The sequence below is a fragment of the Oenanthe melanoleuca genome, chromosome 12 (assembly GCF_029582105.1).
Source record: "Oenanthe melanoleuca isolate GR-GAL-2019-014 chromosome 12, OMel1.0, whole genome shotgun sequence".
Classification (NCBI taxonomy): domain Eukaryota; kingdom Metazoa; phylum Chordata; class Aves; order Passeriformes; family Muscicapidae; genus Oenanthe; species Oenanthe melanoleuca.
In genome coordinates, this window is record NC_079346.1 from 16,525,286 (window position 1) to 16,737,365 (window position 212,080).

The window sequence follows — 212,080 nt, forward strand, 5'->3', positions numbered from 1 at the left end:
TGCTTCCTAATAGTAAAGTATTCCAAGAAACAGCGACTGTGCCATAAAGCAGTTACAGCACTCTGAGGAAAAGAGATTTCAGGCCTGTGGTGCTCTCCTGACTCCTTCATGTGACATCAAAAAAAGAACTGCTGAGGGGATGAAGTGGGGGCTGGACAGCTGAAGGTACTATTACATTATGCATTCCTGCTGCAGTTTTAAACTCAGTTATTTACATACTGAAATACCACAGGATACCTGGCCATCTGCTGAGATCCCCAGGTGGGTTTTGCAGGTCACTGAGCTCTGTGCTTGCAGACCTCAAGGCAGCTAATTAAAACCCATCCAGGTATGTCCACACCAGCTGTACTTACACCACCTGACAGGGGAATTCCAGTTAAGCAATACCTGAATATCATTAATAGCACCAAAGCTTCTGATACTTCAGTCCAAGCACGTTGTAGATAACACCTGAAATGACTCATAAGACCTGATAACACTGGGAGAAATAACATATGTTAAACAGGCTTTTGTCCCTCCAGGTTTAAGTTTCACCAGTGTATTTTCACAGCACCACCTCGAATTGCCCAAGTGGTAGTTCTGTACCTTGGAATGCTGAGGAAAAGGTGGAGAGGGAAGTGCTCTGCTAGAGAGAAGGAGTGTGTTAAAACTTGGTGTCCTCAGTGTTCACCCGTGCACTCAAACCTCCACTTTATTTTTAACTCTGTAAGTGTGCATTTTTCAGATTTGAGACAATTAGTTTTGCCATTGCAAGACAATGCATTGCTATTATTTCCATTATTTCTTGGTGTAAGCCCAATAAGTCTTCAAATACTCTTTCTCTGAAGTAGTTATTTTTTAATGAATGTATCATAAATACCACAATCTTACAGTCCTGTGAGAAACTTCTTTATAATGCTCTCAAAAGTCAGAATGGTATGGTTAATTCTTGTATTTTAGATAAGCATTTTTTAGTAACACAACATAAAGAAATTTTGCAAACACAGATGACAGAAACCTGCTTTAAAGAAATTTTTATTTTCATCTTTATCAAATGGATAAAGGAGCAAGAATTCCTTTTTCATGTAGGCATGTATAGTATGCTAAAAAAGGAAAAGTGATTATCAGTATTTTAGCACATATTTTGTTTAGCCCTCATTTTTTTAAGTTTAATGAAATTGGATGACGTGTTTAAGTTATACCACACACATTAAAAAAATCAATGACTCATTGCAGATTTATGCAAGTTTTATTTTCAGCCTTCTAGGTGCATCTTCTCTCTGTAAAAAGGCACAGTTTACTTTGCTTTGACTCTCTTTTGAAAAGCTGCAACAGAGAGTCAAGTTTGGGTCCCATCCAAATTATACAAATGTTCATTATACAGAGGAAAGCTTCTGAGTGTTAATTACCTCCTTTTGTGTCAGCCTGGCCCCTGTCATGAAGAGCCTTGTGAGGAAGCAGGAAAGAAAAGGGGAAATTTCAGAGAGCCCTTAGGGATTGTTTTAAATGATCACTGAAGGGTAAGTTTCACTGCTTGTGGTCAAAACTCATAAAAATTACTGGATTAAGGTTTCTAGAATTTAATCCTGTGTTTGTGATAGCAAATTTGGATATTTAGATTGTTTTCTATTTGTTGTAAGTCATATATATGTATATTCATATTTGGGAAAAAAGCTTAATGTTTAATTTTTAGAGAATGTTACGCAGATGTTCATCTTTCTGCTTGTAACACTGGATATTTGAATGACCTGGTGTATTGGAGCACAAGGCTAATTAAACAGACACTTGACTGCAAGAGAAAACCATCTGTAAAATTCAGAGAGTAGCTGGGAACTGTAGCTGAAAAGACTTTGGGAGTGTCCAGGTGGATGGCGGAGTCACTGGTGTAACTGGAGGTGTTTAAGGAAAGACTGGATGTGGCATTTAGTGTTGGGTTTACAAGGTGGTGACCGGTTGTAAGCTGGACTTAATGGTCTTGGAGGTCTTTCCCAGCCTAATTGATTCTGTGACTCTGAAATTTAATCCCAAAGGGTAAAGACATCCCCTATTTTGGGTGTTGGACCATGCGCAGAGCCTCTGCTCCAAGCTCATCTTCCACACACTATGTTATATGGGCACTTCACAACATAGAACACACTAAGCTGGAGGGGACCCACCGGGACCAGAGTCCGATTCTGGACACCCCAAAAATCCCACCCTGTCCCGGAGGGCATTGTCCAAACTCTCTGGGCTCTGTCAGCCTTGGGCTGTGACCGAGAGGAGCCGGTTCAGTGCCCGATCCCACTCTGGGTGGATTCCTGACAAAGATGAGGACTCCCTCCAGTCTCCCTTTCTCCAGGCTGAACAAACCAAGTGCCCTCAGCTGCTCCTCATAAGCCTTTTCCTGCCGGTCTTTCTGCATCCTTATGGCCTCATTTGGATGCCAATAGCTTAATCCTTTTCTTTATAGTGTAGTGCCCAAAACTGCATACAAGACACGAGGTGAGGCGGTCGCAGAGCAGAGCGGGACCATCCCCTCCTGTGAGCGGCCGCTCCCAGAGGCAGGAGCTGCTTTAGTCCCGCCGGTCCCGCCCGGGCGCCGCCTGAGGGGCCCCGCTGCCCGGCCCCGCCATGGCGGCGGCGGCGGCGCCGCCCGGCTCCAAGATGGCGCCCGCGGCGGGCGGGACTTCCCGCGGCTGAAGGCGGGCGGCGCAGCCGCGATGGTGGCGGCGTGAGGCGGCGGGGCCGGCGGCTGCTCCTGCCCTCCGCGCGGCCCGGGCCGGGCATGGAAGTGGAGAAGATGGATGAGAATGAATGGAAGTACCACGGGGAAGGCAACCAGAGCCTGGTCGTCTCACACTGCCAGGTACGGGGGAGCCCCAGCCCGGGCCCGCGTGAGGGGGGCAGCCCGGCGGGAGCGGCCGCTCGGCCCCGCCGCCCGCCCTCGCTGCTTTCTTCCCCGGAGGAGTTTTCTATGCCGGGGAATCGGGCCCGTCCCGTGGGGGAGATGAGTGGGCATTTCCCCGGATCCTCCGTCATGGCCAGCAAGGATGGTAGGGAGAGCAGCCGATAGCCGGGAAGCTGGCGCCTGGAGATGGGAGCTGTGGGGAAAAGTGTTAAAATTCACCTTTTCCGTCATCATTCCCGGGTGCGGGTGATGTGACAGGAGAAAGCGAGCTGGTGAAGGCGTGTTTTTCCCTTTGTCACCGATCTGGCTCTGTGAGGAGTTTGAGCACTCGCTGCAGTGCTGGGCCGGGCTCCCAACTCTAATTGAGGTTTTTGGCTTTGCCTCAGAGCTGGTGTGATGTGACCCCGGCGGTCACTTCATTCCGATTCTCCCATCTACCTGTTGGTCTGGTTTTTTGTTTTGTTGATTCTTTTTTTTTTTCCTTTTTGTCTGGGGTATTTTGGGGTGAGGGGGGCGCACGGCGATAGAAGTGTATTTTATTAAAAAATTCCGGTAGAATAGCTTCAGCACTTGAAGCAGTAATGATTAAATGAAGCTGAATCAAAACAGGCAAACTCTAACAAGCTGACAGTGTATTCATGCCCCCCTTGCATATACATTATTTGCTTAATACATTGGGATACGTGTTCCTTGAAGGAGTGTATTCCTTTTCTAAAAAGTGCCTGTGGCGTTTTTTGTGCTTTACAGACGGATTTCTTTTTAGTTTAAAAGCTTGTATGCATTTGCCACAGAATGTTCTTGATGATTCATAGATCAAAACTCAGCAAAGCCAGAAGGATGAAATGTAGGATTTTTGTAGAAAATTATCTATAATAGAAGTTGATTCTTGATAACAGTTTTTAAAAATTATGTCTAAATGAATGACTGAAATTATTGGATTCTTTTATTGTGTTTTTTCTGTATTATAAGTATGAATTAGATGTAAAATATTAACAAATACCAAGCCTAAGAAAAGGCTAGAAATCTTGTGTTGCTCTCCAGACTTTAGGAGGGGCACTTCTTTGGCTCTGGCTTTTCCCCCTTCCTTTTCTTTATATCAAGTATTATTTAAAAGCAATTTTTGGTGCAAGAAGAACGTGTACGATTTTGTTTCCTGTCACATTTTAGCTTTGAAAAGGCATTGTAGAAACTACTCAGTCACTGGATGATGGGAATCAGGATAAATAATGGATTATTTGTGATGTAATTGTGATTATCTTTAAAGATGCGGAAAGTGAGGAAGTCAGCCAGTGACTCAGAATAGCTGCTGAGTGTGCCAGTTCTCTTTTTAACAAGATGCTAAAACATTTGAGATAAATTGTATCTACTTCACTTTCACTCTTTCCTTTATAGACAACTTTGAAACAGTAAAGCTTACATTTTGGATCTTTGTGTCTACTGATGACAAAGTCTGTCAAACGTGAAGCCTATAAATGCTTTTTAGACATTCATTGTAACTTTGTACCTCTTACAACAGGACATACTTGCACCATTAATCATCATCCTCGTGATCTGGTGTTAAGTTATTCTCAGGTTTGTGTGAACGGGTCAGTAGCACAGCTAAGATATTTTGACTGTCCTCGCTTCATTCTGTAGCTTTCTAGTTCATGTTTTTTGTGTATCAGTGCCAGAGGAAGGGATAGGGATTTGGTGGTGGTGGGAGAGACATGAATGGATGCTCAGAAACAAGTGAGAGGCCAGATTGGATCAGTGCATATGCTTCTTGTTTCCATGTTCTGATGTGTAGTGGGGTTTTGAAAAGGAGAGAAAGCTGGTCCCTACCTCTCTAAGTCTAAGCCTCTCTTCCTTGCTTTTGGAAAATTTGAGAAGTTTTGGTTTTTGAACTTCAACAAAAAAGTGAATTCCTATCCTTTTGGAGAAGTCGCCATGAGCTGCTTTGCCTCTCACAAAATGAGGTCTGGGGTGTTGTGTTTGAACTCCTGCTCTCTGCACAGCTAGGAGTGCTGATAACAGCCCTGTGCAAGGTCAGGGTGTGTGGGCTGGGGTGGGCAGCCTGGCTGGATGCTCCAGTTCCTGCCTGGAGGGCTGTGGCTGTGTTGGGGATGGACAGGAAGGGCTGTAAGGCCCAGGTCATCGCAGGGTGCTCTCCTGTGTTTAAGGCTCTGCTTATTCCCTGGAGTTGCTCCATTCCCTGTAGGTTGCCCTTTAAGACACGAATGTAATGCGTTGTTACTCCAGTACAGTACCAAATTAAAAAGTTGGTCATGGAAAAGTCACATGCCCAACAAACAGCTCTGCTGGCAGTGAGCTGATAAGCCCTGGACGCAGGCGACACGCAGCCACTTTTCCAGTGCGTCCACACAAAGCTTTGTCTGGCACTGGGATGCTGGCATCCTATGGAACGTGCTCTGTTGTTTCCATGAAAGTGCTGTCAGTGCTTGCTATGCTTTTTCCACTTGCTGGTTATTAATCCTGCAGGATGTAACAGTGACAGGAGTCTTGCTGTGTGCTGAAATCACTGCAAGTGCATCTCTGTTCCTTTTCCCTCCAGCGCAGGATAAGGATCCTGAGGCACGGCATGGGCTGCTCAACACGTCTCTTCTTACAGTGGTAGTCTTACAGAGTAACTTTAATTAGTTTGGCAGCAGTTACACAGTGATCCGGTGAATAAAGATGGAATGCCTGCTGAGCATTTCCAGTTCTCATTGTTATCACTGGAGCTCTGTACTTGCTTGATGAGCTCTCAAACTTCTGCTTTCATGAATTTTTAAAGTTTCAGTTCTGGAGAATCTAAAGTTCCAGAAGATTAACAGAGCTATGGTACAAATTTCTCTGGTGATCAAGCTTTTCCTTTTGTTTTTTATTGAAGCTGTGAATGAATTAATACAAATTGAAACTGAGTTGTGGTTGAAAGGCCTTTGTGTTGTCTTGCAGTCTGCTGAAGTGTTAGAATGATCAGTCAACTTTCCTACCTGATGGTTCTGGTGTGAAATACAGCTGGTAACTCTGAGGTGTTGGTGAGACACTTGTGCTGCAGGACAGACACAGATACGGCTCCACAAACCCCCAGTCAAGCACCATCACAGCCAACCAGGTGGTTTAGAAAGGAGGCTTATTTTTCCCAGAGTTTTTAGTAGGGAGTCACTCCTTCTGCTTTAAATTTGGCTTTAGATTTAAAAAGAGAGCTAAGCAGAGCTTTCCCTCCTTCTCCCTACTCATGAGCAGTAGAGAAGGTTCAGAGGAACTGCTGCAGAACAGTTATCTTCTGTCAGCTATTATGTCTTTCTGCAGTGCAGATACTTAATTTTTCTGAAGTGAGCTGCAAATCTTCCTTTGGAGTTTTGCATTTAATCTGTTGTTTGCTCTTGTGGGACACTTAACACTTCATTTCAAAAGGCTTCAGTAGATGTTTGTAGAAAGTAGTGTAAGCAGTTCTAGGAATAATAACTTGGATATCCTCCTGCTGTTGAAATATGTGCTTGTAGTCTGCAGTAGTTCCTTTATGACGTGAAGTATGTAGGTTCCTCCTGGCCTCTGTTTTACTTCTTATGTGTTGGGATATTGTGGTAACCAAGAGTGTAATTTTGAAATACATTTGAACATTAAACTTGTGTTTCAGGGTGAGTATGGGGAAGTCAGAAATAGGAGTTTTTTCCCCCGCTTGGTTTTTATTCAGTGAGATGGTCTAGAACAACCTTGGCATGTGCTTGCAAAAGGTTTTGGTTTATGGCTTTGGATTCCTGAATTATTAGTATTCATCTACTTCATGTCTTGGAATGTTTGCAGCTCCACCTAATATCTTTGGGTTTTGGTACAGGACTTAATTAGTAAATGCATAAAGCATCTCCAGAGCAAGCATCTGTGAGCTTACAAGTAGGAAAAGGGAAAGGAGGGGAGAAGGAGAAGGTAAATGAAGTGTAGCTAAGGAGTCTGGATGAGGGAGTCAAGCCGGGAAATCAAGCTTGCAGAAGGTTCTCAAAATTGGTGCCTACAAATAATGTCTCTTCTCTGTGATATTTATTTTCCCTTCAAGCTTTAGGAGCTTCCTTACCAATCCTTGTGCTGACTGCACAGGGGACTGTGAGCAGAGGTGCAGGGAGAGAAGGGCAGTCTTGTGTTTTAGCAGCAGTCTCTGTTTTCACTGTGTCTGTAGCTGCTTCCTGCATTGTGGTGGCTGCAAAGCATGTGCAGGAGATCACTTGCTGCATAAAGGAGAGAGGGATTTGGTTTGGGACTTTGAAATAACTCTATGAGAAGGAGCTTTGTGTCAAATCAGGGTAGATAATTGTTCCTCATAGAGCCTTTGCATTATGAAATAGTTTCCCTGTGGCTGGTTGGTTGTTTGTTTATGAGAATAATGACAAGTTCAGTTCTGTTGCAATAAACTTACTTGAGGAGAGGATGGGATTGTATGTTTAGACAGAAGGTGTTGCTGAAAGAGTAGAAAGCTTCTGGTTGCAAGGATTTAGTTATCTGCAGCTTTTCTCTGGTCTTGTTTGGCAGAAAGGGTTGATGCTGATCATTAATTGCTGTCTCGTTGAGAGAATCTTCTTCAGGTGCTTTTTCTGATGATGTCATTTTGTACAAGTCCCAAAACTTGTGGGGCCTGTTTCTTCTGTTGTTTTTCTGTGTGGATTTGCCTGAATCTGTTTTGTGCTATTGAAGTTTGTGTAAGTACTTTCTCCTCCAAAACTTCTAAGTTGTTCCTGAGAAATTCCAGATCCCTAACTATAAAGGAAATTTTTTTTCAGTTGTGTTCTGTTTTCTGTTCAGTTGTGTTCTGATTGGGTTTTTTTCCCATTAATATCTATGAATGTCTTGATTTCATGGAAATATAGAATAGACTGTTGATTCCTGTATTAAAGAATCTTCAATTTGGGAAATTTTGCTGTTCTTGTGGTTATAAATACAATAGTTTATTAATAAAGGCCTTCTCTGAATATTGCCCTGATTTAAAATATGGCCACATTCTGGTCTCTTGGTTCTTTTACAGACAGATATTACCAGAAAAAGATAAAATGCAACTTGTATTTGTTGAATTTTAACTTGACCAATGGGAAAGGCACAGTTTTGGTAAGAGTTGAACTTGAACTTAAACATCTCTCCTTGATGAGGTTCTTGTATTTACATTCCAAACCTGTGCTAATTCCTGCTTCTGATGGTTTTGTCAATCATGTAATGTAGGGAGGAGTTTTGCATCTGATTCTGTATTTTCTGCCTCTTGTGTTTTTGTATGTGTGTGTGTGTCTGGATTTTTTACTCTTATTTTTTTTTTAATTTCATAGGGCATTTCTTAGACCTGGCTTCACCAGCATTGTTTTTTTGAGTGTGTGCATATCTCAGCAGTGTCTAACTCTAAACATTGTTTAACAAAACCCCCACACCTGCACACCTTTAGCCTACTTAGATAAAAGGACAGGAATACAGCTTGATGATAAAGGTAATAGTCCTTCTTTCTTAGTTGTCATTGCTTTTCATTTTTAGAAGTTTTATTTACTTACTGTAAACAAGTAGAGGAGCTTCTGCCCAAATTGACTGAAGCAGCTATGAAAACCAATTGAAAAAGCCAAGTATGTGACCAGGGTGTGTCATCAGTGAAACAGAAAGGAAGAGATGCCTGTCTTGCTGTGAACAATTAACTTTTTAGGAACAGAAAGCAATCACCAGTTTGAGTTAGAATTTGGGAACCTTTGTGACACCTGTATTAAACTAGGATTCCTTGCATTGACCTTGGCTAGTTGATATTTAGATACACCTCTGTGGTCAGTGGATGGAAAAAAAAGACAGTTTTATATTTGTTTATATTTAGTGCTTTGGCTAAACAGGTACAAGTGTCACTGCTGATGCCATAACTAATTGAACTAACTCTACTTGAGTACAATCTACAAAGGTTTTACTATAAACAAAGAATTAAAAGTTGGAAGTACTTCCAGTCCTGTGAATTAGCTGTGAAGCTTTTTATTGACACACACTTCTCTGAAGTTGTTAGGTTGAGTCAACATCAAGGAATTTTAGTTCTGTATTGGGATTTCAATTCCACTTTGTACCAGTAGTTAAATTTAAAATTTTCTTGTGTTTACAGTGTTTCTGCACTGAAGGGATGCTCTGAATGCAGAGCAGTGTGTGTTCCATGGAGTGAAAGGGAAGGTGGTATTCAGCAGGGCTGAATGTAGAGAGGAGAGAGAGCAGAAAGACAGCAATGAATACTTTTCTTATATGAGTGCCTTAAGTTTTGTAGATGCAGTTGGGAAAACACAGCATGTATGTGGATGGACATGGGAGACAGCAGCTCTGTGCTCTCACACTAATCCCATATGACAGCGATCATTTACCTCCAGCAGCAGCAAAGCCTCTCTCCTCCCTGCAGAGCACTTCTTTCAGAGGCGCTGTCTTTTACTAGTCATGAGTGTTGGAGCAGACTTGTCTTTTGGTGACCTTCTTTGGAAATTCAAACTCTGCTTTGGGTCTACTTTTATTTTTTACCTGACTTTTGAGAATGCTGAAGGCTATATCCCGTGAAAATGTAAAATAAATCCCAGTTTTGCAGTGAAGCTCAGGAAGTCAGTAGCCTTGATTAAAAATGATCCTTTTTTTTTTTTTTTTTTTTTTTTTTTTTAATCTGGTTAGGTTCAGTGTTAACTCAAGCTTAAATGTTTTCCTTTTGCAGTTGAGATCAAATTGTTGTCTTTAAAAGATTTCTCGTGTGTGTTACATGTACTTGTAGTGCAGTGATGGAGTTTCTGTGCTTTGTCTGTGCTGCTCCTGTTTCTGCCCTCAGCTGACAGGGGGTGTGGGTTGGTTGTTTTGGATAAAGCAGCCTGGATGACCCAAAGCTGTGTAGGAGTGCTCGTTCTAAGAGCCTACTTTATTCACTCTTTTAGTTCTTCCTCCCTCCCAGCTTTTCAGTGGCTCTTCCTTTTGCCTCAGTGGATTTCTCTGTGACACAAAATAAAGTGTCAAGGAGGTGTTCTGACCTCCTTGAACTGTCCTCCCTGACCTGCTTTTACTTGGGAAGAACCAGAGTCACTGGATTCTACATGAGCACAAGGCTTGCTTAGGTGCCTTCTGGCTGAGTTGTTCTGGATGCTGAGAATTATTCTCTTGTTCTAACTATTCATTTAATTATTTAATTTCATTCTAATCCCTTGTACTGTTTTGACTCTTTATTTCCTCCCCCCATTAATAATTTCCTGGAATGCCTGGTTTCTCCAACACAACATCAGATGACTTGGCAGCTTAATGCTGGGAAGTGTGTGCTGCTGCTGATGGAGGGGGCTTTAGGGCAGCTTAAAGGGAGGAAGCTTAGGACATGTTTTTATGTTCTGATTGGTACAACTCACCTGACAGATGCACGAGGTATTTGATGTGCTTTTAAATGTTAAGGATCATTTTTTCCTTGTGTTTCACAGCAAGGATGCCAGGGCCTGTGCTGTACTAACCAGACAGTGCTAATGCATACTGAGGGCCAGGCATCAATGGGTTTATTCATCCTGTTCTCTCTCTGGTATGTGTTTCCACCTCGTTCCAGTGGGTGTATCGCTTGATATCATTTCAGGTACTCTGATTAGCTGCTTTGGCTGAAGGGCAGACATTTCTTTCTCACTCTTGCAGAGTGCAATCATTAAATTCTCTTGGAATTGGTACCGTCTGTGTATTGTGAAGTTATAGAAGCTTAGCTATAAAGTGAAACCTGATGTAGGGCTTAACTCTCACGGGAATCAAGATCATAACCAAGCAGAAAAAAAGTAAATTGGAACGAGTACCTGAAGTCTGATGCATGCTATAAGCTCTGTGCTAAAGAAAACAAGTATAAGGGGGGGTTTACTTTCAAATAATAGTTTGCCATATTGAATGGTGTCAAGCCAGATGCCATGCCAGAAATCCTTTATTCATGTTAAGAAATAAAACCATTGTTCTTCAAGGCCTCCTGTGCTAAATAAAAGAGTATTGTTCCGATTTCTGAATGCTTCTTTGCAGTATGTGTGTGTATGTATTGCTAAACTTCCTCCATACTGGCAGGAAATGTAGCTTTCCTCACTTTGTTTTGTGTGATCTTATCCACCTTATGGAGAAGAAAACTGAGTTAGAAAACAATTGTGTATGATATTATCAGTGTATTTCATTCAAAAGCTGAAAAATTTTCTAGCACTTAGTTTGTTTCCATCTTTCATAACCCTTCACATTTCAGAGCACACTGACCCTGGATGAGACCACCTTTTAAAATGTCTTGTGTTGAGTATCATGAAGGTAAGCTTTGGCTGAGGTGTCTGTACAGTGTGGTGGGCATGTTTTCACAGAGTTCTGTCATTTTTCAGAAGGAAGAACTCTCCGTCACTATCTTTTCTGAGATGTGAAGATAACACTTCTTTGTCCATTTTTCTCCTTCTCAGAAACTGCACTTTCTGAATAGAAAACCATTGTTTTCTGTTCAAATCCCTCAAACTAGAATTGGAATTGAAGGGGTTGTGGGATGTAGATTTGGAATAAAAAAAGTCAGAATAATTATTTTAGTTGACAAATACTGCATGCAGCTGCAGCATGCTACTGCAGGAATAGCTTGATATCAGCTAAACAATTCCATAGTTCATATTGAGTACCCTTGGAACTGTCAGTAATCAGTGTCTGCATATCACTGTGTTCAGTTTGTCTCCCTCTCTTGGACTGAAAATTAGGATGTACTCTCTGTAGGTGTCGTTGCTGTAGGTTGTTGTAAACCCACAATGATTAGATAGCATGAATAACCACAGTGGTAGCTCTGGCATCCTTAGGGCTGTATTTGATAAGTTCTTGGTAGCTCTTCAGGGTCAGCAAAACAGTGAGTTATATAACCAGTTGTAAAGAAGTTCAGAGCCTTCACAGACACTATTTTCTCTAAAAGTATTTGACTTTGTATCTTCATCTCCTTTGGCAGTGGTTGGTGGTGGTGTGTGAAATTGGTTGCAAAAAAATAGCAGAGTAAGAATTGTAGAGATTTGTTACCAGTCTTTGAAAGTGTTTCACCCCATGTTTATAATTTGAAACTTGTGTCTTTTGTATGCACATCTTTAAAAGAAAGATGGGTTTTCTTTCTCTGTTTCTGTATTGTGTGCCTTTTAAAGCAATAACGTAGGTAACTTTGTCATGTAAAATTGCAGTTAGTGCCTGCAAAAATACTGGTGAGTTTTTAGAATTTGAGGTGGCGTGGAGTGAGGGAGATGATGGGTGTAGGAAGGGGGTGGAGTTCCTTTTGGGACTTAAAAAGTTGCTTCCCAAAGTCTTGTTCTCGCATGGATCTTGCTGCGTATGTGAGCACAGGTTGGGAATCCACGAGATGAGAATCTTTTCCAGTTGCTGAAGGGGATGGCAGAGCAGTGCTTTGCCTCCAGACAAAAGCAGTTAATGTGGCTGCTTAGAATAATAATAGAGTAATAACAAATGACGTGAACCTGCTTATATGGAAAAGGACAAGCTGATGTTTCCCAGGCTTTGTGTTTGGACAGGCTAATTCTTTGTATTTTTATACAGAAACTTATTTTAAACCCACCTGAGCAGAGGTGGTTAGGAGCAGAGGGAAAATACACATATTTCTGTACATGTAAGCAATTTTACCAGCAGTTGAGCTAATTTTAATTTTTCCTATTTCTTTCAGTGCCACTAATTATTATCTGTTTTTTTGTTACTGATGTAGCAAGAGACCTGAAAAAAATCTCCATGATGCAAACGAGGTTGCTCCCTGAAGGGGAATATCAAGATTATAGATTTGCCCCAGTTGTGTTTAACTTCTAAAAGCTCTCCAGTTCAGGAGCCCTACAATTTATGACAGTGAGGTCATAGAATAAGGTCAATATCAAACACCAAGCTATAAAGAAGCAAATGTAAGCTTTTATCCTGGTTTCATAATGCTACTGCCTAATCCAAAATACCTGGATTGATGCCAGTCATATTTTGGCTGAGCTACCAAGGATTACTTTAGTTTTTGGATTTTATTGAGTAAGATTAATGTAATAGCTGTAGTAACAGCTCTGGTGAATAAAAATTTTTGCAGGTAAGCTTTTGGGGACCAAGCCAAGGACGCTGTTTTTTCCCAGGACACACGAGGACAAGAGCTGTGGGTGTGCACATCCTGCTGGTTCTCTGATGTCACCGATTTTGAATATTTTCACAGCTCTTCCCACAGCTCCTTCTCTATTGGCAATCCTTAACTTTGTTCTGCTCTAACCCAAACAATTGTTTGGTGATGGGGTGCTAAAGAAGTGTTTGCTTTTCTCGGTGGGGCTGTAAGCTGCAGACTCCAAACTCTGGCTTGGGACCGAGCTCCTCGGAGCACTGCTGGTTACATCACCCCAGCGCTCACGGATGTGTTTTCAGAGACGCCAGTTTTGCTATCCTTGTTACTAGTGTTTGTTTTCAGTTTTCCATAACAATTGGAAGTGGTTGTTGTTGTAGCCCTAGTATGGTCCTGGAGGCACTAAACGTTATCTGCCATCAAGCTGCTCTGCTCCCTGTGAGAGTTGTCCTTAAATTCCTTATTTGAGAGTAAGAGCAGTGTGTGTGATGTTCTGATGGGTTGGTTATTTTTAGTCTTTTGTCACTAAATGGAGACCAAACATATGCAGGGATTAAAAAAAAGTGTAGAGAATTCTTTGAATTAATTATTTTTCTAACTTATCTTACATCAAAAGTTGTGAAGCCTTTTAATGTTTTATGTGTTACGTTTGCCTACATCCATGCACTGTTTCTTTTTTTTCCCTTCTGCTTGCAGCCTCCTTTTTTAATCTTTTTATCTCTCTGGGACTGTTACTCAGCTAACTAAATACTCTGATGGTGACAGAGCCTGATGGAAGTGTTGCTAGTCACCTCTGTAAGCCCTTCCACTGGTGGCGGAGAAGGAAATTTAGGGAGCATTAGGATCTAGTTGATCTGATTCTCAAAGTGCTAAGGAGTAGTGACAGCCTCTTCAGAGATCTGTTCCCTTTGGGACTTGGGCCATTCTCGTGCATGCAGATAAGTATGGCACGTATTTGGTGTTCAGTCTGTAAATATAAAAAAAAATGAAGGCATTTTAAGATAACTGACAAAAAAACCTCGTGGCAACAGCCACCCACAGTATTTCCAAGTAAAGAATCAGCCGAGTGAATCAGAAATGAAATAGCATGAGAAATGTGGGCCAATATTTTTGGTGGTGATACTTATGCAGCAGTTGGCATTGTGACATCTGATGGATTAACCTTGGTGCTGTGGAACTGGTATTGAAATGCACAAAGACATGGATCCGGTTTCTAGCTGGAAATTTGCCTCAAAATAGGAAAGAAGTTTTTTGAGGTGGTTTTTTTTTTTTTTTTAGGTTTGTTTTTAGGGTGGATTTATGTTTGTTTGTTGGTGTTTTTTTTTTTTTATTTTATTTTATTTTTTTTTTTTTTATTTCCTCTAATCATCTAATAGTCTTACTAAAATGTAGTGTGGGCTGGCTGGTTTAAGTGCATCTGGAAAGTTTAGTTTGAGCAGTGTTATGTTTCCTTTTGACATCTTTAGACCAGCAACAGATTCTTCTTTTGCTGTATGTAAATTTGGTCATTTTGCCAAATCAGAAATGACTTGGTAATGAACAAATACTGTCCTGAGTCCTGTGAGAGCAAATAAGGTTTTCCAGAGCACTGGTTGGAATCTTGGCAGGGAACTGATTAAAAGAGATATCTACACTAGTCTTGAAAGATTACAGAATCATGTTTCTTAATGGATTAGAAGTGATAATCAGATCACTCCATCACTGATCCACTTACTTATGAATAATTAAAGCAGGAGATCCAAGTGGTTGAAACACTGTAAGAATAACACACAGAGCTACAGGCTCATCAGGTCTGGGCTGTGTCACCCATGTGTGGGGCATGAGAGAGGGAGTGTCACCAGAAATCCTGTCAAATCCAGGTGACTGTAATTACCACTCTCCTGGTATCTCCTTTTCTGTTGGGACACTCATCTTGCAGGACAAATCAAATTAACCTCAAAGTATCCTTTTATGTGAAAGTGTTTCCCAGATGTGGGTGAACGATGAGATTTATGGTGGCGTGAAACTTTACAGGTCTGGAAGGGGCCTTGTCTGGGCTTCAGTGGCAATGTCTGAACCTGGACCTAGCTTTGTTATTGTTTTGGATGGCACATTGTCGTTAGTTTTTCTTGTTTCCTCTTGCTCTCCATGTTAGTAATTAAAGATATCTGCATCTCTCTCCCCCATCCAAGCAGAAATAGCTTTTGGCTCTGAAATACAGAATAGAACTGGTGCTGTCATGCTGTGTGAAGTTTTTTAATGGCAAATAATTTGGAAGGGAAAAAGCTTAGATTCCATAAACCTGAAATGCAACTGGGACATTTTGTCTGCATTGTCTTTGTCAGAGAATCTGAGTGTACTTCTGTGGTAGTGCTTTAAATGGAATGTAATCCTTTTTGGTTTGTCTTGGAAAGACCCAAATGGAGGCAGACAGGCTAAGAGAGCTCTGGAAAACAGCTATTTGTCCCTACCTTCTGTGGTGCCCAGGTGTTGATATCCCCATTGTACCTGAATGGGCTGAACTACAACAGTGGAAGTAAATATCTCTGGGATCAGATATTTAGGCAGACCAGGGTGTTGCCTTTTAAGTCGGCAGGTTCCTTAACACCATATCAGACTTTGATTTTTAATATGCAAAGTCTCAAGCTTTTTGAATTGTTACAAAACTGATAAAAATAAAAAAAATTACAAAAATAGTGAGTTTTTCTCTGTTTTTAAGGTAAAATATTTGGAAAACTGCTATATTTGTTCCTGTATTATGTATTTACTCTGCAGAAGTTTATAACTAGCAGGGTTTAGTTTAGTGTTAAGTTCAGCTGTGTAGCTGCTGCAGGTAATTGGTAAATGTATCCTTATTAATTTGTAATGCTGTGCTGATATTGTAAGTGGAGTGGGCCTCGTGTCTCTTTTGGGGAGCTTTGGTGCACAGATGCCAGGGTGGGGGTGTTTGTGGTTCCATATGAGCTTTCCCAGATTTCCATAGCAGTGCTGTAATCTAAGGGAGCATTTCCCTGGGGCACTTGGTGACTGGAGTGGCTGCCTCGTTAAACTGATGGCAGAGCTGGCAGCAGACATTGCTGTGTTTGATTTCAGCTGGTGGATTTGGTTTCAAGTTGAGTGAAATAACCATCTAAAATGTGCTGTTTGGGTTTGTTTGGTTTTTTCCCCTTATTTCTCAGAGAGGTAGATGGGGGATTCAGACAATTGTGCTGTTGATAAATGCTAATGAAACCCTATTCTTTCCTATTTTCTTCCAGCGCTGTGTGGTGCTGCGGTTTCTGAAGTCCCCTCCCAATCAGAATAAGGTAAGATTTAAACATGTCCTTTGCTGAATACCCCCGGGTAAACTAATAGCCAGTGTGAGGAGAAACAAGAAACCTGTGAAAGAGCTGTGACTGGCAGGAGTAAGAACAAATGGATGTTTTGAAATGTGCCAGTGTTTCAGGGGGTTTTGCAACAGGAGGAAATCTGAGGTTGTCTTATGTAACTGGGTTAATGTGAGTGCTGATATTAAGAGCTCTGTGTGAGGCAGGGTGAAAGGCTGCCATGTGTCAGAGGGCAGAGCTTTCTGTGAGGGCAGCTGTGGCACAGTGTAAGTGTTCCAGATCCACCTGTGGGAGCACAGGGATGCTGAGGAGGAAAGGAGTTTTCTGGCTGTGGCCAGGTGGGACAGAACAGGAGCTGCACAGAACTGGTGCCATGGTCGAGGTCTGCTGTTGAGCATCTGTAAAAAGCCATGGAATCTGAACAAACACATGAAATGTTCACGGAATGCCCTTTGTCAGTGAGTGATTTTAGTGTCCTGTCTGTTAAAAAAGAATGTGGCAGGACACAATCTCCCAGTTTCTTTGATGGTACAGTAAGGTTTTCCTGCTCGAGAAGGAGCTGAAGTGAGTTACTTTAGTTTTCTTTTAACAGGGATAAAAAAATTGATCAAAAGCCAAAGGTGGAGCGTAAACACAGTGTTCCAAGGAAGAAAAATAAGAAAAGAGAGCACAAGGTTCAAATTCTTTTATTTCCTCAACCTTGAGAGGAGTCTTTAGGGTGTGTTAGCTGAGAGATACAGGGCATGGCTTGAGTTACAGCAGCTCCTGAACCATGGTTTTGTGAGGCAGTGACACAGTGACAGGTTGTTCTGATGAGGGAAATACAAAAAGCATTGAGGGTCTGCTGAGAACTGATGTGTGTGCTTAATTTTAGGAAAAAATAAACAAGGTTGAATGTAAAGTAAACATCTAGAAAGGGCATTTTATTGTTTAAATCCCAAAGAGGAATGTGAAAAGCATTCAGTTTAACAAGGGAGAAGTTGCTAAAGTAGAGGAAGGCAAAATTAGTGAACACAGCATATGTATGAGTTATTTGATGGCCTTTCTGCTACTATTGAACTTTGAAAAAAGGTCTGGTAAAACCAAAGTATGATTCAAGTTGTTTTTTGAGCTGCTTATATTGGCAGGATTTCAAAAATGTATCTTGTGCTTCTGTAGTAGCCCAAGATAATAATGTTTGGTGTTAACAAGAACAGTGATGAGTCCAGTGCATCACCAGAAAGGAAAGAGTGCTTATCTCAATTTTTAGTATAGCAGGAGAGAACTAGACCACACTTTACATAAAACGTCAGTCTGTTGCAGTTTATTTAAGAAAACAGAACACTGAGTACCTGCACCCTTTCCTTTTTAATTTTTATATATTTTAAGTTCAAAGAGATTGTCAGTTTTTAAAAACAATTACTATGCAACAGGGTATGAGAAAGTCCCAAAGGAAGGCAGGAAGTGACTTTTCAGTTACCCACCACAGCAATGAGGCTGGGCATGCACATTCCAGTGTTGCATTTTAGGAGAGCTGGCTCCAGTGTTCTCCATTTCCCTTGCATTGGGAGTGTGTGGACTTTGTGATGCACAATTCCCTCTAAATATATTCAATCACAAAACCTTCTATTTACTTATTCTGGTGATTTTTTTTTTTTTTTAGGACCAGTTTTTCTTGGAGCAGAACAGAATAAATATTTTATCATCAGATCAGTAAACAAATCCCAGAGAATTGGGGTTTTGGGGTGAACTTGCATATAGCAACAATGTCAGGGAATTTTTTTTTTTTTTTTTAAGAAGTAATCTGTATTCCTGACTTAAACAAAATGAGTTAGTCTGAAGTGTTCTGTGTCTGTGCATCACATCACAGGTCATCCAAAATAAACAACGCTGAAGGAATCAGTTCAAGCAAAATATTTTCTAGTAACACACTGAAATTCAGATGTGAACAAATAGGTGTCAGTTTCTTCTGCTTGACTCCTTTTGAAAGTTAAAGAAGTCTGGATGCTGCTTTGTGTTTTTAATTATCTGTTTAATTATGAATTTGGGATTAGATAATCCAATACTTGAACAAGGTGGTATTGTTTTGAATTGTAACCTTATTGTTATGATTGAAAAATACTCAATAATATAACTGCAGGCCTTGCATTTGTTGACTAGAAAGTCAAGTGTCAGATCTCATGGAGTGCTTTTATTTGTATATTGCTATTTTAGTGTATGATCTTCATGAAAGAATTTTAAAAAAATTATTGTATAAAGCCTGTTTGAGTTTTGGTGAATGAGCTGGCAGTTTTGATGTTAAAAGATGATGCTCAAGTAGCCTGTTTTTTTGTTTCATTTAGATATATCAAATATACTTGCTCTTAAAAGATGTTTTAAGCTTGATTTATAATTTTATGGCTGTATTAATCCTTTTAGCTGGTGAATCTTTCCATGTAGTAAAAGTGGCAGCAGTAAATTTTTATCAAATGCTTATTTCTCAGTCAGTGGGTCTGTGTATTTATGTTAAAAACCCCAGTCAAACAAAACACAAACCTGTGGATGCTGTGTACGTCAGCAAACAGGTCAGAACCATCTGTAAGTAGGAATTAGCTGAGATTTCTGTTACTGATGAGATGATGTAAGGTTCTTTCTCACCATTCAGGATTTGTATAAGTTAAAGAAGGGGCTGTGTTGTCATTTGTTGATTAGTGCTGGATTTGGTCTTTCCTCCTTTCTCTAGGCTATGTCAGTGTCTGGGTGTTGTCCTCTAGCATTTATTTCCTCCTACTCTGCTCTGTTTATATTTTTTTCTCCGGCTCTTATTTTTCATCTTTGATTGCTAACATGTACCCAAGTGTTGCACTTTCTTTTCTTCCACTTAATTTTGTTGTGAGGTTTTAAGAGGGATTTTGTGTGTGTGTTACAAAGGGACAGACTAGCTTTGGGGTTGTGTATAATAACAATAAAATACCTTTCAGAGAAGCAGAGTGTGCTGGAGTGCTGGGAATGGGATAATGTTGCTGTAAAGCTCCTTTGCTCCCTCCTCAAGGAGCAGGAGTCTGTCCAAGTCTGGCTGTGCAGTCGTTCCTGTCCTGCTTCCAGTGCTCATGGAACTTCCTTTCTAACTGTTGGCATCTTCTCTTGTAGCAGACCTTGGTGTTTCCTTATGAATTACAGAATATCACATTAAAGTAAGATTTTTCACTGTTGGAGGCAGAATTTGGGACAGATGGCAAGTTCTGTACTTGTTCATGCTGAGGTTTGGAATATGGCTCAGTCTTTGCAGCCATTCTCTTCCCAATCTCCATGATGTATTTTGTAACACTCCAAGCCTCTCCTGCACTGCAGCTGTTGGGCACCTCTTTCAACTGCCGGAGTTCTCTGAGCAGTTTTAAGAATAATGGTCAGAGTAGGTCTTGAGCAATCTCCCCGTCTTCCACCTTTGTCACTTTCTCTCTCCTTTTTCTTCTGAAACCAAAGAAGAATTGTCTTTTCTGACCATTCTTCTGTTTCTCTCAGCCCCTGAGGTGCCAGTAGGGAAACAAATTTAGCACATTTGAAGTGTGTGTCTGGCTTCAGTGTGCACTGACCTGCCAAAGTCAGCAATTAAGTTATTTGTTAAATCACTGATCAGGATGTGTGTGTGTTCTGGAGTGTTATCATTATTTCTGAGTTTAATTGCTACATTTCTGTCTTCCAGACTCCAGAGGAAATCCTACACCATCTGCAAAACATTGTAGACTTTGGAAAACATGTGATGAAGCAGTTCTTTGGGGAGAACTATGTTCACCATGGGGTAAATGATTTGTTTCTAAAATAAATTGTAGGCATTAGGCATTGATAAACACTGAAATGTTTGGGGGAACACTGAGCACCAGTGAAAGGAACTAACAGGGTTTGTAAGATACACACAAGAGGTGTTTGGATAGAAACAGGGATCCTGCTCTGTGCTGATGAGGTGATTGGATTGTACTCAGTGGTTTGGATATTTCCAGCTACTGATGAAAAGTGTGGTCATTTCTTTGCTCTGCCTAAGGCAAGGGGGATGTGTGAGAGATTTTTAGGCTAACTGCAAAACAAGGGGAGAAACCTGGTTCATATAAATTGTGGAGGTTTCTGTGCAGTCAGAGGTCACCTTTTCCCTTGCTCTGTTCTTCAGGGCAGCCAGATCTTGTTCACTTATCTGATGTGATAAGTGAACAAATTAACTGAAAAAGTTACAGCTTTACCTGGAACTTGAGTTACACAGTTCTGCCTTGGAAGGGTGGGATGTGAGGCATGGGAGTTTTTTGTTTGTGGAAAGGACAAAATGATGCAGGTTCCTTCACACACATTAAACTTGCACTGAAAATTCTCTTTGTGATGCATTTATTTAAATTAGTCCTTGGTTTTTATAGAGGAACAGGTGTTGCCTGTGATTTCAGGTACAGGTGTTCACAGACAGTGAATCAGAGGGAGAAGCTGCTGGCTGCATACTTCTGTGTACTGTGTGTAACCCACTGAACTTTGCTCTTCCATTTCAAGACTCACAAACGAGCTATTAATTTTTGCATTAAAATGTTTTCTTTATTTTTTCTCCTATAGGAAATTATTCAACTGCCATTAGACTTTGTAAGACAGCTCTGTTTGAAAATCCAGCCAGAGAGGCCAGGTAAGTGCCAGGGATGGGATTAGAAAGGGGCTTCCTCAAACTTTAAAGCATTTTCCTTTGTTCTAAAGTAAAAAAGAAAAAAAAAAAAATCATCACACTATAGAATGTAAGGAAACTTTTTTTTAATATTTAGACAATGATAAGTTGAAAATTTGTTGTGGAAAAAAATGGATGGATTGTGTTCTGGAATTAAAAGTAGTATGTGATAGCTCTAAAAAAGGCAAAGAGATCGACCCTTATGGTGTCTTATGTTCCCAAATGTTCCTGAGAATGGCCAGAAACTCCTGCTTTAGCAAAACTCCTTGAAGACAAATGCAGCGATAAGTCCAAGGACTGTAATCAAGTGCTTTGATGCTTTTGATCCAGGAAAAAAAAAAAAGAATTATTTTACATATAGTGAATACTGTTCATTTCTCCTCACCTGTTTCAGAAGCAGTTCCACAGTGCCAAGATCCAGTGAATAGGAAAGTTAATAGTATCTAATAAAAGTTAGAAAATCAATGATACTCTGGTGGAAGCGAATGATAGGATTTGGCTTCATTTCTCAATGTTAAGCTTTGTGTGTCCACAGCTACTGGAGATTGAAATGTGGCTGTGGGGAACTGCCCAGGTGCTTCACAACAGTGAATTTCACTGTCCATTTTTAACAGGAATTTTTTTTTAAACCTCAGATTATTTTTCAATGTTACTCTTCACATAAGCCTGTGTAACATGCAAAGGAGCTTCTCTAATACTTCAGATTTCTGTGCCTTTCTGATTTATCAAGTGGCTTTCAGCTGTGAAGGTGTGAAGGATGTACTTTTGCTTAAATTTAGAAAAAGAAAACAAACCTCAACATTTTGTTGGAGACAGAAGGCTTCTTGCTCATCCTGGCGAAGCAGTATGGCATGACAGGCTGGTGCCTGAAGCTTTGGTTTCTCAGATTTTTTTTTTTTTTCTATTGCAATGTATTTTTCAGAGTGGGCATTTTTCTCAGCATTGGCAACTGTTACAGAAACGTGTGTCCTCTGTGTCTGTTTAGTAACAGGTGCTTGGAAATCTGGGGGTATGTGCTCTTGTTAGCTTTGAACTACAATTTCACAGACCTGTGTCCCAAAGGATGCACGTGGAAGAGGTTATTCAAAGGATTTTTATGCAGAATGCCTCCTAAGTTTATGATATTCCTGCCAGTTTTCAGATCCTTTTGACTCAGCTGAGGGATGATAGGTCATGCATAGTAAGCAAAGGGGAGGGAGATCACATCTTTGGATAAATACATTGAGTCACTTTAGCTGTTGTTGGCCAATCCGTTTCCTTGCTGTTTCAGACCTCACCTTTCTTGGGATGAGCTGGCCATTAACAGCAGCTCTTGGGATACTCCTGTGCCTGGGACAGTTTTGAGGAAACTGAAACCAGGCGTTAATAATGGGGAGGGCAACTTTGTGCAAGTGCGTAATTGGCTAAAGCTGATAAACCGTGTGTCCTGACCTTCCACGCTCGTTCCCACGCCTCAGCTGGCGAACGAGATGGCTCCAGAGTGAGCAAACACCCCCGAGCTAATTCCCCTGTCGGTGCTGTTTGTCCCCTGCTGTCGCAGAGTGTCGCTGTGACAAGGACATGGACACGCTGAGCGGTTACGCGATGTGCCTTCCCAACCTGACGCGGCTGCAGACCTTCCGCTTCGCCGAGCACCGGCCCATCCTGTGCATCGAGATCAAGGTGTGCGGGGACACAGGGGCTTCTGTGCATGCTTAACTAGCACTGCCCCAGCAGCTTCCAAGGAATGCAGCAGTGGGGCTGCTTTCACTGTGACCCATAGCAGGAAACAGCCCCCTCCCTCTTCCAATTCCCAATCTTTTGAAACTTGGGAAACTCCCAGGTCTTACTATGTGGCTTTTCTCTAGGTCACATGTGTCTTTATCTTTTAAAATAATTGAGAGTAATTCAGCTTTTAAATGCTGATTTTTTTTAAAATAATCTTTAACAACTTTCCTTTAACTGGAAAGATTTGCATATTGTGTGCATTTATATTTCAACAGAGAGAGACATTTGTATTTACGATCTTCTTTTGTTTGTTTGTTTTAGCCAAAGTGTGGCTTCATTCCCTTTTCCAGCCATGTTTCACAGGAGATAAAGCACAAGGTGTGTCGTTACTGTATGCATCAGCATCTAAAGGTAATTACTAAGTCACCCTGCTTTCCTTTGGCTGTACTGTGCTTTATTTGCTGTTCCTGTTGAAACTTGCTCAAATCTCTGATATGACTAAAGCTGGTAGGAGGGTACACAGCTCAGTCGCTGGGTGTGAATTTGTTTAATGAGAGATGGAACAAGTTCTGTGGGAAGCTGGAAGAAAACTAATACAATATCAGCCTTTGGGGACTGTGAATATTGTGATAGGGTCAATCTGATGTGGAACTTCCTTCCCAGATCAGCTCACCAAGTGCATTCTGTGACTTAAAGCAAACAGCATGTAACAGGCACGGAGTTCATGGACTCGTGTCTGCTGTGACTCTGCAATGGTGTGACTGTGACTCCCTGGGATTTAATGTGACCTTTCTCCTTTGTGAAGGCAGTTTGAGTGACTTGAGTTAAAAATGACTGGGAACACCCACGGTGGTCAGGAATTTTGTGTTCAAAATGGTTTAAATGTCCTGACCTCTGGGGGCAGGATGTCAGAACCACAGACCTGGCTGTTAAAAGTGGGACAGCAGCTGTTCCATGTGGAGTGGGTAACAGCAGTACTCTGGGTTTTCCACAGGTAGCCAACGGAAAATGGAAGCGACCAAGTAAATATTGCCCGTTGGATCTCTTCTCAGGGTAAGCATTCTGTGGTTTTGCCCACCCCTCTCCCCCCAAAAAAAATCAGCATTACAGATTTCTTGCTTGAATTACTTTGCCTTTCACTGAGGTATTATGGATGATCAATGCTGGACCTTTACAGTGATTATATCTGGTGTTATCTCCCACTTCACACCTATCACAGCAGTCAGAGCTGCCTTTTGCAGCATAACATTGCATCCAAGAGCTATTTCGTGTACTCAGACCTGAAGTTCACTTTGCCTTTGCAGTGACCTCAGTGTGAGTAATGTGCACAGTGCATGTGCTCGCACCAGGTGTGAACATCCAAAGGCTTTATTTACAAAGGCTTTATAAACATTCTTGGCTTTATTTTGTTTTCCCTAGAAATAAACAAAGAATGCACTTTGCTTTGAAGAGCTTATTACAGGAGGCACAGAACAACTTGAAAATATTTAAGGTAAACAGTTTAATCTCTTCTTGCTTTTTTTTTGCCTTGGATTGTAAACGATTTGACTTGAGCATCTAAACAGTCATGATCATCTGTCAAACCCACCTAATCAGACCATCACTGTTGGACCCCATCAAGAGAAGGAAATGGGAGAGTTCTTAGTTAGATTTCTTAGGTGAGGACAGAGAAATAATAATTTCCCAGAATTCACAGACTCAATATCCTGAGTTAGAAGGACCCATGGGGATCATCAAAGTCCTGGCCCTGCACAGGCACCCCAACAATCTCACTCTGTGGTTAAGAGCATTTTCCAAATGCTCCTGAAGCTCTGGCAGCCTTGGGGCTGTGACCATTCCCTGGGGAATGAATTAGTGGGAGAGAATCACGGAGGAACAATTAATAGAAAAGGTAAGGTGACCAAAGTTTTAAAACTTTATGTGCTGCTTCAGAAAGAAGAAAATAGAGAACTTGGCACGTTGCTGCAAATACTTTGTTTTAGATTCCTGTTAAAGCACTGACACAGGCCCAAGGCACAGCAGGCCTCACTGAGGAAGGAAAAAGTGGAATTCCAGGACACTCATGTAGGAAAAATATGAAGTAGTAACTGATGATTTGTGGAGATTTTCAGATTAATTGTAGGAAACAAGATTCTTTCAATTTATTTCCAATATTAGATCAACTATTTGAATTACTTAAACTTCTATGAGGTGCCCTCTTTCTGTACTAGTGCAGGTAGCTAGCACACCTTTCCTGTACCCTTTCACAGCCTTCCCTTTGCCAGTCTGGGCTGGTTATAGAAGGGTGTTTCACACTGTGCTTTTTCACTCCTGGCATTATTCAGAAAGAAGCAATAGGCAAATGTCCCAAGTATCATTCACCTGTATTATTCTGGTTCCTTACAGGTCATTAAGTTGGGAAAGTAGCACTTGATTTAAACAGTGGTTTTGGTTTTCATTCAGTGGTTGTTACCTGCAGGTTCTGATTAGACTTAAGAGGACAAATCTTAAGAGATTGGGAATGTTGTGTGTCTGTATCAGATTGTTAAGGTAATAACACTTTTCTATGCTTAAAATATTAAACCTGATGCTCTGAGTAGCTCAGTATGAATAACTTGACTTCCTGATGTGCCTAAAGGTTTCTTTTTCTCCTTGTTGCAGAATGGGGAACTAATTTATGGCTGTAAGGATGACCAGGACTGTGTCTGTGACTGGAACGAACTTGCTCGTCACTTAAAACCTTTCTTTTTCCCTTCCAACGGGCTGGTCAGTGGCCCCCACTGCACAAGGACAATTGTTAAGGAATTGATCCACGTGATAACCATGGCGCTACTGAGTAGCACCGACACCTGCAGGGCAGGCCACATGAAGACAGTTCCCATTTCACAGGGGAGAAGCTACTGTGAAGCAAGTGCTTTTAATAAGGAGCTAGTAAGAAATGGTAAGTGATAATATTGTAAAAACTGTCATAATTTATTGATCATGGGATCCGAGAATGGTGTGGGTTGGAAGGGATCCTTACAGGCCACCTAGTCCAGCCCCGTGCCTTGGGCAGGAACATTTTCCACCAGAGCAGGTTTCTCAGAGCCTTGTCTGATGCAGCAATTCAGATCTTTGTCTCTTCTAAATACTGATATGAAAATGGAAACAGGAGTTCTAGTGGCATTTAAAGGGAGAGTTCTGAGCTGTGTAGCTGCCAGGTAGTTGTTGTTGACATGATGTGATGTTGTAGTGGCACTTACAGCACTGTATCTAATAATAGGGATAAAAATAAATTCAGGAGGTCATAGAGGAAAAAAGGAAGAAAATAGCAGTTTCAGCTGATAACAATCATAGGTATCCCAAATAAGTGGGGAACTTTTATGTTGCATGTGATGAAGTTGGGCTGCTTTGGTTGGTTTATTACAGTACCTGTACTTTGCCTTTCCCTGCTCCTCCTATCAGCCCTCACCAGGGCACAGCTCATTCTTTTCTTCAGCTGCTCTGCTGCTGGTAAAGAGAGGTCTGAATATCAGAGGGAAAAGGAATGGGAAGTGAGAGTTGGAAAACTGTAAATGATGTTAGTTCCTCAGTGCATAAGTTCTGTAAAATTCTAATTATTCAAGATGCTGCCGGTTAATTACACAAACAGCACATTTCTTACTCTGCTTTTGAGGAAGACATTTTTGACTGCCCATGGTTTGGTGTGGTGGAGAAAGAGCTGTCTTAGAGAAATTATAGCAAATACAATGCTTGATACTGTATAAAAAAGATACCAGAGCTGAAATGCTAAATTACTTTCTGTCAGTGATTGATACTGTTCAAAGTGAATTTATGGTGGCTTCAAACTCAGATGAGAAATTTCTCTTGTGGACTCCATATGAGTAGATTGCAGTGGATGTTTTGGTGGTGGATGCAGTGGGTTTATTTTGGTGCTTGTTTTTTTAAGTAGTTTGTAAAGTTGAATATTGGGTGTTTAAATGCTGTTTAAATGTGCAGGTCAGGATCTGCATCTCCCACTTCTGTTTGGAAACTGAAGTGTTTTGAGGTTTCTCCCTACCTGTGACTGGACTTGAAGTATTTGGATTTATAAATAAGCATGTGTAATGGCAAATTGAAGCTAAGACTTGTGTCTGCCTTATTTTAAAATGCATTTTCTTCTAGGTAAACATAAATTGGAAAGCTCTGGTTTACCGAGGGGTTGTCTCCTTTATAAAACCCTTCAGGCTCAGATGCTTGACATGCTGGATATTGAAGGACTCTATCCTTTGTACAGTAGAGTTGAACAGTACTTGGAGGAATTTCCTGAAGAGAGGTAAGACTTGGTGGTTTTCTTTCCAGTCGTGAGTAACCAGGACTGCAGGCAGGATTTGCTCTGTGCACACACTCTGTTATATTGTACAACCTTCCTTCATGGCACTGCATATTCTGAATTTCTAACTGAACTTCCAGCTGATGTTGGTCACTTTGGCCTGAATTTTAAAGTAATGATTATGGAATGTTCACAACAGTCTAAGAGAGGAAAACACTCTTGGTACTGGTATATTTGCAGAAAGTTACAGTGAAATGGGTGGTTTCTCCTGTCCCCAGTACTTGCAGAGCTGGGAATGTTTGAAGGATAATGATGTTCTGCAATGATGAATACAAGCTGCTGTGGTTTTTTTCCTCAAATAAGGCTCATTAGTATAATAATAATTGCTCCAAGCAGGCTCCACTGGGGTGCTGTTCCTCTCCTGTGCTCACACGAGGGCACTCTGGCTTCACTCAGGAGCTGCTGCTGCTTGTGCAGTTACACAGGAAACAGAGCACTGGAAAATGTGTTCTTTGATCTGAGGGGGGTTTGTGTGGGACAAACCCCACTGGAGGGGTTCAGCTTCTCAGCAGGGGCTCAGCTGTTCAAAGGGGAAGGAAGGAGCCCAGGGCACCCCCATCAGCACATGGTGTTGGATCAGGGCCCTGTCAGATATGCCTTTGCCCCCAGTTTATACTTTTAATGTACAAAATAATATACATATAACAAGATGTTATTATATATTTCTTATATATGTATTTTCAGGAAGGCTTCTGGTGGTTCTGCAGACTGCTAGAAATTTTGAAACTTACCCATTTTTGCAAAAACCCCATAATTTTGCAGTGATACAGAGATAGCAGAGGATTAAGAATGATGCATGATTACAAAACCCCACACAACTCAGATCCTAAGAAGCAGCAAATGTTGAGTGATTGGAGAATAACAGGGACTGTTGGGATGTTGGTTGGCAGTGGGTTAATACTTGGACATGTTCATCAGTGTTATTGTTGGGTTGTTCTAATCTGAGTGTCTGGGCTGCTGAGGAAAGTTCACTCTGAGAACCAGCACATCATTCTGGCTGTCTGTAAATGTTCTTTTTACATTCATTAGGAGTACATTACAGATAGATGGACCTTACAATGAGGTGTTTTACGAGAAGCTGCTGGACCTTTCCCTGGAAGATGACGGGACTGTGGCGTTTGCATTAACAAAGGTACTGCTCAGCCCCTGGAGGCTGTTGGTCTGCCAGTGCTAATTAACCTGTGTCACTGAAAGGGCTGCAGAATGGATGGAGGCAGCACTGCTGGCTTGTTGAGGTCTGCACAGTAAAGTTCTTCATTGTGTCAGGGTGCATCTTTATAGCAGAAGCAGTTAAAAAGAAGCTTGTAGCACCAGTTCCTGAGAAAAATAAAACTGTTTATTTGCTTTCTAGACTGAGGAAGCATTTGCAGGAACTGATGTTGTTTGGCCTTCAGGAATGTGATCTGTAGGAAATAAACATGATTCTTATACAGGATGCTGCAAAAGCACCTGCTCCTGCCAACCTTCTGTTACAGAGAGAATTTCCAGCTCTTATAGTGCCAACATACCAATACAGGGAGTGCAGTGCTACTTTTTGTAAGGAACAGGATGTTTTACTCAGGTAAACACCAATCTAAGAGAAAATGTGTGTTATTTTCTGTTGTCTAGGTGCAGCAGTACAGAATAGCAATGACTGCTAAAGACTGCTCCATCATGATTGCCCTTTCCCCCTGCCTGCAAGATGAATGGTAAGAGCTGCCTGTACCTGCTTTGGAATGGCTCCAGTTGTTTGGAAACTGGGATGTTTGTACTGTTCAGGCAATTAAATCACTTTTAAAAAGTGTGGGATGTGTGGGGGGTGCTTTGTCCAAATATTTGGCTGTGAGCATTTTAGTATAGTTCTGAGTCATTTATGACCAATGTCTCTTCCTGAAGAGTTTTAAGTTGACCAAAATTATCAAAGTTTTATATTTATTCTCTTCTTAAACTTTGAACTGACTGTTCATAGTAGTTCTGGATAGTTTTAACTAGGTACAATTTTTCTGCCTTAGCTTGAATAATCTCTCCTATGAGAACACTGAGTTGCCTTTAATGGCCTAGTTAGAATAAAACCAAGGCAATAATCAAGAGGTGACAGCGTTGGCTGTCAGGCAGGAGGCTTTGTCACAATATTATCCCTTTTGGCTTGTGTCAGCAGTGCTAATCTCTTCTTCTGCAGGGGGCTTTGCTTCACCAGAGCCCTTTTATTTTTAGAGAATGCTGCTCTCTGCATTTGTCCTGCAGCCCTCCAGTGAAGTGCTAGTGATGGACATGACTTGTGCAATGGCTGATTTCAGAACTCCTCCATCCATCAGTATGATTGGACAGCATACTAAATGTTTTATTTCCTTGAACCTAAGTAGGAGTTGCAGTCCCTTTTCTGCTCTTGCTGGTTAATGAGGCTGTTGCTTTGTATGTACCACCTAGAAACAGCTTAGATTTACTAAATACAGTAAGTGAGAGTAATGTTTGACTTCAGCTGTGTGCAAGCTGAAAGGAAAATGACTGGAAGGGGTGCCAGCAAGGTCCCATCAGGACTGGTAAAGCTGGAGCTATAGTTTCCTAAGTGCTACATTAGCTGCAGTTTATTTTCTTGGGCTCCCACAAAAGTTCTAGGATAAACATTAGAGTCACTTCTGTAAAGGGACACATAAATTAAAAATACTGGTTTCAGTGACTCAGATGTGCAATGTGGTTTTATTTTCCAGCTCTGAGCAAAGACCTGTGGTACTGACATCCAAATCCAGATTCACCTTCTCTGTTTCTGTGCTGGACCTGGACCTGAAGCCCTATGAAAGCATCCCCCACCAGTACAAACTTGATGGTGAAATAGTCAACTATTACCTGAAGAATGTACAGGCCAAAGAGGACCCAGTTATGTCCAACCTCTTCAAGGAGAATGAAGACTGCACATTAGTTCTCCATAAAGTGTAACCATTCCCTTAAGGTTATTTTTATTCAAACACATGAGAAAGTGAAAGATTATTGGAATACAGTTATGGTGATTTTTTTTTTTTCTTTTCTATTGTGTTCAGTGCATTTTTCAGCTGTGAATGTTTTTTGCTTTATGAAATGATTTCTGATGGGTAATGCCTTCTCAGAGACCTGGGATAGCACTAAGCCACATGTTTGCTAGATAACCTTAATGAATGTATTTAATGTGACAGAACAGGTAACGTGCCATACCTTGGAACTAGAGGACAGATCAAATTAATATGAAAAGTCTACTTCCTTAGAATTGAAAGAGCACAGAATTAAAGGTTTCCTGATGTATTGCACTAACATAGAAAGCCTAATTACTAACAAGAGAATTGCCTTGGAGCCTGTGCTAGTGTCCCTCATCCCTACTAAAGGAGGGAATGCTCTGGCAAAACCTATACAACACTTTAGCATTAATCCACTGAAAATACAACCATGCAGTGGCTGATCTGTGCAACTGCCCTGGCACTGCAGAACATTTAAGTACTAAATGCATGGACTAGGAACACCAGGCTGCCTCCAGAAGTTGTGTGATCACCTTGTATCTACCTAAAGCTTCTGAAACAAAGTGCAAAGGGTTAAGGTAAGCAACTGGAGTTTTACATGATAGTTGGGCTTACTTAACTCACCTGCCATGCTGGTTTTTATTGTCTCTGTACCTTATATGCTGCTATTGGAGGTGAAACCACAGCTTGCTCTTGTCTAATTTAAATTGAGCTATAAGAAGAATATGTTCTGATTTTTACAGATAATTTCAGGTCTTTCAGATAGTGCTAAACATTGGCACTATTACACTGATGCCCCACAACTGTGTAGCATGAGCAGCTGTTTTAAATGACACAGGAAAAAGGTGACAGAATCCCCCTTTTCTTCCCTGCAGCTGCAGAGGGTCAGTCTCATGCCAGGTGAGCTTGTGTCAGTGCTGCATATGAGCAGTGCTGTGTGCAGCTGAAGGCTGGGAGCTGCTGCAGTGAAGCCATCCTGGGGGAAGATGCTGAGCTGGAACTGGAGGGTATGTCCATCCTGAGGGTATGATGATAGAAGCTGCAGCTCCTTTTCCCTCAAGGACTGGTGCAGAGATGCTGCTCCAGCCCCAGGGAACAGCTCTTACCTGGACACAGCCTGTGCTTACCAGTAACAGTGTTCAGGGGCATGGAGCTTAACTCCTAAAAACAGATTTATACTGGGACCTCAGTGTAACCTTTGAATTGTTCCACTTTACCTGAAATTCAAAAATAAGAGCCTCTGTACCTTGGCACAAGTCAAGGAAGAAATGTGAAACACAGAGCCATGACTGCCCCTGTGCCAGAGGCCTGAGCTGGCTGGCAGTGTTGGCATCCAGTGCCAGGAGCCCTTCTGGGACAGGGCCTGGGATGTGAGACTACAAAAGTGCAATAAGCTGGCAGCAGGAATAGCCCCTTCTTCCCAGAGAAAACCTGGAGGGAGAGAGCTCCTTATAAATCCAGAAACCCTCCAGGCCTTAGAAAGAGGAAGAAGGAAGGACCCTGCACAGCTGGTTTCCAGGTTTTTTTGCTGTAACTTCACACACATTTCATATGCAAACAGCAGTGTCTGTGCTGAGCAAACAGTTTTGTTTTCAGGCAAGGAGGAGGGAGCTAAAGATGAACTAAAGGTTGCACAAAACCAGCTCAGCCAGCTCCATGTCAGTGGAGAAGTAGGAATGAATTTTGCCTGTGTACTGGATTCCAAACTTGAAATGAGCCTGCCTTATCTAACAAGATAGTTGCCATTCATCACAACCCACTTTCTGGTGTTGTTCAGCTGTCCAATCTGACAGAAACCAGGCCCTGCTCTGTCAGTTTTTCCCAACCTACCGTAACAGTGGGAGACCATTCCAGTGATCAAAGAGTGGATTATTACATTTATGGAATTAGAAACAGATGGTTTCTCCACCTCTTTCCCCATTGCTGCAGGGAGTGAGGGCTCCAGCAGCTCTGCCCTTGGAAAGGAGGGCTCTTCCTGTCACAGGAGAGCCCAGAGCTGGTGGGTTTGGGCTCTTGGTTCCAGGAAGTGTTACTCCCCACCTGAGAACTGACTCCAGTCACATCAGTTTGGTTGGGGTGCAGTGCTAGTGCAGAGCAGGAACTCCTGGAAACACGGAGAGTTCCCAGACGGGCTCATGGCACAGCTGATAGAAGTGAAGGGACAGGCAAGCCATTGGTCTGATCTGTTTTGTTTCTTCAGGGATGAATGTGTAAAAGGTGATGCTTTGGTAATGTGTACCAGAATTTCCTCCTGGAAGTCAGAAATGCAAAGGAAGTGCTGCAGTGGGCAGGAGTGACTTGCTCACCTGTTCCTAGGGGTGTCATGGGCCTCTCTGGGTTAGATTAACGCTGTCTCAACACTCACATTGTGGAACAAAGTTACTTCATACAGTTACTCTTGGGTTTTTTAGCATTGTACGTCTTTGAAATCTTCAAATTGTCTTCTTCCACCCTAATTTAATGAGAAAGCTGTTTAACTCTTTGTTCTAGGAGTCTCTTACTGTTCTCTTGTCATTTTAAAATCACTGTACTTTTACAGAGCTGTGAAATGAATTGGATTTTTATGGACTTGATTTTGACAGTGCATGATCTTTTAACAATTTCCAGGTATCTAGAAATGTTAAGAAGATAAACCACTCTGGTACATTGATGATTCAGAAAGATAAATTTATAATGAAATCACTCTGTACATGTAACTATTTTATTTGGCATTTTTGTATTTAAATGGCTGTATTTATTTTCATGTCATGACAATTTATATATAACGTGCCATAATTGTACAGATAGCATGTTTTATGAGTATGGTTTCTAAATGGAAAATAACTTAATGTTTATATTCAATAAAATTACAGACTGTGTAACACAATATCTTAATTAAAACTACTTTTGAAATTGCTACCTGATGTAAGTAAGTCATGTTTCTGAGGCCAGCACTTTGATCAGGTTCTCGATGGCTGCCTCGATGCCGAAGAGCCGCAGCGCGCTGCGGAAGCTGCCGGGGATGCTCTCCACACTGCTCGTCCTCTTCTCCAGCACTGCAGGACAAACAGAGCACTGCAGGTTATTTCCCTGACAGCAGGTGGGGCAGCAGGATGCCTGCAGGCAGAGAGGGTTTGTGAGCCCTTGGGGATTACACAGGAGCTGAAGTGCAGCTGCTGCTGAATTGGTGGGTTTGTCTGGTTGGGCTCTGGGAGCTGGAGTTCCATGGACAAAACCAGGCTCTGGCAGCTCTGGAACAGCCCCTGAAGTGACTGAGCTTACCTTGCTCTGGTACTTTGGGCAGCAGGTCCAGGACAGGTGTAGTGGTCCCTTCTTCATTGAGATGGATCTTCCAGACAATCATCAACTCAAACCTGCAGCAGGTGCACAGCAAAGGCAGCTCAGGTTAACCAGGTGCTATCTTTAAGGTTCCTTCAAAGCAGAAAGTGCAGCAGTCACGAGGCTCAACCTCATGCTCTGCAACAAAATTCACCTCATGCAATACAACAAACCATCTCTGGATTCAGGAACCAGGAACACATCAATCCAGTGACAAAGAAAGGTTCTGGCTACATCCAGACTTGCACAGTACAGTCAAAGTGAGAGGAAAGCAAAGAAGAGCTCTGAGTGTCCCCTGGCTCCAGCCCTCATATGTAATATCTATCAGGATCAGGTGCTGAGAACAGGAAACTTGTTTCAGAAGTGTTTGCATAAATGGTGATATGCTGGGTTTGGAGTAAGGGCTACTCTGCTATTCATGGCCCTTTTAGACTAATGGCAGGTAGACATCTGTCCAAGGCCTACATTCCTGCAGTTCTTTCTTTTAATTAGAAATAAAGCTTAACAACATAGTTACTTTTTTCAGGTGGCTGTGCAAGGCCAGTCATGACTCCCAGCTTTGACAGTGGCACGAGATCACTGCAGCATCCCCAGGGAATGGTGAGGCAGGAGCAGAGTCCAGAACAACACCCACAGCAGAGCTGCTGCTTTACAGCTCCCTTTGTTCCCTCCAACCCTCACATCCCTTAGTGGAGGTAAGGCTTCCCTAAGCCAAAGCTGGTCTGCACAGTGAGTCACTGTGAGGAGGAAGGTCCCTTTCTCAGTGCTGTTCAACCCATCCTGACTCTAAGAGTTTCCTTCCAATGTGATTTGTCAGCCTTTTGCCACTTCATTTTTACAAAGCCTTTGGGAATCTGTGCACAGCTTGTTCTAGGATTTTGCAAACAAATTTCTATGCCAGTCTATTTTCTACCAAGCCACTGAATTGACTTTTATATTCCTGTGTTGCATGTGGGTGAGAGGGAATGAGGATAATGGAATTGGCACCTGGCATCAGAGGAGAAACTGTAAAATAAAGCAACTTCTTCCCTATCTGGGATAGTCTAAGAACAATTCATTCCTGCACCCCTGAATTAAAGGACTTAGTTTTAAAGGGTAAGTTTGGCTGAATGAAGCAGCATCATCTATTAGGGTTTGTTTGCTAGTTCTACACACAAACATAATGAAGGGAGCTGTGCCTTATTTCCATGTAAATTAAAGCATGTTAAAGCAAGGTGTAATAGGAGAAGGGAACTTCTGATCCAGTCACATAATAGTAATTTTCATTGCCCTTACAGAATTCCTGACAGTGATAGTTACACCATGTTATATTTAACTGTAAGGATTTTTTTCCCCTGCTGGAAAATCTCATAATTCCTTCATCTAACTGATTTCCATCTAAAACAATGATAAAGTACAGCCACAGTTGCTTTGCTTCCATTGCACAGTAAATGTCCTTTTCTTTCAGTTCTTTAATGGCAAGGCACCAAGGAACTGGGCTTTGCTGGGATGGGACTGGGATCCCTGCACCTCCTGCCACAGAAGGAACCCAGAGCTGCAGCACAAAGCTGCTGCCCTGCCTGTGCAATCTCTCACCTGTGCAAATACACAAATGCATTTTATTGGCTTACCCAGAAACTTTGGGGTTCCTTAGAATGATAAAATCTCCCCAAAGTCCTTCTGGAAGGGTCACCACATCAGGATACTTGGCCTGTGAACAAAAAGGTTCAATTGGTTCATAAAAATCACAGCACAGAAGGTGGTTCCTACCCAGTGCTCCCCAGCCACAGGGGATTGCACTAAGTTAAGAGTAACAATATTCTCTGAAATTCTGACCTATTGTTTTCTTTTTTTTTAGAGATCCTGACATAAAACTCAGGAAAGCTTGAAAGAATATTAACTAAGTTTGTTAATTACAGTACATCACCATGTGACTCCCCCTGCCTCTGTGACAGAGACACGTCACTGCTACACTCTGGTTTGAACACCAAGCTCCCCACAAGGCTTTGAAACATAATTAAGCAATGAGATACCAAAAATAACCAATGTTAGCAAAATATGGGACAACAGCAAGATGATCAAACATAAAAATACTGGCTCCTATTAAAATTCCATGTTTCTGGGAATTATTTTCAGTTACTACAATGTGCAAAGGTTGATGGTTGTTGCTCCATTACTTTGTTAGTCCATCTGATGTGTCTCCTGAAAGCCTCAGAACTTTAGAGCAATTTTAAAAGCATGTAAAAGAACTCATAGCTGTATGGATCCTGCAGGTGCCAGGTTACCCACCCAGAGAATGAGGGGATGGCACAGACACCCAGCACCAAGGAACAGCATCCTGCAGGGATGTGCTGCTGGAAAAGGAAACAGAAATGGAGCCACAGACTCCAGGGCTGTGCCCTGCTTGTCCTGCCTCATATGCTGGACACAAAGCTGTGTTCCAAACCTTGCAGTTTATAAAGTGTGAAAAGTCTCCCAGCCTGAATCATTCCCAGTACAAGCAGCAGGTTTTATGGAAAAGGAGCAGGAGAGCTCAGCTTCGAGCAGCATGGAGAAAATGAGTTTGGTTTTATGGGATTACGCCTCATCTGGCAGAGCAAAATTGCTACCAGATGTGACCTTGCTCTGGTTTAGGAATTTCTGACAAACTGAAGGGGGGCTGTGCAGGATGCCAAATGATATAAAACACATGGAATTTGCTCATTTTAATTTCTACCCAGCATCCAGTACTGTATTTACTGTGAGGATAACAACCATGTTCTATCCTGGGAACACAGACACAGAAGGGAGGACACTGAGCAGGGCAGTGACAGTGTTGGAAGTGTGGCTGATCAAAGGTCACTCATCTGGCAGAGCAGGGATCCTCTTCCAGCTTTACTCCCTGTGGAATTATGCCTTTCTGATAACAAAACAAGTTCCTCCTCAATAAGCCATGCCTGATTTCCACTGTGAGCCTCTCCTAGCCTGGTGCCAGATGCCTGGGAGGATCAAGCCATCCGTTAGCTCCAGGCTGTAGGTACTGGAAATGCAGGATTTGCTTCTGCCTGGAACTCAGCTCGTGCATTCCTCATTTCCAAGGGATCCCCAGTATCCCATAGCTAAACACCGAGTCACACTTCATCCACCACTACCCAGACAATTGGGAATCACCAGAGAAAACAGATCAGAGGAACCAGATAAGAGTTACAATTGCCAAAACACTGAAATGCTCCCAGGGCCGTCTCAGGAGTTCCTGCGCAGCTGCTGTGACGTGTTCCCCCCAAGCTGGGGGGTATTTATATTCTATGGAAGCCAGAGGCAACTCAAGGAAGTCCCAGTGTATGATTTTGAGTGGAAAAACTTCCCTGCACCTGGGAGAGGGAGCCCTGGTGAGTTCTGCACACAGCCAGGGCTGTTCTGTGCCTTCCCTCAGTGCTGGGGCTCTGGCAACCAACCTGAATTGCTGTGAGAAGCCAATCCTGTGTGAAATTCACAGGATTTGGGATAAAATCCATCTTTTCTGCAGGAAAGGTCATATTTTAGCTATCCACAAAACACACAAAAAGCCAAACCACAAATACCTCCATCTCTGCTTGCTGTAAGCCAAGCCCTGGCAGGGGCCTGGCCCAGATCTGTGCGAGGATCCCGGCTGCCATTCCCACCTTCCCAACACCCAGTGGGAGAGGAAGCACAGCTGCCACACCCAGCATCAAACAGCAACCTTAAACACTGACAGCTCCAGGAATGAGCTCTGGGAAATGCAGTCACACAATCTGCCTCTTGTATTCCACACAGAAAATACAGGTTCTGAATCCCAGCTGATTGAACAGCCAGGCCCAGGGTGAGCAAGGACAGACACCCAATTCCAAACACTCTGTGGGTACCACATCACCACCCCATCTTCTCTGCTGAGCAACTTCCCAGGTTTTCCTTGAGGGAAAATAAAACTGAGCAATAAAACTGGAGTAACAGAATGAGCTGAGCCACTGAGAGGTCTCTTGGGAAGTCAGGAACTCCCAAGGGATCTCGCAAACCAGACCCAAGGCAAGGGAAAGAGATCCCATCATGGACGTGACAGCAGATGGGAAGGACCAGCTACAGCTGCATTAAGCAAAACCTGACTTTAATCAAGAAATAGCTTTCCTCAGATGACTTTTAAATGTCAGCTTATGATCAAAACCAAAAGTCCAAGCTATTATTACTCCTAGATGGAAATTGCTTTTCCAGCTCCTTCAGGAGTCCAGGCAGGGAATCTTATGGGAACTTTTGTCTCAAACAGGAATAGTCTCAAACCACACAGGGACCGTGGTGATGGAATGCACAGCTTTCCCCTGCTCCCATGACAGATTTTACACACACACAGAGCCATCATCCCAGGAAATAGACTTGTAGCAGCTATTTCTCAACAAAATACATTATTCTGCAGCTGTTTAAAGCTGCACTGCAATTTTCTGCACACAAAATCTCTGCTAAGGAAAATATAATAAATGTGTTCAGCTTAAGAGCTGTAGCTACAAATGCAAAGCAAAACTGGCAAGGTAGGTGCCAGATAAAAGCAGGAAAATTTGCTTCTGTCCCACTTAGCAAGAAAACACACGACTGCTCCCAGCTGGAACAACAGCTCCCTTTGACTGCCAATTCTGAACTTGCTGTTCTGGAAGAAGGATGTATACAAAGAGTTATGGTACCACGAGCTCCTCTATAGGGAGAAGCAATTTCTAAATATGCCAGGAGGCTCCATTTGGGCTCTGATTTGGGTGATTTCTCTGTATGGTTTGCTCAGCTACAGCCACGTTATTACCCACTGAAATCACAGATGGTTGGGAGCACCAAGACTTTAAATCCCAACACTGACATAACACCAGTAATTTTTAAAATGAATTTCACTAAAGCAATAAAGACACATTTAGAAAGTGGAAGTTTCTCATTTTGTGCATCTCAAGGAACTGTAAGCAAGAACAGATAATAATGCAATTTCACCCTTCAACTAAATTACACCCCATAGAAACACTGTATTTTCAGAATGGATTTATGAAGCTTTACCACTTGTAATTAAGTCTCAGAATAAATACAGCTCCCATCTTTCCATCTTGAGGGAAAGCTCCTCCAGCAAACCAGTATTGCTGGTGATCCCTGTGATGCCAATCACCCAAACCTCCGGCGCCGGCGGAACCAAGGACGACAAGAGCACGAGGACAAAGTGGGTTTGTCTAAAATGATAAAGTGGGTTTCTCTAAAATGATAAAGTGGGTTTGTCCCTGTGGCAGTCCCAGCCCACTCTCCATGCTCAGTAAGGCCCAGTCCTCTGCTTTTAAAATTAAAATCACAAGTGATACAACCAGGACTCAAGTCTCACTTTTTAGAAGAGGAAAGGAGAATTTTGGGAGCAGATTTGAGAACCTATAAGAAAGTCTGACAATGGCAAGTAGTGACAGCAGAACAGTGATAGGGAATATCCCACCAGGGATAGATGGGATATTGGGAAGGAATTGCTCCCTGTGAGGGTGGTGAGGCCCTGGCACAGGGTGCCCAGAGCAGCTGTGGCTGCCCCTGGATCCCTGGAAGTGTCCAAGGCCAGCCTGGATGGGGCTTGGAGCAACCTGGGACAAGCAAGTGGGATGAGATGATCTTTAAAGGTCCCTTCCAACCCCAGCCATCCTGGGATTCTATAAATAATAGATTGAATGTCACCCTGTGTAGGGCAAATCTTTGCCAACATTTCCCAGAATCTCTCCCAGCTCAGGACACAGCTGGTTCCCTCCTGCAGCACAGGCACAGCTGGTTGTTACCTGGACAAAGAGTGCCCTGCACCCACCTGGTTTCAGACCTGCCCTTTTTATCAGCCCAGATCTGTCATTGAGTCATTGCTGAGATTCAATCTTGCAGCTACCTCTCAGTCACTGCTCTTCACAAGTACCTGAAACCACTGACCACCAGCCCCAAAATCCAATGGCCTTTGCTCACTGCCAAGGAAATCCCTCTGCTTTGTTCTGTTCTCTTCCCTTGATTACAGCTTCTCTTTTTTGGCCCCTGCTCTATTTCCATTGCCACTTATTTTCCTCCTTCCATATTTCCATAACATTATTATTTTTCATGCTTGACTCAACCATGAGCCTACATGATTCAGTTTGTCACTATGCTCACAATGTGACCAATAATTTTCCATAATTTTTGAATTTTCCTAATTGGATCTAGGCTGTAGGTCTACAGAAGAGCCAACCCAGCATAACCAAGGCTCAAGTACACAAAATTCTGTCTCTCATTTCCTTTCAATATCACTTTGTCATATGGCAACCATGTGTTTATCTGCAACTCAATTACAGCAGACTGGGAATAAATTAAAATACATACTGGAGGCTTATTTTTGTGAGGAAAAACAGAATTAAATGAACATGAAACCTCAGGAAGAACAGGAAGGGGTAGATCATAAACAAGGAACACAGAGGCTGCAGATGCTTTTTCTTCACTTCTTCCTTGCTGGGCAAGAGACAAATCTTTCCAGCATCTCTCTTTAAAATTGTCCAGGTAAAAGATCTCCACTAGTTTATGAAGCCCCACATTTTTCTAGCTTAAAATTCTTGGGCTTTTTTGGCATTTTGTTCAACTTTTAAAATACAGTGTCTTAACTGAGCTGGCTGTGGAGCCACCCCCTGGCACAGGGACGGGCCCAGCTCCAAGGCCAGGGCACAGGAACTCACTGGGATGTTGTGGGAGAGCACTGACACTGCCCCATGACATTTATTGTGGTGGAAATACCCAGAAAACCAGCAGAGCTCAGCAGTTCTGTTCTTCCTCCACAACTTTACTGACATACCAGTTTTCATTCTGTTGTATTTTGAGTCCCCTGCCCTCCCTCTGTAGCAAGGTATAATTAAATATTTCTTGATGATAAACTTTACATATGGCACCGTGTGGAAGTCAGCAGAGATGTCTAATTTAGCAAGAGATAATGAGCAGCCAAGGACAATACAGAGATGAAAAATTATGGAAGGAAAAAAGATGTCATATTGCAGAGCAGCATGAAATATCAACAACTTGGGAAGAAAGAATTGTGAGCCAAATTTTCAATAATCTGAAGGAAGCAGACTGCAGGAAAGGCATTTTTAGAAGAGAAATTAAGCCAAGTTTGTGTTTTCTTCCATTACAACTGAAGCAAGATACCTCATAGATCTGTATTTTTTTTCTGTGTAAAAGTTGCTGCAAGATTCTCTCTAAGCCTTTTTGATGTCTTAATAAAAGGATCCAGAATTGCAGAAAGCAACTTGGATTTGTAATACCACAGAAAAGCTGATTATCAAATGTGGCCCAACTTGCTTTTGTACAGTTTACATTACCAAGCTCATCCAGACAGCACAGTTTAAACACCATCTAAATAAAAGCATCTGAATTTAGTTAATGACTTGGCTCTAATACTGTATTAGTTTTTTCCCAAGTAGGCAGATTAATTTAAAAAATAAACTATAGGACACAATGAAGAACATCTAGTTCATCTAAATCAGCTCAAGGTTAGACATTTACTTTTAAAAAAGTGTGATTAAAAAGTTTCTAAGACAAGGTACTTAGCTTATGTTCATCACTTACTGCTGTGGTTTTTTAATCTTTCTTGAAGGTCTGAAGAATTATTTGCTTCTATGTGGGCAAATGTATCTTACCTGGTAAAGGCAGGTATATCCATAAACCCACCTGGTATACCCAAAATACCATTTTCATTTCTCATCATGAGATCTAAATGGATTGAGGGATCAGTCTATCACTTAGAGCAAACTGTCCCACAGCAGAGGGGGGTTTGGCCAAAATCTGTCCCATCTGCCTGTGCTGTCCTGTTGGTGCCCCAAGGAGCAGCTGTGCCCTGCCCTTCACTGCACACAAGGGAGGAACCTGGGCTGGCACAAACAACCCAAGAAACCCCAAAAGCCTCCTGTGGGACTTGCACTCAAATGAAGCTGGGCTCCAGCTTTAGCTCCAGCCAGATTTGATATCAGTGATGAATGGCAATGTCCACAGCACAGTTTCTGAATTGTACAATAATCACTCACCCAGCCTCAGAAGGATCAGATTTTTCCTAAAACACACACAGTTATGTCCATGTGCATCCTCCTTTCACAAATACCTCTGCATGATTTCTGTTAATCTTCCTGAGCTTTACAAAAAGTTTCAACACCTGCATTAGGTAAAAAGTGAAGCTTTACCTATAGATCTATATTTTCTATAGAACATATACTGTAGATACACTGAAACCTTTCCCACAAGACATCCATCCTCTTTTAATGGTTCTACAAAGCACTACATTTTGGACAGACTCCACAGAAATTTCCCACCCAGTAGCTTTCATTTGTCTGGTTATTTACAATTATCAGCTGCTTATGTGAAAATAAATATTAACATGCAATGCTGAAGTGCCTGTTGCTATCAACAAGAGCAGGAATGGGTCCAGCTGAAAAGCCTTGAAAGCCCTAAACCCACTGAATTCTTTTCATGTCATACCCAAATACAGTCCTTTAGATCTGGCTGTCAACAACACGACATTGCAGATTTCCAAACACATCCTGAGCACAAACAAGAGGGACACAGGAAATATTCTTGAGAAGACACAAACATCTGCAAGAAGAGATTCACCAATTTATAATTATTGTACGTGTGAGAGGGTAAAGTTGTCAATCCACTGGTAAATAACAGCCTTGCAAAATTGGTCAACTATCCTCAAACTTTGATCTACTTTGACCTTCCACAAGAAAGCTACAAAACCTCCCCAAAAACCAAAACAGAAGCAAAAGTAAGGAACACTCAAAACCTGTAGCACTGTATGTGTGCAAACTGCACTACACTTTTGACCAAATCTCTCACAACAAATCAGATTTTGACTCAAATATCTGTGTACTGGTGAGTAGAAAAGAATTTAGGGCAGCAAGGAGAATTCTTTAGTGTGTCCAGAAGGAGAAATCACAGGCAGCTGCCAGGCAAAAATATCTCCTTATGCTCCACTTTATTTGGTTTATAAAGGCCAAAGTTGCACTGCCCAGGAATGTTGTGTGATGCGTGTGGATAAATATTTATTTCATTGCTTAGGTACTGCAGCAACACAAAGAGCACTGATAATACCAACAGCAGCTGCCAGTGCATTTCATTCAGTTTCAATGCAAACTTGAGACATTTCATAATTTGAATTTCAATTGCTGGCCTTGCAGAAACATTTCAAAACTGTTGGTAACAATATGTTTTGTTCTGGAAGAAGCCCAGTTGAAAGGAAAGTAGTCAATGCTGAAACTTTCTCTTTTTCCTTCATCAGTTTCCCAAGCAATACTTTAGATCGTTTGTGTTTTTAGAGCTCAGAGGAAATAAAGTGACCCAAACATTCCTGTGTGCAAATGTGGTGAATGTTTAAAGTTTTCCTTGTGTACTAAGCAGGAGATTTGTCCTAAAAGCTGTGGAATAATGCCCTCTCCAGCCTGGATCCTGGAGCACCAACCTTTCCCAGCCTTTCACACAGATGGATCTGAGGAAGGAGCCCTCAATCCTCTTGAGTAAAAATAATTCCAGAAAAAGGAAATGAAAGCAACAGACAAAAGAAAGATTTCCATTCCCAGAATTTAAACATGGAGTTACCCCCAGCTCATATAAAAAAATGAGGCTGTAACACTCAGGCTCCATTCCCAAACCCAGGCAGAGTCCCACAGCAGGAATTTTAAGGGATATACAGACAATTCCATGGAAAAACTCAAGAAGAAAGGCAAGCACCATAGTATTATTTAAAATGGAGTTCTGCATTACTTCAATATTCATTTTTTCCACTGCAGAAAGACCTCTGGATGACTCTGCCCAAACACTCTGAGCTCTAACATCTGAGGCCTCCAACATATCCTTCATCTTTGGCTTTTCCTATTTTCTCCCCTTCCCTGTTTTGGACTCAGCTCCTGCATTAGCATTTCTTGCAGCTGCCCCTGCCAGTGCAGAAGTAGCACTGTCTAGACTGTGCACATATTTGTGCCTCCTAAAACCTCTTAAAAGAATTCCAACTGTAGCTGCACAGCTCCTAGATCTCCAAAATCACATTTCTGATCTCCAGCATATCCCTATGAATTCAGAATTATTGCCTAACAGTTCAATCCTTATTAACTCACAGGATGTTTCCTGCTAACTCCCATGAGACAAAAACACCATAACACTCAGTTACCAAAGTTCTCGCTGTGAATGGACCTTATCAAATATCCAAACTTGCTGAAACAAAATCAGTTTATTCCACCTCGGACAAGTCACATTGTGTAATAGAAGTAAAGGCTGTGAAATACAGAAAAAGTAGCAAATAAATCATAGAAAAATAGAATTTCCAGAGTTGGAAGGGACCCACAGGGATCACTGATATCAAAGCCTGTGCAAGCATTTCCACAGGGACAGTCCAAAAGGGAAGCTGGGATTGTCCAGCACGTGGGATCTGTTGACACAACAGGAATTACAAGGAAACTCATCTCTGTCCCCAGCCCCAAACTTCTCCTCATCTTGTATCATGGAAACAAAACTCAGTGTTTCAGAAATAACTCTTCTTGTTCTCCAGTCATTTGATGATTCCTCCAGCTCCCAATGGAAAGGGAACACACAGCATTTAATGAGAAGAACAGAGAGAAATCATCATAAAAATGTAAATTGGCAAAGTCTGTCTAATCCTGGGAAAAACCCAAACCACACCAATGTTCTCCTTCAACAAGACATGTTTATAAACCATAAACAGAGCCATCCACAAAAACATAACCTATCCAGAGATCTTTTTTTTTTCAGTTTTTAACATTTCCCTCCTGCAAGATGACACTGTGCTGGAGTATCAGGAGATACACAACTCCTGTTTCTTTGGAGTTGCCAAAGTCTGGCCACAAATGCCAGTCAGATCATAAAGAAAACATAACTAATCACTTCATGGGTGTTTTCAACTTGTAATCATTCTGAATTTTGTACACTGTGGAATTATAAATCTCTAGAAAGGTGATAATCAAAAATACCAATATGGTATTAACAGTTAAATTGAGAAATTAGGTATCTGTACATACACACATCTGTCCTGCCATTTTACCCCCTCACACTCTCACTGGTAGCTGTACAAATAATCTTTGCCATTGTCCACTAATTCACCCAAAGAAACCATTTGATGCTACTGTTTGTAATGGGAAAAACATGAATCAACAGGCAAAGACAATTAATTTTTAAATCTAAAAGGAAACCACAAGCTAAGTTTGTTATTGTATTCAAAGTGTCTTCTTGTCCCAGTTCCCAACAAATCCTTCATTTTGACTAAAATGCTTCAAAATATTTGTGTCCTCAGTTTACATCTCCTTCCTGAGACAGTCTCTCAGTGGAGAGGCATCCTGTTACTAATTCCTGCTTAAATTGAAAACCAAGGGGAAAACATGTGAGGACCCAAACAGGGATATCAGCAGCAAGTCACAGGAACCCAACCCCATCTCCCTGCTGACATCTCAAACCACCAGTTTTATCTGTAAGATCAAGTTGAATTTTCACATGTCAATTCTGATACAGTCTGAGATGGCAACAGTGCACAAGAGAAGCTTAAAAAAAGATGCCTTCACTTTTTAGAGAAGTACATAGTGTTTTAAATGGAAATGGAAAATGCAACCAAGCACGACCAAGAAAATGGAAACCAGATGAAAAGGGCAAACAAATAGAGAAAGACCATTAGAATAATTACATACTCTTTTTTTTTTTTTTTCTATAATTAATATATTTAAAATGCAGACTTTTCTATATTTTTTTCAGTATTTCCTATATATAAATTATATCTTTCTAGCTATAGTTATTTAAAACACAGAATTTTCTATCTGTTCATTAAAGCCCAAGCTTTATTTAAGAGAAATGTTGTCCCTTTGCTCTGGTGGGATGTAGCTGCCTTTTGAAGAAATGGAACTGGATAAGAGAAGCAATGACATCAATGAAAACCTACATGGTTCATGCTAGAAACTGAACAACTGTTGCAAAACACCATTATTTTAGAAAAAAAATTGGAAACCTCCAAGTTCTATTGATGAGTAACAATGCTCAATACTGGCACAGGAGAGAAACCAAGACCCAAGCTGAGCTCTTTGAGCTGTTCCAGACACACAGGAGATGTGCTGAACTGAGTATTTTGGAAAAACATGACTCAGCAAACAGCTGAAATAGAACTGCCCAAAACACAGGGAAGTGTCACCATCTGTACCCCAAAAAAGAAGTGATATTATTTGACAGAAAGGCAGGAGGACAGGGTGGCTCTTCCACGTTTCCTTACAATGGCCAGAGGTTTAAAGCTGTCTTTATTCAAGGTAGGTGGGCACCTTGCTTTGGACCACCACAGGGAAGAGCTCTAGGTAATGATCTAATGAAGATTCCACTGAATTTCTTCACTGATGAATATAGAGGCAATACGTGAAAGCTTAAATTTCAGGTAGCTCTGAAGAAAGGCTTTACAAATTACTCAGTCTGGTCACTGCCATTTTAGATATAATGTGAGAAAAACAATCCACAAATAAAAACTGATGTGTGGGATCAAACAGAAACCTAACCAAGAGGCAATACATTGTGGCAGTAATTAGTGTCCTCAGAAAGTGACACTAATGAATATCAATATTCTATTCACTGCAGCAAAGAACTGGAATTTGGATGCAATTACAACTGAAAATGAAGCTTTTTAAAATGTAAGATCCCAGCCACACACATCTCATATTACAATTTTAGGTTTATTCCCACATAACGACCTACCCCATGCTTTTTACAATGTATTGTAATATTTTCAAATATGTAAGGAAAATCTGTGTTTAATATCTCAAGGTTTCCTAGCAGTATTTTGTCTTTTCCTGTATTTTTTTCCATAAGGATATCTGTGACCACTGATTACACAAGGAATGCAGTAACTGGTACAGGTTTCAGAAATGCAGTATACTGCCAATCCCAAATTCCCCATCTCATGTTTTGTGCTGACTTTAACAGTTATAAATTTTTTCCCCATTGCTACCTTTTTCCAACTATAAACTTGTGTGTTTGATTTTAAAAAAAGCAAACCACATGAGTAATTGCAAAGTTTAGGATTCCATCTTTGTCTTTGATCAAAACCAGCCAGCAACTGCATGGATTCATCATAACAACTAAGAGTAAAGCAATATGAAAAAGTCATTCTTTTCCTGTATTTCACTGGAAGGTTAAAAAAACACTGCTGTAATTTTCAGTATTGTCTCTTTTCATTCCAGTTCTTGAACAAAGCAGAAATAACCTTGCATTCCTGAATGTGGATGTGTTTTTTCGACTCACGGAAATAATATTTTGATCAGTGTTTGAATTAAATAGCAGATCCAACTTCAACACAGCCCTTCTGTAAGCAAGCCAGGAAGCATAAGTAAAATATCTATTAATGATATAGTGATGGTATGATGTGAGAGAAGGAAAATAAGGATGACTGTGGAACATTTAAAGCTGTAGAATATACTCTTAGTGCCAGGTGAGACATGGTAACAGGTACAGAGGTTTGTAATTTCCCCTATTACCCACAAGGAAATGGATATTTTGCAAGCATATAAAATTATCAGAGGTCTGCATGTGGCTGCTGCTCACCTGTGGCACCATGAGGGAGATACCACAAAGGGTTTCAGGACAGAGAAAAGCAAAGGAAAATCCTGTATATGCAGGTGGCCACTGCCCTGCAGTGCCCTTAACCAGGTGTAACAAGCAAAGGCAGAATATTGCAGAGTTGAAAAGGGAGGATGGGGAGTATCAGTTTTCCTCTGATGCTCAAGGATGCTCAGATTGTAATTATTAAATAAAGGTATAAAGTGTGCAAAACAGAGTCAGCAGGGAAGCTGGAAACCTTGGCAGGCTGCATATTTTGAAATGGCTGAGAAAAGAACTTGTGAGGGTGAAAGGGGTGGAAAGAGCATAAAGGAACAGAAGGTAAAGCAAATCAGGAGATCTGGGCAGCCAAGAGGAGTTGCTCTGTCCTTGCTGCCTTCCAAAACCAGCAGGACAAAGCCCTGCTCTGGCCTCAGCCTTGCCCTGCTCCCAGCAGCAGGTTGGACTCCTGAGTGCACCCACACCAAAGGTCAGGAGGCAATTCCAGCAATGCAGGAAATGATCAGTGCCTGGTGAAGTGAACACTTCAGGGTTCACCTTGATTTCCTCTGCTCAGCCAAGGCAGGTCACACCTGCCATCCACTGGCTGGTGAAGCTATTCCTGCTCTTGTCCTGCTTGCTCTGCCCAGTATGCAGATAAAAGATCCATTTCTAAAAGGTATGATACAGAACTGACTTTCGTGGTCTCTGTATGCTGTGACCATCAACAGCTATTTCAACTCTTCTTTCTATACTCTGTACTCTTTATACTTTCTACACTTCTTAAGTTGGTTTAATGATTTTTATTTTCAAGATATCCTCCTATTCCTTCAGCCTGCTAGCTTTCTTTGATGACAAAGATATTACACTGCAAGCACCTTGAAGGCTTTTGAGAAACAAGTTATTCCTCCTGTTTCAACATCCTCCATGTATTTAAGTGGCCTTTCAGACAGAAGATGAAAACCTATAAGCTCTTCTCAGCATCACAGATTCTGTTATGTTAACTTATATATTAATTTGACCTCCTCTGAGGTTTAGAACAGGGGCACAGTAGTGAATGTTTTTCCTCCTTCCATTACCTCCTACAGAAAGAAGCAAAATTCATAAAAAGGAAAACAACAACAGTATTATTGTACACTGACTAACAGTTCTTGTGAGAGGAAAAGAAGAATCCATGCCAGAGGCTCCAGCCTTCCACAGCCACTTCTCACCTCCTATGGCTCTTGCTCAAGACACAAACCATGGCAGTTTGTCCCAAGATTTAAAATAATAAGTTATTCTGATTATTAGTCACTGCTGCTTAGTCTGCCTCTCCTCTCCTCAAAGGACACAATTCCACACTGAGGCATCTTAACAGACCAAAACATTCCCATTGCACAACTCATCCCAACAACTGGCCATGGGATGGACAGGCAGAACACGACTTGCAGATGAAGCAGATTGGCAGCTTGCTCTGTGCTCTTGGATGAACTATTCCCATAAAAACAGTCAATATTAGATTCCTGAGGACACAGCAGTGTTTGCACTCACACAGAAACTACCTGAACTGTGTATGTCTGAAATAATTTGTCATCCTAGTCTCTAATTTTGGCAGAATATACAGCATTTTTTCTTTAGTTATTATGACAGGCAAGTTGATGTGGAAAATTTTAATGTAAGTAACAATATTAAAGTCAATCTAATTATTAATATTACACAGATTTAAATCTTACTGAAAGGCAGCAGATAATGTCCATTCTCAGACACATTTTTTCCAACTGAAAATCCTAAACCTTCTTGATACCAGGCAGCCACAGGTCACTTTTTAACAGCTCCTACAATTTTCAAGTGTTACTGCTCATTGCAGGAAGATGCAAGAGGGACCTTGCAGACCCCTCAGGTTGTCTTTACCTCTTCCTTAATAAAAGTTGAGAAGATAAGCAAGGACCTCAGAGACATCAGTGAAAATCCTGAATCCTCTAAGCTGAGTGAAGGATTCCTTAATTGTGTCTGAATGTACACCTCACTAATGAAGGCAGGATGAGAGACTTGGGGCTGTTCAGCCTGGATAAGAGAAGGTTTTGGGGACACCTCAGAGCCCTTTCCAGCCCTAAAGGGGCTCCTGGAGAGCTGGAGAGGGACGGGGGACAAGGGATGGAGGGACAGGACAAGGGGGAAAGGCCTTAAGCTGAAGGAGGGCAGGGATGGATGGGATTGGGCAGGAATTGCTCCCTGTGAGGGTGGGCAGGCCCTGGCACAGGGTGCCCAGAGCAGCTGTGGCTGCCCCTGGATCCCTGGCAGTGTCCCAGGCCAGGCATTGGGGCTTGGGGCAGCCTGGAACAGTGAAAGACGTCCCTGCCCAGAGCAGAAGGGTGGAATAGGATAAACTTTAAGGCTCCTTCCATCCACATTTTCACTCCATTTGATAAGTGACTGTCTCTATTCCTTTCAATAAGCTCCAGGTAAATTACCAAAGTTTAATATTTCTTCTTTTGCCTTTGTAAAACAGAGCACAGTAGGAACTGAATGCCTATTTTAAGGGACAATGTATCTTTGCAGCACGCACCAGTTAACAATTATGGTTAACTCAATGGTTACACCATTCCATGACTATCTGTCTAAATATTCCTCAGAGTGAGCTCAAGCAAACGACAGATTGTTAATATCAGCAGAACTCAGACAGCTTGGTGTCCCAGGTGAATTTGTCACTGTGAAGCTCAGCAGACCCATCCCATCACCCACCTGGATCTGGGGATGCAGGAAAAGGCTCTGCTGGCACACACAGGACTTGTGGTAATGTACCCTTAATTCCCTCCCTTCTCCCCTCTGGAACAGCAACTTCCCTGCAGCTTCTGCAGAGCTGAGCTTCAGGATCATGTTTCAGGATGTAATTAGCCTTACAAAGAGAAAAAATGAAGGGAAAGTGCTCTGGTAGTTTTATTTTCCATGCATAAGGTACAACTTGCAGTGAAATAATTGCTGTAAACGCACAAAAGAAAAACTTTCCATGCTAAAACTTCAACAATAGTTGCTTATAGATGACAGGCTTTAAATGCAGGAGGGGATTAGGAAAACATGAATTAAAAAAAAAGTCCTTATTTTAATAAATGTTTTTATGTTAAGGCTACATCTGCCAAAGTGCATTAGATCTTATTATTTTAAATAAATCGACATGAAAGTCTTGGAAACTAAACTTCTAAATACATAAACCAGCACTGAATAAAATACACATTTTTTTTGTTTCTTTTGAAAACACTCCATTTCCTGGTTCCTTATGTGACTGTGAGCACTGGAGAAGGATTTCCAGCTGTGCCTTGTCAGCCTCGGGACCGAAGGCATTGTGCTGCTCCTCATTTGCCCGGGTGAGGTTCAGAGCTCCAAGCACGGCACAGCCGAGGCTCTGCACACAGAACTCAGCCCTGGCTCCCCAGGGGAAGAAGCTATTTCAGACTTAACTAAGGAATCATCTCACATGTTTCAACAATCCCTACAGTTTCTCTGTTTGTTTTAAAGATATCACTGAGATTTTGTTTCATTTGCAACGGGAGACTAAATGACAGCAAGCAGAATCTGCTGTTAGGTTAGATTACAAGGTAAAATGTTTTACATTTTAAATTACTGCTTAAAGCATGGTGTTGAATGGCTTAAACTTCATGTTAACTTTGCAAATATGTAATATTTGAAATGAAATAATGTGGGCTATATTTAGCAATACTGAACAGAAATGCTTTTATTGAGCTGCTTTTTGTTCTGTCTGAATGTTTGCCACGTACATCCAACTTAAACTAAAGCAAAGTGCAACTGCTCTGGCTGCTGTGGATAAATGTAACTCATTTCTGTGCTATGCATTTAAAAAAGAGTGAGAAAAAATCTTGGTAAAGCACTTTAACCCCTGTGTGCCATGAGAAACCACACAGACATGTTAGAAATGTGTTTGAATTTTGATTGAATTGATAAAGATCGATTCTTTAATAAATTCTGATACTCTGGTATTTCTAAAGGGTCTCTCCTTTAAAAATTAACTATTTCCACTAACATAATAGCAAACTGGCAGGTACTGAAGGTAAATTCCTGAACACATTACAAAGTAAAAGTAAAGATTATAAAGATGCTTTCAGTTGTGCCTGATCTAAATATTTATGAGTAAAATGGAAAAAAGCAATGCAGCCGCATTGAGACTGTTTGGCATCACAAACAGTTAATATTTTCATTACACTGGCTATCTATAATTTTATTTTACTATGCAATGATTTATTATAAAAGTAATAAATTGCATAGGCTGAATTTTCCCCAAATTAAAAGTTGGCTGGCCCTATACAAAATACAACCTCCTGAGAGATAATCTTAAAATCACAGACATGGGCAGGAAAGGCCCAAAGCACCCAAGGCCTTTCAATTTGGACCTTAAAATGTGAGGCAGCACTTGTAACTAAGCCAAGGAAAGGAACTCAGTAGCCCAGTGTTTTGCATGCAAAGAAAACCATTTGGTTGAAAGTAGCAATATTAAGCTTTCAAGTGCTGAAGAGTTAAATTGGTGTAAAAAAATAGCATATAAACTCACATATGTGAACAGGGTTAGTTTATAGAGACATTTTTTGGGGGTCTGGGGGGTTTTCTGTTGTTTTGTTTCTGATTTTTAAAAATTTGTATTTGTAAATTATTTTATGAAACCAATTTTCCCTTTAAAATAATTTAACTTACTACATGATTTTACCCTTTAAGGTCTTAGCAAAATATATTTTGTACACTTAATGTAATATAATTCACCCTATATTATTCCTGGCTTTTAAAACAGATGGAGAATGGAAAAGTATTTCAGTCATGCCATTATGTGCCTCTGGTCACAGGAAGAAATGGTTAAATGTTCAAAAAGCCCAATTGTAATGTAGCAGCATTGTAACTGCACAGCTATGGTGTTATTATAGAGTACCCAGAACAACAGGGCCATAATTAAGATGTCAGAAAGTTACAGAATAAACACACATGGCCAAGCTCTCCTTTGCACATGCAGTTTTCCCCCAGGGCTCTCGGTGTGTTTCAGTCCAACTGGTGGAACAGAAGTTTCCTGTGTAATTTTACAGCCACTCATTACAAGTCAGACACCAAAGCCTTTGGCTCATTTGTCCCAAGGCACTCAGAAATGAGCACTTTTTCAGCAAGAAAAGGCATTTTCAGTGCAGAGGGCAACTTCTGCATCTATCTGAGATGTTAACTAGCTGCAATTGCTGTAAATAAAAACCTATAGAGTCCATACAGCATTTTGGAATAAGTGATTTCTGAGGGGCAGAAAGCAGCAATTTAAAGTCTGGATTTATTTCAAAACCTGCCATTCCAGGAGATGCTGTGAGGATTTGTGTGAGACACATCTCAAATTCCCTTCATATAGAAATAAAAGCATTAACTTCAAATTCTGCAAATTAATGTCTAAATTTGCAATAACATTTTAAATTAAAATAGTTGAACACAAAACCAACAATATTCAAAAGAAGTAAAATGCATACTCTTAAGCTTATTCACAACTTCCCAATTTAAAACATGAGAATAAAATATATATGAGAATTATGATGTGGAAAGCATGAAAAACATGCAGCCAATCACATGCCTAATGTTAAAGAACAGTTAGGCAATGTGTACCAAAAACTTGACCTGTTCTATAAATCAGAAAATACCAAGATGAACAAGCTTTTTAACAAAATCTAATTCAGCAGAACCCCAGTTCAAGTTCCTGAAATAATAATGTCCAATATTTACACAATATAATCATAATAAGATTAACTCCAAAGTGAAAGATGACATGTAAAGCCAGACTGATGACCATTAAGAAAAAGCATTTTTAAATTCCTTCAGAACTTCCTCAGAGAAAAGCCAGGGTCATGCTCTAAGCCTTGTCTTGGCCACAAAGCCCAAGAGCTCCAAGTCCTTCACTAATTCTCACTCTCCCAAGAACACATATGTGTCCTGTCTCTGCTGTCTCAATTAAAATAGGCCATGGGACAGCAGCATTTCCTTTTTGAAAGAATTATGCAACAGAGCTCTGACAAATCATTAATGACCCTGGACGTGCAGGGTCTTATTTGCACACTGGTACAGCAATCCACTGCTGGATACCCTTCCTGGGCATGCTCCTGAATCCTGACTGCTCTGTTCTGGAATGCCACCTATTGGTGACAGTCAGGGTAATTTTTCTGCCACAAGCATAAGAAGGCTCAATTATTTTAAATTTTTTTAATAAGTAAATGCAGAACACGACTCATTCTAGATTGACTTTACTAGAGCCAACACTTAATAAAAACTTCCACTGGAAAAGCAGCTGTGGGATGTCACAAAGAGCACAAGCTTCCCTCTGCAGAACCAAGCAGATCCTGTTAGAGAAGAGGATGGCCAGAGATGGATGGAAAGGCAACATCTCTTCTTTTACAGTGAAAAAACACCTTGCACAGAAATGCCAACCCAAAAGAGCAGCACACCACAAATGAATTGGAATTGGGCTTTTTTCTGTTACTTTTTGATTCCCACACTCAGAAGTTACAACACGCTGTAAGAAATACTAGAAATCAAAAGAAAGAAACAACCAACAACAACAACAACAACAACAACAACAAAAAAAAAAAAAAAAAAAAGAAAAAAGAAAAAGAAAGACACACCACACTTTACAGACCTCTCAAGGAGTCCTTGAGTCCTTTACTGGAAGCACCAACAATTACTGCACTGCCAATGCCTCCTAGCACTGCAAATCTAAACCACCTCTCTAAATGCAACCCCAACCACAAACCAGCACCTGTTTCACTGTTGAGAATCTCTAAAATCAGACTGGTCACTGTAGCTCTCAGAGGGCAATTTCTTTCAAAGGGGAAGCTTGGTCAGACTGCCCCACCATGTATTGGTATGTGTGACTGACATGCTGCTAAAAGCTGTGCAGGTAGCTGATTTGCCTCTCTTTGCCATTCCAGGACGCCCAGTGGAACCACAGGCCATGCAGGCACCATCCTTGCTGTGGTTTCTCCTGCTGCTATTGCTGGGCACTGAGCTGTGCCCAGCTGCAGGCGCTGCTGGCAGGAGGCTCAGGAGGAGGATGCAGCACAGCAGCCCCAGGGCAGGGCACAGGAGCCCCAGGGCAGCCAGGATGGAGCCCCTCATTAACATCCCCCTCATTAACATCGATGACAGCGTGATGGGCGTGTTTGACTCCCTGGTGGGGCTGGGGGAACACGAGAGCACCTACAGTGTCTTACCAGGTGAGAACAGAGCCCCTCTGCTCCTTTGGGGGACTGACTTCTCATTTCACACATAGAAACTCAAAACTTTATTTCAGCTCTACTTCCACATGTACCTTTATATCCTTCTGCAGTCATTTTGTGGTTGGCATTATGAGGCTTTTTGATTGAAACCTGCTTTGCCAGATAACAGCAATATTTCCTGCAAGTTTTCTGCATTATTTCTGATCTTAACTAACAAAAAATTTGTTGGGGTATTTTCATCACTTCCAACGTGTAGCCAGCTTGAAGGCTGTTTTGAAAAATTGATTGCTCAATATATCTCCTCACTCAAATTAACATTTCACTGAGGCCTCAACACCAGTAATAGCAATATTAATTAAAATAGATTCAAGTTTTTATTTTTACTTTATGGGTTGCATTTTTGAAAAGCAAACTATACATGCAAACTTTCAGGAATAATTCCTGATTTTGTAAATAACTTAGTAACACTTGGTTGTAGCTGCAATATGGAAGTTACTTTATAATCAAGACCCTTATGATGGAAGACTGAGTTAAAAGAGAAAAAATTCTACTTATGCAACACAAGACCATTCTTATGCTCCATCTATATTGAGAACCCAGATTTATTTAATAGAAGTTCAATAGTATGATTTATATAAAACTTGCCTTTTTGGTGATCCAGAGGTTTTCACATTGCTGTAGTAATAATGTATTTTATGGATACAGATATTCCCATTCCTCTATCAATAGATCACACACTTAGTAAAAACTTCATACACAGCTTAATCAGTTTTATGGAAAAAAAGAGAATGCCATGTTCACCATATTCTATATAAAATGACAATAATCTATTTTTATAAGCAAGAATTTAAGCCTTTCAGTATGTCACACAACAGATGTGACCACTTGGTTAAGAGACCTCAAATGGCCAAACACAAATCAGCCACACTTTCTCCAAAATTACTGTTTGTTGTGAGCCCTTACTTTAGAAAGACTGAACCATTTCAGATCAAATATTTTAAACTAAGGGGTTTCAATAGGAAAACTAGCAAAACTCTGGATTATGGCATTTCCAGTGTGTATTACAGTATTATACACACTAGCAATGTCAAACCTTTAATTTAAAAATATTTTTAAAATTAAACAGAGGAAAATACCATGTACGTAGCATACACTTCATGTCAGATATTCCAGAGTTTCTGTCAGCACCATCAGTCATGCTGAAATAATGCACAGCTCTTCCTCCTCCCCGCCCCACTTGTTTCTTTCTATCTGGACTTGCATCCAAAAGCTGAGCTAAAACCACTGAACTCATTTTATTTGGAACTCCATGCTGAATTTACACCATATTTCCAAAGGTTAAAAGTCCTATGCTCATCTGCCAAAGACTGGAACCACAAGGTATTTTTTAGTCTAGCTTTTAAAGTTCAAAATTTTTTCAAGTTAATGTCAGATTTGGAAAACAGAGCCTATTAAATAATAGAACACTATTATTAATCATGCTTCAGAATAGAAGAAAATGCAATCCAAACATTAATTTCCATTCTCTTAGCTACTTGTTTTGCTCTTAGTAGACTAAAAAAAAACACCTGCCTGAATTTACAAATATATGTAGGATGAAAATTAACAGCTGAATGGAGGTTTAACAGTAACCAGACATATCTAATTCCTCCAGATTAGAATAACGTGAATGTTTAAATTAAATCAAAAGTTGGCACAACATGAGATGATTTGCAGTTGTCCATTAGGTAAAGCAGAGTAGGATGTTCACTGCTACACTGTTCCTGATCTCTGCTCAACACCACCAAGCTGAAGTGACTCAGTGGTCAGGAAATTTGAGGAGCACATCCTTTTTGTGTCTCTCAGGGGTTCTGGGAATCCCAGCAATGCCAGAAAGTTCTGTAATGCACCAAAAGGGTAATAAAACCTTTGTCTTTGAGCACTCACTGCTCCTGTCCTTTATGCAGCTCTCATGTACACAGGAAAAAAAAAAAAAACATTTATTAAAGAAGCCTGCCGAGGCCAAGCCTGATAACTCATATCTTTATGCTTATTCAGACAAGATTTGCACCCACTTCTGATACACTCTAGTAGCTAAAACAAAAGAAAGAATTTTAGGAAGCACACAAGAATTTCCTTCTCAGGCCAGATTATGCTCCTCTGGAGCAGCTGATGTTTTATTGTTTAACATGAGAAAGTGCAGGATTCTTTTTGTGTTTCTTCTGGAGATTATTTAAAAGAAATATTGTGGTGTACTGGCAAGCACATAAACCCCAAAACTGGGATCCAGCAAACAGCTGGATTGCAGATACCTGGGTGGAACGACAAGGGACTTAAAGCCAACTAACACTCGGCCTGGGCCAATTCCTCTCCTCCTTCAGTTGACATGGTTGGAGATGCTTAGAGCACAATTTTATGCAGCTGAAATGATGCAGAGATGTCCCAGACCTTTGAAAAAACAAGATTACTTTAATTTCTTCCCTTTTCTGTCCTAAGAGCAATTTAAATCAAAGCACTTTTAAAAATATGTGGAATATAGAGGATCAACCAAACTGGATTATTCTGAGAATTAATTTTTATTGTTGAAAACAGATTGATGTTCAATGGTCTTTAAGTAGAAGGACGAAGGAAGAACCTTTGTTATGAAGTAGGACTACCTTGAAACACTTTGCAAAATGTTTCATTTTGAGACAAATATTAATTCCAGAGAAATTTCAAACCAAATATTTGCAATGGTCTTACAAGGTTATTTAGAGGCTATCCTGAATACTCTTATTAAAAACAAATGCCCAGGCATGGAGCAGGGTTGAGTGTGGGAAAACAAACCCTGCAAAGAACCCCTCCAAGGTCAATTTGTGCACCAAAAGGGAAAGTCTCGTGGCATGCAGATTCAGGTGAGATATGATTTTCCCACCATATTAATTGGGAAGCCAAACTGAATAGGAAAAGAAGAAATTTCTTTATAGGAGGGCAAGTACAAAGTTAACTTGGAAAGGGGTTTTCATCTCGAAACAACACTTCAGCAATGCATTCTTAGATTCATTAGAAAGAGGAAAAGGGAGATGTGAGGGAGTTCAGCTTCTCAACAAGATTTAGAGGTAGATGCAAAAATAGGAATATTTGCACAAGATGAAGAAATCTCAACCTTGGTTTTCCTTCTCTCAAGAGAACAAAAATATAAAAAAACATTTTGCTAAAGTGCAACGTTTATCCTGGAGTCAGGGTGAAAACTGCCCAGGGAAGATTCTGCTTCCACCACTGGAAGCAAAGGGAGACTGGGATTAGTTTCCTTCCCAAAATATTCAAGTTTTGCATAACTGGAGATTACTAATAAGCTGAAGAAAATACAGCCATGAAAAGTAAGGAATAATGATAAGATCGTTTGAATAGGGTGTATTTTACACACTTTCAAAACGAGAACAAAATAGCAGTGCTCCCTTGCAAAGTTTTAAATGAACACTGGTTGGTTTACTTTAAGCTGTTTAACTGCAATTTCCCATTTTCTGTTCCTAGGGAAGAAGGGGCAGTGCACAGCTAATGGGATGATCATGTTTGACAAAGCTGTGTGGTCCCCCAAGCCCTGTGTCACCTGCCTGTGCTCCAAGGGAGAGGTGATCTGTGACACAGCCATGTGTCACCCTCTGAAATGTCCCCAGACCATCATTCCTGCAGGAGAATGCTGCCCAGTGTGTTCTGAGACTGGTATGGGACACCACAGATTCTTTTGAAGCTGCCTTGTTTAAAACCCTGCATGAACACTGCATTTCATGATCCCAAGAGTTACAAGATATACATTATCCTGAATTCCAGGATAAAAGCAGCTCTTCAGAGTTTCTACTCAAGATGACCTCAGTTTCTGCCAGTACTGTCAGATGGCACAACATTTAAAGAAAAGATGATGTTAAGTATTGCAATAGTAAAGACAATTGTATTTCATTTTTACTTTCTCTCTTTACACTACGTAATGAACTTTGGAAAGGTATGAAGAAATAACATATTTTTCATCCCACTTCCATTTACAAAGGATCAATTAATAACTACTGACCATTACTGACAGACATAGAGAGTATCAGACATAGAGAGTGGTAAATCTTTGTCAGGAGTGCAAAAACATGCAACATTTTGGTGTAAATCAAGAGAAGAAAGTCAATTCACAAGAGAAGCCACAGAACTACAATCTCAGTTTTTCACAATAATTTAAATAAAATACCTTTAAAAAGAAAAGGAATGGAGGAGATAAATATGAGATGTGATTTCCTTCCTTTCCTTCCCACACTCCCAATATTTTATATCTGCAAAGTACTGAATTCAATCTCCTCCTGCTGTAAGAAATATTTATCTTCATGTGTATGTGCATGTGACACTCTGAGATGAGACATCACAGGAATTCACTGTAGAACTGAAAAAGTCGTGTTGACTGAGACATTTAAACTCCTACTTTGGAATTGTCCTATTATGGAAGGGAAAACTGCATTTTGGTAATGGAGTTAATGCATTTCCCTGGTGAGATCCCCACCTGCAGCCAACTCCTCCCCTGACAATCCCTTCTGGAGGAGAACAAGTCTTGACCTTTGTGAATTTTTTCCAAATTACCTCCCACTCCCAGACACATTATTTTTCCTCTTTAGACACCCATCAACACAAAAACCATAATTAATAATAAGTAAAAAAGGAGGATAATGAAAGCTATATTAATTTTTCCACCTTTTTGTCTGGAGGAATCATAGCTGTGTAAACTGCTCTGTATAGTTGCCTCAATAATTTCTCAGTCAAGTGTCTCTTTTCTCAAGCAGAAATTTAACACCACATTTTTATTCTTCGAGTCGTATTCTAAGAGGAATAATATTCTATAGTCATAATTTTTTACTATATGTGGAGAAACACTGCTTACTAATATTTTAATTTCATCAGACTCTTGTGTTGTTTTGGGATTTTTTCCCTCATTAGCCTCCTCGTTGGACTCCAATGCAACTTCACTGGATGACATCAGTGAGCTGTCTGGTGATTCCCCAGACCCCAAGGACCTCGACACCACCGGTGTTTTGCCACCAGCTCGAACTCAAGTGGAAAAGGATGAGCTGTTTCCAACAGAAGTGATAGAGATTAGAGACAAGGAGGGTCACAAAAAAGGGGGAAAGAAAAGAAAAAGGAAAGGCAAGAAGAATCGCCAGAGGCACAAAGGGCGTCGCAGAGGGAAGCTGCCTGTCCCCAGAACGGGAACTGCAGGAGATGTGCAGTATGAAAGTGATGAAGATGATGGTGCTTTCAGAATTCCATCTCATTTCCCAATTCCTGTTCCACCCCTAGAAGCTCCTCCTTTGCCATCTGGATGTTCCACCTCGGACACCACAGTAAGCTGCATTAATGCCAAACTTACACAAATACCTCCCATCTCAGATCCAGACCTAACAAGTTTAGACCTTACAGGTAATTAATGCCTCTGCTTTGATGACTTTTGAAACATCATCCACCCTCAAATGCAGTCAATAGCACTGTTAATGCTTTGCCATTCCTTAACATGGAGAAGTTTTAGAACTAATTTTACAGCTAAGCCTTTAAAACAAGAAGAGAGAAACATCAGATTTGCATGCCAGCATTTAGATACCAAGATTAAGATACCTACACTAAATTACTGTCCATAATGCTATTTTGTGATATATTTTCTAGGTGCAATATTCCACACCTCAGGTGCAGACTATTTCATAACTCAAACCTTTTTCTTACCTTCTGTCTCAGGAAATAGCATCACTACTATCTCAGATGAAGCATTCAATGGGATACCTAATTTGGAATGGATTGATCTGAGTAAAAATAACATTACCTCTCCTGGCATAGGTCCCAAAGCGTTCAAAGTAAGAAAGCCTAACTATTCTGCTACCCTCTCAATAATTATTGCTTAAAACAATGTTTTTTGCTTTTCAGTTTATCGATCTAAACCACTTTGCACCTTGTATAAGTAAGCACTGTATAAACTCAACTGCTAATTTGAGAAATCTCTCACTATAATCAATAATTAAAATTAAGATATGATAGTTTTTCATACAAATTTTTAAAGCTGGTTTAAGCATAAAAAGCCTCACTTACTGAAAGTTGCTGTCCTTCTGCCTGAGTAAATTTACTGATCTACAGAAAATCATCAGTTTGCTCAGAAATGAAGAGGATAAGCACATAATTTCTAAATGCTCATACTTTGAAGCCCTAAATAGTGAACAGTGTAGTGAGGCAATATTTCCATGATTTAATAGAGCAGCAGGAATGCAAATAATGATCCTGGGGAACTGCAGCAGGGCTGTGGGGAAGCTCTTCCAATTACACGTGACATTAACTGGCACTTCTGTTAATATTTAGTAGAAAGTAACCTATTAATTAGATTGAGAGCAGAAAAACAATACTTTTGAATTCAAAACACTGGATACTACTGCACTGCTGCTAAAAAACCTTACAAAGTGTGTGTTTAAGAAAATCTTAACTGTGTATTTAATGGCATATTTTGCACCTTAATAATAATCTAAGTGCTCTTCATCCCTGTAATAAGACCCTGAAAAAGCTGAAACGTTTGTATTTGGATGGAAATATGCTGGTACTTATTCCCTCTGAATTGCCATCAACTTTGGAAGAAATAAAAATAAATGACAACCAACTTCATGCCATTGATGAAGACGGCTTAAAAGGTATTTCAGAAACTAGTATCAATCACATGAAAAGCTAAAAATAAATTTGAAAAGCTGAACGGTGAACCAAATGTGTCTGGTTTGATATAGAAAAAGAATTACTAGATTTAAAGTACCACATTTTCAAAAGGCAACAAAAGCTGAAAGATTTGCTTGACAAAGTATTTTAAAATTATATTTTCCCTTATGCAACTGCTCCTCTCCCAAAGCAGTTTATATTTAAGGTCACTAAGAGGAGGTGAATTTGAAGCATGTTGAAGACATCTACTATCCCCACCTTTAACCTGATGGTTTTATGTGTGGTGAAACCATTTTAGTTATTTTTAAATTGCACGGAAGTGAACAGAGTTTGATGTCCATGAAAAATAAGGGAGAATGTAATTGGAATCAACCAATTTAAACATGGGCTAATAGAAAAAAAGAGAAAGAAAAAAGAAAGGGTACCATCCATGTCAGAATTTGATGGACTTTTTTGCTTCCTTTCCTACCAAAAGGGTCCCATCTAAACTGGATCAGCTGCTGCCCTTTCCATTTGGACTGGGAGAGGAAAATGTAAATAAAGCTGTGGTCAATCTCTAAAGCTCTACAAACTTATAAACAATATAATTCCATGATTATGAGATAATAAAATAACTTCATTTTATTTTTTCTGGGTAACGTTTAAGACTATTAAATTATGAACATGTATTTTAACAAGATATAAGATGGCATTAATTAACTGAAATGAAACTTTTTCTCCTTAGATTTAAAGAACTTGGTCACTCTGGAATTAGAAGGAAATAAACTTAGTGAAGCAAACGTCAGTCCTTTGGCCTTTTATCCTTTGAAAAGTCTTTCTTATTTGCGACTGGGAAGAAATAAATTTAGAATTATACCACAAGGTCTTCCTGCCACTCTTGAGGTAAAAAGAAAACAAAACAACCAAAATAAATACTAACAACAACCACCCCCCCAAACACCCCAAAAGATGTAATTCCTTCTGTTTGCCCTTTCAAAGCAACCTGCATTCTCACAAATCAGAAAACAAAACAATTGCTTTGAAAGATTGTATTGCTGAAGGTTCTATTAGAGCTACAAACTGACTCTGGTTCAGATTCAGAATTAACAGACAGACCAGGTAATACTGGGGACAGGTGATTGCTCCATTTGGAATTTGCAATGGGAAAACCCAGCCTATTCTGATCTCACAAATTTTCTTCCCAAATGCACTTACAGGAGTTATATCTTGAACATAATCAAATTGAAGAAGTGTCAGAAATTTGCTTTAACCACACCAGAAACATCAACATCATTGGCCTAAAGCATAACAAATTAGAAGAGCACAGAATAGCACCTTTGGCTTGGATAAACCAAGAGTAAGTACCAAACATTTAAAATACATTTATTTTATTTTTCTTTGTTTTTGCGAGTCAGATAATCAAATAAATATTTGCACTTCATTGCTTTTAACTTAGAGTTGTAATTATGTTGTGATTAGTTTTCCTTCACTAATTTTTCTAAATTTCCTTTGCCTAATTGTATATTCTAGAAGATAGTCAGCTGTCAAGTAGAAAGATATTTTATCTCAAATCTGTACTATATTAACATAAAAGTCAATATTTTTCTGACCACCCATTCAAAAATGAACATTAACTATAAATAGCACTGTACACAATTAAATGACAATTTAGTATTATCTCACAGGTAATTTTAAAATAATTTAATACTGTCCTAGTCTTATTTCCCATTGGATTAAAAATTATAAAAGTAAATAAGAAGAAGGGAAGACTGTGCAGCTGCATCTAAGAGTAGAATATAAGCAGAGTGAGCAAAGAGAATGTAAGCAGTAGAAGATGGGAGGACTGAGCAGGGTACCTGGCCACCACTGGCAGCTGCAGCCCTACCCCTTGATTCCTGAATTTATCAATTCCTTAAGCCGAAAACACCCACTGTTACTACTGACAGCATCTCTCATCCCTGGAAGTGAAGCACATGGAACTGATCCATTCACACAACTCCATTTCAGATGGGCTTCAGAACAAAGGCTAAAACTCCCTGTTAATGGGATAATGACTGAAATCCCAAAGTTGTTCCAGTTCATCAGTGTAACTCATTATTGCAGCAATCCCAAATTAGTCCCTTGGGATTCCCCTGTTCAGCCCCATCCCCTTCTCTCCTCATTACTGAAGATCTCTTCCCATCAACAAAATCATTGTGCTTGATTGGTAATTCATGACTTAATTCTTTCTATTCCCAGAGTAATTATGCATGACCATGTTCCATAAAACACATTCTGCTCCATTAACAGAAACAAATTTCCCTTGGAAATTTCATTCTCTGCCATGAAGCAGAGCCTTGTACAGAACACAGCACTGCCAGAACAGCAGCTCAGAGAGGTTTCAGCTTTTTTTTTTTTTCCTTTTCTCCTTTAATGCAGGAACTTGGAGTCAATCGATCTCTCTTACAATAAGTTATATCATGTTCCCTCCTACCTGCCAAAATCTTTACTCCATCTGGTGCTTATAGGAAATCAGATTGAAAGAATTCCAGGCTATGTGTTTGGCCACATGAGGCCAGGGCTGGAGTATCTCTACCTGTCCTTTAACAAACTCACTGATGATGGCATCGACTCTGTGTCATTTTTTGGAGCTTACCACTCCCTGAGGGAGCTGTTTTTGGATCACAATGAATTGAGGGCTGTACCCTTTGGGATTGATGAAATGAGAAAACTACGTTTCCTAAGACTGAACAATAATAAAATAAGGTAATTTCCAGGCTCTTGTTACATCAATGACATTCAAATAAATAAGACATGCCTTGCTTTTGTAATTTGTTATTTTTAAGTAAATATTTGCTAAAAAAAAATCTGAAGGAGGAGCTGAATCCTGAGTTTTCTTCTGCAGTATTTCTTAATATGATAAAAGTGAGATGTCACCCTTCCTCACAGTTACTGAAAATGCTCATCACCAGCTTTTCTGCTCTTGGAAAACTCAGTATATTATATAAATAAGAAAACAATACAAAGGAGAATGTTTAAAAGAATAGCTTTTGAAAGTCCTCAGCAAACATGTAACTGAGAACATTTAATGTACTGATTAAGTAAATTTTCAAATATCTAAACAGACAGCAGCTCTAAAACAGATGAGTTAAGAGTTCTGTGGAATACTTATCACCTGATTCCTGCCCGTGTCACAGGACTGTGCCCCCAGAACGCATCTGCAGGACTCACAGCAGCCACGAGGACGAGCACGAGCACAGCGAGGAGGAGCACGAAGATTCCCACCTGGAACACGTTCACCTCGAAAACAACTACATCAACACCAGGCAGCTCTCCCCACATTCATTTGCATGCATAAGATCCTACTGCAGTGTTGTTCTTAAACCACAGAAGAAGACCAAATAAATCCCCCAGCTCTGCATTGCAGCTCCCATTTCTAGGATTGCAGCTTTATTTATTCTCTCTATTCACTGGTCTGCTTATTCCTGATTTAAACCCTTTATACTACCATAACTATGATACTGTATATTATATACTGAAGTAAGGTACCACTGTGTTTCTTTATATTGTTTCATTATAAATCATTAAATGTAAAAATTGAAGCTTAAGATTATGATATCTATTTTTATTTCTACTGACATTATTCTACTTAAACACAACAGGTCACACTGTGCCCTCAGGCACACCCTCTATAAGATCAGATTTTAGGATTTAAGAATACAACTGAACTCTCAGCTTGGTCCTGTCTTATTTGATTAACTGAATGTAAAGCATTTAAACTGTAATACATAAAAGATAAAAGTCCTCAAGCTATGAACATTCTAGCAGTGCAGAAATCAAATTTCTTAAAACACACACAGGACTGGATTTTCTACCAAACATTTTGCAGTGTTAAGCTCTCTTCCAAGTGAAATTTTAAGAAAAAAAGGTAAATTGCTTGTTTGTTCTAGATGACCCTAAAAACTTCCTATCTTCAAACACAGATTCTGATGACCTAGAGGAATGAACAATTAATTTCTATCTGGATGCTTTTTTCTTTTAAACGAAGCATATTTTAATTTTTTAAAATTATTTTAAGTCACAATAATAGGTTCCATTCATTTGTACCATAGTTAGTTTGCTAGATTTTTATACTGTATAGGATGTGTAGTCTTATAATAAAATTAAGCACAACACCACATATTGCTGCAAGTATTTTCATTCAAGAAGAATTCTTCTCTTATCGAACATTCAGACTCATAAGACCCACAAGAAATTCTCCACTGAATTTGCAGGGTACAACATCATTAAAATATAGATGAATCAAGATTTATTGTGACCATTAATATATTTTTTCTCCAAGATGTGCTTTTTCACTATTAAGATACCATGAAAGTGAATTTCATGCAAGTAATCTGACTAAGATGATTCCTTTAGGGGTTTAATACAATGAATATCAAGCTTGCCTGACATTAGGCTGTGGAAGTTGTTCCTATGAGAAGCCCTCAGCAAAGGAAGGTGACCTAAAGTAGTTACATCACCAGTGAAATGTCCCAGTAGTGAGACAGACTGAAGGGAAAATGCTTTTGAAATGGAACACAGCAGTAGCAGAAGATCAAGCAAGAGAAAGAAGCCAAGGGAATGTGTTTGCTTTTGTATGCAACAAATGGGTACTTGCTCACTTCAGAAATCCATGGGCAATTAAACCTGCACATTTCCATATGTCAGATGGAAGAAGCTCAAATCCACTCTTCAAAATAACCAGTAATACTGGAACTGGAATGGGCTTTATTATAAAAATCAACACAAAACCACCATAGTTAGTTTATTCTCAAAAATATATTTGGGCAAATAATTAATTTTTGCAGGCTTACCTTGGAAATGAATATACTTTGAGAAGGCATTTGGATTGAGAATGGAATAATAGTTCTGCTAAGTGTTACCAGACTCAGAAGTCTTATGAAATAGTAGATATGTGTGTGTGTGTATATAAATATAAATATAAATATAAATATAAATATAAATATAAATATAAATATAAATATAAATATAAATATAAATATAAATATAAATATAAATATAAATATAAATACTGGGAGAGCCTTCATGGCAAGTCCCTAGTGAGAATTGCTTTGAGGGAGATCCTGCTAAGCCAATCCAGTAACAATTCTGCCAGGCAATCAGATCTTGGATATGCACAGCAGCATTCTCACTTCAGATGCAGCTGACTTCTATTCACAGATAAATTCAAGAGTGAACCAGCTGCAAATTTCTAAATCTGCAGAGATGCCCCATCAGAATTTTTTGATCATTTCAGAGAGGAAACTACTTACAGTACAGCAAAACCCTGAATTTGATGTTTTCAGTAAGCCAGAGAGACAAGGTAAACAGATCTGAATACAAGGTGTGAATGTTGAAAATGTAAGAGGGAAAGAAATTTTATATTTATGTTTTACAGTCAGTAAGAGACCATAATAGGAGAGGTTAGGATTCAATAGGCATAGCAATTTCAGAACCACAATGCTCTGTGATGTAAGAGGATTTTTAGGAGTTTAGAATCTCTGTTAGATTTCTAAGTTCTGACTTGGATTGTATCCAAGTATCCCACATCAGAATTTTGACAAGATTTGCTAAATCTCATTATAAATTGTAACACAGCAGAAGACATCCTGCTTATTAATCAAATACAAAAGGTATAAAAGACATTGTTACTTTTACTGAGTAAATTATGACTTTGAGGTTCTGCCTGAGCCAGGGACGGGCACTTCTGATATGACAAAAACTGCAAAGGTCTCCAACAAAATAATGTTTCAATGGAAGCTTGGGTAGCTTTCTGAATTTGAAGGAACATTTAGAAGTATTGTTTTCTCTAAGCAAGGTGAAAGAGCTTTCTTAGGGAAAAAACCCAACAAAAGACCACACAAAAACCTCAGAAAAATAAGGGCATCAAATACCTCCCAAAATGAGATTTGCATTATTAATGCCCTCGTGTTGAGGCTATTAGAATCTCTGAGACCTCAAAAATGTTGAGTTTACACTATTGATGCTTCTCCATTTTTCATTTCAATTTAATAGAGATCCCTCCACAACAAAGCTACAAATCACTCATGCCTGAGCTTTCTATTTGCCCATGACAGACTGCATTTCACTCAGTTAATTCACTTTTATAGTGACACTACAGAGAATGGTTGATATAATTTCTGAATTTCGATTCTGAAATATCCATCATGCTTGCACTTACTGCAAAACCCTCTTAGCCTGCTAAAAGAAAATAACTATCAAAACTAGGAAATAGAATGTTAACGTTTCTCTACCAAAAATTTGTGCTTTTACTGAAAGAAATCGATGAACTTTTAAGATCTCTCAAGTCACAGCTTTATAAACAGTTACATCACAGCAAGAAAATAAACAGTTTATGATTTGTGTTGTGTGGTAATACCAGAGTTAACTGCTGGAAACTCTCCTGAGAAAACATTTTCTAATTTAAGTGTCATGTTTATATTCCAATGTATACAACTTTCAGACAAGTCTACAGACAGAAAAATAGTAAAATTACAAGTAAATACTACCAAAATAATTACACAATAACCCTGATAACTTTCTGCATGAAGCAGTTTGCAGAGAACAAGTCTGCTGACTGTGGGTTTGCAGACCAATACAATTTCTAGTGTTCTGGAAGGTTCCCCAGGAAGCTTCAAAACCTCTCCTCAGTTGGAAGTGTAACCCCAGGGACCTGCTTTGGATTTACAGCCTCAACCAAGTGCCAAAACAACAAAGAGGTACCAACATCTGGTACAACTTCTACACCTCTTCTGCTGGCTGAAGACATAGATCAGGTTTTGGAAGACCAAACCAGGTAAAATCAGTGCTCTAAGGCAGCAGAACCACACCATGACCACCTTGTAGAACATCCCAACCACAGAGGTGAAACCAAACTTTGGAAATAGTGAATGTTTTTACAGAGATTTCCTTTAAAGCTGGTTTTGGCTGCAGGCAGCATTCAAAGGTTTAGTGAACCATGTAACCAACCCTCATTTGGAAGGAAGCCTGCATAACAGACTCACTGTCTTCTTGTAAAATGAAAAAGGTACAAACATCAATGCAAAAGGATTTATAATAATATGTTGGACTTGCTCAGCAGACACATTTCTGTTTCCTAATGAACAAAAGAGATCCCTGCTTTTATTGCATCTTTAGTAACATGACCCCTCTGTTATAGTTAGTTACTACTGAATCCCAAACTCTATTTCAAGGCTTTAATTTTACTCTCTTGGCACACTGAAGACAATTTAAAATGGGGAAAAAACAGCAGACATGTGAAATAAGAGCTCTGATTTAAAGATGTCAACAACTCCTGTTCAGTCTCAAGGCCCCAAAGTATTGTGGAAAAATGTTGGAACACTTTTTCCATCTAAAAGTAGCGAAGACGTCACTTAAAAACCTCTAAAATGTATTAAACAGATCTCCTTTTCCGCATTAAGAAACAATCATATGATCAAAATGAATCTAGCTTTTTATTTTCCCAATAAATTAACATCCCACTCCTAAGTTTTATACCAATTCAGGTACCAAGCAGCTACAGTCAAATGCCTACAAGCATAATTTGAACAATTTTGTTACAACTGCAATAATAAAATTAAATGGAAATAGAGTGTTTAATGTTCCCAATAACCAGGTTATGAAGTCTCATTACAGATGCAATGTTCCTTGCTAAAAGACACCCTGTTCTACTTTAAAATTCCATCAGGAGAGACCCATAAAGACACAGCACTGTTCTTTCCTTTTCAGCTTAAGAAGTGAAGAAAGAATATCAAGCAGAACTCTTCATAAAAATCTTCCATTCTACATGATGCAAGAGTTACTGGGTCACTAAACTACCTTTAAGAACACATTCTGCATCACTGTGTGTCTCCAACAGAACTTAGGGAGTTGAGTACTGCATAGAATGCTTTGACCACACCAGAAATCAATTAATGATAAATTATCATCCCTTTTGTGATACTGAAATACTCCAGTTAGTAAAACAAAAGTAAACCAACTGATTCTTTACCTCTGTGGTGTCAATTTTCTCACACAGTAAAATGTGCTTCTCTCAACTGGATAATGTTTGATCAGTCTTAAAAAGATCACAGAATATTCTGAGTTGGAAGGGATACATGGGGATCACTGATCACAGACACCCCAACAATCCCACCATGTGCATCCTTGGGAATGTTGATCAAACACTCCTGGAGCTCTGGCAGCCCTGGGGCTGAGACCATTCCCTGGGGAGCCTGTACAGTGCCCCACCACCCACCTTCCTGAAATCCAACCTAAACCTCCCTTGACACAGTTCCAGCCATTCCCTTGGGAATGGCAGAAAAAAGCCAAACTATCTCAGGGTGAATCTCAAAACTAAGTGAAACATCTGGCCCAAAACCACAGCTTTACTGTGCTTCAAGAAAAGTGGTAACAAAGGAAGAAACAGCAATGCCCTTTCTCTGTAGAAATGTCACTGTCAGAGCTGGGGGACTGGCCTAGCTGGGCTCTGACCTGGTCCAGGACAGTTCTGCTTATGCATTTCCCATAGAGCCCGGCCTCATCCTTCCTCACCCTGCCTAACTACTGGACAGTATCCTCCACATTTCCTTAAGTATTCACTGACTTTATCAGCCTGTGAACAGTTCATAAAGTTGCCCAGCACACAATGTGGTCATTGCTCTGGAGTTCCTTGGAGCAGCACACAATTGCCTCAGCTCTAGAGGAATCTGGTAAAAATTCCCACAGTGAGCATTGCAGGGTAATACAGGATAATATAGGGGAATAATAATAACAACAATAACAACAACAACAATAATAATATTACAGGATACAAAGGGAAATCTCATTTGAGCAGAGAGAGAGATGGGCTGGAGGCTGAGGGCAGCTTCACCTCTTGCCATGGCCCAGTAACTGAACACTGTTAAATGAGCCCACAGCTCATGTGAACCATCCCATTTCATTCCCTCACTACAACCAGCAGTTTGATCTGTTTTTTCCTCCAGGTCTGTCCTGCATTGGTGCCTCTCTGTGGGAATCCAGAGGGCTATCCCCAAAATCAACTGTCCAGATCACTGAAGTCATCAATTTTTACTTATTTTTACTTGGGAGTTCTATGGGCAATAAGGTTTATCTGGGGCATTCAAAGCTCTGCATTCAGAAACTGCAACTTTTTCAGCTTGGGAAATGTGCTTTACAACTAATTTGAAGACTATATTAATGTCAAGAAAAAGAAACAAAGTCTCTTCCCCAGACTGCAGCTTCCTTCATAAACATTACTTTCTTTTCTACAAGATCATAAATTATGCAAAACTATTCTGGCTATCAGGAGCAAGGCAGTTGGGGAAAATGCCTGATTATTTATGATAAGGTGCAACAACTGTTAGGCTGGACTCAAAAATGCACCTGGTGTTTGGGAGGTGCAGAGGCTGTGCTATTCACTTCCCCCATAAAGGCCAGCAATGCTCCTGCCAGGGCTTCATGACCATTCCTATGGCTTTGCCAGCCACAGTGGACACAAACATTCTCTGCAGTCTCTACAAGTCAACAAATACTCAAGAGTTGAGAGAATCCCCCCAGACAGTATTCTTCCAGTCTGCTTGAGCCATCCTGGCTCCATTCAGTAAATAGCCTTTTTTTCCCAAGGATTTAAGGATTAAAGTTAATTAAAGCATTCAGGGTTGGATTATTTAAAAGGTTCATCTTAAAAACCATTTACCTTGTAATTTCTTCTTTAATAGCCTGTTATGTAAGGAACTTCCTACAGCCACTGAGTAAACAATCACTGTAGTTTGGTAGAATTTCCATTTGTTTGGTGTTTAATTCTTTGTACAGGATGCAGATTTCCACACAGTTATTGAATGCAAACTTCTGATTCATAATTTCTGTTTTAGGCTGCTATTTACATTAATGTATCTTTGATAAAGTGAGTTATTCAGACCAGCTCACAACACACTGCTTCCCCCAAAGCACTTTGAAGCAGTTCTGTTAATTCAGTGAAAAGAACTTTCATTCCAAGTGTGCAGTATTATGAATATATACACAGAAATTTGTAGGTTTTCCATGCAATATTACCAAAACAAATCTATGTTTCTTTGAGAGAATTTTTCATATGATAGTAATGCATAAAAGCTGACTTATTTTTTCCACAAGACAGATATTTTTCTCAAAGGAGTAATACTGAACACAGCTGTGGAAATATTAGATCCTCAACAACACTATCAACAAAGACAAGAATCTTCTAAGTGAGTTATGTAATGGTATTTTTAAAGGATTAAAATTAGGAGAAAGGATTAAAATGTACTTATTTTTTTTCACAGCAATTTCTCCAAAGCCCTGAAAATTGGCTATGCTGTTGTTACCTTTCTCCTCTAGCCTCACAAATTCTGTTCCATAAAAACTGACAGGGAATGAGAGCCCTTGGGAATATTTTGTGGTTCTCAACCCCTTTTCACTGACAGTTCTATATAAACATCTATGGCTTCCCTCTAATGCAGGATGGTTCTGGACTTACTCAGGTTATTCACTGCAAGTCTTCTAGGAAAAACTCTCCCTTTTTTCCAGCTCACTTTGGCTCTCGTTACAAAGAACTCAGGAAGCAAGACTTTTCCTCTTTCAATTAGACCAATTACTTCTTGGGTCTATATGAAATATTAAAATTCACTTCACTTTCTTGCACATTTCCACAGCTGAACTATAAATGTTTCATTACGTTTTTCCTTCTGTTCTGAACCTGCCACCCACCGATTTCTTTAGTGTTGGTCTAGTTTTAGCATTGGAAACATCAAAATAATTATTCTCTTTCTTGACAACATATGGGTTCAAATTAATCTGCATTGCCTGTATTCTGTGTTTATTTTGCAGGCTACTTTGAGAGCCTCTGGTAAAACCTTAAATGACAGAAACAGTGATTAATTTCCATTTTAGCTGAATTTAATTTCTTTCCAACCTGAGCAAAGAATATCCTCTGGTTTTACGTGAGGAGATGTACATCTTATCCATTAAGTGGAAAAAAATGAAATTCTAATAACCATGAAGCAGAAGTATAGTCACAGTATGAATTAAATGCTGAGAAATGCCCATGGCAGGGGGCTGGATGATTTTTAAGATCCTTTCGAGCCCAAACCATTCTGTGATTATATGAAATTAAGATAGAATTTGCTTGTTAAACAAAATAAAAGTTATTCATTAGTAAGGTACTTTCTAAAGTCAAGGCTCCTTTGTTCTGCTGTGGTAAAACCAAATGGAAATCATCCTTTGTAGAACACAAGTGTTCAAGAAGAAAATAATACCCTCTACTTTACAAATTGCTGTACAAAAAAGATCTTCTTTTCCATACCACAAGTTAATATGCAATTATGACATATGTTTTCTTTCAATTTACATAAATATTTCCACTGAGTGGTAAAAGGAGCTTCTGTCATCCAGTGGATTTCTGTCTCTGACAAAAGGCAGGGCAAACCCATCCAAGGTACCAAGCTTCTTAACTAACATACTCATGTATTTGCAAACAAATACCTTTGGGAATAGTGTATCAGGACATCTGTCTGACAACCCTTCTCTGCTAGATTCTGTGTGGTCTTTTTGCTTAATTTAGGAGTCTTTATCTTCCTACTTTTTTCATTTTTAATTAAAAAAGATAGTGATAGGACTTACTTGTAATTTTCCCCTACAGATGAAAGGGGAAAAAATGAATGCTAAAAATCAACAAAACACTTTAAGGTATAAAAGTGATTAAAGCAAATTTAAATACCTTTTTTAAAAATGTCCACTAGAACATCATATACAATTTAAAAGCAGAATAATTATGAGAAAGTAATACTAAAAGTGTAACAGAAGTCATTAGCTAAAAGTAAATCAGACTTTTTCAGAAGACTCCCAATTTCTTGGGAGTATTTAGAACTAGACCCAACCCTGCATGACAGATTTGCTGCTTTTGTGTTGATGGGAAACAAATGAAGCCCTCCCAGAAATTTCCCACAGATAAAAACACACATCTGAACACAGGCTGAGTTAATTAACATGACATGGAAATAACTTCTTGAATCAGAGTATACCCTCCTTATTATTAGCATTATTAGTAAAGATTAGTAATGAGAGAAATTTTTTCATTTCTACTATTCCAAAGTAAAAAACTGTTTCAAAACCTGCAAACAAATTGAGTTTGGAGATCTTCCTGGGGACCTTGTTACTTTTTCCATCTACAAAACAGATGTGCTCAAAGTACACGCAAACATTTACAGACCCAGGTTCTTCATTAGACAAAGAAGTGCAAATTGTAGTTAATTACTATCTTAGGAATGTGATATTCACTGCTTCCACTTCTAACAGTCAATCACAAACTCAGTCAAAGTCATCTTCTTTTGGGCCTTTGGATTTTTAATTATTATAAATTACTTTTGTTCATAAGTAAAGTCAATAAAAACTAATTCCAAATTAAATTCTATTATCTTTTTACTCTAACATGTTTTTTATTTTTTTTTTTTCCTGGACTAGATAGCCACATTTCTTTTTTCTTAAAACTAGCAACTCACTGGAACTTGATGACAGTCACCACTTTAAGAACGTCCTTTATGTTCTGAACAATAGCAATCTACCCAAAGGCTGTCTAAGAACATGCACTCATTTACACTCCATATTATTCATCCTCTTTGGTAAAACAAATGTGAAAATGGGGGAAATTCAGCATTTGCAGGTGATCAAGATTTGGGGTTTTTTAAGGGCATTGTTGAACTTTGGCAGAGTAAATGCATGATACTCTGAGGAAATGTTGTTCTCAGTTCAGCTTGTATTCCAGAACAGAAAATTTTCCTTTAGAACTTATTGTTGGAGTGATTCAGTAGTTTGGCACTGGTTGCAGAGTTTTTGATTTTAACTACTGTTTGATTTTCCGTGAAAGAATGTCTGGTGTTTCCAATGTCTCTAAGGCAGATAAATATCCATATTCCATAAAAATGCCATGTCACATTATCCAAACCTGTGAGCAGCATCACAAGCACGACTGACAACTGACATGCACAGACACCAGAACTGATTTCAAGACCTTCAAGAACCAGGAAAAGCAGTTTCCTGATCCAGTATGGTGCATAAACCTTTTCACTGGACCAAGGAGAAGAGCATTAAGGTGGGAATAAATCAGGTGGGAGCTTCTGAAATTGGCATTCCCACAATGAGGAATTTGTATGAATCTGTAGCCTCAGATAGAACAAAGTTAAGTGATGCTCCAGAGGCAACAGAAACTGTCTCCAAGGCTGAAAAACCCTTCAGGTGATGTTTTGCCTCTCCAGTCATTCCAGGTCACCACATCCTTGCATCCATAAAGGCCATGATGAGCCTGACAATCCCATGGATGTTCGGATATGTACACTTGACTTTATGGCTCTTTTTGTACACAAACTCTCAAAAGTCAAAGTTATGACCCACCCTGCAATATTGCTGTGTTGCTAACAAACATCAGGGACTGAGGACTTTGACTGCAAAGGAAACTGTATTTTGATGCAGTTTTTAAGTTGGCTGCCAAAAACATGCTAAAAACTATTAACGAGCAAAAGATGATTCAGGCATAACAATAAAAAGATTTTTAATATATTTATATATAGATACTGAAGAATCAAACTGAACTACAAGAAGCTGAAGGGCAGATTTTGTATATTCAGCTGGTTAAATGGTGTAGTCCAGCCTGAGAGGAGCCAAAATTTAGCTAAAACCAAAATATGTGACCGCACCGCACATGGACGGGTTGTGAGCACGAAAGGAATATGTCATGTTATTAAAATGTGATGGGCAGGCTCCAAGGCAGCTTTGTGCAGTTGATGTTAGATTCATCACATTATGTAAACCACATTTATAAACAGTGCTAGAAAATGAAAAAGCACTTAGTTTGTTTTAGAATAACAAATGTATACAGGACTGGCTTAAAACAGAGATTGCAATGGAAGCATTAGCCACATATGGCAGCGTATGTTTGCTCTCTCAGACATATCAAGTAATACAAAATACAGTAATTTTCAAGAAAGAAATCAAAGATAGCAGTTTATATCACTGATGAGATAATTTCAAATATAAAACACCATCCAAATTCTTTTTCATCTGCATATTTCACCATAGTGAGACAGTATTCTGAACCACTTATGTGTTGGATACACATCTATTCTTTGCTCAAAAATCAACTGCCATTACTCATAAACATTACATAAGTATTTTAAGACAAGATAGAATATTCTAATTTTCAACCAATTGTCTCATTGGTGGAAACAGATCACTGAAAAGACAGTCTGGCCTTATATAATGTATTAGGTATTTAAACACAATCTCTCTTTGGAAAATATACCAATACTTGCTTGCAAAGAAAATACTCTCAGACTACTATTTAAGAGTATCTCTCTTCATTAAGCCCCCAACATCATGCATTAAAAACCTGAGACAGTGTAAATGTGCTGCAAATGTTGAAACGGACAGGGCCATAAAGTGAATTGAGAACCACTTGATAAGTTTGAAGTACTGCTGTCAAGAGTAACATCTAAAGCTCAGAACTAAATAGTCAAGAGACCTGAGAAGGTGATTTCTGGGTGTTTTATCCTAGATTGCAATTATACTCACATCAAAATACTGGATCCATGTCTTGAGATATTAAACAGTTGCATTACAAGAACAGCATGTGATCTATATTTATTTCTGCCCTACTGATACTATATAATGGACAAAATTGATGGATAATCCACTTTAAGGTAAGATTGTTACATTTTTTCCAGATACTACCACTCTGTGTGTCCCCTTCATTATGTAATTGTCTATGACAAACTTTATACACATAGGAATGCGTTCCTACCATGAGTATCAACTACAAAGAGAAAATAATATCAAAACCCCTGAGTATTCATCCAAAATCGAGATGTTACTAAACCTCAAGAATAGTTTGCTGCAAAACCAAAGTGAGCTGAAGCTGCTGATTCAACACTTTGCTACTGAACAAAGTGAAAAAAGAAACCAGTACATTTATATCACAACCCTCAGGCCCTGCTCTCTTCTATTAAACAGCCAAGAATTGTTGGAGGGTTTTTTAAAACAGCAATTTAATACTAATTTCCTCAAGTAAGCCTATCCAAACCAAGCTATTCAAAACACAGGGGAGTGTTTGCTTAGGAAGCTTTGGTTTCTACAAGCAGGCAAGAGAAAGCAGATACATGCAATTTGAGATTTCAAAAAAGCTTCAGATCATCCTTCAGATTTTTCTGTGGGAATGTGATTGCTTTTGAAACTGTAATTTTATTCCTTGGGAAAAGTGATAGGGAGACTCTTTATCATCATCCATCTGTGCTACTGGAACTGGAACACATCAAAAGCAATGCTGCAGGTAACACAAGTCTTGTCTTGGTTGATATCACAGCACTAAAGTTTAAATTTTTGGCATAGAATCCTTTTCTTCCTTAAGAAAGTAACAGCAGACAAAATATCTATTATGCAACTTGTAGAGGCATTTTGCAAACAGCACATTACATTTATAATTAAAAAAAAAAAAAAAAAAAAAAAAAAAAAAAAAAAAAAAGTAACATTTCCAAGCTTTTTTTTTCCAAAGCCCAGACTTTTAACATAGAAAGGAACTAATTAAAGAAACAGATGAAGTCAGATGTGCACAGAACTGGGTATAATGTATTGTAAATTTAAAGACACAAAGTGCTTCCCTGACTATGAAACTTGCTTTAGGTAAACTCCATTAATTAAACATTTTGAAGTTTACATAAACAGAGGCCTACAAAAGGTAAACAAAGAATAACCCAGTTTCTAAATATTGTGATGTACTCGTCAGTACAAACTTTGTAACAGGGCACATTCTCAAAGACTTGGTTTTAAATCCAGAACTTCAATCATAGAATACTGCAAATATTGTCTCTGTTTTAATTAATAGATATGCTTTATTTCCCACACACACAAGACAGAAATTAGCTATATTGATTAAAAATCTGATCTACTGTTTACATTCTTGAACCATTGTCCCCAGCCAGATTACTGCCTCGTGAAAGCAGAGCTACAATTTATACATAGCTACACAATAAAGTCCTAATTTTCTAACTTTAGAAAGGTTTGGCAGCCTGCAGGTCACTGCAGGCTACTGGTTTAGTCTGCCACTGGCTGAAGTTTTATAGTTCTATTCAAGTCACACATTTAAAAGAATAATGGCTAGTGAAATCATAAATAAGTGGGATTCCACAGCAAGAATGACCTGAAATGGACCTCACTGTACTTCCAACGGCCTGATGTCAACTATTATTGAACTACAGGTTTTATAAAGCCTTCCACTAGACGTCTAGAGTTAAGCCAGAAGTTTTGGCTCTAATACAGGCAGTGATGAAAAACATATGAGTGGTAACAAGTCGCCTTAATATCATTCTTCAGTACTAAGATGGGCTAATCTGAAGCAGCACTTTACTCTGGTATCACCCACGGTGCCAGAAGGATCAAGAAGCTTGGAAGTGAACTTTTTCTTTATATATACTTTTCATTTCATACAACTCACTCTAACTACCTTTTTCCCTATTTTTTTGTAACATGAAATAACTGGACATAAGGACCTTAGGTGGATTATCCCAGTACTTCCAGAAGAACTTCCAAACCTGCAAGGTATGTCCAGTTTGAATACCTATTCTATATAAATAGCAGTAAAGAGTTGAGGTTGTCAGTCACTATGTGCAGATTAATAATATCAGATAATTTAGAATTAGAAATGCCACTTTTAAATGGAACATTTGAAAATTTAGTTGCAGCTGAAATACTTCTGTATTTACTCCATGTGAGCTGAAAAACAAATAGAGCTATGGTGAATTATTTAACTACCTAAGATTTGTCAGAAAAATGTTAAAATTGACCATAACACTTTTTCTCAGTTATAATCATATATTAAAATCTACTCTATAATAACAGCATCTCTTAGAGTAACAACTCAGTGTTAACTTTCTGTAATTTGGTATTCAAGTTGTTGAGATTTTTTAAGTACATATCAGCAAAGTAATTAAAAATAACCCAGGAAAGAATGAACTGTAGATGAACTACAACCTAAAAATGCTCATAGATGATTCAGTAACAAGAGTCAAGCAGCTCTACATAAAAAGTAAATACTCTGTAAACACAACTTATTTTGTAAACATCCTCTTAATCATTAGTGCTTAACTTCAATATTGGACTATTTCTGACAAAAAACATTTCTACAGTAACTTTACTAATAAAGAACCTTCCTCCTGTTTTTCTTCAGCAATTTAAGGAAATTAATTGAGCATATAAAGAGTTAAACATAAACTCCTTTTATTTCTGGAATGGGACAATGACTAATAGAACCAGAACTATTTTTAAATATAGATTTCAAAACAGTTAAGGTCTTGCCTTTCTTTGGACAAAATCTGTGCACAGAGCAATGACTTGTGTTATTAATGAACACAGGACTTTTCTTTGCCTCTGCAAAGACCACCACTGGGTCATTTAAACATTTCCTTATCAGAGACAATGCCATGGGAAATTTGTCTCTGTACACCAGTAACAGAAGTGATTTCTAAATATAATTAAGAGCATTTTTAAGACTTAAAAACTTGATGTATTAACTCCTTCAGTACCATAACTGATAAGACAACAAAGTCCACATTGCTGAACTGACTTGCAGCTGCCAAGCACTTCAGAGTTGTGTCTCTTTATGCACTCATTCCACAGTAACAACACAACTTTTGTTCTCACCGTTCTTCCCATAACTCATGTTTAGAATTTTCACATCACAGAAATATGGGAATTTTTCATATAAAGTCTTAAGTGTTTTAATCACATTATACTGTGACATCACCTGTATTTAATGATTTACAAATTATAACTAAAGCATAAAAAGTGTCTGTGTTCCACATGTTGTTTGGCAATATGAGTTTGGGTACAGATGCCCAAATTACTGAAGATAAGTGTGTCCCAAATAGCCAGTGCAGTGATTTTTGGACAGTTACACATCTCAGGAAAGCACCTTAGATATCTCTCCATGTGAAGTGCACTTTCCACATTCAGCCACCTCACCTCGGGGTGGCTCATGTTCCAGAGAGAAGGTGCTACTCAAAAGCTTTTTGTGCTGAAGGATAAGGACTGACACAAAGAAGGTACAATGGAGCTTGAATTCACCACACTCTTTGTCAAACTCATTCTCAATATTCTGGTCTGTTAAAACAAGAATGGACAAAGCCAGGCTTTGTCCAAGTGACAACCAGCTGCTCAGGGGATTATTTAACAGAGCACTTCAGCCTGCCTAACAGCTTGAGTATGTCAGGAATGGCTCCCCCATTGCTCCTCTTTCCATTTAATGTTCCAACCAGGCTGCTCCCATCTATTCTTTTGTGCTGGTTCTGGTACTCCAAACTGACTCAGTTTCTTCACTTGTAAAGAATATGATGGGTATTTTGTTGTTTGCATTAATTTTGTGCTGGTGTTGTGAGTTCAACCAGCTCAGTAAACAGTCTGAGAGGAAGAGCTGGTACCAGAAAGCTGGCAGGGAGCACAGTCAGGCTCAAGTGGCAGCAGGGGACCATTAGAACAGCTGTACCTATACCTTCTGAAACAGTATTTCATAAAATCTTCATGAAAGTAATTTCAGAAAGATCACTAGGATCTTCGATTTTAGGCTTTCTTTTAATTCTCTTATTCTCGAAGTTTAAGCATGAAGGAAATTTGTGTAAGTTCTTTGAGAAGAGCTGCAGAGTCAGAGCATTTTTACAGAGTCATATCAGAATTTATTTAATGGGAAACTCAAAACCTCAGGCATCAAAGAACCATCCCCACACCTTCATAAAACTCAGTTCTTTAGGATCCATTCTTTGGCATTTCATTGGCCAATGCAAATCTGGAGTCAAGCTTGATGATCATTCCTAACTACAAAGCCAATAATGATTTCCTAAGGGCAAAATGGAAAGATGAAGCAAGGACTTTTTTTTTTAAAACAGAAAAATCACAACTCAGGTTTCCTTACATAAAGGGACTTGTTTTCAAGAGATTTAATTGACAGAACCAACATATGCCATCAGTGACACATTTCAACACTACTTTTCTAGAACTTTGTGAGCAACACATGTTTTTCCAGAGTTCAAATTGGCCACTACAACAATCACAGCCTCCATCTTTTAATACTTTGAAATCCTAAATTTTGGCTATGTGAAAGGAAATATGCAATTCATTTGCTGCAGATGCAAGTGTGGGAACAGATTTTTAAGCTGTTTCATAAGATAACTTCATAGCACCAGATCCAAAACATATTTTACGAACATCCATGCAAGTTTAACTTTAACTGGCTGTGTAGTAAAAACTACACAGCCAGTGCCTCTCACAAATTAAAGTCAGCAGGGACTTGTGAAGTCCATGTTCCAAGACATAATCACACTTGATATCCTATATATGGAAATGGTGTCTCATCACTGGATAAACCACAGGGCATTTTGTCACTTAGGACCCAAACTGCCAGGGAAGAATAGAGAGACTGAGAGCCCATGTGTGACAGCTCAGCCATTAAACCACTTGTCCAAGAACAAAGAGAACTTGGAAGTCTGAAAAGCTTCCAATCCTCACCTTCTAATTGATGCTATGACTAAAGTAGTGAAGATTTTTGCCCTTTTTCTGAAGCTGAAATAGAAGACTGAAAAGGCCAAATATTCCAAAGGTGAACGGCCAGAGACGACCACAATTCTCTCCAAAAAAAACAAACAGAGGTTCCACACCTTCTTCCCAGCACTGTTTATATTCAAAGAGTCTTTCAAGGACAGACATTGTAAGGGATTGCAAGAACAACCACAAAATTCTTTCTAGGAGCATTGCAAGAGAACACTATTTTGAACACAAAGGAAAATACATGGGGAAAACATACATGAAGATTCTTTCAAGAGATCGTTACATGAGTAAAAGTGCATGCCTTACCCAAATGGGCATGCAGTTGAAATATTATGGGAAATATTAAATTTAGTTATATGTTATTAATCTACAAGATACAATGTAATCTGTGATTCTGATTTCAGGCATATATTTGGGGGAAAGAAGTAATTGCATTCTTTTTATGTTATCTGAACTCTGTTTGCTTTCTTCTTTTTATACTCCCTGAAATAGACATAGATTCAGGAGCAGCAAGGTATGCAGGATATTTGCATTTAATGCTTGGATGAACCCCCTCCAATAAACACCCAAATTACTTTGCAAGAAAAAAGTAGTACAAACAAAATCTCCTTTTGAATAAGCCAAATCAAACCCCAGCACAAACCCAACACTCCTTTTCCTGCAGTGGAGGACCAATGACAAAACGCTTACATAAAGGCATTTTTTCATCTCCAAACAGATCAGCAAACATTTAACTAGGTGATCAAACAAGTATTGACACCCATTTAGTATTTCCTTAAAGAGGCCTATAATAGTCTAAATAGAAACATTTTTATAAACAGGACATGCACAATAAAATTTTCTACAGCCTCTCTTGGCTTGTGGAGCACATTTTTGGTTCCAAATGACTTCTGGAATTGGGCTTTGAAGGGAAATAGTGTCAAGGGCTGAATCTACAGTATTTTCTCAGAGTTTGTGCACCCTGTGGCAATTCTTACTACCTCCATTCTGCTCTGTACCTAGTTTTATAGGAGCAAGGAAAAAAAAAACCCACCAAACAGAAAAGCCCCAACCTGTGTTTACTAAAAATTTCACAGACAAAACAGCCAGATTCCAGCTTTTCTTCTGGATGTAATTTAAGTCACTGATTTCCACTGACATGGATTTCTAACATGCAAGTCCTTCTCAGACAAAAGAGCCCTCCTCAAACAGAAGTCAAGAGAGAATTGGGTTTGTTCAGCCTGGAAAAAAAGAAGTTTTGGAGTGACCAAATTGTGGCCTTCCAGTGCGTGAAGGAGCCAACAAGAAAGACAGAGAGGGACTTTTTACAAGATCCTGGAGTGACAGGACAGGGGGAATAGCTTCACACTGGCAGGGAATTGGGTTAGATGGGATTTTGGGAAGGAATTGTTCCCTATGAGGGTGGGCAGGCCCTGGCACAGGGTGCCCAGAGAAGCTGTGGCTGCCCCTGGATCCCTGGCAGTGCCCAAGGCCAGGCTGGATGAGTTTGGAGCAGCCTGGGACAGTGGGAGGTGTCCCTGCCATGGCAGGGAGATGAGAGATGATTTTTAAGGTCCCTTCCAACCCAAAGTGTTCTGGGATTCTACAATTGTGTGAGATGTGTTTGCATGCAGAGGTGAACTATAAATGGCAATAATAAACAAATGACTGGAACATGGGAAAAACTGTGTCAGGACTGAAAACTTCAGATTAGACTAGAAAGAGTTTAATTAAAGTGCTTAGGGAGTGGAATACCGAGTGTTTAGGAAGTATCCTGCTGAGTGCATTTAATGCACTGCTAGTCAAGTACTTCCCAATTTTATAAGCAACTCACATATGCCAATGTATCCCACTAAAAAAAATTTTTCATTGAGAACAAATAAAATAAATTGTATTTCAAGTTTACTTGTAAACAATTTCAAGTTTATAAGTAAAGTTTACTACAAAAATTCCACTCCAAAGCTTGAAGAAAATGATATTATTTGTAAATTATTATTTGTAAACTAAACTAAAATACTTTGATATTACATTAATGTCTAATGAATTTAAGTTAATATTATGTGTAATTTTATAGTATTAATTTATATTTAAAATATTATTTTTTTATATTCTTGATCCTTCATATACTAATTAAACCTCAGTATTCTCAACAGACTATTTTTAGGACCAGATGGTGTGGCAGTGAATGAAGTAAACAGTTCAATAGCTTTGTTTGCTGTTCCCTATTCACTGATTCTGGTGTTTGTTCTTTTGTTCACTTTCCAAGACTGGTTATCCTGATTAAGAAGATATGAAAGAATACACACTCCTTCTCTTCTTGGCTTTGTGCTCTGCCAAATCTCTCACTGGTCCTTCATATTTTACACTAAAGAATATGATGCTCCAAGATATGGAAGACGACGACGATGATGACGATGATGACAATTCTCTATTTCCAACCACTGAGCCCATTCTGCCACTAATTCCTTTTGATCTGTTCCCAACATGCCCCTTTGGATGCCAGTGCTATGTGAGAGTTGTCCATTGCTCTGACCTAGGTAAGAGTGAATTTGTCTGTTCTCCATTGGATTCCCCTTTGGAGGATTTATCTTTCAAAGGATGAATTAATTATGCAGGCACATAAATGGGATGCAAAGTATTCCCTCAGCTTAACCTCCACCAAAGTGAGCATCCCTGGTAACAGTTTAGCCAAAGGCAAATGTGCTCCTGTAAGTGCGCAGGTACATCCCAGTCCCTAGAAGTGAATTCATTATTAATTGTGCCAATTTGAATTAGTGCTCACTGAAGCTTTCCTACAATTCAAGACTGTGCTCCCAGCACTAGCACAGTGACAATGGCATTTGTTCTCATCAGAGCCCTGCCACCTTCCTAAACTTCATCCTGGACTCCTCATGTCTCAGAAACATTGACCATACATCAGTTGCTGGGGTTTTTAAAATGTGTTGTTATTATTAAGGAATCAAAAACTTTTGCTGACAGCAGCAAACTGTGGTTAATGTATCTGGTCTACAGATTTCAAAACCACTTTACATGAGTTCACACATGGAAAAATCCCACATTAACAGACTTCATCTTTGGATAACTGCAATCTATTAATTACAGAATAACTGTTATTAAATTGGACAGCATTCAGCATTTCATGCATCAGCATTTCCACTCAAAAGAAAGTTTCTGTCTCTGTTGAATCTTTTCTGCTGATTCAGGATCTCAATGGCCTGAACTGCAGCGGATTTGTAACTGAACAGCAAACTGGGTGAGGGATTAATGCTACTGCTACTGATTTATGTTAATGATCTATGGTATTGGCAATGAGTTATGTTAAAGACTTTTGGTACTGATTATGTTAATGATTCATGGTGCTGGTACTGAAGTGCTGGCAGTGGGACCCTCCTTTGCTCACACCAAGGTTTCTCAGCCCCACCACAACTTGAATGAACTCTCAGCAGCTGCCCCAGTGCCATGGACAGAGCAGAGCAGAGGCAGAAAGGAGCACTGAGCAGAGACTCCTGAATCCACAGCTCTGCTCCTCAACAGGAAACCATCGCCCTGGATTCCTGAGGGATCCTTTCTCCAGGACAAAACACTGGTCCTGTAGGACAACCTGTGCTCTGAGGATTATTTCACAGATGCAAAGAATCCACAATGAGCAGCCCCCACTAAGCTTTCATGGTCAGGAGCAGAAGCAATTCCTCCCAAATCCATGCACACATTTGTGGCACATTCTTACATCATTAGTTTTTCCCACTATCAAAATTTCCCTTAAACCCTTTGCTTTATGGCCGCTCATATTTTCTTCCCCACCATATTCTTCAACAATCTTATTGTGTTTTGATGTTTGGCAGTTAATTTATTTGGACTTATATATAGCACATAATGTTTCTGTTTGTCTCACAAAACAGGTTTGACATCAATTCCTCGCAACATCCCACCAGACACTCGTATGATTGACCTTCAAAACAACAAAATCAAAGAGGTCAAGGAAAATGATCTCCGAGGACTCACATCACTTTATGTAAGCTTGCTATTTCCCAAGTTTGAAATCTTAGTTAGCAATCTGAAATATTTAGATACTTTAAAAATAAAATGGTATTTCCTTCTCCAATAATATGGATAAAAATAGTCTAATGCCTGCCTATTTGAGTGCTCCCACAGAGTAAGAAGCAAATACCTTTGAGTTATAAGAACTACTTTCTACAACGTCCAGCAAACGTACGATATGCATCTAATGAAAAAGATTCTCAAGATTTTTCAGTTCTTAGCATGCACAGAAACATTCCCTACATTTTAAAGGCTGCAAAGCAAGTGCTCCTTTTTATCTGCTTAGCTGGAAAACAGCAGAAAGAATTTAATCTCACAGGAGACCTGCAATGATATTTTCTGAGGGTATTTTCCAAAGAACAGAACATACAGCTAACACATGCAGCACTGAAACCAATGCTACAAATCCAACTGACCTGAACAGAAAACAGAGAAACCATGAATCACTGGAAAAGTCAGGCGCTTTACTCCTAATTTGTTACCATGCTCAATTATGCATGTAGAGACAGTCTTTGAAACAAATATCACTGGCAACTGATAAATCTAGATGTTTACAGTACACAATAATCCCTTTTTATGATGAAAGGAAATGAGAGTCTCAAAGGACTGGGAAGTAGATTAAATCTGCTTTAGAATATTTGTTTCTATTGGATGCCACTCTAGATCCAGTACCCAGATCTAGTTCCACTAACAAATACTGACCATTTAAAAATCTTCTGTCTAAAACCCAAATCTGGTTCCATAACTTACAGCAAATTAACTGCATTCTATTCTCCATCAAAAAGATATGAGACACACAATAAACTAACATAAGGACCATTCCTAACACATTAGGAAAAACTTTTACCTGGGAGCATGGGAGACCCTGGCACAGATTCCCAGGGAAGCTGTGGCTGCCCCTGGACCCCTGGAAGTGTTCAAGGCCAGACTGGACAGGGCTTGGAGCACCCTGGGACAGTGAGAGGTGTCCCTGCCCATGCCAGGGGTGGCACTGGATGGGCTTTAAGGTCCCTGCCAACCCAAAATCATTCTTGATTCTATAAAACAAACCCTTTGAGTCGTATTTGGCTTCTGAGCAAGATCTGAAAATTTACCAATCTAAGTGTTTATGAATGAGCTTGTTAATTATTATAGCCTAAGACAGGACAGAAAAAACAGGAACTATATAAATTCAGAGTTGGCAACAAAGCATTTCCTATTCTCGTCTTGTTGTCTGGGTGCAGAAGGGTCTCAGCAGCGAGCAAAGGGTAAATGCACAAACTGTGGTTTACATTCTGTATAAAAGATCTAAGAGTCTCTTATCTCCAGTGACTGAGAAAGTCACTGGAATCCATCAGCAATCACCACATTACAGACCAGAGTCACCACTTAATTACGTGATTGCTGAGGATACTGAGCTGCTTTGCTTTTTCTCCTCAGTTCATTTGTGGAAAGCCTGAACAACATTTTCACTGAGAGCAAAGTTTACTTTGTACAACTTGGCTCAGTCCTGGGGTCTGCTTAGCAAAGGCACAGATGGCAACTTGGATTAGGAAGGAGCATTTCCTGTTTATTTCCTTGAGCTAATCTCATTTTTTTCTGGGAAAAAATAATTCTTGTTTGCTCTACTTTTTTCCCCCCGCACAATTCTTGAGAGGAGATGACTCCAAGAAATAAAAAAGGAACAGACATGAATAGTTTAAGTATGGAAATACAGAGATGTGATTTGACATGCAAAATAATTTCAGATAGTGTGTATTTTGTTGTCTGTAGTAACTCTTTACAAGTTCTCTGATAAAACATAGCAGTGAGGAAAAAGCTGCCCCCAAGACTTGTATATTGCACACAAAAGACTGAAATTCACAGGAGTGGGAAATGACAAATAAAACAAATTCATGTGTCATATACACATACTAACAGCTAAAACACTCAGATTAAAAACTTTACTTGTGTTTTGCAGCATTATGTTGAAATAAAAGATGAGATTCTGAGTTTTGAGAATTTGTCTGCATTAAGGAACAATAGCAACGAAGTATATAACACCTATACAATCCCACAAAATATCTGAATACAAAATATTGTTTTGCCAGTTCGCATGATCCATTGGTACCTTCTCAGCTCTACCTTCTAGTTAATGCTCCAGCTTTCTGGTTCTTTGTTTTTTACAATCAGCTGAAATGCTGAAAGCATCCACAAAGTTCTGAAGTTTGGTAGGATGGAAAAAGGAAAATATTTTAAATACTTAATTGCTGAATTACACATCAAATCCACGACTTCAAATTCATAGTCATAACAGTCCTGGATAAAGAAAGCTCTCTGTTGCTCTTTTCATCTCACACAGGCACTGGCTTTGAACAACAATAAAATATACAAGATCCATCCCAAAGCCTTTGAACCAACAAAGAGGCTACGACGACTGTACTTGTCCCACAACCAACTGACAGAGATTCCAACAAACCTACCCAGAACTCTGGCAGAACTCAGAATTCATGCTAATAAGGTTAAGAAAATCCCCAAGGATGTATTTAAAGGAATGAAATCTCTGCATGTTTTAGGTAAGCCTAATTAAGTAGAACAGAAATTGTCTTTACCAAAAATGGAACATATTATACATAATTTCCATTCAAACATTTCCCCAAGGTGCAATTTCCTCTCAAAGAGATTCCATGCTGTGGGAATATCCTCCACAATTATTCTGCTATGTGAAGTTGCTACAAAGGTCAAGTTTTGGGTAATCCTGCAAGCCAAGTAACACAGCCTTAATTCACTGAAAGCTGTGACACCCCTCAGAACAATCAAAGCTAAACATTAATGAATGCTTGGAATATCAGAAATCATACATAAATTTAAATCACCTCTTTATAACAGTCTAATCCACATAAAATTCCTGTGCCATAAATGCTTTTCTTTTTCCCCCTTGGGCAGAAATGAGTGCAAATCCTCTTAACAATGATGGAATAGAGCCAGGGGCTTTTGAAGGGGTAAATATCTACCATATACGAATTGCAGAGGCAAAGTTAACTTCAATTCCTAAAGGTAGGTATGCTTTCCCTTTCCTAATTTACTTATTCCAGGATACTCCTTAATAAAATGCTTTCACATCTGAAGGATTATTACATTCATAAATTGTTTTGTATTCTCATTACTACCAAACCACCTCCTACCTTTTCTTTTTGAACTTAGTATCCAATTCCCCATCCCAGCAGAGTTCCTGCACAAAGGCTCCCTCTCCCAAGTTCTCCCTGTCAGCACAGCCACTCCTCTTACAGAACATCCAGACACTTGTCTCAGGAGGAACAATGCAAAGAAACTCCTAATTTGATGTCACTTCACCTCCTTCACACATCAGCCTCTCAAAAATCCTCACAGAGAAAGGATAAACTCTCCAATATTTGATCAAGGTCATAAGGGATGGGAAATTCCCACTTCCTTTATGGATTTAAAATGTAACACCAAAATTTCTAAATTTAATTTGTAATATTTCAAGTCACATTGCACCTCAAATATGATATTCAATATAGTTTTGCTAAGTAAAACTTAATATTTCATTAAATTCACCATAACATAGTACAAAATCAAATCACTTTTTCATATTAAAAAAGCACAACCTAGTAATTTGGAGGTGAAAAAAAATTAAAACACTAATTTGACAAATCACTGACCTCCACACACAGAAATGTAGCATAGAATAGTTCAGTACAACAGTCCACCTGCTTTTTCTGCAGGTCAGTGCGGTATCAAACCCAATTCTCATGATTTTCAACCACTCAAAACTACTAGCTGAGAGAAAAAGGAAGGAAACAAAGCAAAACACTGTGTTCTGTGCTTTAACTTACAGGGAAACTAAATGTTGGCCCCTGTATTTATTTCTGATCATTCAGATAAAGAACTTCTTTTTATTAATCTCTTTCTGTATGCATATATGTATATATATATGTGTGTGTGTGTGTGTGTATAGATATACAGAAGGATCCCTACAGAAGAGAACACTAAAAAAAAAACCACCAACAATAATCAAAACCAACTCACCCAATTGTTCAGGTAACTTTAAGATCAGCAAGCCTCTGTCTGCCTATGGTAATACTTCCTAACACAAAAAAAAAAAAAAAAAAATCCCAAAACAATCTCGTATCATCTGTCACTTAGCACAAAAAAAAAAAAAAACCAAAAACCCAACATAAAATGATTCCAATTTTGTCTCTGTTATAGAGAAATCTCCTACAAAGACACACAGCATGAGGTCCAAAATGTGGTGTCAGATACATAAACAAACCAAACCAGACAGGATTTCATGGTGAACTCATTCACCACAAATACAAATTGAGTTTGTAGATGCTTCTCTCTGCAAATGCTTCAATAGTACAAAGGTTTAAAAAAACATAGCTTATAAAAGGTACTAAAAATGTGCACTGGACATGTGGGTGGCCTTCCCTATCCCTGTGGATATTGTCACTGAGGCACCTGGAAGTGCGGGCTGGAATGCAAACTGGAACAAAGCCCAAAGAAACAAACTTAATTCCAAGTGGAATAAGGGCAGGCTGGGAAGCAGCCACATCCCTTCAAGCCCAGGGCAGCAGGAGCAGCGCTCTCCCAGCCCCAGAGAGCAGCAGCAATCACTTGGTGTCTGGTGCCATCTAGACAGAGAGCCCAGCATCATCAGCAAACAAATTCAGGCTGGGACAGCTTTCCTTGCCCTTACCAAGAGGATGTTGTGGAAAGGTTCGTCACCCCCTGGTCCATTCACACAGTCTGCATTTGGAATTTTTGGAAATGCAAGAGAAAACATTCTGGCAGTTATCAAATCGCACAATTTTGCTTAGAGTACGCCAAAAGCTTTCCTCCCAGTCACATCCTAACTGCTACACCATGCAGAAAAAAATTACAGCTCTTCAAAAAACTGCCCCTTGTTTCCACAGGCTTTGACTACAGACTCGGAGATAAATGCACAAAACACAGGATTAACATCTTTGACAAAGTAGCCATGAGAGTTGTTATAAAGGAAGCCAGAAAAATTACCAAATTTTGGAACTCCTATCTCTCTTAATTAGCATATGTTCTTCTACAGCTTAAGTTTTTTTAAAGTTATTATTTTAAACCTAATTATATTGGTGATTTTCTTCATTAATGTACTTTTATGTAATACCAATTTCTTTGATACAGACAACTTCCCCAAGATTCTTCACCCAATTCTAAACACAAAGAAAAGAAGCTTTTCTGGAACATAATAAATTTTAAAAATATATATATTGACTTGGATTTTTTTCACACTGTGCATTTTTTTTTCATCAGATTTGCCCTCCAGTCTTCTGGAGCTTCACTTAGATGACAATAAGATCACAGGAATCGAACTTGAGGATTTTAACCGCTACAAAGACCTTCAAAGGTAAATTTCCTAGACTGAATCCCTTTATTTGTTAAAATGTCATGCCCAGCAAGATCTTTGATGCTTCTCTTTTTATCAGAAGAAAAGAGAAAAAAAATTATAGGCGATTTAGTAACACCCCCAAACCTCCACATTACTCTTGTTTTTACATGTTTTGCCAAGAGTCTGCAACAGAAAAATAGGATAAGAACAAAATATAACCACTCTAAGTTCTTCTAATTCTTATAAATTTGTCATAAATACAGCAACTGGTAAAGGAAACAACTTGGTAAGTGCTTTCAAATGCAATGAGGTTTAAAAAAATATGTTTCTGAGGAATGTATCACTGAAATAGGAGAGAAGGAAGTTCCCTCTGTAAAGCTCAGTTAGGAACTCTGAATGGTTGAGCAGCACTGAATTTGGTAACAAATTACTGACCTGCCTTTAGGTACCAAATTTAGTTTCTGAAAAAATCAGGAAAGAATGGAGAAAAAGGGGATGGCAGGATGGGCAGAAAGAGCAATTCTGAATGACCTATGGCTCCAGCTTCTGAATCACCTTCTGAACAAAGCAGGCTGAAGCCTTATAGCAAAAAATGTAAGGAAAATCTGGAAATAGGAAAGAAGGTAGTCCTGCTTAGTAAAAAAACTTTATATTTTAGAAATAAGCTATAGATTAAAAACACCTTCCTAGACAAGACTTGCTATTTGGCTATTTATTAGAACTTACTACAGTGACTAAACTTTGCAGCTGTACTACTTGGTAAATTGATATGATTTATTTTATAAGCAGCTTGACATCTATAATTTAAACACTTGCCACTATAATTACAAAAAATGCATGCAAAACTGAACAATTGCTTGTATCAGATAACTGATAAAAGCTGTGAGCCAATCTTCTTTAAGTGGGATTTAAATCATGTTAGGTCAATGGTGATTTTTTCCTATCAAAGGTTCTTTTCTCCACTTGTGTTTACTCCTCAAAATTTCAATCTCAAAAAAAAAAAAAAAAAGCTCCTCAATGCTGTTGTGAATCTCAATTAGTCTTTAATTGAATATTCCTTGTACTATTTCCAGGCTAGGCCTTGGCAATAATAAAATCAAAGAAGTGGAAAATGGAAGTTTTGCCAACATCCCAAGTATACGTGAAATCCACCTTGAAAAAAACAAGCTGAAGAAGGTTCCTCCTGGATTACCTGAACTGAGATATCTGCAGGTCATACACTGAACTTATCAGAGAGCTTTGGGAATTCTGAATGGTTTGACTTTCCCACTGTCACACTAATTTGGTCACAAGCAAAAAGCATAATTAACTGACACATATATTTTGCCATGACTCTCCTACTAGGAGAGCCTGAAATCTTAAAAGCTTAATAAAGAAATAAACAAAATCAAACTGCAGGAACACTTCCTAGGAAAGAGAAAAAGGACAACACAATGTCACACTCAAAATATGTTTCCAGAAAATGAGAATATAATACTGCATCATTATAATTCTTACTACAAGAGAATATAAAATTGCATTTTAGAATCAAGTTCCCTAAGAACAGAGTCCAATTATTCTAAAAACGCAGTGACAAAATGCCATATGACTTTTCTTTGTGGGAGAGACTGGGGCAGGAGGAAAACTCTTTTTAAAGATTTACCCCAAATTTCAAGCTCTTGTTACTCTCAAGGTCTGCATGGAACTGATGCTGTAGCAAACCTCAGTCACCTACACGCTAAGGAGTATTTTTCCCATTTTCATTCCAGCTCCTGTATTTTCTGTTCCTATTGCTGCAGGTGGTGTTCCTTCATTCCAACCATATTGCCAAGCTGGGAGTGAACGATTTCTGCCCGACAGGACGGAGGAAGAAGAAAGCTCTGTACAGCGGCATCAGCCTCTTCAACAACCCCGTCAAGTACTGGGAGGTCCAGCCTTCAACCTTCCGCTGCATTTTAGCCAGGAACAGTGTCCAACTTGGCAATTTCCTCAAGTGAAACCCAAGTTGGTTGTTTCAAAAAGCAACTTGTCCAAATCAGTTTTACAATACTTGAAATTTGCAGAAAAATGCTAATTTTATGCTATTTAACCGTTTACAAAGTATTTGCTATTTCAGAGGTAATTAATTAGAAACAATATGTTAAGTAGGATCCATTGTATTAGTTGACAATGTTCAACCTACATTTGAGTAATTTAAACAAAAGTCTTTATATCTTACAGAAGGACTCTTAGAAGTGGAACTGGAAACTGTATTTGATGTTTCCTATTATAGATCCTTAAATAACTTAGTTTGGAGATATTCTTTCAAATAAATCCTAAAAATCATGTGGAAGTGACTTTATCCACAGTTAGGAAAAAGTGACCTAGCTTCTCTCCCAGAACATGTTGAGGGAAAAGCTGCAAAACCAAAATATTACCAGAATTCAAGGGCAATTTCTTGTGCCATTTTTGATAATGAGCAAAGATGCAATAAAAAGCTACAATATTGTCAGGTAGTTGTCTCTAAGCTACAATATATTCTTACAATCTTTTAAGTGAAATAAAGGCAAGAATCAATCAAAAATAGACAAAAAGTCTTTAGAAGTTGTTGGTAATTTTTCCTTGCAACTTTAAGAGGAAAATGTCCTTCAGTGTTTTGCTATTGACAGAATTGGATGCAGTCTGAACATTAAAAGTAGGATTCAAGATTTATCATATGCTTCAAGCTTAATAGGAATGACTATTAAACTCCCTTTAGGCCAGCACAAACATTTTTCTTCTACCTATAACAACTGTAATCGTGTTTTTCACTTTATTCTTTTCCTCTTTATATTTTGACATCACACGGGTTAAGGATGCCTCCTTAATGAAATTACCTTACAATTGCCAAAAAAAAGCAGCTGGAACTCGCCTGCCCTGCCCTTCCTGTGCAGGGCAGCACACAGAACTCTCAATACTGACAGTACTGTATAAAATGGATATTTTTAGATATCTATTTAGTGTATATTTGCTATTGGGTTTCAAAATAAATTAAATAAACGTACAGAATACCTGCATGTGTATACTTTATTATATGGTAGCTTACATCAAAATGTTCTGAGACTATAACCAAGCACCTTTGTGACTCTTCCCTAGAAACCTCCTCTAGTGCTCCTTTTTCCAAATCCACAGAGCTTACAGGTAATTTATCACTGCTGGTTTGCACAAAGCTAAAAATCCAAGACTTTGGGAAATGGCACAGATTCATAGAAGAAAATACTACACAGAACTCAATCAATTCCCAGTCTCTCAGCCTTCCTAAGTACACTGTGCAATAAGCATCAAGTCTAATATCTGAGTTATTTTCATCTGCTTGATCTCCTGGCAGTTATTATTTTGTTAGCACCACTCTGCTGTGGAGACACAAAACTATGTGAGGAGAGGAGGCAGAGCAGACCAGGGGAGGCTTTTACTGAAGAACAATATTTGCAAATAGAAATTCTGTAACACACTTCAAAGCAGAATAAAAACTAAAGAGAACACAAAACCTGACATCTGTTGATGACCAAGCATCTTTCTATTCCTGGCTTCTGGAGATGTTTCTAAGGAGTGCATTTCCTAGCAAATACCAACACTCCCTTAAGGACAAGACTGCCCTGCCTTACAGTACCATAAACTACTCATAACCCCATGCAATGTTAGTAAATACAACAGATAACAAAAGTCATTACATTTCTATGAAGCACTGGTTTACAAGCACCCATAAACACTCCTGCTGTACTAGTTACATAATTTCAGAAATATCAACACCAGGAGAAAAGCTGATTCCAATTCTGAAGCTTTACTGAAAGAACAAATTCACAATGTTGTGTAGTACATTATTCTACACTAATTCACTGGTAAGGTTTAAAAGAAAACACAGAGAATGCAAACATTTCCTTATCTAATTGGGGTTAATGTAATGGACAGCAGGAACTGCATCCTTGTGCTCTCTAAAGCTATGAATTCTTTACAGGTACTTGTGTTTCACCAAATTTTAAATCTGCTATTGAAGTCCCACTATAATGTGAAAGCTTTGTAAAAATATAATAAAGTCCTAAGAGGTAGGAGACCATATAGTCTTGATCTTAACCTTCCAGAACCTTAAAAACTCTCACTCTTTCCTCTGGCCATGCACCCAGACTGAGAAACTCTTTCTCCAGTTAGCACTCATGGATGTATAGAACACTCACAGAAGAAATTGCAGCACTACTTTTAAAGAAACGACCTCTACCCTCACTCTTAATGAATAATCTCCAAATGATTTTATCAACTGCTTAGGTTTGCAGTATCCTCAGGGCAAATTCAGCCAGCTTAGAACTTGAAAAAAACTTCATCTGTGACTAACTACACTCACAATTTTGCATTACAGGAGGGAAGTATGAAATGGTTTATTTTAACTGCTTCCAATAGATTTTATTTTTAGAGAAAAGCAGTAATTTCCTAGAACACCTCAAACTGATAGGATGCCTGTCACTTAAGAGGAAAAAAAAAAAAAAATCACACACAAAGAATCACAAGGTTGGAGAGACCTCCAAGATCAAGTTCAACACGGCCCAACACCTGAACTGGACACCACAGCACCAAGTGCCACATCCAGTCTTTTTTTGAGCACATCCAGAGATGATGACTCCATCCCCTCCCCAGGCAGACTATTCCAATACTTTATCACCCTTTCAGTAATAAACTTTTTCCTAATATCCAACTGTATTTCCCTTGGCACAGATGAGGCTGTGTCCTCTGGTTCTGTCAGTCCTGCCTGGAGAAAGAGACCAACCCCCCTGAGCACAGCCACCTTTCAGGGAGCTGTACAGAGTGATCAGGTCACCCTGAGTGTCCTTTTCTCCAGGCTGAACACCCCCAGCTCCCTCAGCTGTTCCTCACAGGGTTTGTGTTCCAGCCCCTCACCAGCCTCGTTGCCTCCTCTGGATGTGCTCAATGTCTCAGTGTCCTCCCTGAACTGAGGGGCCAGAACTGGACACAGCACTCGAGGTGTGGCCTCACCAGTGCTGAGTGCAAGGGAAGAATGACCTCCCTGCTCCTGCTGGTCACACCATTCCTGACACAGGCCAGGGGCCATTGGCCTTCCTGGCCCTCAGGGCACACTGCTGGCTCATGTTCAGCCAAGCCATTGACCAGTAACCATTGGCATGCTTTCACACAGACCCAGGTGGATGTGTCAGTGACACACAAACATCACGATATAAAAATGCACCTTACGCAGTTTCAGCAATGGTTTCTGAACATGGACAGTAATGCAATTAACAGAATAGTAATTAACTGATGATAACACACTTGTGTTCAGTGATCTTCCCACAGAACAAGGCACTTCAGTATCAACAGATGGGGAAAAAAAATCTGTCAAGAAATCAATCCACCTTTACATTCTCTACATATGTTACAAGAAAAGGAAAGAGGAAAAAAGAAAAACTTGATATACTTTGAAGCGAGCATCTTCTCATTACTTATTCCTTGTACAAGTATCTACATTTGTCTAATAAAAAAAATTAATATTTATTCCAACTAAGATTTTCAAACTTTAAAGGGTTTCTCTCTTCTGAAAATCTGCCAGGTCCCTACACAACACTGAACAAATAGCACCAGAGGGTGGCAGCCTGTTGCTACAAATAGAAGGAAAAGTCATACTAAAGAATAAACGACAAAAAACTGTTAGAGCACAGGAAGAGCCCAGTAAAAGTCACAAACGCTGATTAAGCACTAATGTACTGTTTGAGTGCTGCTAAACCCTACGTTCTATATCCTGTTCTACACCATAAAATTACCAAAGGATGGAATAGTCTCATTTTTTCCAAGTCTCCTCCCAACAGCAACCTACTTAATGCAGTTCTTCAAACACATCAATACAAAGAACATTGCATCATTAGTAGACATTAATAAGATACAAGAAGTTCAAAGAATATAAGATGCTACTAAATCATTAACTTTCACCATCAGTTGTGGAAAACATACACAATGTAAATCAAAACATACCTTCAATAAAACACATTTTCTTTCATATGATCTAGGTGTTTTGTCCTGCTGCTAGACTGAGTTAAAGAAGGTGAAGAAGTGTTTATTTTATTTCCTTTTTCCAGTATTAATAGTGTCTTCCTGCTCTGCCCAGGATGAAACCTGCAGGAATTCTGTGTATCAGACAAACTGGCTAGAGATGTCAGGAAGGAGGACAGATGGACAGAGAAAGAGCACAGCTATTTGGATCCCACTGCCTGATCTTAAGAACAGAGAGCTGCTAATTCCTATAAGCACAAAGAAGCTTGGGCTGGATGAGCAGGCAGTGAGGTGGACTGAAAATGGGCTGGAAGACAGGGAGCACAAAGAGGCCATGAAGTGAACTCTAGCTGGAGGGCAGGAACTGCCAGTGCACTCCAGGGATCAGTGCTGGCTCCAGCTGTTCCCATCTCCATTATTGATCTGGATGACAGGCAGATCACCCTCACAAGTTCACTGCTGATGGATATGTGACTCTGGGGTTATGCTGCTTCAGAAATGGCCAACAGGAGCTCATGCAGTTCAGCTAAGGGAAGGCCAAAGCCTTGTACCTAGCGAGGGATAACCCCATGCACTTGTGGCTGATGGCTGACTGGAAAGCAGGCTTGCAGGAAAGGATCCGTGGGTCCTGGTGGACAAACTGAACATGAGGCAGCAATGTATCTTTGCGGAAGGATGGCTCAGGGTATCCTGGGCTGCTTTAAAGAGATAAGGATAATTTTTCATTCTCAGCATTGCTGTCACTAAGTTATTCCAAGAGCTCCAGAAGCCTGGATTCCTATGGATTTGAGTTGTGCCAGCCTCAGGTCCTTCCAGCTGCTCTCTTCCTCACACCACAGCACCTCTGTGCTGCCAAAGCCAGAGCCAGCCATGTGCCAAGGGCTCACTCCCAGCTCTGTCCTTCCAGCTGATCCTAAGCAGGATTTGGAACTGTCCCTTCCCCAGCTAAGGGCCTCTCTGAAGCACTTTCCTCTGCCCAGCTGCTATTTTTCACAAGTTAATAACAAATATTTCTCTCTATCCTGTATCAAAATTGGTTATAATTGGTAATAAGGATTAAAAGATACCGAGTGAAATAAGTGACAAGGATAAAAGGCTCTTTTCTTTATAAACATCAAGAAGGGAAAGTTTGGCTATTATAAACATAATGGAAATTTCCAAAATATTTCATGAGAATCCCAGTAGGAATTCCTGCACCTGCATTTCCCAAAAGTGAGTGAAATGACTCAGACCAGAGCAGCTGGAAAGTATAAACTAAGATGTGCAAATTTTTAACCCTTCATATCTGTTTACTAAACCAGGCTGTGCATAGGAAATCTTATATAAGTTCACTGTTAAGCAATTTTAGAATAATTTAATGCACTTTCAAAAAGCATTTACCCATGTCCTAAAAAGCAATTGCCGTTATCTCTTGAAGATACTCATTCCATGTTCTTTCAATTGCCAGTTAAAATATTGCATTACTTATCCAGAGAAACTATGGTACACTGCAACTGACAAAATAAACATTAATATTTTCATTTCATTTTGATACGAATTTAACAGCAGCATGATAATAAAAGCAGTACTAAACTAAAAAGAATGAAATTGTGTTCTGAAGGCTATTTTTTCCCCTCATTCTCTATGCTTAGAATTTAACATTGCTTCTTGGGCTTGTGTTGGAACTTCTCCTCCTCCTTTCTGGGGAGACTAGAGATTTGAGAACAAAGCTGCTAATAGGAAACATATGGAAAAGTTCTGGAGAAATGAAAATCTGACTCGAATTCAAATGCCACGTATCACATATCATGGTCTAAATTATCTGCTAAGATAAATGCAAGATTTACCCTCCATACTCAATGAATCACGTGAGATGGAAGGCAAGATTATGCATGAAATAAACAAAAACAAAGACTTGCATGATACTTAAGAGACTTCCAAAACTAATCAATATTTTGAAGCAAAGTTGGGATGTTTTTTAAAGCCCTTGTGAGCCAGTAAATGATTGGCTGCCAACAGACAGCCTTGCTGCAGTTTTTCATATAAAATATGAACATTCCTACCCAAGTGAACAGCCAGGCTCTGGATTTAACCACTGTGCTGCTGTGGTTGCAGTGGGAACCCCACACAGCCAGGTTTTCCTAGGCACCAACACTTTCCTGTCTCAAATCCTTGTCCAGGGGAAAAGTGATGACAATGAGATTTCTGGCACAGCAGCACTGAGGAGTCAGTTTTGATGAGAATCTCACACATTTCCACAAGCAGCCAAGCCTTGCCCCAAACTCCCCGTGCAGCAGCAGGGAATTTAACAAGCCTGGATGCACAGAGAGCCCCTTGAGAAGTGATTCACACACCAGGTTCATCCCACGTGTTTTACCCATCACCTGCACAAGGTTTCTATGAGATCAGGCAGCACCACTGAAATGAAGTTTCTCTTCACAATTGCATTTGCAGGAACTATTATGGAGTTACAGTCTCTGCTAAGAATGGAAAAAATCTCAAGCTGACAGGCTGCCAGAGGATGGAAAATTTCCAGAGGGACAGAGAGGGAGCAAGTCACAGACACAAGCATGGACTTGCCTCTTATTTCTTCAGTCAGTGTTACTTCCAAAAGCTGTTTAGACATAAAGAACAATGAAAATATTTTTCTTCCAGGAACACTCTTCACAAAACACCTTAAATGATTTGTGGAAAAGAAATTTGGCCTGCCATTCTAAAAGATACTATTTGGCCAAAATTTATATCTTATTTAGGCCAACAAGAATATCCAGTCACCATTATTACCCTTCTGTCAAGCTCTATCTTCTTTTATCTTCCTTCTATTCTCCAGGGTTAAACAAGGAACAGACTGAATGAGGGAGTCACAAGTCAGTAAAAAAGGCCTACTTTTTAGCATGAAGAAGCCACTTTTGTATTAACCTTATGAGAAGATGCCCAGATTCAGGAAGTCACAGAATAGGCTAGCGTTCTGCACGAATAATAAAAGCAACCATCTATACTCATTTCTCCAGCAGCTTAATTATTACTTGCCTAAGAAAAATTTAGTGATTAATACCTAAAAATTAATAACCTCAGGAAAGCTTACTTGGCTTCTTGGAATGGATATTTTTCATTTATATTTTAAGCTAATACATTCAATTTCTTTTTAGATGTTACTCTCCTGTAAATATTACTGGTATCTTATATTTCTTCAGATACTAGGATTTACAAGGAAAAAGACTTTTGATTTAACTCCATTTAAAAAATGACTAACATAGAGAAAGAAAGCCAAATAACTTTCAGAAATATAGCAAAACTAACTGTCAGTACAAAAGCAGAGTATTTTACCCCTATATTCCCTGAGTGCACAATGCCTTCTTTTAATATGAACCAGCAGAAGCATCATGTCACAGGATGAATTTTGAGATGAAAGAATCAGGGTATTTTTAGAAGCCATTTTCCATGCAAACACCTACCTAACCTGGGCAGTTAATGATTGCTCTGACAAACTATGCTCCTGTACAGTGGCCTGTAAATTTGAGATATTTGATATGAAGATAAAATCTGTCATGATGCCATAAGGAACAAATACTTTAAGCCTCACACCACCATTATCACACCCAGACCCCAAAAGCATTTTCTTAACCAACATGACAAGAGATCTCTTGTTTTTCCTGTCAGGACCACAGTTAACAATTAGCATTTACAAACCCACAGTCTTTTATTCCAGAAAAGTAGAAACTAAGTCTGATCTAAACCCAGTCTTCAATATCCTTCTCAATGCTTCCCTCTAATAGATGGAAGAAAAAAAAGTAGTTATCTTTTATAAAAGACTTGTGTCATTATTTATGAAAAAGCCACAAACAAAGTATTTTAAAAATACAAAATATTTCTTACCATAAACTAACTACAATCCTTGGTGCTGTTTTCCTTGAGCGTGTTCCATTGGAGCACACACGTGTAAGGCAATATTTCATTACTCCTGTTTCAGGAATGCTTTGCCTTAGCAACACTGTGTTTTATGGATTCATACTGCTTCTAGTGCCTTGGGCTTAGGACAGAAAGGGTAATGTATGCTTCCCACTTGAACAGTTCCCTCCCAAAATCAGAATGCACAGGAACCTGAGAAGAGGAGAAAATGCGAGCATGGAAAACACATCTGTCAGATGTGCAACTGCTTTGTAAAGTCACCGTTCTGTCTTTCTAAAAAAGTACCTTTCCACACAAACATTTCACCGTGGCTAAACACAGTATCTAATTCAGACATTAGCAGCTCGAAACAACTACCCCAGTCCCCATTCTGGGGCTGCTTTCACAACACACAGACTTCTTTGGAAGTTTCAGCATTAAGCCAAGTGTTTGGCAAAGACATGGAGGGAGATCTGACATTTTTACAGGGAGCTACTGCTATCAGCTCAGTTCTATTAAAGTTTAATCACTCAAAGCACCAATTTCATGCCATCCCCTTACTAAGACCCAGTTAATATTTTTTTTTAAAATAATTTATTTTTTAAGAACAAAAACGTTATGGATGTTTATATTTTAGCTAACAACAGCTTGAGGCATTTAGTCCACTCATCAAAAAGCAATAGGACAAGGCAAGAGAAGGGGTCAGTAGCAAGACAGAACAGGGACACGCTTGCCAGATTACCATGGGAGGTCTGTAATGCCCAGATCACCTTTTCCTCTTAATGAACTGGAAAGAGAAGCTGTGGCTGCCCCATCCCTGGCAGTGCCCAACGCCAGGTTGGACAAGACTTGAAGCAACCTGGGATAGTGGAAGGTGTCCCTGCCCATGGCAGGGGATGGCACTCGATGAACATTCATCATTCTGTGATTCTCTAAGTGCTGGTTTAAGTGTGAGCCTTGCTAAAGTCTTCACAGCAAGGGCTTTTAAGGATCCAGAACAGGTAATAGAAGAAACAACTTCCAGCCAGAGTGACTGAATCCAAATAAGACCCTCCCCCAGGCTCTGCCAAGGAGGAGCTGTGACTCACAAATTATTCAAACCACAGAGAAACCCTTTTGATTTGATTAACTCCCATAAATCAAAAGACACATTTATTTTATATGTCAGGCATGAACATTAGTTCCAAAGGAGCATTAATATTAAAGAAAGTCCTAATAAAATAGAGATAAAAATGGAGAGTAACCAAAGGAAATAAAGGGTAGAGAGACCATATTTTTCTTTATAAGACAATATGCCAGGGTACAGAACGATGTGTAATAACACCTGGTGTTTCTGTGAAAGCTTCCAAGTCACAGATTCTGGCTGCGTAAGAACTGCACTGCAGGCCATAAAGGCAATGTGGTGCCAGCATTACAAGGTTTGTGCTGAAAGGAGAGGATTTATTCTTTTTAAGAAAGAAGAGATCATAAAAATTCAGAGCCATTTTAAGGCTGATGTTCAGTTTCTAGACTGTAGGAGAGAGATGGGACACTGCCTGGCAAAATCCTCTGCAGCACCAAGCTAGACAGTTGTATTTGTTTGAATATTTCTAGAGCAATAGGTATTTAGGAAAACACATTCTGTAGTTATTGTAAAATCAGACCATCACTCTTAAATACACTTAAAAAGTGTAAATAGGAAGTACTTTCCATCACGTACGAGGGGAAAATTTCTGCTAATGCAAAACGTCTTCCTATTCATGACCATTCTGGAATGCTTTGGCAAATAACTTACACAATTACTCTATCCTTGCCTGGAAATGCCTAAAAAAAGCTTATGAACATATGATTTTCAGATTGGATACAAACCTGAGAACAATCTGAAGTTGCAAGCACATTTTTTTATTCTTTAACCAAAATTACAGGAAGTCCTTAGTTATAAATTAAGGAAACAAGCTAATGAATAAGACATTAATATAAATTATTATGGTAGAATTTACATAATCTCTTTTAGATATCTATCAGTTTAGGGCACTGAAGTCAGCAGCTCTGCTCAAAGAAATAAAAAAGAAAAAAGAGAAGCGCCTGCTTTAGAATAGACACTTAGACACTCAGCTCCATACATTCCTCCCTTCCAAAACACTGTGTTCTTTTATTTACAATGTTTATTAGTGAGTGCAAGACACCTGTCATACACTGTGATCATTTATGTAATTCTATGTAAGACATAAATCAGGCAAACTGAAGACTCTGTTAAAGTTTGAGGTCCAATGCAAATGCTGCCTCAAGAAAATGAATATACCTGCACCAGTAAACAGTGGTTGCAAAACCAGACAACTATTCCCAGAACTCCACATGGGAGGAAAACACAGCCCAAAGTCATCTCTCTTGGAACAACCAAAGCAGGCTGTATAAAAATACAGAGTGTAATGCAAAGCATATTTATTAAACAAGCTATTCAATTACTAAAAACACAAGTGTCAGCTGACCAACAGTGACTCTCCTCAGCAGAGATTTATAAATTCATACAATTCAGGGTATTTTAGAGTAACCAGACACTATTTGTTACAGATAATACTGCTTACATCAATTGTCAACTTGTTTTATTATTCCAGTGTAAATTGTTTATGACTACTTGTAACTGTGTTAGTAGAAACACTACATGATGAGGACTATTTAGATGCCTCTACTGTAGAAAGCAAAATCCATCTATTTAAGAAAAATGTAACCTCTTCCAATATAGTATTAAATCCTTCTAAAATTTCTAACACAACTATATATTCAGAAAAATGTTACATCCCTCCTCTTCTGTCAGTCCTTCAAAGTCAATTATCCACTACCATTGATATTGTCATACAAAAAACCTCACATATTATAAATCTGAACATACCAGGAAACTTGATACTTTGCTTTTGCAGTACCAGTTGCTCCTTGCACATGTTCATGCACAAGAGTAACCAATGATCTTATGAAATCAGAGATTCCTAATGTATTGCTTCTAGATGCATAGATGCTTCTAGTGAATTCAGCCCTAAAAATTGAGTGTATTACTGCTCATTAGTAGAAGCTCCTCAGTAATTTCCTATGAGATTATATTAATTCCCATGCTAAAAGGTCAATAAGCTCGACTGTTTTCAGTTGCTCAACATGTTCTTCCCAGGAGCTCTTAGCAAAACAAAGCAAAACATTGAAAACAGGCTGCACAAAATGTGGATTGCCAGAGTTTTGATCTTGTAATTCACCTACTAAATAGGAAATAAATAGGGACCACACAACAAGGTTCAGGTCAGAGGCAACAGAAAGCCCCACACAGGGTACAGCTCTGTCCTCCTTGGCTTTTTAAAACAGATTAGGCCTTGTCTCAGCTCTGTTGATATGATTTGATGGCCTCTTTTCCATAACCTTTAAAAACACATGTTCCCACAGGATGATTTTCCATTCCATGAAGAGCAGAACACCACCAAAGTCTGAGAGGGCTTGGGCTAGGCTGGAGGCTCTGCAAGAACAAAACCTTCAGCATCTCCATCTTCTGAGCTCCACACTGCAGTCAGTGAATTTCCAGAGTTCTGGCACACGATAAATAAATCCAGCAGCCACTACAGTCCCAATATCCAGTAGGCTCTCGATGGCAGGCACAGGTAAGGAGCACCTTTGCAGATCAAACATGGAATTCACAGGTGGCTGCTGCCAGCAGTGCTGGGCTGCCAGTTAAGACCTGAAAATTGGGATGCCAAGAGCTTCTGTGCCTACAGTGGGACTTTGAAGTGCAGCCCAGCCTCAAGGACATTGCCTACAGCTGTTTCCTACCACAGGCTCTATGAGGAACCAAATTACAACCTTCAGTTCCTTATTATATTTGACTGTGCACTCCCTTTTTTACTGTGCCCTCATTCACAGGGACAAACAAACATCAATTCTTATCTAAAACACAGAATTCCTTCAAAGTTATCAACTGAGATTCTTAAATCTTGAGCTTGAGGCCATTTTTCAGACACCTGAGAGCAGGGCCAGACCCTCACCCAAGCTGACCTTCACAATTCTATTGAGATCATGCCTCCAACACAACTCTCAGGTCTAACTTCCCTAGCTTGGCTTCATTTGAGTTCTCTAAGCCCTCTATAAATAAAATGCACTTTTTTTTTTCTTTTAAATTTCATCTAGACCATTAAAAATTTTGGAGGGAAAAGAAAAAAAAAAACTCACTGAGAAAAACCCACCAAACACAAAGAAACTGCATAAATAAAATGGCCAAAAAAAAAAAATCACAAATCCACATTAAAAATAATTCCTTCCAAATGCAAAACTGAACAAAACATGCTGAAAATTCAATAAATTTTCACAGCCTTTGAAACAAGAAGTCTTACACAAAGGATGCTAAATTTAATCCCCTCATTATCTGCCTTGTAAGGAAATTCCTGCCATACCACAAAGGAAAATGAAGATCAAACCACACAATTTGACCAAGATCACAAAGTATAGATTTGTTTGCCTCCAAAACAGCTCTTGCAATAAAACAGGAACTGAGCCTTAATATATTCCATGGCTAGAGCTGCATCAGCCTCTGCAGCTTAATATGCTTCAAATCAAGAGCTTTACCACAATTTTTCAAAGGACAGACTCTTCTGTCCTGCCACCATGGATTTTTAAATTCACCATGAGATTTTTAGATCTCCTAAGTGCTTAAGAGACTTTGGGACAAAATCAGTAGTAGAAAACAATAGAAAAATATCAGGTATGAAATTGGAACTTTAATTTTTATCTTTGGATCAAATAGTTTTATGTATGTTTTACTTACAACTATTACTAGAACGAAGCTTCCAAAAACATGTGCCATGTTCTTTGTTTTGTGCTTAAAAAATAACCATACTTTGTGGCAGCCAGTAACATTTTACTAAATGGTCAAAAAAACTTGGTGGGCTTTTTTCATCTCTCACTGTGTATGTATTCTATTAATTATTAAAAAAAAATTACTGGTTTAGTGGCACAATGTAGCTGTTCAACTATTTGTAGTATCATTAATCAAGGACCATGGAGTTTTAATTTCTCTCTTTCAACCTCTCCCCTGTATTCTGCATTCCCTACATAAATATATGACTGCTTTAATTTATTTCCAGTATTGCCAACTCCTACAATATCACTTTAACCATGACTTCTGGTGCTGCTCTTTATACCCCAAATGTTAGAATTATGTATTATTTATCTTCTTAAACATATTCCTGTCCTCATTAGAGAAGAATCTTGAAAAGGTTGGGTAAATCATCAGCTTCATGAAGTTCAAAGACAAAAAAGTAAACATGGCTGCATTTAAAAAAAAATTGATACTTCTAAGGCACTTTTTAAGAAGAATTTTTAAGAACCAGATTCTTCCCTATGAACAGATTTTGAAATAAACTAATTCTTTTACCAAGACAAAAGCATAATTAAATGCTTTGGATAAATAATACACTTAAACCACTTCACCAAAAAAAAATTGTCCATTTTCTCAATTTTTTGCATATATCACAGGTATCATATAGCAGCTAAGGCAGATAACTGTACCTTCTTTCTTTAATTCCTCTTAAAACCTAAGGTAAGTATTTTTCTTGAGTAAAATGGTTTGTGTTTCATGCCATACTTACCCTTTTCTCCAGATTTATGCTCTTTCTCTACAACTTTGCAAAAAAGATATTGGAAAGTTACTGTGAATGCTGAACTTTAACACCACCTCACCAAGAGCACAGTATAGAACAAATTATTTGCAGGAAAGAGCCAGGACACAGACATTATGGGGGGAAAAATAAGCAAGATGTTTATAAGAGCTTATTTATATTTATAAGAGCTTATTTACAGCACATGCTTCCCCTTGATTTTGGTAAGATTAACTTTTTTACTGTTTTAAACTTCATCCTTGGAGTACAAACCCTTTGCAGAACAGAATCACTGCAGCTGAACCCACATTATGAACTAATAACCTCTGTAATCAGTTTTGCAGTTTTTTTGTTTTTTTTTTTTAAATGGGAGTTGGTAATGGAAAGAATCCTGCCAATTGTATTGAAGCAATTCGAACAAAAGTAGAAATTGCTTCACAGCCCTATGACACAGCATCTACAGCAAGTGATGATGTGGCACAAAGCAGTTTTTTAAATTTTACTGGCAAATCAGAAGAGGGGCCAAGGCTATTATTTTGTGTTGCCTTCCCACAAGGCTCCTTACCACAAAATATGGCTTAGACAGACCTTTTGTTCCTCCAGCTGGGGTAGGCTGTCTCAGATGATTTCACCAGGACAAGAACTTGCTGCCCTCTACAACTTGAACTTCTCAGACTTCCAAGGAGCAAGTTTTCTTGGTAAGCAAGAATAAAATGAACTGATTGTGTTATTTTTCAGTGAAGAGTGATTCATGCATGTTATATAATATATAGCTTTCAGCAAATAAACTGCTTACAAGTACAGCTACTGAACTCTAACTTCGTTACAGATGGTAGAGAATCAAGCTTTTAAGATTTTTCTATTGTTTTTCAACTATGTATTTATGTGTTTTATCATATTGTGTTTTAAAGCTAGTTAAATTCTTAGAGATATTTCATGAAGAGGTGTCAGTGTCTCAGTGCTTTGAGACATAACCTGCAGCCTGGCAGGACAGTTACTATTCTACTGGTAAGATATTCAGCTACAACCAAAATATCAAAATGTCTCCTCAAAACCAGCTCCTCTCGCTCCATAAAACCTGTGGGAGACTTTGATGTATATTACTTCTTATTTATAATTTCATCTGACATGATAGGAATTCTCTTCACATTGTCCACATGGCAAGTAGATCGGTCCCATAAATGCCTTATGCCAAAGAGAGAAGACTTTCCTGAGTTGTCCATCCTGATTTCTAATTATGGCACAGAGAACAAAAATTATTAATTGGAAATTTTGTGACATGGAGTAGAAGTGCTGAGAGAATAGAACCAGAAGGTGAAGCTCAAGCTCTGGACTGCAAGTGAAGAGGGAGGAATCAAAAGGAAACAAATAGGCAAGGGAGAACAGACTGGGATCTGTTCCACAAAACCAGAAGGCAGTCACGGGTGTCAGAAACAGATTTTAGATAGACACCAACAGGACTGATTAGAAGATATTCTGCTATACACTGCCTGAAGTGTGAAAGCCAGTGAGCTCCTCCTGAAGCACAGAATCACTTCTCAGCCCAGCACTGCAGCGCAAGGCAGCTCTGTCTCTGGTAATTGGTTAGTTAGCCCAGACATCCCACAGTGCTGCAGGGATATGGAGTCCCTGGCTTTGCTAAGGACCTGCCTGGAGTGGAGTTCCTGACTCCAGTCAAACCTGGTTTGAAGGTTTTCATTGGTTATGAAACTTGACTGCATTCAAATGTGAAGTGAGATATGCAGAGTAGGCACTGCAGCATGGTGACACCCAGCCCCTGGCACACACAGCTCTGTGCCACACAGCACGATTGCAAGCATGCATCAAATTCCAAGAGTTTGCTACTACTTTTCTCCTTCTGTTCTTCCTTTTCTCTCTTCTGTTCAAGTTAATAGAATACATCATGCATTAGGTAATTGCCACTAGGAATCATCAGAAATGACCATTTTGTCTCATGTCCTCTGTTACAGATAGTGTTCACTAAACAAATATTCACAAAAAGTCCCTTGGGTACGAATCATAAATAAAAAAAAAAAAAATAGAATAACTGCTTTTCTCTCTCTGCTTCAGGATTCTTGTACTATACTGAGCACAGTATCTTAAATTTATCAATTATTTCTGTGGTTTGACCCGCAATGTAACATTTCCACTCATTGCTACTTAAATTGAACATGATTCACAGCTCTCGTTCTGACAAGTAACACAGTTCCTTTGGCTGCATAAAGTACTCTAAAATGTTAGAGTGGCTTTGAGCATCAGAAATTTGATGTGCAAAATGATTTGCCTTTTACAGCATCAGGATTTCACCTCAGAAGGGTACTTGGAAGGTAAATTAGTTCACATCTATAAAGAACATATGGTTACAGAAGCAAAAGACTACAAAGAAAAGTTACCACTAAAGATTTTATGCCATGTGCAGTGCACGATGGTTAAATTGTACTGGCTTTAAATAAATGATGGGAAGAGAAAAATCACATTATATCATCATTAACAGAGTACTAAGTCTGTTATGTTTTGTGGAAAATAGAAAAACAATACAAAATGCCACAGAACACATGATTTGCAAAGCCAGATAAATTTCTATTTCCAAGCAACTTATTTTAATATTCTCTTTATAGAAACAATACTGTTATGATACCCTTCAGTACCATGCACAGCAGAACTGGAAGGCTGTTCCTTGTCTGAAGTCAGACCAGAAAACCTCTGTTTACTTCAAGGACAGTAAATTTGTTTATGTTTTTTACATGGAAGGTACAGATCAAAACTTGGGTTTCCTAGTAATGTCACAGACAGTGTTGCGAAAAAAGAAAAAAAAAAAAAAAAAAAAAAAAGGTATTGTTCTACTTACTATATTATATACTGCTGCTTCTTAAAACTTTTGTAGTATTTACTTTATAATTATCTAAAACTTAATGTTTCTTCTTATCAGCAGGTCACAAGATATAAATTTAAATATGGGGATTCTGAGCCACCTATCAATCCTCCTCTGGGCTGCTTTGGTCTTTTGTCAGTATGAAGACTATGATTTTGAGGATGAATATGGTGGGGAGCCAGATCACCAACTTCCATATTATTTTAACCCAAACAGCCAAGCTGAAGTTCCTCATTTTCCTTTCCCAGTTGAGTGTGCCAAAGAATGTTTCTGTCCACCATCTTTTCCCTTATCCATGTACTGTGACCACCGGAAACTCAAGACAATTCCAAACATCCCCAGTCACGTCCAACAACTTTATCTGCAAAACAACAACATTGAAGCTGTGCCTGCAGGACCATTCACCAACGTTACCTTCGTAAGGGAAATTAACCTCAGCTACAACAATATTAAATTCCATATGATTGACCATGGTGTTTTTGCCAAACTTTCACACTTAGTGCAACTTCATCTACAACATAATGAATTAGAAGAATTTCCATTCCCTCTGCCCAGCTCTCTAGAGAGGCTCCTCCTTGGTTTCAATAAGATTTCCCGCTTACCTGGAAATGCATTGGAAGGATTGCCCAACATGACCATGCTTGACCTTTGCAATAACTTACTTGATGACTCAGTATTGAAAGAAAAACCCTTTTCAAACATGAAAAATTTAATGCAGCTCAACTTATGCAACAACAAATTACAGACAATGCCTCCTGACCTGCCACCATCACTTCGGCATCTTTCTCTTGAAAATAACTCCATTTCTCATATTCCAGAAAACTATTTCAACAGGCTTCCCCACATCATTGCTCTAAGAATGTCCCACAATAACCTGCAGAACATCCCACACAACACCTTTAATCTACCCAACCTTCTAGAACTTAATCTTGGACATAACAAACTGAAGCAAGTGTTCTATATTCCAAGAAGTTTGCAGCATTTGTACATTGAAAATAATGAAATTGAAAGTAGGTTGATGGTTAAACTTCATAAAAAGCAATAAACTTAGTGGCTTTTGGCATTGGTTGTGGGAGGAGTGTGGGGAGAATATCACCCTGTATTCTTTGGGATGCAATATAAACACATCCTCAGTCATTTGAGACCAATTTGAAATTAGAGAGGATTTAATTTTTGAAGCTTTCCTCTAATTCACAGTTTTTTGTAAAAGTTAATACCAACTTTTCATGTAACAGCTAAAATCTTTTTGAAAATTGCTTCTGATTTGGCAACTGATAAAAACACACAGAGAAAAGGAAGTATGAAAGCATTTCATTCACATAAAACAGTAATTACAAATTCCTTACCTTACAACCTTCTATTTTGCAAGCCCCCAAACTGGTACTATTGTCATTTACAAAACTGATTTAAAACATAGAGAAGGGTTATATTACTTTGCACCACAAAAACATTTTCCATTTTAAATATCAAAATGTAAGTTTTACTTTTGCAATAGTCTAAACCATACCACTTTCTGCATTTGAATGAACACTTTTCCCTCTCTTCCAGACATCAATGTTACTGTGATGTGCCCAACCCTGGACCCACTGAACATCAAGCAGTTAACCTACATACGGGTGGACCAGAACAAGCTCACGAGCCCCATCAGCACCTACGCCTTCTTCTGCTTCCCCCTCATCAGAACCATTTATTATGGAGAGCAAAATGTCACAGTCAGCAGGCCAAGTGGGCTCAGAACACCGGTGTTCCGGCGGTTCCTAACACCAGAGGAATTCCAGGAAGCAGAAGACAACCAAGAAACGCTCAATCAAGAAACTGAAGAAGACAATGAAGCAGAAGACAGATATTTTCACCCTTACTATCACTGAAGTAATTATTGCTAATGAGTATATACGGAAACTTTTCATTAGTCTGGGTTATTCATATCTATCCTACAACAACAGAGCAGTTTGGGATATTCAAGATGAATCTATAAAGTGGAGATAGGAGTTCAAAGTAGGTAAATGTCTTATTATTGGTGTAGTAAAAAACAATACTAAGAACAAAGAGCACTCACCTAAGCATTAGATAAAGGTCTGACACAACCTGGTTTGATGATGGGCTCACCTTTGGGTGAGCAGCTGAAGTGAAAGAAAATTGACCTGAAAAGCTTCTTTGTTCTTAAGTGACCCAACTGCAAAATTGCTAAAATACAGATCAGTATCATAATTCAATAGGAACAAGTGATTAAGGCCAAAAATCCATCCAGCTCTACATCCTACTGCTGACAGCAGAAGGAAAGAGACATGCTAGGATGAGACTGAAATTACAAAATACTTCCTCAAGGTTCCTCTGCATCTCCCAGAAATACAGATCTTCCAACTCCTAATTGGATGAGGACATGACAAATATGGAGCTTCAAACCTTCCCCATATTATGTTTCAAGTGTCCTGACAAGCTGTATTATAATATTAACTTTTTTGGCTGTCCTTTAACTACCACAATCTTTCAAAGGAGATTTCAGCTTATTATTAACACAGGAAATAAACAATCTTTCACCAAGCTGCTGGGATCTAGGGAAAAGCATGAGCATTAACACAACCAAACCATTAGCTTTTATATTTTCCCTATGCTTCAGCCCATGTTATTTCAGAAGACACACAGAAATGTAATTAATCTTTGCATTTAGAATTATTCATCAAGTAGAACAGGAAGAATAGCATTGCAGTTTTTTTTAAACTATTAATTTAGACTATCCCTCTGCAGAGCTAATACCAATTAGCTGCATTCTGCTTCAAAGTGAATCAACATTGCTTTAAGTAACTTGAAGAAAACTTTGAGCTATGCAATTTTTTTGTTATATTTTGTACCTAGAAACAGATGCAGATAACTACAGGGGAAGATAACACTACAGAGCACTTTACTGCCTTTTTTAAAATCACTTCTTTATTTTTCAGCACTTTTTCCCTGATAGAGCTTTACTAGCTAAGGAAACAAAGTCCCTGTTTTCAACAGCAAAATGAAATGTTTGCAAGTCATAAATCCATACATCATACTACCAACATTGCTTAATTTTATGTAGTCTTTTTAGTCATCCTGCACTTTAAGTACAATGTAATCAGATTTCTATTAGAATTTGAGAAATTAGGTAGGTTTCATTTTTTCTCTTAGAATTTCAGTTATTTTTTAAGGCCCATTTTCATATTTATGTTTTCTGATGTATCAACTGAATTATTAAGAAAATGAAAATACTTAATGACTTCTTTTTAAGAGAAAGATTTATTGTAAAACTATGAATATAAACTCTAAGAATATATGTAGTCTTTAAGGACAACTGGTTTTAAGAATTTGTGGGTATAAAATTTATTCTATTATTATTAATTTATGGATCTTTAGCCAACTAACTTGAGAAATCTGCTTCTCTCTCCTTCTTTTTCTTATTTGCATTCTGAACAGATCCAGTATCCATAGTAAACTATTTTATGGTCACCCCACAAATTCACAGCGCTACAGAATTTTTCTGCATTTAAAAAAAAAACATGTATTAACATTTATCACCTGCAAGCACCTCTGGGTTTCTGAATAAGGAACACATGCATGTATTCATTTCTTCATTTAAGTACTCAATATCATTTATGTACAGTATATACAAGAATTTAGATATATCTATAACTTTATTGCTTTATTAATATATACATGTAGTATATTAACCTTTGGGAACCTTTCAGCTATTTCAGATTTTAAGTGAATGGTGCACAAAACACAAACCTAAAATAAGAGGCTTTTTTGAAAGGCTTGCTCAGCTTTAAAAATAAAAGAACACTATCCTGCCATAGTATGAATATTACATATTTTATCACAAACTTTCTGCTTTTTAAAGACATTTATGAAGCAAACCTTAGCTTTAGTTTTAATACAGAAGTAAAAATATTGATGTTATATGCCAAACTGGAAATTTATGAAAACTTCAGAGTTGTCTTACTGCACTTGATTCATTCAGGTGGAACATGAAATTTGTATTACAAGCAGAACCATTATAATTTACTTTTCTTTCAATTAATATTATCATGTAATCAGTAGCACACAGGACAGTTAGCACAGAAAGGCTTTTACAGTGGACAGGGAAGTAAAGACAGCCTTAGAGAAATGAGAATTTATAATAAAGTACTGGATTAATGGGCATCTAGCTGAGTGCAATTTACTCTGGTACACAGGGGATGCCTTCTGTAAAAGTAATTGTTTTTGCCTTGTGAATATGTTGGAGTTCTCTGAGGGAATAATGAAGGATGTGGAAAAGGGAGATACTGATCCAAACAGCCTACAAAAATTCCTAAAGGTTCTTAAGGAAATTAAGTTGCCACAGATTAAAAGGCAACATCATGAACAAAATTCAAATAAAATATGAGAAAGAGCCTAAGAATAAATGGTCAATTCTTACTGCGGAGAGGATCCCACTCATGGGAACTTCTCAAAGGGTCTGGGCTAGAATTTATTCCATTTAAAATGCTAGCAAGAGATAGACAAACCAGGCTGAGAAGTGAGATGCCAACAGTGACTGCTAAGTGTTGCTCAAGAATGGCTGCAAAAGTCCTCAGGATGCTCAACCAGCCAATGGAGCTCATCACTGTTAAATCAGAAGTGATGTCCATGGAAATGACGATCTTAGTTCCACATTAAAACTAACAAAGGATGACCTCACCAACATCACTCAGAGCAAGACTCAGGAGTAGCAGCTTCACTAGCAATAGGTGTTCAGTGAAAACACTGGCTCAGAGCCCAGGAGTCATAAAAAGGAAACTCAAATGTAGAGAGTAACTAGAGACAAATGGAAAATTAGAGACATCAAGACACTGCCATAAATCTATGGCTCACTGAGACGTTAAATGCAGTATTGATTTCCAAAGCCTCAGATAGTTGGTGCAATTACATAGGGCATGATTGGAAAAGGATTAGATAAAGGTCACCAAAGGTTAGGATTGGCTTCTATAAAAACAACGTGGAATGCACCAAGTCTCAGCAAAGAAGTGGCTGAGGGGGGATACAGAGATACCCACAACATGGTGAGTTGTATTGACAGCAAGGCTCTAGGGATCCCCTGCTTCAGTACAAGGGAAGGATCCATCAAAGGAAGCTCACATGTCCCACGTACCTGAGGACACAGAGGATGTAGCAGCAATTTTAGACATTGTGTTGAGAAAAGACTGTAATAGTAATTGAGTTCCTTGGAAAAGCTGCATTAAAGGCTGCTAAACGAAACACAGTAGGTATAAAAGTGCTGAAAATGGCTGGAGAAGGAGGAACATTTGAAGACAGGCTGGAGACAAGGGTCATACATGATTGTTCTATTCTCTGTCTTCCCAAAGCATCTTTTATGGGCATTGCTGGACACAGGATATTGTACACTAACCTTTATTGTTAATTCCACTCAGAGTTCTGTGTTCTCACTATCCTGACCCATGGTAACATGCTGGTACTGCTCCTCACTTCTACTGCCTTCATACAGTGTAAAACGTATTTCCTTCATGTTTGCTCTGGTACTTATTTCAGATTATACAGTGTTTTTAAAGGAGGAAATAGGTTCATAAACTAAGAACTAAATATGCTACTGATTTCATCAGTAACAGCAAAACCTAACAATCAAATAGCTTAATGAGTTTGTTTACAGCACAATCAGAAAATACAGAAACAAAGCCTGATCTAGGTTTTAACTCTGAGCAATTCAGGTAAAGCACCAGCCACAAGAAGTTTTTATAAAAATCTAAAGAAAGAGAAATAACAGTAGTTCAATCCAACTGTCTGTATTTCTTCCTTTAGCCCAAAAAAGTGGGAATATATTTTGTTTTTTCCAATAAATATTTTTTTACACTTTGCTTCAGTACTCTGATAATAAAAGTTATGTGGATGAGGACAGAAGCTCCTATATAGAAAACAGATGTTTTACAGTACACGTTTTCTGACTTAGTTTAACATATTCCCATTCCACTTTTACAATACAAATCCATTTCCTTCTTTGTTGACTAACCTGATCATTAAGAGCTATAAGCATAGGCATTTCCTACCTGAGAAGCAGGAAAGGGGAACATATTATATTTTTAACCAAAAAAATACACACTGAAGAGATTTCACAGTCATTTTCCAGTACTGCTGCCAGAGTATGAACTATTCAGCTATAAGCCAGTTTGTGTATAGACTACTGAAATTTATGGAATTCCACAAATACAAACATTTTAAATGTTTTTAAATATTTTGTCCAAAAATCATATTTCTAACAAGCTAATGAATTCAGAAGGAAAATAAATAGAAACAATCTTGTAATTCATTGCATTAATTAATCATCTACAGAGAAAAAAAAAAAAAAAAAAAAAAAAAAAAAAAAAAAAAAATCAACCTTTCCCTATCCTAAAAGTACAACACAAAGAAAACAGATAAATGTGAAGACGAGCCATTAACAGAGAGCAAAGCAGATGCTATGAAGAACACAAGGAACAGATGCCTGGAACACTGAAGTAAAATATGGATAAGGCCAATGATTCTTGCAGCCCTGACTCAAATGTCCCTGTGGACATAGTAACAGCTCTCAACAAATGATGGTATTGTCATAAGGAAGTAATGCCAATTTTGGAAGGAATTCTAAGAAATTATAATAAGTTGCAGTAGGTTGGCTTTTGTTTCAGGATATAACTGATGTCACACAGCAAAGTTCAAGAGAACATGTGTTTGACAGAGAGGTCTGGGTAAATAGACAGCACTGTTAGTCTGGTTATAATTTGCAGTTGTTAACCATAGTCTGATATCTGTTTAATATTGTGCATGATTTTTGCAATGTGCTTAATTCATTTATAACATAGTAACTGATAAAAGGAGTTTTTCTTTTCCAGAAATGCAAGAAATAAAGGTAATGTCTTCAGCCTTAAAAAATTCTGATTATAAATCAGAAACATATGGAAGAATGTTCATACAACCACTAGGTCATTTTTCAGCTGTCTCCATTTTGCAGCTGGTGGCCCTAACAGTGACCTAAATTAATTTAATTCACTGAGCCTTGGAAATAGTTGCAACTTTTCATAAAAATCTGGAGGTGTTTATGCATAACTATTTCTTTAGTGATTCTTATTCTTGAAGAATGTTCTAAGTTTTCTCTCTAGGACATGAAGACATTTATTTTACATTTAATACCACCTCTGAACCCTCCTTTATCCCTTTTGCTTTACAAAATGACTCTTCCATAGCACCACCTTCAGTTCTCAAACCAGTGAAGAACCAGGAGATTGCTCTCTCCCCCCTCTGCCATACTTTCAGTTCCCACAATAAATGCAACCCCATCATCATTACTGGCATTAAACTGCCTTAAAACTATTTTTATACCCTCTGTCAGGACCTCAACAAAAAGCAGAAGGGAATGATGGAGACTGAGAAGTTTCATATCACACATGTTATCAGGCTGGTGCAATAATTGTGTTTTCCTCTAGAAAACCTTTTCTATTATAATGACTCCAATCCAGAGCAGTTGGTCAACACTGTGAGGTGTTTCAATCACATTCCACACAGGAGTTATGCCAAGGAACCTCCTATAATATGTTACCTTCCACATGAAGCAGAAATATCACACACAAAAGAAAATCCAGCATTGTGTCCAGGCTTATAAATGCCCAGGAATCTTTAAAAGCTTTCCTAATTTGTCATCTCATTCTGTCCCACACAGATGTCTGGCCATAAAAAGAAGACACTGATCATTCTGTATAAGTGATTCCCAGCACCCACCATCAGCACAGGTCAGCTGAGCAATAATCCATAGTACTTTTTTCCAAGAATACTTATAAACAGTAAAACTAAATGTTAGATTCTTGCCCAGATGCTGAAGATTTAGTCATGTAGTTTGGATAATTACCATCATTTCTGTCTTGCTCTCTCATGTTTTTCCTACCTCTGCCATCTAGACCCATCCAAGCTTCTCACTTTTTCTCTCCTAAAAGATCGTTATTCTTAATTTCTAACATGACAGAAGACAACCCTGGGCAACAAATTTTATGCCTACTTTTATACCTACTAAGGGTATGCAACCCTTCTCACCCAAAGCTAAGTTTTTCTGACAGCAGAATGCAGAGACTGAAATCCAATCCCATTAACATGTCTTGGGTTCTATCCATTACAAGAAAACAAGTCTTGTGATTCCTTTGCACCTTCAGCTACATTTTATAGCCATTCAAAATTACAGGAAAATTATTACTGTTCAAATTTAAGCCACAATTCTATGTCAAGAAAATTAGGAAAAATAACCTTTTCAAAATCCTAACAGTCCAGCTGAAAGTATTTTGTGGGGAAATCACTAAGTGCAAATGAGATATCATGTGGAAATCAAAAACCACACCATGAACATATTATCAAGGCTGTCTTCAAAAACTGGAGCTCAAATGGTTAACAACGCAGCAGGTTTAGGTTTCCAGAAAAGAAACCACCTTCCAAGTACATGGATCCTTGTAACCAGAGTCCAAGCAACAGACACTTATACATCCAATTTCCAAGCACTAACAGTGCCTAGAAAGCACTCCTTGCTTGCCAGGGTATTTCCTGTGAGCTCCCCTACTGCCAATGCATATGAACAACATATTTCATCTCACATGATCTGGATATTGTGGTTATTTCCAGTCACTCTGAGCAGGAATAAAGCAGTTGAAGGAAGCAGTACTCCCCTTCCTTGTTTGCAGCCACTCATCCCATCCTTATCCTTGTGCTGATCTGAGCATCTGCTACATGTTCAGGTAAAAACTACTTTTATCTGACATTATTTGCTGATATATTTTCTTCTATCATGACAATGCAGACAAACTATGATTCAAGGTTACCACTTAATTTGGCACCATAAGCTACTTCTTGATGATATCACACCAAATGTGCTACTTAACATCTCTCTGAATGTATTTGTAAGGAAGCATTCACGAGCTTCTGAGAGGGGCCCCTATTGCAATGAGTACACACACAACAACCTTTTGTGACAAGCACACAACCAAAATCTTGTGATCCCGATGGACACAGACTTTTCACATTTTGTGCAGAAGCTGTTCCTGAAGTTGTCTAAAAATTCAGAGCCTCTTCTCCTCTTGCAGACACAAACAAGTGTTTGCTTGAATGAGGACTTCCTACATTTTCAAGGCCTCATTTATCAAGTAGTTTTCCCTCATTTTTTATGGTTGTCATATGTAAGGAAAAGATAAAGCTATTCCTAAGACATTCTACATAGCTGTGAAATCTAGGATTTCAATACTTACAAAATAAATTATCATAAGACTATAATAAGTAGATTTAATTTTATATCTTGCTTTCAGCTTCAATACTTAGTATATTTTTTCCCTTAGAATAGTTATCCTTTGATTACATTCAAGCACTGGAAACATCTGGATGCCCCAGAGACAGAGGAAATTCTAATGTGGATGTTTGGCAGAGGGGTGGCAGCTGGAAAAGGTAAGTACAAAGCAGAGCTGTGTCATTACTTCCCAGACATGCACGAAGGCAGGAGGGATGCTAAGATGGGACTGACACTGCAATTTAACCACTCTCAAACTCCTGGTGTCCTTACTGTTCCAGCAGAGTAGCATCCAATGGGATTCAGGGTCCAATTTCCATTATTATTGAGCCTCTTCCCTTCACATGTCCATTTTATCATCACAGCATTACCCTACAGCCAGCTTCAAGTCCAAACCATCACATTATTAAATTTGCTTATGAACCAAGCTACAAACATTTTTGTAAAATCCAAACTAGTTCAGAAACTGGTAGTATTATAAACCCAAAAATATTTTGGACAGTAACAGGCAGTAGTCACTCTGCAAATTTCCTACAAACATTTGGCTGCTAAACAAGACAGCATTTAAAAGAAAAACTGTGGACCTTTTGCTTAAGTTATCACCAGTATTACTCTAGGTTAAAAAAAAAAAAAAAAAAAAAAGAAAAAAAAAGGTATGACAATAAAAGAGAAATGTAAATCTGGATATTTTCCCACTAGATTTTATTGCTACATACTTTTTAAAGACTTGAGAAAGCTACTCTATAAACTTTCAAAGTTGGTCATCTGTCTCCCATTTGTGCTGACTGCCAAAAATTCATAATGAGGAAAAGGATGGGGGAGAAAGAAATGCATTACAAATCCAGAAAACTGTTGCTCATAGTTCAGATGGAAATTCTACACCTGGACAGCATGCACTGAGTTATCTATAGAACTGAAACAGAACTTTATTCAAAGCAAGTACTTTTTGTGAAACCCATTTTTCAATAAACTGTCTAATAAGTCAATTAATGAGGCATTTAGACATTGATTGTCTAAAATTCTCAAACACAAGAAATTCCAAAGAATATTTTCCCAGAACTCTTCAGACTGAAAAGCTTCCATTTCATAGGTAGGTAAAACTTCTCTAAACACATACAACTTGTAATAAAACATTTTACTATTCACAAAATGTGACTAATACAGACGTGTGTTTTGGCTCTACCCCTGTCTCAGAAAGCAGCTGCTTTGTCTCAAGGCTGAAGCATTTCACAAAATGGATAACACATGCTTTATTAGAGACCTCCAGTTTGCACAATTAATATTTGATTTACAGAAAAAGCCTTTTTTTACCACAAAGCAGGCTGCTGCCATTTTAACAAGAACACCAGAAGTAGGATGAGCTACACAGGCTTAGCAAATGTTATGCAAAGTACAACCCCCTGCTCCAGGATATTACCTCTCACCCTGGGAGAGAATGCTGCCAAAGTGTTTTTACCCCATGGAAAGCACTCTTCAGACTGTCAAACTCTGAGAGAGTATTCATTTCAAAAATTTGGATGTAATGCATAAGTTGAACCTGAAGTACATTGACAAAAGAGTAACTACAGATAAAGACATCTGGTTTTTCAGTGAAGAGCTTGGAATCTGCTAAAAGGTAAGTGGATTTTTTTTCCTAAAAGTGGATTAACTTAGACCTTAAATAAAACTGCAGTAAAGAGGAGAAAAATGCTGTGCAAAGATTTATTTTTTTTAATATTGCATGCATATTCTTAATGTTTCAAAGATCATGTTTGCAGCCTCTTCCCCTTTCCTGCCTGAAAAGAGCCCAACCTGTGTAATATTCTGAGGGTATTATCTTCTCTTGTTTAGTCTCAAATGTAAAGTAGAAGACAATGAGAGGCTACAGGTAGAGAGCACTTGGTATGAAAACTCTTATGTTGACTATAAAAGAAAATACATTTGAACCTCACATATTTTAATTAGTTCATTTACATAAAAGCCAAATATTTAGCATTAACAAAATTGTTTTGCTTTTAACAAAAATAAGCTGGGAAACAAGCAAATGCAATTAAGAGAATATGTTCCTTATTAGCTGAAAAATGTTTATTTCCCTGTTTCTTCTCATGTTAAGAACAGGTTTTATAAAGTTAAGAGTCTAATTAAAGGATATCAAGAGTTAAAAGTTGTTCCATGTTCCTTATGTGTTAGAAACCACTGCCAACAAGTCCTCTAGGCTTTAAATATTGTTTTGACGGATTGCATTTTCATTTCCAGTCCCAAAGAAAGTGTTCTCCAGAGTCCAGGCACGAGCAGATCTTCACCAGCTCACTGAAAGCCACATACATTGTTCTGGGCAAGAATGGAGACTTTGCAGGCTACTTTTTTTTTGTTTGTGTTTGTACCTTTGGTAAATCCAGCACCACCTCTACAGCAAGAATCACTACAGTTTTATGAGTATGATACAGATGTTCCAATAGGAAGCCTGACCCAACAAGATTATGAAATGCAGCCCAAGGATATCAGAAAGGTATTTTATTTCTATTTTCCTATTAATATTTTAAATTAAAATAAGTATTATGTGAAAAATGTGTTATTTGCATGCATGTGAGTTTTATGGAAAAGTCCTAAAATAACAGGGAAACATACAATGGGTTCAGACAAAGGGAAAACCACTCAAACTAAAACCACACAAATATTACCCTTACTAGAGTCTGAGTAAGCCACAGAAGGCAGGCTTGCACAAATAAGGCTAAAGCATCATTTAAACTCTGCTGTTCTTATGTGCCTGCAATCATAATTGTTTCAAGAACAGGATATATTAATTACTAGCTCAACAGTTGGAACTATGTTGTGTTAACTCAGTGAGTTTGCTTAAAAACAAGGAAGGTTTTTGTTTGTTTGGTTGGTTTTTTTTACTATTAAAGCAATAATTGGAGCCCCCCTTTTTATTGAACATAATCTGCCAGTATAGACCACAGTTCCTCTTTTGACTTGCCAAACTACCAAGTTTCTTGCCTCAGTTTTTTAGGGGTGGATAGTTTGGATTTTTTACAGCTCAACAGTCCAGCAGTCCTAAACTTCTACAGAATGTCCAGTGCTGGAGGAGTCACACATTAACACTTTGAGGGTCTTAATAAAGAAAATATCCCCTACATCTCAGTGCAGTCACCAGCATCTCCAAACAGAATATTTGTGTTGGGTGCTCCACATTCCTGCCTCTGAATTTCAATACAAAAGTAGAAGACCCAAAGCCTTTGGAGAATTAAGTGAAGTGCCAGGGACAGTTACAAACCTCACACCCCCATTCAGACCTAACCACAACACATCAATAGAGGAGATACAACACTGATCAGGGAGAACAACCAGCAGCAATTGTCCCAGGAGCAGTTGCCAAGGAAAATACCACAAATCCAAACCAAGTGGTAACAGCCCAGTATGAAATGCTCAAGGAGGGTTTCATTAATATTAACTGTACTTGTTACAATAACTTAGACTGATAAGCAAGAAAAATAAAACAGCAAAAGATAAGTAAAAAATTGCAGTCCAAATATAGAAATATCACTGTCATACACCTTTTTAATATTTCCCAGTTCTACTTAAATTACAGCTTTCCACTGTTGGCTAAAACAATCAGCTACATATTTATAGCAAAAAAACGGCTAAAGTATTTTTAAATCTGACATCTGCCACAGTGATGAAGTAACATGTTTTCATAAACCCAGGAAAAAGGGACTACATAAATTACTCCTAACTAACCAGTGACTATGCACTCAGAAGTAAGTTTTTAAAGAAAATACTAAACCTGCTAGGCACAGCATCAGATGACACTCATTAATAAATTGCTTGCAGAAGATTGCTGCTGCTTCAGTAAAGGAACAAGGAGAATACCTACATGGAAATGGTGCCAACAGATGTGCCAGAGACAAATCAAACTCCTCCTGGCAGTGCTATAAGCTGGAGGTCTTCTGAAGGCCAACAGTTCTGCTTAGGATAATTCTAGGAATGTAGTCAGTCAATATTTCCATCAGGTCAGCTCTCCATTGACATGTTTTCATTGCAAAATAATAAATGAGTTCCTTATGTGCAACAACTATATCGACACAAGTGCCAGTGTTTAAATTATGGGGTGCACAAACAGATCTTCTATTCATTTATTGCACCAGTTTACTCCCCAAATATTCCAAGTGTTAACTGGAACTGAAATGCATGCCAAATGTTTCCTCAAGCATGCCCAGTTAGAAATCTATCTTGCATACAAGTTTAACTCCTTACTGTATGCTTGAACACACAGTTAGAAAAACACTTTTACTAAAAACATCAGAAGAAATTTGTTACTATGATTATTTGAAAGCACAGCCACACCAGTCTTGAATAAAAAATTGAACAATTCAAAACACAAAATCTTAAGTTCCACAAGAGAATAGAACCACTCAATTAGATGCTGTCTCACATCTTGACTAATTTCATTGAATATAAACTACCAGACCTTTGTGTTATAAGATGAATAAATTTCTTTGCAGAAATTTGAAGATGGTTGGAGCATTTAGATGTAAAGTGTTAATGTATCTGTGCAGTAAAGTGCAAGAGGCAGGTGGAATTTAAGTATGTGAGTAGGCCAATATTCCTTCCATGCATTCCTTACATATGCAAGTAATGAACTTGTGGTTCTAATCCAAACAATTTTCTGCACTGATACTCCACAGTTAGGAATTTTCATGGCTGATCAGCAAATACTTTTTAATTTTAGGAATTTAATGGTATTCTGCAAGTTACCAATTTTAATTTTTGTGACATTTCCCACTGGCAGAGATTAGCAACACATTGCATTCTGCTAAGAAATCCCATTCAAGACTACTTTAATGGCTCAAGTAGGAGACTGTAAGAAATCTTCACCTGGGACAGATAAGCTGTGCCAGCAAATGTTATTAAATGCCCGTCAGGAGCCAAACCAGCTGCAGCCATACAAGTCCATTTGTTCCATGAGCAGTCCATGCACTCAGAAGTCTCTACTGGCACAGATACCTCAAGGTCCACATCTTCATGTGCCTAATTAATCTATCTTTGCGAGCTAACTCCTGCAGAAAGCATCTGTGACATTTGCTGTTAGAGTGTAGCTGTTGAGCTGACACCCTCAGCTTCCCTCCACCTAGCACTGCTGCCAGAATCCTACTGAGAACCTAAAACTTCCTAATTGAGAACCTAAAACTTCACTAGGACAAACCAAGCCAGCCCAAACCAGAGCCAGAGCCCGGAGAGGCAGACGCAGGAAAGAGCCAAGGGACGGATGATTCACAGGCTAGAAAGGGGTCAAAATGACAGAGGCTGGCCAAGATACTCGTTTCTCAGGCTTTATGTCAAGCCTGAGGGGTTTGTTTTGCAGAATACAAAAATTCCCACAATAAAGTATACACAAGCAACTAAATACCAGCTAAAACAAAGTATGAGAAGGAGCTTGAAAGCTCTCACTTGCACACTGCACTTGCAGATGAACCACCTGCGTGCCTGAAGGAGGGGAGAGTGGGGGGGATTAACAAAACTAAAAGGGCTGCATTTGTCAGCACTCCCAGTATGCAAGCAGCCCTCCAACAGAGCACTTGTTCCTGCCAGGGCCTGATCCTTAAACATGTTTAAAGCAAAACATCTTCCTGCTCTTTCCTGCATGTGTTTCCAATAGCCACGCAAAAAAAAAAATATATCGGCTTATTCTGTCCTACAAATATTCCCCATTAAAAAAAAATCCAAATGAATGATGGAAGCAAAAACCAACTTCCACAGTCAAACTGAAATCCCCTTAACTTTAATGCATGCAAATCATAGTATAAGCCACTGTATCCATACTGTAAATACAGTAATGACAGGTAATTCTCTAAAACTCCTCCAGTATCCAATGAAAATCTGACTACTGCTCTCTGCATCTCAAGAGGCCCTTTGTTAGCAGCCCACACCTTAAAACAGACTTACATGCAGATCATGGAAGCAAATTACTCAACTTCAACCAATACCTGCGAGGAATGTGTTTATAAACTCAGTTGTCCTGCAATGGAAAAGATGCAATGACTATCTCCAGGAGGAATTCAGAATAGCTTTAAATGCATGGACATCTCAGTCATTTTATGGAGATTATTTAGGTAAAACAACAACAAAATACAACTTATTCTCACAAGAATCCTATTGAATTTTACATTATATGCAAAATCTTGATCTTTGAAACTCTACTGTTTGTAAATACCCACCCACTTACATATTCCTTCCCACCACATAGGCTATATTTTTTATTTTGTGTCAACTGTCCTTCCCTGAAGAACTTAAGTTTTCTGAAGAGCACTGGCAGCACCTTCCCTTCATGTCTTTTGAAGTGAATAGTTGGTGTGTAAAAGTGGCAATACATCACATTAGTCATCCAATCTATAAAAGCATTTTAAAAATTAAGTGCCCTAAGGATGTATATTGTAGGAAGTTCACTTTAAAAGATGTTATTACAAATCCTGGTAATGCTCAGTGGCTTTTTGTCTGCGGTTTGTGCTTTAAAATAACAATTGCTCTCTCACAAAGGATGGAACAAACATTTCTCTTGACACTTCCCTAATGCTGCAAAGTGATGACAGCCAACTCGATGTCCCACCAACAAAGGACACAAGTAAGTTAACTGATATGAATATTGTGATGTCAAAGATATCCAAGAGAATATATTTTAATGTGCAACTCTAATGTGCAAAGGATGACAAAGGCTACAGAATTAATCTTTTCATTTATGAATGTCTTTCATATCTTCTGTGGAAAACCTTCTAACTTCTGATGAAACAGGCTGAAAAATTTAAAGGATCCTCAGGTAAACTGAATACACAAAGCATAGCTTGTAAGCCTCTCCACAGACTTGCCCAGTCATATTTGCCATTCAGATGTACCCAAGTTAAATAAGTTAGGCAAGACAACGAAGAAAACAAAATACATCCCCCAGTAAGTTCCACAGTTTAACCAAGGGCTGATGAAATATGATGTGCTTTAATTAATTCAGCAGATTTATTTGAACAATTTGCTATTCTCAAATTTACATCTGATGATCAGGGAGGTCAATGTTTAAAGTACATCAGGAACATTCTTCCCTTGCCAAAGCTTCCTACTGGCTCTGGGTACATTGTCCAGATTTCTCCTAACAAGTCCCAATGCTCTCTACACATGAAAAGGACAAAGTTCCTCTGCCAAACAGAGCAGTGAGAAAAAGAGAGACTTATTTTGTGTGTCTGTGATCTAAACTTCCAAAAATAACTAATGATTCAGTAAGACCAGTGGACTGTCAATCTCCACCAAAATGCTAATTCAAGGTTAATTATTGCCAAACAGCCCCTGTCAACAAGCCCCCATCAAAAGTTGAGCAAGCCTCCAAGAATATCAGAGCTTCTAGACAGACAAGCATAAAAACTATTGCCTTTTTTAACAGCAACAACACTGTTTGACTTCTTCCATTTCCTACACAAACATATGAAAACAAGCCATTAAATTAAAACAACAAGAGCCCAAAACACCAAATGGGGCAGAACTCTGCAGCCTAAAAACTGAGATATTCACAAAGCTAAACCTCAAGATCTTCATTCAGTTCTCTGCAGTGCTGCTGTAAGAAAAAGAATTCCTGTTACATGTACTGGGTTGGCTTCCCAGTATTGACCAGCTGCTTTTATAAATCCTCACTAGTTGTAGAGGGTCCTGTTTTGCTGTGTAGTGACAACTACCTCATGGAATGACCATGCTGTCTGCACTGCATTCACTCCAGGGTGGAAGCCAACCAAAACTCTCAAAATATAGAAAACACAGCATGAGAGACAGCAGTGGTGCTGAAACTGGATTCAAGGCCATGTTCATTATACATATTTGAGTATTGCTAGCAGAAAAGATTAGAGCAAATCAGAAGTTACTGATATTTTACTACTTTCCATGAGGAGCAGGACAAGCCACAAAGATCCCAAACTACATTACAAAAAGTTTCACTCTGCTTAAAACAACAGCTGTAAAAATCTCAAGTATAAAACTGACAGAGATTGTCCACAAGGCTCTGAGCAACCTGGTCTAGTGGAAAATGACCCTGTCTGTGGCAGGAGGTTGGAATTAGATGATCTTTAAAGTCCCTTCCAACCTAAACCATATATAATATATTAATATATATATTAAACCATATATAATATATTAATATATATAATGTAATTGCTGGAGTTTTTATCAAAAGCTTTAGACAAAACAGTAGCTAGGAACAACACAGGATATTGTGTGACCTGCCACAAATGCTCCGATGCACTTACAGTACGAAATGCATGCACTGCCAGGTGTTCCTCCTTGTGGGTTTGGGTCCAAATGAGACATTTAACATGGTCACAAACTTGCAGCTCTCACATTCACCATACTCTTAGCCAACTAAGGATTTAAGCTGAATTCAGGCCAATTAATATCATTCACATGCTCAGGTAAGAACAGAGATTATACACAGGGAAAGCGCACAGAATAAAAAGAACAAAAACACCAGAACAGTTGAGAACATTACATCTTCTCAGAACTTGATGCAAAAAGAATTTTTTAAAAACCTAACAATGGGGAATCCCAAAAGACACTAGAGAAAGCTGTATTTTGAGTAAGCAAGCTGAAGTGAGTTAATCTGTGCCTGTTCAACCCCTGCCGGCAGACCTGCCCACGTGCTTGCTGTGCGTGTGCCTGAGCGGCTCCGTGTACTGCGAGGAGATCGACATCGAGGCCGTGCCGCCCCTGCCCAAGGAAACCGCCTATCTGTACGCTCGCTTCAACAAGATCAAAAGGATTGCAGCCTCGGACTTCGCTGACATCAGTAAGTGACACCATGATTTCCATCTCTGTTCTAGAATACGAAATGGAAAGGCAAAATGGAAATGCATTTTGCACCCTGTAAACATCTTAATACTCCCAAACAATCAGGCAAAGAGCAGACTGCTGAAAATAAAATTCAGCTATGCATCCCAGCCAGTCTGAAGTGACCAGGCATTATTTTTGCTTCAAATGCTCCAGGGACAGCTCTGTCAGCTATCTCACTCCACTGCATGACAAATTCTATGAATATCTGAAATCATGTTATCTCCAAGACAAAAATAAGGATCCAGAGTATTTCCCTTTTTTATTTTTTCCAATTTAAGACCAGGAAAAAAACCCAGATGTCAATTTTACCCCTATTTTAATAGTATTTGCATTTGTAGATAACATTTTAGATGCTGCAGCCAACAGTATAACATTTAGCATATACAGCCATACACATTTTACATGCCATGTAATTATAAAGTCAATACTTAGACTTTAATTTCTTCTATGTAAAGCTACCTTGAGAAGAATTGATTTTAGTGGAAATAGAATAGAAGAAATAGAAGATGGAGCCTTTTCAAAACTTCTGCTGTTGGAAGAACTTTCTCTTGCTGAAAATCGGCTTGTAAAACTTCCTGTTCTACCTCCCAAACTAACAACATTTAATGCAAACCAAAACAGAATCAAGAGCAGAGGAATCAAAGCAAATGCTTTCAAGGTAAGGAAAAACCCAATAATTTAGGTAACCCAAGTAAACAAAATTAGGAACCAGACCATTCAGTCTGCCACCAAATTATTTTTCTGTATTTTTTGTAATCTAAGAAGTAAACTACGGTGAAGCAGCTTTCCAGCTTTTGCTTTGCTTTTAAGGCATTCTGGAATATCAGTAATTGGTGCACTCACTTGCTCATGTCCTCCATGTAGAAAAGAATTTTCTATGAAATACCTCACCTGCTTAATTTCTCTCTAACGAAAAGAAAAATTATTCAAAAATTAATGGATCAAGTACAGTTCTGAGGACCACAGAAATAATAATAAGCAATAAATATTTGAAGTACTTTATAGTGGTCTCAACTTTTATAACTGACATGTTGACACAAATTACCCAAATACAGAAGTTTTATGAATTTCTTGATATAGCAATTCAATATTCACAGCAAAAGAATTGCTTTTGTTACATCAGTTTACAGGCCACGTGATCAGAAAAAAATCACTGATGTCTTATAAACAGGTATGAGTTACTTAACCTCGAGTAATCCAGCATCAGTAACCTCTCTTTCTGTTTAACAGAAGCTCACTAATCTGGCCTACCTCTACTTAGGACACAACGCACTGGAATCTGTCCCTCTGAACTTACCAGAGAGTCTGCGCATTCTTCACCTTCAGGTATTCCCAAAGGATTTCCTTAACGTTCTCTTGGGTAACACCTCAGGAGTTACACACTTAAATCAAACTTGCTCTATTTTAGAACAGTTCCCACCACAGTTTTCCACTCCACCTCCGAATAAAACAATTTACTGTACGAATGTGTACAGCCACAAGCACCCAGAAGTTCAGAAACTGCTAATTCCCATGCAAGGATTTATTATTGGTTTCTAGGCATCAGGGATAGGAAACAGCAAAAAAGAAGCTATAATCTTTTATCAACAATGCAGGTATTCATTTACTTATAAAACCATTTTGGTTTGCAGTACAACAACATCACCACCATCACGGACGACACGTTCTGCAAGTCCAACAACACGCGCTACATCCGCACGCGCATGGACGAGATCCGCATGGAGGGCAACCCCATCGTGCTGGCCAAGCACGTCAACGCCTTCTCCTGCCTGAGGATGCTGCCCGTGGGAACCTACTACTAGCACTGCACTGCCAGGCCCAGGGCCACTCTCCCTCTGTTTACAATTCATATCCTCTCCCTTACTAATGCTCTTTCCCTCCATACCCAGGACCTTCTGCTGTGTTGCACCGTTCTCCTCTGACATAAGCATTTCAAACCAGTCACTTCAGTAGTTATGGTGTCCCTCATGCTTTCAGAATCTTTTCTGTTAATGGAAGTGTAAAAATATATGTATATGCACACACATCATCTCTGCTTTTATTTCACCACTTACTCTTTAGGTAAAAATCACACAAAACTGCTTGTTCTCATTCTTTACCAGCACTCAGAACAGCACCATATTTTACTTTCAGAAAAATGCAAAATTTTCTTTGAGCAAGCTAAAAAGGAAAAATACTTCTGCATTGTAATCTGACTCTTTTAATCTGAAATGAAATCTTTCCAGTTGACCTTCAAAGGTGTATTGGATGAAGATGCATATGGCAAAAGTTACATTTAGAAACAGAACTTCTCAAAGTTTGAATACATTAAAGTTTCATTAAAACCTTGATTTGTGATAAATGAGAAAAACTCCTTTTTAGGTTCAATACACCAAGCAACATAGCAACTGGATGTCTTAGATTTCCTTCTACTATTTTGCTTTGAAAATAACATGTTTTATTTTTACACAATGTATTTATCAGTGAAATATATATGTTTTGCTGAGCTGTTCTCACAAGAGCTGTTTTTGCAACACCAGCTTCCCATTTTAAAATGGTCTAAAGTACAGCATAATAGACTCAATAATTTAGTCATTAACTAATGATGTAGACCAAGCCTTGGTTCCACAGCTTTTCCTGACATGAAATGTGACAATATAGTTAAGAGCAAAGCTGAATTCATGTGTTTACCTGTAAATAAGTATGATTTCATCTAGATGTCAGAGCAAAGAAAGATAATTACCTTTCTACAACAATACCTCTGATCATTAAGGAAAAATCAAATCAGACTTTGAAATCAAAAAGAAAAGTTGATTCCATTATTAATCCAAAATCAGAGGTAACTTCAAGCATTTCACTCAACTACTTGAACCTATGCAGTGCATTAAAAACAGAAATTGACATGTGCAGGCCTTGACACTCAGTTCATCTAAAACTGGCCATCATTGATAAAGGGCACAATGTTTTTAATTCCACAACAGCACATTTCTGACATCCAGTTTCTCCTCTCAAATACCCACCACAGGTGTAAAGCCTCCAGACGAATGAATGCCAAAGGTGTGCTAGTTACTATTACTTTGTACTAATTTTGAAGCTAGTATAGATTCCTAATTTGTAGAAATACTTAAACATCAAATGCATGATGATGTATCACTACATCTAGAATACTGATTTAACAAGATATTTTGTATTAGTTTTATTTATCTTATTTAGCTAAGTCTTGATTTGTTAGTGCTTGTGCTTTGGGGAATTGATGTCCACTTAATTCTGAACAGATATTTTTGTCCTGAACCCATTACCCAAGAAAAACAGCAATCCCCAATATTTTCCATTTTAAGTTATTCAGTGTAACAAGAAGGACATTCCATTGTCTTAATACAGAACAAAACCAAGTCCGGCAGCAATACTTGGTTTTCATTCTTCCACATAAATCATAAGACTTTGATGTTCCCAGGTTTTTAGCAAAACATAAAAAGCAACTTCAAAGCATGTAAAAATACATTCCAATGTTAAGCCAAATTTCTATTTGGAAAAAATTAAACACATCAATTCTCTCATGTCTATTGTGATAAATGCCTAAGATGGAAAAAACACAGCTGTAAGTGTAATGTTACATAAGCAGCAGCCTCTGATCTTATTCTCATCACAAATGATTGCTACTAAAACTCTTTCAGTATTAACAGGATCAGTATATATCAGCAAAAGTGTGTCTACACAAATAAATGCATATTTTTATAATATATACACATATATAAATATTCTAACACCTACTCACTATCACACAATTAATTTCACATTTAAATATTGTATATATTTTTGAAACATACTAATTATCATCAGTAATTAATGCTCCTAACACTCTGCGAGGAAACCAAAGTAGACAAGTGGTACTTTCTGAATGCCTCATGCAGGCACCAAGCTCTCTAATGTGTTTTTATTTCACTTTCCCCATTCACAGCAAACTAATCAAAACATGAAGTGAAAAAGGCTTCAGTAGGGAGGATTTCCACCTCCTATTTGTGTGACCAGTACTTACATCAAGTTGAATGTAAACCAATCTGTTGCCTGTCACTCATTTCTCTTCTGTATTTCCAATAAAACTTGAATTTTTGTTCTTGTTTATCAGTATCAGCTTCAACAACCTGCTTTTCCAGCCTTGCCAATATGTTTCAGTTGTTCAGCCTCACAGCAGATTAAGGTTAGAAGATTATTTGCAGATGTAAATCCATTTTACAGACATCTTTATTGTGACAAAGCCCTGCCCTACAGAATACTTGGGGAACACTCCATTTGCTCCTTCAAAACCTATTTGGAATTGCCACTGATCTCAAAGCACTCAATATTACTTGAAGTACACACCGACTTCTACATTATCCATTTCTTCTCAAGTACCAAAACAGGAAAGAAAAGATAAACTACCTTTGGTGATTTTACACTACATTCTGAAGAAAGTATCAGAAACTATTTTATTTCTACATAGAAAGCTTGGCAATTTTCTTTTAAAAATAAACAGATTAATATAAAAGCTAAACCAAAGATTCACTCCCAACAGTTTTATCTCCAAAACAGGGGAGTCTAGAGAGCAGGTAGGAGGAAAAAAACCATAAATTTTTAATGTTGTGTAAGTGTGAATATTAACAGCATAGACTCTTGTGTTGGTTTTATGCATATAGTAACAACATATGTCTAATTGCATTACCACAAATGGCTAAAACCAGTACATTACAAATTCACATTCTCCTTGGCAATCTAGTTATTTGAATTGTCAGATTTGATCTTTGAACCTTTTTATTGATTCTCTTACCTGAGAAAGTCTTCCGTTTCGAAATGGAAAAATTAGCAATGCTAACAAAAATAAGAAGGCCTAAAATACTCTTCATAAACACATAGACAGTCATATTTGGTATAAATATTTTCCCAAACTGGTTTGCCTTTCACCTTCACCCTTGTCTTTGACCATAGAAATAAAACTACCTTTAGAAACAACATCTGTAATACTGACAAACTTGTCTTCAGTGAATTACCTTCACACATCTTTTAGCAATTAGTAGATAACTTCATTGTTTATACTCAACATCTGAACAAATACTTTTAAACACTGCTTATATAACAATTTGAAAATTGTCTCCAAACCTTATTCTATTTTTTCTTTTTATTATATTTTAAAATGAGAAATATTTACAGCAGTTTACCATGTCACTGTCCCAGAAACCACGGTCACAGATGATCTAAGGATCAGAAAGCATCAAGGGAAGCTGCAAAAAACAACCACAGAGGCCTAAAGCTCTTGGTGCTCTACCTTTTCTGTGGATGGTTTAGAGACAAGCCCTTACACAAAAGCCAGCAGGCAATGCCAGTTTATTGCTCAGCTGACAACTGGATTTTTTTGAACTTTTTTTTCTATTCTGATTGATTGGATAATAGAAATTTATTAATTTGGCACAGAATTCAAAAGCCTAAAAGACTGAAAAAATAGGAAATTATGCAGTTCCTACTTGATACTACAGCTGAAAAGTAATGATGGTGTTGAGTTCAATAACAGTAAATTCTTGAGGAACATAAAACTCAGCCAAGAAACCACAAACAATTAAGCAGCTAAACATCCTTCCCTTGACATAAAGCACCATGTAAGATGTTTTGTGTCTGAAAGACTGTAGTATTTTTACTCCAATAATTAGTTGTTTATCCTAAAACCAGCACAGAGGCAAAACAAACAAGCCAAATACCAATAACTTAAAACTCAGCTCAAGAACTATGTTCCAGTTAGGAGAAAAGGAAGAGTTTATTCCCCATACAAGTGAAACACTCCAGAACTGAAAGTGCTGTCACCCAAACACATGCTGACACATCTTCAAGAAAAACAGATGTAATCCTTCAAAACCAACATTCATATGCCAAAGACTACAAGTGTTATTTTCTTTTAATTTCTTCTTTTTCCTGTTTTTAAATATCAAAATAAAATATGGTACCAAAGCAAACTGTCTTACTCCTTCACAGAAAGGCACAGCCTTATTTTCCTCCACCCATAAGGAATACATCAATTGCTGCTCAATTACCCCTTGAGCACAGCACAGATTTTTAGTTCATATTCTCTTCACCACCACACACAAGATTAAATCCCATATTCTGCTAAAAGACAGCCAGTTTCACTCCCAGTGCTCTGTCTTAATAAGCTCCTTAAAGCAGTAAGTATTGTACTAATAAATAAAGGCTTGATAGACACTACCTTGAAATGCAGGAAGGTGCGTCTACGATGCTCATACCACTCAGCATAGGTTGAAAGGCTTCTAAAGAATGTTAGAAGATCTCCACGTTCTTCAGAGCTATAAAACAAAAATATCTTGTTTAACCCAGTCCTAATCAGATGTATCAACTCAGTAGCCTAACTTTAAAAAGCTGATTAGTTTGAAGATGAAGTAGAAATCACCCAAAATAAGAATGACAAAGCTGAAAAAAAGCTGTAGTGTGATGATTGAAAAACAGGTTGAACACATTCCTAAACCAGTGTTCCTAGTTTTAGTCTTACATGTAAAATGTTGGAACAAATGGATCATCTACAAAATCTTAGTTTCGTTTTATTGTTGTTCAACACATTTTCTAAATCAATTCTAAAACATTGCATAGTAAAATCTGAACCTGCAAAATGGTAAGATTTCCCAAATTGCATCACTAACCTTCAAATATTCCCCAAATCTTTGTCCTAACCAACTAACTGTACATGACACTTTACCTGCCTCTGTCCACGTTCAGCTTTTCAAGTTTAACCTTGCAGCTTTAGTAGGAAAGCAGGCCTGATCACACAGGGCATCTAAATAAAAACTTTTGTTAGAGTTAAATCTTGATGGGATCTTGTCTCCAGAGCAGAGGGGCTCCAGCCCTCTGAACATCTTCCTCACTCTCCTCTGGACCTGCTTCAACAGTTCCTTCTTATGCTGAGGGGAGAGTGGGAGGGAAAGATATCAACATTTATTTTTCAGATTTCTAGTAAGGATCAGGATGAAGAAAGGAAAAGACACAATAGAAGGTGACAAACTGGCAGCCAACCACACATCCAGAGTTGCTGGGGAAGGGAGAAAAAAAGGCTCATAAATGCAGCTAGGATGCAAAACTCCACAAAAACCACATGTCAGAATACATGAAGTAACATGATAATTTAACCAAAAGGGTGAAGGGCTTCATGTCATTGTTGATATGAAGCCACAAACTGTTAGCCATCACCAAAACACATCTGGCAAGCACTGTTTTAGAAGTACAAATATTTATTTTGGTTACTAATACAAAAATTGACTGAGGAAGATACCTGACTGATATTTGGGAATACTAAAGTAAGTGAGAGTATTTAAATTCCAATGTAAATTTGACTTTCAACACCCTTTCTGTTTGAGATTAGCTATTATTTCTGGATCTGCAAAACAGCTGAGAGCAGAGACTTGAGACATTCACAGAATGGCTGCAACAGTGAATTATCAAGTCAGTTCAGCCTTCCCAGGGAGAACTGTGCCTCCAATTTAGCTCTATTAAATAAACAGAAACAGCAAACCTTAATATGTCACACAAATAAACTGGAAAAAAATACATTAAGGTCATTCAGATATTGAAAATATGAAAGAAAAGCCAAACAAGTTCTATCCTAGCCTGGAAAGAACAGCATCATTAAAGGAAGTTACCACAGTAGTCACAGCTGCCAACAAAATCAGGCCAAGATGACAAAAATGCTGGCAGCACTGGGAAAAGTGAGTACCTGGAAGGACGCAGACACACTGATTTACAATAGCTTATTAGCACTGCTCTGGGAGCTGGTTTTAACCACAACTCTGAATTGTACATATCAAAATCTGCATATTCTATTGGAACTGTGGAGCCTCGGTAACAACTACCCACATCCCCATGGCTGGAGAACAGATTCCACACAAACTGCACTGGGCTTTTTCAATCTCTACTCATGGCACAGGGCAACACAAAGCTTTGTTACAAAACTACACACTTGAAATTCTTTTTGAAGAACTTGGCAATTTTTATAAATAACCGTGTTTATGCTATTTAAAATGGTCTCACACACATTGTAACCTTCTCCTAGCATTCCTTTTAGTTTATTTCTCTTTTTGCCTGAAAACCATTTTTAGGTGATGCGGCAGATGAAAATTTTCAAGGCTAGATGATCAACACAAAGGAAAAGTTTTGAGTAGAAGTTCGAAGAACCAGTTTCAAATGTATAAGTTTGTCAACCAATATACCTGAGGATTTACTTTTCTCACATAGCACTGGCTAAATTCAAGACAGAAAACTCAACTCAGTGTTTAGAAAGGGGGAATCTGTTGGCAAGAACAGATGTATGTAAATCCATACTGGCAAAGGAGTAATTGCACGAGAGCTCTGCAAGAGTTCAGTGAATGCTCACAGCATCAAATCTACCCATAACAGTAATTCCTAATTAGCCCAAATTAGCCTAATTCCTCCTGCTGAAGTGAACTACACTAAATGCTAAAATACCAAGAAAACTTGGTATAAAATAACAAGGGAGCAAGAGAGTGGATGGTAAAATTCCAGTCTATTTTTTTATCTTGAAAGAATTTAGGATTACAAAACTTAGAGCACTTAGAGCAGAAAATGCCTGTCTCCTATGCCAACATCCATGTTACAGAGAAGTCATCCAAAACCAGCTAAAAGGATATTCAGGCAGAGAGTAACTCTGTCAGGTTAAAATCATGGGCTTTTCATCCAAACACTCTTTCACAAAATATCAACGAAAGACAGAAGTATATAACTGTTGTAAAAGTACCTAAGCCTCCTTTAATGTGTTCCTTTATCTATTTTAAGGGAGAAAAATCTATTTTAAGTCACTACAGAATGCTAGACTTGCTACATTAGCATAGAAAACCAAAGCACAACTCAAAGCTGGGGTAGAATTCCTGCTTCCCTTCATTTGCAGGGGACCTTGCCCATGCAACATTTAATATAATGTATATTTCCTAAATCCTGCACTATGACTTATAGATTCTAACTAGTTAGTAAAAAAATCAATTCTCATACTGTTTAAAATCTCTATTTGTCTAAGTAACCCATGCAAAGGTTAACTCCCCCAACAATTAATGGGGTGTCAAGTCAAAAAAAGGAAAAAGAATTGAGAGTTTTTTTAGATTTTGTGGTTCTCAAGTCTAGTACAATATAACAAGTGATAACTGGTGCAAAGGGGACAAGTGAAATCCCAAAAAAGACAACTAAATATTGTGATTTCATTTGCATATATCTATTATTGCCACAAAATATGTAAGAAATTATGTAAAAATACATGCACTTTTTAAAAAATGTACAATTCTTTTATAGAGATGTTCCATTTATATATTGCAGCAGTACCTGCAGACTGCTGAATTTTGCTTCTTTTAAAAAGATATTGCTCAAGTTTCTGGCATTCCCCTATTTTCTTCCAAAGCAGGAGCTTAATGCCAAGTTTTTAACTCTGCTGCTCTTAAAGACCATTTTCTGACACGTATAATGAGAAAAAAAAACAAAGCCAAAAAAAATTAGAAAACTGAGGAGATAAAAAATCCCAGCCAGGAGATAAAACAGAACAGAAGTAGACAATGGACTTGGCAAGACTGGGCCAAGGAAGCAAAAGAAGAAAACAAACTGGTAGGGAGGCTGAAAAGGAACAAATGGAGACCAGATTCACCTGGTCAGGAATGGAGGGAAAAGGAGGAAAGAGAGAGGTTTTAGGAGAAGAATAAAGAATAAAAGGCTAGTTGGGAAAAGTCTGAAACTGGACATGAGGGGATTAGAACTTGGATAAAGAAAGGAGGAGTAGCCCAACATGGGGATTGAGAAAACAGGCCCTGAAGGGAAATGACAGACTCAGGAACAGGGGAAAATGAAATTTGATGGTGTTGTGGTGAAACAAGTTTGGGTTGTACCCCATCCCCAAAAGTATTTCTCAACCTACTGGCCACCCATGGCTGCAAGGGCATCTACAGACACAAGGCCAACAGGTGGCACATGCAAAGGGAGGCTCAGGAGAAAGCACCACTTGCTTTGTTGACATCTTCTATCATTCATGAAAACTCGTGTTTATGAATACTGGCACAAGGTGAAAAAAAAGAAGAGACAGGGACAAGACAGTGCTCCAGCCAGGATGAAATAAAGTCTGCCACTACTTCAACACATTTCTTTCCACTGTGACTATTAAGTTCCAATACACTTCTGCTGCCATAAAATAGTCATGAATTAAACAGGGCAATTTCCTCCTCTAAATCCCACTTCTTGGGAACAGTCAACTGTTCTTCCCAGTTACAGCACAAGTTTTAGTAGATTTATATGGAATTCTCAAAGCCTTTAAGGAAAAAAAAAAAAAAAAAAAAAAAAAAAAAAAAAAAAAATCAGTTTTCAGTAGAGACTACTGAACCCTGAGGTAACTCAATAGACCTCTCTCTTCACCCATCTGTTGGCCCTTTCCTCCCCAAGTCCAAAAAATAATAGAAAACAAAAACAAAACAAAACAAAAAAAAACCAAAACAAAACAAAACAAAAAAAACAAAAAAAACAAAACAAAACAAAACAAAAAAACTATAAAAAATAATTCAATTAACTACTCAGTGATAGTGGATTTGTTCTCAGAATAGCTTGCTAGCAGAATTCAGTGGAATACTGCAAATGAATATTTTGATCATTTGCTCATCATACTACCAAAAGAAGCTGGCATACTCCAAAAATAATAAAAAACAGCACTCATTCATACATTTAAGTTTTAGTATATTAATTGTCTTGCACCAATACACTATTCCATGTTTTTCAATTATATTTTTTTAAAGATACCAGTCAAGTAAATCCTGATGCCAATAAGAGAAATGGAATTGTAAGCTGAGAATCAGAAACAGGCAAATACTGGAGAGGGGCTCTGGATGTGCACTTCAGGCATTACCCACACTGCACATCTGCAGCTCACATACACATCTGAGAAACAATGCTATTAATTAAAATGCAATAGCTGAGATTACCATGTTACATTTCTCTTCAAACAGCTAAAACACACTGTAATCCAAAACCTATCTCTGTTTAACTTGACTTTGAAATGGTCCTTCCAGATATTAAAAATCATGCCTTCCATCTTCTCTCCAGGATACAGAAGTGCTTAGGTTGGGCTAAGGACACAAAGACATTGGCTGCCAGCAATGTACATGAAAACTCAGTACTGCATTTAGTATCCCACATAATAACTTGCCTTGAGCAAAATATTCCATCTTACCTTGACACAAACTTGCTCACATTTGAATCTTCTCTGGATTCCATTATAATGCTGAGATCACTAACAACAGCAGACACCTCCTCGTTGTCCTAGATTGGAGAAGTAACAACAAAATACTTTAGAAATTTCTCTGGCAAGGAGAAATGTGTCTAGTTGCATATAAAAAAAAATAGAAAAAAGTAACTATAAATGCTGCTAAGTACTATAATCCTTAAAATAGCATTTTTTAAACTATAGTTTGTACACGTGAACAGTTTCCTTCACTTCAAGAGTAGGACTATTATCCACACAAGGGTTTTGGAATAATACCTGAGTTTGTCAGCATAGAGAATATATATGTATAAAAGAAGGTTCATTACTTCCTTTCACATCAATCCCACTCCTTTAAGATTCTTCTCATTTTCCAGCACAACCTTTACCTGCCATATATACCAGAAAATTCACATATAATGTTTTATCTGTTAGTTTTGGGCTGTTTATTTAATTTTAAACTGTATAGTTTTGTCTCAAAGTATTGTACCTTTTTACAGTCACTGTTACTCAGAAATAAGTGTAGGATAATAAAATTATTCTAAATTAACTAATAAGCTGTTAAAGAACAAAAAAAGGTGGTTAGAGTAGAAATGAAACTACAAAAAAGTTAATTCTCTTTTCTGTGCATTCTTGAACACACCAAAGTGATGGAACCGTGAATGAAGAAGCTTCAAATCATGGTTTGAAGACCATAGAAAATGCCTCACCTTGAACTTCTTATACAAAGTCACTACAAGCAAATAGGAATGCAAGAGAGGATGCACACACATCTTAGCAGTCCCTGCACTGCTTGGACAGAGCCCTGCTAACACTGCCATCCCTCAAGATGGGAAAAGCAAAGCAAGGCACTACAGGGATTAGTGGATGCACTAAGTAACAGCAGGAAAAATCATTTTAGGTTTAGAGCACAAGGTTCAACAGGGGGATGGAGTTGTGGAGAAGCTGCCAGCAGTCACAAGCTAACGTGCCACCTTCTGAAGGGACTGGATTGCCAGTGGGGGAGTTACTAACATACCAAAATGCCATCGTGGAGCCAAATAAAAAGATCTAAAGGGAAAGCTCTGGGCAAGAAAAACTCTCTTTAAATGATTGCTTTCCCAAAAGGCTTGGACTTGTTTTGACTGATTTTCAAGCTCAGGTCCTCTTCTAATACCTAATACTATGGACCTGAGTTAACTCAATTGTGACTTCACTACTAGAATAAATAGCTACAAGTTAACAGCGTGAAAAAATGATTTCTGATCTTCTGCTGCATGCCAACAGATCTGTTATCTGCTGGGCACTTCTCAAAACCAGCTGTCACCTGTTACTCCTCAAGACAGGTGAAACTGGTTATAACTGCACTACCTCATCCATGCTAATGTCAGTACAGGTTATTTTGAATACAATGTACTTCTAGCAAATAAAAAAATTTGTGCAAAAATTAGCTCCAACTTATACTTTTACAGCTAAGTGAAGGTTTTAAAGTATCTACATACCTGGTATTCCCCATCTCAGCAGCATTCAAAGTAGCCCAAAATTTTAGACGTTAGGCAGCCAAGTGCTGCCGCTCAGTGGTGCAATGGCTTTAAGCACCAATACATTTGGCAGCAAATTTAACACCACTAATCCCTCTGAGCCCCACTGACACCAACAGATGTCATCATGCTGCAGGAGATACAGCTGAGACAAAAACAGTCTAAGTGCAGTTTTATACAAGCAGATGAAGACCACAAGTTTCAAGTCACAAATGGACTTCAGAGGTTGCTCATTCAGCTAAATTCTTGCAGCTTCAGCTGGAAAAGGAAGCACTGACATTTGTCCATTTGACTTTTTGTTTAGGAGTTGTTTTTTTGGTTTTTTTCTTTAAGCATACATTGACCCTTACCTGCATTTCAAGAAGTTGGAATTCCAGTTGAAAAGACAGGGAGTGACACTTCCCTGCTAATCTGTGCTTCTGCACCGTCCTGTTTCTAGCTGTTATAAAATCAAGTTAGCAAAATAATCAATTACACTTCTATGCAATGACTACTGCATTTCTTCCCTTAGTCTTATTTAAAGTACCAGCTGTTACCATTCCTCATGTAAAGAAGTTTAATGTTTTAAAAAAACTCCAACAACTAACTCCACTTTCCCCCTATGCAAAGCACAATAGTAGTCTGTCACTTTCTCCTTAAGGAAAAATTACAATATTTACTCAGAAATTATTTTGTCAATGAACCAAATCTTACTGTATTTCAAAGTAATTGTCTTTCATGCTAACAGTGAATTAGAACAGAGGTTTGCAGATGAACTGCAACTAGTATGCTCAGTAAATGGCACAAAACTACTTACTTTTTTCCAGTGTTTTCTTGGAATGACTTGTGAAATTAAACCCAGTAAATTTCATTAAAAATGAGAGATCTGTTTCTAGACTTTCAAGCTGAGCTTTCAGTTCTGATGGAGATGCCTCTCCCTTGGTTTCTTCCTGAGTTTCTCTTTGGAATGATTTTCTAGAATGGAACAAAAAAATAATATCAAAAAGGCAAAATACCTAGACATAACATGTCAGTACAGCAATATCATTACATATAAGGCTTTGTTAATGGGACCTGATGGTTTTCAGACCCAAATCAGTTTCCAAGAAGTCAAGTTTCAGTTGGATCACATTGCTGGAAACAGTAAACTATTCTAACTCACACAAACTCTTTCCATTCACTGCCAGGTAGACACAGCTTTTATTCCAAGTCTGGAGGTGCAAGTGTCCATTTTGAGAAATGTGCAAAACATGTAAGAAAAGGGAGCTAAGATGCCTTTACTCATTTAAGTGACTTATTTTATCCACAGAATTTATATTTACTGACATAAGGAAAGTTCAAACATAGAGACAAAAGCTTATCCCAAATAATTTTGACAAAGAAATTCTATTAATCTAACAAATGAAAAAAAGGCATACATTGACTTCAGTATCTCCTCATCAGAAAAGAAGGTGGACTCTTGGCGGATATCTGCATACTTTTCTGTCAACAGCTGAATTTCTTCTTCCAGTGCCTGGATTTCATCTTCATAAGGCTGAAAAATGCTCTTGTCCATTTCTCAGAATCACTGTTACCGCATAAAACAAAATAAGGATTTTTCTCAGGAAAAACCAGGGAATCGATTTTTTAAAAAACACAAATATAAGATTAAGCAGTTGTTTTAAGATACAGGGCACTGCTCAGCCTCCAGGGACAGAAGTTAAATCAGGGATCTAATGGAGTCAAAGGCTTTAAGAACCTTTTAAATTAGTCCTTATTTGATGCAGGAGTGCACTCAGCTGTTTTACATTTGCTGTAATAGAACAACAAGCTGCTCCACAGGTAAAAACCAACCACAATCAAGATACAAAAATGGAACTAGCTTTGACCAATTGACCTAAGGACTCACCTGGGCAGAGGAGACACAGCTGCTTCAAACACTGTTCCTAACAGTCTGCCTTCAGAGTAAACAGCAGTAAAGAGACACAAATTGCTAAGACACTTCACCAGTAATTTAAAAACTAAACCTCAGTTTTCAGGAAAAATAATAATCTGACATTCGGCCTAAGTACAACACATTCAGAAGTCTGTGGAAGATGTCATGCAGGTCAAAACTAATCTACTAATATTTTTGACCAGGAAAAACCCAGTTTTGTGTGTTTTTAAACCACCCCTACTCTATGTGCAAGTTCCACACCAACATCATTCGGTAAAAGGGGGTGAGGGGGAAATAGGATTTTATTCACTTATTTCACAGGAAACACTGCCTCTATAACACACATAAGAAAACAACATCAAAAGCATGCTTTGCATTAAAAATTTGCTTAGTGAATAAAGGAAATATAGGCAATTAAATAATCATCCAGTCATCAGATTTTTTTGAACTGGATATGGTGAAGAAAGTCATGGTCATAATAAAGAGTATGGTGTGAAAAAGAAAAAAATTACAACAGCCAGAATGTTACCCCAGGTAAGCTGATTCCTCTTTTAACAGCAGTAACAGAAGACATAAACTACTTATGGCAACTTAAACTCAAGGATTTCACTAAGCTGCAAAAGATTCAAGCACTAATTACGACTTCAAAGATTTTGTATCTAGAAAAAATTACCTACTCTTTAATCGAGTAAAAGAAAACTTTTACAAACACTTCTCCTCTCATATATCGTATATGTGTATATTTGTAAGTATTTGTGCATCGATAGCACATCTTTCACATTTCTACGTACCTGCCCGTTTATACCCCCAAGTATTTGACTTTATGCTGCCACAAGAGGAGCTGGGAAGCGCTTTGGAGCGTTCGTGAGAACCGAACTGGTGCGTTCCGTGCCCGCTGCTTCCCTGCGGACCTCGCAGGGCGATGCTGAAATCGCGGCTCGTCCGAGGAACCGGGGCTGATCCGTGCCGAGGCTGGAGGGCGACAGAGGTGCCCCCAGGGCTGGAACGGGTGTGCAAGGAGCGGGATCGGGAGCCCTGGGAGCCGCGGACACCCGGCCCTGAGGGAGGAGCGGAGAGAGCCGGGGCTGAGGGGAAGGGAGCGCTCGGAGCCGGCGCTGAAGGCGCTGAAGGGGGGCAGTGAGCGATCAGAGCCGGGGCTGAGGGGGCAGTGAGCGCTCGGAGCCGGCGCTGAGGGTGCTAAGTGGGGCAGTGAGCGCTCGGGCCGGCGCTGAGGGTGCTAAGGGGGGCAGTGAGCGCTCGGGGCCGGGGCTGAGGGTGCTAAGGGGGGCAGTGAGCGCTCGGAGCAGCCGCTGAGGGTGCTAAGGGGGGCAGTGAGCGCTCGGAGCCGGCGCTGAAGGCGCTGAAGGGGGGCAGTGAGCGCTCGGAGCCGGCGCTGAAGGCGCTGAAGGGGGGCAGTGAGCGCTCGGAGCCGGCGCTGAGGGTGCTAAGGGGGGCAGTGAGCGCTCGGAGCAGCCGCTGAGGGCGCTGAAGGGGGGCAGTGAGCGCTCGGAGCCGGGGCTGAGGGTGCTAAGGGGGGCAGTGAGCGCTCGGAGCAGCCGCTGAGGGCGCTGAAGGGGGGCAGTGAGCGCTCGGAGCCGGGGCTGAGGGTGCTAAGGGGGGCAGTGAGCGCTCGGAGCAGCCGCTGAGGGCGCTGAAGGGGGGCAGTGAGCGCTCGGAGCCGGCGCTGAGGGTGCTAAGGGGGGCAGTGAGCGCTCGGAGCAGCCGCTGAGGGTGCTAAGGCGGGGCAGTGAGCGCTCGGAGCCGGCGCTGAGGGTGCTAAGGGGGGCAGTGAGCGCTCGGAGCAGCCGCTGAAGGCGCTGAGGGGGGGAAGTGAGCGCTCGGAGCCGGGGCTGAGGGTGCTAAGGGGGGCAGTGAGCGCTCGGAGCCGGGGCTGAGGGTGCTAAGGGGGGCAGTGAGCGCTCGGAGCCGGGGCTGAGGGTGCTAAGGGGGGCAGTGAGCGCTCGGAGCCGGGGCTGAGGGTGCTAAGGGGGGCAGTGAGCGCTCGGAGCAGCCGCTGAGGGTGCTAAGGGGGGCAGTGAGCGCTCGGGGCCGGCGCTGAGGGGAAGGGAGCGCTCAGAGCCGGCGCGCGCGCCCCGCACTTTTCGAACCGCGCGCCAGCCCGCGCGCCTGGACGCTACCACAGCTGCTGCCCGAATGGGAGGCGCCGGCCGCGCCTTCCTTCCCGCCCCTGTCGAACAACAGGGGGATGATTCCCAAGTTATTTCTTATAAATAAAAGGAAAAATACTTGCTTTGTTGGCTGTTCCCTTGTTTACGTTAATTTCTGTTCATGTCTGCCGGAAAACACCGCGGCTTTTCTTCCTGGCTAGTCACTTTCAAAGCGTCCGCTGTCACAGCGCCCAGCCCTCGTGTTCCCACCACATGCGACCGGCCAGAAACAGGAACCCTGGCAGAGGCGAGCAGCCGATCAGAACCCAGCGGCACCAGGGGGCGGAACCCTTTTTTCGAGTGAGAGCTGGGAAGAGTTGCGAGGGGGAAGGTGAGGTGGTGCGCTGATAGGATCGCACATGGCGGCGGTGAGACCGGGCCGGGGACGCCTCGGGGGTGGCGGGGCCGGGGTTCCTCAGGGGGAGAGGGTTTGGCCGTGGGCGGCTCGCGTTACAGTTATATGGTTCAGGGTTTTTAAAAAAAGCCCAACGCCTGAACCCTGGTTTGCTGCAGCAGCGCGGGGTTTGCTGTCGCTGCGCTGGAACAGCGTGTTACTACAAATCAGAGTGCTCTGCTCATAATGTTCTTTTAATGCGCTGATTTGTCCCCACTTCGTTATTCTAATCACATTCATTTCCGTGAGTGTCACTGAACTGTTTTGTCTCCTTGCAGAGGAATAGAGCGTGTATTCTGGGTGTGACACCTTGATTTCACAGAATGGACAAGGAGCAGGTTTCCAAACGTTTGTATGTGGGAGGGCTTGGCCATACGGTTTCCAAGGCTGAACTGGAAGAAAGATTTGGCAAGTTTGGGCGTATTTTGGAGACAGAGATTATTACCAGAAAAGATGATCAGGGTAACAGTTTTCTTTCATCTTTTAAGAGTTATTTATTTTTATGTTTGGAGCGTGAAATGGAGTTTTTGCTTTAGAAACACTTTAGTTTTAAAGGAAATGACAAAACTACATAGAATGTAACTTACTGTTTGTCATTGATCAGGGAATCCTACGAAAACTTTTGCTTACATCAGTGTCAACATTTCTGATGCAGATCTGAGAAAGTGTAAGTACTTTTTCTTTGCTTAGTTATGTTTTTGAGCCAAGTTACATTGCTGATAACTCATGTCATACTCAGTTGTGGTCATGGTAGAGCCTCTTTCATTCTCTTGTCAGGATGACTTTATTTTCTTTAAGCTGCAGTTTTGTGTAAACTGCTTTGCTGAAGTTCTCAGAAATTGCTGTAAGCAGATTGAAAAGATTCCTTGTGACTGAAGTAGGGGTTTTGGGAGTTTCAGAGACTCATAGAATGGCCTGGCTTGGAAGGGGCCTTAATGATCATGTCATTGCACCCCCCTGATGGCAGGGGCTCCTTCCACTATCCCAGGCTGCTCCAAGCCCTGTCCAGCCTGGCCTGGGACACTTCCAGGGATCCCAGGGGCAGCCACAGCTTCTCTGGGCACCCTGTTTGTTTGTTCTAAGCCTTTTATGAAAAGGAGGTGTGCTTCAAATGCTTTCATCAGGTCTATAAAACACTGAAATTTAATAATGTGAGAGGAAACCCAGAAGAAGAGCTGATTTAAAGCTTCTTTTGCAGAAGCTTCCCCTGGATCTGGGGAATGCTGCCATTAGGCATTTTTAAAATGAGAGTTTCAGTTCTGGATGTAAACCTTCTGGTTTAAGATTTGGATTGGCCCTTTCAGATAGGATCCTAACCCAAGTGAGCAATCAGATGTAAGGTCATGGTGAGGGAACCTCAGGCTGTCATAGAAGGAGCCTAGTGAAGTCTGTGATGTGCTTTTTTTAAATGTAGAAAATATTCATTTCCCATCTCTTTGTTTTGCAGGCATGTCAATTTTAAATAAATCTAAATGGAAAGGGGGGACACTGCAAATTGAATTGGCCAAAGAAAGCTTTTTGCACAGGTAGAAACCAATCTTTTCAAATGTATGTTGTTGATAAAATTACCTTTTTTTCTGCTTATCTGATAATATTATGGCTGTACTTTCATCTTGTATGCTCTTATTGTTTCAGTTTTTGTAGACTCTGTGGGCTGTTGATTGATCTTTGATGCTGTACTGTAACATGTTTTGCATCATTATTCCCTCTGAGTAGTGAGTGGTTGCTGTTCTGTGGGAGGGGATCACTGCCAGCTCCAATTCTGCACCTGGGCTCACCTTTTTCCATGTGTGATGTGCTTTCTGGTACAGGCTGGCCACGGAGAGGGAGGAAGCAAAGCTACAGAAAGAGAAACCACAGAGAAATGACCAAATGTGTCTGTTGGAATCTCTGAAAAAGACAGGAGTTGTGGATTTCCACATGAGAGCAGTGCCAGGTACAGAGGTGCCAGATCATAAGGTATGGTGGGGTAGATGTATAAGAGAAATAAAACAATAGAAAGCAAGCTCATTGCATCTAAATTTACGCTTTATGTAAAGAAAATTATTAAGGGTGACAGTCTAAGCTGTGAAAAGTACTCTGAGGAAATACCTCGTGTGTAGACATGGAGAAGGCTCCTGTCATTCTTTGCAGTGACTGGAAAATATCATGATCATACAGTCCACTCTTGCCATGTGAAATGAGGAAGTGCTTTGTTCCTCATTTATATTGGGAATATGTTGTGTCACCCTTAAAAGCTTGTAAAGGAAAAGTGTAACTTATTTCCATGCACCACATAACTTTTGGTGGCTGGGTTGGGCTTCAGCACAGGATGAGAGTCTGCACATACTTACAAAAGTAAGAATAAAGTCACTCAACATGTGAATTGAGGCAACAAAGTTTATATTTACTACAAAGTTTTCAAAACTGTTTGCTAAGCACAGAATGGTTTTGGAGGAATTTTTAAATTTTTTTTGTGAGAAGGGGAAATAGAGCAAAATAATAGTGATCCTGTCTTTGTAGGTACCACTGTTGATTCATAAACCAGAAACCCTGTATTAAAAACAGCACTTATAAAGAAATTTAGTTCTTTATTATCTCTCTTTATTTGTAGGTTGTTGAAATTTAGTTTTTGGCTTTGGTTTGTTTCATTTTTGAGAAGGAAGCTGGCCAAGTTGCATGGTAGGGCTCACTAGAGAAATAAAAAAAGAAGAATTAGTCGCACGTGGTTCTTTATTAGTGTTTTTGTTGCTCAAGAATAAACATTTGTTTTTTTCCAGAGTTACTTCCACTCTGTTTTGTTTTTTTTTTTTTTAAACGCTGTTTATTTTTCTCTTCTTTTAGAAATGGGTTGTTGGAAAATTTGGCAGAGTCTTGCCTATCCTGCACCTCAGGAATCAACAAAAAAATAAAATATCCTTTTCTGATTGTTTGGCTTTGAACACAATTCCCCTCCTTCTTTTGTCACATGGAAAAAGAGTTGCTTGATAGTCCTAATTTTTATTCTTCTGTCAGGCTTAATTGACTGAATCCCCCAAGTAAATCCTGCAGTAAGTTTGTGTGGCTTGAATAGTTGTTTTACACTGCACTCAGTTGCTTAAAGGCTTGTGGTGATGACATGAAAAATCATTCTTTGCTGTCCTTTCCTGCAGAATTCAGCCTGTTCATAAAGCCCTGAGTCTGTTGAAAGAATTGGGGTTGTTCAAATCCTTAACTCAGACTAACGTGGTGAAATATGACCCCTCCAAGTATTGCCACAACCTGAGGAAGCTGGAGGCAGACCTGGCACATGCAGCTCCTGTGTCCCAGCTCACCTGGAAGCTGGAAGGGGGAGATGACAGCACGAGCAGGAAGCGGCGGGGGGAATTCCCTGGGATGAGGAAACCAGCGGAGAAACGCAGGCAGCTGGGCAGCAAGGCCCTGAATGGAGCAGCTCTGTCCTCTGGGTGCCCATCACATCCAAAACACACAGACTCACCAGAGCTCAGCCAAAGATCAAAGCCCAAACCTAGTGAGGAGTCAGAATTGCCTCCAGCAAGGAGACTGGATGGGAAAATATCAGGGAGAGGTTTATTATCGGATCAAAGCAGTGCTAATGGAGTTACAGCCAAAAATAATACCAGTGTTTCTGATAGTGACATTGATTCTGAAGAGGAGATCAGAGCAATGGTAAAGAAAGAGACAGAAAGACAGAAAGCTGTAAATGTTGAGACTGAAAGTGAGCAGTTGGAAATCGTTGGGGATAATTTTGAATTAAAATACAGTAGCCACTGGTCCTTAAGCAATTTGGATGCCGTGAAGAAAGGAAGGAACAAAGAGACAGAGACTATGGAATGTGATAATGGTTATGATTCAGCAGATACAGATGAAATTATTGCTGAAAGTAAACCTCCAGAAGACTCTAAACAGGGGAAGGTGAAAAATAAAGAAATATTAGCTAAAAAAAAAAGTGGTTTGGTAAATGGCTCCTCACCGAAAACTCGCAGTTTAAAAGAAGAACACATTAAAAGAAAAGGGAAAATTAAAAAATCCACGATTGCTGCCTTGCAGAGTACAGCAGCCAACAGTACAACCAAGACATGTGATAGTGACAGCTCTTGTTCAGAGTCTGAGAAAGGGGAGTCTGAAATCAGCTCTGATTATGAGTCTATGATGCAGAACTGTTACCACTTAGACCTCACCTTGGATGACTTAAAAGCACTGGCTGCAGAAAACACTGGGACACCTGCAGAGGGGTCAGGCAGTGAAGAGAGTCCTTGTCAGCCCAGCCTTGAAGATAATCCCAAGGATAATACTGCAAATAAACCAAAACTTTCTAAATTTCACCCTGCAGTTAAAAAAAATGCCATCTGTCCTGAAGATGTTCTGGCTGATATTTTAGCAGGGGAGGAGGATGCTGTTGAGGAAAGCTCCAAGGGACAAAGTAATTCACATTTGAAATATCAGCCCTTCAGAGGAATGGGGTCCCTTTGTGTAAAAGAGTTAAGTAAGGACAGCACTGGGTTAAAGAAGAAGTCTGTAGAAAGTTTGGGACTTGAAGCTTGTACATCTTATTGTGGGGAAGAGTCATCTAAAAATCAGCCAAAGAACCATCCCTTGAGTCCACTTGAAGTCAGCAGCAAAAAGAGACACAAAGTGCCTTGTGAACAGCATGATGGACTGTCAGCTGCTGCCTCCTCAGCAGGTCGGAGACTTCAGCCTGGTTCTGGGCCTCATTTGCAAGGGAAGAACAAAGGTGTGAGTTGTCTGCAAGACCAAAATTCAGAGCACAGAGCTGCTGCTGCCACTACTGATCAGGGTGATGGGAACAGTCACATGGACAGTGATGCTGCAGGGGCCCAGGAACACGTTAAACAGAAGCTGAAGAGCCCAAAACTTCTTTCCAAAACATTAAAGAGGAATACAAGCAAAAAAAGTCCAGACTGTGAAGATAATACAGGTGGGAATGAGAACACAAGCCTTCTGGAAGATAAGGAGCTTTGTCTTCATGCTGCTGTCTCAAAGGAGCCCAGTACAATACAGAAACAGCTCCAGGACAACCAGAGGAGGCTGGCAGCTCTGGAAGAGAGACACAGAGAGAGAGAATTGCAGAAAAAACTCATTCAAGGAGCTCTTTCAAATCTGGTAATTACAACTTCTACCTGAATAATCCACAGTACAAGGAAGAGGGTAATTAATACATGTGGAGTAAGATGTTTTAAAACACCATAGTCTGAAATTTCTGATGACTTTGCCAGTTTTCTTTTCAGAGTATACAAAATGCTGCATACCTCCTCCCTGGAAAACCTGTAGAGTTACAAGAGGAATAGCAGACTCTTCTTTTTGTGTCATGGAATGTCTTTCAGATAGTCATGTCTGAGTGCACAGGTATTTGATGTGTTTGACTTGACTCTTTCCTAGGATAGGCAGCCAGCAGGAAAGCACAAACACATCATATTCGATTCTGATGGGGAAGACGAAGCTGAAGTGAACGAGATGTTGAAAAAAGATGCAAGTTTGGGAAATAAGCATGGAGAAGTAAGTGCTACTGGGAAAAAATCAGTATGACGTAATCAGAAAGTTGAATTTTTATACAGAACTATCTCATATTGTACCACCTGAGTTTCCCTTTGCATGGGTATATTGGCTGTGGTAAAACTGAACAGTCATAACTGTAAAGCAAAATTGTACAGGGTGTTTGGACAAGGTAAGATTTGAAGCATATGGATCAGGAAGGGAGCTGGTTGTGCAAGAAACCTACGTTTTTAGCTGAACTGAAGAGCACATGAACAAAGTTGGTACTGATGTACATTCTCAAACTTACATGAACAGCTGTTTTTCTCTTCTTTTCTGTGTGTGTAACAAAGGATAAGTCAGCTCCCAAACCTTCAGGCAGACTGTTTGATAGCAGTGAGGATGAGCAAGAGGATACGGACGATGAGCGATTCAAAATTAAGCCCCAGTTTGAAGGCAAAGCTGGTGAAAAAGTGAGTGAAGCCATTACTGTAATTTAGTTTTCTTCTAGGTCTCCATTTCAGAAGAACATAACCTGTATCTTTTCACTCTTGCTGTATATGAATTTTATGAACTTAAAATAGAATTTCCTTAAAGGAAGGACATAATGGATGGTGGGGAGTGGGAGGAGTTTCTCTGACATTGACATCTTTGTATACAAAGAAATTACTGGAAAACACATCAAAAGCTAAAGGCAAAGAGTATGTTGGCATTGTTATAGTAAAAAAAAAGGTACTGAGTGATGATTTTCTTCTCCAGTGCTTAATAGCCTCTTTCATTTGTTCAGCTCCTGCAGCTGCAGTCCCGCTTTGGCACCGATGAAAGGTTCCGCATGGATGCTCGATTCCTTGAGAGCGACAGTGAGGAAGAAGGTAAAGCTGATCACATTTCCTGGTTACTGGTAGCACAGAGCCTTACAGCAGCCTTTCTTGCTTTACTGGGATCTTGTGTAGGGCATCTGTCAGTGGCAGGGGAGTTGCACAGTTGTGTGATGTAAGCAGGGAACAGGTTAAATACATGCTCTGACTTTGCCATGAAATAGATGCCTGTGACATTTCTAATGAAAGGTTTTCTACAGTGCAAGGCAGAAAACCTTGAAGTACCTTCAAGATAGAAGCTGCTATAGATGTGAGCTCTTCTAGTACTGTAGTAAATACAGGCTTAGCAGAGAAAACAGAATGTATTTATTTTTCCCTTGGCAGAGACAAACAGCCTGAAGGCAGATGAAGAAGAGGAGCTTGCTGCAGAGAAAAAGAAAAATCTGGAAATACTGGGAAGCCTCCTGAATATCAACCTGGAGCAGCCCAAGCCAAACAAAACAGCCATGAATATGAAGAAATTCAAGTATGAATCATCCACTATCAGTAAAGAAGGAGGTTTAGGAGGGCTAAGGTGTTTTAGGAAGGAAGCTGAAGGACCCTGAAATCTTTGAATTTTGGAAGATGGGCATAAAGGGTTCTTGTGTGTTGTTTTGGATTTTTTGCTCCTTTGGACTTTTGGAATTTTTGCAGTGTTTGGTACTAGAAGAAATGTATCTACATCTACATGGATAGCTGTATTTATGTAGCTCCTCAAGAGATTATCAGGTGCAACTATAAACTCATTGCATAACACACAAATGAGGGCTATATTTTATCTGAAACATCACAGTTTGATTGAATCCACTTCTGCTTGTATGTTTCCTGACCCAGACACTGACTAGAGGGTGCTCTCTAACTGCCACTTAAATTTTGGATTGATTTGGAGCTTTTTTGGTAAAGAAACCAATGTGAATTCCAGTCTGACTCTGAAAGTATGAGGTAGCTTTGAGTTTGACATTTAGAATGTAAATGGTGTTTCTCTTCCTGTCTATTTGTATAGAGATATTAATGCCCTCCGTTATGATCCAACAAGAGAGGACCATGCAGTTTTTGAAAGGAAACCAAGCTCTACAGAAAAGGAGAGGTAATATTACAGCTTGGTACCTACAGTTGTGGTGTTTCTCCCTATGGAAAGATGGTTTGAAACTATGCAGATTGCACTGATTTCAATTTAGTTCTCTCTATGGTTGCTAAAATCAAGGTACACTATGAATTGTGACCACTAAAACCAGCATGTAGTGTCGTTTTTCCTTTCTAGTCCATCTGTTTTCTGCATGCCATTTTCTGTCCTCACTAGCAGTGTGAAAGGTCAGTTCAGGGACTTTAAGATTTGCAGGTCTATGGGAAAAGCATAAGAAGTCTGTGCTAAATACCTAGATTTTTATGTTACCGTGTATGAAGTAAAAAGTCATTTAAGGATGTGGCTAATTAAAAAGGACACTGCTTCTTGCCTTTAGACTCCAAGCTCAGATGTTTCCCCACTGCTTACCCTTGAAAGGGAACCACTCCTTAATGGGTTTGGATGTGTTTAGGGAGACATGAAGAGCGAGGGGGCTTTTGGGGAAACTGTCTTTGCAAAGGACATGTCCTGTAGTGCTATTCTTGAACAATCTCATTTCAGTAAGACCAAAAGGAAAAAGAAACAAGAGAGTGAGACCCTGCCTCAAGTGTCTGAAAAAATCTATTATGATATTGCTGCTGATTTAAAAGACTTGTTTGAATCTTCAAAGAACAAGCCAGAAAATACTGAGGAAATACCCTGGGACAAAGAGGATGCACAGGACTCTGCCCCAGATGACCATTTGGGGCCTGAGAACAACGTAGCTCAGGAATCAACTACTTTCAAGTTTTCCTTCTTTGGAGACACAGAAGAGTTGGGTGTCAAAGAAGGTAAAAGCAGAATACATAAGAGATCCCGAGAACAAAGGGTAAAATACAGGAGCAGAGATATGGCTGAGAAAATCAGGGAGGAGAAAATCTGGGAGGAGAACATCCTTCCTCCATCTGTCTTCTCTAGTGCAAGTATTTCACTTGAAAGGAGGAAGTTTTACTGGCAGCTAAGGAATAATCTGGTTTTGGCTTTTTCTTTTTTGGTCCTGTTATTGCAGAGCCTTATGTACTTGGAACAATAAAACCAGGAAAAGTCACATGGCAAGAGGATCCACGTTTTCAAGACAGCAGTTCTGAGGGTGATGATGAGCCTGAGACGTCAGAAATTGAAAAGGACCAAGAAATGCAAGTTCCATTTGTATTTGTCGTCTGCTTGCCTGTAGTAGTTGGATGCTGTGGGAATACTGACAGCAGCACTCAGGGAATGGGCAAGTGACACTGCACACCTCTGAGCAATGAAAGTCATCTTGGAAAACCATTCATGCTGCACAGGGTCAAACCTCCCAGCAGCCCATGTGGTGTGTAGTTGAACAGGAAAAGAGAGAAGTTGAGAACAGGAAATTAACTGGGTCCTTTTGGTTTGAGCAACCCCAAAGTGAGTTTGGCCAAAAGGCAAAGACACAGTCAGTTTTCTTTTATAAAGGGTGGTTTTTTGAATAGAAGGCTCTATTTGGTTCCTATGGGATAAAGATTTTCAATGTATATCATTTCTCTGAAGCCCTACAGCTTTAACTCGAGTTCATGGAATTTGACAGTACCTTTTAGGATGCTAAAATCCCTCTGTACTTGTCTAGATTTCTTTCGCTACCACACACAGAAAATCCGAGATTTTTCTTCTTCTCCAAAGATGATGAGCGCCTAAGAGGTAGGACACAACTTCTTATTCTTGTTTGTATATCTTTTGCTTTTAAAATCTTACTGGAATTCTGTGAGGAGGAAAAAATGCTGCCTGGTTATGAATGTTTTAGAGTCAAACTTTGCCATCCTTCCTTGTGGTCGATGTTGTGATAGCATGTCCTGGTAATAGAAAGGCTGAGCAGCTTTCTGGCTTTCTTTCAGGAAATTGCCTAATAGATATCGGGACTTGTAGAGCTTACAAAAAAAAATAGTCACTTGACAGGTTACTTAGACATACAGTCTTAGTATACAGCAATCTTTCAGCCTATCTCAATTAGAGAGTGAATTAAAATGGAGATCTCTTAGCAGGCATCAGTTCTGGGGGAAGATGTGGGATCCTGGTGCTGAGCATTTAGTGAAACAGCTGATATTTCAATGCAATCTAGATTTCAGCACGTTCAGAAAAACTGCTGCTGCCTTTCATTTTTCTTAGTACACCAGGCTGCAGTACAGAACATTGCTGTTGGAGCCAATGCGTGCTGGGGGGCAAGAGAATAGGAAGGATGTGAAGAAAATGCCTGATTTTATTACTGGTTTTTTTTGTTCGTACACATTTGTTGGAAGCAGCAGCACAATCAGAAGTGTTTAACCTTATTCACTGGTTCTTTGTTTTGTGCAGAGGGCCCAAGGTTATTTTGTAGATCAGTAGAGCTCAGTGAAGAAAGAGAAGGCTGGGAAGAGAGACGTGCATTATTGCTTGAGGTGAGTATGTGAGGTCAGTTCCCTGGTAACTGTGGCTGAAAGCTAAGTATGGAGAGGGAACACGGCTATGAATGTGCATGAGAATGAATTCAGGTCTGTGAGACAAGCCTGAAATTTTGTAATTGCCTGGGCACAAAAGTTCTTTAGTATACTGGTGTGTATAACATCATGGTGTGATGTCCAGGCAGGCAAACCACTAAAATCTCTGTATGTTACAGGAGCAGCTACTTAACTATGTAAATAAAGTGTTTGAAACAAACTGAATTCAGAAACTCCTCCTAATACTATTTTGTATTTTCAGGAATGCCGGAAGAAGCACAAGGATGCCAAAAGAAAAGTGAGAGCAAAACAATAAATTTTCTTTTAGAGATCAAAACCTTTTCCGATTGTTCCTTGAAGAAGTTGCCAAACAATGTTACTTTTGAAATCGTTTCAGAGATCTAATATGATAAAGTATTGGCCCAAAGTCTTAGCCTGTCTTTCTGAATACAAACATGTTTCTTGTGTCAATTGATGGTCTGTACTAGGGTTTGTAGGGCTTTGTGTGTATCCTTTGAATTTGAGTTGTTTCTTTGCAGGACTTTTAAGAATTAGATGGTGTACTAAAGAGAACATTTTAGTGTGTCCTGCTCTCCAGTGCTGTACAGGCTTGAGAAGGAGCAGGTAGCTCTGTGTCTATGTGCAACTTGCAGGAGCAGCACTGGAGCAGTGCCCAGGGCCTGGAGTTGTAAACGGGTTCCTGGAGCTAAGGACAAAGTGTTCACAGCTTGGGATTGTCTGACCAAGCTCTTCTGGCTCCTCCTGCTTCGAGCCCTTGTGGACACACGGGTTCCCTGCAGAGCCCCAGGTGCAGCTCCCCAACTTCCCCCTCTTCTTCTGCCTCCTCCCTGCCTCCTGGATAAATGCACTCCCTGGCATTGCACCAGATCTGCCTCCCTCCTAGTTTGTTTTCCAATCAAGGTGGCTCTCCCATGGAAACAAAAAAATGGATGAGCTCCTGCTGCCCCAGCATCAGGCAGGTGCAGGGTCTCCCTGCTTGCCAGCCCTAGCCCTGTTCCCCACAGATCCTGCTGATCCTTCTAGAAGTCTTTGACCTGGACTTCCAGGAGCATGTTTCCAATGACATGAATGAGAAAAGTCTACAAAAACTCTTAGTGCTTGTCTTTTTGATTTTTTCCAATGTATTTGCTAGTAGGAAAACATGGACCAAACAGGCAAAATTTCTTTAATGTGGGAAAAGCATCCTGCTGCTGCATTTGATTTCTGAGTGGAGGGCTGTTGCAAGCTCTCCAGTCAGATATAGAGAGAAAACTCCCATTGAATTCTCTGGGTTTCCATTGAGTCAGTGTAAAAGGTGGCGTTTATCGGGAGCTTGAAAATAGTTTTTCTATTTAATATGAAATGCTAAAGTTGTAAGTTCATAGGATGATAGGAAAACTGAGCTTGGGAGACTGCGGTGGTGGTCTCCAGCTTTATCTCCAAATCGCAATGGTGATCAGCAGCTCCATGAATTCAGGTTCATCTTAGATTACTCCAGGCAAGTCTTTAGGAAAATGTCAGTTCACCTAGAGCAGGTTTTGAATGTCTCCACTGCATGAGACTCCACACGAGCTCTCTGGGCAACAGACTGCCAGGGACAGGAGCAGAGATAATGCCTGGCTGGGGCTGGAGCCCTGGAGTGGCACTGCTGAACAGCACCTCTCTGCCCCCACGGCCACCCTCCATGGCTGCCCCGGGCTCTGCCATCTCACCCTGCTCTTGCTGCAGGGGTCCCTGCCCTGCTCCCACACTGACCAAAGGCCTGGACCCATCTCGGAACCTCGGTTCCCAAGGGGGCACCTCCAGTGGTTGCCGGGGAGCTGAGCCACGCCTGCCCCAACTGTGGGTGCAGGATGCTGATGTCAGCGTGGCCATTGTGACCTGTGCCACCAAGGGCACAAAAGGGAGCGCTGGGCTCAGGCCCTGTGTCAGTGCGAGCTGACAACAGGAGGAGAAGGCAGGGCAGGGACGCGGCTGCCCAGGGACCCCAGGGATCCAGAGGAGACAGCAGCGTTCCTCAACGCAGCGACGGGAGAAGGCGGACAGGAGCAGGGCTCACGCAGGGCTGGACAGGGAGTAGTGCCCTCGTGGCTCTGGGCCTGTGTGCCATCTCCCCACACCCTTCTTTCTCCACCAGAGAGAGGACAAGCGCCTGAAGGAGACTGTGGCCTTCCTGCACAGGGCCTCACTGCTGACCAGAACCATGTGTGACAGGAAGCAGGAGGGCCCTGATGCCAGGGAGCCAGGTGAGGGCAAAGCAGCCCTCCCACAGCCTGCCCAGGGGCTCTTGGGGCAGCCAGCGTGGGGCCAGAGCAGAGGCAGGGGGAGGCAGCAGCTGCTCAGCCCTGCTGGGGCTGGGAGCCTCCTTCCTCCCCAAGTGGGGCCCAGCTGGGCCAGGGGGCAGCTGTTGGGACAGCCGTGCCCCCAGTGGCCCCTGCTCTCCAAGGCCTGCAGCCCTGCCCATCAGGCAGGCAGGGACAGAGCAGCCCTGGGGCCGATGCTGCAGGCTCAGAGCCCTGCAGAGGTGCTCATGCCCGGTGCCATTGGCTCTGTCCCCTGCAGCATGCATGCTGTGTCACCGCACTGAGGCTGACCCGGACACCTGCGGTGACAAACTGGAGAAGTTTGGGCTCTGTGCCCACGTGTTCTGCCTGGTGAGTGGCTCCAAGCTCTCTCTGCAGCATTGCAATGGGCACTCCATGCCACTCTCCCCTAATCCGTCCCCTCCCCTCTTCTGCAGTATTTTGCCACACTACTTCCCAGACAAGAAAATGAACGTGTTGGACTCATGGGCTTTCTCCCACGAGATATCCACCTTGCAGTCAGGCGGGCGGCACAGAAGGTGAGAGCCTGACAAACGAGCAGAGATTTGTGCCAGGCGAGGTTTGCCTGAGCTTAGCCCAGACCCCAGGAGAGAAAGGCCGGCCCTTGCAGCCAGCTGTGGGACAAAGCCTGGCTGGCAGCAGCTCCACGGAGGCTCTGGCACAGGAGCCCCCTCCAGCAGGCAGCTCTGTGGGCTGAGTGCCAGCAGCGGCCGCGCCCTGCGCCCTGCCCGCAGCCGTGGGGCTGCCTGGGGAGGCCCCGAGGCCGCCGCTGACGGGGCTGCTTGGCTCTTCCCAGCACTGCTGTGTCTGCGGCCAGAGCGGGGCCACCATCCTGTGCTGCGAGGAAAACTGCGGCAGATGGTTCCACCTGCCCTGTGCCAAGGAGGGCGGCTGTGTCACGCAGTATCTTCCAAATTACAGGTACCTCCTCCTCACTTCTGGCCACCCCCAGGGAAGGATCCAGCATTTCTCATTTTGCCCATCCCTCTTCCCCCAGCTCCTACTGCTCTGAGCACTGTCCAGAGCTGGACATGCAGGTGACTCCAGAGCCAGGCACCGAATGCCCCATCTGCCTGGAGCCTGTGGAGGACAGAATGTCCTACAGAACCATGGTGTGCCCAGCGTGCAAAAGGGCCTGGTTCCACAGGGACTGCATCCAGGTAGGAGCCATGGCCTCAGCCCTGGGCACAGCAGGTGCTCAGCAGCACCAGGGCCTCGCTCACACTGCTTCTGTTTGCCCTGCAGGGACAGGCCATACGCGCTGGTCTTTTATTTTTCAAGTGCCCGCTGTGCAGGAATGTTAGAGAATTTCTAGCACGAATGTTCATCGTGGGGATCCGAGTCCCCTTCAGGTTGGTGTCCTTCTGCCTGGCTCACAAGACAGGAGGATGCCAGTGCTGTGCTGTTCCAGGCCCTGCCCCAGCAGTCCTGGCCCTGGCCTGTCCCATGAGTCTGGGCTTCAGCTTTATGGATGACTTGGAAGAGCACTGGAGATAGAGCAAGCACCCTTTACCGCCGTGAGGGCAGGGCAGCAGAAACTCATCAGGTTTTCTTTTCTCCATCAGACTCCCAACATGGGAGGAAGATGACACCTTTGCAGATTTAGAGGAAAGGCACAGCCAGTGCAATGCCAGGGAATGCCTTTACCCAGGAGGCAGGGAACAGGCAGAGGAACATGGGTAAGTTGGGAAGCTCCACCTGGGGCTCCGCAGAGAACCAGCAGAGTGTGTCGGCACAGGCTCTGCGGAAAGAACCAGAAGAGGTTGTCTGGACAATCCCGTGCTGTGGACGTTTTGTCTTCAGAGCCATGAACCCATTTGCTTCCCCAGGCCCTGGGAACTGCTCCTATGCTCCTCCTGTGCTGCTGAGGGCACCCACAGGCGCTGCTCTGGCCTGAGAAACTGCATAGAAAGCTGGGAGTGTGACACCTGTGCTGGTCTTGGCACAGGTATGAGGCAAAGCACCTGGGTGGCCCTGGGCTGGGGATGGTGCCCAGGCTGGGCTTGGCAGAGCCTGTCTGCACCTGGAGGGCTGGGGGCACAGCTCTGGCCTGGCCTGCCTTGGGCCTGGGGGGCTTTTGACATTCCTGCGTGCCCTTACAGCCTCCAGGGATGGGCCGGAGCTCCATGGCCCCAGCCTGACCAGCCAGTCGGGACTGGAGCCTCCTCATGGCTCCCCAGAATCAGAGGCCATCAGCCCCAGCTCCCACAGCCTGCTGCCATCGGGTCTGGCTCCCCAGTCTCCAGAGACCAGCAGGCGCAGCAGCCACCGACATGCAGCAGTGCAGACGTCACTGCCACCTTCCTCGCTGGACACCAGCAGCTCAAGCACATCAGGGTCAACATACAGCAGCTCCACAGACCCTGAGAACAGGGTCCATTGCAGATGTGCAGGGCCTGAGCGCAGGCGAAACGGCTCTCGCCAGCAAGGTCGGACCCCAAATCAACCCATCCAGTCAAGGAGTCACCGTGACAGGAGCAGGAGGGCAAAACCAAGGGCTGAGAGGCGCAGGCAAAGGGAGACGCCATCACGGGAATTCCCCAGACGCAGCTGCTCCCGCCTGCAGCGTCGGGCCACGAGTCCAGCTGATCAGACAAGGAATCTTCGTGACAGGAGCCACAGGAGAACTTCAGGGACTGAGGGGCCCAGGCGAAGGGAGACATGGTCAGAGACATTCCCCAGACGCAGCCGCTCCCGCCTGCAGCATCAGGCCCAGAGTCCAGCTGTCCGGTCAAGGAGTCACCGTGACAGGAGCCACAGGAGAACTTCAAGAGCCGAAAGGCCCAGACGAACAGAGACACCATCAGGGCCGTCCCCCAGACGCAGCCGCTCCCGCCTGCAGCGTCAGGCCCAGAGTCCCGCTGTTCAGACAAGGAGTCGGCGTGGCAGGGACACCAGGACAGCATCACGGGCTGACAGGCCCAGACGAACAGAGACACCATCAGGGCCGTCCCCCAGACGCAGCCGCTCCCGCCTGCAGCGTCGGGCCTCGAATCGACCTGTCCGGTGCAGGAGTTGCCAGGACAGGAGCAGCAGCACAGCAGCAAGGGCTGACAGACCCAGGCGCAGGGGGACACCGTCAGGGACGTCGCGCAGGAGCAGCCGCGCCCGCCAGCGACATCGGCCCTCAACTTGGACCTGAAACAGCAGCACTTAGTGCCATCTTTCCTTTCTAGTCTGTCTGGTTGCTGTTGTTAGTGAAGGTGAGAATGGTCAATTCAGGGATTTGAAATATGCAGGGCTTTGAGAAATCTGTATTAGCTCTTGATGTTTCTTTTGGCAGGAAAGAAGTCTGTGCTAAGTAGCTTGACTTCTATGTTACCATGTATGAAGTGAAAAGTTACTTAAGAATGTGAAAAATTAAAATTAACACTGCTTCCTGCCTTGAAACTCTTACCTCAGATGTTTCCTTACAGCTTCCCCTTGGAGAGTGAACCACTTCTTAATGGGCTTGGATGTGTTTAGGGAGACATGAAGAGCAAGGATGCTCTTAGGGAAACTTTCTTTGGAAAGGACATGTGCTGTGTTGATATCCTTGAACAATCTCATTGCAGTAAAGCCAAAAGAAGACGGAAGAGAATGAGAGACTGCCTCAAGTGTCTGAAGAAATCAATGATGATTTTGTGTTGATTTAAAAGACTTGCTTGGACCTTCAAGGAACAAACAATGAAAAGACTGTGGAAATACCCTGGGACAAAGAGTGTGCACAGGACTCTGCCCCAGATGACTGTTCACGACCTTTGCCTGAGAACAACATAGCTCAGGAGTCAAATGCTTCCATGTTTTCCTTCTTTGGAGAAACAGAGGAGTTGGGTGTCAAAGAAGGTAACAGCAAAACCCTTCTAACAGTGCCATTTCTAAGGAAGAGCTTCTGGCAGGCACTGTAGAGCAGTATGGTGTAAAGAAGGTCAGGATCCAGGGGATTTTCAGCAGCCAAAGTCAGTAATTAGGCACAAGATTTTTGATGTTCATTACTACTTGCCAAGGCTGTGGTAGATTAATGAGAAGTAACTCATGCTTGCATCTCAGGACTTTTGAAAGGCATGCTTTGAGAAGGCATTGGGTTTTGTGCAGACTGATGGAAAAGCTTGTTGTCATCCCCTCAATTTCTCAAAGAGGGGAAAAGGTGACACACCAGTTATACAGAGTTTCCTAGAACTCATCAAAATTTTAAAGGAAACACATCTTAATGTAGACTGATGAGCCACATCCTGGAGTTGACCCCAAGATCCATGAGCATTCTATTCTATTAAAAAACCTCAATGCAACCACCCAAAGCAACAAGGCCCCCACACTTGTGCTGAATTCAGAAGGTATTCAGTGTCTTCTGAATTCAATGATAAATGTTTGAGAATACATAAGAGATCCCTAGAACAAAGGGTAAAATACAGAAGCAGAGATACAGCTCAGAGAATCTGGGAGGAGAACATTCTGTCCTTTCTCCATTTGTCTTCTCCGGTGCAAGTATTTCACTTGAAAGGAGGAAGTTTTCCTGGCAAGAGAGATCATCTGGTTTTGGCTATCTTTCTGTTTTGGTGCTGTTATTGCAGAGTCTTCTGTACTTGGAACAATAAATCTGGGAAAAGTCACATGGCAAGAGGATTCACATTTCCAAGACAGCAGTTCTGAGGGTGATGATGAGCCTGAGACGTCAGAAATTGAAAAGGACCAAGAAATGCAAGTTCCATTTGTATTTGTCGTCTGCTTGCCTGTAGTAGTTGGATGCTGTGGGAATACTGACAGCAGCACTCAGGGAATGGGCAAGTGACACTGCACACCTCTGAGCAATGAAAGTCATCTTGGAAAACCATTCATGCTGCACAGGGTCAAACCTCCCAGCAGCCCATGTGGTGTGTAGTTGAATAGGAAAAGAGAGAAGTTGAGAACAGGAAATTAACTGGGTCCTTTTGGTTTGAGCAACCCCAAAGTGAGTTTGGCCAAAAGGCAAAGACACAGTCAGTTTTCTTTTATAAAGGGTGGTTTTTTGAATAGAAGGCTCTATTTGGTTCCTATGGGATAAAGATTTTCAATGTATATCATTTCTCTGAAGCCCTACAGCTTTAACTCAAGTTCATGGAATTTGACAGTACCTTTTAGGATGCTAAAATCCCTTTGGACTTGTCTAGATTTCTTTCGCTACCACACACAGAAAATCTGAGATTTTTCTTCTTCTCCAAAGATGATGAGCGCCTAAGAGGTAGGACACAACTTCTTACTGTTGTTTGTATATCTTTTGCTTTTAAAATCTTACTGGAATTCTGTGAGGAGGAAAAAATGCTGCCTGGTTAAGAATGTTTTGGAGTCCAAATTTGCCATCCTTCCTTGTGGTGGAATACTGTGAGAAAGTCCTGGTAAAAGAAAGGCTGAGCAGCTTTCTGGCTTTCTTTTCTTTCAGGAAATTGCCTAATAGATATCGGGACTTGTAGAGCTTACCAAAAAAATAGTCACTTGATAGGTTACTTAGACATTTGGGATCCTTACAGGTATGTGTGTCATCTTTAACTTTTTCTTGCCTTTCTGGTGTTACCATTAGAAATGTTGAGTGTTCTTGTCAGCCACTTGGGTCCGTGTAGTTTTTCATCCTAATGAATCTGAGGTTTTCTCTTCTGAATCTAGTGAATTTTGTATTTAAAAAACAAGAAAACAACAAGAGGAAAAATACTCAGTCCCAAAAAATTTCACAGGCCGCCAAAACAATTCCTTGTTACATTTTGTATTGTCTTCAGATAAGCCAAAATGATGTTTGTGCCTTGAGACTTATTAGATAATTCTGATGAAACACATTGCTGTGCTCATCCAGTTACTGCCCTGCACTCTTCCAGCCTATCTGATGTCCAGAGTGAATTAAAATGGAGATCTCAGTCCTTAGCAAGCATCAGCTCTGGGGGAAGATGTGGGATCCTGGTGCTGAGCATTTAGTGAAACAGCTGATATTTCAATGCAATTTAGATTTCAGCACGTTCAGAAAAACTGCTGCTGCCTTTCATTTTTCTTAGTACACCAGGCTGCAGTACAGAACATTGCTGTTGGAGCCAATGCGTGCTGGGGGGCAAGAGAATAGGAAGGATATGAAGAAAATGTCTGATTTTATTACTGTTTTTTTTTGTTTGTACATTTTTGTTGGAAGCAGCAGCACAATCAGAAGTGTTTAACCTTATTCACTGGTTCTTTGTTTTGTGCAGAGGGCCCAAGGTTATTTTGTAGGTTAGTAGAGCTCAGTGAAGAAAAAGAGGGTTGGGAAGAGAGACGTGCATTATTGCTTGAGGTGAGTATGTGAGGTCAGTTCCCTGGTAACTGTGGCTGAAAGCTGAGCATGGGGAGGGAACACGGCTATGAATGTGCATGAGAACAAATTCAGGTCTGTGAGACAAGCCTGAAATTTTGTAATTGCCTGGGCACAAAAGTTCTTTAGTATACTGGTGTGTATAACATCATGGTGTGATGTCCAGGCAGGCAAACCACTAAAATCTCTGTATGTTACAGGAGCAGCTACTTAACTATATGTAAAGAAAGTGTTTAAGAGAAATAGTGAATTTAGAGACTTCTACTAATAGAGGATTCAGAAACTTCTCCTAGGAACATATTTGATTTTTATTATTTACTGCAACGCTGAAGGAAGCATAAGGATGCCAAAAGGAAAGTGAAAGTAAAGCAATAAACCTTTTATTGATTAGAAGCGTGTCATCATTATTCCTTGAAGAAGTGGCCAAACAAAGTTAGTTTCAAAATCCTTTCAAAGATCTAACAGGAAAACCTATTGGGAAAGCCAGTTAGGCAGCGTTTCCGAGCTGGGGCTGATGGTCTCGGGTTCTGGGCAGCCTGGAGTGGCACTGCTGAACAGCACCTCTCTGCCCCCACGGCCACCCTCCATGGCTGCCCCGGGCTCTGCCATCTCACCCTGCTCTTGCTGCAGGGGTCCCTGCCCTGCTCCCACACTGACCAAAGGCCTGGACCCATCTCGGAACCTCGGTTCCCAAGGGGGCACCTCCAGTGGTTGCCGGGGAGCTGAGCCACGCCTGCCCCAACTGTGGGTGCAGGATGCTGATGTCAGCGTGGCCATTGTGACCTGTGCCACCAAGGGCACAAAAGGGAGCGCTGGGCTCAGGCCCTGTGTCAGTGCGAGCTGACAACGGGAGGAGAAGGCAGGGCAGGGACGCGGCTGCCCAGGGACCCCAGGGATCCAGAGGAGACAGCAGCGTTCCTCAACGCAGCGACGGGAGGAGAAGGCGGACAGGAGCAGGGCTCACGCAGGGCTGGACAGGGAGTAGTGCCCTCGTGGCTCTGGGCCTGTGTGCCATCTCCCCACACCCTTCTTTCTCCACCAGAGAGAGGACAAGCGCCTGAAGGAGACTGTGGCCTTCCTGCACGGGGCCTCACTGCTGACCAGAACCATGTGTGACAGGAAGCAGGAGGGCCCTGATGCCAGGGAGCCAGGTGAGGGCAAAGCAGCCCTCCCACAGCCTGCCCAGGGGCTCTTGGGGCAGCCAGCGTGGGGCCAGAGCAGAGGCAGGGGGAGGCAGCAGCTGCTCAGCCCTGCTGGGGCTGGGAGCCTCCTTCCTCCCCAAGTGGGGCCCAGCTGGGCCAGGGGGCAGCTGTTGGGACAGCCGTGCCCCCAGTGGCCCCTGCTCTCCAAGGCCTGCAGCCCTGCCCATCAGGCAGGCAGGGACAGAGCAGCCCTGGGGCCGATGCTGCAGGCTCAGAGCCCTGCAGAGGTGCTCATGCCCGGTGCCATTGGCTCTGTCCCCTGCAGCATGCATGCTGTGTCACCGCACTGAGGCTGACCCGGACACCTGCGGTGACAAACTGGAGAAGTTCGTGCTCTGTGCCTCAAAAAACTACACCAGGATACCTGCTCATTTATAATGCCTTTTTTAGAGATGATGTCTGAGCTGCACACACTGGCTCTAGTCCCGCAAAACGACACAGACAACCAAAGGAAATACAACTCTACCTTCACAAGCAATGCCAGGTTTCCCCTGCTCACGAACACGTAAAACATTACTAGACGGTCCTTTTATCGTAAGGCCAGGTCCTGCTGGTAGCGTGCTGTCAGGTCATGGCGACAATCCAAAGCAGCTCCAGCTGGTGATCTTCCCTACAGCGTTACTTTTCTCAGCTGTGCAACACTATTTCCAGTCTCACATTTTATTTGGGCTCGTTATTTTAGGAGGTTTAAGTCTGAGTTCTGTCGCAGCATTCTCTGCCTCTCTCATTTGCATGTACTCACTGACGTCACTCCTCCTCCCCTGTCACAGGCGCCATTTTAGGGAAGCAGCGAGGGCATTAACCCGACGCGAGGGGAAAGGGATATGGATTAGACAATTGGGGCCGAAAACAGGGTGGGCCAAGAACTTAATATTAACGATTAACATTACAGACAACTGGAAACATTTATAAAAACATACAACTCTGACCGCTGTAGAACTTTCTCCGGGGGACGTCCCCTAGAATTTTTTTATCCCTGTGAAACCACTTGCCCTACCCGGGATCCTAGTCCGGGGCTGAAGCCACGGGAAGCATCCCCCTCCCTCCGCAGGAGCGGGAATGGTGTCGGGGACAGCAGCCAGAGCGGGGACGGGGCAGGACCAAGGACGGGAGCAGAGAGAGGAGCAGGAGCGGGGCTGAGTACGGACAGGAGCAGGAGCGGGGTTGGGTACGGACAGGAGCAGGAGCGGGGTTGGGTACGGACAGAAGCAGGAGCGGGGTTGGGTATGGCGGCAGGGACAGGAGCAGGAGCGGGGCTGGGTACGGACAGGAGCAGGAGCGGGGCTGGGTACGGACAGGAGCAGGAGCGGGACTGCAGACAACAGCCGCCCCGCGGAGACAGGAGCGGGGACGGGAGTGAGTGCGGGATCAGGAACGGGGACGGGAGCAGAGCCAGAGGCAGTCCCGCAGGGACAGGAGCGGGGAGCGGGGACAGGGTAAAACTTTCTCTGAAGCATTTATTCATCACAGTGCCCACGTGTTCCGGCTCTCCCTCCAGCATTGGAATGGGCACTCCATGCCACTCTCTCCTCATACACCCCTCCCCTTTTCTGCAGTATTTTGCCACTCTACTTCCTCAGAAAGCAAATTGTAATATATGTTATAAAATAATTCGTGTTTGTGTGAAATTTACGTGGAATAAAACATGCTTGTTAAAAAAACCAAATAAAAATCTTTAGAACATACACATACCTGGGTGGCTTAACAGGATTTTAAAACAGAGCTGGCGACAAAGCAGAGAGACCTAAATTAGCAAGTTAATATAAGTAGCTCCAGTGGAGATGGGCGCTTTCAGAGACAATCCAGGAAACACCCAAGCCATGAACACTTGATACGTGTCACCAATCAAGATAACCAGAGTCGTCAGGGAAAATACATCTCAATACTGGATTCCTGTAAACTAACCATCAGCGTGTTCATCGACATTCATCGCTTGCCAGAAATGGTTTTGTCCAACCCAGTGCAAAGAAAACTACGTGAATATGCAAAACAACGAAAAGAAAGGAGGACTTCGGCACCAGGCGAAGAAAAACGGTATAAAACCAGACCGGGCGAGACGACATTCGTGAACATAGGGGGATGCGAAGCGATAGAGCTCGGATCAGAGTGTGTTCACCGGGTGCCAATCCCGGGCTCGGCGCTGCGCATTTTGATTGTGGCTATCGAGGACTGTATTTCCGTCGCAAAATAAAAATCGTTTCTCTTGATGATACTTAATCCGGTTTAATCTTTTTATAATTTATAACAAAACGAACGTGTTGGACTCATGGGCTTTCTCCCACGAGATATCCACCTTGCAGTCAGGCGGGCGGCACAGAAGGTGAGAGCCTGACAAACGAGCAGAGATTTGTGCCAGGCGAGGTTTGCCTGAGCTTAGCCCAGACCCCAGGAGAGAAAGGCCGGCCCTTGCAGCCAGCTGTGGGACAAAGCCTGGCTGGCAGCAGCTCCACGGAGGCTCTGGCACAGGAGCCCCCTCCAGCAGGCAGCTCTGTGGGCTGAGTGCCAGCAGCGGCCGCGCCCTGCGCCCTGCCCGCAGCCGTGGGGCTGCCTGGGGAGGCCCCGAGGCCGCCGCTGACGGGGCTGCTTGGCTCTTCCCAGCACTGCTGTGTCTGCGGCCAGAGCGGGGCCACCATCCTGTGCTGCGAGGAAAACTGCGGCAGATGGTTCCACCTGCCCTGTGCCAAGGAGGGCGGCTGTGTCACGCAGTATCTTCCAAATTACAGGTACCTCCTCCTCACTTCTGGCCACCCCCAGGGAAGGATCCAGCATTTCTCATTTTGCCCATCCCTCTTTCCCCAGCTCCTACTGCTCTGAGCACTGTCCAGAGCTGGATGTGCAGGTGACTCCAGAGCCAGGCACCGAATGCCCCATCTGCCTGGAGCCTGTGGAGGACGGAATGTCCTACAGAACCATGGTGTGCCCAGCGTGCAAAAGGGCCTGGTTCCACAGGGACTGCATCCAGGTAGGAGCCATGGCCTCAGCCCTGGGCACAGCAGGTGCTCAGCAGCACCAGTGCCTCGCTCACACTGCTTCTGTTTGCCCTGCAGGGACAGGCCATGCGCGCTGGTCTTTTATTTTTCCAGTGCCCCCTGTGCAGAGATGGTGAGGAATTTGTTGTCCAAATGTTCATCATGGGGATCCGAATCCCCTTCAGGTTGGTGTCCTTCTGCCTGGCTCACAAGACAGGAGGATGCCAGTGCTGTGCTGTTCCAGGCCCTGCCCCAGCAGTCCTGGCCCTGGCCTGTCCCATGAGTCTGGGCTTCAGCTTTATGGATGACTTGGAAGAGCACTGGAGGAAGAGCAGGGACACCCTGTACCACCGTGAGGGCAGGGCAGCAGAAACTCATCAGGTTTTCCTTTCTCCATCAGAGAACCAACATGGGAGGACAATGACGCCTTTGAGGATCTAGGAGAGAGACACAGCCAGTGCAATGCCAGGAAATGCCTTTACCCAGGAGGCAGGGAACAGGCAGAGGAACAGGGGTAAGTTGGGAAGCTGTAAGTTGTAAATTGTTTGGCAACTTCCTCAAGGAACAAACATGACATGCTTGTAGTCAGTGAAAGGTTTATTGGTTTGCTGTCACTTTTCTTTTTGCAGCCTTATGCATCCATCTGCATTGCAGTAAATAACAAAAATCTAATATATTCTTAGAAGAAGTTTCTGAATCCACTATTAGGAGAAGAGTTAGAAATGGGGAAGATGCGTTGTAGCAAGATGCATTGTGGGGTAAAATAATATGTGATGGGTGTTGGAAGTATTAGAATCATGTGGCAAGAGCAAACAGGCTGAAAAACATTTATAAGGTATTGTAAGTAAGAAATACGTCACTTCTGATAGAATGGTGTCGAGTTTTACATCTGTAATGTTTCATCCTTCAATAAGATTAATAATGGAATAAAAATTTTTAAAATGCCTCTCAGTTGCCACTTCCCTGTAGAGCTGGGATTTTCCAACACCAGGGTATTAGGAAAGACCACAGTCTTTTCATTGTTTGTTCTTTGATGGTCCAAGCAAGTCTTTTAAATTAGCAGCAATATCATCATCGATTTTTTCAGACACTTGAGGCAGTGTCTTGCTCTCTTCCTTCTTCCTTTTGGATTTACTGAAATGAAATTGTTCAAGGATATCAACACAGCACACATCCTTTCCAAAGAGTTTTCACTAAGACCATCCTTGCTCTTCATGTCTCCCTAAACACATCCAAGCCCATGAAGGAGTGATTCATATTGAAGGGTAAGCAGTGGGGAAACATCTGAGGTTGGAGTCTCAAGGCAGGAAACAATGTCCTTTTTAAATTAGCCACATCCTTAAGGGAATTTTCACTTCATACATGGTAACATAGAAGTTGAGGTACTTAGCACAGACTTCTTTCCTGCCAAAAGAAACATCAAGAGCTAATACAGATTTCTCAAAGCCCTGCATATTTCAAATCCCTGAATTGACCATTCTCACCTTCACTAACGACAGCAACCAGACAGACTAGAAAGGAAAGATGGCACTAAGTGCTGCTGTTTCAGGTCCAAGTTGAGGGCCGATGTCGCTGGCGGGCGCGGCTGCTCCTGCGCGACGTCCCTGACGGTGTCCCCCTGCGCCTGGGTCTGTCAGCCCTTGCTGCTGTGCTGCTGCTCCTGTCCTGGCAACTCCTGCACCGGACAGGTCGATTCGAGGCCCGACGCTGCAGGCGGGAGCGGCTGCGTCGGGGGGACGGCCCTGATGGTGTCTCTGTTCGTCTGGGCCTGTCAGCCCGTGATGCTGTCCTGGTGTCCCTGCCACGCCGACTCCTTGTCTGAACAGCGGGACTCTGGGCCTGACGCTGCAGGCGGGAGTGGCTGAGACGGGGGAATGTTTGCGACCATGTCTCCCTTCGCCTGGGCCCCTCAGTCCCTGAAGTTCTCCTGTAGCTACTGCCACGCCGACTTCTTGTCTGAACAGTGGGACTTGTGGCCCGATGCTGCAGGCGGGAGCGGCTGCGTCTGGGAGATGCCAACAATGGTGCGTCCCTTCGCCTGGGCCTCTCGGCCCTTGAAATTCTCCTGTGGCTCCTGTCACGGTGACTCCTTGACCAGACGTCTGGACTTAAGGCCAGAGACTGCAGGCGAGAGCAACTTTGTCTGGGAAATATCTGTGACCATGTCTCCCTTCGCCTGGGCCTGTCAGCTCCTGAAATTCTCATGTGGCTCCTGTCACTCCAACTCCTTCTCAGAACAGCTGGACTCGTGGCCCGACGCTGCAGGCGGGAGCAGCTGCGTCTGGGGAATTCCCGTGATGGCGTCTCCCTTTGCCTGCACCTCTCAGCCCTTGGTTTTGCCCTCCTGCTCCTGTCACGGTGACTCCTTGACTGGATGGGTCGATTTGGGGTCCGACCTTGCTGGCGAGAGCCGTTTCGCCTGCGCTCAGGCCCTGCACATCTGCAATGGACCCTGTTCTCAGGGTCTGTGGAGCTGCTGTATGTTGACCCTGATGTGCTTGAGCTGCTGGTGTCCAGCGAGGAAGGTGGCAGTGACGTCTGCACTGCTGCATGTCGGTGGCTGCTGCGCCTGCTGGTCTCTGGAGACTGGGGAGCCAGACCCGATGGCAGCAGGCTGTGGGAGCTGGGGCTGATGGCCTCTGATTCTGGGGAGCCATGAGGAGGCTCCAGTCCTGACTGGCTGGTCAGGCTGGGGCCATGGAGCTCCGGCCCATCCCTGGAGGCTGTAAGGGCACGCAGGAATGTCAAAAGCCTCCCAGGCCCAAGGCAGGCCAGGCCAGAGCTGTGCCCCCAGCCCTCCAGGTGCAGACAGGCTCTGCCAAGCCCAGCCTGGGCACCATCCCCAGCCCAGGACCACCCAGGTGCTTTGCCTCATACCTGTGCCAAGACCAGCACAGGTGTCACACTCCCAGCTTTCTATGCAGTTTCTCAGGCCAGAGCAGCGCCTGTGGGTGCCCTCAGCAGCACAGGAGGAGCATAGGAGCAGTTCCCAGGGCCTGGGGAAGCAAATGGGTTCATGGCTCTGAAGACAAAACGTCCACAGCACGGGATTGTCCAGACAACCTCTTCTGGTTCTTTCCGCAGAGCCCTTGCTGACACACTCTGCTGGTTCTCTGCGGAGCCCCAGGTGGAGCTTCCCAACTTACCCATGTTCCTCTGCCTGTTCCCTGCCTCCTGGGTAAAGGCATTTCCTGGCATTGCACTGGCTGTGTCTCTCTCCTAGATCCTCAAAGGCGTCATTGTCCTCCCATGTTGGTTCTCTGATGGAGAAAGGAAAACCTGATGAGTTTCTGCTGCCCTGCCCTCACGGCGGTACAGGGTGCTTGCTCTATCTCCAGTGCTCTTCCAAGTCATCCATAAAGCTGAAGCCCAGACTCATGGGACAGGCCAGGGCCAGGACTGCTGGGGCAGGGCCTGGAACAGCACAGCACTGGCATCCTCCTGTCTTGTGAGCCAGGCAGGACACCAACCTGAAGGGGATTCGGATCCCCATGATGAACATTTGGACAACAAATTCCTCACCATCTCTGCACAGGGGGCACTGGAAAAATAAAAGACCAGCGCGCATGGCCTGTCCCTGCAGGGCAAACAGAAGCAGTGTGAGCGAGGCCCTGGTGCTGCTGAGCACCTGCTGTGCCCAGGGCTGAGGCCATGGCTCCTACCTGGATGCAGTCCCTGTGGAACCAGGCCCTTTTGCACGCTGGGCACATCATGGTTCTGAAGGACATTCTGTCCTCCACAGGCTCCAGGCAGATGGGGCATTCGGTGCCTGGCTCTGGAGTCACCTGCACGTCCAGCTCTGGACAGTGCTCAGAGCAGTAGGAGCTGGGGGAAGAGGGATGGGCAAAATGAGAAATGCTGGATCCCTCCCTGGGGGTGGCCAGAAGTGAGGAGGAGGTACCTGTATGGGATTATGTATTCATTCACACAGCCGCCCTCCTTGGCACAGGGCAGGTGGAACCATCTGCCGCAGTTTTCCTCGCAGCACAGGATGGTGGCCCCGCTCTGGCCGCAGACACAGCAGTGCTGGGAAGAGCCAAGCAGCCCCGTCAGCGGCGGCCTCGGGGCCTCCCCAGGCAGCCCCACGGCTGCGGGCAGGGCGCAGGGCGCGGCCGCTGCTGGCACTCAGCCCACAGAGCTGCCTGCTGGAGGGGGCTCCTGTGCCAGAGCCTCCGTGGAGCTGCTGCCAGCCAGGCTTTGTCCCACAGCTGGCTGCAAGGGCCATCCTTTCTCTCCTGGGGTCTGGGCTAAGCTCAGGCAAACCTCGACTGGCACAAATCTCTGCTCGTTTGTCAGGCTCTCACCTTCTGTGCCGCCCGCCTGACTGCAAGGTGGATATCTCGTGGGAGAAAGCCCATGAGTCCAACACGTTCATTTTCTTGTCTGGGAAGTAGTGTGGCAAAATACTGCAGAAAAGGGGAGGGGACGGATTAGGGGAGAGTGGCATGGAGTGCCCATTGCAATGCTGCAGAGAGAGCCTGGAGCCACTCACCAGGCAGAACACGTGGGCACAGAGCCCGAACTTCTCCAGTTTGTCACCGCAGGTGTCCGGGTCAGCCTCAGTGCGGTGACACAGCATGCATGCTGCAGGGGACAGAGCCAATGGCACCGGGCATGAGCACCTCTGCAGGGCTCTGAGCCTGCAGCATCGGCCCCAGGGCTGCTCTGTCCCTGCCTGCCTGATGGGCAGGGCTGCAGGCCTTGGAGAGCAGGGGCCACTGGGGGCACGGCTGTCCCAACAGCTGCCCCCTGGCCCAGCTGGGCCCCACTTGGGGAGGAAGGAGGCTCCCAGCCCCAGCAGGGCTGAGCAGCTGCTGCCTCCCCCTGCCTCTGCTCTGGCCCCACGCTGGCTGCCCCAAGAGCCCCTGGGCAGGCTGTGGGAGGGCTGCTTTGCCCTCACCTGGCTCCCTGGCATCAGGGCCCTCCTGCTTCCTCTCACACATGGTTCTGGTCAGCAGTGAGGCCCCGTGCAGGAAGGCCACAGTCTCCTTCAGGCGCTTGTCCTCTCTCTGGTGGAGAAAGAAGGGTGTGGGGAGATGGCACACAGGCCCAGAGCCACGAGGGCACTACTCCCTGTCCAGCCCTGCATGAGCCCTGCTCCTGTCCGCCTTCTCCTCCCGTCGCTGCGTTGAGGAACGCTGCTGTCTCCTCTGGATCCCTGGGGTCCCTGGGCAGCCGCGTCCCTGCCCTGCCTTCTCCTCCCGTTGTCAGCTCGCACTGACACAGGGCCTGAGCCCAGCGCTCCCTTTTGTGCCCTTGGTGGCACAGGTCACAATGGCCACGCTGACATCAGCATCCTGCACCCACACTTGGGGCAGGCGTGGCTCAGCTCCCCGGCAACCACTGGAGGTGCCCCCTTGGGAACCGAGGTTCCGAGATGGGTCCAGGCCTTTGGTCAGTGTGGGAGCAGGGCAGGGACCCCTGCAGCAAGAGCAGGGTGAGATGGCAGAGCCCGGGGCAGCCATGGAGGGTGGCCGTGGGGGCAGAGAGGTGCTGTTCAGGCAGTGCCACTCCAGGCTGCCCAGAACCCGAGACCATCAGCCCCAGCTCGGAAACGCTGCCTAACTGGCTTTCCCAATAGGTTTTCCTGTTAGATCTTTGAAAGGATTTTGAAACTGACTTTGTTTGGCCACTTCTTCAAGGAATAATGATGACACGCTTCTAATCAATAAAAGGTTTATTGCTTTACTTTCACTTTCCTTTTGGCATCCTTATGCTTCCTTCAGCGTTGCAGTAAATAATAAAAATCAAATATGTTCCTAGGAGAAGTTTCTGAATCCTCTATTAGTAGAAGTCTCTAAATTCACTATTTCTCTTAAACACTTTCTTTACATATAGTTAAGTAGCTGCTCCTGTAACATACAGAGATTTTAGTGGTTTGCCTGCCTGGACATCACACCATGATGTTATACACACCAGTATACTAAAGAACTTTTGTGCCCAGGCAATTACAAAATTTCAGGCTTGTCTCACAGACCTGAATTTGTTCTCATGCACATTCATAGCCATGTTCCCTCTCCATACTCAGCTTTCAGCCACAGTTACCAGGGAACTGACCTCACATACTCACCTCAAGCAATAATGCACGTCTCTCTTCCCAACCCTCTTTTTCTTCACTGAGCTCTATTGACCTACAAAATAACTTTGGGCCCTCTGCACAAAACAAAGAACCAGTGAATAAGGTTAAACACTTCTGATTGAGCTGCTGCTTGCAACAAACGTGTACGAACAAAAAAAAACCAGTAATAAAATCAGACATTTTCTTCACATCCTTCCTATTCTCTTGCCCCCCAGCACGCATTGGCTCCAACAGCAATGTTCTGTACTGCAGCCTGGTGTACTAAGAAAAATGAAAGGCAGCAGCAGTTTTTCTGAACGTGCTGAAATCTAAATTGCATTGAAATATCAGCTGTTTCACTAAATACTCAGCACCAGGATCCCACATCTTCCCCCAGAGCTGATGCTTGCTAAGGACTGAGATCTCCATTTTAATTCGCTCTGGACATCAGATAGGCTGGAAGAGTGCAGGGCAGTAACTGTATGAGCACAGCAATGCGTTTCATCAGAATTATCTAATAAGTCTCAAGACACAAACATCATTTCAGCCTATCTAAAAATGATACTCTACAAAATATAACAAGGAATTGTTTTGGTGGCCTGTGAAAGTTTTTGGGACTGTGTATGTTTCCTTTTGTTGTTGTTTTCTTGTTTTTTAAATACAAAATTCACTAGATTCAGAAGAGAAAACCCCAGATGCATTAGGATGAAAAACCACACGGACCCAAGTGGCTGACAAGAACACTCAACATTTCTAATGGTAACACCGGAAAGAGAAGAAAAAGTTAAAGATGATACACATACCTGTAGGGATCCCAAATGTCTAAGTAACCTATCAAGTGACTATTTTTTTTTGTAAGCTCTACAAGTCCCGATATCTATTAGGCAATTTCCTGAAAGAAAAGAAAGCCAGAAAGCTGCTCAGCCTTTCTTTTACCAGGACTTTCTCACAGGATTCCACCACAAGGAAGGATGGCAAAGTTTCACTCCAAAACATTCATAACCAGGCAGCATTTTATCCTCCTCACAGAATTCCAGTAAGATTTTAAAAGCAAAAGATATACAAACAACAGTAAGAAGTTGTGTCCTACCTCTTAGGCGCTCATCATCTTTGGAGAAGAAGAAAAATCTCGGATTTTCTGTGTGTGGCAGCGAAAGAAATCTAGACAAGTCCAAAGGGATTTTAGCATCCTAAAAGGTACTGTCAAATTCCATGAACTCGAGTTAAAGCTGTAGGGCTTCAGAGAAATGATATACATTGAAAATCTTTATCCCATAGGAACCAAATAGAGCCTTCTATTCAAAAAACCACCCTTTATAAAAGAAAACTGACTGTGTCTTTGCCTTTTGGCCAAACTCACATTGGGGTTGCTCAAACCAAAAGGACCCAGTTAATTTCTTGTGCTCAACTTCTCTCTTTTCCTATTCAACTACACACCACATGGGCTGCTGGGAGGTTTGACCCTGTGCAGCATGAATGGTTTTCCAAGATGACTTTCATTGCTCAGAGGTGTGCAGTGTCACTTGCCCATTCCCTGAGTGCTGCTGTCAGTATTCCCACAGCATCCAACTACTACAGGCAAGCAGACAACAAATACAAATGGAACTTGCATTTCTTGGTCCTTTTCAATTTCTGACGTCTCAGGCTCATCATCACCCTCAGAACTGCTGTCTTGGAAATGTGAATCCTCTTGCCATGTGACTTTTCCCAGATTTATTGTTCCAAGTACAGAAGACTCTGCAATAACAGCACCAAAACAGAAAGATAGCCAAAACCAGATGATCTCTCTTGCCAGGAAAACTTCCTCCTTTCAAGTGAAATACTTGCACTGGAGAAGACAAATGGAGAAAGGACAGAATGTTCTCCTCCCAGATTCTCTGAGCTATATCTCTGCTTCTGTATTTTACCCTTTGTTCTAGGGATCTCTTATGTATTCTCAAACATTTATCATTGAATACAGAAGACACTGAATACCTTCTGAATTCAGCACAAGTGTCGGGGCCTTTTTGCTTTGGGTGGTTCCACTGAGGTTTTTTAATCGTTTGGATAACTTCACACAGTTTCTTTTCTTTCTTGCATGAATGTGACTTGATTCAATATTCTTTCCTCTCTACTTCATAGAGCCTCATTTTATCTGAGGTTAGGAACCCCAATGATCATGTGTCATTCCTTTTCCATTCTCTCAAGGTCCAAGAATAGAATTCAGGAAATAATAGAATGCTCATGGATCTTGGGGTCAACTCCAGGATGTGGCTCATCACTCTACATTAAGATGTGTTTTCTTTAAAATTTTGAGGAGTTCTAGGAAACTCCATATGACTGGTGTGTCACCTTTTCCCCTCTTTGAGAAATTGAGGGGATGACAACAAGCTTTTCCATCAGTCTGCACAAAACCCAATGCCTTCTCAAAGCATGCCTTTCAAAAGTCCTGAGATGCAAGCATGAGTTACTTCTCATTAATCTACCACAGCCTTGGCAAGTAGAAATGAAGATCAAAAATCTTCTGCCTAATTACTGACTTTGGCTGTTGAAAATCCCCTGGATCCTGACCTTCTTTACACCATACTGCTCTACAGTGCCTGCCAGAAGCTCTTCCTTAGAAATGGCACTGTTAGAAGGGTTTTGCTGTTACCTTCTTTGACACCCAACTCCTCTGTTTCTCCAAAGAAGGAAAACATGGAAGCATTTGACTCCTGAGCTATGTTGTTCTCAGGCAAAGGTCGTGAACAGTCATCTGGGGCAGAGTCCTGTGCACACTCTTTGTCCCAGGGTATTTCCACAGTCTTTTCATTGTTTGTTTCTTGAAGGTCGAAGCAAGTCTTTTAAATCAACACAAAATCATCATTGATTTCTTCAGACACTTGAGGCAGTCTCTCATTCTCTTCCGTCTTCTTTTGGCTTTACTGCAATGAGATTGTTCAAGGATATCAACACAGCACACATCCTTTCCAAAGAAAGTTTCCCTAAGAGCATCCTTGCTCTTCATGTCTCCCTAAACACATCCAAGTCCATGAAGGAGTGATTCATATTGAAGGGTAAGAAGTGGGGAAACATCTGAGGTTGGAGTCTCAAGGCAGGAAACAATGTCCTTTTTAAATTAGCCACATCCTTAAGGGAATTTTCACTTCATACATGGTAACATAGAAGTTGAGGTACTTAGCACAGACTTCTTTCCTGCCAAAAGAAACATCAAGAGCTAATACAGATTTCTCAAAGCCCTGCATATTTCAAATCCCTGAATTGACCATTCTCACCTTCACTAACAACAGCAACCAGACAGACTAGAAAGGAAAGATGGCACTAAGTGCTGCTGTTTCAGGTCCAAGTTGAGGGCCGATGTCGCTGGCGGGCGCGGCTGCTCCTGCGCGAGGTCCCTGACGGTGTCCCCCTGCGCCTGGGTCTGTCAGCCCTTGCTGCTGTGCTGCTGCTCCTGTCCTGGCAACTCCTGCACCGGACAGGTCGATTCGAGGCCCGACGCTGCAGGCGGGAGCGGCTGCGTCTGGGGGACGGCCCTGATGGTGTCTCTGTTCGTCTGGGCCTGTCAGCCCGTGATGCTGTCCTGGTGTCCCTGCCACGCCGACTCCTTGTCTGAACAGCGGGACTCTGGGCCTGACGCTGCAGGCGGGAGCGGCTGCGTCTGGGGGACGGCCCTGATGGTGTCTCTGTTCGTCTGGGCCTTTCGGCTCTTGAAGTTGTCCTGTGGCTCCTGTCACGGTGACTCCTTGACCGGACAGCTGGACTCTGGGCCTGACGCTGCAGGCGGGAGCGGCTGCGTCTGGGGAATGTCTCTGACCATGTCTCCCTTCGCCTGGGCCCCTCAGTCCCTGAAGTTCTCCTGTGGCTCCTGTCACGAAGATTCCTTGTCTGATCAGCTGGACTCGTGGCCCGACGCTGCAGGCGGGAGCAGCTGCGTCTGGGGAATTCCCGTGATGGCGTCTCCCTTTGCCTGCGCCTCTCAGCCCTTGGTTTTGCCCTCCTGCTCCTGTCACGGTGACTCCTTGACTGGATGGGTCGATTTGGGGTCCGACCTTGCTGGCGAGAGCCGTTTCGCCTGCGCTCAGGCCCTGCACATCTGCAATGGACCCTGTTCTCAGGGTCTGTGGAGCTGCTGTATGTTGACCCTGATGTGCTTGAGCTGCTGGTGTCCAGCGAGGAAGGTGGCAGTGACGTCTGCACTGCTGCATGTCGGTGGCTGCTGCGCCTGCTGGTCTCTGGAGACTGGGGAGCCAGACCCGATGGCAGCAGGCTGTGGGAGCTGGGGCTGATGGCCTCTGATTCTGGGGAGCCATGAGGAGGCTCCAGTCCCGACTGGCTGGTCAGGCTGGGGCCATGGAGCTCCGGCCCATCCCTGGAGGCTGTAAGGGCACGCAGGAATGTCAAAAGCCTCCCAGGCCCAAGGCAGGCCAGGCCAGAGCTGTGCCCCCAGCCCTCCAGGTGCAGACAGGCTCTGCCAAGCCCAGCCTGGGCACCATCCCCAGCCCAGGGCCACCCAGGTGCTTTGCCTCATACCTGTGCCAAGACCAGCACAGGTGTCACACTCCCAGCTTTCTATGCAGTTTCTCAGGCCAGAGCAGCGCCTGTGGGTGCCCTCAGCAGCACAGGAGGAGCATAGGAGCAGTTCCCAGGGCCTGGGGAAGCAAATGGGTTCATGGCTCTGAAGACAAAACGTCCACAGCACGGGATTGTCCAGACAACCTCTTCTGGTTCTTTCCGCAGAGCCCTTGCTGACACACTCTGCTGGTTCTCTGCGGAGCCCCAGGTGGAGCTTCCCTACTTACCCATGTTCCTCTGCCTGTTCCCTGCCTCCTGGGTAAAGGCATTTCCTGGCATTGCACTGGCTGTGCCTTTCCTCTAAATCTGCAAAGGTGTCATCTTCCTCCCATGTTGGGAGTCTGATGGAGAAAGGAAAACCTGATGAGTTTCTGCTGCCCTGCCCTCACGGCGGTACAGGGTGCTTGCTCTATCTCCAGTGCTCTTCCAAGTCATCCATAAAGCTGAAGCCCAGACTCATGGGACAGGCCAGGGCCAGGACTGCTGGGGCAGGGCCTGGAACAGCACAGCACTGGCATCCTCCTGTCTTGTGAGCCAGGCAGAAGGACACCAACCTGAAGGGGATTCGGATCCCCATGATGAACATTTGGGTTAGAAATTCTCTAACGTTTCTGCAGAAGGGGCAGTGGAGGCATAAATAGCCAGTGCGCATGGCCTGTCCCTGCAGGGCAAACAGAAGCAGTGTGAGCGAGGCCCTGGTGCTGCTGAGCACCTGCTGTGCCCAGAGCTGAGGCCAAGGCTCCTACCTGGATGCAGTCCCTGTGGAACCAGGCCCTTTTGCACGCTGGGCACACCATGGTTCTGTAGGACATTCCGTCCTCCACAGGCTCCAGGCAGATGGGGCATTCGGTGCCTGGCTCTGGAGTCACCTGCACATCCAGCTTTGGAAAGTGCTCAGAGCAGTAGGAGCTGGGGGAAGAGGGATGGGCAAAATGAGAAATGCTGGATCCCTCCCTGGGGGTGGCCAGAAGTGAGGAGGAGGTACCTGTAATTTGGAAGATACTGCGTGACACAGCCGCCCTCCTTGGCACAGGGCAGGTGGAACCATCTGCCGCAGTTTTCCTCGCAGCACAGGATGGTGGCCCCGCTCTGGCCGCAGACACAGCAGTGCTGGGAAGAGCCAAGCAGCCCCGTCAGCGGCGGCCTCGGGGCCTCCCCAGGCAGCCCCACGGCTGCGGGCAGGGCGCAGGGCGCGGCCGCTGCTGGCACTCAGCCCACAGAGCTGCCTGCTGGAGGGGGCTCCTGTGCCAGAGCCTCCGTGGAGCTGCTGCCAGCCAGGCTTTGTCCCACAGCTGGCTGCAAGGGCCGGCCTTTCTCTCCTGGGGTCTGGGCTAAGCTCAGGCAAACCTCGCCTGGCACAAATCTCTGCTCGTTTGTCAGGCTCTCACCTTCTGTGCCGCCCGCCTGACTGCAAGGTGGATATCTCGTGGGAGAAAGCCCATGAGTCCAACGCGTTCATTTTCTTGCCGAGGAATCAAAGTGGTAAAATACTGCAGAAAATGGGAGGGGACGGATTAGGGGAGAGTGGCATGGAGTGCCCATTGCAATGCTGCAGAGAGAGCCTGGAGCCACTCACCAGGCAGAACACGTGGGCACAAAGCCCAAACTTCTCCAGTTTGTCACCGCAGGTGTCCGGGTCAGCCTCAGTGCGGTGACACAGCATGCATGCTGCAGGGGACAGAGCCAATGGCACCGGGCATGAGCACCTCTGCAGGGCTCTGAGCCTGCAGCATCGGCCCCAGGGCTGCTCTGTCCCTGCCTGCCTGATGGGCAGGGCTGCAGGCCTTGGAGAGCAGGGGCCACTGGGGGCACGGCTGTCCCAACAGCTGCCCCCTGGCCCAGCTGGGCCCCACTTGGGGAGGAAGGAGGCTCCCAGCCCCAGCAGGGCTGAGCAGCTGCTGCCTCCCCCTGCCTCTGCTCTGGCCCCACGCTGGCTGCCCCAAGAGCCCCTGGGCAGGCTGTGGGAGGGCTGCTTTGCCCTCACCTGGCTCCCTGGCATCAGGGCCCTCCTGCTTCCTCTCACACATGGTTCTGGTCAGCAGTGAGGCCCTGTGCAGGAAGGCCACAGTCTCCTTCAGGCGCTTGTCCTCTCTCTGGTGGAGAAAGAAGGGTGTGGGGAGATGGCACACAGGCCCAGAGCCACGAGGGCACTACTCCCTGTCCAGCCCTGCGTGAGCCCTGCTCCTGTCCGCCTTCTCCTCCCGTCGCTGCGTTGAGGAACGCTGCTGTCTCCTCTGGATCCCTGGGGTCCCTGGGCAGCCGCGTCCCTGCCCTGCCTTCTCCTCCTGTTGTCAGCTCGCACTGACACAGGGCCTGAGCCCAGCGCTCCCTTTTGTGCCCTTGGTGGCACAGGTCACAATGGCCACGCTGACATCAGCATCCTGCACCCACACTTGGGGCAGGCGTGGCTCAGCTCCCCGGCAACCACTGGAGGTGCCCCCTTGGGAACCGAGGTTCCGAGATGGGTCCAGGCCTTTGGTCAGTGTGGGAGCAGGGCAGGGACCCCTGCAGCAAGAGCAGGGTGAGATGGCAGAGCCCGGGGCAGCCATGGAGGGTGGCCGTGGGGGCAGAGAGGTGCTGTTCAGCAGTGCCACTCCAGGCTGCCCAGAACCCGAGACCATCAGCCCCAGCTTGGAAACGCTGCCTAACTGGCTTTCCCAATAGGTTTTCCTGTTAGATCTTTGAAAGGATTTTGAAACTGACTTTGTTTGGCCACTTCTTCAAGGAATAATGATGACACGCTTCTAATCAATAAAAGGTTTATTGCTTTACTTTCACTTTCCTTTTGGCATCCTTATGCTTCCTTCAGCGTTGCAGTAAATAATAAAAATCAAATATGTTCCTAGGAGAAGTTTCTGAATCCTCTATTAGTAGAAGTCTCTAAATTCACTATTTCTCTTAAACACTTTCTTTACATATAGTTAAGTAGCTGCTCCTGTAACATACAGAGATTTTAGTGGTTTGCCTGCCTGGACATCACACCATGATGTTATACACACCAGTATACTAAAGAACTTTTGTGCCCAGGCAATTACAAAATTTCAGGCTTGTCTCACAGACCTGAATTTGTTCTCATGCACATTCATAGCCATGTTCCCTCTCCATACTCAGCTTTCAGCCACAGTTACCAGGGAACTGACCTCACATACTCACCTCAAGCAATAATGCACGTCTCTCTTCCCAACCCTCTTTTTCTTCACTGAGCTCTATTGACCTACAAAATAACTTTGGGCCCTCTGCACAAAACAAAGAACCAGTGAATAAGGTTAAACACTTCTGATTGAGCTGCTGCTTGCAACAAACGTGTACGAACAAAAAAAAACCAGTAATAAAATCAGACATTTTCTTCACATCCTTCCTATTCTCTTGCCCCCCAGCACGCATTGGCTCCAACAGCAATGTTCTGTACTGCAGCCTGGTGTACTAAGAAAAATGAAAGGCAGCAGCAGTTTTTCTGAACGTGCTGAAATCTAAATTGCATTGAAATATCAGCTGTTTCACTAAATGCTCAGCACCAGGATCCGACATCTTCCCCCAGAACTGATGCCTGCTAAGGACTGAGATCTCCATTTTAATTCGCTCTGGACATCAGATAGGCTGGAAGAGTGCAGGGCAGTAACTGTATGAGCACAGCAATGCGTTTCATCAGAATTATCTAATAAGTCTCAAGACACAAACATCATTTCAGACTATCTGAAGACGATACTTTACAAAATATAACAAGGAATTGTTTTGGTGGCCTGTGAAAGTTTTTGGGACTGTGTATGTTTCCTTTTGTTGTTGTTTTCTTGTTTTTTAAATACAAAATTCACTAGATTCAGAAGAAAACCCCAGATTCATTAGGATGAAAAACTTCTCCTCCCGTTGTCAGCTCGCACTGTCACAGCGCCTGAGCCTTGCGCTCCGTTTTGTGCCTCGATCGCCTCCAGCCCTGTTGACCAGGCAGGCAGGGGCAGAGGAGTCCTTGGGGCTGATACTGCAGGCTAAGAGCCCCGCAGAGGTGCTGATGCCTGCTTCTATTGGCTCTGTCCCCTTATTTTTTACAATTAGAAAGAACGTGTTTGTACCTCGTAACCAGTAGAAAACACGTATTTTGCCCATTACTAAAAAACCGCGTTTTCATGAAAGCTGCACGTATCAGGGATCAGGGATCAGTATTGATACTTGCGCAGAAGTGCAGACTTCTTTTACTAACTCACAGCTTCCCTGGAATCTAAGCACTCATTTCCTTTTATGTGCAGTATCTGAAGGACAACTGTATCAAATCCCACTATTAAATTGGTAGGAATGGAGAAAGGGAATACCTGACTGCTTTTGAAGCATTTTACACACTTGCAAAATTACTAAAGTGGCCCTTTTTAATGTCGAAATATTTAGAAGGCTTTTTCACCATCATGGTTCCCCTGACATCGTCGAGATTTCTGCAAAGATTAAGATTCAGTATCTTCTCAGTCTTCCCTTCCATGCCTTTTCTCCTTTGGCACACCTTAATTTTCCTTTCAATTCCATGGTTTCCCTCTGGTGTTTTCCATCAGGTGTTTGTAGTGTTTTGCTCTCTTGTGGTGCCACTGTCTCGTTCTACTGAACACGGCCAAGCAGTGCCGCTCTGTCGGAGGTCGCAGCCGTCGCTCCTGCTGGAGCGGTGCCGGCGGAGCCATGGCAGCACTGTCGGCACTGCCAGCCCGGCTGTGCCATTGCAGCCTCGGCAGCAGCCAGATCTTTGCGCTGGGACCCAGCGGCGGCCGCTCGCTTCGCCCCGAGGCCGAGAAGGCGTGCCCGGCTGCCAGGAGGGCGCTGAGGGAGCTGCGCAGCCCGGCTGTGGGCACGGACCCCGCGGGCCTCCCCGCCCGCCTGGCTCCGCGCAGCGCCCGCGCTGCCATGGCGGCGCTGGCCCGCAAGGGAGAGCCCTCCGCCCTGCAATGGCACCGGGCACCTTCTGGCGCTCAGGAAGGCGCGGACATGTGGCGAGCTGTGCCATGGGTCACATTTCCTGAAAAAAGGCTGTCCTGTATAGCTTCAGCTTTACACACTTTCAAGCCCGATCAACAAGTACAACACACATTGCAACCTGCAAGCACGAAATGATGTCCAGGTGTTCGAAAAGCACAGTACTTGTTGCTAGAGTTCTGTTTTTAAGGCTCAGGACTGGGCACATTTCACTGATCCCAGACCGAGAGGGAGGCTGACAAAGCATGGGAAGAAGGATGCCCAGTGACAGTGGACACAAAGGATGCAGAAGTTTGGGGTCATAAAGACATCTGGTAGAACTGCCAAGAGAAGTAAAACACTAATAAAGTCAACTCAGCAAATATGCTGAAATCAGCTCCAGCTGGATAAAAAAGTGTGTAGATGTTTGCAGACAACAAGACTTTAGCACCAAAAATATCTTGGCCCTGGCCATGGGATGGATGTGGCCACAAGAACACATGAAAAGACAGTGTAGTGCAAGCCCTGGGCACTGTGCGTCAAGAGCCCAGATGAAAAAGCTGGACTGTGCTGAAGTTTTGTGTGGTATCTACCCCTTCTCTCCTTCTTCTCAAAATGTATTGTAAGCCTGACTAATAAAACTAGTTAGAGCCATGCTAACTGCCTTATTCTAAAAACTTGCTGTTGACTTACATGTTTAGTACCTTACAGAGCAGGTTTGCAACACTAGGACTGGAGAGACAGACAAATGATGAAGTGGACAAAAGTCCCTCTGGAATTGAGGTGTCACCTAGGGCAAGACAGGCAGCACCATGCATCATGACCACCTCTGTTCTGAAGAAAGGCAGGCTCCTTGCAGGCCTTCCAGAAAGTGTCTCAAGGGATGGTTTTGGTCTCCCCTGTGCTGTTTCCTAGACTTTAGCTAAATCTTTCTCTCACAGAAAGACAGGAAGCTCAGGTGTGTTAGGAGATTACTGTGAGCATTGGCAGAGGTGAATGGTCAGGAATCCAGAGACTGGTGTAGCTGTCTTGCACATAGTATCCCTTGTTGTGTATTTCCAATAAACCAGAGCTTAAGTGGAGCGATCGGGGAAATACACCAGTGAGACAATAAAGCTGTAATGCACCTTGTTTTGAGAGAGACAGTTAAGACAACAAAAGTTCAAAGAGGAAATACTGAGAAGATGAAGAAGAAAAACTATTTTCTCTAAGGTTCTCTAAGGTTCTCTTCTATGCGCCTTGTGAAGATGCCTACACCCTATTTTCATTGTTTTCTTTTTTCCTGTCTTCAGAGTGAATTTTGCATTACAGATTTGCATTACAGTTTGAAGTCAGGTATAAGAAAAGTTCTCTATTGTTTTCACGTATTGTTTGGCAACCACGAAAAGGCAAGTTTAGAGGTAACAGGCTTTATCTTTGATAATTAGGTCAGACTCAATTTTTATATACCCTTGTACATCATCCTTGTTTGCAAAGATGGTAAATTGATCTTTGATGGGCATTAAACCAAGAAACAAGTACATCAAAACCTCTGGAGGTGGCTGCCATGGCCAATTTCCCACAGGTACCACAGCCCCAACCCCGCTCCATGGCGGCTTTCCCTGAAGGGTGGCAGCAGCAGTCCCACTCCATGGCCAGTTTCTCTCAGGGATGGCAGCCCAGACCCCTCTCCACGGTGGCTTTCCCTGAGGGGTGGCAGCCCCAGTCCCACCCCATGGTGGCTCTCCCTGAGGGGTGGCAGCTCCAGCACCGCACCACCTGAGGGGTGCCAGGCCCCACTCTGCTCCTTGGCAGCTTTCCCTGAGGGGTGGCAGCCCCAGTCCCACCTCATGGCGGCTTTCCCTGAGGGGTGGCAGCCCCAGTCCCACCTCATGGCGGCTTTCCCTGAGGGGTGGCAGCCCCAGCCCTGCTCCATGGCAGCTTTCCCTGAGGGAGAGTGGCAGACCTCTCCCCGCTTCATGGACAGTCTTCCACAGGGCGGCCCCAGCTCCTGCTCATGGCCGGTTTTCCTGAGGTCTGGCAGCCCCAACTGCTCTCCATGGTGGCTTTCCCTGGGGCGTGGCAGCCCCAACCCTGCTCCACGGCAGCTTTCCCTGAGGGATGGCAGCCCCAGTCCTACTCCATGGCAGCTTTCCCTGAGGGGTGGCAGCCCCAGTCCCCCTCCATGGCCAGTTTCCTTCAGGGGTGGCAGCCCCAACTCTGCTCATGGCAGCTTTCCCTCAGGGGTGGCAGCCCCAGTCCCACCCCATGGCTGGTTTCCCTCAGGGGTGGCAGCCCCAGTCCCACTCCATGGCCGGTTTCCCTCAGGGGTGGCAGCCCCAGTCCCACTCCATGGCAGCTTTCCCTGAGGGGAAGTAGCAGCCCTCGCCCCCTCCATGGCCAGTTTTCCTCAGGGCAGCCCCAGCTCCCACCCATGGCGGTCTGTGTTGTGTGGCCCAGGCTGGATGGGGGGAGCCAGGGCAGCCATAGAGAACACGGCCTTTAATATCACCCCCTCATTCTGCCCTCTCCTGGCATTTTTTGGCAGCTCTGTGCTTATCGAGCTTTGACTTTCTGTGCCTAAGCTCTGCATTCAAGGCAGCCAGTCCTGCACATCTGCACTGTACCCACACTATTCTGGCAGAAATGTGCCTGCCTTTCACCAGCTGCACGGGTCCAAGGTCTGCGTGCACACAGGATAAAGAACGGAGTTGTTTACACAGACAGCTGTGGTTTTCTACACCTCAGCTGGCATGTGTCAGCTGCACACAGAGACCCCCCGCCCTGCCCTGTGTCCCAGCTCTGTCCCAGTGTTCTGTGTGTCACACTAGTGCTGCACTGAGTGTCACATTGGTTCTGTGTGCCACAGTGCCACTGTGGCACTGGCCCTGCGCTGTGTGTCACGCTGGCACCGTGTGCTTCCAGACAAGGCTGGCAGGCCTTGCAGTGGAAGTGGGCGGGTGTGAAAGGCTTTGTCCCGCAGCCTGCTGTGGCTGATCTTTCTTCCTGGGGAAATGAGAGAGCAGTTGCTTCCAGATTCAAAAGCCAGCTCTCTGTTATGTAATACTGTTTTCCTCTCCTTCCTCACCTAATGTCACTCTGCCATGTGCACACTTTGCCCTTCCCCAGAGAGCTTGGTGCATGAAGAGCCTTTGGAAAACTGACTAAGGCAGTACAGCATTTTAGGAACGTCTGAGGAAGCCATCACGAGCCATCTCTTTGCTGAAGACAGGTGCTGTTTTTAACCAGTGTTTGATTACAGCAGGTCTGTTGACATCCATGTTGTGTAGTCCAAAAATAGCTTGTTCAGCTCGGGAGTGAGGACATGCTCCCTACAGGTCCATGGAGCCTGAGGCTATGGCTTTGCTATGTTCAGAAGGCATCTCTGTAGTTAGCTTTAATCCAGCTGGACTGAGTACAACAGTACCCGAATAGAAACACAGAGGTTGGAGTGGGTTCACAACTGAGCAAGTGTCCAAGCTTCCCAAGAGGTTTCTAAAACTTGAAGCAGTCAAATCTGGCCCTAGCCTGGCTGCTACAGTCATTTTACTGTGTCTTTGCATAGGAATAAAACTTTGTGATGTGACTGAGAAGTGAGAATACTCTTCAAACCAGAACTACAGAATTCATTTTTATTGGTAACCTTACATGCAATTATTTATTATATACCTCTGGTGTAATGTTGCAGATGTCCCAAAAAGCATATCTTATAATTTCCACATGTAAGTGACTCCTGTGATGAACGACTTGTGACTTCTTGGCCAGTTACTTCTTGTAATTGCAGAAGAAATTTCCTACTCGCCACAAATAAATCGAGTTTTAGTGCTGGCTATTTAAGTACTACTTTCTGCTGAACATTCCACATTAATGTTGGTTTTGAAGATGACAACTAAAGCTGTTAGAGTTGTTTTATTGATGGACCTGAATTAATGCAACATCCTTATTAACTCAGTCTTTTTAATTATATGTAGGAAATTTTCTCAGTAGCTTAGCCCACTATTTGGGATCATTCACTTTAATACCCCTTTTTGTGATCAAAGTGTGTTACTGAATCCCATGGGCCCTTCAGGGCTTGCTCCAGCATATCAGTTGTCAGAACATTAAAGTTGTTAATTTTATTAAATTTCTGGGGTTTGTTCCAAATTCAACATTGCCTTGCATTAAAGTAGGAGCTAAAGAGGTAGGATGTTAGCTTTTCCATTTCATATCTTAAAGCAGCAGGTATCTTTGCAGCACTTTTCCCCAAGCTAGGGCACACCTTTGATTTCCAATTCAAAGAGTTGCTCCTGAGACAGGTGAGACTTTTAGACACTCTGGTGCAGTTTTGTCTGTGCTGGTTTTAATACATGGGTCCCACACAAAGCAAAAACTTTTTTTATTCTTATTTAAAAATCTAAAATAATTCCCTGTAAAGGTGTTTTAGTTGTAAACCCAAGGCTTATTTTCTTTGAGGAGGGGGTTTAATTTACTTCCTGCCTTTAGTTTAGTACCTTTTGAAATTGCCTCACCTTTGTTTCCCTGCTTTCCTTCTTACAGTGATGACGCACTTGAAAGGGATTTTTATCGGACAATACCCCAGCAGGGATTTGAACCATGTTCTGTTGCTTTGGAAACCACAAGTTACAGAACACAAGTTTGCTGGGCTTAGCATGAAACATTTGTAGACTACAACTTTCTGCCTGCACACAGCTCAGTTTGAGGGAGTTTTAGGATTTTGGGCAAACTTGTTATTGTTCTTAGGTTGAGGGGGGGTGGCCATCAGGGATAGTAACTGGGGACAGCTTGGCATGCTGTGCTTCAGCCTGCTGTAACAGGGAGCAGGGCTTACTCTGTGGGGCAGGAGCAGGCAGAGTTTGTGGAGCAACAGCTCCCCCGACCAGTCACAGAGATGCTTGGTGCAGTGGAAGCATTTGTGCCACCTCCTCTGCTTTTATTTTTAATATCCTCCTTCCTCTCCCCACCCCGCATAAGGTGGTGTCCTGAAGTTTTCACTCTGATTTGTGCAGTAGAACTTGGTTAAACCAAACATTTTCTGTTCAATCATTTCGTTGTGACCTGTATGTACCAGGAGAAGGTTCTGTATTTTGTTTTCCTTTGCCTTTCAGAAAAACTGTGCTTCTGTGTCAGCTGTGCAGCACAGCTGAGCGAAACGTCTGAATTTCCATGTACACAGTTTTCAAGAGGACTTAGGGAACACTGTAAAATTTCATTGGCATTTACTGCAGTTTGCCAACATCCATTCTGATTAATGGGGCTGGACTAGAGGGAGGCTGGAGAGCTGGAGAGCTGCATCAACTGGTACCGAGCTGCAGCTGCACCAGAAGTGGCCAATGCTGGTGTCAGTGAGGATGCTGGGCTTGGAGTGAGGATACTCCAGGCAGCCTGGCACCCCAAGGAATGGGCAGAGGTTGAGGAGTGAATGCAGCTCACAAAAACTGAGGACCTGAACTCGGGCCCCACCTTCCAGGTACCTAAACCAGCTAGAGGCACTGGATAATACCATGATGGAAAAAAGGGATCTCTGAATCTCCTCTCTATTACTCTATGTTTTGGAACAGAGGAAAAGGCAAAAACTTTGTCTAAATTAAATTCTCATTTGCTAGGCAAATTGTTAATTGTTCACCTCCCCTTCTATTTGCAGCCCAACTCCCAAGTTTGTTTGACAGTGTGGTAGCAGGCAGTGTCTGCTTTGGTGACAGAGCCCAATGTCCAGTACCAGCAGCTGAATTCCAGGTAAGACACACGTGGTGTCTCTTTCAAGACAGGTTCTTAAACACAGAACCTTTTATGCTGCTCAGTAACTTGACCTGCTGTGTCTGACAAGTTCCTCAATTTAGCTTTATGATATTTCATATCCTGCAGTCTTGTTTTCTGTGTTTCAAACGCTGCCTTACACAAAGCCAGAAGCCCTGTTGCTCAGCTGCCAGGCTGGGAGGCAGGTGAGGACACTGACCTGTGGGCATACAACAGACCATGGCACCTTGGGGAATGAGGAGTCCCCTGTCCAAAGAATAAGCTCACTGAGAGATCTATTACATGTCATGTTTCCAGTGCTTATCTGAAAAAAAGGTGGAACCTTTGCTTTGTTTAATGGTCTGTGTTACATTTGTCTTTTGGTAACATTTTCTCTTTAAGAATGTGGAGTATGAGTTGAAAGTTAGTCCTTTGCCCCTTTGATTTTGTAAAAACAAGCATGCAAATATTGAACTTACCATTCATTTTTATAACTAGAATATTTGTGGCTTTGTGTTGTCACATCTTGAATCACCAAAAATTCCAGATAAAAAGAATTCTTCTTTGTGCTCAATGGTAAGACAACTAGTGTGGTCTAATAATGTAAAGTTCTTGCCACTAGAATTTCTCAACACATCTTTAAAAATCCACCCCCCAAAGAACAAAACAAACCCCAAGAAACACTAACTCCTAAAGCCATAAAGGGCCTAATTTTGGTTTATTTCTGAGTTCACCCTAAGAACACTCCCCACAGCAAGCCACTGAACACTGAGTTCTTTAGCAAGCCAGAGCATTCATTCCCATGCTTAGATGTTCCAAAGCAAATGTGTGTGGGAGCTGTGCCCTTGGGTTGATGCCCACAGACTGCACAGTACCTGAAATCTAATTCAAGTGTCTGCAACCTTCTCCCTGCTGGAATCTCCCTGGGAAGGATTTTTTGCCACTTGTGAAGCAGTACCTGTTCTGCAGTAGTTTTCACAAATGCATTCACTCCTACCTGACATCCAGTGTGCAAGATCTTATTTTAGTTCCCCTTCATCTAGTAGAGGGCTGTCAGCTTGGGTTTGCACCTGGCACTTTAAGCAATGCGGTATAAAACATCACAGCTTTTAAAATTCCTTATCTTGGCTCTCATCTCTGCTGTTAATACAAGCAAATGAAGTGCAGTCATGGTGGGGGAAAAGGCACAGGAAGTGGGGAAGCCATTGATTTGAACATCTTCACAAGCTTCTCACATGAAGTTGTTTCTTCTACAAAATTCTAGTCAAGGATGTACATGTGCAGTCTCATTTTTTTTCCTAGCCCAGCTTTAGAAAAAGCCTAAATTTGAAGAAAAAAACCCCAACATTTACAGCCTTTCCAGGAGAGATGATCTAAGTGAAAGCAAAGCTGAATTTGACATGCTGTAGTTTCTTGAAGGCAGCTGTGGGGTTTGATTTTTTTTTATTTTTTTTTTAGGTTAAAAGCATGTTTTCTGCCTTAGATCCACATAGATTTTTATCTCCTAGATACCTTCTGCACACACTCCTCATCTGTGTGATTTGCAACACCTCTTTGCATAAGCAAAGTGTCTGATAAATGATGATCCATTAATGTCTCAGTGCAGTAATTGTGGATGCTTGGATGCTGCCATGTTCTCTGATTTAACTGGGAACATACCAGGTTCTAAGTATGCATGGCATGTGTTTTGTACCGACAAGAAAAGGAGGGAGAGCAAAGCACAAAAAACAAGATTATGTGGTGCAGTTAGTGTTTTAAATTCTAAACAAATAAAAAGTTTTGGGGTTAACCTGGCAATTAACTCCCCCCCTCCCCGTCATTTTCAGGTTACAGCTGTTGGAGTTGGGGAAAATGTGTTGTCATGTGGAATAGCCTCATTTATTTTGACAAAAACCAGTCTTCATGCTGTGAAGATAATGGTAGGTAGTGAAAAGAGAGCTGCCTATTGGATTACTCAACCTGTTGGCACCTACCAAATGTGTTAGAATTTTACACCAAAAAAGAAAAAAATAGACAATAGCTGAGACAAAAGGCTTCTTAGATTCTGTATGCTAACACATGCATGTCTGTTTATATGACCTTATTTGAGCTCTGGGGGATAGAGTATTTTCTAAAAAAGTTTATTTTATATTGGAGTAGTGCTTTAAACTTAATTTTAGGCAGCAGTTTTTATATTGTAAAGGAGATGTAATAAAATAGCATGTATTGAAGCAATATCTAAAGCTCCTGAATTAGAACTGTAATTTAACAACAAATTTCCAACCTCTCAAAACTCAAATTGTATGACCACAGAGAGTGGAAAGAGCAGCTCCTCTTCCTTACAGGGTGGAATTGCCCCTTCTGTATTTGTGCTCCCAGGCTCCCTGCAAGGGTGGGATCTGCTTAAGCCCAGTCCCACAGAGTAGGGAAAATGACTCATTCCTGAAAACCCCACTGTTGGTTTGACAGTCTGTTTTAAAGATTTATTTTATTTTTTTCTTCTGGTAGATAATGAACTGAAACCATAGCAGAAAGCTTTGAAGGAATTGTTTCCTTTATCTGATTTCTGAAATGATGATCTCTGTATTTGCTCAGGTCCTGTTAAACTTCTCCACTGTGATGAATCTATTACAGGATCTTTCAAGCATGCCATGGTGGCTTGGAAGCCTTTGCACCCTGGCAAATCCAGCCAACTGATGCTGGCAGGTAGCATTTTATGTATCTTGCAGTTGAATTGACAAATACTTTAGTTGTTGTAGGTTTTTGGTTTTGGGTTTTTGTTTGTTTGTTTTGTTGTTGTTGTTGCTTTTAATTTCAGATTTTGCCTATTTATCACTTTGAAGAACAATTATATTTAATTTTCTAGATACAAAACCAATTGTGATCTTTTGTCTTGGGAGAGAAGCAAAGATAAAATGGCAAAGTATATTGGTTTTAAAAAGCTTTTCTTCTTATTCTTGGAAAGCAATTTGACTTCTTTCCATCTCCCCTGAACTTCCTGTTCTTCATAAATAACCTCCCAACAGATAATGGCTGTCCTTATATCCTTTCAAAATCTTTCTCTGTCTAACATGGGCAGGAGGCTGGAATTCTTTTGTTCTGACCTAAGATAAAAAACTTGGAACATGACAGAGGGAAATAAATTAAGCAATTGTTAGAGGGCTATTTTGGGCTTTAATAACTACACTGGGCACTGTTATTTTAAGCTTCTGAGTTTTCAAACAACATTCAAGGGAGGAACAGTCAAATGCGGACACAAAACTGTCCTGAGGATGAGTGTGGGGGTGGTTAATGTCTGTCTGTTCTGGGCACTTCAGCTCCCATTGAAATGTGCCCTGTGTTTATTCAGCGTTGTTGCCGTTGGTGATTTTCTTCCTTTGCTGAGGATTCAGCATGGGAATGCCCCTGTAACAAAGCAGTGCCTTCACCTCCAGGCCTGGCAGTGCTGCAGTTGTCTTGGGCTCTGGCTTCTGCTGTAAACAGAGCCTTGGCAGCAGGAGCAGGTGTTAAGAATGCAAATAAAACTGAGGTGTCAGTCTCCTGCAGGCTGTCAGTGGACTTTGGTGCTCAGCTGCTTCTTAGTCTCTCTTTTTACTTTTTCTAACTTCTTCCTAATCTCTACTACTAAGGGAAAAAAGAGACCCATTTATCTCAATAGAATTTCATATTGGTTAATTCTAGAAAATAATTAGTAGGATTATCTGGCACATCCTCTGCAATCTGAAGTTCCTGATTTCTATCTTATTCCTCTGCTGGTTTTTTTTTTTGTTTTGTTTTGTTTTGTTTTTTAAATTATTATCAGATCAGAAAGTGAAAATTGTCCTTTACAAAGAGCAAAGGTGGCAGCCTTGGCCTCTTAGAAGATAGTGTCACTTTTTTTGTAATTTTGTTCATTTATCCCAAGTACTGTAACTATTTCATACCAGGCTTCCTCCCATTTAAGTTTGAGATTATTTTATAAACAGGACCCTGACTCAATTTACTGCCTGCTCTGCCATCCCAGACCAGGGTGACAAGCCACAAATAACAGCCCCAGTGACTGCCCCAAAAATGTGCAAATACTGAAAATGAGCAGATCTTTTGTGTAAGCAGGTTGCCAGCCTCCTTGCTGGAGAAGCAATCAGGATCAAAGAGGGTTATTCCAGCTCCTTATTTCACTAATAAATGGACTAGATGTTGATCCACTGAAGCTCATGACTGGCATGTAAGAGGCTTTGACACTCAGAGCACACAGAGAATATTTACAGAGGGTAATCCCTCCTACAGCAATAGCCACAGATACTGTCCCAGTGCATTTCACAGTCCAAGTTCTCTTCTGCAGCATGTGAAAGCTTTAAAATGTCCCAAAAAGCTTTCAGGGATGTGTTCATGAACCACTTACTCCAGAGGCTTTCAAGGATTCTGTGAATAGCAGTCATTCTAGATCTGGCTCTCTGAACACAGCAAACAGCCATCATTGTCCTGAAATCATTTCTGAAGCCAGGTTTCAGACAGGAAAATACAGCAGGAGTTGAAATGCTGACTTTTGTGCTGCTGATAAAAGGGAAGATAGCAAAACCAAACACCTAACAGTTCATAGTGGTGCCTCATTTCAGCTAATTAGGAGTTCTTAATTTGTATCTTTTTTTTTGCATCTTTTTTTTGCATTGCCCTTTCTGACTTGTTCCTTTACCTGCATATAAACTCAGCTGAAGACTTGTTGATACTATAATAGTTTGATTCCCTGCCTTCATCTGATTGTCTGGGCATGGAATCTGATCTGTAGAATTTGCTGTGCTCTCATCTCATTTTCTGGAGTTCTGGGAATGTAAAGTTTGGTAATACTTGAGTTGCCAGTAAATTCTATGACCTTGAAGTATTTTAAAATTGAAGGTGTAAGATACCTGTTCTAATGGTGAATACTGAAATATGTGACAATGAAAGTTTGGTTGATATGTTGTCATTAGTATGAATTTTAATTAAGAAATAGCTGGACAGAATAGAAACTAGTCAGTTCTCTCCTTTAGCTGTAGAGAAAATGGTTGGATGGCACCTCTGGAATTCACCTCTAGTCCAACCCCCAGTATTTTAAAACTCTATGGAGCACATTCATTCCTGATGGATAACTATACCAAACCTTGAAAAATGAGGGAGAAGATATGCTTGCAATCTTAATCAGGTTTGGGTTTTTTAAAAGATAATGAATTGTTACTTTTGAATTATTCTTACAGGTTTTAGTTAAGATTCAAGTTTTTAAAATTTTTGAGTGCAGGGGTATTCAAATAGATCACAAAATTCAATATTAATTTCTTGCCCACAGAAATGAATGAACCAAACATGTTAATCTGCTATAGTTCTTAATTTATGGCCCAGCAATGTCTTGAAAAAGGCCGAGTATTTCCCTTTTTGTAACAGGCTCAAATTAACATTTTATGCTTCTTTTCTGTATTAAATACAAATTCTATCCTGAAAATCGGGCTGATTGAGTTAGTGGTTGCTATGGAAATGTTATTTGATACATAAAGCTGGAATTGGCTCTTTGGTTCCCCCTGACTTGCAGTTTCTGCTGATCCTCTCCCCGTTGGTAACCGGTGCCTTTTGCAGGCATGCAGAGGGACAATGTGAGTGTCCTGCTCCGGGCAAAGCCAGCCAGAGCAGCTTTGTGATTTAAATTGGCGATCTGAGCTAACTTGTGTGTCTTTGAGGGATGAGACAGGGCTCTTCTGATGCCTCTGAGGTGGAGGTGGCAGGGCCTGGGCCAGAGGCAGGTGGCAAGTTCACCTGATAAATGTCGTTTTCTAATTCAGCTTTACTTTGTACAAGATTTAGATCTACTTGTTCCAGTGTTTTTAGGATAAGGGCTATTCTTACATCTTGTTTTACAGCAAATTTATCACCAGACCATACTAAAGCTTGTTTTATAGCAGTGCTACTGCATTCTTACTCTTGCTTATTTTAACCACTGATTATCCTCTGTTCTTTAGAGGACATGGGGTAGGACAGGACATATTTTGGGGTTGGAGAAGAACTGTACTTCTGGGAACATGCACGTTTTCATTTTGATGACTGGGACAGCAGGAACTCCAATTCAGGATATATCTGAATGTTTTCTACTTGTTTTAGCCCAGCATAAATTGCTGGTCTCTTTCCTGGTCATCATGAGATGAATGATTTTTCTCCTTTTCCCTTTAAGGAAGGAGAACTGTACCTGAATTATGGTTTTCAGGTTTTACCACACAAGGGAAGATCCTTGCCTCTTCTGCCTCAGTAGTGAATGAAGCAAGTCCAGGTACTTATTAATGCACTGACTACACGTCCAGTGCATGTGTTGGGGAGACAACATTTTCTAAAAATAGAGATATATCTTTAGAAAATAAATCAGCTGATATAATTAGAAAAACCTACCAGTTTTTCTCAACCCTTCCACTCTTAAACCAAATGAATGTACTTCAGCCTGGAGAAGAGAAGCTCAGGGTGACTGAACTGTGGCTTTCCAATACCTGAAGGGAGCCTATAAGAATGATGGAGAGAGACTTTTTATGAAAGCCTGGAGTTACAGGACAGGGGGAAATGGCTTAAAACTGAGTGAGAGATGTTTTAAAATAGATATTAGAAAAAACTTATTCCCTGTGAGAGTGGTGAGGCCCTGGCACAGGCTGCCCAGAAAAGCTCCATCCCTAGGAGTGTTGAAGGCCAGGGTGGACAGGGCTTGGAGCAACTTGGGAGTGGCACTGGATGGTGTTTAAGGTCCCTCCCAACCCAGCCCCTTCTATGATTCTGTGTTACTTAAAAGTTAAGTAAAAGCTGAGATCAAATCCAAGTTGAGCTCATTTTATTCAGATGCACACCAATCAGACTATCTCAGGCAGATAGATGAGGCTGGCAAGAAAGGTGCATATTTTAACACAGTGTACAGGTATTTGCCATAAGCCTTCTTATTTGAAATTTCCAGCTGAGTTTGAGTTTTGTCATTTCTGAAATGTGTTTGGAGGATTATGTGCTGGTCTAGGTGAAGGGGAGAGGTTCCAGAAGGGATTTGGGTTCTGGGAGAGATGCTGAAATTGGCTCGTAGGGCAACAGGCCTGTGCTCTGCAGTGCATTGGAAAACTGCTGTGTTCCAAACAGGAGGAACTGAAAGGAAAAATGTGGTTGCAGAAGTTAAAAGACGTGGGAAAAAAACTCTGCAGAGAAGTTCTCTTGGTGTCCTGAACACCAGAGATTGGATTAGGTGTGGGGGAAAGAAGCCTCTACACCTGGATTTAGGAAGATTTTCCAAGATTGTATCTTTGTGGTGAAGACAGGCCAAAGGACATTCTGAACCATCTATTTTCACTTGCAAGGATCTGATCCTTCTATCAAAATCTTTTCCTGCTTCGTAACAATTGAGATAAAAATCCAAGGCTTTCTCTTTTCTTGGCTCTGAGTATAAACTGCTGCATCCCTATTCAATATTTAACATATATTATTTACTAATGTCAAATCCATGCCAAACCTACTGTTCAGTAGTTCTCTTTGTACAATTCCAAATAAGCAGGAATGCCAAGTCATAGGAGGCACTTCATTGCTCAACAGTTAAACAGAAGTTTTGTATTAACTGAGATGTGTCCTTTGGAAAGAAGTTACTGTCATCTTTATCTTGTGAGACTCTTTGGTTAATTGACATGATTTTTTTAATAATTACTGTCTTAACTGACACAGCTGGAAGTTCTTGCATTGAATAGAATTGATAACATTGATAATGTTTGAAAAACCTAGAGCTAATCCACAGTGAAATAATTTCACAGTCCCAGAGAATGAAAAGTCTAATTCTATTTTGTAACACTCAATAATCCTGTTTATAGTCTGAAAAAGTAATGTGTGTCATGTAGCCTTGAAGGCTGGTACTTATCAACTGTTATTCCTTCTGAGTATTAAAATTGGTTTCTATGTCAGCACCTCATTAAAATACTCCTAAACCAGCTCTTTCCAAGCTGATGGCTTTCAACTGTAAACTTAAGTAAGTCTGTGATAAGGGAGTGCCAATGGAGACATTGTGAGCAGCCTGTCCATATGCCCTGAAGTGTTTGTTTTAGAAGTGCAGTAATCATGAGAACTGTCAAAATCCACTGGAGTTAAAACACTTGTTCTACTTTTACCATGCTGAAATGGCAGACTTTCTTAAAAAGAACATTTAGATACCAAATCCATGGTATAACTGAATTACAGCCACCAGCTGGCCTCCCAAGACACTCTGTGTAATTCTGGCTGCCCTAAATATGTCCCTAAATTTGAGACTGCCATCTCCTAAAAGCGAATTCTGCCTGTAGTGCTGAGTGTTTACCTGCTGGCATGTCATTCATGCCCTGAAAGGCAATTTTCCATGTAAATCACTAGTCATAAACCAAAGCAAACAGGCTGATGTGCACACATGGGCAAACACAGAAACCACTGACGTGGAATTACTGAAGATGTTCTTCTGCATTATTTGTAATTGTTTAAAAAGGTGCAAGCACCTTGAAGTTGGAGATGGGAGGGGGGGTGTGGGTAGGAAAACTTGGGATGGCAAGTGGCCTGCCAGCACAGGAGCTGGAACAATCAGGGAACACTGACATTGGCCACATGGACACTTGCAGAGAGTTTGTCCTTCTGCACAATTAAAATATTTTTCCTGCTAGGAAAAAACAGGTTTTTTGTGGGTCTCCAATTAGTGGATTTTGGCCCCATTTGCTGAGACAAGACTGACATTGGCTCCTCCAAGGAATTGGGTAAATGAGTTCTCTGTGTCCCCACTGGAATAGAAGCCAGGAAGACAAAATACTCCAGAACTTTTGTTGTCATCCCCAGCTCTGTGTGTGGGTGCTGAACTCTTACTCCTTAAACCTTTAAAGATTTAAGTGTTTTCATTTGGTGTAGTAAAGTTGTAGTAAAGCTTTTTGCCATGTAGCTCTCTAAAGAAATAATATTTTTTACTCACTGGTAGTCTAATACATTTTACCAGTTCTGAAGGATTGAAAAAATATTGGGAATATACTTTTGAAAATTATGAGAAACTACAGGGGGAAAAAATAAGAGGTCTAAGGAGCTTTGAGAATCTTTTCCTTTACAGAGCTCCAGGATTTTCTGTATTGGATGAAGGTTATGCTGTTTTTTATCCTAATGTTAACATATTAAGTTACAGGAATCTTTCCACTTAATTGAACAAACACAGGAGAGTATTTACGTAACTGAAGATCTGCCACTGCCAGCAGAATTAATTAGGAGAGGAATAATTAAGCAAATAGTAGTGTCCAAATGGTCCCAATAGAAAAATGTATTGCAATCCCAATAGAAATCTCATTAATGTTGTTGCTTCTGATGAGCTGTGCCTTTTGCAGTATCATAAAGGGAGGCAAATGTGGAAGGATCTCAGTGGGGTGTCAGCTTGGGTATGAGGCAGAAACAATATCAAGGTTTTAAGCTGTCTGGTCTCATTATTGTCACTTAGTCATGGCTGCAGCTCCACTATCTGCTTAAAAGCCTCCTGTGACTGAATGAGCCACTTTAGGGTGAAGTAGGTACAGAAGAGAACATTTCAGGTTAGTATTTGGTATGGAATTGTTTCTTCATGCATAGGAAACAAGTTGTCTCTTATGCTGAGCAGATAACACAGGAAAAAATGAGACAAATTGAGCTTATTTCAAGTACTTCTGCTTGAATTTGTCAGTTTACTGTTTCAAAGAATGGAAAAGTTAATGAGCACATTATCTTAGACTTTCCACTGTAATGTCACTCATGCAGAGGAATACAAACAAGGTTAATGAATGTGATGTCATATTTATAGTGGCTGTTCCAGGAAGCAGGTTCCTTGTCTGTCCCATGGTCAGTGAAGGAAAATACATTAGAAATAGTCCTTCAGCAGGGAAATTGAATTTTCTTTATTTCTCCCTTCTTTTGTCACCTGAGAATCTTTTTTAGCTCTGTTACAAATTACTGTATTGTATCATATTACTGCATTGTAATTCTGAGTGCATTTTTCAAACTTGTTTCATAGGTGCATTAGAATGGACTAAAAATATTGCCCTGTGAGAACAGCTTTAATCAAAGCCTATCAGTAAAACAAAAGCCTTTCACAAATAATCATTCAGAGACCCCAGCTTGGAAAAGTGTTCCTCAGAAATAACCTCCTTCATGCCTTCCAGCTGGGGCCTGGGGAGGTTAAGGGAGATATTTAAGGGTCACAAATACCATCTGAGGCAACACTGGTAATATAAATTATCTCACAAAACTCCAGTTTCTAACCAAGTTGGAATTCTGGCTTTTGTTACCAGGGAGCTACAGGGCTCTCCTGTATTGATCTGTTAACAGGGTTTTGTTAACATTTTGATCAAACTACTATCAGCTGAGTAAATTAATTTGATTTTTAGTAATGGGTAAGTTAATCCACATCAAAATGTTCTAGGCTGCCAATGTAGGCTGGAAAAGTAGTGCTTCTCTTTGTCACTGTGAAAGTTTGCAATAACAGTTGTGTGCATTTTGTATTCATCTGTTCCCCTTCCTCTGTTAGCTATAGCTGCTGATGTTTTTCATTAACTTGGTTTCCTACTATGGCAGCAGCTCTGAACAAATATCAGTTAGGCCAGCCTCTTATTTATGTGCATGTCCTTAAAATGTGACTGTAAAATATTCATTAATTCTAGATTCCTGAGACCATGTTCAGACACAGACATCAACCCCTTAGTGAAGAGGGAGACACTCAAGTGACATTTTTTTGACTTTTGCCCTGTCCAGCTTGGCCTTGGACACTTCCAGGGATACAGGGGCAGCCACAGGCCTCACTATCCTCACAGAAAATATTTCTTCCCAATATCTAATCTAAACCTGCCTTCTGTCAGTCTGAAACCATTCCCCCTTGTTCTGTCTCTCCAGGCCCCTGTTAAAAGTTTCTTTCCATCTTTCTTGTGGGCTCCTTGCAGGTACTGGAAGGCCAAAATGGACTTTTTGTGCACCTAAGACAGAACTGGAGAGATCTGTAGTGCTGAACCCTCTTGCGGTATTGGAAAACTGGGAGAAGTAGAAAATAAACCTTAAGCCAGAGAAACAAGCAGAAAACTCATTTCTTTGTGTGCTTTTCTTTCTTTCACCACAAAGGAAATGCTTCCTGAAGCATTCAAATATTTGCTCTGCCTAAATTTAACCCTGTTTTCCAGGCCATTTTTTTCTGATATCCAAAAGCAGTTTTTCAAAGTAGAATCCAGGCTAATGCAACGAGAGGAACTGTAGATTTTGAATAGTGGTGCAGTCAAAATAATGGCCACAATGTGAGTCTGATTCAGAAATAAACAGGCAATAGAAAGTTAGTGCTGGAGAGCACTTCTCAATACCTCAGGAAAGTTAAAGAGCTCAGGTCCCAGTGAGTGTAACTTTCCTCTGTTGGGGCTCAGCTGATGAGCATCTTCCTTCAGGCCCTACTGAGTCTTGCCTTTTTCACCACTAAATCAGAGGCAAAAGATCAGGTTCAGGTTGTTAAGCCATTTCTGTTGTAAGCCTGTAATGCATTGGCTTTCATGTCCTTACAAAAGCACTGAAGGAAGAAGAAAAAGAAAAAGAAATTAAAATCAAAAGAACAACCCAGTGTAGAGGCGAATGACTGAAAAATCAAAGAGGGAAAAGGGAATGAAGATGTGAAAGTGAAAAATGCAGTTACTTGGGGAGGAGAGGGTGAAGGCAGGTGTTCAAAGGGTAACACTGCTCAGCAGTAAGAGGAGTTATTTCTAGAAAAAACACCCTCCAAACATTAACAGATCTGGTCACACTGGTGTGAGGGCAGAGGCAGCGAGTCAGGAGGTGACATGTGTATAGCACTGCTGCATTCTGTATGTGAGACAGGGATTCCTGGCAGGCATCCCTATGGTAGGGTTTTCTTTCCACTGGAGCAGCAGGAACAGCCTTCTCTAAGCCCTGGGCTGCTCTGCTCAGTGTCAAAGCCCCTGACCCCTTGTCTGTGACTGGACTTCATTGGGGTCATGTCTGCAGTGGTTAAATGGCTGCACTTGAACTCAGAGGTCCTTTCCAACCTCAGTGATTCTACAGATCTGTAGTGCAAAGGCCCTTGGGACCTGTTGGACTCTTCCAAAACGTGTGGTCTTTATGTATCACAAAATGCCATCCTGGAAGCATGGCTTTGCCAAAATTGGGGACTGTGCAGGCTCCCCCAGCCCCCTTTTACAGCACAGACAACCCCTTCAGAATTTACACAACTCAAATAAATTAATGATCAAAGAAGTAATGACTTGAAAATGTGCCTGTGCCTGCAGCACTGAGGGTTGCTGGGGGGCACTGCTGGCTGTGTGCCCCTGGCCATGGAAGTAAAGACTCTTTCTAAAATAATCTTTCTATTCTATTCTATTCTATTCTATTCTATTCTATTCTATTCTATTCTATTCTATTCTATTCTATTCTATTCTATTCTATTCTATTCTATTCTATTCTATTCTATTCTATTCTATTCTAATTTCTAAAATTTCTAAAGACCTTAGCATGGCTGCTAGAGATGGGTGTTGTGACCCACCCTGGGCTGCTGAGGGGACCCTTGAGGTGGCCAGGCTTGTGCAGGAAGCTTTGCTACAGCCTGGATTTACTTCTCGTTCAAAATCACTGAAAGCCAAACTCCTCCTCCTTCTGATCAGAAGCCAATTTTTTTTCCTATGTGAACTTAACTGTTTCTTGCTCGTGCTTAACTAGATTTTAAAGCTGTGTTTTAACAAAAGTTAAAGCACTGTGGATGTTTCCTCCCTTTTTCCCAGCAGAGGATGTGGGTCAGCATGGAGGGCTCAGAGCTGCAGCTCTTGGGGGAGCAAATCGCCCCTTCCCACTGCTCAGCTCTGCCAGGTCCTGGTGCCTGCCTGTGCCATCTCACTCCAGTGTCTCTTAAACTCTTCAAAACAACACCCAGTGGGTCAGCAAACACTGATCCAGCACACAAAAAGCAGGTCACCTCTCAGGAGCATGTGCAGATCCCATGCAAGCCACCTTCTAAAATTAGAGGCTGTGTTGATCTTTTGTTTGTGTTACAGATGGGTTGTTTCTATAAGCAAGAGTGGATTCTGACCTGCAACTGAGCTCTAACCCATGTGGTCCCTGCTGGGAGGGGACAAGGATTTGCTATGAGTGCAGATGGACAAATCCTGCACCCATCAAGTGCTGCCCCTGCTGTCTCAAGCTTCGCTCTGCCAGCAGCACTGGGCACACCTTACACGGGGAAGTGCCACTGACAGCTCCTGCTCCACTCTGCCCTTCTGCTCCCCAGGTCTGCAAACTGCTGTGCATCCCAGGAATATCCTGCAGAGGTTCTATTCTGATGTGTGAAACATTTAGCTTGTCTTGGGTTTGGATGCTTTATTTATGAAGGCAAAGCAGAGCAGTAGTTTAGAGATAAACACAACTTGAGATTGCTCCAGAAACTGATTTGCCTAGATCTCTTCTGGAATTCTAATATTACTAGATAGGCCATCAATACACTCATCAAGGAAGAAACTTATCTGTGCAAGGATTTTGATTTAAAGAAGTTTTTCAGAGAAGCTGAAAGTGCTTAAATGTAGACCTTCTACTTTTTTTGGCTGTGGCTGACAGACACAAGGTCTCATCTCCTGGTCAAAACCAGCCCAGAGAATTTCAGAGCTGGAGAGCTGCAGGAATCCAGGGCCAGGCTCTGTCCTGACAAGTGCAGACACAGCTCCTGCTGCCTTTGCCTCACTTTGGCAGAGCTGAACAGGGTCCAAAGTGTTGGTGTGAGGCTGCCCTAGCACCAGTGCAGACCTGCCTTGCACAAGGTTATGCTGCAAGACACTGCTAAAGCTTTTCTGGCCTAAGGAACTGAGGGAAAATGGGTGATAGTTAAGCAGCTTTAGGGTAGCTCCATATTTTTGATAATTGTTAAATGTTTCTAGTGTTTCCTGTGTGAAATACCAGGAAACAGCAGAGCACAGCAGGGGCTTAAATTTAGGCTAATTCAGAGAAAGTAGTGTACACACAGACCCTCCTCTGCCCCAGAAGAGAGGTGGGGACAGATTGCATCAGTTGGCCTAATCAGGGATGAGCCACATTTGTGATGACAGACCATAAACTGATGGGAGCATTTAGCATAACAATGAGCATGTTGGGGGATATGGGGGGACAAACTGTAGGAAGCAGATGTGTCCTTTCCTCCTGGAGTCAGACACCAGCTGGAAGGAGCCCTGCCCTCACCAATCATGCATTTCTGGGTGCTTAAACTGGGCTGGCTTGTGGTTCTTTTTGATCCTCACATCCAAACAGTGGGAAGGGGAAGCTGCTTCTTATTCTGATGATCACTCTTACAGTCCCACTAAGAGAAGGGTTTAGTCTGTAGGAACTGTAAGGAGAGCAAGACAATGAGAGATGGGGAGGAAACAGGAGAAATGAGAAATGTTTAGGAACAGAAGGGAAAGGAGAAGGCTGGAGCAGGAGAATGCTAAAGCAAATGGAGTAATGTGAACACAAGAAATGATTTCCAGAAAACAGAGACATGAGGAATCCCTTCTGATCACTAGTGAGAAGGCTTGCTTCAGCTTTTTAAGGCTGGATTTATACCCCTACAACAGCACACATTTAGGCAGTTATCCCTCAAAAAAGCCCTGAAAGGGGGGAAATTTACTTCTAAGCTTTCTCTTCAAGTGTACCCCAAAATAATCAATGAGTATAAAATCAGTACTAAATGGAAATCTTCTGATTTTGTGAATGTCCAGCTCTATTTTTTTGTAATTAATAGAATTTTGATTGACATACTGAATCCTGTGAAGGCCTATAAAGGGATCAGAACAGAGCAACACTTACATTGTCTGAGTGGCAAAGATAGAGTAAATCTATGGCTTTACTTTTGCAAGCCCTTTAGGACCAACTTTCCTTGTGTAAGTGTTAGCAAAGAAGTAATCCATGCATGCTTATTGCTTCTTTCATGCTTGTGTGATTTTAATGATAATTACATAGTACATGTCTGAGATCCAAAGGCAAACTAGAGTCAAGTGTGCCTGGCTCGTTTCTCCTCTCTGAAAAAAAATGGGAAACATCAAACCTCTGTGTGAGGCTGTCTGATGTTCTGGAAGGCTCATAGCTTTACCCTGCTCTCTCATGTAGATATACTTAGGTAGATATCTGATACTTGCTGCATTTTGTAGTAATTGGTTACAGAAGGGGAGAAAATGTGTTCTCTTGTGCACAGAGAATTTCTTGATGGTCTGAAAGGTGCAACTGGGCTCTTCTTATCTGCAAAGTGGATTGAAACAGATCTGGAAATATGATGTGCCTTATAACATAGGTCAGTGAAATAGGGATGCAGGAAAACTGTAAGCAGCATAAAAGAATGACTTTTAATCCAACATTTCCTTGGTGTTTGTGAGACCCACTCAGAATGTTTCTTTACTCCTGTATGTGGTGTCCCTGTGCTCATGCAGCTGCTCTGGTACTGAGTGCTGGTGTAGATGGATCAGGAATAAATAATGAAATAATCCATGGGAAAAGCAGGTTTCAGTAGGGATGGCATCCTCTTATATGTGCTTGTAAAGCTGAGCACTGGAAGTGCTTTAACACAAGCTGTAGGATAATAACACATGCAGATGTTTTGAAATATGTATTATTGATTATTTTTCTTTCTCTAGCTTTGTCTCTTGGGGATCATGCTGCTTGCTCCATGTGTCCTTTCATCTGTCCCTTGTTATAATTTGTGGAGCCAAGTGTCGAGATCTCAAAGGTAGGACACACCAGGCATTTCTGTTCTGTACAGGGAATACACAGACTGATGCTGCATGAGAGAATGCAATATGAGCTCAACCTGTGCATCAAAGAACCCACAAAAGAAAGCCCCAGATTTACTTCTCAGTTAAAAGTTTCTCTTCTCTGTCAGTTTTCAGACAGTCACCAGAGAGGAATGAACTCGTGATGCAGATTTGTGATAAAACATTGGAAATAATTCAGTCAACAACCAGGAGAGCTTGCTGGAAAGCAGGCTTCAGCAGGCTGCTGTTTCCAGGGGTGAACTTTAGCTGGAACTCTGGTCAGCACTGCAGTTCTTCCAGCAGCTGAGGCTGGGGTGATGTGACTTTTGACTGTACTGTGACAAGAAAGTGCCCTCCCTTCCCCATTCCCCCTCTGGCTTCTCAAATCATTATAAATGGGTTTTCTCTCTATATTGGGTATTGATAAGGAGTACCTGAGAGCTGTCATCTTATTTTCCTTCCTGCTTGTTTTCCCATTTGGAAGCAAGTATCTTTTTTGTTTGCTTACAAACTGCTGGATCCAGTTTTATTCTGTTACATAGAAGATGGTAAATCCAACTGGGCACCTACATTCAATTAAGCACAAGAAGGTTTTCACCTGGAAAGCAAGCAACATTTGCAATATCCCTTCCTTCCTGTTACTGAACCAAAATTCTCTCTATTTAGAATTGCATTTAGTTGCATTTTCTTGAGAGGTATCATGTTGGCAGCTCTTACATTAAAAAAAGGAAAACATTTATTAATTGCAATTGATCTAGCTGGTAAAACTAATTTACCAACCAGGTAAATTTTGATTGTAATGAAGTGATCACAGTTACAAAATATGACCTTCCTAGGAGCAAGACATTTTCAGGTACAAGTCACCTGTAATTTTACAAGACAAAACACAAACAGTGCATTTGTAGATAATGAATTTACTGCAAGAGGAGATGCAACCCTTGCAACAATTCTGTGTGGATCCCAGAGCTGATCAGTGTGAGAAAGAGATGATTATGCCAGAAGCTTTCAGTTCAGAGAAGAGACAACTTGGAATGCAGGAGAGGTTATAAAACCATTGGTGAGATAAGATAAAGCCTGGCTGTTCAGCAGCTCCTCAAACACAAGAACTTCAGAGACATTGCACAAGCTTGATGGAGTCAGCACACATATGTGGGGAAATCCAGGGTGAACTTGGAGAGCTTATTCCCAAAGGACAGCAAAGTCTCCTTGCTTGGAGGGAGTGCCCTTCCAATGGCACACATTTAGGCAGTTATCCCTCAAAACAGCTCTGAAAGGGGAGAGGGGGATTTTACTTCTAAGCTTCCTCAAGTGTACCCCAAAATAATCAATGAGTATAAAATCAGTACTTAAAGGAAATCTTCTGATTTTGTGAATGTCCAGCTCAGTTTTTTTGTAATTAGGAAACAGAGGGAATAGAATAGAGGGAATAGAAATGTGCTGATTTTGAGCATGGTTTTGATGGTTTTGCTGTGCAGAAAGACTGCTGGGCATTTGCACTGCAATAAACACAGTGAGACTTCAAGTAGGTGCCACATAGCTGGGTGTGATCGTCCATCTTCCTGTTCCACTGACAGATTCCATGGTCAAGGGTGGGCTCTGTGGACAGCCCGAGGGTCACAAGGATGATTTCACTGTGCCTGGCAGGGGAACAGCAGAATCTTTCACTGATCTGGTAAACTCAACTCAAAAAGGCTCAACTGACAGCCCTGCTCCATTCAAAGCTGTGCTGAGGATCCTGTGGCAACAAGTTGTGTAAACACAGGAGGCAAAGAATGTTCTCTGTGATTCCCAAGGTGAGGAGCAGGCACAGTGTTGGATCCCACAAACCTGGGGGTTTGAGCTTTCTGTGCCATCAGGCACTGACCCCTGCAGAACACTGCTTTTCACCTGGGGTCTTGGAGAAAACTTCCAAATTTGAGTGATGGAGTTAAAATCACAGGTGTGTAGTTAACTAGAAGTGTGTGATTTCACACGGTGAAGAGTTTTCAATTTGAGGTTTTTATAATATAGTAATAGGTATAGGACAAGCTGGAGGATTTTGGGTGGTGCCTCTTTTGGTGCTCATCTTCTTCATGGGTTTCAGGTTGTAGTTTCTGGTTGGTCAGTGTCACACTGAGGGTCACAGGAGTTTGATTATTGGATTAAAAGTATAAATAATAATATAGTTGTTAATTCTCTATTGGATTGTTTGGCTTTAAGATACCTTGTAGCTAACTGGATTAATCTCCATTTCATCACTTCTAGCTGGTGGCTTGAAGTGCTGCTAAACTTTCTGTACTTTTGATAAAATTTAATAATCAACCAAGGCTGAACATGAGAAAATCAGTTTCCTTCATGTGTTTTTTTTAATCCTGGCTCTGAGTAAAGGCAGAAGGGACTCCAGACAAACCACCAATTAAGTGGTGCAAACACCACCACCTTTACAGCACAGCTCTCTGGAGATAGCAAAGGGCAGCCTGGCGTTGGAAGCAGCACACTGTGCCTGCAGGATTCCTGCTTTGGGGCTGATAAGGACGGGAACTGATGACAGAGTTCATTTGTGGAGGGAGAAGGGGTGGAGCAAGATAACTGGGAAATGCTGGCCTGGACAAGTGTCTGTGGCAGCAGCCAGGAGGAAACTCTCTGCTTTGCTCTGTTCGTGTCAGCAGCAGCACTGCTGCCCTGACTCACTTCTGAGGATCCATGACTGGTGCATTTTTTACCCGACTTAAATATTGCAGGAACCCCGGAAACAGCAAAATCGGCACATTTCCTTGATACTCTGGGGCCTTTGACACTTACTAAAGCAAGGATCACTGACTCAGTTTCCAGCTGGACCAGCTCTCAGGGATATTGGTAGGACAGAGCTTCTGCAGCACTTCCCTGCTGGAGTCTCCTCACCCTGACTGAAGTGCTCAGGCATGCCAGATGGAAGCTACTTTTTTTTTTTTTTTTTTTTTTTTTTCCCCCTCCCTTGGCAGAAGTTGCTGGTTTATATTTAACAGAACTATTCTGAAGCTTGGAATTGTAATTATTTTGAATCAACTTTTGAATAAATTGTTGCTATAAAATAAAGGATTCATCATCTGGAAAATACCTTTAATTGGCTAGGAGTAACTGCTAGACAATGTGTTTATTTATTTCAGTTTCAATCTGCTGCTGTTACAGACCTTAGGTTTCTTTTCCTGAAGAAACTGGGGGAGGAGGGGCACATAAATCAAAATTTTCTTCTGAACTAATTGCCTTGTTCTGAATTGCATAAAACATCTGATTTTTTTTCACTATAAAATTTCAGGATAGAAGGATCATTAACACTAAAGATAATATGAAATGCAAAAATGTTTGTTGAGCAGGAGATAAAGCTTCTCTTTTCTTACTTTTCTTGTTTCACAGCTAAAACTGGCCTGTTGTGGCTGGGTGAGATGTAGCAGCACTGCAGCCAGGAGAGGTGGTGAGCTGCACCCAGTTTGATTGAATTTTTTTTTTTTTCTTCTGCATGGTGAAAAAGGGTATCCTCACCCAGCAAAAATAAATTACACCTCATGTGATTTTTATTATCCATTAGATTTTGCCTGGAAAAAAATACAAGAGCTGAGAAAAATTAACCAGAGATATTTGAATGTAACTGGGACATGTGACAGCAGAACAGTCACTCCTATTACAGCAGACAGTTAAAAATGTATGTTTTTATCTCCTCATGTTGAACATCCTCAGATCCATGACAAGTGCACAGTTGGAAGTGAGGGGTGACAGGCTGACCATTTTCTTCCACTCATGGTTATTATTCTTCTAGGAATGTGGCTGAAGTCCTTTCAGGAGCTGTGCAGCATTGCTGTTCCTCAGCAAAAAGCAGCATTTCTGCCATGCTGGAGACTTCAAACAGCCCCACAAACTGCTAAAGCACCTGCTCAGCAGTGTGCTGAAATGGCAATAATGAATAATAAATGCTGCTGCCTCCTTCATAACATTACCAAACCCTTCTTTTCTCCAGGAAAGTTTACAAAATCCTAAGTCATCTTGTGCCCTGGCCATAAAAATACCTTACACAGGTTACAACAGAGCCCTTTGTGTTGGAACAAAGGTCTTAATTTTTTTTACAGTTTGCCTTGAGCTTCCCAGTTGTTTGTATTTATTTATAAGTGACTTCCAGCTGTACCCCTAACAAAAATTCACCAATGTAAAGACTTGATGTATAAGGTTCTGGGCATCACATTGGCTTAAATTTGTAAAGCTCACCTGTATGAGAAGTGTGTCTATAAAGAAAAAATCCTAGGAATGTATAAGACTTGTTTTTGTAAAATTTGAATCAATCAAGTCTGTTGGCCAGTGGGTTGATCAGTGATTTTTTTGAGCAACAGCTTTTGGTTTCTTTTCCCAGCCTTGATGTTGAGGAAACTTGGTTGTATTTTGAATTTCAGCTTTGTTAAGTACTTTCAAACTTAATAGTAAGGTGTAATTTGTGGCTGCAGCCATTACAAGGCAGATTACTTTCCAAACACTCAGGAAATTCCTAATTCAAGGGAGAAAGGAAGGAAACAGGGAAAAAAAAACACACCAAGGAAAGGTCTGTAAGAGAATTCTCTCAGGAAGGGAGCAAGGCTGGTGCCTGGATGTTCTCCCAGGGCTTCAGCAGGAATGGATCATTCATGGCAAGTCTCTGTCTGGTGGAGAGAACACAGGGCTCCCTTCCCCAGTGGAAAATCTCTGTAATTCTGTGTGACCTGTAATTATGGCCCTGTGCTCTTTTATTAATTAATCCTCCTGCTTTACTTTGCTTGTGTCCAAGCACATCCATATTATGATGCAAATTCACCAGCAGCATGAAGGGCAAGATCCAAGTAAGTGTTCCTAAGGGAGTTTTTGTCACACCTGCTCAAATCACAAGTCAGTGAAAAAACAAGAAAACATGCATTCAAAACATTAATTTAACATGTTGGTACAGATCTGGATTCATTAATAAAATACAAACTTGCTGATGACCAAACTGGTGAAAATTTTGGTTTCATTTATCCATGTGAGAGGCTCATTTCTCCCTGTGCCTCTCCTGGAACTTCCCATGGAGTAAAATTCCCAGAATAAGCATGGCTGTAATGCAACCCTGCATCAAACAAACCGAAGTTTGTATGGATAGACCACTTGGCTATGTCCAAAGCAAATAAACATGTTGGTCTTAATGTGTTCAGCAGCTTTGTTTCTTAAGAAGGGTGAAGAAAATGCTGTATTTGAACATGCCCTTTCATAGGATTGCAACTGAGGTACTACAAATTTTGAATATTTTGCCTTAAAATACCATTTCCTTTGTAAGGATAACAGTTAACCCCTGTGTCTGTGTCTGTAATTGCAAGAAACATCCCACAGAACCCCAGAATAGTTTGGGGTGGAAAGGTCCTTAAGGATCATCCAGTTCCAACCCCCTGCCATGGGCAGGGACACCTTTATCTGCAAACCAGCATCACAGCTTCCATGTGTCCTGTGGCACACTCGGATTTCACCGTGGCTGCACCGGGGGAAGCACAGTCTGTGACAGGAACCGAGGGGCAGGAGGCACCACGAGAAATGGTCCAAAGATGGGCCTGCATCTCCTGTTTCAGACCTGTTAAAACAACGTCCCTCTCCTCTCCCCTGGCAGCAAGTTCCAGGAACGTCTTACCTGTTGTAATTTTTAACCTTTTGTAGTTTGAATTGATGCCTCCCCGCTCCCTTTTCAGGGAGTTGGTGAGTTTAATGTCGATCAGATCTGCTCCCTGCACGGTACTTAATCCTAACTGGCTCTGGCGAAGTTGTTTCAGCTGGTGGCCACTTAAATCTCTTTCTAGACATTTCTCACTCTGTTGTAGTAGGTAGAACAGGAATAAAGCTGCTGTCAGGAGCCCAGCGCAGCTATGGGGGCTGTTCCCGGGGGTGCGGGCAGGAGCTGCGGCCGAAGCGCCCCCAGCGAGGAGGTCAATAAAGCGCTGCAGGGCCGATCGGTGCCTGTGGTGTTTCCCTGTCCCTGTGCCCGAGCCGGGCTCGCACCCCGGAGCTGCCGAGCTCCTGCCGCTCGCTCCGTGCCCTGTGTCAAGGGCCGCTTCCCGGCCGCCCCCTGCGATCGCTAAACGCCTTTCCCGTCCTAAACCAGAGCCGGGGCGAGCGCCAGAGAGCCGTGAAACTTTTCCGCCGTGACTTTGGCCGTCACCGCCCCCCTGCCCGGGCACTCCCCGTGCCCTCCCTCCCTCCCGCTCTCTCCACTGCCCCCGACGGCGGCTCTGGCTCTCCCTGCGGTCCCCCGCCCCCCCAAAAAAAACCCAACAAAACCAAACCAAACCATAAAGCGCGATCCGCTTTGATCTCGCCTTCAGAAAAGTTCACTTTATTTACAAGGGGGGTGCCCGGGGTTCCCCCCTGTTTACACACACACACATCTGTAAAATTAGCCAACCCCTCTGACAAAAACGCAAAGGAATGGCTGAGAAATAAATAAACCTCTCCCCCCCTCCGAGGCGGAAAGGCTCCAAGCCAGCGGGGTTCTGCTCTCCCCCGGCCCGGGGCTCAGGCGATCCTGCTGCAGAACTCGTCGAAGTCCCTCTCCATGAAGAGCTCGCTCTCGATCACATCGTCCTCCGAGGGGAAGTACTGCTGGCTCTCCTCCTGCGGGGAGCCCGCGGCCGCCCCGGGCCCGGCCCCGGCCGCAGCCCCGGCCCGGGCGGGCGGGGAGCGGGCGGCGGCTCCGGGCTCCCCCGCGCACTCCATCAGCGCCCCGCGGGCGTTCTCCAGCACCCCCAGGTACGAGTCCATGTCCAGCGGGTCCATCTCGCAGTCCGACCCGCCGCTCTCGGTGCCCACCGAGTCCGAGCGCAGGTGCATCAGCTGGTACTTCTCTCGCATCAGGAACTGGTTGGTGTTGCGGGGCGCCCGCATGCCCGGCGCCCGCCGGCCCAGCACATTGACGGGCCGCAGGGAGAGCAGCACCCGCGGCCGCGCCGGGCGGTGGCAGCGGCGGAAGGCGCGGCAGTGCTGCTGCTGCTGCTGGTGCTGGTAGTGCTGGAAGTGGCTGTGCGTGCGGCTGCCCAGCAGCTTCCGCGCCCCGCCGGGGACCCTCCCGCGCCGCCCGGGCGGCCAGCGGGAGCGGCTGCCGCCCCGCCGGGGCTCGCCGCCCTTCAGCGGCGTCGGGGAGGCGCCCCCCGGCACCCCCTCGCCGCGGGCGGGCTCCCAGGGCGGGCACACGATGAACTCCGCGCGGCGCAGCATCGCGGCCCCCCGGCCTCTCACATGCTCCGAGCCGCCGGGACGCCCCCGCCGCGCTGCTCCTGCGCCGTCGCCTCTCCGGCGCGTCCTCCGCTTCTCTCCGGGCTGAGCGGCCGCTTCCCAAGAGCCCTGCGGGGGCCTCTGCGGGCGCCTCTACCTTTTCACGATCCGCTCTGTTTTTTTCTTGAGCGGAGCCCGTTGGCAGCGCATAGCCTGGCTGAACGGCTGCGGGCTGCGGGGCAGCTTGACGGGTTCCAAGCCGCCGCTTCGGAGATGGTCTCGCCTAGTCCCCGGGCGGGCGCTGCCGGGCTGTCAGCGCTGCGCCGGGCGCGGCGGGCCGGGGCAGGGCCCGGGAGCGGAGCGAGCGAGGGGAAGGGAGGGCGCCGAGCCTCAGGGACCGCACAGGGAGCGCGCGCACCGCCCGCCGCCCCGCGCCCGCTGCCGGCGCGCTCCCGCGCAACCCCAACTTATCACCTCCGGCGCAGTCCAACTGCCGCCGCGCCGCGGGGGGGTGCCGGGGCGGCACGGCCGCTCCTCAGCCGGCCTGTTCGCGCCAGACTTCGCCCGCCTGGCCCGGGGAGCGCGGGGGCTCCGCGTCACCGCAGCCCGCGCCCTCGTACCTCCCGCGTTATCCCGGGTTATGCCGCGATCTTTCCCCCCTTGGGCGCGCTTTGGCTCGGCTCAGAGCGGCGGGCGCATTTTGTTCATCCCCTATTCACGAAGGCCATTTACGCTCAGCTCTCCGCGCAAGCACCTTTGCCAACCCGCCCCTTGCCGCGGCCCCACGCAAACCGCGTACGGCGCCCTTCCCTTGCAGCGGCGCTACGCAAACCGCCACGCAAACCGCTACGCAAACCGCGTAAGCGGGCCGTGAGGGGCGCTGGGGGGGAGGCGGCGAAATGGCCGCGGGGGCAGCAGGGAGGGAGAAGGGGCGGCCTGAGGCCGGCACCGGGCGCTGGAGAAGCCGCAGGGCTCAGTGTCAGTGCCCGCGGCCGCCCTTCCTCTGTAGCTCCAGGCTGCGGCCGGTGCCACCGCCGGGGAACGGTGACCTTCCCGCGGGTCCCACAAAATGGTGCCCGCGCCTTCCCCCTCAGCCGCTTCACGCCATGGGAGTCCCCTCCAGAACCTTCACGGTGTTTTTTTTTTTTATTTTAATTTTTTTTTTTCCTTCCCTTTAACCTCTCCAGCTGACTCGGTGCTGTTTTCATCCGTATAGAGTGAAAAATGAGACATTCATTTTTGTAGTTTGGGGAATGCCCCAGTTACTTGTGCTGGGCCTCTACTACAATTTTCCCATGATTTTCCACTCTGTTTTGGGTGGTTCTTTTTTTTTTTTTTCTTCCCTGTATGTAACTAATCTGACAGTGAATTCCCTGTTCACCCCTGCCCCATGGCCAATCTGTTCATGAAAAATAAGCTCAGTGTTGCCCAAATGCTCCCAAGTCAAGGCTGTGCATGAACAAGGGCAGCAACTCCCCTGGCAGGTAGCATTTTATTACAATTTATCAGTGAAGGGCAAAGAAATACAAAATATACAGGGGGAGACAAGCTAAAAATCTGGATTTGGGCCAACATTGCCAAAAACAAATAGCCAACTTTGTCTGTTTCACTGCTTTAGAGTATATTTCTAAGCAGTGTTTGTTTCAAATTCCATTCAGGAATTATGTGGTATTTTATTTAAACTCAGCTGGTGTTATCACCTGTGTGTTTTACAAACTAAAAGCCAAAATGGAAGGAGTTGGCAGGAGAGCAAGCAGCAGCTGTCTAAAGTTGTCTAAAATCTGCAGCCTCTGAGATGTGAGGGAATGTGAGAGCAGGGGGAGGCTGCAGCACTTTCAGAGTTCATGAGGGTGTTTGTAAAGAAATGCCACATCATGTGGTAGAATCCACGTCCCGAGTTGTCACAGGCTTTTTCACAGATGTATTAGGCAGCAGTGCGGCTTGAATAAACTTCTGCCATTCCAAACTTCCCTCCTGGATACAGAACATCCCAGAACTCTGTGTTTGTACGGGGGACTCTGCCCTGGCAACCACACGCACCCAGTCTCTCCTGTCTGCTGCTCAGTTTCCATTTCCTCTTCTGTTTCTCTG

The 212,080-nt window shown here is 41.8% G+C and overlaps 10 protein-coding genes across 15 annotated transcripts; 7 read left to right on the plus strand and 3 right to left on the minus strand.

Moving 5' to 3' along the window:
- Nucleotides 1–2,656: 2,656 nt before the first annotated feature.
- IPPK (inositol-pentakisphosphate 2-kinase) lies at nt 2,657–31,873 on the plus strand. Its single transcript, XM_056501398.1, has 13 exons — nt 2,657–2,824; nt 16,148–16,195; nt 19,878–19,973; nt 20,762–20,828; nt 22,405–22,526; nt 22,893–22,982; nt 23,566–23,624; nt 23,991–24,063; nt 25,212–25,491; nt 26,694–26,844; nt 27,931–28,033; nt 28,510–28,589; nt 29,589–31,873. The coding sequence occupies exons 1-13, from the start codon at nt 2,744–2,746 to the stop codon at nt 29,812–29,814; spliced, it is 1,476 nt and encodes a 491-aa protein (XP_056357373.1). The 5' UTR covers nt 2,657–2,743; the 3' UTR covers nt 29,815–31,873.
- A 678-nt stretch (nt 31,874–32,551) lies between these two features.
- CENPP (centromere protein P) lies at nt 32,552–143,154 on the minus strand. 2 transcript variants are annotated; one of them, XM_056501404.1, is made up of 10 exons: nt 142,887–143,154; nt 141,427–141,693; nt 140,139–140,287; nt 139,538–139,695; nt 139,092–139,180; nt 137,192–137,280; nt 132,182–132,278; nt 34,793–34,872; nt 33,126–33,217; nt 32,552–32,899 (listed from the first exon to the last, which is right to left on the minus strand). In XM_056501404.1, exons 3-10 carry the CDS (start codon nt 140,273–140,275, stop codon nt 32,778–32,780), a joined length of 864 nt encoding a protein of 287 aa, XP_056357379.1. In that variant the 5' UTR covers nt 140,276–140,287; nt 141,427–141,693; nt 142,887–143,154; the 3' UTR covers nt 32,552–32,777. The 2 variants fall into 2 exon arrangements, with proteins under 2 accessions (XP_056357379.1, XP_056357380.1); XM_056501405.1 differs by lacking the exon at nt 142,887–143,154 and having other exon boundaries at nt 32,877–32,960; nt 141,427–141,752.
- ECM2 (extracellular matrix protein 2) lies at nt 50,029–64,170 on the plus strand. Its single transcript, XM_056501396.1, has 10 exons — nt 50,029–50,290; nt 53,648–53,932; nt 57,428–57,616; nt 58,862–59,341; nt 59,651–59,766; nt 60,450–60,585; nt 61,329–61,486; nt 61,801–61,940; nt 63,002–63,328; nt 63,760–64,170. Exons 2-10 carry the CDS (start codon nt 53,671–53,673, stop codon nt 63,965–63,967), a joined length of 2,016 nt encoding a protein of 671 aa, XP_056357371.1. The 5' UTR covers nt 50,029–50,290; nt 53,648–53,670; the 3' UTR covers nt 63,968–64,170.
- Nucleotides 76,833–92,544, plus strand: ASPN (asporin). The gene is made up of 8 exons (XM_056501401.1): nt 76,833–77,176; nt 82,419–82,689; nt 84,052–84,164; nt 86,511–86,724; nt 87,095–87,205; nt 89,459–89,552; nt 90,608–90,746; nt 91,313–92,544. The coding sequence occupies exons 2-8, from the start codon at nt 82,443–82,445 to the stop codon at nt 91,508–91,510; spliced, it is 1,116 nt and encodes a 371-aa protein (XP_056357376.1). The 5' UTR covers nt 76,833–77,176; nt 82,419–82,442; the 3' UTR covers nt 91,511–92,544.
- Nucleotides 105,491–113,713, plus strand: OMD (osteomodulin). The gene is made up of 3 exons (XM_056501399.1): nt 105,491–105,690; nt 107,925–108,874; nt 109,413–113,713. The coding sequence occupies exons 2-3, from the start codon at nt 107,947–107,949 to the stop codon at nt 109,730–109,732; spliced, it is 1,248 nt and encodes a 415-aa protein (XP_056357374.1). The 5' UTR covers nt 105,491–105,690; nt 107,925–107,946; the 3' UTR covers nt 109,733–113,713.
- OGN (osteoglycin) lies at nt 118,553–130,083 on the plus strand. Its single transcript, XM_056501403.1, has 7 exons — nt 118,553–118,759; nt 119,380–119,632; nt 123,658–123,742; nt 125,774–125,932; nt 126,432–126,634; nt 127,207–127,302; nt 127,608–130,083. The coding sequence occupies exons 2-7, from the start codon at nt 119,465–119,467 to the stop codon at nt 127,776–127,778; spliced, it is 882 nt and encodes a 293-aa protein (XP_056357378.1). The 5' UTR covers nt 118,553–118,759; nt 119,380–119,464; the 3' UTR covers nt 127,779–130,083.
- Nucleotides 143,135–161,851, plus strand: NOL8 (nucleolar protein 8). Of its 3 annotated transcripts, XM_056501389.1 has the most exons (17): nt 143,135–143,171; nt 143,476–143,659; nt 143,802–143,864; nt 144,645–144,723; nt 145,009–145,156; nt 146,021–146,089; nt 146,402–148,300; nt 148,577–148,693; nt 149,023–149,142; nt 149,457–149,541; nt 149,872–150,013; nt 150,530–150,613; nt 151,151–151,419; nt 151,638–151,764; nt 152,214–152,284; nt 152,936–153,018; nt 153,320–154,045. In XM_056501389.1, exons 2-17 carry the CDS (start codon nt 143,521–143,523, stop codon nt 153,371–153,373), a joined length of 3,549 nt encoding a protein of 1,182 aa, XP_056357364.1. In that variant the 5' UTR covers nt 143,135–143,171; nt 143,476–143,520; the 3' UTR covers nt 153,374–154,045. The 3 variants fall into 3 exon arrangements, 2 of the variants coding, with proteins under 2 accessions (XP_056357364.1, XP_056357365.1); XR_008841453.1 differs by having other exon boundaries at nt 152,214–153,018; nt 153,320–153,334; XM_056501390.1 differs by lacking the exons at nt 152,936–153,018; nt 153,320–154,045 and adding an exon at nt 161,564–161,851.
- Nucleotides 154,985–160,843, plus strand: LOC130258216 (PHD finger protein 7-like). 2 transcript variants are annotated; one of them, XM_056501395.1, is made up of 13 exons: nt 154,985–155,303; nt 155,620–155,711; nt 155,798–155,899; nt 156,178–156,302; nt 156,379–156,541; nt 156,627–156,733; nt 156,947–157,060; nt 157,211–157,329; nt 157,484–158,584; nt 158,936–159,206; nt 159,932–160,058; nt 160,508–160,578; nt 160,777–160,814. In XM_056501395.1, exons 1-9 carry the CDS (start codon nt 155,261–155,263, stop codon nt 158,521–158,523), a joined length of 1,905 nt encoding a protein of 634 aa, XP_056357370.1. In that variant the 5' UTR covers nt 154,985–155,260; the 3' UTR covers nt 158,524–158,584; nt 158,936–159,206; nt 159,932–160,058; nt 160,508–160,578; nt 160,777–160,814. The 2 variants fall into 2 exon arrangements, with proteins under 2 accessions (XP_056357370.1, XP_056357368.1); XM_056501393.1 differs by having other exon boundaries at nt 159,932–160,843.
- Nucleotides 161,852–166,416: 4,565 nt separating the features above from the next.
- LOC130258336 (serine/arginine repetitive matrix protein 2-like) lies at nt 166,417–171,058 on the minus strand. Of its 2 annotated transcripts, none has more exons than XM_056501605.1 (10): nt 170,736–171,058; nt 170,328–170,419; nt 170,140–170,241; nt 169,737–169,861; nt 169,498–169,660; nt 169,306–169,412; nt 168,982–169,095; nt 168,713–168,831; nt 167,320–168,558; nt 166,417–167,239 (listed from the first exon to the last, which is right to left on the minus strand). In XM_056501605.1, exons 1-9 carry the CDS (start codon nt 170,776–170,778, stop codon nt 167,381–167,383), a joined length of 2,043 nt encoding a protein of 680 aa, XP_056357580.1. In that variant the 5' UTR covers nt 170,779–171,058; the 3' UTR covers nt 166,417–167,239; nt 167,320–167,380. The 2 variants fall into 2 exon arrangements, with proteins under 2 accessions (XP_056357580.1, XP_056357581.1); XM_056501606.1 differs by having other exon boundaries at nt 166,420–167,261; nt 170,736–171,057.
- Nucleotides 171,059–171,690: 632 nt separating this feature from the next.
- Nucleotides 171,691–178,750, minus strand: LOC130258256 (PHD finger protein 7-like). Its single transcript, XM_056501472.1, has 13 exons — nt 178,429–178,750; nt 178,021–178,112; nt 177,833–177,934; nt 177,430–177,554; nt 177,191–177,353; nt 176,999–177,105; nt 176,672–176,785; nt 176,403–176,521; nt 175,148–176,248; nt 174,526–175,067; nt 173,504–173,630; nt 172,984–173,130; nt 171,691–171,988 (listed from the first exon to the last, which is right to left on the minus strand). Exons 1-9 carry the CDS (start codon nt 178,469–178,471, stop codon nt 175,209–175,211), a joined length of 1,905 nt encoding a protein of 634 aa, XP_056357447.1. The 5' UTR covers nt 178,472–178,750; the 3' UTR covers nt 171,691–171,988; nt 172,984–173,130; nt 173,504–173,630; nt 174,526–175,067; nt 175,148–175,208.
- Nucleotides 178,751–212,080: the final 33,330 nt, after the last annotated feature.

Excerpts from the sequence above, each read along its gene's own strand:
- IPPK (XM_056501398.1), top strand. The coding sequence starts at position 2,744 with ATGGAAGTGGAGAAGATGGATGAGAATGAATGGAAGTACCACGGGGAA. Across the intron at positions 2,825-16,147 it reads TGGTCGTCTCACACTGCCAG|CGCTGTGTGGTGCTGCGGTT; the intron begins GTACGGGGGAGC and ends ATTTTCTTCCAG. Across the intron at positions 23,625-23,990 it reads CCGTTGGATCTCTTCTCAGG|AAATAAACAAAGAATGCACT; the intron begins GTAAGCATTCTG and ends TGTTTTCCCTAG.
- ECM2 (XM_056501396.1), top strand. The coding sequence starts at position 53,671 with ATGCAGGCACCATCCTTGCTGTGGTTTCTCCTGCTGCTATTGCTGGGC. Across the intron at positions 53,933-57,427 it reads CACCTACAGTGTCTTACCAG|GGAAGAAGGGGCAGTGCACA; the intron begins GTGAGAACAGAG and ends TTCTGTTCCTAG. Across the intron at positions 63,329-63,759 it reads CTGAACAATAATAAAATAAG|GACTGTGCCCCCAGAACGCA; the intron begins GTAATTTCCAGG and ends CCCGTGTCACAG.
- ASPN (XM_056501401.1), top strand. The coding sequence starts at position 82,443 with ATGAAAGAATACACACTCCTTCTCTTCTTGGCTTTGTGCTCTGCCAAA. Across the intron at positions 86,725-87,094 it reads GAAATCTCTGCATGTTTTAG|AAATGAGTGCAAATCCTCTT; the intron begins GTAAGCCTAATT and ends CCCCTTGGGCAG. Across the intron at positions 90,747-91,312 it reads CTGAACTGAGATATCTGCAG|GTGGTGTTCCTTCATTCCAA; the intron begins GTCATACACTGA and ends CTATTGCTGCAG.
- OMD (XM_056501399.1), top strand. The coding sequence starts at position 107,947 with ATGGGGATTCTGAGCCACCTATCAATCCTCCTCTGGGCTGCTTTGGTC. Across the intron at positions 108,875-109,412 it reads TGAAAATAATGAAATTGAAA|ACATCAATGTTACTGTGATG; the intron begins GTAGGTTGATGG and ends CCTCTCTTCCAG.
- OGN (XM_056501403.1), top strand. The coding sequence starts at position 119,465 with ATGGAGACTTTGCAGGCTACTTTTTTTTTGTTTGTGTTTGTACCTTTG. Across the intron at positions 123,743-125,773 it reads CCCACCAACAAAGGACACAA|ACCTGCCCACGTGCTTGCTG; the intron begins GTAAGTTAACTG and ends CCCTGCCGGCAG. Across the intron at positions 127,303-127,607 it reads TGCGCATTCTTCACCTTCAG|TACAACAACATCACCACCAT; the intron begins GTATTCCCAAAG and ends TTTGGTTTGCAG.
- CENPP (XM_056501404.1), bottom strand. The coding sequence starts at position 140,275 with ATGGACAAGAGCATTTTTCAGCCTTATGAAGATGAAATCCAGGCACTG. Across the intron at positions 139,696-140,138 it reads GAGGAGATACTGAAGTCAAT|AAAATCATTCCAAAGAGAAA; the intron begins GTATGCCTTTTT and ends GTTCCATTCTAG. Across the intron at positions 34,873-132,181 it reads GCACCTTCCTGCATTTCAAG|GCCAAGTATCCTGATGTGGT; the intron begins GTAGTGTCTATC and ends TTTTGTTCACAG.
- NOL8 (XM_056501389.1), top strand. The coding sequence starts at position 143,521 with ATGGACAAGGAGCAGGTTTCCAAACGTTTGTATGTGGGAGGGCTTGGC. Across the intron at positions 146,090-146,401 it reads GGAATCAACAAAAAAATAAA|GTGGTGAAATATGACCCCTC; the intron begins ATATCCTTTTCT and ends ACTCAGACTAAC. Across the intron at positions 149,542-149,871 it reads GAGCGACAGTGAGGAAGAAG|AGACAAACAGCCTGAAGGCA; the intron begins GTAAAGCTGATC and ends TTCCCTTGGCAG.
- LOC130258216 (XM_056501393.1), top strand. The coding sequence starts at position 155,261 with ATGTGTGACAGGAAGCAGGAGGGCCCTGATGCCAGGGAGCCAG. Across the intron at positions 156,303-156,378 it reads CAGTATCTTCCAAATTACAG|CTCCTACTGCTCTGAGCACT; the intron begins GTACCTCCTCCT and ends CTCTTCCCCCAG. Across the intron at positions 157,061-157,210 it reads GAACAGGCAGAGGAACATGG|GCCCTGGGAACTGCTCCTAT; the intron begins GTAAGTTGGGAA and ends TTGCTTCCCCAG.
- LOC130258336 (XM_056501605.1), bottom strand. The coding sequence starts at position 170,778 with ATGTGTGAGAGGAAGCAGGAGGGCCCTGATGCCAGGGAGCCAG. Across the intron at positions 170,242-170,327 it reads GTGCCCACGTGTTCTGCCTG|TATTTTGCCACACTACTTCC; the intron begins GTGAGTGGCTCC and ends CCTTTTCTGCAG. Across the intron at positions 169,661-169,736 it reads GAATACATAATCCCATACAG|CTCCTACTGCTCTGAGCACT; the intron begins GTACCTCCTCCT and ends CTCTTCCCCCAG.
- LOC130258256 (XM_056501472.1), bottom strand. The coding sequence starts at position 178,471 with ATGTGTGAGAGGAAGCAGGAGGGCCCTGATGCCAGGGAGCCAG. Across the intron at positions 177,935-178,020 it reads GTGCCCACGTGTTCTGCCTG|TATTTTACCACTTTGATTCC; the intron begins GTGAGTGGCTCC and ends CATTTTCTGCAG. Across the intron at positions 177,555-177,832 it reads TCAGGCGGGCGGCACAGAAG|CACTGCTGTGTCTGCGGCCA; the intron begins GTGAGAGCCTGA and ends GGCTCTTCCCAG.